Source organism: Bos grunniens, chromosome 18, assembly GCF_055505025.1.
Source record: "Bos grunniens cultivar Pamir isolate PY7600 chromosome 18, Bosgru_T2T1.0, whole genome shotgun sequence".
Taxonomy (NCBI): domain Eukaryota; kingdom Metazoa; phylum Chordata; class Mammalia; order Artiodactyla; family Bovidae; genus Bos; species Bos grunniens.
In genome coordinates this window covers 1,816,081-2,085,953 of record NC_141182.1, presented here as the reverse complement: position 1 = coordinate 2,085,953, position 269,873 = coordinate 1,816,081, and the positions used below count along the sequence as shown (strand labels likewise).

Below are 269,873 nucleotides of genomic sequence, written 5' to 3'. Positions count from 1 at the left end.
TAAGCCATGTCATGAGGCTTCTCGGGGAACACGTCTGGACCTTCCTATAGATGCAGCACAGGATGGCATCTGGTGTCTGATGGCTGCCTTCCCGTTCAGGCCCAGAAGTGGGTTGGCCACGTTCGTTTTCTGGGCGCTGCTGCGTCCACGTTTAGTCAGTGCTTGTCTCCCCGTTCCAGTCCGGAGCTCGGTGACCTCACGACACCCTTCCCACATCTTGTCTTCTACCTCCTCTGCTCTCAGCAAAGCTCATTTGCATCTGGGTGTTGGATTGCAGATAGCAAAGGTTTCTTGAAGTAGTAATGGCCATACCAGTATTCGAGTAATGAAATGGGTCGTTAAGTTCGAAGGGTGGGGTAACCTTGAACCCAGGGTTTCTTCTCGGGACTCCTCAAATCCATTTTCAGCAACTGTCGTTTAGGAGATAGTGGGCCTGGGTGCAGAGTGGAGGGGGAGAGGGTGAAGAGTAGAAGAGAGGAGAGAGGGGTTGTAGAGGCATTTTGAGCCCCAGCTGTACTGTTCCTCTGTCTAGGGGGCTCTGGGCAGCCATCAGCCCTGAACGAGTGTCCTGGAGGGGCCACCCTGTTTTGTGTAAGTGGGGGACTGAGCTGTGGGTTTAGGCTCCTCGTCACTAGTATCCCCACAAGGGAGAAGTGGCTCCCCCAGCCCGGCTGCCCTCAGCCCCCCAGGGGACTCCACAGCAATGAATGGGTTATGCTGCCCGGCTGACACCTTAGCAGTCTTTGAATGAATTAGGACTTCCCAGGTGGCTCAGTGGTAAAGAACCTGCCTGCCAATGCAGGAGATGTGGGAAACATGGGTTCAATCCCTGGGTTGGGAAGATCCTCTGGAGCAGGGAATGGCAACACACTCTGGTATTCTTGCCTGGAGAATCCCATGGATGGAGGAACCTGGCGGGCTGCGATCCAGAGGGTCGCAGAGAGTCGGATGCAGCTGAGCACGTGCAGCGCCAACGTTTTGTGTGTGATTTTTCAGGTAAAAGCTCGTTGGCCAACTTCGATCTTCAGAGCCATTTAGCTTCTGTTCTCAAAAGGAGCTAAGAACAAAAGGGTCTTGGCCAGAAAGGGAAGCTTAGACCATCCAGCTCTCTCACCTGGATGAAAAAGTGAGGCACAGAGGTGGGGAGGCGACTTCTCAAAACAGCTGATTAGCAGCCAAATGAGCACCCCTGCCGTGGGCTCTTTCTCTGACCAGGAACACAGGCTTTGGGACCTGTGTGACCAAGTAAGACAGCCCTCATCCAGCTCTGGGCAGAAGCCACTGGCCTGACCCCAAGAGTCTGCCCAACCCGACAGACCTCCAGTGGGCGCATCTGACCTTGGTCCTGGTTCCTATCTCCATTGCCCAAAAGGACCTGTAGCACAGCAGTGTCTTCTCAAATTACTTGTTAAATACAGAGAGAAAACAGTAATTTACAGTGGAAAAATGCAGCTAAACCATGTGATCCACCTTAACGGCAAGGAGAATGGAACAGATGGACATTTCATGCCTCCTGATAAAATGTACTGAGAACACAACATCCTTTCTGCGGTCTTCTTGTCAAAAGTGCAGAGCCTGAATCCGTCGTGAGGAAACACTGGACAAACCCGTACCAAGCCATGTTCTACAAAATTACTGCCCTTCACTCAGTCACGAAAGATAGAGACTAAGGAACTGCTCCAAATTAAAGGAGACTAAGGGGAGACTTAATAACTAAGCACAGTGTGTAATCCTGCACCAGGAAAAAAAAATGTTACCCAACACACACTCTGAGAGAAACTTTGGAGAATTGGGTCTCTAGGGTTTTAAGGCTGTTTCTCTACTACTGAGACCAGGGGCCCAACAGCAGTTCTTACTTTGTAATAGTTTGAAGCAACCAATAAAGACACCTTGAACATGAAAAAAAAATTTTTTCTGACCTTTGTATTGTGTTACACTAAGATTGATGACTGACTTCATAAACGATGGAAATCGGAAGACAGTGAAAAGAAAAACTTCAAACGTAGAATTTTTTTAACCTAATGAAAATAACCTTTAAAATAAAGATGTTGTCAGATAAACAAAAGCTGAGATAATTTATCACTATGAGACTTGCACGAAAGGAATCCTACGTGAAAGAATAAGAAGTGTTCTAAAAGGTAAATATGTACTTGAATATAAGTAAGGATTTAAATAAATCATATATTAATTTTTTTGTTTTATTTTATTTTTATTTTAGTGCCTTTTGTTCTTTTTTATTTTTTTTAATTTAATTTTATTTTATTTTTAAACTTTACATAATTGTATTAGTTTTGCCAAATATCAAAATGAATCCGCCACAGGTATACATGTGTTCCCCATCCTGAACCCTCCTCCCTCCTCCCTCCCCATACCATCCCTCTGGGTCGTCCCAGTACACTAGCCCCAAGCATCCAGTATCGTGCATCGAACCTGGACTGGCATCTCGTTTCTTACATGATATTTTACATGTTTCATTGTCATTCTCCCAAATCTTCCCACCCTCTCCCTCTCCCACAGAGTCCATAAGACTGTTCTATACATCAGTGTCTCTTTTGCTGTCTCATACACCAGGTTATTGTTACCATCTTTCTAAATTCCATACATATGCGTTAGTATACTGTATTTATGTTTTTCCTTCTGGCTTACTTCACTCTGTATAATAGGCTCCAGTTTCATCCACCTCATTAGAACTGATTCAAATGTATTCTTTTTAATGGCTGAGTAATACTCCATTGTGTATATGTACCACTGCTTTCTTATCCATTCATCTGCTGATGGACATCTAGGTTGCTTCCATGTCCTGGCTATTATAAACAGTGCTGCGATGAACATTGGGGTACACGTGTCTCTTTCCCTTCTGGTTTCCTCAGTGTGTATGCCCAGCAGTGGGATTGCTGGATCATAAGGCAGTTCTATTTCCAGTTTTTGAATTTTAAGTAAAAATAAGTTTAAAAATTTCAAATTTAAAAATATATGAATGTTGTTTGTACAAACCAATGGAAATGACTTTTAAATATATGCCCTATTTTATAGATGAAGAAACTGGGTCTCAGAGCAGAATAACTTTCTCGCCCAGGATCATGCAGCCAGCCAGAGGCGGAGTTGGAGTTGGGATTAGAACCCGGGTCTGCCTTTCCCTGCACTGTCTGGTTTCTGGGTAAGCGCTGTGGGTGGTCAGGCTGCCTAATGGGTGGGAGGAGCTTCCTGAAATGGCCTTCCCGGGGAGAAGCTGGCCCTCGCTCAAGCCTCCTAGACTCCTGAAGGCTTGGTGTTTCCTCTGGGAATCTGAGTGGGTCCTCCTAACGCTCCCACTGTTGCTCAGCAGCCAGATCCCCACTTCTTGGGCAGCAGCTGTCCCGGACTGAGCAGAGCAGGCCCCTTCAGAGGCTCAGAGCCCACTCCCAGTTCCACTAACTCGTGGTCTCACTTGGGAAACAGTCCCATGGGGTGGGAGGGCTTTGGCACCCCCATCAGTTCAGTTCAGTCGCTCAATCATGTCCGACTCTGCGACCCCATGAACCGCAGCACGCCAGGCCTCCCTGTCCATCACCAACTCCCGGAGTCCACCCAAACCCATGTCCATTGAGTCAGTGATGCCATCCAACGATCTCATCCTCTGTCGTCCCCTTCTCCTCCTACCCTCAATCTTTCCCAGCATCAGGGTCTTTTCAAATGAGTCAGCTCTTCGCATCAGGTGGTCAAAGTATTGGAGTTTCAGCTACAGCATCAGTCCTAATGAATATTCAGGACTGATTTCCTTTAGGATGGATTGGTTGGATCTCCTTGCAGTCCAAGGGACTCTCAAGAGTCTTCTCCAACACCACAGTTCAAAAGCATCAATTCTTCAGAGCTCAGCTTTCTTTATAGTCCAACTCTCACATCCATACATGACTACTGGAAAAACCATAGCCTTGACTAGACGGATCTTTGTTGACAAACTGATGTTTCTGGTTTTCCATATGCTGTCTAGGTTGGTCTTAACTTTTCTTCCAAGGAGCAAGAGTCTTTTAATTTCATGGCTGCAGTCACCATCTGCAGTGATTTTGGAGCCCAGAAAAATAAACTCAGCCACTGTTTCCACTGTTTCCCCATCTATTTGCCATGAAGTGATGGGACCAGATGCCATGATCTTAGTTTTCTGAATGTTAAGCTTTAAGCCAATTTTTTCACTCTCCTCTTTGACCTTCATCAAGAGGCTTTTGAGTTCCTCTTCACTTTCTGCCATAAAGGTGGTGTCATCTGCATATCTGAGGTTACTAATATTTCTCCCGGCAATCTTGATTCCAGCTTGTGCTTCTTCCAGCCCAGCGTTTCTCATGATGTACTCTGCATAGAAGTTAAATAAGCAGGTTGACAATATGCAGCCTTGACGTACTCCTTTTCCTATTTGGAACCAGTCTGTTGTTCCATGTCCAGTTCTAACTGTTGCTTCCTGACCTGCATACAGATTTCTCAACAGGCAGGTCAGGTGGTCTGGGATTCCCATCTCTTTCAGAATTTTCCAGTTTATTGTGATCCACACAGTCAAAGGCTTTGGCATAGTCAATAAAGCAGAAATAGATGTTTTTCTGGAACTCTCTTGCTTTTTCAATGATCCATCGGATGTTGGCAATTTGATTTCTGGTTCCTCTGCCTTTTCTAAAACCAGCTTGAACATCTGGAAGTTCACGGTTCACATATTGCTGAAGCCTGGCTTGGAGAATTTTAAGCACTATTTTACTAGCGTGTGAGATGAGTGCAATTGTGCGGTAGTTTGAGCATTCTTTGGCACTGCTTTTCTTTGGGATTGAAATGAAAACTGACCTTTTCCAGTCCTGTGGCCACTGCTGAGTTTTCCAAATTTGCTGGCATATTGAGTGCAGCACTTTCACAGCATCATCTTTCAGGATTTGAAATAGCTCAACTCGAATTCCATCACCTCCACTAGCTTTGTTCCTAGTGATGCTTCCTAAGGCCCATTTGACTTCACATTCCAGGATGTCTGGCTCTAGGTGAGTGATCCCACCATAGTGATTATCTGGGTTATGAAGATCTTTTTTGTACAGTTCTTCTGTGTATTCTTGCCACCTCTTCTTAATATCTTCTGCTTCTGTTAGGTCCCTACCATTTCTGTCCTTTATTGAGCCCATCTTTGCATGAAATGTTCCCTTGGTATCTCTGATTTTCTTGAAGAGATCTCTAGTCTTTCCCATTCACATAATTCCTATCAACTGCTGCCAAAACTGCTTCAAGGCAAGTCCTCAGATCCCCAGTTCTCGCGATGCCCTAATTACTACGCAGACCTTCCAAACTCGGGAAGTCCTCAGATCCCCAGTTCTAGATACCTCTCACTAATTACTATGCAGACCTTCTACACTCGGGAAGTCCTCGATCCCCAGTCCTCGATGCCCTGATTACTGTGCAGACCTTCCACACTCGACCAGTGACTGCTGTCAGGGCTGCTTACTGACTGTGGCTATGCGACAGGTCCCTCCTTCTGACCCCTCAGAAATTCAGCCTGAATGTTCCAGGGAGCAGATAACCTCTAGAAAAGTCCACGGCTGTGGGGCAGGGGAGGGCCAGTGTTATGGGACCTGGCCCCACTGGTGTGCACTTGAGGAACATGGGCGGGGAGGGGCACTGGTACATGTCGAGTCAGCCCGGCACACGCAGTCCCAGCCTCCCGATCGCCTTTCTCCCTAAAGATCTTCCTGAGCACCGGCTCTCTGCAGGGAGTTAGAGGACAAACAACAAATGAACGAATCAAGATTATTGCCTTTGAGCACTTCCGAAATACTTCTCCAGAGAAGGTGGACTGAGGGGCAGAGCACTAGATGCAGGGCAAACAAAATGAGGGAACCAAAGGTTATCCTGTAAGAGAGTCTTGCAGCTCTCTCAGAGAGCCGTGCTTTGTAGGCTCTGCAGGCACATCTCAGGCACCTGCCCCACAGAAAACCACTCCTGGTGCCCGCAGAACACAATCCACCTGCTTCTCGGGGGCAGAAACTGGCCGCTAGTGTTTTTTAAAAGAGCTTCATTGAGATTTAACTCACATATCCTTTAGTTCACTCTTTTAAGGTATGAAGTTGGGCTTCCCAGGTGGATTATTGGGTAAAGAATCCACCTATCAGTACAGTAGATCGCAGGTTCGATCCCTAGGTCAGGAAGATCCCCTGGAGGATGGCATGGCAACCCACTCCAATATTCTTGCCTGGAAAATTCCATGGACAGAGGAACCTGGCAGGTTACAGTCCATGGGGTCACAAAGAATTAGACATGACTGGAGCAACTGAGCATGCATGCAAGGTGTAAAAGTCAGTGGTGGTTAGCACATTCACAGAGTTGGGTAATCATCACCACAACCGATTTTGAGAACGTTTTCATCACCCCCAAAATAAACCCCATATCCAGCAGCAGTCACCCCTCTTTCTCCCCAATGTCCCATCCCAGTCTCTTGCAGCCATAAATCTACTTTCTGTCTTTATAGATCTGCCTGTTCTGGTCATTTGCCACAAATGGAATCATATAATTTGCAGCCTTTATGTCTGGCTTCTTTCACTTAGCTTAATGTCTTCAAAGTTCATCCATGTTGCAGCTTGAACCCACACTTCGTCCCTTTTTTATTGTTGGATAGTATTCCATTGTATGGATATCCTGTATTTCATCTGCTGATGGGCATCTGGGTTGTTTCCAACCTATTGACTATTCTTCATAATGCTGCTAGGAACATTAACATGCAAGTTTTTGGCATCTATTTTTCAAAACATACTTACAGCAGCTCAGTTACCAAACAGGAGCCACTGCCCCAGTCGTGTTCTTGTCAGGGAAAGTAGTAAATCCCAAAAGCACTAAAGGAATCTGCATCCAGAAGAAGCCTGATGCGAGGGGCCCCTCTGGGTGCTGCTCCTAAGCAGCAGAGAGAGACCTGGGAAGAGGACTGCTCATGACTCACAGTGGAGAGTTTTCTGTAGCTCTCACTCTGCTGTGGAGAAAAAGGAAAACTGTAATAGCAGTTTGTAGGTGGATCCCAGTGTCGGTTTGAACTTCAAAGAGCCTCCATCAGTACCGTCTCCTGGTTGTACAATCAAGATGTTGAAATGGCTGGGCCTCTCTTATCAGTTACTGCCTAGAGAGTATTCAGCTCTCCTTTCCTTTATTCAGTGTGTTTCACTCAGCGCTAGTTGCATCTTCGAGGAAAGAACACACGAGTCTCCTAACAGACGAACAGATCGCTAAGTAGAAATGGGCTGGTGGGCAGACGTCCTGGGGTTCAGAGGATGAAGAGCCCACTGGAGGACCTGCTGGGCACTGGTGAGCAGGCGGAGGGAGGGATGGGAGAGCCTTCTGGGGGGGGTCAGGTCTTCCTCAAAAGGCAGGGTGTGGTCACTCAGCTCTTCCTGAGAAGAGACACAAGAAACAGCTAAGGAAAGAGTCCCCTCTACCTCTGACAGGAGCTCCTCAGGGTGGGGCTTCCCAGGGGAGGCAAAACCGGTTTTGCTCAGTTAAATACCATCAACAGAACTGTGTGAGTGTCCCAACGTGTTCACAGAAGTGGCTGTGAAATGGTTCCATTACACTTTGAGGGGAAGGGAAGAGTTCCAAAAAGTGACTGATGGTAAATGTGAACACCCAGCGCCATGCAGGGAAAAGGCTGGAAAGCACAGAAGCCAAGTTAGCAAGATCAGCGGAGGCCAGGGTAGAGCTGCCCACAGGTCACCCATACCCGTGCAGCTCACTGAGCACAGACAAGCTCACTGGATTCCCAGGGCACCCCCTGAGCGAGCGAGTCTCCACCACAGCCACGGAGTTCATGCAGAAGTCCTAAGGAGCTCAAAGCAGCCCCAGGGCCCCCAGGGACTCCCCCCAGCGCCCAGCACAGGCATCAGGCTAACAGGCCTGGCACAGGTTCCTGCTCTTCGACTGTGCGTCACCAGCCTCCATGGTCATTCAGTTTGGCTCATCACCCCCACTTCCCACAGCCTGGAGCCCCTGGTGCCAGGCGGTGTGGTTCACTTTGCAAAAACAATATTAAAAGTTATCTGTGGTGCAAAATTTTTTGCAAATTTTGGGCCAAGTAGTCTATACACATTGCTTGAGGCTGCAAAAGCAAACAAAAAAGTGTCATTGCCCACTTTACAAGCAAGTAATTGAAGGCTGGATGATTAATTTTATGTGTCAAACTGGCTAGAAGATGGTAACCAGCTGTTTGATCAAGTACCAGTCTAGATATTGTTGTAAAGGTATTTTCTGGATGTGAATAACTGTTTTATCACTAGACTTTGAGTAAAGCAGATTACCCTCTGTACCTGAGTGGGCCTCATCCATTCAGTTAAAGCTCTTAAAAGAAAACAGAGTTCCTGTGGAGGAAGAAGGAATTGGGTCTCCACACTGCCTGGGAGCTGGAGACCCCCACCATCAGCTGGTCCCTGGGTCTCCAGCCTGCCTGCCTGTCCTGCGCATTCCAGACCTGCCAGCACCACTGTCCTGTGAGTGACTTCAACATTAATCTCTCCCTCTATGTACATACACATCCTGTTGGTTCTTTCTCTTTATATATAGTCTTTGTTGGTAACTCCCACAGAGGCCCAGGAGAGCTAACACCTCACAAGGTCATACGCCAAGGAGTGCTGGCATCCAGACCCAGGCCAGGTCAGCCCGAAGTTGTGCTTTTAACCAACCGGCACAACCACCCTCTCAGCTCTGACTCTGAGGAGCTCAAGTCAGATGATGCCTGGGATCCACCTGTCTGAGGGTCCCTGACTCAACAGAGCCTCTCTTGGTAAGAACAACAGAGGTGGTCCCACCCCTTTGGGAGGCAGCACCCCAAGAAGCCACTCCTCAGTCGCTCTTGTGTTCCAAGGACCATGCTGCGTTATCACCTCTCCAGGGAGATTTCTTTAGTCTGACGGGTTTCTATCTAATCTCCACGTAGTGCCCTCCAAAGAGGGGCTGTCTAAACCCAGGAAACCCCATTTCCTAGGCCACAGCGCCACCTACTGCTGGTTTATATGAACAGAGCTTCTTTAAGAACCAGCTCAAGCCCTACATCATCCACAAAGCTTTACACAACTGCCATTTCTAGATACAAGGGAAGTTCCTGGAACTTCCAGGAACTGACCTGATGTGTTTTTCAGCCTTGTTGATTCCAGTTCATTCTGACGAAACGGGTTTAGATTCCCCAGGTGGTCCTAATGTACCACCACTGTCTCTACCACATTTCTTGGCACTGACTTGAATATTTACCACTTCATGTAAATATTACATGTGAGGCCTGGTTTCATTATCTGCAACATGAGAATATGCTGTTATAGGCCTCACTTTCCTCACAGGTGCAGGAATTCAGCTATCCCCAACCTTCTGGGCACCAGGGGCCAGTTCCATGGAAGACAGTTTTTCCACCAACTGGGGTAGGAGGGATGGTTTCTGGATGATTAAAGCGCATCACATTGATTGTGCACTTGTATTTCTGTTATTACATCAGCTCCACCTCAGATCATCAGGCTTTGGATCCCAGAGGTTAGGGATCCCTGCAACTCACACAGTTGTGATGAAGTTTCAACCGGCACAATGCCTGGCACAGGAACCACTTGTAATATGACTCCGTCTTACAGGGACTCTGTGAAACGGCAGGTGTTCTACTGCGAAACTGCAGCATGATTTATGGGTGGAGGTTGGTGTGCCGAAGGCATTGGCTGCTTCTCTCCCTCCCCACGGGTGTGAACTGGAATGCATGCAGAGCTCTGGTTTCCACGCAGACATGGGCTCACAGGTACGTGGTGGACACGCACAGTACCAGGTTCTTACCGAGGAGTCACTGAAGGCTGGATGTCAAGTCTAGTGACAGCGACAGTAGTCTCAGGGGGAGGAGCAGGGCTTCTCCCCCAGCCATGTGCCCACTGCATGGAGAGTGACTCTGTAGACGTTTGTGTGTCTTATCTTGGTTCCCAGATTCTCTTCTCTGCTTTGAAAACAGGACAGTAATTTTATAAGCAACGTCTACTCCATTACCCAGCATGACCCCTGGCCACAGGAAGCCATCCATTAAATAAAACTGGCTTGTGTGGTGAGATGGACTTGAATCCAAAGAATGGGAACTGGTGAGTGTGGCCCTCAACGCAGCCCAGCCTGTGCCGTTAGATCGCTGTCTATTCAGACATTTTTCCTGGACTTTGTGCCAAACACAATTCTAAGTGCCGAGAACATAGTCATGCATGAAATTTAGGTACCGTGTGCAAGGGTAGATTTTGCAACTAGACTGGAAAGACATTCAACACTGATCTACCATAGCGACACGTTCTATAAAGGAAAGAAAACAGGACGAAGTGACAGGAAGCGAGGTGAAGGAGTCGGTGGTGAGCTCCTCAGAAGATGGAGTGAATGATTCCTCTTCTGGTCCAGACTAGCAGGGAAGGTGCAAAAAGAAAAGATCCAGCCCCGAGCTGAGATCTAATCCTGCTTCCGAGGTCGGACCGGTCCAGCAGACCGGATTCCCGATTTGCTCTGCTAGCGATTCCCCAAGAAGACTCGGGAGACTTCCAAAAAACAAAGCGTCTGTCCGTCCAAGAGCCTACGCCCTGGACTAGAGTGTCTTTGGGTGGCGGACCACGGGGGATCACACTTGGGCACTCGCCCCGACGGAAGCGAGAACACACACACACACACACACACACACACACACACACTCACTCACTCACTCACTCACTCACTCACTCACTCACTCACTCACTCTCAAGCGGGGCTGCCGCCGTCTCGGCAGCATCTGCAGAAATCAACGGCCCGAGGCCAGAGTCCTAAAAGGCAGGCCCGGAAAAGGCAGGCCTCCACTTCGCCTCCATCTTGGAGGATGCGGAGGCAGGTGCCCTCAGTCCAGGGGCGGAGCCTCGCGAGACCCAAACAAGCCCACGTGTCAGGGGCGGAGCTCTACCCAGGCGTCGCGGCGCGCGTGCGCGAGTGAGCTTACGCGCCGGCGTACCCTTGCCCGGGACCGTAAAACGCGGAAGGTCGCGTCTCCAGCGTCCCCGGAACCTCACGCCCTCCGCCCCGCCCCCTTCCCGTCCCCACCCCCCTTTCCGGCCCCCAGGACCCCTGGGTCCTGCCGTGCCTGCCGCCCCGCCTCAGTCGAGGCGCCGCTGCGTGCGGAGCCTTCGGCCGCCCGTGAGGTAAAGGGAGGCTCTGGTGAGGACGCCGCTCCGGCCTGCCGACCGCGCGGGCCTCGGCGGCCCGGGACCCCGCGCCCCCAGCTTTCTCCCGCGGTCTGGCTCCGGTAGCTCCGGCCGGCCCTCGTCTTCCGTCAGCTCTGGCCAGCCCTGGGGAGCCGCGTCCCCGCGCTCCCCCAGCCTCTCTTTTGCTGTGACGCCTCGCAGAGCCGTGCCGAGGCTGGGGCACCGGCCCTGCGGGCACCCAGCGCGGCTGGGTGACCTCTGTCCCGGCGCCCCTCGGCCGTGCACCGCCCCCGCCGCGCGTCAGGCTCGTCCACCCGGGTCGCCTCTGCAGGTGGAGTCGTTTTCCCGCGTGGAGACGTGCTTGTTCTTGACCAGCTGGTCAGCTGCTGCAGAGTCGGCAGCGAGGTTACCTGGGAACGTCCAGGCGGGGCAGGGAGGTCTCTTCTAACGTGAGGTTTGAGTGAGGCATCTTCAAGTCCGTTTTCCCTGTGCGTTTGTGAGCGTGGTGTGGGGGTGCGGGGCGAGGAGAGAGCCGGGCTCAAGGGGCGCTTTTCTAGGGCTAGGGGTTTGGATCAGGTTCTCAAACTTCGTATCACCGGGTGCACTTGTTGAAACATGCAGCACCCTAGACCAGCAGGAACAGAATCTCCAGAGAGGGAGCCTCTGAATGTGTGTCTGCGTGTTTTAAAATAGTTGTCGGAGGTGGGCTTTATGCTGAGGGAGGTGTGGGAAATGGTGTGCTGATCCATTTAGAACACCGTTAATAGACGCTTCTCACTCAGGGTCCTTTGTGACCAGCAGCCAATTTGTGCAGGATGCTGTGACCATGCAGAGGAACAACTCACAGGAGCTGGAGCTGTCGTCTTATCTGTGAAAGCACATCTGAGCATAACCAGAGACAGTTTTGAGGTTGTTTAGCAGAAATTACACGCATGATTGGTTTTCAACCAGATGTGTTTTACTTCATCTTTGACATTTTCCATTTCTTCTCTACTGATTTTATCTCCTTTGCCCTCAGGCTTTATTTACTTTTGCTGCCAACCTACTGGCATAGACTCTGTTGCCTTCCTTACTTTGATTCTTTGCATCCACTGTAAATCCTCCTTTTATTTGTTCTCACCACTTCACTGACTCTTGAAGGTCATGATGAGCACAAGATCAAAAATCCTTTTCTTAGTTCTTATCACTCTGGTCTTTTAGTATTATTTCTTTTTGAAACTGAAATGTTATTATGTTTCTAATGCCACTTTTGCTAACCCTTGTCCTTCTGGCCTCCTTTACAGCTACCCTTTTTTAACTCATCTTAATTTAAAGGTAGCATGGAATAATGATTCAGTGGCAGACTCTGGTGCTAAACTCACAGGCTTTGAATTCAGGCTCTGCTGCTCATCAGTATCGTAGGAGCTTGGATCAGTCATTTCAGTTCTCTGTGCTGCCATTTCCTCAGGCGTACAACAGAAATTGTAGCATCTCTTTCATGGATGTGTGAGGATTAAATTAGCAGTATATATAAAGCGGTGTCTGGCACATAATAATTACCTATAAGAATATTACCGTTGTGGAAAAAAGTTGTTTCATGTTATTTGGCTATCCCCTCACATCTGGGGCCCTAGGCTTGAGATCTGAGTCATCGCTTAATTTTCCCCCCATCTTCTTTGTTCTTTGTCCTCATTCATTTTATCTCATTCAAGTAGTATTTCCAAGGTGCCTACGGTGAATGCTGAGAAAAATGCTGATTGAGTTACACCTGGTCCCTGCTCTCAGAGACTTCCATTATCACGGAACTAAAGGCTCCCACTTTCCTAGTGCTTCTGAGGTGCTATTTGCCCTATTTTTCCTGCCCTGTCTGCTTTGGTCTTGCAGCAGCCATGTGAAGTAGAACTCCTAGCCCATGTTACAGATGAGCAACCTGAAGCAAAGAAATTGAATAACTTGCTCAATGTCATACAGTTGATGAGAGGTGGAGGAGATTCTCGAACCCAGATCTATCTCCTTCTAAAATCCTTATTCTCAGATGGGTTCCTGTTTTGCTTCCCTGATCAGCAAACAGACCGTTAAAGAGTGTGGCTGGCTCTGAGCTGGGGAATGTGCAGGGTGTTTAGGGCTACATAGAGGAGTCACCTAACTGACTGTTGCGGGGAGGGTGGGGACAAATAAGATATCACCCAGGCTCAGAGCTGAGGAGATTATCTTTATTTGGCGGGGAGGGGTGGCAGGAACTGCCAGTTAGAAGGTAGAGTTTGCACAGATCCTGGAGGTGGAAGAGAAAGTTCATGCTGGCATGTGTGCAGAATTACAGCAGTTTAGGTTTGATGAGAGTGTGAGAGATGAGAGAAGAGAAATGAGACCAGAGATAAGTGAGCAGACATAGAAGGGTCTTGCACTTGCTCTTAAGGAATGTGACTTTGAGGGCACCAGATGGTCATTGCAGGGTGCAAGCAGGGGCATGAAATAGGGTCTTCATTTTAGAGGTTTGCTCAGGCCCCTGCGTGAAGCCTGGGGGGCGTCCGGAGAACCGTGGGGAACCTTCCGCAGTGAACTGAGAGAGAGGTTGGTGGTCTGTGCTCAGGACAGGGCAGTGCAGAGAGAGAAGTGGGTCCATTGGAGGTAAGTGTAGGCTGTAGGCTTCTCGGTTAAGCCTGGATGATTGCCTGGAGAGAGGAGGTGAGAGAAGGGGAGGCATGCGGGATGACACCCGGGACTCTCCTGAGTGGGGCCCCCTGGGGGACAGAGGAAGTGGAGCAGAGTTGGAGATTGAGGAAGATGGCTTTACCTTTGAGATGTGCTCAGTCTGACCAGTGGGAGTCCAAGTGGAGGTGGCCCTTCTTCGGCTGGAGCTGCAGGTCTGAGCTCAGGGATGGGTTAGGCCGTCAGTCATGGTAGGAAAGGGTGTCAGTGTAGACAGGGGTGGATGGGGAGAGCAGCTGGCCTCAGGGAGCCCTGAGGGACATCCGCACAGAGGGAAGGGCAGAGGAGAGGCTGGCGGGATGTGATAAGGGAGGAGGCTGCCCAGCAAACAAGGGAAGTGTGTGAGCAGGAGGGAGCCTTCAGTTGGCCGGTGGGGTGGCGCCCAGGCCGTGCCCTGGGAAGCAGTAGCCTTTGTGTTCCTGGTGAGAGTGGTGCAGTGGTCTAGTGGGGAAGAAGCCCGACCAGTTTGGTTTAGGAGAGAGTAGTTGGGGCGGGGGGGGGGGGCAGTGAGAAACAAAAATATGAGCAATGCCTATGTACTTTACTTATTGTGTACATGTTAAGAAATTTTGTTTAAAAAGTTCCTTGACCAACCATGCCATCACCAAGGTCATAAAAGAAAGACTTAAGACAGGTGATGGCAAACAAGTGGACATCAGGGCAGCTCGTTGCTGCAAAAATAATGCTGGGAAAATATCATTAACACTGATATTGTGAACTTTGAGTGGAGGGAAATCTTAATTTTCTTCTGTTTTTGAGTTTTTGCAGTGACCATTGTTTTATAATTTAGAATTTTAGAAATGAAACATAGCTAATTGAAGAGTCTTAAGGAGCTTTGCTTTTTCCGCTTAAATCTCCTTGGCAGGGTGAGGGGTACTCGAGCACATTTAAATGCTGATGAGAAGGAGGGAAATGTGAAGTTATGTGAAAGAGGAGAACAGTTAATGGAGCTCAATTCAAAAGAAAGAGGCAGGAAATGGGAGCCAGGCCTCTGTGAGGGATTACCTTTGACCCTGTGAAAAAAGGCGGAGATGGTTGCAGATGCAAAGAGGTTTCAGGGAGGGGTCTCAGGGAACACGGTGAGACAGAGGATGTGAGGTCAGAGGTTCGGAGAGGAGCAAGATCCCCACACATGTACTGCTGCACTCAGTGCCCACTCCCCTGCAGCAGGCCAACACCAACCCACGCCTCCGCTGGAGACTCCTGGACACTCACAGGCAAGTCTGGATCAGTCTTTTGTGAGGGTCACTGCTCCTTTCTCCTGGGTCCTGGTGCACACAATGCAAAGGAATACAGGAAAACAGTAGAATAGGAAAGAGTAGAGGTCTCTTTAAGAAAATTAGAGATACCAAAGGAACACTCGGAGAAGGTGATGGCACCCCACTCCAGTACTCTTGCCTGGAAAATCCCATGGACAGAGGAGCCTGGTGGGCTGCAGTCCATGGGGTCGCGAAGAGTCGGACACGACTGAGCGACTTCACTTTGACATTTCACTTTCACGCATTGGAGAAGGAAATGGCAACCCACTCCAGTGTTCTTGCCTGGAGAATCCCAGGGACGGGGGAGCCTGGTGGGCTGCCGTCTATGGGGTCGCACAGAGTCGGACACGACCAAAGCGACTTAGCAGCAGCAGCAGCAAGGGAACAGTTCATGCAAAGATGGGCTCGATAAAGGACAGAAATGGTGTGGACCTAACAGAAGCAGAAGATATTAAGAAGAGGTGGCAAGAATACACAGAAGAACTGTACAAAAAAGATCTTCACGACCCAGATAACTACGATGATGTGATAATTCACCTAGAGCCAGACACCCTGGAATGTGAAGTCAAGTGGGCCTTAGGAAAGATCACTACGAACAAAGCTAGTGGAGGTGATGGAATTCCAGTTGAGCTATTTCAAATCCTGAAAGATGATGCTGTGAAAGTGCTGCACTCAATATGCCAGCAAATTTGAAAAACGCAGCAGTGGCCACAGGACTAGAAAATGTCAGTTTTCATTGCAATCCCAAACAAGTTCAGTCGCTCAGTCATGTCCGACCCTTTGTGACCCCATGGACTGCAGCACGCCAGGCCTCCCTGTCCATCACCAAGTCCCAGAGTTTATTCAAACTCATGTCCATTGAGGTCGTGTTGCCATCTAACCATCTCATCCTCTGTCCTCCCCTTCTCTCGCCTTCAATCCCAAAGAAAGGCAATGCCAAACAATGCTCAAACTACCGCACAATAGCACTCATTTCACACGCTAGCAAAGTAATGCTCAAAATTCTCCAAGCTAGTCTTCAACAGTACATGAACCGTGAACTTCCAGATGTTCAAGCTGCTTTTAGAAAAGGCAGAAGAACCAGAGATCAAATTGCCAACATCTGTTGGATCATTGAAAAGGTAGAGAGAGGAACCAGAGATCAAATTGCCAACATCCGATGGATCATTGAAAAAGAGAGTTCCAGAAAAACATCTGTTTTATTGATTATGCCAAAGCCTTTGATTGTGTGGATCACAATAAACTGGAAAATTCTGAAGGAGATGGGAATACCAGACCACCTGACCTACCTCTTGAGAAATCTGTATGCAGGTCAGGAAGCAACAGTTAGAACTGGACATGGAACAACAAACTGGTTCCAAATAGGAAAAGGAGTACATCAAGGCTGTATATTGTCACCCTGCTTATTTAACTTATATGCAGAGTACATCATGAGAAACGCTGGGCTGGAAGAAGCACAAGCTGGAATCAAGATTGACAGAGAAATATCAATAACCTCAGATATGAGGATGATACCACCCTTATGGCAGAAAGTAAAGAAGAACTAAAGAGCCTGTTGATGAAAGTGAAAGAGGAGAATGAAAAAATTGGCTTAAATCTCAACATTCAGAAAACTAAGATCATGGCATCTGGTCCCATCACTTCATGGCAAATAGATGGGGAAACAATGGAAACAGTGACAGACTTTATTTTTTTGGCTCCAAAATCACTGCAGATGGTGATTGCAGCCATGAAATTAAAAGATGCTTACTCCTTGGAAAGAAAGTTATGACCAACCTAGACAGCATATTATAAAGCAGAGACATTACTTGGCCAACAGAGGTCCGTCTAGTCAAGGCTATGGTTTTTCCAGTAGTCATGTATGGATGTGAGAGTTGGACTATAAAGAAAGCTGAGCACTGAAGAATTGATGCTTTTGAATTGTGGTGTTGGAGAAGACTCTTGAGAGTCCCTTGGACTGCAAGGAGATCTAACCAGTCCATCCTAAAGGAGACCAGTCCTGGGTGTTCTTTGGAAGGACTGATGTTGAAGCTAAAGCTCCAATACTTTGACCACCTGATGCAAAGAGCTGACTCATTTGAAAAGCCCCTGATGTTGGAAAAGATTGAAGGTGGGAGAAGGGGACGACAGAGGATGAGATGGTTGGATGGCATCACTGACTCAATGGACATGGGTTTGGGTAAACTCTGGGAGTTAGGGATGAACAGGGAAGCCTGGTGTGCTGTGATTCACGGGTCGCAAAGAGTCAGACACGACTGAGCGACTGAACTGAACTTCACCCGTGCTATCACATTCATTCAGGTGCAGCCAGAAGTATTAGTTATCTCGCAAATTCCACCTCGTTCTGCCAGCAGGAGATTGAGAGCTAGACTGTTGTCAAGAACTACATTAGCCAAAGAAACGAGAGGACTTATCCAATCTGTGCCATCATATAAGCAAACTGATGAGATTTCTCAGTGTTGCTTCATGATAGGTAAAACCTCCCCGTGAAACTGCGGATCTGATGGCCAGCCCTGCCCCCACTGAGATCATTCCTAGTGCTCTCTGGGTACAGTGTGAGCCAGAGTGGTCCTGTTACAGATGAAAATCCCACTCACCTTGTAGTCCGTACACTATGTGTTCGTTTAAAGTGAACTTTATCAGTGCATTTATAGTCTGTAGCCTGGCTGGAAAAGCACAGAGCCTGGCCAGAGTTCCGTAGCATATAATGGTTTGGGTGTCTGCAGAGGAAAGGATGCAGATCTCCGTGTCCATCTCACAGTTGTTAAGTAGACACATCGTTGAAGGACATAACTGTTGTTATAACTTAAAACAGTAAGGGAACAGCAGACCGTTACGTTGATAATGAAGTGGGTAAAGCTCAACAACATTTTGAACAAGATGTTCATGTAAGATCCTGCTGAGTATAGTAACAAGAATGGCTATTAACAATCTAACCCACTGCATCATTTAACTTGTCTGTCGATGCTGTCTTTTTTTTCAATATATAATTTACTTATTATTAATTGAAGAATAATCGGCTTTACAATATTGTGTTGGTTTCTGCTGAACATCAGCATGATTCAGCCATAGGTATACCTGTGTCCCCTCCATCATTTATTTATGTGAGTGTGTTGCACTCTCAGCTGCAGCATAGGGGATCTTCAGATCTTCACTGTCATGTGGGATCTTAGTTCCCCAGTCAGGGATCAAACCACGCCTCCTGCATTGCAAGGTGAATTTTTTTTTTTTGCAAGGTGGATTCTTAACCACTGGGCCAGCAGGGAAGTCCCGATGCTGCCTGTCTTGAATAGGTATCTCAGCTCTTCCACTGGCTTTACAGGTGGTGGTTCTTCTGTTGTGACCTGTGGGGTTTCTGGAGGTAAGAGCTTTAGTCTGGACAAATGTACCCAGCTAAGATATCCCTTGCTTTTTGACAGCAGTGGGCGTGGTTCAGATTACTTTATAGGTGCCTTTCCATATTGGCACTTCAGAGAAGTGGTTGGTCTTCAGAGAACCTGTCTTTTCAGGGTTTGTTTTGGGGTTTTTTTGTAATTTTTATTTGTTTACTTTTGGCTGCACTGGGTCTTCATTGCATCGGGCAGGCTTTCTCTAGTTGTAGCTGGCAGAGGCTCTCTTGGTTTCGGTGCGTGAGCTTCTCACTGCTGCGGCTTCTCTTGTTGAGGAGTACAGGCTCTAGGCACACGGGCTCAGTACTCATGGCTTGTGGGCTTAGAGCTTGGGCTCAGTAGCTGTGGCACAGGGGCTTAGTTGCTCTGCAGCGTGTGAAATCTTCCCGGACCAGGGATCTCCAACCTGTGACCCCTGCAATGGCAGGCAGATTCTTTTTTTTTTTCCCATTTTTTATTTTGTTAGTTTTGGCAGGCAGATTCTTAACCACTAGACCGCTAGGGAAGCCCTGGTCACTTTATTTTTTAAGTGATTAAAAATTTTTTAATTTTCTTTTTATTGGAGTATAGTTAAATTACAATGCTATGTTGGTTTCAGGTGTACAGAAAGTGGATCTGGTATATAAATCTCCATTCCTTTTCAGATTCTTTTCCCAAATAGGTTATACAGAATATCGAGTAGAGTTTCCTGTGCTATATGCTTGGTCCTCATTAGCTTTATGTAATAGTGTGTGTTTGTTAATCCCAATCTCCTAATTTATCCCTCCACCCCACATTCCCCCTTTAGTAACCATAAATTTGATTTCTAGATCTGTGAGTCTGTGTTCTGTAAAAAGTTCACTTGTGTGGTTTTCATTTTCTTTTTTATTAGTTGTGTTTATTTTGGCCGTGCTGGGTCTTCACTGCTGTGCAGACTTTGCTCTGGTTGCGGTGAGCAGGGGCTGCTCTCTAGGTGAGGTGCTCAGGATGCTCGCTTCAGTGGCCTCTCTGGTTACGGAGCTCGTGTTCTAGGGCGCTTGGGTGCAGTACTTGCAGTGTGTGGGCTCAGGAGCGGCGACTCCTGGGCTCCCACACACAAGCCCAGTAGTTGTGGTGCCCGGGCTTAGTTGCTCTGAGGCATCAGGGGTCTTCCTGGATCTGGGATTGAACCCTTGTCTCCTGTATTAGTGGGGAGAATCTTTACCACCGAGCCTCCAGGGAAGCCCTGTGTCATTTTTAAAATTAAATTCCACATGTAAGTGATATCACATGGTATTTGTCTTTCTCTGTGGGACTGACTCCACTTGGTGTGAAAATCTCGAGGTCCGTCCATGCTGTGCAGATGGCGTTGTTATGTTCCATTTAACGGCTGAGCAGTATTCCACGGTATACGTACTGTTGTACACGCACCTTGTATATGTAGCGTATGTACTGCACCGTCTTCATCCTTTCCTCTGTCAGTGGACATTTAGCTCACTTCCATGTCTTGGCTGTGGTAGATAGTGCTCCAGGGACCATTGGAGGGCGTGTATCTTAGTGAATTATAGTTTTCTCTGGGTATATGTCCAGTAGTGGGATTGCTGGATCATACGGTAATTCTATATTTAGTTTTTTTTAGGTACCTCCATATTGTGCTCCACAGTGGTTGTGCCAATTTGCATTCCCACCAACAGTGTAAGAGGGTTCCCTTTTTCTCCACACCCTCTCCAGCATTTGGTGTTTGTAGGTTTTTTGATGATGGCCCTTCTGACCAGTAAGAGGTGATACTTCACTATAGTTTTGATTTTAATTTCTCTAGTGATTAGTGATGTTGAGCATCTTTTCTTGTGTATTTTGGCCATCTGTCTGTCTTCTTTGGAGAAATGGTGAGGTTTTAAGGGAGAAAAATGAAGGATTGGAACTTGGGAGATGATGGGTCTTGTGGCGATGGGCTTAGACCAGGACTAACTGTGTGGACAACTTTCCATCTTGAGGCAGAGTCTGACAGGGACCTGAGGCGCGATGGGACACAAGGTGGCCAGGATGGTTGGTCCCTGGGTCTGGGCCTGCCTCGGTCACGGATGCGAGAGTCCCCTGATGGACGATACCTCGGTCCTGGACGGTTTGGGCTGCTGGCGGTTCACGGGTGCAGGGGCTGTCATGGAGGTGGGGGCTTGCTCGCCGCCCTGACGTCTGCTTGGCGCCCCCTCTGCTCCTAAAGCCGCCTCTTCCTGTGCGTCCGAGACTCTGTGGTCTGCCGGCAGCTCTGTCTGCAGGTTCCTGACGCTTGACACGTTCTCTGTTTTGCTGTCGCCTCAATTCTGTTAAAACCCTGCCTTGGTCGTATGCAGCCTGTGGTACTGGACCGAGGAGCAGAGTCTTCTTGGTCAGTTCCTGCCACTGCCCAGGGTTCACGGATGTGGCAGCCTCCAGGCCAGGTCCCTCGGTGTCAAAGTGGGTTCTGGGACTCGTTAATCAATAGAAGTTCAGGCGTGGCTTTCTTGGGAGTCGTGCTGAGACATGAGCGTGAAAACCAGCAGCAGGTGCCCTTGTGGCTCCTGCAGAGGAGAGCAGGCCGCCCACCCACTCGGTGCTGCTGTGCAAGGGGTCCAGTTCCTGCTTCTGCTCTGGGCACCTCAGAGATGGCAGTCTCAGGCTTGGGCACTAGCTGCTCCATGTTTCCCGGCACTGCCTGCTGGGTCTCTGGCTATTGACTCTGGGACCTTCCACTGTGCTCACAGACACCCTCACAGCCTCCACCATGTCTGATCCTTCTCAAGTTAAACATGGTTGTTTAACCCTCAGACTTGGCCCTCCTCCTTATTTCTCCGTTTTTCCCATTTTAGCTTCAGTTGTTGGCAAATGAGTTCTGTCATCTCTGTTTCCCAAGCAATCCAGTCGTTTCTCTGACTCCGCTGCCCCCATCCTCATCTGAGCCAGCCTGGTGTTTCACTGAGAAGTGCGACAGTTTCCTGGCTCACCTCTGCTTTCCCTGTCCTCCTGGGAGCCTTCTGTAGAGCCAGCCTCACCCTGGAGAAACAAAGCAGACCGTGTCATCCCCCTGCTTTAGTGTTTTCCTTTGCACTTAGAGTAAGCCCCGCTGCTCGCGGGGATCCTGGAGCCCCCACATAGTTGGTCTCTGCCCCTCCAGCGCGGCCTCTTCTGGGGATCCTGGAGCCCCCGCATAGTTGGTCTCTGCCCCTCCAGCGCGGCCTCTTCTGGGGATCCTGGAGCCCCCGTGTGGTTGGTCTCTGCCCCTCCAGCGCGGCCTCTTCTGGGGATCCTGGAGCCCCCCGTGTGGTTGGTCTCTGCCCCTCCAGCGCGGCCTCTTCTGGGGATCCTGGAGCCCCTGTGTGGTTGGTCTCTGCCCCTCCAGCGCGGCCTCTTCTGGGGATCCTGGAGCCCCCGTGTGGTTGGTCTCAGCTCCTCCAGCGCGGCCTCTTCTGGGGATCCTGGAGCCCCCGTGTGGTTGGTCTCTGCCCCTCCAGCGCGGCCTCTCTTGGGGATCCTGGAGCCCCGTGTGGTTGGTCCCTGCCCCTCCAGCGTGGCCTCAGGTGGCCCCCCTCTCACGTGCTGTGCACACACTGTCCCCTCTTCTGTGCTGACTCCTCAAGCTCCGTCTCTCCAGGCCTTTGCACTCACTGCTTCTTTCCAACTTCACATATCTGGTTCTTTGTCATTCAGGTCTTTTCAAATGTCTCCTCTCTGACCACCGTATTTTGAGGCTGCCCCCAGTGACCCTGTCCTGTTAGCTCTGTTGCTTATTTTGTTCGTATATTGGCTGCTTGTCTGTCTGTCTCAGATGTAAGTTGTGTAAAGGCAGGACCTCCTCGTTTGTCTTCCCCGCTGTTACACCTGGCAGCGTGTCTGGAACTCAGTAAGTCCTGAAACGTTTGCTGAGTGAACAATTAGCGTTCTGGGTTTCGCCTTTTCTCGTTAATCCTGTGCTCTGAGTGTAGTGTAATGACGCACTTGGTTTCCTCTGTCTAGTGTGAATTATTGGGATCTGCTGCGTGGCTGAGCGAGAGCACGGCCCCTGTTGCTGACAGACGTGATGCTGCCCCGGTTGCTGGCAGTGGTCCGAGCACCGGGAAGCCGCCGAGGATGGCGGGAGGGCTCCCCAGCCAGAGGCAGTGCGTCAGCGACCGCGGCGCCACCCGTGGCCCTGCCCGCCCAGGCGCAGGTGGTCGTCTGCGGCGGTGGAATCATGGGCACGTCCGTGGCCTATCACCTCTCCAAGATGGGGTGGAAGGATGTCGTCCTTCTGGAGCAGGGCAGGTAGGACTCCAGCTGGCTGTGGCCTGGGGCTCTGCTGCTCTGGGCTACCCTCATCTCTGTCATCTCAGCTCACCCACCAATAGCTAACCTAAGTGTCACTAAGTAGCATGAATAAATTACAAAAATGAAATCTTCAGGACTTCGTTTTGCGATGCCTAATAGTCCTGTTTTCTGGTTTTCAGAGATTGTGATGTAACAATTAGATAAAGGATGTATGTATTTCTGGTTTAAAGTACATCTTGCTCTCTGTTGTATTAATTCAGCAATAAATACTGTGACTCGGGTGCTTCTTCTGTGAGCTGAGATGAAATTGGCTATATTCTGTCTTATTTCTGTTCCTTTTCTTTGATTATTTTAGAAATGATCTAAATTACTTTAGATTACAGAACAGTTGCAGTGATAGTGCAGAGTTACCTCACATCCACGTTCATCTGTTACCAGCATCTTCTGTAAGGATTAATGTCTCAGTTCATGAGGCAGGATTGATACATTCGTTTAAACTAAAGTCGATGCTTTATTTCCCCTAGTGTCCTTTTTCTGTTCCAGGCTTTTGTTCCCTGCCACAAATTGGACTTCATTCTAAATTCTGAATAGGTGACACATTGACGTAGTTCAAAATTGAAAATGTGTAAAAGAGTACATAGGGAAAAGTCTCCTTCAGCTCCTTAACCTCTAACGACAAGTTTCCCTCACTGAAAGTGAATTAAGTTCTTTAGGTACCATTCCAGATAATCCTCTCCGTATATAATCAAATAAGTGTTGGTAGGTGTGTATGCGGGTATCTGGAGATTCATTTATGTGTTTCATACAAGTGACAGCATACCCTGAATAGTTTCACTCACCTGGCTCTTTTCATTAGAGTTGCTCCATTAGGATTGGCCCATGAAAGTGTTTTTTTTTTTGTTTTTTTTTAATGTTGTATAGGTGAAATTCCACAATTTTAAATCATTCTTACGTTGATAGACAGTGAGGTTGACTGCATCTTTGGCTGTCACAGCAGTGGTGTAATGAGGAACCTTGAACTTGCTGTACTCATTGACGTGTGCGTCTCCCTGACCATCTGTCCTGCAGGCTGGCTGCTGGCTCCACGAGGTTCTGTGCTGGCATCCTAAGCACCGCCAGGCACTTGGCCATAGAGCAAAAGATGGCAGATTATTCAAACAAACTTTACCATCAGTTAGAGCAAGAAACGGGGATCCAAACAGGTAAGCAGGTAGTCTAGGCCCGTACTCAGTACTCTGGTGCTGCACCAAGGTGGCCTGTTGGTCTGGTAGTTCAGGCTTGAGTTTCAGCCCGGGCTCTGCCACTTGTCCGGCTCTGACCTTGGGCGAGTCTCTTAGCTTCTTGCACTGTCTTCACTTTCCTTATCTGTAGATTTAGGGTCTTCAATCAGTACCCTAGCTCCTTTTCAGATTCTGTTATTCTTATGAAGTGAAAATCTTCCTGGGCCATTTCCTATATATTCCACTCCTCAAAGTATAATAGGTGGCAACACTTAGCACCTCAACTTCAGGTATTTGGTGGTTAAATCATAGCTTGACCCACCCAAATATTGATACTTAATGGTATTTCTAACTATAAAGCACATACATGTGTTTCTCCTTACCTGTGTAATTAGGGGAGTAAGGACACAGACTATAAGCCACTTATTGGAGTAAGTAAGAGTCCCAAGAGCACGAAAATGAATCTAAGACCATGATCCATATGGCAGCAAGGCAGAAAGAAAGTCTAGTACTTTGTTGTAAGGTGATGTGTTAGCAAGAAGCCCAGAGTCAAAGCTAGTTTCATTGCTGATGAAGCAGTTTGGTGACCACAGTACTGTTAGGGGATGGTGAGGCCCAGTGCTGATGACAGGACGAGGCCTGCGTGTCATTCACATCACAGATACATCAAGATTAATGCTGACAAAGGATGGTAGCTTTTATTTTGCCAACTGAAGTATAACCTTATTTGTAAATTGTAACTTAAGACTGAGTTTCTAGTAATTTAAACATGGTAGACACGGACCTAACTGTACTTCAGTCTTTTTCAGATGGATTTAATTTAATGACTTGAATCAGGCATTAACCAGGGTTTGGGTCAGAAGAGGGTCCACAACAGGCCCGGCGCGGGCAGTGCTGACTCCTGGCCCCTTGGTTCAGTGACTCGTGCTTTGCTGCGCCTGGCACTCCTCCGCTGTTAGAGTCCAGAGGGGTGGGGGCTGCAGGCTTCTTTTCTGGAAGATCACTGAGTCTACCTTTGTTCTGGGTCACCGTCCGGAACCCCCTGTTGGGCCTGATCTCCGTGGTGCCTGTGGGGCAGCCGAGAGCAAGGGCACCCCCAGTGTGTCACCCCAGTGCCGCCCACCAGGGCCGCAGTGAGACACGACGCGGGGGCCTCCCTGACGGAGGAGTCTGCTGTCCACAGGATGGACGGGTGTGCACTCCCATGACCGCCGTCGTTCAGGGGACTGCTTGAGACATTAAATAAATGACATCTGTACAGCCTAGTTTGTTTTTTTTGTTGTTGTTTTTTGTTTTTTTTGCCTAGGAGCATGCAGGATCTTAGTTTTCCAACCAGGGGTCAGACTTTCCCCTGCCGCCCTGCAGTGGAAATGCAGAGATTTAACACCCATTGAACCACCAGGGAAGTCCCAAAACCTAGATTTAATGGTACCATATAATAAGCTAATCTTCTGAAAATAGTTCACTCACATCTGTTAACTGCGTTCAACTCAGAGTTACCGGGTCACTTCAAGAGTCCTCATTATACAAAATTAGTTTCTACTTGCTTCTTTTGTACCTGATAAAATTTTTGTCAGGTGACTGAATGTGATAATCTAAAAGTTTTAATAGTCTTCTGAAAGTATTTCATGTATTATTTGACCTTATAATAAGGATAGGTCATTCTTTTACAGTTAAAAAACCTAGATGCAGGTAGATTAAGCTACTTTACCAAGTTGATGACCAATTAATTTTTAAAAATATTTTGTGGGTTATAAGGAACTTTTAGAAAGTTTTAAATATATGTAATAAATTATTATGATAAATATGAATAATACAGAAATATAAAAAGAAAAAGTCAACCTCCCCACTGAATACCCACCAAAAGGTTACCGCTCTGTGGTTTGTTCATGTGTACTTTATTTTAACCAAAATGAGATTGTATTAAGCATATCTGTACCTTGTTTTTTCCACTTAATATCTTCCACAAAAATATGCATGCATAAAATTAATGAAGTCCACACACAGGAATATTAAGTAAATGTAAAAAGGAGGAGGAAGATGTCTATGAACTGCTGTGAAATGATCTCTGGGATACATTGTTACATGAGAAAACCAAGATGCTAAAAGCTATATAAAATGTACTGCTTTTGTATAATAACTAAGAAGCAATAATAAAATATACATTATTTTGCAAATAAATATAGAAAGGATAAGTCAGAAAGTATTGAGGTTGGCTGTGCTTCCCTGGAGGTTCTGCAGTAAAGAATCTTCCGGCCAGTGCAGGACACCAGAGTTCGATCCCTGGGTCAGGAAGATCCCCTGGAGAAGGAAGTGGCAACCCACTCCAGTATTCTTGCCTGGGAAATCCCATGGACAGAGGAGATCCTGGAGGGCTGTACTCCGTGGAGTCGCAAAACAGTCAGACATGACATAGCACCTAAACAACAACAGCCCCAGAGTAAGTGGGAACACGGTGCATGGTGGGGAAGTGGGGGGTAGTTGATATTTCTGGCTTGACGCTGTGTAGGTTTGACTTTTAGAATGATTTGGACATTCTCCATACTCAAAAAAAAAAACAAAAAACTATCAGAATGGGAGGGAACCAACAGTGGAGTACTAGCAGAAATAACATAGCTGCGTTTCGGATGAGTGACAGCTTTATTATGGGGAAAAAGAGCAGACTGGGAGACTTCTGACCTTAGTGTGTAACTCTACCTTCAGTGGCAGACAAAAGGAGCTGTGACCAAGCATTGACCTGTACTTAGCAAGGCATTGTTCACAGGGTTATGAGCATTGTTGCCTTCTGTGTATCTTAGGACAGAGGAAAGGAATAGATAGAATGAGGATATGTCTAATGCTTACAAAAACCAGGCTCTGAAATGATCATGACTCTATTTCCGTTTTAAAAAGACACCTGACTGATTCAAGCTTTTCTTCATGAAAACTGATAGGACATTGCACTCTGAGGATTGCCATTGACTCAGGGGTCGTAGTGGTCACATCCAGTACGTTGACTGCAAACAGCAGGAATTCCTGGGACTAAGCTGGGCAACAAGGAGCTTCTGGAAGGCCACTGGGGCCTGTGGAGTGGGAGGTGGCTGCCAGCTGGAGGCAGGGTGAAGCCAGGTGGTGAGGACCCAGGCCCTCAGCTGGAAGGGGGGTGGGCTGGCCAGGATGCTGCTGCTCCTGAGATGAGAGGAGGGACCTCCGCCTTCTCTCCTGGCTCAAGCCCGTGTTCCAGGAGGCCAGACCGGCTGAGCGCAGGTCACAGGCCTGTGGCTGCACTAGGGGCGGCCATCGCCACGGTTATGTGCCCACCAAGGACCGAGGAGAAAGGGCCTGGTTACCCAAAGTGGTGAAGGAGGGAGGGGTCGCAGTTCCTTCCCCCGCAGAGCTGTGAGCTGAGCCCATCTGGGTGGTGGCAGTCCAGGACTCCCCGCGGGTGGCCCGCCTGAGTCTGGCGGGCTCCCACTGTGCCCCCGCAGGTGGCCCGGTCTGTCTGAGTTTGGGCTGCTTCTCCTTCCAGGTTACACTAGGACGGGCTCCATCTTTCTGGCCCAAACTCAGGACCGGCTCATCTCCCTGAAGCGCATCAACTCGAGGCTGAAGTACGTATGAGGCTGAGCCCGTCCCGACTTCCTGTCAGCTGACCTCTGCGGAGGCCGGGGAATGTCATTGTGCCCCTGTGTTCTGTGCCAGTGTCATAGGCATCCCCTGCGAGATCATCTCCCCCAAGAAAGTGGCCGAGCTGCACCCTCTGCTCAACGTGCACGACCTGGTGGGGGCCATGCACGTCCCCGAGGACGCAGTGGTGTCCTCCGCCGACGTGGCGCTCGCCCTGGCCAGTGCCGCCTCCCAGAGCGGTGAGTGGGCGCGGGGTGAGGAGAGGGGCGGCCTCAGGAGAGCGGCTCAGCGGCGGCAGGGGCACCAGCCAGCCTCTGCATGGAACTCTGGCTCGCAGCTCTGAGTTTTTGTCTCAGCGCGGTACCTGTCAGCACGGTTTCCCTCAGGGCCACGCGTTTCTTGTTAAGTATCCTAGGCACTGCCTTCGGTCCTGCTTAGAGCATTTTAGGTGTAAGGGCCTTTTTCCCTCCACAGGACTTGAGACGCTCCAAGGCTGGCACATGCCTTGGGGATTTAATGCGCAGCTGCGGTCATGTCCCGCGTTGGAGTGAACGAGGGGAAGGCTCATCCGCCCTGGTGTCTGCTCTGGATGAGCTGCTTGGTGGTGTGGGTCGATCAGGATTGAGGAGGCCCTGTGGCACTGCTTCTCCTGCCCCTTTTATGATCCCTGGGTGTTTGTTTGGCTGCGCCATGCCCCTTGTGGGCCTTCGATTCCCAGCCAGGGACGGAACCCCGGCCCCCTGCAGTGGCAGCGTGGACCCAAACCACCGGACCGCCAGGGGAGTCCCATGATCCCTGAAATTTCATTATGTACTTCACTTGGTTTGTTCAGTTGGCCTGGTCTTTTTAGTCTTGGGAAAGGCCCATTTCTGCCATCTCAGGATGTGGTTCCAGGAGTGTTTTGGATTCCAAAGTTAAAGCATGGACCTGGCCTTTTCAGTGTTTGTTGAGAAGCTGCTGCAAATGCCTGACTCTGAGACAGCAGATGACAACTCCCCAACTCTGTGTTTACCTTGGGACAGGTGTTCAGATCTATGACCGGACAAGTATTCTTCATGTTATGGTCAAAAAAGGTCAAGTCGCAGGCGTGGAGACAGATAAAGGACAGATCCAGTGCCAGTACTTTGTCAACTGTGCTGGTCAGGTAGGTTAGTGACAAGACTGGGTCACTGACTTTCTTATTTAACTTTGTCTCCAGGATTTTGGGGTAGAGGTAAGGCTAGTTTTCTGATGGACTAAGCGGGGCTCACTGTTTCTTCTGTGGCCGGGAGAACTCAGAATCCCCTCCTCCAAACGGGAAGCCTGCCCTCGCCCCTCGTGTGGAAGCCGGGCGCCATCCCCCTCCTCCCCGGCCGAGGGGCAGCCCTGCTCAGGGAGGCCCGGAGAGTGAGTGCAGACAGCGCTCGGTCCCTGCTCCGGGCTGTGTGGTGGCTCGTGTCATCCCGCCACCCAGCAGACGAGCGTTGGGGTGCCCCTGTGTCGGGAGCGTGGGTTCTATGTCAGGACCCTAAACCCTGCAGCTCTGAAGGCAGACTGTCCCTTGCCCCCCCTCCACGGTCTTAGGGGCATCCAGGAGTACTTGCCGCCACGTGGAGGTCTTTGTGGTTGGTGTTTGGGGTTCGCAGGGCCTGTCTCCCCACGGCTCCTCTTCTGAGCTGGTGGCTCTGTGTTCTCTGCTCAGAAAGCAGATTCCGTGGCTCACCTGGTACAGAGTTGCTCCCCTCCAAAAACGATAGGAACTAAAGCTGGGAATCGGCTTCCCACAGCTGACGTGGGAGTGGGAGCGCCCAGGAGCCACTCGAAATGACACTCGTCTCAAGAGGCTGCCCTTGCTCATGCGTCTTTCTGTTCCTCTCCACCCACCCATCCCTCTGTGTGTCTGTAGTGGGCATATGAGCTGGGTCTGTGCAGCGAGGAGCTGGTTAGCATCCCGTTACATGCCTGCGAACACTTCTACCTTCTGACTCGCCCCTGGGAGACCCCGCTGCCGAGCAGCACGCCAAGTGAGGACTGCACTTTGTTTCCACTCTTGTCTCCTCGCCCCTGTTCCGTCCTCTGTCAAGAAGGCTTTCTGCTGAGGACAGACTGCGCCCAGAAGAGTCCTTTCACTTCTTTTCTGGAGCATGTTACAGGGCGGTGGACCCCGTTCTAACTTGACTTGAATGTCTCTTTATGAAAGGATGGCCAAAGTGGGCGTACCATTTGCTTCTTTGTTTGCAAGCTAACTGTAGTCCCAGGCAGAAGTCTGAATTGTGCATATTTGGAGTGTAACCTAGAGTTGACATAATGCTACCCATTGTGGAGATGTCACAGTTGAGCTCTAAACTCGGGCTGTTCAGTGACTCCCAGTGCTGTAGGGAGGGTTCGCTACCACTCTGAGGTCTTCATCCCTAAAGTGGACTCTGCAGCCCCCTCTGTGAGGCTTTCATGTGGCACAGTGGCAGTTATGTGGTTTGATCTTGAGAACTTTTCTAGGTCAAAGTTTCTAGGTAAGTGATTGGTATAGGGGTAATCTGAAAAACAGTCTCCACGATAAATCTGGAAGGAGCATCCTCGCCCATACCAGGAAAAGCATTTTAGAGCTAATGATGCTTGTGTTTACTGAACGCTGCCTGGTTAATAAGGGCAATTTTAGGTGTTTTTGTTTAACTTCTTTTTCTGTCCATGTAGACAGCTGGCTTGCCTCTAAACCCTGTGTTCTCTTCTGCTCCCCACCCCCTTGTCATTTTTCCCTCTCAGCTGTTGTAGATGCCGATGGAAGAATTTATATTCGGAACTGGCAGGGTGGCATCCTGTCAGGGGGCTTTGAGAAAAACCCAAAACCAATTTTCACTGAGGGCAAGAACCAGCTGGAGATTCAGAATCTGCAGGAAGACTGGGATCATTTTGGTATGTAAACTAGATTTTAACATGAGAGCCTTGTATTTGTCTAAGATGTTATACATTAAAGCCTTTTCAGGAACACAGGCATGTCTCATTTTATTGTGCTTTGCAGATACTGAGTTTTTTTAATAAATCGAAGGTTTGTGGCAAACACTGCGCTGAACAAGTCTATTGGCACCATTTTCCAACAGCATTTTCTGACTTTGCATCTCTTGAATTTTGGCAATTACAGTAATACTTCAGGCTTTTTCACTGTTATGTGTGTTATTGGATCTGTGATTTGTAATGTGTGTATTTCTTCAGTCATCTATTTATTGTATTAATGGTCTATCTGTTGTATCAGTGATCTATCTATTGCAAAAGATAAGAATCCCTGAAGGTTCGGATAATAGCATATTTTAGCAGTAAGGTTTTTTTTTTACCTTTTTATAGTTTTAATAATATACTGAAGTCTGAGTGGAAGTGGTTTTTAATGGCGTTTTTGAGGTAAAATTGATGTACACAATATACAAGTTTCATGTGTACAAACAATAGAGCAGTTCTCAACTTTTAAAGGTTATATTCCATTAATAGTTATGAAATGCTATATTCTGTGTTGTACAATACATCCTTGTAGCTTATTTATTTCCTACATAGTACTTTGTACCTCCGTACCCCCTCCCCTTATCTTGCCCCTTCCCACTTCTCTCTCCCACTGATAACCACAAGGCTGTATCCGTTTCTTTTCTGTTACATTCTCTAGTTTCTTTTCTTTTTAGATTCTACATATAGGTGATAACATACAGTATTTGTCTTTCTCTGACTCATTTCACTAAACATAATACCTTTCAAGTCTGTCCATGTTCTTGTAAGTAGCAAAAACAGACTTTTGAATAGCTGCAGAGCAGTCCATTGTATATATACACCACATCTGTTGATGGACACTTGGTATGTGTATTGGTATTGTGTTTTTGCTTTTTTTGTTTTTGGTGTTCTTTTCCCCACAAGGCTTGCATGATTTTAATATCCTGGCCAGCTGTTGAACTCCATGCACACACCAGTCAAAGTGTTGGGGTCCTAACCCTGGACTCCCAGGGAATATCCTGTCCATTGGTTTTTTTAGACATAATTCTATTGAACATGTAATACAATATAATTTTTGTATGTGCTGTAACATAATTTTTATATGCGCTGAGGGAACCAAAACATTCACATAACTCACCATGTTGCAGTATTCACTTTATACAGTAGTCTGGAACCAGATCAAGGTATACCTGTGGTTCCTTATTTGATCTTTGTAACAACCCCATTTGGTTGTGCACAGAGGCTGTCTGGTCTACGGATACAGTTACTGGCAAGCTGATTCAGAGACCTAAAATTAAAATCGTGGTTAATTTTGCCTTCTCACTTTTTTGCCTAAACTCATTACTGAAATTTTAGGCTAGGAGGAAACTTACTTTTATTTTTTTGGAAACCTTCTTTTGATAGGACTTCATTTAAGATAGAAGAGGATTTTTAAAAGCGAAATTGTTAATATGTTCTTTTACTCAATTTTTAAATAATTTTAATTTATTTAATAGGCAATATAATCATTAATTCCAAATTCAAAAGGTATGAAAGGGTCTGTCATGAAGAGTGTCCTTTCTTCCTCTTGAACTTAGTTTTTTTTTTCCTTAATTTGGGGAAATTTCAGACTTTTACAAGTGAAGAGAATAACATACAGACATCTCATGTCCCTGCCAGCCGGCTTCAGTCTGGCTTCATCTTGATCCCTGTCCACTGGATCTTTCCCGGGTGATGGACTGACCATAAAACAAGCTGAGGATCTGTCTTTTGCAGCTGTTAGAACATAGGAAAATTCTGCCTTTTATTGCGTATCTCTTTGGGGGCCTTTTAATTAAGAGCTTTTGTCCTACCATTGATGCCTGTAAGAGTTTATTTGGGGGCCACACATAGTATCTGCTCTTCCATAGCACCTTTTCTTTCTACAGAGTATCTTTTTTTCTCTGTCTTTATGACAAGAACTTTGTAGGGATGTCCTGTAATTCCACCAAGGCTTCTGCTTCTGATAGATGGCCCAGTTGGCTCTTCTCAGAAAACCTCCCCAAGACACTTTGGGAAAGGAGCGGGAGGTGAGGCGTGTAGGGGAAGGCAGTTTTGAGGCCCCTCAAGCTGAGGACTGGGTTTGGGTCTGTTGTGTTGCTCAGAGCCCCTGCTGAGTTCCCTGCTGCGTCGGATGCCACAGCTGGAGACGCTGGAGATCGTGAAGTTGGTGAACTGCCCCGAGACCTTCACCCCAGACATGCGGTGCATCATGGGCGAGTCTCCCTCAGTGCGGGGCTACTTCGTCCTGGTGGGAATGAACTCTGCAGGCCTTTCGTTTGGTGGAGGAGCTGGAAAGTAAGTCCTTCCCACTCAGACTCGGCTTGCTGGGCTTCCTTCTTTCTTCTTGTTCACATGGTCTGTGATGTACTTAATCCAGCACGTTCGCAGTAAGCGGACAACACGTGTCTGTAGAGAGCTGTCCCTGTAAAGGTACTCGCCCCTTGTTGCAGGCACGTCACTGTTAACCCCTTTTTTGGAGTTAACCTGGGAACCAGTGGCATGTTCGTCTGTACTACTTCAGTCATAACAAATGTTGGTCCTTTGAATGTGTTTGTTTGAGTTTGGAAGTAGTGATGGTGAGTGGAGTACAAGATCATGCTCATCACCTAAGTTTTTATTTTAAAATTTGGTACTAATAAAAATAAAGCCAGTGTCAAAAGGACAATACTATAAAATTCCACCTATTTGAATACATAAGAGTAGTACAGTTCATAGAGACAGACTCGGATGGTGGTTGATGGGAGTGTGGGGGGTGGTCTCTGTTTACTGGATGTAGTTTGTTTGGGAAGTGAAAAGAATTCTGTAGGTGAATGGTGGTGATCATTACAGACAGTGTGAAAATACTTAACATCCCTGATGTATGTACTTGTAAATGGTTGAGATGGTAAATTTCATATTGTCTGTATTTTATCACAGTTTAAAAAAATTTTTAATTAAGTGACCAGAAAGTATACTTGGGTGAAATGTAGTATGGCTCTGAAGACAGTTATGGATTAGAAGTTACCAAAAATGTTTGGAGCAAAAGTGATATGGCCATATAACTATATAACCTCCTGAGATGACTGTTTTACAGGGGAAAAAAAATCAAAATGTATAGAGTACATTTGTATGTTTATTTTAGTCTTATTTCTTCATGCCTCTTGAGAAATTTGTACGCAGGTCAGGAAGCAACAGTTAGAACTGGACATGGAACAACAGACTGGTTCCAAATAGGAAAGGGAGTACGTCAAGGTTGTATATTGTCACCCTGCTTATTTAACTTATATGTAGAGTACATCATGAGAAATCCTGGGCTGGAAGAAACACAAGCTGGAATCAAGATTGCCGGGAGAAATATCAATAACCTCAGATATGCAGATGACACCACCCTTATGGCAGAAAGTGAAGAGGAACTCAAAAGCCTCTTGATGAAGGTGAAAGAGGAGAGTGAAAAAGTTGGCTTAAAACTCAACATTCAGAAAACGAAGATCATGGCATCTGGTCCCATCACTTCATGAAATAGATGGGGAAACAGTGGAAACAGTGTCAGACTTTATTTTGGGGGGCTCCAAAATCACTGCAGATGGTGACTGCAGCCATGAAATTAAAAGACGCTTACTCCTCGGAAGGAAAGTTATGACCAACCTAGATAGCATATTGAAAAGCAGAGACATTACTTTGCCAACAAAGGTCCGTCTAGTCAAGGCTATGGGTTTTCCATTGGTCATGTATGGATGTGAGAGTTGGACTGTGAAGAAGTCTGAGCGCTGAAGAATTGATGCTTTTGAACTGTGGTGTTGGAGAAGACTCTTGAGAGTCCCTTGGACTGCAAGGAGATCCAACCAGTCCATTCTGAAGGAGATCAGCCCTGGGATTTCTTTGGAAGGAATGATGCTAAAGCTGAAACTCCAGTACTTTGGCCACCTCATGTGAAGAGTTGACTCATTGGAAAAGACTCTGATGCTGGGAGGGATTGGGGGCAGGTGGAAAAGGGGACGACAGCTGATGAGATGGCTGGATGGCATCACTGACTCGATGGGCGTGAGTCTGAGTGAACTCTGGGAGTTGGTGATGGACAGGGAGGCCTGGTGTGCTGCAATTCATGGGGTCGCAGAGTCGGACACGACTGAGCGACTGCACTGACTGACTGACTTCATGTGTGTGTACTGAGTCACTCAGTCATGTCTGACTCTGCGACTCTGTAGACTGTAGCCCACCAGGCTCTGCTGTCCGTGGGATTTCCCAGGCAAGAATACTGGAGTGGGCTGCCATGCCCTAATTCTTCCCAGGCAGTCTCACCATTAGTGCTCATGTCCTCATGGTGGTCTTGTGAGAGCAGTAGGTGGATCTCATTTGCTTCCTCCAGAAGTTAAGGAATTAGAAAATCGTTCAGCCAGTCTTGACAAGACAGGGTCTTTCGAGCCCATTGGTGCTTGAGTCCTAGTCCCACGCTGAATGTCACAGTGCTGAGAGGCCTGGCAACTTCCCCCTTTGCAGGTACCTCGCTGAGTGGATGGTGTACGGCTACCCCTCGGAAAACGTCTGGGAACTGGACCTGAAGCGGTTTGGAGCCCTCCAGAGCAGCCGAACCTTCCTGCGCCACCGTGTCATGGAGGTCATGCGTGAGTGAAGCTGCGTCCCCACTGCCCCTCTCCACAGGCATCTCACTGGCTCTGTCTCCACAGGGGCAGATTCTTCCTCGGTTCTTCGGCAGTCGCTTCAAGTTGGGCTCCTGGCGTTTGACCGTTTCAGGCCTGCGTTGGGGGCATTATGCCCACGACGTGTGTGAACTGTTTAGTGTGCTGTACAGTACTTACTCTGTGACCAGGAAGTGGACCGGGACGTACGGGGGTCACTCCTGTCGGGCTCGCAGCAGCAGCTTCTTGAGCATTCTCGTCTTTGCCTTCTTTTCACTGTGCTGTGTCACAGTGAATGCTCGCTCCCCACTTGGTCTTTGAGATCGTGGTTTGCTTTCCAAGGCAGAGAATTTGTCAAGTTAGTCTCAAAGCACAAGTGACTCTCATCATCAACCCACCATATGCTCACCAGATAGGAAATCACTTCTCATGTAAATACCAGACATGCATTCCTGCTTTCTCTTTGTTTTTGCTTCTGACTTGGAAGGATTACTGTCTTGTCTTGGCTTTTTATTTCCCAGTGAGCCCTTTAGAGATAGCTTTAAATATATATATATATACACATATATGTTTACATATAATTTATTCGTTTTTGGCTGTGCTGGTGTTCGGCGCTGCGTGCGGGCCTTTCTCAGTTACGGCAGGGAGGGCTGCTCTGCTGTGGTGCAGTGGCTTCTCTTTGCAGAGCGCAGAATCCAGGCCAAACCGGCTTCAGTGGTTGTGCCGGGCTGGTAGCCGTATGTGTGACTGCCAAGATTTTTTATTTTCTGTGCAAATTGTAATGAAACTTGAGCTTCTTGAAGATATAGCACTTTGGGGGCCCTTCTCTGATTCTCATGAGTTGGAAGTTTCAGGCATGACAGAAAATGGGGAATTGGAAGGTAGAACCTAAAGCCCAGAAGAGCTCTGGGCAGTTCAGAGAGGGCAGCACGCTTGCTTCTGCCTCAGCGAAGTACCTCTTATTTGGCCTTGTGTGAAGTCCAGTCTTCTCTCTGGAAGACACTAAAGATCATGCTCTTTCTGGATATTTTTACTTACTACTGTTGCAGATTGGACATTAGGAGAAGTGAATCCTGCCCCTAGCTTTGTTACATAACAATGTCAGTGGGACAAACTGCAACCTGTCAGATTCCAGAGCCACCATATCAAGTACGCTGTGTGCCCTTTTGCTTCAGAAATGGTTAAATACTAGGGCAAGTGTGCGACAGGTCTGAGACTCCAACCACACAGGCACTGGAAAGAAGCAGGTGCCAATGTTTCACACTATGTAACCTCCTGTGTCCCGTGTAGACGTGAGCTTCATCCCTGCTGGGAGCTTGGCAAGGTTTAGAACCCTTTCTGCTATTGTTTCCACCTGCTAGCTTAAAAATAATTATAAACAAAGATCTGGAGTCGTGACGTGACTCACAGCTGTATAACTCTGTGGAGGGGCGACACCAGCTCTTACAATGCAATCCTTTCTTCTGGAACATTCCTGTCACACTAGGTATTGTTGGGAAGTTGGGCTACAGCAGCCTGGAAAGCATGCTCTTTTGAATGGAAGCAACTCCAGAGTCTCGTGGATATGGGTGCTCAGCTCTGTGGCTTGGGCTCTCACGGGCTGCTCTTCATCTCCTAGCTCTGCTCTACGACCTGAAGGTTCCCCGTTGGGACTTCCAGACTGGAAGGCAGTTACGCACCTCTCCTCTCTATGACCGGCTGGACGCGCAGGGAGCCAGGTGGATGGAGAAACATGGATTCGAGAGGCCAAAGTACTTCATACCACCAGACAAGGGTAAGAAGGCACGTTCTCATATTTGTTCTTTTTGTCCTAAGAATAATAAATCTTGGTTTGGTCTGGTTTTAAATCATGGATTTTTGGCTGTGTCGGGTCTCTGTTGCCGAGCTGGGGCGCTCTCAGCTGCGCCCGTGGGGGCCGCGCTCCGGTTGTGGTGCACGGGTCTCGTTGCAGAGCACAGGCTCTAGGGCACGGGCTCCGGGAGTTGTATGCGCAGGTTTAGTTGCTCCATGGCATGTGGGATCTTCCTGGGTCAGGAATCAAGCCTGTGTCCCCTTATTGACAGGCAGATTCTTAACCACCGGACCACTAGGGAAGTCCTAAACCTTATTTTTAAATCAGTACAGCTCGACTGTGTTCCTGGGAGAATAAATAATAAAAACCAAGTATACTGTCCTAAGCTATCAAGGAAACTCCCCAGGACAAATCCCCTCCTTTTCCTTCTTCCTTTGGTTTTCTCTGTCCTATAGACCTCCTGGCCTTGGAGCAGAGCAAGACTTTCTACAAGCCAGACTGGTTTGAGATTGTGGAGTCCGAAGTCAAGTGCTGTAAGGAAGCCGTGTGTGTCATTGACATGTCCTCTTTCACAAAGTTTGAAATAACAGTAAGTATTTGAGAACCAAAGGAACAGACTTGGAAACATGCATGTTTATTATCTGCCTCTTGTTTATCATCTGTCACTTCAAAACTGATTCTGTAAGAACTCGGGTATATTTTAGTGTGTCAACTGAATTATAACATTTTCTGGAATTTGTAACTCTTTGTTTCTGATTCTTTCTCTGCTTGTAGAGGCCCATTTGACACTAGAATCCGTAGCTAGCTTACCTGAGCTCCTTGCAGTGGGGTGAATCTGCAGATGTCGTTGCGCGAGGGCCAGCTAGTTGAATTTTCTCAGCAAGTGGCCTTGCACGTCAGGCCTCATTGCCAGCCAGAGGTTCTTACATCTGTTATCTCTGTTTCATTCCCCAACCCTACAGTCCACCGGGGATCAGGCATTAGAAATTCTCCAGTACCTCTTCTCCAACGACCTTGACGTGCCCGTGGGCCACATCGTGCATACCGGCATGCTCAACGAGCGTGGTGGGTACGAAAATGACTGCAGCATAGCCCGGCTGAGCAAGCGCAGGTGAGCCAGGCGCCGCCCCGCTCCCTCCGCACATGGCCCTAGAGGGCGTGGCCACTTCAGCAGGACCCCATTAATAACACTGAGAACAAAAAGCATGGCCTGTTCATCAGCAGCGCCCGTGCATGCGCACGCACACACACACCCCCCACTTCACCCCCCGACGAGGAGGGGGAAAGAAACGCACCAGATTATTTAAAACCTAGTGTGGAGAATTAGTTATTCTACTTGGAGAAAGTGCCTTATCTTACGTTAGTAGGCTGTGTGATTTCTTGGCACTAGCAGGACGCCAGAACCTTGCTTTGTCCTGATGTGGTGTGTCCTGAAAGTGAAGAGACCACTGGCCACGTTCTGTCCATTGCTTTGACTCTAGTTGAGAACCCACTGCTTCCTGATCATTCTTCTGCCGCCTGGTTTTGATTACTTTTGGTCTCACTTTCAGTTTCTTCATGATTTCTCCAACCGACCAGCAGGTCCATTGTTGGGCTTGGCTTAAGAAGTACATGCCAGAAGACAGCAACCTGATTCTGGAGGATGTCACCTGGAAATACACTGGTAAGGGGCCCTCCAGGGTCAGGCGGCCCGCTGGGGTCAGGGGGCCCTCCGGGGTTGGCCGGCCCCGTAATCCAGGTTTGTCTTCTCCATTTGCCTTCTTCATATCTGATGTTCAGGAGTATCAGAATTAGCCTCTTGTAAGAGGCTCCTGGTCATAGCCAATCGATCCCTAGCACTTCCCCACGTTGTAAGTAAAGCATGGGATGACGTATTGCTCCTCTGTGTTGTTACTGCTGTATCCCCTATAGTCAGCATCAGATCAGATCAGATCAGTCGCTCAGTCATGTCCAACTCTTTGCGACCCCATGAATCACAGCACGCCAGGCCTCCCTTTCCATCACCAACTCCCAGAGTTCACTCAGACTCACGTCCATCCAGTCAGTGATGCCATCCAGCCATCTCATCCTCTGTCGTCCCCTTCTCCTCTTGCCCCCAATCCCTCCCAGCATCAGAGTCTTTTCCAATGAGTCAACTCTTCGTATGAGGTGGCCAGAGTACTGGAGTTTCAGCTTTGGCATCATTCCTTCCAAAGAAATCCCAGGGCTGATCTTCAGAATGGACTGGTTGGATCTCCTTGCAGTCCAAGGGACTCTCAAGAGTCTTCTCCAACACCACAGTTCAAAAGCATCAATTCTTCAGTGCTCAGCCTTCTTCACAGTCCAACTCTCACATCCATACATGACCACAGGAAAAACCATAGCCTTGACTAGACGAACCTTTGTTGGCAAAGTAATGTCTCTGCTTTTGAATGTGCTATCTAGGTTGGTCATAACTTTCCTTCCAAGGAGTAAGCGTCTTTTAATTTCATGGTTGCAGTCACCATCTGTAGTGATTTTGGAGCCCAGAAAAATAAAGTCTGACACTGTTTCCACTGTTTCCCCATCTATTTCCCATGAAGTGGTGGGACCGGATGCCATGATCTTCGTTTTCTGAATGTTGAGCTTGAAGCCAACTTTTTTACTCTCCACTTTAACTTTCATCAAGAGGCTTTTGAGTTCCTCTTCACTTTCTGCCATCAGGGTGGTGTCATCTGCATATCTGAGGTTATTGATATTTCTCCCGGCAATCTTGATTCCAGCTTGTGTTTCTTCCAGTCCAGCGTTTCTCATGATGTACTCTGCATAGAAGTTAAATAAGCAGGGTGACAATATACAACCTTGACGTACTCCTTTTCCTATTTGGAACCAGTCTGTTGTTCCATGTCCAGTTCTAACTGTTGCTTCCTGACCTGCATACAGATTTCTCAAGAGGCAGATCAGGTTGTCTGGGATTCCCATCTCTTTCAGAATTTTCCACAGTTTATTGTGATCCACACAGTCAAAGGCTTTGGCATAGTCAATAAAGCAGAAATACATGTTTTTCTGGAACTCTCTTGCTTTTTCCATGATCCAGCAGATGTTGGCAATTTGACCTCTGGTTCCTCTGCCTTTTCTAAAACCAGCTTGAACATCTGGAAGTTCACGGTTCACATATTGCTGAAGCCTGGCTTGGAGAATTTTGAGCATTACTTTACTAGCATGTGAGATGAGTGCAATTGTGCGGTAGTTTGAGCATTCTTTGGCAATGCCTTTCTTTGGGATTGAAATGAAAACTGACCTTTTCCAGTCCTGTGGCCACTGCTGAGTTTTCCAAATTTGCTGGCATATTGAGTGCAGCACTTTCACAGCATCATCTTTCAGGATTTGGAATAGCTCAACTGGAATTCCATCATCTCCACTAGCTTTGTTCATAGTGATGCTTTCTAAGGCCCATTTGACTTTACATTCCAGGATATCTGGCTCTAGGTCAGTGATCACACCACTGTGATTATCTGGGTCGTGAAGATTTTTTTGTACAGTCCTTCTGTGTATTCTTGCCATCTCTTCTTAATATCTTCTGCTTCTCTTAGGTCCGTACCATTTCTGTCGTTTATCAAGCTCATCTTTGCATGAAATGTTCCTTTGGTATCTCTGGTTTTCTTGAAGAGATCCCTAGTCTTTCCCATTCTGTTGTTTTCCTCTATTTCTTTGCATTGATCACTGAAGAAGGCGTTCTTATCTCTTCTTGCTATTCTTTGGAACTCTGCATTCAGATGTTTATATCTTTCCTTTTCTCCTTTGCTTTTCCCTTCTCTTCTTTTCACAGCTATTTGTAAGTCCTCCCCAGACAGCCATTTTGCTTTTTTGCATTTCTTTTCTATGGGAATGGTCTTGATCCCTGTCTCCTGTACAGTGTCACGAAACTCATTCCATAGTTCATCAGGCACTCTATCAGATCTAGGCCCTTAAATCTATTTCTCACTTCCACTGTATAATCATAAGGGATTTGATTTAGGTCATACATGAATGGTCTAGTGGTTTTCCCTACTTTCTTCAATTTAAGTCTGAATTTGGCAATAAGGAGTTCATGGTCTGAGCCACAGTCAGCTCCTGGTCTTGTTTTTGCTGACTGTATAGAGCTTCTCCATCTTTGGCTGCAAATCAGAGTGCAAATATTTGTTGAATTAACGGATGACTCATTATTAAATTATTTTAATTCATCATGTAAGTATTGTTTTCGTCACAATTTCCCCTTAGTTTTTGGTTTTTTTTAGTAAGTAAATACTTCTTAAGGATAGTTAACTTATTTCCTGATTACCTCCCCCTCAGCAGTCCTCTCATGGAGCAGCCCTTTCTCTTCTGCCCCCTAATTCCAGCTTAACCCCTCCCTGCTTCTCACTTAAAGGACCCTTGCCTCGCCTCCACTAGAGGCGAGTTCATTGTAGCAAATATGATGGCCTTCTTGCTACCAGATTGGAAAACTAGAAGCTTATGGAAGCCAGCCTGTTTTCCAGTCTGTCTGAGGGTATCTGATATATGATGTGCTCAGCTGCTGTCACAGATCCCGGCAAAGGGGCAGCTCTCCTCGGGCTCTCCTGTTACTGATTTATGTTTGGGGCTTTTCCATCACACACCTGCACTGGGAAGAGGAGGGGAGCGGGACCTATGCAGGTGTTCAGGGCCAGCCCTGGGAGTGGACTCCTGTCCTCTGGCCTCATGCTCCCAGTCTCCCTGCAGAGGAGGCTGTAGAGGCTCGTCTTCCTTTGTACCCAGGAAGAGGCCACAACTGGCCAGGCTCTCACATGCCAGGAGTCAGTGGCAGCACTTAGCAGCCTTGTCAGAAGTGTGTTTGCCAGAATCTAGGTGCATCCTAGGACTGCCTAAACACAGGAAGGTTTTCACGGTCTTGCCACCCAGACCCGGCCATAGGTGAGCAAGTCCAGAACAGACCTTCCCCATTGGCTCAGCTGTTCACCTGGAGCAGCCAGACATGTCCTGTTCTTTCCCCTTTAGCCCTCAACCTGATTGGTCCTCGAGCTGTAGACGTGCTGTCCGAGCTGTCCTATGCCCCCATGACTCCAGACCACTTCCCAAGTCTGTTTTGCAAGGTGAGTACTGGAAAACTTCTAGTTTTTAAATAAGCAGGGAATGTTCGTATATAGAGATTACAATTACATGTTCTCATTATGGTGTTAACATCCACAGAGTGTGTTCTTATGTTAAGCAAACAAAATGAGCATATCCACTGTTTTCCATTCTTGACAGTCTTCTTATTTAATAAACTTGATGTCGTTAAAGTGGACCTAACTTTTCTCAATATCAGTTCTATATATTTTTTGCTTTCTGAGAAAGTGAAAGTCGGTCAGTCGTGTCTGACTCTTTGACCCCATGGACTGTATAGTCCACGGAATTCTCCAGGCCAGAATACTGGAGTGGATAGCCTTTCTCTTCTCAAGGGGGATCTTCCCAACCCAGGGATCAAACCCAGGTCTCCCACATTGCAGGCGGATTCTGTACCAGCTGAGCCACAAGGAAGCCCAAGAATATTGGAGTGAGTAGCCTATCCCTTCTCCAGGCGATCTTCCCGACCCAGGAATTGAACTGGGGTCTCCTGCATTCAGGCAGATTCTTTCCCAGCTGACCTATCAGGGAAGCCCATTGCTTTCTGTAGCAGTGGATTACATTTTTATGTTGTAATATTATGACACTGATGCCGAGAAACCCCAGCCAAGGTCAGGTCCCTTCTCTCCATGCAGAGCTTCCTCTTTTCCACACACAAAGTAACTTCTGTGTATGTGGTGCCCCTTCAGATAAGAAATGGCTAGGTGAATCCCTGAACAACATACGTAGTTTTCTTTCTTATACTTGGCAACTAGATCTGAGTGAAACAAAGTGCAACTGAGTGAAAGGAAGGACAGCTGAACACTCTGGGAAGCAGCAGATGGAGAGGTCGCACAGACCAGTGTTTTGGCAACTGTCACAGGCAGCTCCGCGACAGTTACTGATGGGGTGCTCTTTGAAGTTCAGACTGAAGTCAGGTTCCTCTTAAGTGACTGCACAGCTCTCTCTTCTCTGTGGCACAGTTAAAGCAGCAGAAAGCTCTGTTAGCTGTCGGCCGGCCCTGTCAGAGCCCTTTCTTTGCTCAGAAGAGGCTTGCCCACACCTTTGTGCCTCAGCACACTGCCCCAACCTGCTCCCCACAGAGGCGGCCTGCTGGGGGCCGTCTGGGGCTCCGCACACCCCACCACAGAGCACGGTTGAGTCAGAGGCCCTTTTGGGTCACTGCTGCTGGAAACATGTTCAGAACATGGGGAGCTCAGTGTCTGCCCCCAGGGTAGCAGGTGAACCAGCGTCTTCTCTGGGGCAGGTGCCCAGGGCTGGTCTGCCAGGTCTGCCAGGGAGCATTTGCCTGCTCTTCATAGCTCCTGACGTCTTGACTAAAACTGCAGCAGATCTTCAGCAGGACTTTGTGGAGAGAAGTGTTTCCTGCTTGTCCAAGACTGCCTCCACTCCCCCAGCGGCTGGGCTGGCACTCCTGAGCTGGGCGTTAAGAGGCTGGGCTATGCGCTTAGTGACCCCATTGCCTGGAAACAGACCATCAGGGAAGAAACTGCTTCATTCACATGTGTCTGTCTCCTCCAGGGTCAGACGCAGGGAGGGTGCAGAGCTAATGAGAGGGCTCCTGAGACCTTCATCCTCTGACACCTCCACGGTGACCCCCTCCCTTGGTCTCCACAGGAGATGAGCGTGGGCTACGCCAATGGGATCCGGGTGATGAGCATGACGCACACGGGCGAGCCGGGGTTCATGCTCTACATCCCCATAGAGGTAAGCGCCACGGGGCGGGGGTGGGGGTGCGCAGAGAGCCCGTCTGCCAGCCTTCCTCGCTGCGGCCGGCTGCGTGAGAGAGGGTGTGACATTTTTACTGCTTTCTGTAGGTCTAGAACATTCACATGGTCTAAAATTAAACATCTCTGAAATGTGTTCAGCGCCACTGACCAGTTCTCACCAGCCACCAGGAGTGATATAGTTGTTAGTTTATATCACGTCAGAGTTTTGTGCGTATGGAAGCAAGTTCAAAGACACCTTCACACCCTCTTTAGAAACGCAAGTGGAAGCACACTGCACTTCTTCACCTGATTGTTTTACCAAGCAGCTTACAGGTCTTCACCTGCCAGGACCTAAGAGAGAGCTTCCTTTTCCTTTTTCCTTCCTTTTTAATAAAAGTGCTGCAGTATTCCATTATATAGTTCAATCATTTATTTTAAAAATATTTATTTGGCTGTGCTGGGTCTTAGTTGCAACATGTTGGATCTTCAGTCTGTTGCAGCACATTCTTTGACCAGGGATGGAACCCAGGCCTCCTGCATTGGGAGTGCAGAATCTTAGCCACTGGACCCCCAGGGAAGGCCCTGAATCATAGTTTAACTAGTCTGCTATTAATAGACATTTATGGGGTTTCTCATCCTTGGCTGTTATAAAAAGTTCCGCAGTGTACAAGAGTCCCTTTTTCTTTATTGCTTGTACCAGCACCAGGTTGTCACTCTTTGGGCCGATGGGTGCAAAGCAGTTTGTCAGTGCAGTTTTATGCAAGAGATCAAGCTGCTTTTCAAAACCCGGCTCCCTCTGAGTAAAAGCCTGTCCGCAGGCCCGCACTGCTCCGCCTGCCCTTCTCGGGGCTGCTCCTATCTCCCGTCTTCCTGGCTCTCGCTCCCGGCCCTTCACTCCCTGCTGGGCGAACGTCTGAAGCCTCGGGGCCTTTCCGCCTGCCCTCAGCTGTCCTTGGCAGTCTGTCCTTCATAGTGCCACCAGGCTGAGGGCCACACCTGCTTCAGGTCTGGTCTCGCCTCGCCTTCTTGATGAGACCTTCTTTAAAGCTGCATCCACCAGCCCCCTCCTCCCTAGCCCCCTTCCCTGTTTTTCTTCAGGGTGCTTACCAGTGTCTCTCAGAATATATATTTTCTTTATTTTGTTCAACAGTTTACCCGTTTTAAATACAGGTTTGCTGAACGCAGAGTTATTTAACTTCTGTATCACCAGCACAGAGGAGCTTGGCACATAGTAAATGCTTAGTAAGTGCTGTATGAATGAATGTTCTGGCTCTATCTTTTGTCCATTTGTGTATTAAATTATTAGTCTTTTTACCTAATTTCTCTGAACCAGACAGTCCTTACTGTTAAGTTGTAAATTTTTTTTCCCATTTGTCTTGATTTGTTGTTGTTGTTGTTTTTACCATGTTGAAGGGTTTTTTTCATTTTACTTTTTATTATGGAAAATGTTCCGTATGTTGCAAAAACAAATTTATTTTTTTGGTAGGTGAATTGATCAACCTTTTGTGGCTTCCAAACTTTGATACATAGAATGGGCTTCCCCACCCCAGAGTTATAAAATTTTTCCTCTTTTCTTCTGGTGTTTTCAGGTTTTTTTATTTTTTAATTTATTTATAGTTTGTGTTATTGCTATTTAGGGGTTTGTGGGGCTTTTTAAATATTTAAATGCACGAACCTTTTGCACTGTCTCTTGGTACACTTTATGAGCTGTGGATCAAGCTATTTTTTCTAACATGGATAACCAATCAGCATGAGATTCTACCTTTATCACATACTAAGTTGCTACATTTGGGTATATTTCTGGACCTTTATTCTGTTTGGTTTATCCAGGACCACATTATCTTAATTATTGAGTCTTTATTGTTCATTTTAATACTTGGTAATGCTTTCCTCCTTCACAGCTTGGAAAACTCTGGAAAGTAATTCCTATTTCCTTATGCTCCCTCATAAACATTTATAATCATCTAGTTAAAAACACCCTGATTTGGGGGGTTGTGTTACGTTTGTCAGTTAGGAAGAATTGACACTCTTACGTGTGTTGAATATTACAATCAGAATGTACCTTTTTTATTTGGGTTTGTGTGTGTGTGTTGCGGTCCTTTAATGGACCGGAACCTGGTAGTCTGGAGTCGACAATAAGAAAGTGAAAGAAAGAGAGAAAGAAGCTAATATTCCCTGGTTTACGCAGAGAACCAATAAAACCCTTGAACAGGGCTTGCACCACTCATGAAGGCACAGGGTGTCCTCTCGAAGAGGTCTTGAAAGCCCAGGCAGGAGAGCGAGCTTGGCGGGTTTCCACGCTCCAGAGAATTAGCTGGAGGGAGGGAGAGAGAGAGAGAGACACGGGGACCCAGGCCTCTGGTGGAGCAGGGGTGCTTTAGTGATCTTTCTGTGAGTACATATAGGCTGTTGTGCAAGGAATTTCTTTCGACAATGATAAAGATCAGAAAACCAGACGTACAGCAACTGTTATCAAGGAAACAAGGAATTAACAGTGGTCATGATTCAGAAGACAATCCATATCTCAAGAAAAAGAGTCGTGACTAAGCAGTTTTGTTGTAAGGAGAATGTTTACTGAAGGAAATCCACGCATGCGTTTTATCTCATGACCTCAGTCCTGGGAGCAGCGTGCTGCTCCAGTCATTACCAGGAACTGATAAGGAACAAAGGATTTATGAGAGACAGAAAAGAGCACACAGGAATCCTCCTGTTAAACATTCCCTAACGTGTGTGTGACCTTCAGAGGTATTTTGAAGTTTTCCTCATGTAGATGTTATAAATTTATATGAATAATATTTTGGTGGTGTTGCTATTGTGAATAGGAAGGGTATCTTTATTCTAGTATCTTCTAGGTGATTATGATTTCTAAAAGCTTTTTTCTTTTGTTTATTAATGCTTTAACCTGTTTCCTTCCTAAACTGTCTTACTGTTTATAGCTGTTTTTTAGTTGTTTCTCTGGAATTTCCAGAGTTCAGTCTGACCATATACAAATAGTAATCATTTTTCTTGTTTCTTAACAATTTTATTCCTGCATTTTCTTTCCTGTGTCCAGTTGTGACAAGTAGCATTGATCCTCAGCATCCTCACGTTCTTGACATTAGTCATGTTACTCATGGTATTAGGTTTCCTTTTAATTATTACATGAAGCATGGATTTGCCATCCCATCAAATTTCATCTGCTTTTTCACACTCAAATGTTACAATTTGAGAAGAGCTGATACACATATAGCTGGCACATTTTGCCTGTACCGACAGGGGATCAACTGTGACTATCAGGTCACTGAGGTGTGACCACCTGCTCCCGGGTCATTAATCAGCAAAGCCCATCAGGAGGGGGAAGCTCTGTTTTCCACCTCATTCTCTTGGGCTGGTCCCATTCTTACTCATGTTTTCCATGAGTCCAAGAGGTAATTTTTGCACTGCTTGGGTTCTTTTCAAGCTGGTTTTTGTCCTCAAGAAGGTTATACTTGTCTCTTAGAGGAGATGGCTTCCAGAAGCATGGTGGCAGACGGCAGATTATTTACCCTCAATCCCTGGCATTTAGTGAGAAAGTGAGTAAATGGTGGGGACCTACTTTTCCCTTTGCTCTTCTCTAGTCCAAGACTAATAACTTGCTTTCAGTCTTTTCTTCTCTGTCTTCCTCTTAACTCAGACACAGAGCATTCAGCTTGAGACACTGAACCCACCTAAGATACGGCTCATTCTTACTCTCCTTGCCCAGCCAGTCCCCACTGGTCTCCTCCACCCACCTTTGCTATCTCCAGTGTTTGACTTACACACATACCACAGGCTGTGTTGTACCAATAGCCCAGACTCCCTTGTCCACATCTAAAATCGTCTTGACCACATTGTTCTGTTTAGTCGAGGCCTGTTTGGCTGCAGTAGTACAGTTTATAGAGCCATATACATTAAAGAATTGCAATACCGATGAAGCTGCTTTTCCTTGTTCCCCCCCGTTATATTGAGATATAATTTATATACATCGTTGTTTAAGATTCAGGTGGACAGTATAATGGACTGACTTACATAGACTTAGCATTCACTATCTCATACAGCGTCAATAAAAAAGAGAGAAAAATTGTTTTTCTGTGATAACTCCTCTCAGGATTTACTCTTAACTTTCATGTGTATCATACAGCAGCGTCAACTGTAGTCACATGTACACCACATCCCTAGTGCCTGCCTTACAAGGAAGCTTCTACCTTTTGACCACCTTCCTCCAGTCCTCACCCCTCTACCTACCAGTAACCACCTGGTCTCTTGTTCTATGAGTTTGGGTGCTATTTTGGGGGTTTTTTGGTGTTTTGTTTTTTTTTTTAAGATTCCACACGTAAGTGTGGATTATATAACATCTGTCTTTCTCATTCTTCTGTGTCTTGTTTTCTCTGAGTTACAGTTTTTAAAGTAAACAGTATTGTTGTTGTTGGGCTTCAGGCTTAACATAGTATGTTTAGATTATTTGCTTTCAATTTGGAAAACTTTCTGCTCATTTAAGTTATCTGGTACTTAAACATATCTGGAACCAAAAACAAAGCAGTGTGAGAGACTGGATGCTGCGGGACGTGGTAGGAGGGCTTTGCTTTCTGGGGTCCTCTGTGACCTGCTCCAGGGCTAAGATGCCACAGTTGGTGTGACAGATCAGAGTTGTGCATGCACGCCTAGAGTTACATGGAAATCTAGTTTCACAGCGTGGGCCAGTGCACGAGGGAAGGACCAGGGTTGGGGAGCAGGGGCAAGAGAACATGGTGGGGAGGATGTGTGGCTGCCGGAGAGGCGGTTACGAGATTGGTTGTTTGCTGAGTGGTAAGAGAGCTTCTGTGAGTTATGTCGTGCTGCTGTGTACTTAGATCCTAGACATTGTAGAGAAGTGAGGAGACGGATGCTGCTTTCCTGGAGCTTAAGTCTGGGCTGTGGCAGTGGGGCTCCTGAGGATTATAGCCAACCTCCTGCCCTGTCCAGGTAGCAGGGACAGCCAGCCGCGCGCCATGTTCAGTGCTGAAGGTCTGCTCATTACTGACCTCTCGTCTCTCCCTCTAGTACGCCCTGCACGTATACAATGAAGTGATGAGCGTGGGGCAGAAATACGGAATCCGGAATGCTGGGTATTACGCTCTTCGTAGTCTCCGAATTGAGAAGTTTTTTGCCTTCTGGGGTCAGGACTTAAACACCCTCACCACACCCCTGGAATGCGGAGGAGAGTCTCGGGTGAAGTTAGACAAGGTATTGTACTCGCGTGCTGACTCCACTCCGCCCTCAGCTCTCCAGGCAGGGAGCCTGCAGGGGAACAGGTGTGCAGGGGCCGAGGCCTCAGGATGCCTGAGGGGTAAAACACTGACTAAGGAAACACGACAGATAGACAACACGTGTTTGGGGCACTGCACTCTGTTTTAGACTGAGTGCTTTCTGGGCAGTTTTTCAGAGTTGGTTATGGCGATTCATTAACCTGCCACAAACATACAAATGAGTCACATTACATTCAACTTCCTAATTTTTTTTCATTTCAAAAGTAATATATGAAAATGCTCTTTTTTTCTTTATAGGAAATATGTTTATTATTGATCATGGCAATTCAAAAATATTCGTTAAATCACCATTTAAGAGGATAAAATTCTCTTTCCCCACTCTGAGCCCCCCCAGCCCTCCTGCCAGCTTGACCAGAAGCACAGTGTCCTGTCTCCCTGTAGAGCATCCGTGCAGAGCATGCAGAGGAGTCTCCCTTCACTGCTTTCTTAATTGTGGTGCTTGGGCCCTACACACTTGGTATATTGCACCTGACTTTTTTCACTTAACAAAATCTCTTAGCAGTCATTCTCTACCAAACAACATAGTAGACCTCTGCTGCTCTTTTTGTGTGATTAGGTAAGTATTTTTCTCTGATATAAAATTAAAGAATACTCAATTTGGAAAATAGGGAAAAACAAAATTAAAATCACTCTTTTTTTTTTTTTTCAGACACAATCACTGTTAAGTTTATTTTAGGGAAGAATGAGGGGAAGGGATAGTTGGGGAGTTGGGATGGATGTGAACACACAGCTATATTTAAAATAGATAACCAGCAAGGACTTACTGTATAGCCTAGGGAACTCTGCTCAGTTTTAAGTGGCAGCCTGGGGTGGTGGGTAGGGGATAGACACATATATGGATCTGTGTATGGATACGTATATATGGATAGACGCATACATGGATCTGTGTATGGATACATATATATGGCTGAGTCCCTTCACTGTTCACCTGAAACTATCACAACATTGTTACCTGCTGTCAGTCCAGTTCACTTCAGTTGCTCAGTCATGTCTGACTCTGCGACCCCATGGACTATAGCACGCCAGGCTCCCTGTCCGTCACCAACTCTTAGAGTTTGCTCAAACTCATGTCCATTGAGTCGGTGATGCCATCCAACCATCTCATCCTCTGTCGTCCCCTTCTCCTCCTGCCTTCAGTCTTTCCCAACATCAGGGTCCATTCCAGTGAGTCAGCTCTTCGCATCAGGTGGCCAAAGTATTGGAGGTTCAGCATCAGTCCTTCCAATGAATATTCAGGACTGATTTCCTTTAGGATGGACTGGTTTGAGCTCTTTGTAGTCCAAGGGACTGCAGTTGGCTATATTCCAATTAATTGGCTAATCAATATATCCCAATTAATTGGAATATTATATTGGAGTTAATATATTCCAAATAATTGGAATATCCCAATATATTAATTGGCTATATTCCAATATAAAATGAAATTTAAAAAAAATTTTTATTCTGCTTTTTTGTACATATGCATAAATATATATGCATACAATATATAAATGGACTTTTTGTTGAGATTATATAAAAACATTGCTTTTCTAAAACAGTTCCAACAAGCACTTTTAAGTGTAGATTTTTCTGCCTGTTTTTTTCTGTGTGGTCTCATGATTGAAATGTGTTTAGAAAACAAAACGATGTGTACCTGTGCTGTTACAAGGATCCTCTGAAGGTGTCTCGTGTTGGGAACACAGGTTTCCCGCACAGTGGGAAGCCCGCATTCTCCAGCGCGTGCAGCGGGGAGGGGGGGAGGGGCGGTGCTCCGCGGTTACGCCGGGACCTGACGGTCTGAGCGCCGCTTCTTTTTCCTAGGGCGTGGATTTCATCGGGCGCGACGCGCTGCTGCAGCAGAGGCAGAATGGGGTGTACAAGCGCCTCACCATGTTCATCCTGGACGACCACGACACAGACCTGGACCTCTGGCCGTGGTGGGGGGAGCCCATTTACCGGAATGGGCGGTATGTGGGCAAGACCACCAGCAGCGCCTACGGCTACACCCTGGAGCGCCACGTGTGTCTCGGCTTCGTGCACAACTTCTCCGAGGACACAGGGGAGGAGCAGGTGGTGACAGCGGATTTCATCAACCGGGGAGAATATGAGATTGACATTGCAGGACACCGGTTCCAGGCCAAGGCCAAGCTGTACCCGGTCCCCTCCCTCCTCACCCACAAGCGCCGGAAGGAGGACGTGGAGCTAAGTGACTTGCACGGGAAGTGAGGCCGGGGGGCCTCGCTGCCACCCCTCCTTCTCACCATCATAGGGGCTTTTCTCCTCCTCCTGACCCCTCCCTCTTCTTGAGTTAAGCTTGGCCTCCCATCTCTTCTCTCCTGGTAGACTTTTTCCGCTTTTAACTCTCCCTTTGCTCCCTTCTCTCTCCCTCCATCTCCTCCTCCCCCTGCGTCTCCCATCTCCTGATACTCTGGGCTGGTCGCCACTACTCCACCTCTCAGGTTCCCGTGGTGGCAGAGGATAGGAGCAGACTCCTTGTGAGGTGGGTTGTGCTGACAGCCTGACTTCATGTGCTGTGTCTTGAAGCAAGGCAGGCTGCAGGCTAAGTGTCCATCTCCGTGGAGCTGTTTCCTTGGAAGAACCTGTGAATTCTGTGGGTTGCCGTCATGGAACAGCTTATGCCTTTCAGCCGGGCAGGTCGTCCTCCCGTTCCTTTGTGCTGCAGGTTGGCTCCGTGAGCCCTCTGTCAGGAGGATGACCACCTACCTCGCTGATGAGAGAGGCATCGTGAGGGCAATACCTGGGGGTTAGCAGAGATAAACAGTTAACCCTCCTGGGTCTCCCCACTGACCCAGTTATCAGACTGTTGGGCAAGCACCACCTGCCTGTAAGTTTCTTCATCTCTTGCTAACCTCTACAGTGAGGGGGTTTTGGTTGGTTTGTTTGACTGAGTAGACAAGTAAGCCACACTGTTTGAAGAGAAAGGCCAGTTTGCCTTCTGGGTTGCTTTTCCCAGCTGACAGAGTCTGACCTCAAAGTACAGCTCAGCAATGCTGAGTCTTCTAGAAACAGTGCTGCTTTTCCTTCAGCTCCTCACAGTTCAGTCACCCCACCTTGATGATCCTCTTCTCCAAGCCCACACAACTTTCAGGTCAGCCTCCCATGTCCCTGCCACAGGAGCCGCTGGCTCAGCAGACCTTCTCCCCATTTAGAGCAGGGCAAGGGAGACAGGCTAGGCACCCTGGTTGAGGGAGTGAGCCTGGGGCCATGTTGAGTGGGCGGGAGCCACTGGGACCCCGGGTCTGGCTTCCCCCACAGAGAAGAGAGAGAGCCACATGGAGGTGCCCTCTGCTCCCAGTGTGGGGAGAGTGTGTTACCTGAGCCCAAGGTCTGCTTCCATCTTCTCTTTCCAGCCATCTCTCCACATCTTCTGGAATAGAAAGCGACTGGGGTAAGAAGGCCCTGCTCGCTTTAAGCATTGCCTGTGTTTGCTTAAGATCTCCCGGACTATGATATCCATCCCCACATGTCATTTCCCCTTGCAGACAAATTGCTGCTAGAGACTTGAACCGTAGCCTTTGGTGTCTTGGCTGCCTTAGTCCTGACAGGTCTGTAAGTATATTCAAGATGATCCTTTCATGTTATTAGAGAAGCTTAAACTTCTCAGATCTCTGCCTACTCTGGCATTTCTCTGGGATTTCTGTTTACCCACTTGATCACTGACTTCAGTGTCCACCTTCTTACAAGGTCTTCACTGATTAATGAGGGAGTACATGATTAGAAATCTGTTGGGGGTTTGGTATTTTGATGTAAATGTGTATTTAACGAGTTGAGAGATGCTGCTTCCAGGCAGAGAGGAGGGGTGCTGCCCAGCTGGAGAGCACAGAACAGCAGTCATGAAACTTGAGGGAGCAGGACATGAGCCCTTGCCAACGCAGGTGTTGGCCAGCTGACTGACCCAGGAAGATGGAGACTGATGTAGAACTAAAGGTATCCCATGCTCGGCACCACTGCAAAGTTGTCTTTATAAATTAAAATTTATTTGGGACTGAATCCAAAGGAAACTCTAGATTTTAGATTTATGTGTAAAGTACAAGATGTTAAGATTCTGGGGGCAGCACTTGTTTTTTGAGTGCCCTGAAACTTACGTATTTACCTTCTGGCACTTTACATTCACCCTGGAAGTCTCCTTTGTTTCATTGAAATAGGCAATATGAATCTGGTAGGTTTCTCTGTTTGGTCCTAAACTGAAGAGAGTGACTCTTTCCTGCCTCAGGCATGGTTGACAATCAAAACATCCTCATTTCTGTATCACTTCCTTGGGGACTGGACCCGTGACAACTCATCTCTTTCTTCCTGGAGACTCGAGGGTTTGTTGAAGGGGTGGCTGGACTCTTTGTTTTAGATGGATGAACTTTCTTCTCTGAAATGATTTGTCTTGCGAGAGGGGGTCCACAGTCTTCTCAGCATATTCAGTTGAATCGTTTTGAACCTAGAAATACAAAGTGTGTTGGCTTCAAACAGATAGAGAATCCAGGCTGCAAGTCTACCGGGCGTCTTCTCCCTTGAGATAAGCCCCTAGTTACTTGTACCACGTGTAAGTCCCATGGTCATGTGATTGACGTTGAAGATTTCTTGTCTGTGATGAAAGCTCTAATTGAGAAGGTTTTCACACACAAAAAAAGGGACAAGAAACCTACCTGCCTGGGTAGCCCATTTGATGTCTCTTAGCTTGTGTTTTGGTCACACAGCACTGCGTGGGCAGGACGTGCTCCAGGAGACAGAACTAAACAGTTCCCACAACATTCAGGTGCTCTTCTGGGGAGTCCCTGTACCCCCTAAATGCACGCTATGCCATTTAGCCTAGTGATTAACCCCAGTCTCACCTTGGCCCCAGAGTTCCCATTTCTACTGGAGCAGCACCAAGTCACTTCTGCTCGATTCTCTTCAGGAGGCATGCAGTCCTTGGACTCTACCTCCTTGTACAGACCAAGAGTTTTAGCTGCATCTCTTCTTTCCTGGGCTGTTGCTTCCAAGAAAGTAACGAAACGTGAAGAATAACTCTTCAGCTTGCTTCTTTCCCCTGCCTTTGCATGCATTGGAGATGTTAATCCTGTCCCCCACCACCACATGTGTGGCTGGAGTGACAGGCACTTCTGAAAAGTGATTTTGTGTCACTGAAGAGATGACCCCCCTCCTTGATTTCCACCTCCAAAACCACTATATCAGCTGGCTTTCAGGCATTAACTACAAGGTCCTTTTTGTGTCTCTTTGTTGCCTCTTGGCCAGTGTAGTCAGCAAGGATCGTCTTTAGTATCCAAGATAGAGATCTGGTCAACAGTGTTGAATACTCAAGTACAACCTACTATTTCCTTTCTTTCTGCACATCCATCCACACTCATCCCTCACAAACCTTGATATGAGCAGCATTTTCTCAACATCATACAGAGGAAGTTCCTCCTGAGCGAGGACTCTTCCTCCTGCACGTCATGTGCAGGCATGTGGCCTCAAGCACAGCGGAGTGGGAGAGAGAGACGGCAGGTGAAGTACACAGCAGTGACCAGGCCGGGCAGTGAGTCCTGAGGGGACTAGGGCTCCCCTGTGAGCATGTGCCCCACACCCCTGCCACTCTGCCCTCCACGTTATGGTGCTGAGTTAGCTGTAAGGCTCCTTCATTGTCACTCTGGGGCTGGCATCTGCAGCCCCTCACCACTACAGATACACTATTTTTTAAGAGGACTGAGTATTTTTGTATGTCTTTGCCTTCTCTTTGTCCATTAAACACCAGAGTTGTTCCTTGTATAATATGATTCTTCTCTGAGCAAAACCCTTGGAGAATTAACACATTTCTTCATGGGCCATTTTTCTCATGATATTTAGATACACCTGTTTTTATCCTTTGCAGACTTCCTCCCTTCTCATTTTTCTGTCTCTCAAGGACAGAAATTATAAGTCATGGAGGGGATACTTTTAGCACCTGTTTCAACAGATTGATGCCAGGATTCCCTTTGCACACCAGGAACTGGGGCTTGGGGCCCTCCTCCACCCAGCCATGTTCTAGTGCCTTACACTCCAGAGCGTCACACGGCGGGCAGAAACAGAAGGACCTTCAGCAGGCAGGTGTGGTGGGGTTGAAAGCTTCCACAGCTCATTCCAGTGAAGGGTTTTCCAGCAGCACAGCTAACACTACTCTCTGGTCAACCCCTGGGATGTATGAAAACGCCACGGTAACTAGTGTAACGGCTACAACTCATTCTTTGCGTTTGTAAATGTGCAGTTCAGCTCAGCCCTTTCCCACCCCTGTCAGCATGTGGTCCTGCAGCTGTGCGAGGCCCTTTAGTAAACGGGATCTTTCTCCCGCACCCTGGGGATGACAGGCACCCAGGGTGACTGAGCGTTTCTGCCCCCGTGAATGCGGCATTAACTTTGTGCACTGTGTTTCTATCAAGCCAGATTTCAATTAAGGTTTTCTTTTCATATTACTAAGTTTGTAAATGAATAAACATTTTCTCTACTCTTGCTATGTGTCCTTGAGAAATGTTCTGCATCTGTGGTAACCAGGTATGTGTATTTACCATCACTAAGGATCACATTGCACATAAAATCATTTGTACCTGTTACCAGAGTGTACCAGAGAATTTGGAAACAGGTAAAAAAGATGCCTGTCTAAATCCAAGGCTAACTCCAAAAGAGGGGTTCCAAACACATTCTGTACAGTCACGTGCCTGGAACAAGGGGCAAGTACCTTTAAGGGGACAGCTCTCTACAGACACATGTCGTCCGCTTACTACGAACATGCTGGACTAAGTACATCACAGACCATGTGAACTAGAAGAAAGGAAGAAGCCCAGCAAGCCGAGTCTGAGTGGGAAGGACTTACCTTCCAGCTCCTCCACCAAACGAAAAGAAAGCAGACAAAGATGCCACAAAAAAAAAAAAAAAAAAACTACAGGCCAATATCACTGATGAACATAGATGCAAAAATCCTTAACAAAATTCTAGCAAACAGAATCCAACAACATATTTAAAAGATCATATATCATGACCAAGTGGGTTTTATCCCAGGGATTCAAGGATTCTTCAATATCTGCAAGTCAGTCAACATCAGATCAGATCAGATCAGTCGCTCAGTCGTGTCCGACTCTTTGCGACCCCATGAATCACAGCATGCCAGGCTTCCCTGTCCATCACCAGCTCCCGGAGTTCACTCAGACTCACATCCATCGAGTCAGTGATGCCATCCAGCCATCTCATCCTCTGTCGTCCCCTTCTCCTCCTGCCCCCAATCCCTCCCAGCATCAGAGTCTTTTCCAGTGAATCAACTCTTCGCATGAGGTGGCCAAAGTACTGGAGTTTCAGCTTTAGCATCATTCCTTCCAAAGAAATCCCAGGGCTGATCTCCTTCAGAATGAACTGGTTGGATCTCCTTGCAGTCCAAGGGCCACATTAACAAATTGAAAGATAAAAACCATATGATTATCTCAATAGATGCAGAGAAAGCCTTTGACAAAATTCAACATCCATTTATGATAAAAACCCTCCAGAAAGCAGGAATAGAAGGAACATACTTCAACATAATAAAAGCTATATATGACAAACCCACAGCAAACATTATCCTCAATGGTGAAAAATTGAAAGCATTTCCCTTAAAGTCAGGAACAAGACAAGGGTGCCCACTCTCACCACTACTATTCAACATAGTTTTGGAAGTTTTGGCCACAGCAATCAGAGCAGAAAAAGAAAAGGAATCCAGATTGGAAAAGAAGAAGTAAAACTCTCACTGTTTGCAGATGACATGATCCTCTACATAGAATACCCTAAAGACTCCACCAGAAAATTTCTAGAGCTAATCAATGAATATAGTAAAGTTGCAGGATATAAAATTAACACAAATCCCTCGCATTCCTATACACGAACAATGAGAAAACAGAGAAATTAAGGAAACGATTCCATTCACCATTGCAATGAAAAGAATAAAATACTTAGGAATATATCTACCTAAAGAAACAAAAGACCTATATATAGAAAACTATAAAACACTGATGAAGGAAATCAAAGAGGACGCAAACAGATGGAGAAATATATCATGATCATGGATTGGAAGAATCAATACAGTGAAAATGAGTATACTACCCAAAGCAATCTATAGATTCAATGCAATCCCTATCAAGCTACCAAGGGTATTTTTCACAGAACTAGAACCAATAATTTCACAATTTGTATGGAAATACAAAAAACCTTGAATAGCCAAAGCAATCTTGAGAAAGAAGAATGGAACTGGGGGAATCAACCTGCCTGACTTCAGGCTATACTGCAAAGCTACAGTCATCAAGACAGTATGGTACTGGCACAAAGACAGAAATATAGATCAATGGAACAAAATAGAAACCCCAGAGATAAATCCACGCACCTCTGGACACCTTATCTTTAACAAAGGATATAAGAATATACAATGGAGAAAAGACAATCTCTTTAACAAGTGGTGCTGGGAAAACTGGTCAACCACTTATAAAAGAATGACACTAGAACACTTTCTAACACCATACACAAAAATAAACTCAAAATGGATTAAAGATCTAAACTTAAGACCAGAAACTATAAAACTCCTAGAGGAGAACATAGGCAAAACACTCTCCGACATACATCACAGCAGGATCCTCTATGACCCACCTCGCAGAGTAATGGAAATACAAGCAAAAATAAACAAATGGGACCTAATTAAACTTAAAAGCTTTTGCACAACAAAGGAAACTATAAGCAAGGTGAAAAGACAGCCTTCAGAATGGGAGAAAATAATAGCAAATGAAGCAACTGACAAAGAATTAATCTCAAAAATATACAAGCAACTCCTACAGTTCAATTCCAGAAAAATAAACGACCCAATCAAAAAATGGGCCAAAGAACTAAACAGACATTTCTCCAAAGAATACATACAGATGACTAACAACACATGAAAAGATGCTCAACATCACTCATTTTCAGAGAAATGTAAATCAAAACCACAATGAGGTTCCATTTCACGCTGGTCAGAATGGCTGCTATCCAAAATTCTACAAACAATAAGTGCTGGAGAGGGTGTGGAGAAAAGGAACCCTCTTACACTGTTGGTGGGAATGCAAACTAGTACAGCCACTATGGAGAACAGTGTGGAGATTCCTTAAAAAACTGGAAACAGAACTGCCATATGACCCAGCAATCCCACTGCTGGGCATACACACCGAGGAAACCAGAATTGAAAGAGATATGTGTACCCCAATGTTCATCACAGCACTATTTATAATAGCCAGGACATGGAAGCAATCTAGATGTCCATCAGCAGACAAATGGATAAGAAGGCTGTAGAACATATACACAATGGAATATTATTCAGCCATTAAAAAGAATACATTTGAATCAGTTCTAATGAGGTGGATGAAACTGGAGCCTATTATACAGAGTGAAGTAAGCCAGAAAGAAAAACACCAATACAGTATACTAACACATATGTATGGAATTTAGAAAGATGGTAACGATAACCCTATATGCAAGACAGTAAAAGAGACACAGATGTATAGAAAAGTCTTTTGGACTCTGGGAGAAGGCAAGGGTGGGATGATTTGAGAGAATAGCATTGAAACATATATATTATCATATGTGAAACCGATTACCAGTCCAGGTTGGATGCATGAGACAGGGTGCTCAGGGCTGGTGCACTGGGATGACCCAGAGGGATGGGATGGGGAGGGAGGTGGGAGGGGGGCTCAGGATGGGGACACGTGTGCACCCATGGCTGATTCATGTCAGTGTATGGCAAAAACCACTACAATATTGTAATTAGCCTCCAATTTAAATAAATTTAAAAAATGAAAAAGTACAGAATAACTGAATAGACATTTCTCCAAAGAAGACAGACAGATGTCCATGAAAAAATGCTCAACACTGCTAATTATTAGAGAAATGCAAATCAAAACTACAGTGAGATACCATCTTACCCATTCAGAATGGTGTTCATTAAAAAGTCTACAAACAATAAATACTGGAGAGAGTGTGGAGAAAGGGACCCCCATACACAGCTGATGTGAATGTAAACTGCTGCAGCCTCTACAAAAAACTGTATGGAGGTTCCTTATAAAACTAAAAAGAAGAGTACCCAATGACCTAGCAATCCCACTCCTGGGCATATATCTGAAAAAAATTGTAATTCAAAAAGATATATGCACCCCTATGTTCAGAGCAGACATAATTACAAGAGCAAAGATGTGGAAGCAACCTAAATGTCCATTGACAGGTGAATGGATAAAGTTTATAGTATATGTATACATAATGGAATATATCTCAGCCATAAAAGATAAAATAATACCATCTGCAACAACATGATGGACCTAGAGATTATCATACTAAGTGAAGTAAGATAGGGACAAATAAATACTATATATGACTTACATGTGGAATTAGAAATGATAAAATGAATTATCTATAAAACAAACAGACTCACAGACATAGAAAACAAATATGATTACCAAAGGGGACAATGGGGAGGGAGGGGGAGGAGTAAATTAGGAGTGCAGCATTAACAGTTACATACCACTATGTAAAACAGACTTGAAAGAAAAACAATACAAGGATTTACTGTTCAGCATGGGGAAAAAATACTTTTCTCAGTCATGGGCGAGGATGCTCGCTCCCAGATTTACTGTGGAAACATTTTCAGATTACCGCTAACTCAGTCACTTACCTAGAAGCTTTGGCTCATTCTCAGAATAAAACCACATAACTGCCACTGTGCCACAGGAAAGCCTGACAGAGGGGGCTGCAGAGCCCACTCTAGGGATGAAGACCCTCAAGTGGTATCGAACCCTCCCTATGGTGCTGGGAGTCACTGAACAGCCCGAGTTTAGAGCTCACCTGTGACATCTCCACAATAGGTAGCATTTTGTCAACTCTAGGTTACATTCCAGTTCAGTTCAGTGCTGTCACTGAGTCGTGCGACCCTTTGCAACCCCATGCACTGCAGCACACCAGGCCTCCCTGTCCATCACCAACTCCCGGAGCTTATTCAACTCATGTCCACCAAGTTGGTGATGCCATCCAACCATCTCATCCTCTGTCATCCCCTTCTCCTTTTCAATCTTTCCCAGCATCAGGGTCTTTTCTAATGAGTCAGCTCTTCGAATCAGGTGGCCAGAGTATTGGAGTTTCAACTTCAGCATCAGTCCTTCCAGTGAACACTCAGGACTGATCTCCTTTAGGGTGGACTGTTTGGATCTCCTTGCAGTCCAGGGGACTCTCAAGAGTCTTCTCCAACACCACAGTTCAAAAGCATCAATTCTTCGGCACTCAGTTTTCTTTATGGTCCAACATTCACAACCATACATGACTACTGGAAAAACCATAGCTTTGACTAGACAACTTTGTTGGCAAAGTAATGTCTGCTTTTTAATATGCTATCTAGGTTGGTCATAGCTTTTCTTCCAAGGAGCAAGCATCTTTTAATTTCATGGCTGCAATCACCATCTGCACTGATTTTAGAGCCCCAAAAATAAACTCTGTCACTGTTTCCATCGTTTCCCCATCTATTTACCATGAAGTGATGGGACCAGATGCCATGATCTTAGTTTCCTGAATGTTGGGTTTTTAGCCAACTTTTTCACTCTCCTCTTTCATCAAGAGGCTCTTTAGTTCTTCTTCACTTTCTGCCATAAGGATGGTGTCATCTGCATATCTGAGGTTATTGATATTTCTCCCAGGAATCTTGATTACAGCTTTTGACAAAACATGGTCCATTGAAGAAGGGAATGCAAAACCACTTCAGTATTCTTGCCTTGAGAACCCTGTGAACAGTATGAAAATGGAAAAAGATAGGAAACTGAAAGATTAACTCCTCAGGTCAGTAGGTGCCAATATGCTACTGGAGAACAGTGGAGAAATAACTCCAGAAAGAATGAAGAGACACAGCCAAAGCAAAAACAACACCCAGTTGTGGATGTGACTGGTGATAGAAGTAAAGTCTGATGCTGTAAAGAGAAATATTGCACAGGAACCTGGAATGTTAGGTCCATGAATCAAGGCAAATTGGAAGTGGTCAAACAGGAGATGGCAAGAGTGAATGTCAACATTTTAGGTATCAGTGAACTAAGATGGACTGGAATGGGTGAATTTAACTGAGATGACCATTGTATCTACTACTGTGGACAAGAATCCCTTAGAAGAAATGGAGTAGCCCTCACAGCCAACAAAAGAGTCCGAAATGCAGAACTTGGGTGCAATCTCAAAAACGACAAAATAATCTCTGTTCATTTCCAAGGCAAGCCATTCAATATCATGGTAATCGAAGTCTATGCCCCAACTGGTAATGCTGAAGAAGCTGAAGCTGAATGGTTCTATGAAGACCTACAAGACCTTCTAGAACTAACACCCAAAAGAGATGTCCTTTTCATTATAGGGGACTGGAATGCAAAAGTAGGAAGTCAAGAAACACCTAGAGTAACAGGCAAATTTGGCCTTGGAGTACAGAATGAAGCAGGGCAAAGGCTAATAGAGTTTTGCCAAGAGAACTCACTGGTCATAGCAAACACCCTCTTTCAACAACACAAGAGAAGACTCTACCTACACGTGGGCATCACCAGATGGTCAACACCGAAATCAGGTTGATTATAGTCTTTTCAGCCAAAGATGGAGAAGCTCTATACAGTCAGCAAAAACAAGACCAGGAGCTGACTGTGGCTCAGATCATGAACTCCTAATTGCCAAATTCAGACTTAAATTGAAGAAACTAGGGAAAACCACTAGACCATTCAGGTATGACCCAAATCATAATTCCTTACAATTATACAGTGGAAGAGACAAACAGATTCAAGGGATTAGATCTGATAGACAGAGTGCCTGAAGAACTATGGATGGAGGTTTGTGACATTGTACAGGAGGCAGTGATCAAGACCATCCCCAAGAAAAACAAATGCAAAAAGGCACAATGGTTGTCTGAGGAGGCCTTACAAAGAGCTGTGAAAAGAAGAGAAGTGAAAGGCAAAGGAGAAAAGGAAAGATATACCCATTTGAATGCAGAGTTCCAAAGAACAGCAAGGAAAGATAAGAAAGCCTTCCTCAGTGATAAATGCAAAGAAATAGAGTAAAACAATAGGATTGGAAAGACTAGAGATCTCTTCAAGAAAATTAGAGTTACAAAGGGAATATTTCATGCAAAGATGGGCACAATCAAGGACAGAAATGGTATGGACCTAACAGAAGCAGAAGATATTAAGAAGTTCAGTTCAGTTCAGTTCAGTCACTCAGTCATGTCTGACTCTTTGCAACCCCATGAATCGCAGCATGCCAGGCCTCCCTGTCCATCACCAACTCCTGGAGTTCACTCAAACTCATGTCCATCAAGTCGGTGATGCCATCCAGCCATCTCATCCTCTGTCGTCCCTTCTCCTCCTGCCCCCAATCCCTCCCAGCATCAGAGTCTTTTCCAACGAGTCAACTCTGTATGAGGTGGCCAAAGTACTGGAGTTTCAGCTTTAGCATCATTCCTTCCAAAGAAATCCCAGGGCTGATCTCCTTCAGAATGGACTGGTTGGATCTCCTTGCAGTCCAAGGGACTCTCAAGAGTTTCTCCAACACCACAGTTCAAAAGCATCAATTCTTTGGCGCTCAGCTTTCTTCACAGTCCAATTCTCACATCCATACATGACCACAGGAAAAACCATAGCCTTGACTAGACGGACCTTTGTTGGCAAAGTAATGTCTCTGCTTTTGAATATGCTATCTAGGTTGGTCATAACTTTCTTCCAAGGAGTAAGTGTGTTTTAATTTCATGGCTGCAGTCACCATCTGCAGTGATTTTGGAGCCCCCAAAAACAAAGTCTGACACTGTTTCCACTGTTACCCCATCTATTTGCCATGAAGTGATGGGACCAGATGCCATGATCTTCGTTTTCTGAGAGGGGGCAAGAATACACAGAAGAACTATACAAAAAAGATCTTCATGACCCAAATAACCACAATGGTGTGATCACGCATCTAGAGCCAGACATCCTGGAATGCTAAGTCAAGTGGGCCTTAGGAAACATCACTACAAACAAAACTAGTGAAGGTGATGGAATTCCAGTTGAGCTATTTCACATCCTAAAAGATGATGCTATGAAAGTGCTGCACTCCATATGTCAGCAAATTTGGAAAACTCAGCACTGGCCACAGGACTGGAAAAGGTCAGTTTTCATTTCAATCCTAAAGAAAGGCAATGCCAAAGAATGCTCAAACTACCGCACAATTGCACTCATCTCACACGCTAGCAAAGTAATGCTCAAAATTCTCCAAGCCAGGCTTCAACAATACATGAACTATGAACTTCCAGATGTTCAAGCTGATTTTAGAAAAAGCAGAGGAACCAGAGATCAAATTGCAAACATCCGCTGGATCATCGAAAAAGCAAGAGAGTTCCAGAAAAACATCTGCTTTATTGACTACACCAATGCCTGCATGGATCACAACGAACTGTGGAAAATTTTTCAAGAGATGGGAATACCAGACCACCTTACCTGCTTCCTGAGAAATCTGTATGCAGGTCAAGAAGAAACAGTTAGAACTGGACATGGAACAACAGGCTGGTTCCTAACGGAAGGGAGTACGTCAAGGCTGTATATTGTCACCCTGTTTATTTAACTTATATGCAGAGTACATCATGTGAAATGCTGGACTGGATGAAGCAGAAGCTGGAATCAAGGTTGACGGGAGGTTATATTCCAAACATATACAGTTCAGACCTCTGTCTGGGACTACAGTTAGCTTGCAAACAAAGAAGCAAATGGTACGCCCACTTTGGCCATCCTTTCATAAAGAGACATTCAAGTCAAGTTAGAACGGGATCCACCGCCCTGTAACATGCTACAGAAAAGAAGTGAAAGGACTCTTCTGGGCGCAGTCTGTCCTCAGCAGAAAGCCTTCTTGACAGAGGACGGAACAGGGGCGAGGAGACAAGAGTGGAAACAAAGTGCAGTCCTCACTTGGCGTGCTGCTCGGCAGCGGGGTCTCCCAGGGGCGAGTCAGAAGGTAGAAGTGTTCGCAGGCATGTAACGGGATGCTAACCGGCTCCTCGCTGCACAGACCCAGCTCGTATGCCCACTACAGACACACAGAGGGATGGGTGGGTGGAGAGGAACAGAAAGACATGTGAGCAAGGGCAGCCTCTTGAGACGAGTGTCATTTCGAGCGGCTCCTGGGGGCTCCCGCTCCCACGTCAGCTGTGGGAAGCCGATTCCCAGCTTTAGTTCCTATCGTTTTTGGAGGGGAGCAACTCTGTACCAGGTGAGCCACGGAATCTGCTTTCTGAGCAGAGAAGACAGAGCCACCAGCTCGGAAGAGGAGCCGTGGGGAGACAGGCCCTGCGAACCCCAAACACCAACCGCAAAGACCTCCACGTGGCGGCAAGTACTCCTGGATGCCCCTAAGACCGTGGAGGGGGGGCAAGGGACAGTCTGCCTTCAGAGCTGCAGGGTTTAGGGTCCTGACACGGAACCCACGCTCCCGACACAGGGGCACCCCAACGCTCGTCTGCTGGGTGGCGGGATGACACGAGCCACCACACAGCCCGGAGCAGGGACCGAGCGCTGTCTGCACTCACTCTCCGGGCCTCCCTGAGCAAGGCTACCCCTCGGCCGGGGAGGAGGGGGATGGCGCCTGGCTTCCACGCGAGGGGCGAGGGCAGGCTTCCCGTTTGGAGGAGGGGATTCCAAGTTCTCCCGGCCACAGAAGAAACAGTGAGCCCCGCTTGGTCCATCAGAAAACTAGCCTTATCTCTGTACCCCAAAATCCTGGAGACAAAGTGAAATAAGAAAGTCAGTGACCCAGTCTTGTCACTAACCTACCTGACCAGCACAGTTGACAAAGTACTGGCACTGGATCTGTCCTTTATCTGTCTCCACGCCCGCGACTTGACCTCTTTTGACCATGACATGAAGAATACTTGTCCGGCTGTTTTTCAGAGGGACAGTAGTCCTGATGCAAGATCTTATTTCCCTGTCTAGGGACTGACCCTTGCTGGTCCACCAAGGGCTGGAGGCTAGATGCAAAGTTCCCTTCTTCTTAACCCATTTGAAAGCAGAAATTTTCAAGGAGGCAAAAACTGCAAAACAAGTATGAAGTTTACTATCAGAGAGCACAATATATGGGGGAGCACAGAGAGAAATAGTTTATGTCAGAAGCAGGGCAGAAATACACACGAGACGACTGTGGACGGGCCTCCAGGATGCGTAGCGCTTGCATCTGTTCCTTCACACAGCTGGTCCTAGGACCCTGCCCAAGATGTGAGCACGGCTATTTCTAAGATGACCCCGCCACAGAGGACTGTGGTGCAGCTCCACCCTTATTATGGGGTGGCACCCCTCCCTTTTGGACCCTCAAGAAGCCTTCCTGTGCATGTACAGATAGGGAAGTCTTTCTTGACCTCAAGAAAGGGACCTTATCTCTTTACTTTAGCAGAGCTCAGCTTTTGACACTAGTTCTGTCCTTGGAGTGTCTGAGTGAGAACAAAGGATGAATTTTACTCCATTTGTCAAACACCAGCTGTCTAGCCCAGAGGCTCATCTGTTTCCCACCTCACAGTCACAGATCTGAACTGAGACCCATTTCTGTCTAAATGGGCCTTCCCCAAGACTAAAAAGACCAGGCCAACTGAACAAACCAAGTGAAGTACATAATGAAACTTCAGGGATCGTGGGACTCCCCTGGCGGTCCAGTGGTTCGGGTCCACGCTGCCACTGCAGGGGGCCGGGGTTCCGTCCCTGGCTGGGAATCGAAGGCCCACAAGGGGCATGGCGCAGCCAAACAAAAACCCAGGGATCATAAAAGGGGCAGGAGAAGCAGTGCCACAGGGCCTCCTCAATCCTGATCGACCCACACCACCAAGCAGCTCATCCAGAGCAGACACCAGGGCGGATGAGCCTTCCCCTCGTTCACTCCAACGCGGGACACGACCGCAGCTGCGCATTAAATCCCCAAGGCATGTGCCAGCCTTGGAGCGTCTCAAGTCCTGTGGAGGGAAAAAGGCCCTTACACCTAAAATGCTCTAAGCAGGACCGAAGGCAGTGCCTAGGATACTTAACAAGAAACGCGTGGCCCTGAGGGAAACCGTGCTGACAGGTACCGCGCTGAGACAAAAACTCAGAGCCGCGAGCCAGAGTTCCATGCAGAGGCTGGCTGGTGCCCCTGCCGCCGCTGAGCCGCTCTCCTGAGGCCGCCCCTCTCCTCACCCCGCGCCCACTCACCGCTCTGGGAGGCGGCACTGGCCAGGGCGAGCGCCACGTCGGCGGAGGACACCACTGCGTCCTCGGGGACGTGCATGGCCCCCACCAGGTCGTGCACGTTAAGCAGAGGGTGCAGCTCGGCCACTTTCTTGGGGGAGATGATCTCGCAGGGGATGCCTATGACACTGGCACAGAACACGGGCACAATGACATTCCCCGGCCTCCGCAGAGGTCAGCTGACAGGAAGTCGGGACGGGCTCAGCCTCATACGTACTTCAGCCTCGAGTTGATGCGCTTCAGGGAGATGAGCCGGTCCTGAGTTTGGGCCAGAAAGATGGAGCCCGTCCTAGTGTAACCTGGAAGGAGAAGCAGCCCAAACTCAGACAGACCGGGCCACCTGCGGGGGCACAGTGGGAGCCCGCCAGACTCAGGCGGGCCACCCGCGGGGAGTCCTGGACTGCCACCACCCAGACGGGCTCAGCTCACAGCTCTGCGGGGGAAGGAACTGCGACCCCTCCCTCCTTCACCACTTTGGGTAACCAGGCCCTTTCTCCTCGGTCCTTGGTGGGCACATAACTGTGGCGATGGCCGCCCCTAGTGCAGCCACAGGCCTGTGACCTGCGCTCAGCCGGTCTGGCCTCCTGGAACACGGGCTTGAGCCAGGAGAGAAGGCGGAGGTCCCTCCTCTCATCTCAGGAGCAGCAGCGTCCCGGCCAGCCAACCCCCCTTCCAGCTGAGGGCCTGGGTCCTCACCACCTGGCTCCACCCTGCCTCCAGCTGGCAGCCGCCTCCCACTCCACAGGCCCCAGTGGCCTTCCAGAAGCTCCTTGTTGCCCAGCTTAGCCCTGGGCGATTCCTGCTGTTTGCAGTCAACGTACTGGATGTGACCACTACGACCCCTGAGTCAATGACAATCCTGAGTGCAATGTCTTATCAGTTCTCATGAAGAAAAGCTTGAATCAGTCAGATGTCTTTTTAAAAGGAAAGAGTCACGATAATTTAAGTATTTTCTTATTCCTTTGAAATCATCAGATAAATATGGCCTTTGCTGACATGACAAGATTGTTAACTTTGGAGAACTGAAATTTCAGAGCCTGTTTTTTATAAGTGGTAGATGTATCCTCAATATATTTACACCTTTGCTCAATCTTACAATACACAGAAAGCAGAAATGTTCATACCCCTGTGAAAAATAAACTTGCTAATTACAGTCAATGTTTGTCCCATTTCCTTTTGTCTTTGACTGAAGGTAGAGTCAAAACCTTAAGGTTTTGGTATGGTCAGAAGTCCCTGGGTTTGTTCTTTTTTCCCTCTACAGTAAAGCTGTTATTCATCTGAAATGCAAGTAGGTTATTTCTGGTAGTGTTCCAATGTAGGCTCCCCCCAACCCTGATGGTTCTGAGTATGCAGCGTGTTCATATCATTCTAAAAGTCAAAACTACACAAAGTCAAGCCAGAAATATCAATCCCCTCACGCCCCAACCCTGCACCCCATTTCCCACTTTGGGAGGTAACCAACCTCAGTACTTGTGCTTTGGCCTTCCAGTATTTCTTTTTTTGCAAAAATAACTATACATTTGCATATTTTCTTATTTCTTCTTAGCTCTTACACAAATGTAGCACATTTTATAATACTTTTTAGCACCTTCTTTTTCTCATATAACAATGTATCCCAGAGATTACTTCAGAGCAGTTCACAGACATCTTCCTCCTTCTTTTCACATCTACCTAATAGTCCTTGGTGTAGCTGCTCCACTTTATCAAAATCATATCAGTTCAGTTCAGTCACTCAGTCGTGCCCAACTCTTTTCGACCCCATGGACTGCAGCATGCCAGGCCTCCCTGTCCATCACCAACTTCGGGAGTTTACTCAAACTCATGTCCATTGAGTCAGCGATGCCATCCAACCATCTCATCCTCTGTCGACCCCTTCTCCTCCTGCCTTCAAACTTTCCCAGCATCAGGGTCTTTTCAAATGAGTCAGTTCTTCACATCAGGTGGCCAAAGTATTGGAGTTTCAGCTTCAGCATCAGTCCTTCCAATGGACATTCAGGACTGATTTCCTTTGGATTGACTGGTTGGATCTCCTTGCAATCCAAGGGACTCTCAAGAGTCTCCAACATCACACTTCAAAAGCATCAATTCTTCACCGCTCAGCTTTCTCTATAGTCCAACTCTCACATCCATACATGACCACTGGAAAAACTGTAGCTTTGACTAGATGGACCTTTGTCGCCAAAGTAATGTCTCTGCTTTTTAATATGCTGTCTAGGTTGGTCATAGCTTTTCTTCCAAGGAGCAAGCATCTTTTAATTTCATGGCTGCAGTTACCATCTGCAGTGATTTTGGAGCCCCCAAAAATAAAATCTGTCACTGTTTCCATCATTTCCCCATCTATTTGCCATGAAGTGATGGGACCAGATGCCATGATCTTCGTTTTCTGAATGTTGAGCTTTAAGCCAACTTTTTCACTCTCCTCTTTAACTTTTATCAAGAGGTTCTTTAGTTCCTCTTCACTTTCTGCCATAAGGGTGGTGTCATCTGCATATCTGAGGTTATTGATATTTCTCCTGGCAATCTTGATTCCAGTTTGTGCGTCATCCAGCCCAGCGTTTCTCATGATGTGCTCTGCATAGAAGTTAAATAAGCAGGGTGACAATATACAGCCTTGGTGTACTCCTTTCCCAATTTGGAACCAGTTTGTTGTTCTATGTCCAGTTCCAACTGTTGCTTCCTAACCTGCATACAGATTTCTCATAAGGCAGGTCAGGTCGTCCCATATTCTGGGGATTCAAACCAGGTCTCCCGCATGGCAAGCAGATGCTTTACCCTCTGAGCCACCAGGGAAGCTCCCCAGTAACGTATGGGTATCATTTAAATGCAATCTTACAGTTGCATTAAATAGTGTTACAATAAGTAATCTTGCAGGTGTATATTTTTATAGAAGACATTCTTAAATGGAAAAAAACAAGGTACATAATAAACATAATAAGATGCTTAATACCATCTCAGTTTGGGTTAGAAGAAAAAGTATACCTGCATACACATATAAACTAACTTTTGGTGAGTATTCAGTGGGGAGATTCACTTTTTATCTTTCTGTATCGTTCACATTTATTATAATGAGTATATAACTTATTACATATGTTTTAAACTTTTAAGAAGTTCCATATAACCCAAAGTAATTTTTAAAAATTGATATATTGGTAAAAATTGATATATTGGTAAATTGGCTTAATCTATCTCCATCTAGATTTATCATCTGTAAAAAAATGATCCTTCCTTATTAGAGGATCAATATGTGGAAGACTTTCAAAAGGTTATTAAAACTTTTAGATTATCACATTCCATCACTTAAAAAAAGTTGTATCAAGTAGAAAAAAGCACTTTAGACACTAATTTTGCATACTGAGGACTCTTGAAGTGACCCAGCAACTCCAGGTAGAAAGCAGTTAACAGCTCATGTGAATGAACTGTTTTCAGACAATTAGCTTATTATATGTTATCATTAAATCTAGGCTGCACAGATGTCATTTATTTAATGTCTCAAGCAGTCCCCTGAACGACCGCGGTCATGGGAGTGCACACCCGTCCATCCTGTGGACAGCAGACTCCTCCGTCAGGGAGGCCCCCGCGTCGTGTCTCACTGCGGCCCTGGTGGGCGGCACTGGGGTGACACACTGGGGGTGCCCTTGCTCTCGGCTGCCTGCCTTCCTCACTGCCCCACAGGCACCACGGAGATCAGGCCCAACAGGGGGTTCCGGACGGTGACCCAGAACAAAGGTAGACTCAGTGATCTTCCAGAAAAGAAGCCTGCAGCCCCCACCCCTCTGGACTCTAACAGCGGAGGAGTGCCAGGCGCAGCAAAGCACGAGTCACTGAACCAAGGGGCCAGGAGTCAGCAGTGCCCGCGCCGGGCCTGTTGTGGACCCTCTTCTGACCCAAACCCTGGTTAATGCCTGATTCAAGGACCTTGTCATTAAATTAAATCCAACCAAAAAGGACTATTTCCCAGCTACCCTGCCTATAGCAGGCCCTGTCCCTTGTAAAAGCCAGAAACAGCACAGCAGTAGGAACTACATTCTCTATATTCACTCAAGAGCCTCTGCCTCTCGGAGGACACCTGGCCAAGGCAACACCAAAACCCGACTCAGGCTCACACAGCGGCAGGATCCAGGGTGAGGCCAGCCGGGTGTTGGGGCACACTGCATCCGAGGGGCACGCCGGGTCTGTGGGGCACGCCGGGTCTGTGGGGCACGCCGTGTCTGAGGCACACGCCGGGTCCAAGAGGCACACCTGATCCATGGGGCATGCCACGTCCGTGGGGCACGCCGGGTCCGTGGGGCACACAGTGTCCGAAGGGCACGCCGGGTCCGTGGGGCACACTGGATGTTGGGGCGTGGTGCGTCTGAGGGGCACGCCGGGTCCATGGGGCACGCCACATCCATCGGGCACGCGTGTCCATTGAGCACACCGCATCCGAGGTGCACGCCCGATCCGAGGGGCACGCCCGGTCCGAGGGGCACGCCGGGTCCGTGGGGCACGCCGCGTCCGAGGGGCACACTGTGTCTGTGGGGCACACACTCAGCCACGTGCCAGCACACGGTCAGGCCGGGGCCACGCAGGCCTCACCGGGGCCCCAGGCCAGCCACGCACCCGAGAGCACAGCACGCCCGTCTCCTTCCCCACTTCGTTGCTCTCTTGGCTTCTCCTTGATCCACTGCCAGGCAAACAGGCTAGTGTTTTACAAACACTCGTCTCTAGACATTTCATCTTAATCGGCACTTCACAAATAAGGTTATGCTTCCTAGAAGTACGAATTATATGAAATAAAAAAGTTGCAAAGCCTTACTTTGAAATCAAAATTTCATAGAAGTCAATTTTCATTCCACTGCCGCAGACGACCACCTGAGCTGGGCGGGCAGGGCCACGGGCGGCACCACGGCTGCTGACGCGCTGCCTCTGGCTGGGGAGCCCTCCCGCCATCCTCGGCGGCTTCCCGGTCCTCAGACCACCGCCAGCAACCGGGGCAGCATCACATCTGTCAGCGACGGGGGCCGTGCTCTCGCTCAGCCACGCAGCAGATCCCAGGAATTCACACTAGACAGAGGAAACCAAGTGCGTCATTACACTACACTCAGAGCACAGGATTAACGAGAAAAGGCTGAAACCCAGAACGCTAATTGTTCACTCAGCAAATGTTTCAGGACTTACTGAGTTCCAGACACGCTGCAGGGAAGACAAACGAGGAGGTCCTGCCTTTACACAACTTACATCTGAGACAGACAGACAAGCAGCCAATACACGAACAAAATAAGCAACAGAGCTAACAGGACAGGGTCACTGGGGGCAGACTCAAAATACGGTGGTCAGAGAAGAGACATTTGAAAAGACCTGAATGACAAAGAACCAGGTATGTGAAGTTGGAAAGAAGCAGTGAGTGCAAAGGCCTGGAGAGACGGAGCTTGAGGAGTCAGCACAGAAGAGGGGACAGTGTGTGCACAGCACGTGAGAGGGGGGCCACCTGAGGCCACGCTGGAGGGGCAGGGACCAACTACACGGGGGCTCCAGGATCCCCAGAAGAGGCCGTGCTGGAGGGGCAGAGACCAACCACACGGGGGCTCCAGGATCCCCAAGAGAGGCCGCGCTGGAGGGGCAGAGACCAACTATGCGGGGGCTCCAGGATCCCCGCAAGCAGCGGGGCTTACTCTAAGTGCAAAGGAAAACACTAAAGCAGGGGGATGACACGGTCTGCTTCGTTTCTCCAGGGTGAGGCTGGCTCCACAGAAGGCTCCCAGGAGGACAGGGAAAGCAGAGGTGAGCCAGGAAACTGTCGCACTTCTCAGTGAAACACCAGGCTGGCTCAGATGAGGATGGGGGCAGCGGAGTCAGAAAAAAGACTGGATTGCTTGGGAAACAGAGATGACAGAACTTATCTGCCAACAACTGAAGCTAAAATGGGAAAAACGGAGAAATAAGGAGGAGGGCCAAGTCTGAGGGTTAAACAACCATGTTTAACCTGAGATGGATCAGACATGGCGGAGGCTGTGAGGGTGTCTGTGAGCACAGTGGAAGGTTCCAGAGTCAACAGCCAGAGACCCAGCAGGCAGTGCTGGGAAACATGGAGCAGCTGGTGCCCAAGCCTGAGACTGCCATCTCTGAGGTGCCCAGAGCAGAAGCAGGAACTGGACCCCTTGCACAGCAGCACCGAGTGGGTGGGCAGCCTGCTCTCCTCCGCAGGAGCCACAAGGGCACCTGCTGCTGGTTTTCACGCTCATGTCTCAGCACGACTCCCAAGAAAGCCACGCCTGAACTTCTATTGATTAACGAGTCCCAGAACCCACTTTGACACCGAGGGACCTGGCCTGGGGGCTGCCACATCCGTGAACCCTGGGCAGTGGCAGGAACTGACCAAGGAGACTCTGCTCCTCGGTCCAGTACCACAGGCTGCATACGACCAAGGCAGGGTTTTAACAGAATTGATGTGACAGCAAAACAGAGAACGTGTCAAGCGTCAGGAACCTGCAGACAGAGCTGCCGGCACACCACAGAGTCGCGGACGCACAGGAAGAGGTGGCCTTAGGAGCAGAGGGGGCGCCAAGCAGACGTCAGGGCAGCGAGCAAGCCCCCACCTCCATGACAGCGCCCGCACCCGTGAACCACCAGCAGCCCAAACCGTCCAGGGCCAAGGTATCGTCCATCAGGGGACTCTCGCATCCGTGACCGAGGCAGGCCCGGACCCAGGGACCAACCATCCCGGCCACCTCGTGTCCCGCCACGCCTCAGGCCCCTGTCAGACTCTGCCTCAAGATGGAAAGGTGGCCACACAGCGAGCCATGTTGTAAAAGCTCAACTCCACATCACCGATTTCTCTCCCCAGTTGCAGTCCCTCTCTGCTGTCCTCCCCTTCAAACATCTCCACTGCACCCTCGAGAACATCCTCTGAAGTCATTCACCCACTCCTTTCAGATAGGCTGGAACCTGAGACCTGGGAACCTTTCCTGAAATGCTTATACCTGGACGTCTCCTTGAACAACAAAATATAAAGAAACCATGTGTTCCCGCATGCTCAGTCGTGTCAGACTCTTCAACCCCAGGGACTGGAGGCCGCCAGGTCCCTCTGGCCATGGAATTTTTCAGACAAGAATACTGGAATGGGTTGCCTGATGGCTCAGACGGTAAAGCATCTATCTACAATGCGGGAGACCTAGGTTTGATCCCTGGGTCAGGAAGATCCCCTGGAGAAGGAAATGGCAATCCACTCCAGTACTATTGCCTGGAAAATCCCATGGACAGAGGAGCCTGGTAGGCTACAGTCCATGGGGTCGCCAAGAGTCAGACACGACTAAGCGACTTCACGTCACTTCTTCACTCCAGGGCATCTTCCCAATCCAGGGATTGAACCCATGTCTCTTGGGTCTCCCGCATTCTCAGGAGAAGTCTATACCACTGCACCACCTGGGAATCTCAAAAGAAACTATAAGGGACTAAAAATAACAGTGTGCATGTGCAGCTGGGGCTAATTATGGACAAGATACATAAAGACCAAAAAAGCCCAGTTGCCACCTTTGAAGGGCCAGGAGCCAAAGCAGGGCACTGCACACGCCTCTGCACATCGCACCACCAAAGGGGCAGGCAGACCCCCTCAGCCAGCCCTCCAGCAGGACCCCGGACCCTCCCCTACTCTCACGTCAGGAAAGGAACAGGCTGTGCCCCCTCAGGGAGCAAACAAGCAAGGGAAAGTGATACTTGCTGTCATTCCCTCTGGCTGCAGCAGGGACCCGATAAAGCCACGCCTGCATTTCTTGTCCGGCCTCTAGTCAATTTCCATTGATCAAGGAGGCCAGAGAACCTGGATGGTAACATACATTGTGGTGACACCACGAAGTGACCACAAAGGGACAAATGTGCCCTTCCCAGGGGAGGATCTGGGCACCCCCAGGACTCAAATGCAGCTTCTCCATGGGTGACAAGTGGCTGCCTGAGGCTCCTGTTTCAACGTCACCGCGTTTGGTAAGTCTGCCCCAACTGGCCCCGTTTCTTGCCGATCTCTCAGATGAGAGTCCCGCACACTGAAGGGGTCCCAGAACCTGCCCAGCTCCAGATCCCACCCGATCCATCCTCATCACTCCAGCAGAGCCTCAAGTCACCCTCAGTGTGGCAGGCAGGAGACGTGAACTTCCTCTAGACCCTGGAGCTGCCCGCTGTGATCTGACTTGGCCAGCTGGCCGCTCTCCAACCATGACTGTACTGTGACAGGAGTTGATGGACAGCCAAAGGTAAGGTGATTCACGTCTCCCTTTGCCTGTGGAACCGGGTCCATTATTATTACTAACTCCTTTTTGTATTAATATATGCCAGGATCCCCTGTCCTCCTCCTCAAGAAAGATCTGCTAAATAAATTGAGAGCTAGTATACTCTTAGGACAGAGTGAAGTCCAAGGAGGTAGAGAATTCAAACAGAGAATGCATCTCCCAGTAGCCGCAGATGACCCACCTGCTGGTCATCAAAATATTCCCCAAGACATCCCCCAAGAAGTTAGAGAACAAGCAGATCCTGAAGTCTGGGACACCTCTGGGCCAGAAAGAGCAAAATGTGTTCTCCCAATAAACTAAGGTTAAGGTCTGGGGGAAAAAGACCCTTAGAAAAGACAATATCCTTTAAAGCCTGAAAGGAATCCAGTAACTGCCCACGGTCCTAAAACACAGGCTTATCAGGCCCTGCCAACCCCCTTACAGCACCTGAGCCTGCCCGCTCAGAAGCGTCACGGGAGTGCCGGTTTGTTCAGGACTTCCAAGCAGTGAAGGAGCAGTCATCCCTATTCACCCACTGCCAATCCATACACTCTCCCAACCCCAGAGACAGGAGCGCTAGGAATTTCTCTGGACTGGACCTCAAAGATTCATTTTCCTGTATTTCCCTACATCCAGACTCCCAATATCCTTTTGCGTTTGAATGGAAGGACACTGATACCCTGAAGCCTACCCAGTATACCTGGACAGTGTTCTGGGGATGGCCTCCATGTTTTTGGAAATGCATTAGCAAGGGAACCGAGCTTTGAGGACAGAACTCTGCCACAATACGTTTATGATTAATGATAAGTAGTGAGACCAAAGAAGATTCAGATCAAAGTACTATTAGGGTCCTAAACTTTCAGGCAAAAAGGAGATATGAGCCTTGTCTCCTCAAACGAGGCTTATAAGATTTCACAACAAGTGGTTCAATATTTAGGATTCGTTTTCACCTTAAGGGCATAAGCTCTGGCCACAGACTGAAAAACAGTGATTAGTGCATTACCGTCTCCAACCACAAACAGGCAACCCAGAAGCTTTCTCTGGATGGCTGGGTTCTGTCACATCTATATTCCCAATTATGGCCTTGAAGCAAAATCCCTGTAAGAGGCTCTCAAGACAGAAGAAAGGGGACCCCTTCACTGGAATAGGGATATACCAGGTGGCCTTTGAGACTCTATGGAGACTGAGTACAGCACCAGCACTGGGGCTTCCGAATCTGGACAAGCCCCTTACCCTGTTACATTCATGAGTGGTCAGGAAAAGGATTAGAGTCCTGACCCAAAACCTGGGACCAGAGCAGAGGCCAGTGACTGACCTTTCAAAACAGCTAGATTCAGGGACCCTGGGATGGCCAAGCTGCCTGCAGGCAGCTCCAGCCCGAGCCATGCTGGCTAATAAGCTTCCCCTGGGACAACATGTAGATGCATTAACCCTCATCAGGTCCAGTCTGTGCTGGAAGTCAAAGGGCATACTGGTTGACCGAAGGAAGGTTAACACGTTATCAGGCTCTGTTAATGGACACCCCTGACATTACCTTAAAGGTGTGCCAAGCCCTGAAAGCAGCAACTCTGCTTCCAGCAGTCAAGAGTGGAGACTCAGTGCATCAATGTATAGAAACCATAGAACAAACTTACTCCAGCAAATCCAGTCTTCCAGATGAAACTTTTGACAGCCCTGAGGGCCAATGGTTTACTAATGGGAGTAGTTTTATAGAGAGGGGAACTCAAAAGGCGGGGTATGACAGAGTTAGTCTAGATGAAGTCATAGAAACCAAGGTTCTGCCTCCCAAGACATCAGTCCAGGAGGTGGAACTAACTGCATTGATGAGCCCTTTGCAACTGGGGAAGGCTAAGAAAGTAAATATTTTCAGTGACTTTAAATATGGATTCCACGTGCTACATGCTCAGCTGCCAGTGGGAAAGCAAAAGGAATATTAACTGTTAGAAATACCCCCAAAACATAAAGATTTGAGTCTGGATCTTTTAGAAGAGTGCAGCTCCTGACTCAGGGAGCAGGAATCCACTGCAGGGCCCATCAGAGGGATGGGTCTTTGTGAGCCGAGAGAACAGCAATGCTGATCAAACTGCAAACCAGGGAGCTTGACTGCAGGAGTCTAAGTGAGTTACAGCCCTAGAGATTGGCCCCCAGCCTCCCCAAGCCAGCCCCAGGATTCCCCAGAGGAAAAAGAACATGCTGAGAAATGGGGCTGTGAGAAAGGAAGCACTGGCTGGTATATAAAGGAGAATAAGGTGCTAATCCCTGAGGCCCATCAGTGGAAACTCTAAGAGCTGGCATGATGCCACCCACTATGGGAGGGATGCAGTAATGGAATGCTGGCCTGTGATTACGTCCCTTAATAACCCCCAGGCCTGTCCAATTCCCCCTTCCTCACTTGGGCCAATTCAACACTGAGGGCCATGTCTGGGGGAACACTAGATTTCACCCAAATGCCCCACGATCAGGATATAAATACCTTCTGGTGCTCGTTGATACTTCCATGGATGAGTGAAGCCTTTCCCACACAATCTAAAAAGGCTATGGAAGCCTGTAAATTCCTTTTAAAAGAAATAATTCCTTTATTTGGATTTCCAAAGTGCCTCTAGAGCAACAAAGGGCCCTCAAAATCACAGAGTGGTTCACAATAACCCTAGGATAAACGACAAGCCTCTGGTCACATCCAGCCTTCAGGGAAGGGAAAGAAAATGAACCATGCTTTAAAGGAACCTTAGCAAAGCTCTGCCAAGAAGCTCATCAACCCTAGACCAACCTGCATCCCACTGCACTCCTCAGGGTCAATGTAGCCCCTAGGAGTGGTCTGAGGCTTAGCCCATTTACAATGACTTACAGGACTTACCTGGTGGTACAGTGGTTAAGAATCCTCCTGCCAATGCAGACAACATGGGTTCGATCCCTGGTCTGGGAAGATCCCACGTGGCATGGGGCAACTAAGCCCATGTGCCACAGTGACTGAAGTCCCCCTGCCTTAGCGCCTGTGCTCAGCAATGAGAAGCCTGCCACCCGCGACTGGAGAGTAGCCCCTGCTCGCCATGACGAGAGAGAGCCCGCGAGAGAGCCCGTGCGCAGCAGTGAAGACCCCGCACAGCCAGAACTAAAACAGCAAAAGCCCAGGCACCACCACGAGGAGGAGCCCTGCCTGCTGCAACGACAGAAAGTCGGTGCACAGCAGTGAAGACCCAGCACAGCCAAAAATAAATACACATGAATAAATGAAAGTTTAATAAAAGACGATTACTCTAAGAACAAATAAAATGACCTATGGATTCCTATACACCAACAAACGAAGATCAGAAAGAGAAATTAGGAAACAATCCCACTTACCATCATATCAAAAAGAATAAAATATCCAGGAGTAAACCTACCTAAGGAGGCAAAAGACCTCTACTCTGAAAACTGTACGATGCTGATGAAAGAAATCAAAGATGACAGAAACAGTTGGAAAGATATACCATGGTCTTGAATTGGAAGAACCAATATGGATTCTTCATTTAATCCAACTCAAAATGGCTTAAAGACCGGATACTATAAAACTATGAGAAAAAAACATAGGTAGAATAGTCTCTGATATAAATGACAACACTTATCTTTTGTGATCTACCTCTTAGAGTAATGAAAATTAAAACAAACAAATAGGACCTAATTAAACTTGAATCCTTTTGTACAGCAAAAAAGTGAAAGTGTTAGTTGTTCAGTCATGTCCAACTCTTCGCAGAATACTGGAGTGGGTTGCCATTCCCTTCTCCAGGGGATCTTCCTGACCCAGGGATTGAACCCAGGTCTCCTGCATTGCAGGCTGATTCTTTACCATCTGAGCCACCAGGGAAGCCCAAAGGAAACCATAAACAAAGTGAAAAGAAAATCCACACAATGGGAGAAAATATTTGCAAACAAAGCGAACAACAAGGGCTCAAACTCAAAAATATTCAAGCAGCCCATGCAGATCAGTATCACAAACAACCCAGATAAAAAATATGCCGAAGACTTAACAGACATTTCTCCAAAGACAGACAGACAGATGGCCAAAAAGCACGAGAAAAGATGCACATCACTAATTATTAGAGAGATGCAAAACAAAACTACAGTGAGGTGTCGTGTCACACAAGTCAGAATCGCCATCATCAAAAAATCTACAAACACCAGATGCTAGAGAGGATGTAGAGGAAAGGGAACCGCCTTAGCCCTGCACACACCACCACCACAGCGGCAGGCAGACCACTTAGCCCCTCCTCCAGCCCAACCCCCGGACCCACTTCTACGCTCACCTCATATAAGGAACCGCATTGCCACCAATAAAGGGAATGTGCAATGGCACCCCACTCCAGTACTCTTGCCTGGAAAATCTCATGGACGCAGGAGCCTGGTGGGCTGCCATCCATGGGGTCGCTGAGGGTCGGACACGATTGAGAGACTTCACTTTCACTTTTCACTTTCATGCATTGGAGGAGGAAATGGCAACCCACTCCAGTGTTCTTGCCTGGAGAATCCCAGGGACAGGAGGAGACTGGTGGGCTGCCGTCCATGGAGTCGCACAGACTCGGACATGACTGAAGCGACTTAGCAGCAGCAGCAGCAGCAGCTACATGCTTTCACTCCCTCCTGGTGCAGCCTGGCCTGAATCTCTTGTCTGGCCTCTTTCCAATTTCTATTGATTAAAGAGGCCAAGAACCCTGGCTGGTGACACCGTCACTGATGCTCTCTCCACCGCTGTCTCAGTGGAAACGCAGCTCTCCTGAGGGCATCGTCAGTCACGTGGCCAGCCCTGTCCCACGGGCCTCACCATCAAGAGGTACGGTCAGCGTCCTCCTAGCTTCTGAACCATTACCACTCGGTCATCCTTGAAAAAGACCCTGTTCCTCTGTGGGGTAAGCTAGCAGGCACCCCTACCTAGCTCCAGGCTACTTCCTGTTAAGCACAGGCACATCTCTGTTATATCCGGGTTCTGAACCCATAAGGTCCTCTCCTGACCTTTGACTCCATCCCTTCTTTTATCTGGGCTTCCCTGGTGACTCAGTGAAGAATCTGCCGGCAATGCGGGAGACCAGGGTTATTGGCTGTGCTGGGTTTTAACGAAGCACAGGGAATCTCGATCTTCACTGTGGCACGCAGTACCTTTCAGTTGCGGCCTGTGGGATCTTGTTCCCTGAACCCAGGGCCCCTGCACTGGGAGTGCAAAGTCCTACCCACTGGACCACCAGGCCCTCCTCTCTTCCTTCTCTGGAGCAGATAACCTGTCTCATCTCATCCCTGAGACCCTCGGGTAAACCTCCTTGCATCTGCAGCCCTGTCTTCCCCCGTCGGGTCTCGCGAGGCCCCGCCTCCGTCGGGGGACACCGCCTCGGCCGAGACGCAGGCAGACGGCGGGCTGGGTCTTTGGGAGCCGCCCTGGACTCTGCCCGGGTCGGCCCTCAGACCCCCGTGATACCCGCAAGTGCAGCGGGGCCGCCGACGGCCGCCTCTCCGCTGAGCGTGGGAGGGCTTCGCTCCGCCCTCCAGGCAAGTCGCCAAGACTGATCCCCGGTGGTCCGCCGACCAAGGACGCTCTTGATTAGTTACTAAGTCGGCTCTCACATTTTTGCGACCTCTTGCACTGTAGCTCACCAGACTCCTCTGTCCAGTGGATTCTCCAGGCAAGAGTACTGGAGCGGATTGTCATTTCCTTCTGCAGGGGATCTTCCCGACCCATGGGTGGAACCTATGTCTCCTGTATTGCAGGTGGATTGTTTACCACCGGGCCACTTGGGAAGCCCCAAAACATTCTAGTCCAGGACTTGAAGAAGGTTCTTTGGACTTCCCTGGGGGTCCAGTGGTTAGGAATCCACCTGCCGATACAGGGGACACAGGTTGGACCCAGGGAAGGGAAAATCCCACAGGCTGGGGAGCAACTAAGCTTGTGGTCCACAACCACTGAACCCCTACACTCTAGAGCACGAGCTCTGCAGCGAGAGAAGCCGCCGCACCTAGAGAAATCTGCTGCAACTAGAGAAAGCCACGCCCCAGCAATGAGGACCCAACGCAGCTAAAAATTTCAAAGAGAGAGATTTCAAATGTACTGCAAAGTTGAAAGCATCTTGCACCAAAATACCTAAGCTACATACATACATACACGCAGTCCCTCAGTCGTGTCCGACTCTCTGCCACCCCATGGACTGTAGCCCGCCAGACTTCTCTGTCCATGAGATTGTCCAGACAAGGATACTAGAGTGGGTTGCCATTTCCTCCTCCAGAGGACCTTGCCGACCCAGTGATCAAACTGGCATCCTCTGTGTCTCCTACATTGGCAGGTGGATTCTTGACCACTGAGCCGCCTGGGAAGCCCACACTGCTATTTATAGGATAGATAATCAACAAGGCCCTACTGTATAGCACAGGGAACTCAGTATTCTACAATAACCTGTATGAGAAAAGAATCTGGAAAAGAATGAATACATGTATATGTATAACCGAGTAACTCTGCTGTACACCTGAAACTAACACAATTTTGTAAATCAACCATACTCCAGTAAATTTTTAAAATAAATCAATTGAGCATAAGTTTAGCTCTTTATTTCTAGGGTGTCTATTCTGTTCCCTTGATCTATAGACCTATCTCTTCTCCATACCACATAGTTAGGTTTATTATAGTTTCATAGCAAGTTTTGAAATCCGCTAGTAGTAGTTCTCCTATTTTTTTCTTCTTCAGATTTGTTTTGGTTATTCTGATTCCTTTGCCTTTCCATATACATTTTAGGACCTAGTTCTCACTCAAAAAAAAAAAAGAGGGGCTTCCCTGGTGGTCCACTGATGAAGAATCTGCCTGCCAATGCAGGAGACAGGAATTTGATCCCTGGTCCAGGAAGATCACACGTGCCACGAGGCAGCTAAGCGCTCTCATCACAACCGCTGAAGCCCACATGCTCCAGAGCACATGCTCCAGAACGGAAGCCACCGCAATGAGGAGCCCGTGCACCACACCCAGAGAGTAGCCCCCACTCGGCACAACTGGAGAAGCCTGAGGACAGCACGAGGGCCCAGTGCAGCCAAGAATAGCGATGAATAAAATCGCTGTCCTGTCAAAAAAAAAGGCTGTGGGATTTTGATAGGAATTGCACTGAATCAGTAGATGAATCTGGAAATAACTGGTATCTTAACAATATTGAGTTGTTTAATCCATAAATGTGCAATGTCTCTCTATCTATTTAGATCTTCTTTCATTTCTCCCAGAAATGCTCTTTAGTCTTATGCATTTAGGTCTATACTTTTTATGCTATTGTGAATGGAAATATTTTGTCAACTTCATTTTTGTATTATTTGTAGTTTATTCGAATACAATTGATTTTTATATATTTATTTTGTATCCTGAGAACCTTGTCCCAGTAAGTTTAAAAAAAAATTGCCTAGGATTTTCTAAATTCAGTATCATATCATTTGCAGACCATTTTACCTCTTCCTTTCCAATCTGGATACCTTTGTTTTTCTTGAGCTAATTACACATTCAACAGTATAGTGTCGAGTGGAAGTGGTGAGAGTAGACATCCTTGCCTTTTTTCTGCTCTTAACTGAGGAACACATTTAGTCTTTCACCTTTAAATACAGTGTTAGCTGTAGTGTTTTCATAGGGGCTGTATGAATTTGCTAGGTTGCCATAAGAAGGTACCACAGACTGAGTGGCTTAAACAACAGAAATGTATTTACTCACAGTTCTGGAGGCTGGAAAGCCAAGATCAAGACATCAACAGGGCTGGTTTATTTTGAGTTCTCTCCTAGGCTTTTTGTTATTGTTTAGTTGCTAAGTCACGTCTGACCCTTTCTCGACATCATGCAGTGCAGCCCACCAGGCTCCTCTGTCCGTGGGATTTTCCAGGCAAGAATCCTGGAGCAGGTTGCCATTTCCTTCTCCAGGGGATCTTCCCGACCCAGGGATTGGATCTGTGTCTACTGCATTGAAGGCGGATTCTTTCCCACTGAGCCACCAGGGAAACCTCTCCTAGGCTTACGGATGGCCACTTTCTATGTCTTTGAGGAGTCTTCCCTCTGGGTACGTGTATCCTAACCTCCTCATCTTATAAGAGCACCCGTCATATTGAGTTGGGACCCACCCAGTGACTCCTTTAACCTTATTTACCTCTTTAAAAACTCTATCTCCAAATGCAGTTACATCTTGAAGTACCAGGATTAGTATTTCAAGATATAAATTTGGGGGGATGCAAGTCATATAAGCCCATAACTGGGACCCTTTATCAAGATAAGAAATTGCCTTTCTGTTCCTAGTCTGTTGAGAATCTTCATACAGAATGGGTTTGGAATTTTATCAAATGCTCTTTCTGTGCCTTTGAAAGGATCATGCGTTTCATCCTTTGTTCTATTGTTACAGGGCGTGCGTGCTCAGTCTTTCTAGTGTCTGATTCTTTGCGACCTCATGGACTGTGGCCCACCAGGCTTCTTTGTCCACGGAATTTCACAGTCAAGAATACTGGAGGGGGCTGCCATTTCCTACTGCAGGGGATCGTCCCAACCAGGGATCAAACCCACATCTCTTACTCCTACACTGGCAGGTGGATTCTTTACCTCTCCACTACCTGGGAAGTCCTTCTATTAATACATTAATTGACTTCCATTTTGAACCAACCTTATATTCCTACTATAAATCCTACCCGGTCATGATGTTAATCCTTTTGTATAATGCTAGATTTTTATAATATTTCATTGAGGATTTTTGTGTTTGTATTCATGAGTGATCTTGATCTATAGTTTTCTTGAGATGTCTTTTGCTTTGGTAGCAGGATAATATTGATCTTGTAAGGTGAGTTGGAAAATCTTCCTCTTCTGATTTCTGGAAATGTTTATACATGATTGGTATTATTTCTCCTTTAAATATTGATAGAATTCCCCGTAAAGTTAGTTGCACTTAGGCTTTTCTTTGTGGGAAGATTTTTCCATCCAATTTCTTTTGCTAGTATGGATGTACTTAGATTTTCTATTTCTTTTTTTTAGATTTTCTATTTCTTCCTGACTCAATTTTGGTCATTTATCTTTCTAGAAATTTGTCCATTGTACTTTTGTTGTCTGTTTTATTGACATAAAGTTGCTCTTAACACTCTCTTACGACCTTTCTGATTTCTATAGGATCCATTGAGGTGCTGTCCCCTCTTCCCTTCATGCTTTGGACAAACTTTGTCTTTTCTCTCTTTTACAGTGTTTATTAAATAAAAATTTTAAACTGTACAATGTGTATAGTAGCTTTATTCATAATAAACAAAAGCTTAAAACAACCTCATATCCATCAATAGTAATGAAAATAGAGTGAAACACTATCATCTGTTAAAGCAGCGGTGGAAACAGCCACTGATACAGGCAACAGCGCAGACGAATCTCACAGATCCACAGAGCAGAGGAGTCCACGCCTCAAAGCGGGTGTATTCTGAGTCCGTTTACATGAAATTTGGGGGAGCTTCCCAGGTGGTGCTAGTGGAAAGAATCTGTCTGCCAATGCAGGAGATGCAAGAGATGCAGGCTTGATCCCTGGGTTGGGACAATCCCCTGGAGCAGGAAATGGCAACCCACTCCACTACTCACGTCTGGGAAATCCCAGGGACAGAGGACCGTAGTGGGCTACAGTCCATGGGATTGCAGAGAGTCGGATATGACTGAGTAACTAAGAATGGCACACATTATAAATAAATGGTGATCGAATGGTGATAATAAATGGCAATAGAATACATAGTGATTTCTATGGTGATAGAAATCAGAAGAGAGGTTTCAGACTTCCCTGGTGGCCCAGGGGTTAAGAATCCCCATGCCAACGGATGGTGCATGGGTTGGATCCCTGGTCCAGGAAGGTCCCACACGCTGTGGGGTAACCACGCCTGTGCACCACAGCCCCTGAAGCCTGGGCACCTAGAGCCCATGCTCTGCAACAGGAGAAGGCACCGCAAAGAAAGCCCTTGCACTGCAACTAGAGAGAGGCCGCTGCTCCCTGCGACTAAAGCCCGCACACATCAGCAGACCCAGAGCAGCCAAAATAAAAAAGTCAATATATAAATAATTTTTTAAAAGAAGAGAAGTTGCTTATTGGGAAACACTTTTTACAAGAAGGGGAATGCGTGCCCATTCTCAAAACCCATCCCAGCCACTCAGCAGACTCCAGGAAAAGGTCTGGACCCAGGAGGAAATACTATGTACACCAAGGTGCAATGCCCCAGGCAGGGAGTCCAGGGAGGCTGTCACCCTGCTTCACACCACTGGCCCAAGACCCGGGGTGGCAGTGACGACCCCAGGGTCGCACAGGGCTCCTTGGTCAGAACCTGGTTCTGACGTCGGTCTGGTGTTTGCTCTGCTCTGCTTCTCCCCTTCTGGCTCCTGCACGCGGGGCTCGCCCTGGCCTCCTCTCACAGTGAGCCAGGGCTGCTCAAAAGTCGCTCCACTCCAGGCCCAAGGTATAATTTCCTCCCACCTGCTCTGCTGCCCCGCATGGTATTCCAGGAAAACCAGCCATGTTTATTTTCAAAGCCCAGGAGCCGGAATTGGGTCTTTTGTTACCTGGAGCAGAGCAGGGCTGTGGGAATTGAATTCACAGGGCCAAGATGGGAACTAAGGCAGGTCGGCTCTCGATCAGCCGCGGGTACCCTGTGCTTGCTGGGTGACCTGGGGCAAGGCCCTGAGACACACTGACCCCAGCTTCCCCAACTACAGACTGAGCACCTCGTCTTCCCTGCCACGGGCTGTTGCAACAACCAAGTGAACTCAATATTTGAAGCTGCTTTGTAAACTCTATAGAAAAAGATCCCCATTTTATTAAGCATTGCTGGGATCCAGACAGGGTGCCCTTGAGGTTGTCTGGTCATCTGTCTGAGAATAAACGCCCCAGGCCCTGAGACATCTAGGGGGACACCCAACCCCAGGCTGGCTTTGGGGTTCTTGTGCCTGACCCTGTCTCCACGCCCCAAAAGGTAACCATGTTCTATCGTGTTCCCCGCCCTCACCCCCAGCCGCAAAAGCCAGGCCCACTGGCATCTCAGGAAAGCTTCTGAGGAATTGACACCTGGCCTGGCCCAGGGTTCAAGGGTCACACAAACTTCAGGAGGAGGAAGCACCTGGCTTGCAGTCCTGTCCCCTGTGAATGGCTGAGTAACTTTCAGTCTGCCCAAGGGGGACACACTTTTATTTTCTAGGAGCTGTGGGCACCTTCCAGCTGATTCTGCGGGGACCCTGCCAGCCAGTGTAGTCGGGCCTCGGAGCACCAGGGCAGCCAGCTGCCCTTCTGCCTGTGGGCCCGGAGGCTGACTTGTTCCCTGGGGACTGCAGCCACCAGGAGCATCACGTGCTCCCTGCTTTCCCCGCTCCAGGTCGGCAGTCACGTGGGTGGGGGCACCAGGGCTGGGGCCCAGTCCCCCACATCGCTCAGAAGGACCGTCCTAAGGTACCCATGGAGTAGCCCCCGCCCACTCCCCTATAAACCCACGGCCCTGGTGCCCCCACCCACCGGTGGCACCTGACTGGTGTGCGGTTACCACCTGCTTATGTTTAATTCATGGCTGGGGGTTGGGACGAGCTTCCCAAGAAAGGAAAGAACTCCCCTGGGGTCTTGCCCAGTTCCTGCCTGCCCATAGGGTACGAGGCCCCAGCCTCCTTGGGCCAGGGGCTGAGAAGAGAAGCTGCTGATGAGCCTGGAGGACACTATTCCAGCCTGGGCATTGCTATTATTCGTTAATCTGCAGCCCTGGAATGTCTGCGGGCCAATCAGCAGTGTCTTCGAGGGCTCCCCGAGGGCTCCAATAATCCTGCAATGATTAGCAAGGGCCACGGGGTCACTGCGAACCACTCAGTAGGTTGGTCGACTGGCTGTTGGCGGGCGGGCAGGCGGGCAGGCGGGCAGGCCCACGGCCAGGGGAGGGAGGGCGCCCCGGGATGGGAGCTGTCTGCCTCCTTCCATGCCAGCGCTGACAACGGGGGCTGTCCAGACACCGATTACTCAGCAGCCTCCCCTTTGTCTGCCAGCCCCGTGCTACTCCTCAAGATCGTGAATAGCTCTGTCCAGTCTGGGAAGTGAGCTGGACTGCTGAGCCAGGCAGAGCCCAGAGCCACCACCAGGCCCATGCTGAGGCTGGAGCCCTCGCACAGGCCTGAAGGCCACCGGCCTGGCCTCCTGCCCTTGCTCCTAGCTCTCCTTGGCACAACGTGGGCAGGGGTGCAGCCACTCCAGCTGCAGGAACAGCAGGTTCCAATGCCTGAAGGTAAGGGGGCCACGGGGTGAGGGAAACTTGGAGATGCTCTGAGGGTCCTGGGGGCTTCCAGGAGCCAGTTCCCAGGCCTGAGCCCAGGCAGGCTGGTGCAGTTGAAAGAGCCACCCCGGAACATTCCGGGGGCCTGAGAGGGGTGCTGGAGGATGGAGCTGGGGCAGGAGAATGAAGGGGCATGGGCCCCAAGGTCGGGGGGAGGAAGAACAAGGAGGTGCCCTGCAAGCGGCAGGGGAGACTGGCTAAGAGGAGCCCCAGGCAGAGGGGCTGCCGGGACCCCAGGCTGCGGCCCTCCTCATACCCAGCACCCCCACCCCCCGCCCCGGGGCACATCCCCTCGTTCACCCCACCCCAGCTCTCAGCCTCCTTTACACCCACACCTGTCTGTCTCAGTCCCCCTCCTTTCTCCGCCTCTCTCCTTCTCCCCATCCCTCTGCTCCGGTCCCCCTATGTGCCCACCAGCATCTGCCCCGTCTAGGGTTTTGCTCCATAAGTGCAAGGCTGCATCTCATTGCACCGCGGTGGCCCCAAGGGCTGCTGCCCAGGTGGCCTGACCTTGTCTCCCACCCTAGTCCTGAGCAAGAAGGAGAGCTTCCTCCTGGTGTCCCTGCACAACCGTCTGCGAAGCCGGGTCCACCCGCCTGCGGCCAACATGCAGAGAATGGTGCGTACCCTTACCGGCCCGGCTCATGGGGCGGAGGGGCGACCCTGACGGGCTGGGAGGCCGTACTGCGGCCAGGCTCTCTTGCACCAGCAGGGCTGGAGGGGTGGCCGCCCCTGGCCCACAGCGGGCCAGCCGTGCCTGATCACGGGGAGAGCCACGGCTCCCTCCTCCCGGAAAGACAGCCCTCGGGCTTTGCTTGCATCCCTTCTCGTTGCCCCGGAGACCGGAAGACATGGATAGAGTGGGGTCCCCTCCTCCGGGAAAGCGGAGGTCACAAAGGCGTCCCAGCGGGAAGGGAGGCTCGTCGGGGCGGGAAAGGCAGCCCGCTGGGCGGGGGCGAGGGCTTGTGTGCGACCCAACCCTGCTTCTCCAGCAGTTTATCCAGGCGACCAGGAGGGGCCCCTTCACCCGGGCCAGGGAGGGGGTGCAGGGTTTCCCAGCACTCCCTCGGGGCTGCGGAGTCGGAGGTGTCACCTTGGGGCCCCCCCAGTACAGCCCCCGGCTGCTCCCGCCCACGTAACGGTCCAGGGAGCGAGGGGGGACCAGCGTGGGGCCGGCCAGGTTCCCCATGGCTGCTTCCCACAAACTCCTCCGAGGCTGCGTTGACCTTGAGCGCTCGGGGTCAGTTTCCCAGGAGGTGGGGGCGGGGCGGGTGGGGGCGGGGGTCGCCTCTCCCCTTTCCCGCCTCTGCATGTGCTCAGCCCCTCCCCCGGGCCCAGGTCCTGGCTCCCGACTCCCACACGCACGCAGCCCTAGGGCCTGGAGTGAGGGTGCTTCTGGTCAAGCCCTGCACTTCCCACGGCCCTTGTGCCTGAGTCTAAGAAAAGAGCACCTCTTTAAAAACCAAGTGGAGCCCCACGGCTCAGCCTCTGTCACACGCACAGCTCTGGCCCTGGGCACCCATGGGAGGCTGAGGCCCTGATGGGCCCCGTGCAGCCCCCATCAGCAGTGAAATCTCAACCACCGTCTGCTGGGGTCAGGCCCTAAGTGCAGCACTTTGCTCCCTGCAGCCATGTAATCCTCACACCATCTTATCCTGTGGGTACCTTATTACCGCCCCCTCTTTTTTTGGCTGTGCTGCATGGCTTGTGGGATCTCAGTTCTCCGAGCAGGGACTGAACCAGGGCCCTGAAAACCCAGAACCCTAACCACTAGGCAACCAGGGAGCTCCCACCTTACTATCCCATTTTACAGAAGAGTATGTTCAGTCTCATGGAGATTAGGAGACGGCTGGAGGTCACACAACTGGAATGAGGTGGCAGGGCTGGACCCGGGCATGACAATAGAGTGACACATGTCATCTTGGTTGCTGAGGCCCCTGTTTCAGAGGAGGGGGCTGGTGGATGGAGGCAGGGACGCCTGGTTGGGGAGAGTGGATTGGCTCCACTCCGGAGAGCTCTGCCTGCTGAGACCAAAGCAGAGGCCCTGGAGACCTCTTACACCCTCTCGGGTCCGGTGTCCCAGCTGGAGCCCCTACACACTCCAAAACCAGAATTAGGGAATAAGACCCAGCAGCATGGCTGTTGCAACTTTTTACATCACAGAAGAGACGCCAAGAGGGAGCCTTTCTTTTTCTTTTTTTTTTTAAGAGGGAGCCTTTCTGACAATGACCAGGGCCAGGTTCACCTAGCACAGAACCAGTTCGGAAGCCGTGGGCACGGCAGAGCTCACGTTAGGGATGGGAAAGATTACAGCAGAGGCCCACCCCATCACCTGGGCTAGCACTCGCCCCCAGGAACACCCGGCCCCTTAGTGGGGTGGAGTCCTGGGCAGGGCCTGAGGGTCCCATCACTAGAGGCTCTCAGTGCTGGGCGAGCCCGGCTCTGGGATGGGGGGCCAGATGGGCAGGTGGCTTTCCCACAGCCTGGAGCGCCCCCTGCAGGTCCTGCCTGCCTTTCCCTGGCCCCGAGGATGCGGGCGAAACCAGCTCAGAGCGCTCAAGCCGCCAAGCGTGATCCCTGCTCGAGGGCTCTCCTTGTAGGCGCGCGGCCTCTGGTCGTGCTGCGGTGCCGAGCAGGGGTGGGTCAGTCGGGCCTAGCCCGGGGCCCCTATTGATGCTGCTGTGTGTGCCCCCCGCCCCCCAGGACTGGAGCGACAGCCTGGCCTGGCAAGCCCAGGCCCGGGCGGCCCTCTGCGGTGCCCCCGCCCCGAGCCCGGCCTCTGTTCCGCGGGCCGCCCGGCACGTGGGCTGGAACGCGCAGCTGCTGCCCGCGGGCTCTGCGACCTTCGTGCACGTAGTGGGCCTGTGGTTCTCCGAGGGGCGGCAGTACAGCCACGCGGCGGCCGAGTGCGCCCCCAACGCCACCTGCGCCCGCTACACTCAGGTGAGGCCGCCCTTCTCAACCAGGGCCCCTGCCCTGCTGGGCTGCTCCGAGGGTCTACAGTTTGTCCTAAAACTGGTGGTCGCTTGTCCTCCCGTTGCTGCTGCTGCTAAGTCGCTTCAGTCGTGTCCAACTCTGTGCGACCCCAGAGACGGCAGCCCACCAGGCTCCCCCGTCTTGGAATTCTCCAGGCAAGAACACTGGAGTGGGTTGCCATTTCCTTCTCCAGTGCATGAAAGTGAAAAGTGAAAGTGAAGTTGCTCAGTCATGTCCGACTCTTAGCAACCCCATGGACTGCAGCCCACCAGGCTCCTCCATCCATGGGATTTTCCAGGCAAGTGTACTGGAGTGGGGTGCCGCTGCCTTCTCCAATCACTTCACATCTTCAGATAATATTTGTAAGATTTGCTTCCATTGATTTGAGCAAGCATGGGAGATTCACTATGAATAAACTACAATTGGGGGGCATCTGGGGTTACTTTTTTTTTAACTATTCCAAGTCACACCACAACACATAAATCCCAGCTCAGGCCCTCTTGGACACACGGGTCCAGAGTTCCTCTAAGATAGCAGTCCCCAACCTTTTTGGCATCAAAGACAGTTTGTGTAAAAGACAGGTTTTCCACAGACTGGAATTGAGGGAGATGGTTTCCAGATGATTCTAGTGCATTGCATTTATTGTGTACTTTGTGTCTATTATTATTCCATCAGCTTCACCTCAGATCATCAGGTACTAGATCCTGGAGACCGAGGACTCCCGCCCTAGGATACACTTAGAAGGGGAGTGGCTGGGTCAGAGGGAGCACGCACGACAGCCTTGCTACCTGTTGTCAAAGTGGTGTCCCCTACTCCACTCCTGTCCGCAAACCAGTTCTCACTTCCCAGGACTGTCAGCTCCTTAATTTTTGCCGCCTTGATGCTGTGGAACACTCCCTCATTCTGTTTTTAATTTCCATTTCTCTGATTGCCTGTGAGACTGAGCCTCTTTTCTGTTCTGCTTCATTGCTGGTTAATTTCATCTTTCCCTTAATAACTTACAAGCATCTTTTCTATATTCTTTATACTTTTGTTGGTCATATTGGTTGCAACCATATGTTTCTAACATATGGCTTGTATTTTCTCTTTGTTTATGTGACTTTTTGTAAGAAATCTTCAGAGAATTTTAATATTAATGTAATCAAACTTCTCGTGTTTTTTATTATGGTTCATCCATTTGTTGTATTATGTTTAAGAAATCCTATTCAACTCTGACATCAGGAAGATATTCTTTCTTTTCTTCCAAAGTTTAAATGTTTTCCTTTTTTCATATTGAAGTCATTAAGCCACCAGGTGATGTAGAATTTCATTTTATCTTTTTTTTTTTTTTACTTCTGTATTAAGTATTGACTTTTTCCCCCACGGACTCTAATGCCATCTCAGTCATATACCAAGCTCCCATATCTGCTGAGTTCTCTCTTCTTGTTGCTTTTTTTTTTTTATTACTCTGAACATATGTGCTTTAATTATTATGGCTTCATACAAAGCTTTTTGACAGGAAAATCCCCCATCTTATTATTATTGTTCAAAAGTTTCCTGACTATTCTTGATTCTTACTACTAATTTTTTCATATGAACTTAATAAGTAGCCTTTACAGACGTTTCTTTCCAATCTATAGCCTTACCTACTTCCCTTTCCTCCCATATTATTTTTAAGCAAATTTTAGACTTCTAATTTTATCCATAAATAAGCATATATGTCTAAAAGATAACTTTTTCATTCCACACTCTACCAATGTAGAGGGCCCAGGTTCAATCCCTGGTCAGGGAACTAGATCCCACATGCCACAACTAAAAACATCTTTCTAAAAAATAATCACAATACCAACATTAATATATATTTTTAAATGTTAACGCTTCCCTGCCTTCCTACTTGCAGGACTGTAATTCACCTATGTACCGTCTGTTACAATAGTTAATCAAACACTAAAATACTTATGTATTAGTAAACAGTTGTTACCCCACGTTCCCAGAAGGTACCTGTCCTAGCCTCTTCCCTGGAACACCTAGGATTTCTCCTGTATCTAGAATCAGAGCAGGTGTACTTGTCACAGTAGTGGGTCTCTAGGATCCTGCTCCAGCCCAGCACCTATTCTGATTAACAAGCCGCTTGACCACCAGGGAAGTCCCTCCATTATAATGTCGTCTTTGACTTTGAAGTGTATGCTTAAATTTCCTAACTAGGTTTTCTCCTTTGTTGTTTAGTCGCTAAGTCATGTCTGACTCTTTTGCGACCCCATGGACTGTGGCCCGCCAGGCTCCTCTGTCCACGGGATTTCCAAGGCAAGAACACTGGAGTGGGTTGCCATTTTCCTTCTCCAGGGGATCGTCCCGACCCAGGGATCAAACCCAAGTCTTCTACATTGGCAGGAAGATTCTTTACCACTGAGCCACCAGGGAAGCCAGGTTTTCTCCTTTACTTACTTCTAAATTACTTCCTTTAGATTTTATTACATTGAATTCATAGAATGTGATCTGTAAGACATAGGTTATCTGGTAGTTATTGAATCTTGCTTTGCAGCTATTAGGCTTCCCTGAGAGCTCAGCTGGTAAAGAATCTGCCTGCAATGCAGGAGACCCCAGTTTGATTCCTGGGTTGGGGAGATCTGCTGGAGAAGGGATAGGCTACCCACTCCAGTATTCTTGGGCTTCCCTCGTGGCTTAGCTGTTAAAGAATCGATCTGCAATGCGGGGAGATCTAGGTTCAGTTCCTGGGTTGGGAAGATCCCCTGGAGAAGGGAAAGGCTATCCACTCCAGTATTCTGGCCTGGAGAATTCTATGGACTATATAGTCCATGGGGTCACAAAGAGTCAGACAGGACTGAGCAACTTTCATTTTCACTTTGCTGTTTAGTGAGGGATCAATGTCTGCAAAATTCCATGCACTCCTAAAAAGAATGTACATTCTCTACTTGTTGGAGAGATATATATATGTGATTACACGGGCGTATCTCCCAGCCTCATGCTGGTCATTTTTAGTAGCTACTGGAGTTTGCTGGGCTATTCTTGGGTATTGACCATTTGTGTTATTTCCAAGTGGTCACTGATTCTAATACTTTAAACCTAAGTTTTGAATACTAGTAAAAACCTGTATCAGGTAGCTATTGATGCCTGACACACTATCCCAAAATTTAGCATCCTGTGATTTTGCAGCTTGGCAGTTTGGGTTGGGCTCGGTTGGGAGTTTCCTCTGGTCTTGGCAGCACTCACTCTTGCAACCGTAACCAGCTGCTGGGTAGGCTAGGAGCTGGCTGTCCACAGTGGCCTCAGTGGATCCTCTCTGCCCTCTAAGGTTCTTCAGCCTCCAGCAGGCTTGTTCACATGGTGGCTGAGCATGAGAGAGAATGAGTGGAAACTGCAGGGTCTCCTGAGACCTAGGTTTAAAACGGCTAGACTATCATTTCTCTGGCATTGTATTGAGCAACACAAGCCATGGGGCCAGCCATTTTCGAGGCGTGGGAGACTCCTCCTCTTGATGCAAAACCACATTTTGTAAAGATGGGCTGTGGGGAGTCGTGAAGTGTTGGGGCCATTTTTGCAACCGTCACAAGGCCTTTGATGTCCAGGTCTTCCTGTTGCCACTCTCCTCCAGCCATCCAGTCTCCCCGCCCTTCAGGTATCTGCAGACCCTCACCTCCCCACCCAGGAGGCCTTTCTAGACTATTCCCATCCATCCTTATAGCCCTGCGCAGCACAGCTGCTCTGCTCCTGGGGTCCCCAGGGAGGTGACAAAACTGTTTATCTGCCCGGTTTGGGGCAAAAGTGCCTGCCCTCCCCGGGGGAGCATCCTGCAGGCTGCAGGTCCCCAGACTGGGAGTGGAGGGAGGCCCACGACAGGGTGTCTGAGCCTCCGTGTCTCCTGCAGCTCGTGTGGGCCACCTCGAGCCAGCTGGGCTGTGGGCGGCACCTCTGCTCTGGGGCCCAGGGCGAGCTGGAAGCCTTTGTCTGCGCCTACTCTCCCGGGTAAGCCCCCTGCATGGCAGAGCCCTGCCGTCTCCCGCTGGGCTGCAGGGCAGGGGTGCTCTCAGCCAGGGTGAGACACCCACACACCCATAGGCCTTTACCCCTGGGTCTGCACCCCTGGTGGGAGAGAGCAGCACCCAGGATTCTGGCCATGCAGAGCATGACTTCTGCTCAGTCGCCCCTTCCTGGAAGCACCATCCTGCATTCAGGAAATCTGTCCAGTATTCGTTTGGAGGTCATCTTTTCTCTCCTGGGAAATCTCCCTGTCTCACCCAGCTCCCTGACTCCCTGGCGGGGCAGGAAGGAACTGACAGGGGCTGCGGGCAGGCAGCAGGGCCTGTCCCTGCCACGGCCAAGGCCAGGTCCTTGCAGCCCTCCGCTGCTTGCTTTCGCAGAGGGAACTGGGAGGTCAATGGGAAGACCATCGTCCCCTACAAGAAGGGTGCCTGGTGTTCGCTCTGCACGGCCAGCGTCTCGGGCTGCTTTAAAGCCTGGGACCACGCAGGGGGGCTCTGTGGTAAGTGCCCCCACCAGCGGGTCTGATGCGGTGATGCAGAGGAGGGTGGCAGGCTGTCCCAGAAGCCCTGGCCCTCAGCACCCAGGGAGGCACCGGCCTGACCTGCCCAGAGAAGGCCCGCTCAGCATTTCCTTTCTGTCTGACCAGAGGTCCCCAGGAACCCGTGTCGCATGAGCTGCCGGAACCACGGCCATCTCAACGTTAGTACCTGCCACTGCCACTGCCCCCCTGGATACACAGGCAGATACTGTCAAGGTGAGGGGCACCTGGAGCCGGGTCGGGGCACCCGGGTGAGTGAAGCGTGCACAGCGTATCCTCGTCCAGTAGGCATCCACTGAGCACCAACTGTCGGCCAGACCCTGAGCCCTGCAGGGGATTGCAAGTGAAACCGGATCTGGCCCGTAGGCTCTGGGAGGGTGCAGAGAGGGCAGCTGAGGATCCCGGCTGGATTCCTTTTCTGCCCATCGCCCAGCTCTGTGACCACGAGCAGCTCCCCGCCCCCCAGCTCTGATTCGCTTCTCTTGACAAGATCAAACCAAAGATGCCAAAGAGCACAGAGGAGCCCCGGGCGGGTTTCTTGCTGGGGTTGGCATCCGTGCACATCTTCCATCCTGGCAGTGCGGTGCAGCGTGCGGTGTGTGCACGGCCGGTTCCGGGAAGAGGAGTGTTCCTGCGTCTGTGACGTCGGCTTCGGGGGAGCCCAGTGTGCCAGTGAGTCCTGCCACACAGCCCACCCTGGGCCCCTCAGTGAGGGCTGGGTCACACCCGGACCAGCCCACAGATGCCCATGGTGTGCACTCTCGCCCACTCCCTGAGTGAACTTGGCCATGGTGGGGGGGTCTTTACACCCCAGAAACAGCACTGCTGCAATCACAGATTATCTTTTTTGAGAGAGAGAGCTGGTTGTTACATATTTACCAGCTTGGGAGCAGGTGGCCAGGGAAGGGGCACCCTGAGCCTTAACACCCTGCAGGACAGGAAGCATGACCTCTCTGAGGTTCTACACAAACTCAGGCTCCCCTCCCGCCAGCCAAGGTGCGCTTTCCCTTCCACACCTGCGATCTGAGGATCGATGGAGACTGCTTCATGGTGTCCTCGGAGGCGGACACCTACTATGGCGCCAAGATGAAATGCCAGGTAACGCTCACCCCACCTTCCTGCCAGCTGCCCCCTTCATGGAGGGACCCTGTCTTAAGAGATGCATTCCTTCGACCTCTCAACTTACTAATGCTGGCGAGCAATCCCGATGTCTTTAGGACACTGAGCAGGTGAAACAAACCCTTCCCAGGCTGGGACCCTGCCAGAGGAGAGGTGGGCAGGGGAGAAGAAGGCGGGAGGCTTTGGTGGGGATGGGTGGCTGGGGACAGCCTGGCTGGCACATAGGTTTGACGTCCGTGGCCACAGTGGGCAGCGGGAGGGACAGGAGGGGCTGGCCTGCACTCTGGGGTCAGCGTGACCCAGAGTTGGGGTTACAGGGCAAGGGCGGGGTGCTCGCCCAGATTGAGAGCCAGAAAGTGCAGGACATCCTGGCCTTCTACCTGGGCCACCTGGAGACCACCAACGAGGTGACCGACAGTGACTTTGAGACCAGGAACTTCTGGATCGGTGAGTGCCTGGGTGATATTGGGGGGGGGTTGCCGTGTGTGTCCACGCGCGTGCAGTGCTCGTGGGGCTGGGACACCCACGCCCCTCCAGGGATCTGCACTGTGGTAACCCGGAGCCCTGCCAGCAGTCAGGGCGTGGTGAGGGCTCAGAGCCCAGAATGGAGCCACAAGTCAGGCTGATGCATCCCCTCCCCAGGGAGAGAGCTGAAGGAGAGGAGCCGGAAGTGCGGAGCGGGGTGTCAGGGCTGGGGGCCTACTGGGCATCGGGCAGCAGGCTCCAGGCAGGCCCTCAGCCCAGGGAGCGGGCGGGGTCCGGGGACCTCGGGTGCGGGGCCAACCTTGGCTGCTGTGGCCCAGGGCTCACCTACAAGAGCGCCAAGGACTCCTTCCGCTGGACCACGGGGGAGCACCAGTCCTTCACAAGCTTCGCCTTTGGGCAGCCAGACAACCAGGGGTGAGCCCTCTACTGCCCACCTTCCCACTGGGGCCTGAGTGCTGAATCCTTGGACACGACCAGACTCCCACCCGCCTGCCTCCTGCCCAAGTGCCCTGAGGGCCTGGGCCTCCCTGGGGCCCTCATGCCAGGAGGTGCAGGCGCGGCTGGGTGTGGGCCTGGTGCTGGACGAGGCACATCCCTGACCCAGGGCTCACTTAAAAGACAGGGACCCCAGAAGGCTGTGTGCCCCCACTGTCCCCATCGTCCCCTCAGAGGCCTCTCCATCTCCCTCCTATCTACCCTGCCCTGCCCCCGGTGCCCCCTCTGCCTGCATCAATACCTAGCTGCTCTCTGCTGGCCACCCTCCAGCATCAGCCCTCACACTCGTCTGCCCACCAGCCACCCTGCACCGCCCGGCCTTCAAAGCCCGGGGATGCCCCGGGCAGGGGTGGAGGGGGTCAGGGGGTGCACGGGGTAGGGGTGGAGGTCAGGGGTGCCCGGGACCAGGGTCAGGGGATGCCCGGGGCGGGGGTGAAGATCAGGGGTGCCCGGGGCGGGGGCGAAGGAGGTCAGGGGTGCCCGGGGTGGGGGCAGAGGTCGGGGGTGCGCTGGGCGGGGGTGAAGGGTGTCAGAGGGTCCGGGGGCGGGGATGGAGGGGATCAAGGGGGCCCAGGGCGGGGGTGGAGGGGGTCAGGGGGTCCCCGGGGCGGGGGCGGAGGAGGTCAGGGGTTCCCGGGGTGAGGGCAGAGGTCAGGGGGTGGGCGGGGCAGGGGTGGAGGCGGTCAGGCTGTGTGCCCACCTAGACTCCCGAGCGCCCCTACCTCCCTGAGAGCAGCCATGCCGGGCCTGGGCCCGCCCCTAGACGGCCTCGGCCTGGTGGGAGGAAGGACACAGCCTGTCCGATCCCCGTTGGGGCCTGGGGGCGGGGCTGGGGCGGGCCTGGGGGCGGGCCGTAGCAGCAGGCGGAGGCGCCCCTGAGAAGGGAGGAGCTAGAGCGGCTGGAGGAGCAGGTGTGGAGACCGGGGAGCCGGGTGGGGGGGGGCTCCGACTCCTAGAGGCCCCTGCGAATTTGGAGTGGGGCACCGGGAGGCCCAGGCTGGGCGCAGGTGGCCCCCGGGAGGGGGCTTGGAGCCTCTCCCCGCCTCCTGCCTCCCTCCTCCACTTGAGCACCTCCTCGGCCCGCAGGTTTGGGAACTGCGTGGAGCTGCAGGCGTCAGCCGCCTTCAACTGGAATGACCAGCGCTGCAAAACCCGCAACCGCTACATCTGCCAGTTTGGTGAGGGCCTTCCCGTGGCTCCCTGCCTTGGCCCCTGGCCCCGGGGGTGCCGGGCAACAGCCCTGCAGTGTCTGAACACTGGGCCCGAGGCTATCCTGCCCATCCTGGGCCTGCAGGCCCCTGGAGCCCGGAGCGGGAGACGGCCCCCGTCCACACAGACCCGAACTGCACCCGGCCGGGGATTTCTCAAGGTCCCTTGTCTCCGGCCACTAACGCCGTCACACTGGGCCCTGCTGGGTGCGCCCTGATTCCCTCAAGCGCCGTGAACTGTGAGGGCAGAGGTGAAGCCTCGCCCGGCCCCGCAGCCCCTGCTGAGGGATCTGGAGCTCCCTGGGGGTCCCGTGGAGGCCATTTCTGAACCTGGTGCGGCAGGGCCCCATCCCAGGACAGTCACCGGCCCTTGTTCTTCCTCTTCCTTTCCAGCTCGAGAGCACATCTCCCGCTGGGACCCAGGGCACTGAGATTCAGCCGTGCCCCTCCCCAGCCAGGGCCTGGACGCACAGCCCCGCTGGCCTGCCTGCCCTCCCCTGTAGAACCAGGGCCTGGCTGGGACTGCGGCCAACAACCAAAGAGGTCTCAGACCTTGCAGGATGTCGGGCGGGGTACAAGAGAGGCCGACAGAGGCTGGTGGAGGAGGAGGGGAGCGTGGGTGCCCGCACCCCCGGCCTGCTTTTAATTGGGAAGATGGGGCTTAATCAGGCCCTGAAACAGGAGTCCGGACCAGCAGGGAGAAGCGCCTGCTCCAGCCCACCCAGGCTGGACCCTCTGGGCAGATGGAGGCTCCCCCACCACCCACGGTGCACCCCACAAAGGATTAAACTAGGTTATGGATGAGCCAGACTTGCACACGCCCATTGTGAGTGGGGGATTCAGACCACCCAGAATGGTTCCGGCAGACTGGCCTCCTCCCACCCGCCCCGCTCCCTGCTTACCCACAGGACCCAGGCCCCCCTCCGGAGGTTTTCAGACCCTCGGTCCTGAATAAGGCGCAGACTCAGGAGCCTCACTCGCACCCCTGACTTCTAGCCCCTCTCACCTCTGCCTCTGTCTGTGGGCTTTGGTTTCTGTTCACACCTCCCCCTTTATTCTTACGGCTGCTTCTCCGCGGCTCTTCTTTCTTTGTGATTACCTGAACTTGGGTCTTTGTGGCCCCATGGCTTCCCTGTTCCTAGGGTGGTGAGAGGGTGAGTGCCAGCAGGTACTACCATCCGTGTCCAGAATGGCGCATGGCTGCTCGTGCAAATGTCGAGTCACTGTGCTGGCTGGAAGGACTGGTATGGCCTTGGCTTGTGGAGCTGGGAGAAGCAAATCAGTCGGAGTTCTTGGTGGCATCCAACAGAAACACAGAAACTGCTCTGGCAAGTCATGACAGAAAAGGAGCGTATCAAAAAGGCAATAATTTTTTTAAACAGGCAAAGGATTTGAATAGACAGTTCTCCAAAGAAGATGTACAAATGGCCAACAAGCACGTGATAAGATGTTCACCACCACTAGCCATTAGGCAATCCAAACAGAAACCAGAATGAAACACCAGTTCACATCCATTAGGGAGGCTGTTAGCAACAAAACGGACAGTAACGAGTGTTGATGACGGCAGGGACGTGTTGGGGCCCTCGTACATTGCTGGTGGGAAAGTATAGTGGTGCAGTCACCGTGGAAAACCGTGTGGCGATTCCTCGAAAGGTTAAGCACCACTACCATATGACCCAACAACTTAACTCCTAGGAATGCACAGAAGAGACATGAAAACAAGTTCTCAAACAAATTCTTAAACACAAAATTCACAGCAGCATTATTCACAATAGCCAAAAGGTAGAAACAACCCCCAAATCCATCAATGTTTAAATAGCTAACAAATAGCAGTGCATACATGCAATGGAATATTCAGTTCAGTTCAGTTCAGTCGCTCAGTCGTGTCCAACTCTGTACGACCCCATGAATCACAGCACGCCAGGCCTCCCTGTCCATCACCAACTCCCGGAGTTCACTCAGACTCACGTCCATCCAGTCAGTGATGCCATCCAGCCATCTCATCCTCTGTCGTCCCCTTCTCCTCCTGCCCCCAATCCCTCCCAGCATCAGAGTCTTTTCCAGTGAGTCAACTCTTCGCATGAGGTGGCCAAAGTACTGGAGTTTCAGCTTTAGCATCATTCCTTCCAAAGAAATCCCAGGGCTGATCTCCTTCAGAATGGACTGTTTGGATCTCCTTGCAGTCCAAGGCACTCTCAAGAGTCTTCTCCAACACCACAGTTCAAAAGCATCAATTCTTTGGCGCTCAGCTTTCTTCACAGTCCAACTCTCACACCCATACATGACCACTGGAAAAACCATAGCCTTGACTAGACGGACCTTTGTTGGCAATGTAATGTCTCTGCGTTTCAATATGCTATCTAGGTTGGTCATAACTTTTCTTCCAAGGAGTAAGTGTCTTTTAATTTCATGGCTGCAGTCACCATCTGCAGTGATTTTGGAGCCCCCAAAATAAAGTCTGACACTGTTTCCCCATCTATTTCCCATGAAGTGATGGGACCAGATGCCATGATCTTCGTTTTCTGAATGTTGAGCTTTTAAGCCAACTTTTTCACTCTCCACTTTCACTTTCATCAAGAGGCTTTTTAGTTGCTCTTCACTTTCTGCCATAAGGGTGGTGTCATCTGCATATCTGAGGTTATTGATATTTCTGCTGGCAATCTTGATTCCAGCTTGTGCTTCTTCCAGCCCAGCGTTTCTCATGATGTACTCTGCATATAAGTTAAATAAGCAGTGTGACAATATACAGCCTTGACGTACTCCTTTTCCTATTTGGAACCAGTCTGTTGTTCCATGTCCAGTTCTAACTGTTGCTTCCTGACCTGCATATAGGTTTCTCAAGAGGCAGGTGAGGTGCTCTGGTATTCCATTAAAAGGAATGAAGGGGACTTCCCACTAGGGGTGGTCTAGTGGCTAAGACTGTTCTCCCAGTGCAGGGGAACGCGCAGGTTTGACCCCTAATCAGGGAACTAGATCCTACCTGCTGCCACTGAAAGACCCTGCATGCCATAGCTAAGACCCGATGCAGCCAAACAAATATTTTTTTTAGAAAAAGGAATGAAGTACTAATACAGGCTACCAGGTGGATAAACCTTGAACAGACTATTTTAAGTGAAAGAAGCCAGTCACAAAAGATCCCATATTGCATGATTCCATTTATCTGAACTAGTCAGAAAAGGATAAATCCAGAGATGCAGACTGGTGGATGCCAAGAGAAATGGGAAAATGAGGGTGTGGGTTTTATTTTGAAATGATAAAAATGTTTTGGAATTTAGAGTTAGTGGCTGCAGAACATTGTAGATGTATTCAGTGCCACTGACTTGGTTAATTTTATGTTATGCAAATTTCCCTTCAGTTTTTTTTTTTTTTTAAAGACAGTGGTTGGTCACAGGACCCCCGGTAGAGTGAGAGTCGCACTGGGGGCCTGTCTGGCCAGAAACAGTGCTCCAAGCTCTGCTACAAAGCCCGTCTGGGTAGACTCCCATCCAGACATAGGAAGTGCAGAGCCTACCCCACAGCAGCAATATGGGAGCCACCTTTGTGGAGACTGAGGCTGGCAATCCAGCACCCTGGTGAGCCTCTAATGCCCCAGATGCCGTGTTTCCATTCAGCTGCAGCCTCCCCCACCAGCGGGCCTGGCACTACGGCACTTCCCCACCACCGTGTTTTCTCAACAACGTGACAAAGGACACACTGGAAGCGAGGCAGCTGACCACGGCGGCGCCTCCGTGGTGGGTCACAGACCAGCGGCATTGGCATCACCTGGGATCTTGTTAGAAAAGCGGGTTTTCAGCTGCTCCGAAGCTAATCTGAGTTCTAACCAGACCTCCAGCCACTTCAGATGCAGGCTCAGGTGCGACAGCCTGACAGAGGCAGTGTCTGGGTCTAAAGTCACCTGATTGGAGGACAGGCTCTGACACTTGCGAACTGTGTGACTTTGGGCAACTTATTAACACATAGGGGTCCCGCTGTCCCAGTCTGCCTGGAACCACCCTGGTTTCAGCACTCACAGTCCCAGAAACCTGGGAAGCCTCTCTGTCCCAGACAAACAGGACAGTTGGTCACCCTAAAACATCTCTCTGCCTCGTGATTCTTTTCCGTAAAATGAAGAAGATAAAGCGAGTTAATACATCACGGTGTTTGAAACAGCCTAGTGAGAGTAAACGCTGACGAATGTCAGCTGGGCTGAGCCAATACCCTCACTTCTCAATTCCTCCATCAACATTAGACCATCTAAACTTCATTTGTTAACCTAATAAAATTGTTAAATAAACAAAGTGTTTAAACTGTCCCTTACAGAATAGTAAATGCTCAGTAAGTTTCAGCTATTCTTATTTGTATTTTTATTATCTATTAGCTAGTATCATTGGGCCACGATCGAGCCCACGGGTTTTGGTTTTATATATATACAGTTTATTTGGCTGTGCCGGGTCTTAGTTGCAGCATGCGGGATCTAGTTCCCTGACCAGGGATTGAACCCAGGCCCCCTGCGTGGGCAGCATGGAGTCCTAATCACTGGACTAGCAGGAAGTCCCAAGTCCAGGTTTTAAGTGACCATCAGAGCAAACAGTTAGAAGCATCCCAGACACTCATGGTAGCCCCAGTTCAGTTCAGTTCAGTTGGTCTCGTGGTTCTTTCGGTGTTCCAATATCCTTCTTCCAGATTTGACGTCATTGGTCCCTGGGGGCCTGCCGAGATCTGCCTTGTTATTCAAGTCTGGAGAACATAAGGGGTAATGGGGCAGGACACACGGGTCTCCTTCAGGGCAGGGGCATTCCAGAGTGTATTATTTAAGGAAATGCTAACTGCTGACCTGGTTGCACAGTGCAAAGGGGAAGGGAACCCAGGCTGCGCAGGGCCCCTGGTACCTGCAGCACACGGCTCCCCACTCACCCAGGGCGCTGGCATTCAGGGGGTCCGCTCGGGAAGCAGGAGGGTGGGTGGTCACTCAGAGGATGCCACAGGTCAGTGCACCCCCTGCCTTCTGTCGCCACTGGCCACACCTCAGCCACACAGCACACTAAGCGCAAGGGAGGGTGGGCACGTCCACCTAGACGTGTGCCCAGGAGGAAAGGGATCCGGGTTTGGCAAAGAGCTAGTGAATTTCTGCTTCCCAGACCTTCAGAATGACCAAGAAGAGTCCTTTTGGCCCACAGGGGAGCCTCTGCACGGTGGGGTCCTGAGTCCACCACACCTTTCTGCTAGGCTGATTCTAACTGCTTCAGCTCTTGGCTCTCCAGTTTCCCTAGTTAGAGACAGAGAGAGGGTGTGAAGCCACCTGAGAGCATCATTTTATGCTGTTGTTTAGTCGTTAAGTCGTATCCAACTCTTGCAACTCCCTGGACTATAGCCCGCCAGGCTCCTCTGTCCATTGGACCTTCCAGACAAGAATACTGGAGTGGGTTGCCATTTCCTTCTCCAGGGGATCTTCCTGACCCAGGGATTGAACCCGAGGCTCCTACATTGGCAGGCAGATCCTTTACCATTGAACCACAAAGGAAGCCCGATGTCATTGTATAGCCATTGATTAGGTCTTAAGTTTGGGTTGTAACTCTCTGAACCTTGCCACCAAAGGTTTAAAAATTCCCTGATTTTCAAACCATGTCTTGAACCCAGAAGCCTGGAGCCTCCAGAGCCAGGTCTGGAGCTCACCTTTTTTTCCTCTAAGCTGCTGGTGCTGCTAGCACAGCGCCCTGCCCCACAGCCTCTGATTTCAGAGTAATCTTCATATGCCTCTATGGCAAGAGCCACCAGGCCCCGAAAGCCGGTCCTAGCTGGGTGCTTTGTTCTGGGCACCACAAGATTAGCTGTCTTGCCATGGCATGCCGTGGGCAGTTAGTGTCCTGTCCCCTAATGCTGGCTGGGTTGTCACTGGCTTCTGGCCGTTTGCCAGCCTTACATCACCCGCATTTCCCACAGGGCTTCTGGTTCCATCCACTTCTGGTCCTATTTTTGTTATCAACCAAGATTCTTACTTTTAAGTAAGAGAAACTGAGTCTGGTGACTAAGCAGAAATGGAATTTGTCCAAGATACTGGTTAGTTCCCAGGAGTTCTGGAAGGTTGGAGGGTCAGATCTGGAAGAAGCGCCCTGCCTCTGCTGGGCACAGATGCCACGACAGACACCATCACCCGGGGTGGACATGCCACCTCCTTTGAAAGCTGGCGGTAGCTGCTGCCGCTGCTGCCATCAACTGCTAAGATGGGCTTCTTCCACCGGCAGCTTTAACTTAAAGTTAAAGCTGGGCGAGTGGGTCTGATCAGAGGAGCCAGGTCATGTGTCCAGGCCCTTGCTGCAAGGTTAGGAAAAGGAGGCAGAAAGGGGCCTTTTCAGCTTATTTCACAGCAGGCAGGCTCTGTCTTAAAGCTGGAGGATACTTCTAACATAGGAAGGGGTCTTCGATGTGGGACAGCCGAAAGAAAGACTCAGGTTCACGACAAGAGGCCACTTGGCGCCTGGCACCTTGGCCTGCAGCACTGGCCTTGTTACCCCATGCTCTAACCAGGGGCCTCTCCAGCCTTTGGATTCTGTGCAGGGTGAGGTGGGTAACAGGGCACCCCTACACAAAGGCAGTGAGGCCTGGAGGTGCTGACACAATCGGCCCGTCAGTAAGGGTCTTTCAGTAAGTCCTCCAACTTCTTGGAACACCGTGGTTTCAAGGCAGGGGACTGAGATCTCATTACTCCTCTCAAGTTGCTCTCCATGTGACCCTGGGCACCTTCCAAGCCTTTCTGTAAGATGGGGAGCATCGGGATTTCCCTGGCGGTCCTGTGGCTAAGACTTCACCTTCCAATGCAGGAGGTACTGGTTCAATCCCTGGTCAGAGAACTAAAGATCCCACATGCCACAGAGCAACTAAGCCCAAAGGTCCCTTCAGATCCAAAATTAAATTAAAAAAAAAAAAAAAGATGGGGCACATATACCTTGCAAAGTTGTTATAAGGATTAAACAAGATGATGGATGTAAAGTTTGTAGCACAATGCCTGGCAAATAGCTGGAATTCAATCACTGTTGGCTGCCGGTTACAACTGTAACATGGGGGTGATACGATCACCCTTCCCTCTCTTCCTGGGAGCTCTGTGAAAACAATGGACTATTCTGCACATCTGTGAACTCGGGGGACGTGCCTGGGAATCAGCGTGGGAACTCTGGGGACAGCTGTTCAGTATGGCCGCCTCCGTCAGCTGCTCTTCTCTTCTCTTACTCTTGCCCCTTCCGTCAGCTTGGCCTCTGTTTCAGCCTTCTTCTTTCTTCCCATCTGACTGCCAGCCTCCCCATCCTTGCATCATCATTATGACTCCCATTCATTAACTGTCCTACCCACATTCTGGGTGCTCAAGCTTTTCACAACCAGGGGGAATGCAAGAGGGTGTCCCTTAGGAAATCGCTCTGGGAGTCTTTGTAAGAGGTGAACACGGAGCAAAGACCTCTTCCCTATTTCCTGGTTCTTGGCCCCTATGATTATGAATCACTACACTGTCTCCTGTACCTTACGCTATACATCAACTATATTTCAATTTTTTTAAATGAAAAATAAGAAGAATGTCCATGGTGGTCCAGGAGTTAAGAATCTGCCCTGCAATGCAGGGGACACAGGTTCAGTCCCTGGTCTGGGAAGATTCCACAAGCCTTGGGCAACGAAGCTCTTGAGCCACAGCTACTGAAGCCTGTACAGTCTAAAGTCTTTGCTCTGCAAGAAGAGAAGCCAGCACACGCAATGAAGAGTAGCGCCCCCACCCCACCCCTCCCGGCTCTCTGCCAACTGGAGAAAGCCCGCCCAGCAGCAAGGAAGACGCGGCACAGTCAAAGATAAATAAAATTTAAAAAAGAAGACTCAGCTTTTCTGAGTAAGGTCTCATAAAGACAGAATCTTATTGTTTCTTAGGCAGAGTACATTTAAGGCAAAGAAACTCTGCCTTCTTCATAGAGAGGAAAAACCAAATTCTAATTTTGTACCAGTGTATTTTTGATGTTAAAACTCATTTTAGGGACATCCCTTGTAGTTCAGTGGCTGAGACTCTACGCTCCCAATGCCGGGCGGCCCAGGTTCGATTCCTGGTCAGGGAACTAGATTCCCACATGCAACAACTAAAGACCCTGCATGCTGCAACAAAGATCAAAAGCCCCACGTGCCACAACAGACCTGGCATTGTGAAATAAATAACTAAATATGAAGACAGCCTGAGCCTATTTGATTAGCAAACCCAGACCAAGAAAGTTGCATATTTACTTCCACTATTGACAATTCTGAAAATATGCCTGTTTTTATTCACACCAACAAACTTAAGCTAGCTTTTACTTATCAACCATTATTCCAGATCACATGAACTGGAAAAACATGTGAGTTAGTTTCTATATTTCTGAGAGTATACTTAATTTATACATGCTTAATTTTATTTTAAGCCAACTAAATAGCGCTCCTTACAAATTAATTTTGGCAACACCATCTGAAGGCAGAAAAATATCACATGCCTGTAACATACACACGTGAAAGTGAAAGTGATGTCGCTCAGTTGTGTCCGACTCTCTTCGACCCAGCCCACCAGGCTTCTCTGTCCATGGGATTTTCCAGGCAAGTGTACTGGAGTGGGTTGCCATTTCCTTCTCCAGGGGATCTTCCTGACCCAGGCATGGAACCCAGGTCTCCTGCACTGCAGGCAGATGCTTTACCCTCTGAGCCACTAGGGATGCCCAAATAGACACACATAATATGCAGGCAGACATAAAGATCTTATAGCTTTTCTTTTAAAAAAACTTTAGCCATGTCCCAGGTATAAAACTCAAGTCCAAGTTATTTTTTCTGGCAGATGGAATAAATTAATGTTACCTGATCAGATGGTCAGTTTTTCATCAAAAATTTTTTATTCGCCTGTAGTAAGAATCCTTTTAAAGCTGTGGTTTTTTAAAAAAAATTTATCTTTTAGAAACTTCTGCATACCAATTGAAGAATGAATTTAGTTGTCTCGGAAAGGTTTGGAATTCTCTCTTTTATGGGTGCCCCTTTGAAAAATGAAAGTGTTTTTGTGACCCCGTGGACTGTAGCCCACCAGGATCCTCTGTCCATAGTATTTTCCAGGCAAGAACAGAGGAGTGGGTTGCCATTCCCTTATCCGGGGGATCTTCCCAACCCAGGACTGAACCTAGGTCTCCTGCATTGCAGGCAGATTCTTTACCACCTAAGCCACCAGACTGGTACATAAGGAGTTCCCTTTAGGTGAACTTATCTAAAGCAATGTTTCCCCAGGATGGCCATTATAACTCTAAATTCTCTAAAAGTTCACCTATTTTTCCAGAAAGGCACAAGTGCTTGTCCAAAAATTAGGTGAAGCTATCTTGCCTTTGGATTCCCTAAAATGTCTTAATTATGAGGGGCTCTGTTTTCCAACTGGAGAAGGAAATGGCAACCCACTCCAGTGTTCTTGCCTGGAGAATCCCAGGGAGCGGGGAGCCTGGTGAGCTGCCGTCTATGGGGTCGCACAGAGTCGGACACGACTGAAGCGACTTAGCAGCAGCAGCAGCTGTTTTCCAACAGCTGTTTTAAAACATTAGGAATCACATGTTCTCCCTGCTTTTGAACAGGAAGGGTGACTTACCAGGGAATCCAGTCCAGTGGTTAGGACTCCATGTTTTCACTGCTGAGGGCCCGGGTTCAAGCCTTAAGATTCCACAAGCTGCATGGAGCAGCCACCGCCCTCCACCAGCCCCTGCAAAAAATAGCAGGAGATATTAATAAAATCCCCATGAGATTAATGTCCTCCTTTGTTAAAAATAGTTCTTTATCTTCCTTCTTCCTGCTGGTTATACAGGCTGCAATGAGTGCTACATGTGTGCAAGCTCCCTCTTCAGAGTTCCCCCAGTCCATTTTTAAAAATGAGATTTGCTTTACATATTTTCAAAGTGATCAGGCATTGTTGCCCTACATGGTGAACATGGGTGTGTTTCTCTGGACACTGTGAATATGAAAGTCAAAGAAAAGACATGGAAAGCCAGACGGCATGGAAGCACAGCTGTTTTCTTAGTGCCTGGGTGTGTGTTTAATGTGTTATTGAGTGGATAAGTCAGGATCGTGAATGGGAGAGACGGACTGAGAGAGGGAGTACAGAATCACCGACTTCCTCCCAACTGATTACCCGGTCAGGACTGCCAGCACCTCGGGACACTGCTGCTGGTCTTCCTGTTGCTCTTCTTGAGCAAGCAGGTGCTGGATAAATGCTCTTGGTGACTGTGCTGCAGGAAGCCTTGTGAACAGGAAAAGAAGGCTCTCGTTTGTTACTGTCTTGACAGCTAAAAGTGGGCCATGGATGATGATCATATGCCGGAGTCCAGCTCCAGCAGCCAGGGATTCAACCTGAAGAGATGAACGGTGTCGGCGATGAGGCAGCCTCTCAGTTTTCTTGGACTGCCTATTTATTTCAAGTTTAAGATTTTCTTTTATACTTTTACAAAAGCATTAGGTCAGAGGTTTGACATTTTCAGTTCCCCCTCACCCAGATTTATTATGTCCATAAATCATTGTTGCTCTTCAGAGTTCCTGCTTCAGTGATTCTCTTGGAATCAGCCTTACCATCTATTATCTACTTCCTCTAATGTGTCCTATAGTTAACTTCTGATTACATTGTAACTCATGCTACATTCCTCAGTTTACTACTTATCTTCCTAAATCCTGTTTGCCCCTAAAGTCCTGAGCTCACTATCTCTTAAAAAGGCTTCTAGCTATAGTGTCTCTAAAAATTCCTAACTTCTATAAGCTATAGTAAAATATGCTAACTTTACAACATTCCTTAAATCTTTAACTTCTAACTATTTTAATTATTTCTAAGCCCTAAATTCAGTAAACTCCTTTGCCATAAACATTTTCCTCACAAATAGGCTTCAGATAGCAATCCCTCCCATGGCCTCAAGCTGCGGCCTATGTGCTCATCCTGGAACACTCTTTTGTAAAAGTCCTTAAACAAATGTCAATAATTAACTTTATGAATTATTCTCTGAGCACAGTTGCAGAAGGCTTTGTGCCTTCTCGTGCCCCTCTCAAGAACAATAAGCACCTTAATATTCCTTTTCAGTCAACTCAGCCAAGGAGAGGAAAAAACAAGTCAGAATCATAAGGCCTAACTCCTTCATCCCAGGTCCGTGCCTGCGGAATGAGGAGAGGGGGCTGGGGGCCGTGCCTCCATTTGGTCAGTAATGCCTAATGCGGCTCCCGACAATCATAGATTCAGGAGGAAAGGGGGTGGGCTCAGGGAGGGGCCTCAAAGTCACAGGTGAAACTCGGAGATCCCATCCAAACCCACAAACAAAAGCTAGAACTGGTCTAATGGCATTCCATTCATTAATTCAGCAGATATCAACTGAGCACTGACCAGGTGGCCAGGCCCCAGGGGATCTGTGGGAATACAGCAATGAGCAGATTCCCCTCCGTTTGCCACGAACACGGAGCTCTGTGCTCAAACGGTGGGCGTTGAAGGGGCCCGAAAGGAGACCCCCTGCCCTGACTGCTGCACAGACTGCCTGGCTTGCTGCTCAGCCCTGCTCTAAACCGGTTCAGCGGACTCTCTGACTACCCCGCCGCCAAGAGAGAGGGCAGCGGGGTGTCCTCCCACAGCCCAGGCGGGCAGAGAGCCACTGGGCCCCTGTCAGCAGCCAGCTCGGGAGCCTAGCCCAGAGGCAGCTCTGGGTGGGCGGCCGGCGGGCACACTGCAGAGCTAACCCGGCCAGGGCTGGGGTCCCTCAGGGGTCATGGACATCCCCCCTCCTGCCTGTGACGGTCCCACCCCAGGCCCCAGGGGCTGGACGATGGGGCTGGTTCCCGAGGTCAGTTTGGGGGAACGGCAGAGCAGCCTCCCCACCCTCGGGGGTTCTTTTGCCTTGAAGTGAGTCAAAGGGACACTGTCTCAGCACCAGGTCCCCTGAGAGTGGAGCCCAGCCCTGGACAGCTGGGCCGGGTCCGGGGGCCAGGCACGCTGCCCACGGACTGGGCATAGGTGCCCGCTGCACAGCCTCGCGTGGGCACCGCCTCCCCTCAGAGCAGCGGGGAGGAGAGGGCCGGCCCAGAGCGGCCCTCAGCTCTGCCCCCGCGGCTCTCCCTTCAGATCAGACATGGCTCGGGAGCCCAGGCCCAGCGCTGCCTGGTGGGGCCGGAAGAGGCCATGGGGCACAGCTGCCTCCCGGTGAGTCCGGGGTTGCCTGCTGGGAAGGGAGTCTGACCACGGCTTATCTGGGGCCCTGGGCTCCCCGGGACAGAAGGAGCACCCCAGGAGGCTCGCTCAGTGTGCTGCCCCAACTGGCCAGACCGCCTGTCCCGTTCGCCGTCTCCCTCGGCCACAGGTTTTGCCCGTAAACTGGGGGGTCAGGAGGTCGGTCCAGCTCACTCCAAGGCCACTTCTAGCTGACATAACCCAGCCCCCTTCCTGCTGGGGGTGCCCTCTCCCCTCGCCTGGACCCAGAGGTTGTGGGTCCTCCAAGCGGAACCTCTCCTGTGAGGCACTTGGGAGCTGTTTCTGGGTATAGACGTTTGGGAAGTAGAAAATGGGAACCTTTCTGGATGAAATCGTCCCTCTTGCTTGCAAAGCCTCAAGGAATTTTAAAGAAACCTTTAAACGTTTTCAGAAAGGCGCTCAGCAGCCTCTGCCAGCCACCATGCCGTTTCCACAGATGATAAGCAGGGTGTGTGGGGACCCGTGGGCCCTTGGTCCGCTCCGCGGGCCTCTGTGCTCCGCTCGCCTCTGTGCTCCGCTCCTGGCCTGTCTGCAGACCCTCAGTGGTTTCTGTCTCACGGTAGGGGAGGCAGGAGGCAGTCGGCAGGTGGTCGATGTGAGGTACAACGCTGTGTAAGCACTTGGTACCCAAGGTTCTGGTTTCTTTTGGGTCTCATCTCCCTCGAAGCGGGAAGGCAGGGCTGGGTGGGGGCCCCTGTGAGAAGCTTCTGCACCTCCAGGCTGACCTCGAGAGCAATTAGGCCAAATCTCTCCCTGTCCGCGGCAGCCTGAGGCTCTGGGTTACCTTAGACAGGGTGGACTGCTTTTTTCACTGCGTTTGTTTGGGGCTGATGAGTAGATGCTTACTCATAGGTAACAGACTTTTTGTTGTTGTTAATTAATTTATTTTACTTGGAGGCTAATTACTATTGTGGTGGGTTTTGCCATACATTGACATGAATCAGCCACAGGTGTACCTGTGACCCCCACCCCAAACCCCCCTCCCACCTCCCCCCCATCCCATCCCTCTGGGTCGTCCCAGGGCACTGGCTTTGAGTGCCCTGCTTCCTGCATCGAACTTGGACTGGTCATCGACTTCACACATGGTAATACACAAGTAACATAGATTTTTAAACTTGGGTTTCTCCAGTGATGCAGAACTGCATATATGTTGTGTGGTTTGCCTCCCATCTCGTGTGGGAGACTCTCATCTGGGGGTTGACAGGGTTTTGTAAATATCTGTCTAAAGGGTTGTAACTGGCCCCTTCCCACAGTTCTCTGCCCTATTTTTTCCATGTGGCCACTTTGACGCTGGGCTAACCCTTCTTCAGTTCCAGTTGCCTTCTTCTGACTTCATGTCCTTCCAGCCCCTCACCCAGCAGGCTCGGCCTCAGTCCTGTAGGTGCCTGTGGAGGAAGACGTAAGCAACGGAAGAAACGCCAGCTCTCCTTCAGGAATGTAGACTTCACTCACGGGTGCCGGGCACTCAAGGCCTGGGGCAGGGGTGGCCTCTTCAAGACCCATGTGTCCTCAGGGGTCTCCAGTGGGGAGAATGAAGCCCTCGGCGGGGGTGGGGGGGGGCGGTCAAAGAGCAGACTGTGGGAAAACGTCCGAAGCGGGGTGGGGTCCTGGCAGCCCCCGAGGTGCTGGATGCCTTCTCTGTGAGAACTGGTGAAGTGCAGGTCACGTGCCTTGGGTCTCAAAACGGCACCTGTCAACCTAGAGGGAAAGGTTTGTGGCGGAAGTATTGCCCCATATCCCCTGGCCTTTGGCCCTGAGGTCTGACCTCCGTCGTCAGCACCATTCCGATGGTACGTTTTATTTCTCTTTTTGTGGGAAGTGGAAGCCTGCAGACTGTAATCATTAGCCCAGACCAGGGGACAGAAGGGACTGTGGACCCCGGGAGGAGCAAGGCTACAAAGCCTAGAGGAAACTGGAGGTGTTGCGGGGCGGGGGGGGGGGGGGGGGTGCAAAGCAGGAATGACCCCAGGCCCTCGACCTGCAGCAAGCCCAGGCCTAACCTCTAGCCCCCAAATTCAACCCAACTCTGTCTCAACTCCTGTAGCTCCCAAGTTTGTACTCAACAGTCAGTGAATCACTGTTACTTAGTCATTTTTAGGTATTTTAGAAAGTCATTTTTAAGGGGCGGGGGGAAGGAGGGAGGAAGAAAGGGGTTTAAAAGAAAACAGTCAGCTTTCTGCATTGGCCGGGAATCGAACCCGGGCCTCCCGCGTGGCAGGCGAGAATTCTACCACTGAACCACCAATGCCTCAGCGGAGGCCCTTTTGAACTAGCTCGGTAGTCCTCTTCCGCCCCGCGCGGTTCCCCTCCGCTGCGCTCCGGAGCGGCGTTGCAGCCCCGTCGGGGGCCCGGACCAGCGAGGAGGTTCCCCGAGGGGCCGCGCTTGGCTGAGACCCGAAAGCCCGAGTTCCGTCCTGGCCCCCGCGGCGCCGGAAGCGGGGCACCCCGCCCTGCCGCGTGCCCCCTTCTCCCCTTTCTCCCAGGAAGGGCCTCCCACCCCTGGGATCAGCGGCGTCCCGAGGCTCCCGGGCCGCCCACCCAGACTTCCTGAGGCCAGAAGGCAAGGCGGGGGCGGCCGGAAACCTCATCCGCCGGCCTATGGGCCTCGCGATGAAGGTGAAGGTCTCCCCCCGAATGTCCCCCGTCTGCCCCAGGGCTCCCACCAACCTCTCCCCTCGTTCCTGGGCGCAGGGCAGGGAAGGTTATTTCAGAAACTTCCCTGACCCCCCTCACAGCCCCCTCCTCCCCACCCCAGGGCCCCGCTTGCTCCAACGGAAACCTCAAGCTGCACTGAAGTTCAGGGGCGGTAGCCCCATGGGATCTTCCTGCCCAGGCCGCGCCCAGCACCCCCCTCGACGCCCACCCCCTCTCACTGCAGCGAACGTGGCCGGGCCTCCGCCCTCACCATGCCAGTCTGGCTGGCCCTGCATCCCGCCCATTCCCATGCAGGATTAAAGGCTCTTGTAGCCCCTCCACAGCTTTGGGCCCTGACTTAACTCTTCCCTTTCATCCTTTGCCAGACTGAGAGCCACACTAAGATCAGCAGTGCCTGGGTCAGCCAGAGGAGCCCGCGGAGGGCCCAGATCTGACTGGCCAGAAGCCTGTGGGCAGTTGCCCCTCCTGCCACCGGGAGCCACCTGCAAGGTTCCCCGTTCAGAGCCCAGCGACAGGGAAGCTGGTTTGCTGGGGTCTCCCAAAGTGACCTTGGTCAAATGCCTAGGGAGCTCTTCTGGTGAAGAATCCTGAGATTCTAAGGAAAAGCTGCAAACCTGCTTCCCAAAATTAAACTGGGGTCTAGGCAAGGACTCTGGCCCCGGGCAGTGATCCTCTCCCTGTTTCTATTACAGCAGCAGCTACAGCCTGGACTACGAGCTGCACAAGGAAGACGGCCCCTGCAGGTAGGTGGGTCCTGCAGGGCAGGCCTCTGGGCGCAGGGGAGGCTGGTGGCCTGACTCCCTCTGTCCTGTCTCCACAGCCGGTATGAACACCAGGGGGTCCCTCCCCTCCTCCACCGTGTGCCTGTCAGGATCCGGAGGGCCTACCTGGGCACGGGGGTCAAGGGCCGCTTCAGTCCCCACAGGGCCCCCAGGAAGAGCCAGCTGCCCCCCGAGATAAAGCGTGAGTGAACGGGCACAGCCCTCACCAGCAGGGCTAGTGGGGAGCTGGGAGGCCCTTAGAAGGGAGCGTGGGCCTAGAGGTCCCAGCAGCAGTGCCCTCTGCCCCCGCCCCCCAGTCCAGACCGAGGAGCTGCACTGCCTCAGGGGCGAGCTGAGCCACATCAAGGCCCAGGTGGACCGCCTGCTGGAGCACGTGGAACTCATGGAACAGCGGAGGGACCAGCTTCCAGGTCAGGCCCCCAAGGCTGGGCCCAGGCCACACTCCACAGGCACCAGGTTTTCCCACTGCTGAAGGTACCCGGGGTCCAGCCTCGGGCTCCCCTTGGCTGCAGGGCTCCTCCTCACCCTCCCCGGGTGCACTCCCTCCATTCCTTCCGGGTGTGACCCCCCGCCCCCCTGCCCACTCAGCAGCTGTCTGGAGCTAGAAGCTTGTCTCACTCAGCTGCTTGTCCTCTCGAGCCCTGGACACCTGAGATCAGTGCTGCGCATCGAGTGGCCTCTTTTAGGGTTAGCTGGGGCCTTCAGACCTGGCCCGTGACTGGTGACTGTGCTTGTCCAGGGACAGAGGACTGTGAACAGAACAGGGGCTCCAGCAGTCAGGCGTCCTTATGCAGAACCACTGAACCCAGGCAGGAGCCCAGAGGCCCAAGGGCCCATCTGGAGGCGGACGGCTCCCAAGAGCACACAGACCTGGAGGCTGCGGTGAGTGGCCTGGCACCTCCCCCATCCTCACCCTCCTTGGTTGGGTCCTTGTTTGTGCAGGAGACCACAGCAGTGGCTGCAGGGAGGCGACTGACTTCTGTCACAGGCAATGTCCGGAAGATAGGGCCCTGTCCTATTCCCCCCCCTTAATTCCCTTGCATTGTCCTGTGCTCCCCACGGAAGCCAAAGCACACGGGCCTTCCTGGACTGAGAAATCCCAACCTGGACCTGATAATAGCCTTCTGTGCAGCTCCCAAGAGCCCCAGTGTTCCCTACTCTACCACAGCCTCCGCCCCTACTGGTGGCCCCTGAAGTGGGCCAAGCTCCCGCCGTTGTCAGGACCCTCTCAGCAAGGCCGGGCTGCTGTAGGGTTAGCAGTAAGGAGCTTCCTTTCTTCCACTTGCCTGTTGGGCCAGGGGACCCTTACTGCTCCCCAAGATGGAATCACATCTAGGAAAACTGGGCCGAGTGGACAAAATGCCATGTGTCTGGTGCTTCTGGGTTCACGGGTCTCAGGAAGAATCTACAGTAGCACCGAGATGCCAGAGCTGCGAGGAAAGGGAGGCGGGGGTTGGAGGCTGGGAGTTGTTAGCAGATGGCCCCTTCCCAGCCTCACCTCGCTTTGGCCCTCTGTACTAGGGTCCTGTGTCTACTTCTCCTATAGGTCAAGAATCAGGCATCAGACCAGGGCTGTCAGTAGCAGGCTGGAACCCCTCCAGGCGCATCAGCTCCAGGCACGGTCCTTGCCTTGAGCGTTTTCTTGAAGGTCTCTCAGCGGCACCCATGCCACCCATTCTGGAGCCAGGGCGATGGAAATGGAGGCGTGGCTCAGCCAGACGGGCCAGGAACCCGGCCTTAGTGCTGCTTTTAGCTTTGGCTCAGAGATTAAAGCGTATGCCTGCAATGTAGGAGACTTGGGTTCAATCCCTGGGTTGGGAAGATCCCCTGGAGAAGGCAATGGCACCCCACTCCAGTATTCTTGCCTGGAGAATCCCATGGAAGGAGGAGCCTGGGGGGCTACAGTCCATGGGGTCCAAAAGAGTCAGACAAGACTGTGCAACTTCACTTTCACTTTAGCTTTGTCCAAATGGCAGTCTAGGTACTGCAGGGAAGCGGGGCAGCCCACAGCTGCCTGGCACCAGCGCACCATCTCATAGAGCCGGGCCCGCTCCTGCAGGCAGAGCTGGACACTCATCCCCGGGAGCAGCGTCAGCTGTCTTCCCCTCTCAAAGCCCCCGTCCTGTCTGGGCGTCCACAGGGTTACCGTTTTTACCTTGTTTCTATCTTGTTTCTTTTTGCTGTGGTTCTATATATTTCAGATCTGCTTTGGAAATATACGTCACTGGGGGCGAATAAAGTGTCTATTTTTCCCCCTCGTCAGGGGTTCTTGGTGTGGTCCCCAGGCCTCATTCTGGTCTCTCAGCTGCCTCGAGCCAGCCTTTCCTACCCTGAGACACACAAGCTCAGATCACACCAAGCTGGTGCAGGGAGGACCCCAGGCGGCCCTTTCGCCAATTCAGACCTGAGCACAAACCTGCAGGGCTCAGGAGCCACCCTCTGGTCAGACAGGCCCGCTCTGTCTACAGAATGGCCAGAGCCCATCTCCAGCATCCAGAAACTCTCACTCCTGGCATTTCAAGTGCCCTCTCACCAGTGGACCAGCAACACCAGGACACATTAAAGATAATGCTTGTCCCAAGCCCTGAGAACACACTCCCCAGCTCAGAAGAGCCTTACTCGTTAAAGTCAGTACCAAAAACAAGAGAAGAATGTTTCAGATTATAAAAATTGGTTTTGTTTGGGTTCAGATGTACGTGGAAGGCACAGCCCCCTTATCCCCGCTCTCAAAAGCAGCCCAGTTATTCAGGAGGGAGTCCCAGGCTGGCCTGCATAGGGTCCGTCCCTTGCAGGACAACAGCTCGTTTTCCCGATGAGCCCAGCGAAAGTCCTCTCCAACTTAGGAGTCAAGATGCGCTGGCAGGTTTCTTCAACTGGGTCGTGGCTGGGAGTCAGCTCAATTAGAAAAGTTTCTTTAACGAAGCAGTCTGGAAAGAATCGCTCCAACACGGCTATTCTGAGCACACCTCCGCAGATCCTCTCCGATGCTCCCAGTTCTCAGCTCGGCGCACGCCGTCTGCAGGCCGACGGCGCGGGTCCTCGTGGTGGCAGCTGCGGCTTGGTCCTTGGCGTCCGTCGCTGCTCGGGTCTCTGGCTCAGAGGGGCGCGGCGGCACCCCTCCGGCGGGCGGCCCGCACCAAGCACTGCTGAAGAACGGGGTAGAGGCGCTGGCAGCCCTCGAGCCCCAGGCGCACGGCCTCCGCCCAGCTCTCGGTCGGGCCGCCCTCCCCGCTGCCCAGCACCCCGGCCACCTGGTTGAGCACCGGCATGAGCGCCACGGTGAGGCCGGCGGCGGCGCGCTCCTCCTCCAGCAGCGTGGGGTCCAGCAGCCAGGCGGGCGCGGGCGCCGGCGCGCGGCTCAGGCCACAGCCCACCACCAGGTCGTACATCTCGACGCCCGCGTCGGCCAGAGCGAGCGCGGCGGCCGTGAGCGCGGCAGCCAGCGCCGAGCCGCCGTCCTCCAGCAGCAGCGCCGACACCTCCAGCTGCGCGCGCGGGTAGCGGCCCAGACGCACGGCCGGCTCGAGCGCTTCCTGCAGCGCCAGCGCCAGCTCGCGCTCCTCGCCGCCGCCCGGTGGGGCGCGGCGCCGGCGGCCCGAGAAGGGCGCGCGGCGGAAGTCGCAGAGCAGGCGGCCGCGCAGCGCCGCGGGGGCCTCGCCGCCCGCCCCGGCCGGGCCGCCGCCGCGCTCGCCGCCCTCCGCCGGGCGCGGGCCGGACACGGCGCACAGCACCTTGGTGCCGCCCGCCTCCAGGTAGGCTGAGCCCTTGGCCTGGCTCAGCAGCCCGGCGCGCGCGTACACCGGCCGCAGCCGCGCTGGGTCGCGAGGGGCCGGCTCCTCGCCCTCGCCGGCCGCGTACAGCTGCGGCGGCTGCGACTCCTCGGGCCCGCGGATGCGCCGGTGGTCCCCGGGCATGGCGGCGCTGCTGCCGGCCGGCTCCGCGCGTCAGCCGGGCCCCGTGCGCCGGCGCTTCCGCCCGCCTGCCCGGCCGCGCGAGGGTGCGCGGGAGAGCGGCTGGCGCCACACCGCCCCCTGCCGCCCCGGAGGGGGACGGCGCGCGTAGCGGAGCCCCGGGCCACCGCGAGGACGGCCAGAGCTGGGTGCATGGGTGGATCAGACGGGCCTGCAGAAGTGGGATCTACACCGGCCCCGCTGACCTCTAGCCTTCGCGCCAGCGCAAGCCCAGGGCGTGGGTCTTCTTCCTTTCACTTGTGAAGCTGTAATTGGTCCTGCTCTAGTGACACATCTGTATACATGTTCCCCCACCGCCTTGCCCAAGAGGTCCCTCTGGTACTGTGCCCTGGCTGGCACAGCTTGTGGAGTGCGTTTGGAACTCTCCCGCGCTGCGGACTGTGAGCTCTTTGTATGCCGCACACTCCTCACCTGGCTTGCCTTTTTGCAGCCAGGGCCTCAGCACCCTTCCTGTTTCTCCTCTTCACCCCCAGGCCTTGTGACTGGTGGTCTCTGCATCTCCTCTCAGCACAAACCTGCTTTTTCTGCTCCAAGTCAGCAGGGCTGAGAATGATTCAGGGCCAACCCGCTGTACCCAGGGGACTTGAAGTCAGCCAGAGAGGGCACAACTAAGTACTACACACTACAGCTCCCAAACCCAGCTGTCTTCAGACGGGTAAATGGACAGAACCAGGTCAGAGTCTCCATCTTCACCGTCCAAGTTAGGTCCTGAAACCTGGAATGACCTGGCAGTCAAGACGTAGGAGGAGGCAACTGACGTTCCCTAAAAACCTCCTATACCAAGGAATGTATCCGACCTCACATCCAACTTGTACATCAGGAGAAGGAAAGACATATGAGACTTATAAATGAGAATGTTCTCCTATAAAAAGCACCAAAAACGAAGCCTCTCTCTGCTGCCAGCAACCCCAGGGACCATCTTCCACTGAATAATTAGTTCTTCTATCACCCTATTCTGTGAGCCATCCCCATAGATGTTTTGACGCAAATCCAGGGACCATTATTCTCAAAGTTCAGGGGTCTGGGGCTGGACTCAGCAAGGACCGCAACCAGAAACCAGGTGGAACCAGCAATTAGTCTACAGACACCCAGGGAAGCATGGGTTATCACACTGGGGACACCTACGGGGAGGAGGGCAAGAGGGGAGGAGTAAAAAAATCACGTGGCAGTATCGTATCAAGTATTGCACATGGTCTTTTTATTCTCTGCAGCAAAAATGATTCCTCCCTTGAGGCCCATAGCACTGAGTCTGCAAAGAACTCTCTATAGAAACAAGTGTGATGATGAAAAAGCAATCCTCGGGTAGTAGTTCTACACGGATGGCGCGGATGTGCTCAGGGCAGAAATGTAACGTGGGCGTTGAGTCACAGGCTGGCTCCCAGGTTAAGTTCCTGTTACTGCTGGGTTAGGACAGACGGGACTGTTTAAAGGTCCCAAGATTCAAACGTCCTTGTGGTGGAAGGAGAGCTCCTGGCTGGATGGGTGTGTCTGGGTTGGGGAGGTGGGGGAGATGCCTCCTGGCGGACCTGCCCTTCCCTCTCAGTTCTTCACGTCTCCCAGGCGCAGCTGGGCAAAGGAGGTGGCCAGCTGCAGCGCCTCCTGCAGGCAGCCCACGTTCTTGCCCGTGGCCTGAGCAGACACGTCTTTGCCACCGCCTTTGCCGTCCATCAGGCCTGACACCTGCTGCACCCACTCACTGGCCTTCAGGCCCCGGTTGGCTGCATTCTAGAAGACAGGAAGGCGGACTGGGAGTCAGGACAGAGGATGGGATTGAGGCAGACAAGGAGAGGGCTGGAGCCAGACACCCAGTCCTGCCCCGAAGGATGCTGCCAGGGCTGAGAGCATACAGCTGGTACCACAGCCAGGGCGATGCGTAAGGAGCAGCAAAGCAGCACAGTTAAACGTATGCACCAGGGGGAGGGCCTGAGGCTGAGGGGTCCTAGGGAGGAGCCAAGTGGGCAACAGAACGGCATCTCCAGCAGGCTGCACGCACGCACGCACAGACACACACACACACACACACACACACACACACACACACACGAGTCTTCGCAAACAACAAGAAAAATCAGGCTTCCTGAGAAGAGCTATAGACATCACCTCCCACAAGCACAGGGCTGCCTGAGCAAGACTGCAGGGCGTTCTGACCTGGGGGACTTGACACAAGCATGTGATCCTGCCGGCCTCGTTATCCACTGTGAAGAGCATGGCGGACGTCTGGGGGGAATGCATCTTAAAGAGCTTCAGGGCTTCGTTCAGGGCCTGTGGGGAGAAGCTGGCATCAGGCCGTGGCACTGGGAAAGGGGACCATGCTCTCCTCAAGTGCAGCGGGTTTGCAGGACTAAGTTCTCGGCGTGCCCCACCCCTCCCCCTGCTAAGAGCAGGTGCTGGTCCCGGAGCCTGGATGGGGGCCCAGCGCAGGGCCCTGCCCACCCGGGCTCAGGATGGCCATCCACCTCCAGGAGCCTAGCTCTCCAGCACCGGCTCCCGCCACGGCTCAGTCCAACTCAGTACCAGAGGGTGGGCCCTCAGGCAGCTCCTCAGCTCAGAGCCACAGGGCGCACACCAGCCCCAGAGGGCTGAGGGGAGCCTGCGGGGAGGAGAGCAGCAGACGGGCACAGGGCAGCGCGGCTTGCCCGGCTTGCCTTGGCCGAGGCGCCGCTCTCCACCTCCAGGATGACCAGGGGCTGGTTGGGGCTGCTGTCGATGAGCTGCTTCGTCTTCTCCAACACCTGCACGGAAGGAAGTCCAGAGAGAGGCCTCAGGTCAGAGGCCCAGACTCCGACCCCGACCGCAGCCTGCACAGCCTCTGATGGGTGAATCCTCCTCCCGCCCACACTGCCGAGACCCACCCGCTTCTGCACATCGGCTTTGCTAGCCCGGTCTAGGTCATCCATGACCTTCTTCAGAGACTTGAGATTCTCCCGGAATTCATCCTTCTGCCACTGAGGGATGATGGCAGTGGCCAAGGCCTGGAACCAGAATAGGAATACCACTGGGATCTGGATCATCAGGAGCTAGGATGTGAGCCCAGCCCTTCCCACCCTTCTGGCTTTGAACACCAAAGTCCCCCAACCAGTATCCAGGAGGAGAAAGTGGAAGTGTTAGTTGCTCAGTCGTGTCTGACTCTTCACGACCCCATGGACTGTAGCCCACCAGGCTCCTCTGTCCACGGGATTCTCCAGGCAAGAACACTGGAGTGGGTAGCCATGCCCTTCTCCAGGCAATCTTCCCCACTCAGGGATTGAACCCAAGTCTCAGAGAACACAAAATCAGAAAATGCTCATAAAGGGACTTGAAACCAGGAGACCTGTAGAAAGTGGGCACCCACAGGACCTCTCCCAAAGCCCTCAACTCCAGTGCCCACTAGTGCTTGGAAGGGGCTCTCCTGCTGTCACCAACAGGGGCAGCAGGCAGGTTCCAGGGTCCACGGAGCCCCCTTTGCCAGGCTGCCAGACATCAGCGGTCAGTCCCAACACCCACGGCCCCAAGAACCACGAGCTGCAGAGGGAGGCGGCCCTACCTCCCCGAGGTCCGCGATCTCTCTCTGCACGTCCTTGTTCGGCGCGGCCTGGGCCTTCACTTTGGCTTCCAAGACACAGAGAGATTTCTTCAAGTTCTCTGCTTTCCTGAGGGCCTGTGAGGAGGACAATCAGAGTTGTAAACTCTGGGTCAGGGAACCTTGAACTTCACAATTCTGCTGGTAAACTGTGGCAGGCTCCGACACAACACTCTCCCAGAACATCAGACCTTTCTCTTCCTTCAGGGAGCAGGTGTCTGCAGCCTCATGCCCCAGAAGGGAGCACCCTCCTCACACACCTGGCCAGTGGATCTGGGGCTCAGGGGTGACTGAGAACTCACGCGTCAGGAGCCCTCGGCACCCATGAAATGACCACTCCTCAACCCTTAGCATGTGTCAGGCGTGAGCTCCAGTCCCTACGCCCAGAGCAATTGCCCCCCTACTCCACGCATCTCAAACTAGGTACATGCCCCCAGGGAGAGGCGGCAAAGTGCCGGGGGCACGGGGAACATGGCAAAACACGGCCTCCCTCCTGGACATGAATGCGTGACAGCAGAGCTTACCTGCATTTTAACAGATTAAAAGACAGCTAGGAAGTCTCACATGACAGTGGCTTTCTCCTCCCAGTCACAAGTAATTGGAGGACATCTGGAGGGCGTGCTGGACCTTCGAGTCTGACCACAGCGGCCGTGTGACCAGCTGCCCTGTGGATTCACAGCCTGGGCCCACAGACCAGCCTCATCCGCTCACCTTCTGGGCTTCAGCCCCTGTGACAGCAACTATCCTCCGGATGCCCTTGGCAATAGCTTCTTCACTCACGATCACGAACGCTCCCGCGTGACTCGAATTCTGCAGGTGTCTGCACGGCAGAAAGCAAAGTTCACAGTTGTCCCTACACCTGGGAGCCCTCAGCTGGGAGCAGGAGCCCTAGGAGGTGGCGGCTCCCAGGGAAGCTTCCTCAGGGAACAGGGGAAAAGGCCCTTCATGTTTAGTCGGGGTACAGTTCTGGCCAGGAAAGGGAAGGCAGTCAGAGAAGGCCTGGCTGGGGCTGACTCTGAGCAAGGAGCCGCATCTCTGAGCCTCAGTTTTCTCATACGTTAAATGTGGGAAATTCTCCCTCACAGGACAGTTATCTTCTGTCCCTTCTGAGCGTGTCGGTGGATTACCTTTAAAATGTTACCACAATCCCTTCAACAACCGCACTGCTCAGAGAACCTCACCTCAAATGCTCATTTACTGTGTCATCCACAAGGACCCTGACCCCAACCCCCACCTGCCATCTACCTGCCAGAGACTCACAGGAGGCCCTGGATGGGTCTACCGTGGCCTTAGGAATGTTCTTTTTCTCATGATTCCTTTAGAAGCAGGAATTTCCCAGGCCACCAGACTGTTCCAGAAAGACCTCAAGGGATACGGAGATCTTCAAGTTGGCAGAAACAAGTGACTGCCCACAGCCAAACTGAGTCAGGTCTACTGTGTGGCCTAACATCGGGGCTCTGAGACAATGGGGTTGTTAATTCCCCAGATGCACCTTCAGCTGACAAAGGGAACTATATGAGGCCCTGAGAATGGAAAAAAGCTAAGACCAGGTCAGAAGCGCCACGGCCCTGCTGAATCATGAATTCACAGGCTTCTCTTGTCATCTGTCCAGGGAACCAGAGCAACAGTCGTGAGGTAAGGGTTAAGGTGACGTTTCTCACTTTCTCTTCCTAAGAAGAGCGTTTCACCACACACTCAGTAAAGTCAGTGTCAGACACCAAAGGGTGTGATGGGAGCACAAAGATGCTGGCTTCTGGGAGAGCTGCTTGGCACCTGCATTTCTCAGGACTCCTCTTCAACCTCAGACAAACGAGAGCTGGTCTAGCCCATTACCCACATCCTCCGAGGGTCACCCAAATTAGTAAGAGGCAGGTCTACCACTGCCCCCGAGGTACTCACGTTCCCCCACAGAACTCAACAGAAGTGAGCGAGCCAGCAGGACCGGAGGGGTCATCCAGTAGCTCAGACACTGGGACCCCAATGGAGACGACTCGCACAGGGTCAGGGTAGGTCTCATCAAACACAGCCCGCAGGCCCTGGATGGCTTTAGCTGCCGCCAGAGAACAATCCTCAGTATAGACCGGCTGCCATGGAGAAAGGACAGGAGAAACAGCTGGGAAAACATCTTCTCTGGGGGTGCAGTAGGAAGCAGGAGACTGAGGTTTGCAGGCAGGGCTCTGGTTTCTGATCCTGGCTGTGCTGATCATGTCCCAGAATAAAGCCCCATATGTAAAGTCAAGGAGCTCAAAATAGGAATTTCCAACTATTTTGTTAAACCATGCACCAAAAAATGGATATGCTGCTATACATAAACCAGACATAACTAGAAGGGCTCTGGTTGTCCTGAGGAGGAGGTGGAGCAGAGACCCCTCACTCAACACCAGCACTGCCCCCTACCCAGCGCAGCTGAGAACCACTGTGATAAGCACGTGTGTTCACAGGACAGAATACAGTTCAACAGGAGAGCATCTGGGCGGCGGCGGCTCCGTAAATGGTGCAGGAAGGAGAGAAGTTCATGACTCAGTTCACGTATAATCCAACCTACCTTGGCTGCCTCAATCATCTCATTTGCGATCTCCTCAGCCTTCTTGATCTGCTGGGTGGACATGGCTCCCTTGGCAGTGAAGTCAAAGCGAAGGCGGTCAGGCGCAACTAGGGAGCCTCTCTGGTCAGCCTCCCCCAGCACAGAGCGCAGGGCAAAGTTCAGGATGTGAGTGGCTGTGTGGTTGCTCATGACAGGCCTTCGCCGGGGCTGCATGGGGCAGAGCAGGCTGGTGGAGAGGTCGGTGGTGGACCGCTGGTCGGTCCCCAACACGCACTCTCCCCTTCTTCCCGAGTCCTAAAGGCTTTCGCTGGATACATGGCTGTGCAGAAGAAAGCCTACAGCGTCCCTCACAGCTAACTGGCCAGGTGAGTCAATTCCAGTCAGTGAGAAGGGACACATTTCCCTTCAAGGGAAGGAACACACCCCCGCGCCCCTTCCCACCATCTACAACAGGAGCGGCAAGTTACGGCCTGTGGGCCAAACCCGTCCTGCGGTCCCTTTCTGTAGCCGGGCTTACCAGAACACAGCCCGCCTGTGCGCTTACATACTGTCTACAGTGCTTTTGTGCCACAACAGCAGTTGTGATGGAGACTGTATGGTTCAGAAAACCAAAAATATTTACTATCTGGTACTTTACAAGGGCTTCCCAGGTGGCTCTGCAGTAAAGAATCCACCTGCCAATGCAGGAGATGCAGGAAACCCATGGGTTTGATCCCTGGGTCAGGAAGATCCCCTGGAGGAGGAAATGGCACCCCACTCCAGTATTCTTGCCAGGAAAATTTCCGTGGACATAGGAGTCTGGCGGGCTACAGTCTGTGGGCATGGGGTCTCAAAAAGTCAGACATGACTGAGCAACTGAGTATGCACACATGCATGCAGGCAATTTCCCAGAAAAGCTCACCAAGCCCTGGTCTAGAGAACGGATCTGACAGCACCTTTTGGAACATGGAATCAAGAGCGACACCCAGCAGTGGTGGGAGAGCAACAAGGGAGAGCGAGGCCCTCTGACTGTGAGGGGGCCTCTGCATCAGCGTGGGCTTTCAGGTGAAAGCACATTTCCACTCTGTTTTATGCCACTGTTATTTTGGAGCTCTGGCACATGCAGTAGCAACTGTTTCTTAACATGGGATCCTTGGCTCCTGAAGTATTTGAGGTAAAGCTGGAGAAAAGCAATCCATGAAAACAAAGCTACAGGATCTCAACTGAAATCACCGTGGTCTTACTTGGGACGTTAAGATTTAAATTTCAGTTATAGCCCTCAAAATTTACTCCTGCACCTTACTTGTAATTTACCTATTTATAATTTCACTTAGAAGGGATAATAATGGTGGACCAATTTAAAGCCAGAGGAAGAGGTGAATTCTGTTCACAAAGTATCAAATCACCATGACGTACACTTTCAGTTCAGTTCAGTCGCTCAGTCGTGTCCGACTCTGTGACCCCATGAATCGCAGCACGCCAGGCCTCCCTGTCCGTCACCAACTCCCAGAGTTCACTCAGACTCACGTCCATCGAGTCGGTGATGCCATCCAGCCATCTCATCCTCTGTCGTCCCCTTCTCCTCCTGCCCCCAATCCCTCCCAGCATCAGAGTCTTTTCCAATGAGTCAACTCTTCGCACGAGGTGGCCAAAGTACTGGAGTTTCAGCTTTAGCATCATTCCTTCCAAAGAAATCCCAGGGCTGATCTCCTTCAGAATGGAGTGGCTGGATCTGACGTACACTTTAAATATCTTATAATTCTACATGCCAGTTACGCCTCCATACAGCTGACTTCTTTTTTAAAAGGGAGAAGGAGAGGATCAGTAATCCTATCCAGCACTGACCAGCATGAAGCAACTCACCTCATCAATGAACAGCCGGACCTGGTCCCCCACTTTCAGGCTGCCGTAGAGCGTTCCTATGTGCAGCACGTACCCTCCTCGGACCTGAGTGTTCTTCACTGTGAACTCAGTTTTCTAAGAGTCAAGGAGAAGACCAATAAACAACTAACTAAATAAATCCAAATGTGTGTGTGTACGCGTATGGGTATGTATACATGCAAATGCAGATAAACATATATATGAATTCTCTCTTTACATGTTACACATATAACATTAATACTATTATGATATATATGTATGTATATATATTAACATATATACAGGCCACCATACACCGGTTATATTATTCTATACACGCAGCACTTTAAATATGTAATAGATGTGTATGTGTACACACCCACTCCATTAGGGAGCATCTTAGAGAATTAAAGCCAGGGTAAGGAAACTCAAGTCCACGTGTCTGGGAACTCGTCCAAAACCACAGAGCCAGCAGCGGCAGAGCGACAGGCCGCATCTTGGATGAGGACCCTGTCCCATTCCCCACCCTCCCCCGTCAGAGCTGGCTCTCCTTATTTCTGAGGGGAGCCTGGAGGACCCGAGGATCACTAAGCAGCCTGGCTGCAAGGACCCTGCTGTGAGGGGAGCTGACGGTGATGAAGCCACACAGTGCAAGCAGCAGGGCCCGTGGCTTCAGAAACACTGGCCGTGGGACAGCCCAAAGAGCGGTGGTGTCTGCCCCTCAGGCCCGGGGGCACCCAGCTGCCAGAGTGGCTGTCGGGGTGCAGGCCGTGGCGGCCGCCCGCCCCCCAGCTCGCGAGGAGGAACTGCTGGCTCACGTCTTCGCTGCTGTCGTCGACCTTCACCAGGTACCCTTCGTCGTAGGTCTGCCCTCCCTGCTCGGCGTAGAAACAGGTCTTGTCCAGCACCACTCCACACTCCTGGCCCGTGGACGCTTCCTCCACGAACATCCTGTCCCGGCGCAGAGCCATCACTGTAGCCACTGCGCTCTCAAACACTGCACAAGGGGAAAAACACAGGGGATGATTTCACTCTCACATTCTCAGCTGGCTTGTGCTGGATTCTATTTCTCAAACTCTCCTGAGGTCCTAACTGCCTACTGTTCTGTTGGAAGCCAGCCTATTAGACTCCACAAAAGGGCTTAATATGCTGGTCTTCTACTGGAGAGCACAGTACTCAGGGGTGACCAACTGACCCGGTCTGCTTGGGACCAAGGGATTTCCCAGGATGTGAGGAAACACTGGGACAGTTCTGGGAGAATGGGACAACTGGTCACCTTAACTCTGAGCTATTGAGCAGAAAGCCAGTGAGCGTGATAAGCAGGTATTTAACAGTAGTAATAAATTCCCTTTCCAAGGTCAATTCAGAAAGAATATATTCATTTTGTGGGCTTCCTTGGATAGATTTAGGAATCCCTGCTGGAGTGAAAAAAGAAAAAATAGGACTTCCTGGTACTCCAGTGGTTAGGACTCCACACTTCCAATGCAGGGGGCCCAGGTTCAATCCCTGGCCAAGGAACCAGATCCCCGTGCCACAACTAAGAATTCACATGCTACAGCTGAAGACTGCGACTGAAGACCGAAGCGCTGCAACTAAGACTCAGCACTGACGTGTAAACAAATATTAAAAAAAAGAAGAAAGCAAAAACATGTAGTGCCCGTGTATTTGAACAGTCTTCACTTTAGAACACTACTGTTCTAACGCAAAATCCAACAGCCACTATGAGTTTTATCAGTCAGTATCATTTTCCTTGTTTCCTATCAAGATGTTATTAATATAATTAGTGAAAACCGGGTATAAGGTACAAGAGATCTCAAGTTAAATTTATTTTTTTACAACATCCTGTGAATCTATAATTATTCAAAATAAAAGAGATAGAAAGTCAATCACAAAGGGCCTCTCCGAGTATAAAATTACCCAACATGACCACACAGCGCTACAGGTGAGGCTACCATGGATATTTTGGGTTACCAATCTTGAGTCGCATTGCTTGAAAACCACCCTAGATGAACAAATGAACATACTGTAGGTTCCACTGGAATCCGAATGGTAACTGTACTTCGGGGAATCATCTGTTGCCTCCAGACCCTTTTCCCGGAGCTCTTCAATAGCATAAATGTCCAGCATAATGAGGTCCTCCCCACCAGCTCCCTTGCCCTGTGATTTCAGCTGCCAGCAAGAGAAATAAGCACAAGTTACCTTAATGTCAGAGGAAAAGAACTCTGAAAGACTCAAAATTACTAAACCATGCCCCATGTAAAGCTCTGAAACAGAGTTTTTCTGATCTCAGCACCATGACATTTGGAGCTGGGAACTCTTGCTCTGGGAGGCTGTCCACTGAAGGAAGCTGAGCAGCATGCCTGGCCTCGACCCACCACGTGGCAGCAGCACCTGCCCCCCAAGCTGAGAAACCCGAGAAATGTCTTTAGACATTACTGCCAAACCGCCCCCACTTGAGACTCACTGGTCTTGGGAAAAACAGAAATTTTAAAAACTTTAATGGGAGGAAACTCGTGCTTTGCAGCCAAGTCCTACCTTGCTTGGCGCTGAGTTTCCCGCTCACACCATAAACACTTTACCTGGGCCAGTTTCCTCTCCTCGTCAAAGCCATCCATGTCCACCACCAGCCCCTTCTCTTCAGCAATCAGTGCAGTGAGATCCACGGGGAACCCGTAGGTGTCATAGAGGAGCCAAGCGGTATCCCCTGCACAGCACCAAGGAGGCCGGTAAGAGTGACAGGGACGAGGGAGGAGGCTCAGGGGGCACATGTGTGCTTACGGCCGATGCACGGCAGAGAACAACACCATATTGTAGAACAACTGTCCTCCCGTTAAAAACAAATACATTTTAAAAGATTAAAAAACGATAGAAACAGCCTCCCTCTCTTCCACTGCAAGCCCTTCCCAGGAGGAAGCTGGCAATGACAGGAGGAATTAAAGAGCCACGCAAGTCAGTTTTGGTTCTGTATCAGAAAATCCATCAAATCCTTTGCAATCAACCTGGGAGAAGCACAAAGGGTCCCTGGAAAAGCTCTGTTTCCTAATCGGAACACAAGTGTGTTCAGTTTGTGGGAAATACACCAGGCTTTCACCCTGTACATTATACTTCCATAAAGAGTAAAAACTTTTGGAACTAACTTTGCTGTCAGGTAAAAAATAAACTTGTAAAACATTATATACTATTTGTTCCCATTTTTACTTGTGAGCACACACACCCCTATATACATCTGTATGCAAATAGAGAAAAGTCCTGACTGGTTAGTTATATGCAAAATTCCAAAGAATTGTGACTTCTGAAAAATGAGTCAAAGAGCATTTTCACTTTCTACCTCTATACTGTTTGAATACTTTGCCACAATAATATATTACTTTAAAAATCTTATTATTAAACCCCATTTCACACCAAAGCAGTCTAACCAGGCTATGCTCAGCCTTTGGAGACACAGGAGTCTATAGTCAAGTTTGTGAGAAAAGGCTTGCCCCTTCCAGGAAGATGAACCAGCCTGATGAAGAAAGGAACAAACTGGTTCTTACCAGGAATGGTTTTGCTGTCTCCCAGGCTCTGAATTTTCCTGTCCAGGATGCGACGCCCTCTGCTGAGAGTCTTGAGAAACTGCACTTCTTCTTCATTAATGATGTCCTTCACCATATCTGGGTCCTTCTTCAGCTCAGGAAACGCATCTCCCTGGCAAATGGGAAACACAGATTTTAGGCCAATAAAGACAAGGATTATATCATGACTCCTCTAAAAATTCTCATTAACAGTGTGACATCGCCCACCCTACCCCAATTAAGGTATGCACTTTAGTACAGAAGAGGTGAGCAGGAAATACACCTACCAGAGACTGGACAACAACGTCTACTAACGTAGCAAAGAAACCCCTGCTGGCGTTGAGTTTCTCGTGAGAGTATCGAACAGCCCGGCGGAGAATCCGTCTCAACACATACCTGTAAGAGACAGAACCTAAGACCCCGCTAGACAGCATTCCCAGTCAAGCATTTTGTAGACGGCCTTTTGGAATTCTACCAGAAGGCCTACTCTTTGAGAGACTCTCCTAAGGCTTTTTTTTTTTGCATTCCCCCAAGGTCATGAACATTAATCCTAGCATAAAACTCATGTTTTGTGGATGTTACTATATATCTACATACACATCAAGGTAACCTTGGTTTATCTTCCAACCTTGTTCTGCTGAACCAGAGATGGAGGCAGGAAGTACAGACCAGATGGCCGACTTGATGCCCACAATACCAGGTCCTGCCTGTCAATAATCAAGTTGCCTCGCGTTAATTAGTATCTACCCTGCCCCTGTCAATGTCTTATCAGACAACCTTAAATACAATCCTTATCATCTTGTACTTGGCAGCAAAGATTTAATATAGTGAACTCTGCTTAAAGTAAGCTGAAACTCCCTCTATTCCTAAAAAAGGAAAGAAAAAGAATCCCTCCAACTACCTAGATGACAAATAAAGCAATAATGAAGTGTGGCTTTAAGTTCCACAGAGCCAAAAACTCAAGTGTCAGTCCTAACGCTGCGCCATGTGTAATGCACTTACCCCCGCCCCGTATTGTCAGGTCGGCCGCCATCGGCCAGGGCCACAGTGATGGTCCGAGCGTGGTCAGCCAGCACCCGGTAAGCCATGTCAATCCCGTCAGCATCCTCTGCACCCACTCTCCCAGTATACGGCCGAGCACCTGTGCCCTGCAGATAAAAACCAGGAGGCAGCTTACTGGGAAGCGGCCCTTCTGGTGCTGCCTTACCCTAGAAGGTTCCAGAGGACTTGTGGGGGGGCGGGGGGCGGGGGGAGACGGATAAGAAGAAAGGGTGAGCTTCTCACCAGATCCTGTAATCCCAAGAAAGGCGACAGGGGCAAGAGTGAAGAGCCTCTAACCAGGCCCCTGCACTCAATAAATCACAATGCCTGTGCTTCTTCAGAACACTGTTATTAATATTAACAATGAAGCTGGCAGATGGTCACAGGTACCCTCACATGGCAAAGCATACAATTGTTTTATTTTTGACAGAACTAACAGCCAGCCTGGAAACCTCCACAGAAGTTTAGGACCGGTACCTTCTGGATGGCTTCAAAATAAGGGACAAAGAGGTCAGTGTCATAGTTGGACATCTTATTCTGCAGCACGGACACCAGTCGCTCCAGGCCCATCCCTGTGTCAATGCTTTTCTTGGGAAGAGGTTTCAGAATGCCATCGGTTTCCCTGCAAGATCCAGAAAGAGGAAGTTGGAACACGGACTCCAGCTGCCACCTCTCCCTGCTGGGTAAAACTCACTTAGCCATTTGCAGGCTGTGACTGCCATTGGCTTCTGCCTATTTCGGTGGGAAGAAGGGAGTGCAGAGGAAAAGGGAAGAAATAATCTGGGATCCATTACAGTGAGGCAAGCTTCAAGGAAATGAGCTCTAGAAGAGCAGTTGAAGTTATAGCAAATTATGCCTTTAGCACTGGCCCACTGGCCCCAAAGATGGGATGAGAAGACAACCATGTGCTCTGAGTTCCTCTTGCTCTACTCAGCTTGAGGAAAGCTGCTGCTCTTAACAGGAACAGTTCAGGACCCCGAGGCAACCTGTTATACTGGATGAACACAAGGTTCCAGATCTCCAGCACGTTGGGGTCGTCCTGGTTGACGAGGTGTGCTGCATCCCGACCACCGATGCGGTCGTAGTGGATCTCACTGCAGGGACCACATGGGCCCGTATCACCCATCTCCCAGAAGTTATCCTTCATGTTGCCGGGGAGGATTCTGCTGTCATCTAGCCTGCACAGAGCGGGAAGAAAGGCCCAGTTACAGCCAGTGACAGGATTCTGCACAGACCTGCATCCCTGAGAAAAGGAGATCCTTATGCATTTCTAGAAAGACAGCTCACTCTTTGGCAATTACTAATGCCAAGCCTGAATCAAATCCTGCTAAAGAACCACAACGTGATTCAAGAGTCACTACAACAGAATATAAAATACACGTTATGATCACAACTAAATGAAAATATGCAAATATCTAGATAAAGCTGAGAAAGAAACACATAAAAGTGAAAATGTTTATGCTGAATATGCAGAGAATTAAACAAATTTCTTTGCAAATGTTCCCTCATTTTCATAAATGAGGACAATTATGACAGTGTAAGTGTTTTTAAAAAAGCTGCATCACCTTCCTATGCCTCTTCATACTGGCTTTCAACAACAGAATGACAGAGTAAACCTACTAAGAAACAATGGATGCAGCAAAAGATAATTACTCCCAGGCACCTCCACCTCCCAATTCACACCCTAAAATAGGAAATGGCAATGCACTCCAAGCCTAAGACCCCACTCTGGCACTGAGAGTAGCAATCATTTTATTTTTTCATACTCATACTCTCAACATGCAAGCTGCATTCTTACCCCAAGTTTTGCCAAATCTGTTTGCACTCCAGGTCTGGTTCTAAGCCAGCTGCTTCATCCCCACCAAAGTAAGTAACGTAGAGTCTTTCAACTGGAATGCCAAACTCTTGGGTAAGAAGTTCCAGAGCCATCTTACATGCCAGTTCCTACAACAAGATCAAAAAGATGTGAAATGTGACCAAACCAAAGTCTATTTAGAATGAATAGAAGAGGGCCAAAGCAGTGTCTTCACCATAAATAGTCAAACTCAGGATCAATTTATACAAGAAATCCAAACGTAAACTGAAATCATCAAATTACAGGCACTGCGTTCAGGAAGTCTTAGAATTAAGAAATGTCCTTCACTTCTGAATCTCAAAATGCCAACAGATCTGCTCTTTGAACTTACCTTGAAGTAATCTCCAAAGGACCAGGAGCCCAGCATCTCAAAGAAGGTGTGATGATAGACATCCTTGCCCACGTCATCCAGGTCATTGTGTTTGCCGCCAGCCCGGATGCACTTCTGAGTGTTGGCAGCTCTGCTCAGCTTTGCCATGGGGTGAGATGGGTCAATAGTATTCAGAAAAATGGGTTTGAACTAAAAAAGAAAAGGAACATTTCAACTTTTAAAGAGTTGCATATATATCAGGTGGTTGCACGCTGGCAGGAAGAGACCACACATTAAACTGTCCATTTCCAGATATGATCAGCCTGCAAAACCGAAACTTATCAGAGGCAGGTGGCCCTGTGGGCTGCAGCAGAGGCAGCCTGTCTTGCCGCAGCGCTCCGCTGGCCCAAGTTCTCTAACGATTCCCATCAATGCCAGTAACACCAACTGAGAGACAGAAAGCCCTGCCAGATCTAGGATAATGGTCAAGGTTGATGCAGTGAAACCAGTGCTTCCTCTTAAGTCTCTGACAGTCAAGGCTTATACCATCTTTCTAGAAGAATTCATTCCAAACCTGATGTGCTGGCTTGGTAGTAAAGGTGATAAGGAAAAAAAAAAATTTGAGACCTTTTAAAGGAGTAGAATCAGCACAACTAGGTTATACTAGCTCCATAATCACACCTGGCTGATGTGTGATTAGCCACAGAATTACCATCACAGCAGCAAGTTCTACTGGATAGTCCTGCACTAGACCACAAACTCCTTAAAGGAAAACTATCTTACTTAGCTCTGTATAACCAGCATCTGGATAGAATGAGCAGATGCCTAACAAATACTAATTCAAAATGTACAAACAATCAAGCAAAAAAAAAAAAGGTATTTCTGATTAAGAGGTAGTAGACCATGTAATTGGAGAAGGAAATGGCACCCCACTCCAGTGTTCTTGCCTGGAGAATCCCATGGACAGAGAAGCCTGGTAGGCTGCAGTCCATGGGGTCGCACAGAGTCGGACATGACTGAAGCGACTTGGCAGGCAGACCACGTAATGGAGAAGGCAATGGCACCCCACTCCAGTACTCTTGCCTGGAAAATCCCATGGACGGAGGAGCCTGGTAGGTTGCAGACCATGGGGTTGTGAAGAGTCGGACACGACTGAGCAACTTCACTTTCACTTTTCCCTTTCATGCATTGGAGAAGGAAATGGCAACCCACTCCAGTGTTCTTGCCTGGAGAATCCCAGGGACGGGGGAGCCTGGTGGGCCGCTATCTATGGGGTCGCACAGAGTCAGACACAACTGAAGTGACTTAGCAGCAGCAGCAGACCATGTAAGGGGCTTCCATGGTGGCTCTGTGGTAAAGAATCTGCCTGCCAATGCAGAAGACCCAGGTTCAATCCCTGGAGAAGGAAATGGCAACCCCCTCCAGTATGCTTTCCTGGTAAATCCCACTGACAGAGGAGCCTGGCAGGCTACAGTCCATGGGATCTCAAAGAATTGGAGATGACTTAGCAACTAAACAACAGAGCACATAAGTTAAACAAATGACTCTCTCTGAGTTCAAATCCACCCTCCAGCATTTCCAGTCTCATGAACTTAGGCAGTTTTACCCGAGCCTTCAGTGCCTCAGTGGGATGGTACGGAGTGAGCATCAAATGTGTTAGTGTATGTAAGACACAGAACAGTGCCTGGTGTACAGGAGGTGCTACATGCAGTCTACTAGTTACTGTTATTCAGGGAATGTTCATCAAGCCTGGACTTTGTGGTGGGAGAAGACGAAGCCTAGGTCTGCCTAAAGCAGAACTGTTTCAGTGCTCCAGAAAGCCCACCACCTTGAAAGAATCCACCTGAAATCAGCGCCCTCAATCCCAGGTGTATGCATGGGCTCACACATATAATGGAAAATGCTTTTATAATCTCATAGCTCACGTTGCACAAGGTGGAAAATGTTTCCATTGCTGCCACTTTTCAAAGCCAGAGAAGAGACCTGGGACAAAAGAAAATGTCAGCTTATCCCAGAGAGGGTCATCCTAATGGCTGGTGGGCCCATCGAGCTAAGCGGGGCACCCAGAGAACCTCCAAAGGAAAGCCCTGAGGGCACTATCTAACCTGAAGCCACTTCCAACCTATTAAACAGTTTTCCATGTCACAGGCATATTGAAACACCTTTATCAACTTGTGATGCTCCCACTATTTCAAGAGAAAACTCTTGTCTCCTAAAATAAAACTTTCAAGTATCTTTTATAGATCAGTTGCCCCAATAAGTTTCTTTAGCAGTAGATCCAAATTGACATTGGTTGGCAGTAGCTTCAAGAAAAAATTAAAAATCAATAAAACAGTGCATGGCCTAGAATGGGAATGAAAGCAAAGCCTTAAAAGAATTCTGAAGAAGTGACTTATTTTATAAAGAAAAATACAAGAACAATGAGAAGATGAAGGAGAACCACAACACCTGAGTTAACAAGTCTCTTCAGGGCTCAGCAAGATTAACCCAGACTCTGATTCTAATAAAACATAACGTTTTCCTTAGGAAAGAAAAAAAAAAAAGGGCAAAACATTACAGACTAGATGCAGGCTGTATTTTTCTTGAGAGGCATACAAGGTTAATCCATGAGTATCAGGGTCTCTCATCATAATTAAAAATAACAATAGCTAACTTTCAAGTACCTACTTCAAATACTGTGCTAAACCTTTTTTTTTTGGCCTCACCCGAGCCCCTTGCAGTGGAAGTGTGAAGTCTAAACCACTGGACCATCAGGTAAGTGAGTCCCTGTGGAAACATTTTTAATGCATTACTTTATTTACTCCTCACTGCAACCTAAAGACAGGCACTATTATTATTTCTCTTTTCACACACAAAGAAATGGAAGTTCAACAACATAAGGACTACACAGTGAGTGACAGAACTGGGATTCTGTAGGACTTCAGGATTGCTTTGCTGCCTCCCATGTGGACAAAAAGGCAAGGGGAAGGGGAAAACAACCTTACCTGGTTCATGCCTGCGTTGGCAAAGAGCAAAGTGGGATCGTCCAAAGGGATGGTGGCAGATGAGTGAACATAGGTGTGTTCATTTCTCTTGAAGAAATCTATAAAACGCTGCCGGATTTCACCTGCTGTTAAGGTTGAGTCCATCTTGAAAATAACCCTAGGGATCTAACCAAAGAAAAAAAAGAAATGAGGGGAAGTGAAACTGAGAGATAGTAAGCATTACACAGGGCTCCTAGCTTCTCAGGCCAAGTCAAAGCAGGACATGGGTAAGCTGTGTGATCCTAAAACCTCTATGTTGTAATGTCCAAAGCTAAAATTACCATCGAAGCAAAACGTGCTGCGCTAGCAGACAACAGCTGCACATGCTCTTCCTTCCAGGGCCAACCTCAAGTTCAATATACCAACACATTAAGTGCAATAGGAGGTGGTTTCTTCATGCATTTATTCACTGCAAAAATGTATGGAGCACCCACTGTGCCAAGCCCTAGGTCAGGAATTAGGAAATGAGAATAAAACCTCATGGTCTAGCAGAAAAGTCCACTGGGGATAGGGGAGGCTCAGGAGAAGACCTGGGTTCCAGTCCTAGCTCCAGGTCTTTATGGGAGCTACTTTACTTCACCATCAAGAGGCCTGCACTCGATAGGACCCTTCCAGCTCTGTCTTCACCCACATGTCTAGAACTGTGCCAAGTTTCACTATCCCCAAAGCCAGAGCCTCCAGGTTTGGCTAGACCATCCTGGGGAGGCTGTTGCCAGCAACAACGGACCTGGAGATGGGCTTATCTGTACAAGAGACTACCTGCAAGTAGCAGGAATATACCTGCCTCAACTTAGTTCTGGAACCCAACAGGTGAGCCGCTGTCCTCCCAGCTGTTAGGCTGCTGGGAGTGAGGATGCTGCAGCTGCAGTAAGGAGGCAGAGCTCAGAATCTGTGAAAGAGAAAGGGACTCAGAAGAGAGGGAAATCAGGAAGTAAAACAGATTTACATGGAGAAGGAAATGGCAATCCACTCCAGTACTATTGCCTGGAAAATCCCATGGACAGAGGAGCCAGGTTACAGTCCATGGGGTCGCAAAGAGTCGGACACGACTGAGCGACTTCACTTTCACTTTCACTTTCAAAGAGAGAAAAAAACAGCAAAATAAAAAAATATTAACAAATGACAGTAGTAAGTCCTTACATATCAATAATTACTTATTAATTTAAATGTAAGTGGACTAAACTTTTCAATCAAAAGTCTTAAAGGTGCTTGAATGGATACAATAAAAAGATCAAACTATATTCATTCTACAAGAGACTCACTGGATAGCCATAAGCTAAAAGTAAAGGGTTAGTAAAAGATATTCCATGCAAATGGTAACAGGTATATGAAAAGATGCTCAACATCACTAATCATCAGGAAAATGCAAATCAAAACCTCAATGAGACATCACCTTATACCTATTAGGGTGACAATTATTTAAAAAAATCAAACAACAAGGACCTATTGTACAGCACAGGAACTGGTATAGTTCAACATTCAATATCTTGTAATAACCTAAATGAAAAAGAATCTGAAAAAGAATATCTATACATCTATATCTGAATCAGTTTGCTATATACCTGAAACTAACACAACATTGTAAATCAACTGTACTTTGATAAAAAAAATCAAAAGATAAGTGTTGGTGAGGAGGATGTGGAGAAAAGGGAACTCTTGTACACTGCTGGTGGGAATATAAATTGGTACAGCCACTATGGAAAATCGTATAGAGTTTCCTCAAAATTGAAAAATAGAACTACAACATGATCCAGCCATTTCACTTCTGAGTATATATATACAGAGGACATGAAATTCATGGATGAACCTAATGGACACTGTGCTAAGTGAAATAATCTAGATGTGGGAAAACAAAGACTATACAATCCGATTGATATGAGTAATATAAAACAATTAAACTCATAGAAGAAGGGAGTAGAATGGTGGTTTCCAAGGTATAGGAAGAGGGGGAGTAGAGAAGTGGAATAGGGAAGGTGTTGGTTAGAAGATACAAAGGCTCAGTTATGGAAGAGGAGTGAGTCCCAGAGATCTACTGCATAGCATAGTGCCTACAGTTCAGAATACTGCATTTACACTTAAAAATGTAAGAGGGCAGGTCTTATGTGCTCTTATCACACACAAAAAATTAAAAATTAAAAAGAGTGGAGGAAACTTTTGGATGTGATGATATATTACTATTTACAGTATTGATTGTGATTATAGTTTCATCAATGTATACTTATCTTCAAACTCATCAACTTATTTGCATTAAGTATGCACAGCTTTTTGTATGTCGGTTGTTCCTCAATAAAACATTTTTTTTTAATTGGAAAAAAAAAACAGATTAACAGTTTCCAATCTCTTTCACATATATTACATGGCTTCTCTGACAGGCGGGTGAGAGAGAAGTGGCATGGGGCTGCATTGCCAACAGCTCTGGCTGTCTGGAAAAATAAGGAACCATCTCATTCACAGTATTATCTAAAAGTCTCTAACCGTAGACCTAGCTCTAACCTTTAAAGTCACTTTGTCCTACACTTGTTTCCCTTCTTATAAAACAGTAGTACCTATCCTGCCTACACCTGGAGTGTGTGGTTCAAAACGCCTCCTGTATTTGGAAGCAACTGGTAAAATGGAACAAACTGGGTACTACTACTTTACATCACTTACCTCAAAGTTTTCTTCCTTCTTAGGAGGAAGATACAACAAAGAAAGATGTATACAGCAAACATGATGAGACTGTGACTCTTAGATTTTATGTTTAATCACAATTTCAATTGATTTATTCAAAACTCAATCAACCCATTATTCAAACAAGAAGGCCTTTGAGTCAAAGAACTGACTAAAATTTCCATAGCTGAGGACTTTCTGTTGATGCCAAGGAGTCAAGGCTACAGTTTCTAGAAATTCTGTCACACCACATTCCTCCTTGACCCTCCTCAACATGGCTCAATGCACCTTAATAATGGTGGCAACAATGAACGCAGGGTGCTAACTCTGACGGAGCAACAGCATCATAGCTGTTGCACAGTGTTCGTTGCTCCTCCTCTAAATGTGCCACTGAGAAAAACAAACAGTTCCATTCCAAATGACATACGGATTTTCCATCTCTGCTCATTCTTTCAACATACTGAGTCCATACTATATGCTGGGAACCAAGATGAATAGAGTCTACACCCTTAATGGGGAGACAGTCATACCTAGAAGTAACTGCAGTATGATATGCTGCTGCTGCTAAGTCACTTCAGTTGTGTCCAACTCTGTGCGACCCCATAGATGGCAGCCCACCAGACTCCCCCGTTCCTGGGATTCTCCAGGCAAGAACACTGGAGTGGGTTGCCATTTCCTTCTCCAATGCATGAAAGTGAAAAGTGAAAGTGAAGTCGCTCAGTCGTGTCGGACTCCTAGGGACCCCATGGACTGCAGCCCACCAGGCCCCTCCGTCCATGGGATTTTCCAGGCAAGAGTGCTGGAGTGGGGTGCCATTGCCTTCTCCGGCAGTATGATATAAAAGGAGCCAATATACTGATGTAAAGCCCTATGGAGGCTGGGACTATTCAAGGCTGTGTCACCACAACTCATTCACTTATTCAATATAAATATACAGGAAGGTTACATTGGATACAGAGGTAGCACAGAGGAGACCAGATTCCATACCCCAGCAGGAGCCGCGGCCTTTGGGTTTAAGGTTCCAGCCACTGGACCTTTCAACATGCTCTTCATTTGAAGTAAGCTGACTACCCTATTCCCCTCTTTGGTTTTTCCTAGTTAATTTCTCATTGTTGGTATCTCAACTTCAAAGAAATTTATTTAAGGAAGGCTTCTCCTTCTTGATCAGATTTTCCCTGTTTTAGTTTCAGAGCCCCAGGTGACTTCTGCCATAATTTCCACATGCATTTGAGGGCTGATGTCCATTTCCCCAAGAGGCTGTAAATTCCAGCCCAGTGGGAATCATGACTGGAGGTTTTGCTCTCCACTACGGGAATGTTCTCAGCATCCAGTTCAGTGGTTGCTAAGTATTTCATGCTATAGGAATCTTTAAAGAGCGAATTGCGAATGAACTTAAAGCATAGCGGAAAAAGACTGACAGTAATCGCTGAATGCAACGGAGCTTGGCAAGTGCCTCCAGAAGGGCCTGGACTAGAATCAGTTACTTAGCTACCATCAAGAATTGGGGGGCGGGCGCCGACAACTGAGGGAACGGCTCACGCAGCCTGATCCTACCCATCCTGACCACGCTACCAGGCAACCCCGCCCGTCCCTAGGGGATTAAAACCAGGGCGTATAAAACCTCCGCCTGGGACGGGTAGTCGGCGACCACGATGATCCCTCCAGGGTCTCGGTCCTTAGCAAGGCCACTCAAGGCCAAAGCCGCTCCAGGGGTCTGACAAAAAGCCACCTTCCGGCGGCCGGGTAGCCCAGCTGCCTCCTCAGCCTCGGTTCCGGCCCGGGCCCCGGTTCCAGAGGCCTCACAGGACCTGGCCCAGGGACCAGACGCCGGGCCCAGCCGCTATGTCTGCGCGGCAGAACTCTCTCAGTCCAGTCTGCTTCTCCCGGGGTCGCAGTTCCTGACTTCTCTCTCAGAGCCCACTGCCCGGATCCCTCGGTTACCTGTTCCCACAGACGCGCAGTGGCACGGGCCTCAAGACGCGGCAGGCTGCAGCACGCACCGCCCCGTCCAACCAGAGAGCGTGGGGGAAAGTGCCTCGCCGCGCCTTGCCTTCCCGAGACGTTATTGGTCAAGCCACATGCCAATCAACTGGAGTACGTATCAGCTTCTTAGTTGATTCCTGGGAAGGCGGCTCTACTTCTGGCTGACGCAATGTCAGGGAAAGAAGGGATTGGGGCCCATCACGTGATGAGTAAGGTTGCGGACTGCTAGAAACCGACATTTTAGTATCCTTAAGATAAGTCCTGGGCTTCCCTGATGCCTCAGACAGTCAAGAATCCGCCTGCGGTGCGGGAGACCTGGGTTCGATCCCTGGGTTGGGGAGATCCCCTGGAGGAGAGCATGGCAACCAACTCCAGTGTTTCTGCCTGAAGAATCCCCATGGACAGAGGAGCCTGGCGAGTTACAGCCCATGGGGTCACAAAGAGTGGGACACAACTGAGCACACAGGATAAGTCCTAGTGGTTGATTTGGCTAATGAGGGGAAACAGTGACGTGTGTTTGGTAGAGGTCACAGCTCTTAGCATCTAGTTGTGTTCGTTTTGTTATAGAATGGTATTCGGATTCTGATATGTTACGCCAGTGGACACACTTGTGACCTTGGATTTGGTGTGGAAGAAATAACTTACTCTTTGAGAGGCAATTAAATTGGCCTCTGGTCTTCCATTTGCCTTTGAAAAATAATAGTTAATACTTATATGCAAAGCATTAGTAAACATTTCCTTTTTGCTGTTCAGTTGCTCAGTCATGCTGACTTCTTGCGACCCCATGGACTGCAGCACACCAGGCTTTCCTGTCTTTCACTATCTCCTGGAATTTGCTCAGATTCCTGTTGATTGGGTTGGTGATGCCATATTATTCTCTGTTGCCCTCTTCTCCTCCTGCCTTTAATCTTTCCCAGTATCAAGGTCTATTCCAGTGAGTCATCTCTTCACATCAGGTGGCCATAGTATTGGAGCTTCAGCATCAGCTTCCAATGAATATTCAGGGTTGATTTCCTTTAGGATTGAGTGGTTTGATCTCCTTGCTGTCCAGTTCAGTTCAGTTCAGTCGCTCAGTCGTGTCCAACTCTGCGACCCCATGAATTGCAGCACGCCAGGTCTCCCTGTCCATCACCATCTCCCAGAGTTCACTCAAACTCACGTCCATCGAGTTGGTGATGCCATCCAGCCATCTCATCCTCTGTCATCCCCTTCTCCTCCTGCCCCCAATCCCTCCCAGCATCAGAGTCTTTTCCAATGAGTCAGCTCTTTGCATGAGGTGGCCAAAGTACTGGAGTTTCAGCTTTAGCATCATTCCTTCCAAAGAACACCTAGGGCTGATCTCCTTTAGAATGGACTGGTTGGATCTCCTTGCAGTCCAAGGGACTCTCAAGAGTCTTCAACACCATAGTTCAAAAGCATCAATTCTTCAGTGCTCAGCTTTCTTCACAGTCCAACTCTCACATCCATACATAACCACTGGAAAAACCATAGCCTTGACTAGAGGGACCTTTGTTGGCGAAGTAATGTCTCTGCATTTCAATATGCTATCTAGGTTGGTTATAACTTTTCTTCCAAGGAGTAAGTGTCTTTTAATTTCATGGCTGCAGTCACCATCTGCAGTGATTTTGGAGCCCCCAAAAATAAAGTCTGACACTGTTTCCCCATCTATTTCCCATGAAGTGATGGGACCAGATGCCATGATCTTCTTTTTCTGAATGTTGAGCTTTAAGCCAACTTTTTAACTCTCCACTTTGATTTTCATCAAGAGGCTTTTTAGTTGCTCTTCACTTTCTGCCATAAGGGTGGTGTCATCTGCATATCTGAGGTTATTGGTATTTCTCCTGGCAATCTTGATTCCAGCTTGTGCTTCTTGCAGCTCAGCATTTCTCATGATGTACTCTGCATATAAGTTAAATAAGCAGGGTGACAATATACAGCCTTGACGTACTCCTTTTCCTATTTGGAACCAGTCTGTTGTTCCATGTCTGCCGGGAGCCGGCATATTGCATATTGAGTGCATATTGCATATTGAGTGCAGCACTTTCCACAGCATCATCTTTCAGGATCTGGAATAGCTCAACTGGAATTCTATCGCTGCCGGGAGCCAGCGTGAGGAACCCCGCCCATGACAAAGGTCATGAGGAAGGAGGCTTGGCACACGCAAAGGCGGGATCGAGCCTCAGGAGTACCCCTGGAAATTCTCGAGCATTTACACCCAAAACCAGAGTCTGCCTACTTTCTGCTTTGTGCTTTCACCTACACCTCTGACTTTACGGGGGGCTGTCCCCCACTACCTCTCTCTGAAAAAAGAGTTAGCTTACAGGTCCAGTTAATAATTCCTGGGTGTGACAGTGTTTAACCTACAAACTCCTTTGGAAATCCTCTAGCCTGCCTGAATTGGTTTTTCCGGCCACATGTGATTGTTCAGAGCCTCCCAACTGTGAGAGGCAGGAGATGTTCTAAACTGTCTAAACACAGATTCTTTTGAGTAGTTAAAAGATTGATTAGAAATTGTATTGGTGAAGGGATTTTCACTTGTTGGGCCAATGTTTGCTGCTAAGTCTCCATATCCCTTACCTGCTGTGTCCCTGGCAGTGTATTGATTAATATAATTGGTGTAAGTAGTAGCTTTAATGTTTGTAACCTGGGACCCTTGAGTTAATTCTTTTTCTTGTTATAGCTCACCACACCTTTGCTCTGTAGGAATGCAACTTTATCTAATGCTTTTGGAGGGTGGCTCCTGACCAATCACCTTTAGAGAAAAATAAGTTTTCTGAAGAAAAGGTCTTAAAATGTTAACAGGCCTCCGGGCCAGAAGATGATGCAAATCACCTAAGCTTTTGCATATGATAAGTTTGCGGGAAGAAAGCCTGGCTTGCTGCATGACTCTACCCCTTCCCCCATTATCCTCTATGCATAACTTAAGGTATAAAAACTACTTTGGAAAATAAAGTGCGGGCCTTGTTCACCGAAACTTGGTCTCACCATGTCGTTCTTTCTCTTACCTTCTGGCTGAATTATTCAGCCTCTTTTCTCCACTGAATTTCCTCACTGAGCTATCCTTATTTCAGCCGCTTTTCTCCACTAAATTTCCTCACTGAGCTATCCTCATTCTATTACTCTTTATATCCTTAATTAACGTTTAATTAAGCAATTGTTTCCTGATCCTCGCCTATGCCGTCTCTCCTTCGAATACCCTGGATCAGCCGGGGCTGGTCCCCGGCACATGTCCAGTTCTAACTGTTGCTTCCTGACCTGCATACAGGTTTCTCAAGAGGCAGATCAGGTGGTCTGGTATTCCCATCTCTTCTAGAATTTTCTACAGTTTATTCTGATCCACACAGTCAAAGGCTTTGGCACAGTCCATAAAGCAGAAACAGATGTTTTTCTGGAACTCTCTTGCTTTTTCCATGATCCAGCGGATGTTGGCAATTTGATCTCTGGTTCCTCTGCCTTTTCTAAAACCAGCGTGAACATCAGGAAGTTCACGGTTCACATATTGCTGAAGCCTGGCTTGGAGAATTTTGAGCATTACTTTACTAGCATGTGAGATGAGTGCAATTGTGCGGTAGTTTGAGCATTCTCTGGCACTGCTTTTCTTTGGGATTGGAATGAAAACTGACCTTTTCCAGTCCTGTGGCCACTGCTGAGTTTTCCAAATTTGCTGGCATATTGAGTGCAGCACTTTCACAGCATCGTCTTTCAGGATTTGAAAAAGCTCAACTGGAATTTCATCACCTCCACTAGCTTTGTTCATAGTGATGCTTTCTAAGGCCTGCTTGACTTCGAGTTCCAGGATGTCTGGCTCTAGGTGAGTGATCACACCATCGTGATTCTCTGGGTCGTAAAGATCTTTTTTGTACAGTTCTTCTGTGTATTCTTGCCACCTCTTCTTAATATCTTCTGCTTCTGTTAGGTCCATACCATTTCTGTCCTTTATCGAGCCCATCTTTCCGTGAAATGTTCCCTTGGTATCTCTAATTTTCTTGAAGCGATCTCTAGTCTTTCCCATTCTGTTGTTTTCCTCTATTTCTTTGCATTGATCACTGAGGAAGGCTTTCTTATCTCTTCTTGCTATTCTTTGGAACTCTGCATTCAGATGTTTATATCTTTCCTTTTCTCCTTTGCTTTTTGCTTCTCTTCTTTTCACAGCTATTTTTAAGGCCTCCCCAGACAGCCATTTTGCTTTTTTGCATTTCTTTTCCATGGGGATGGTCTTTTTTTTTTTTTTTTTTTTTTTTATTTTTAAACTTTACATAATTGTATTAGTTTTGCCAAATATCAAAATGAATCCGCCACAGGTATACATGTGTTCCCCATCCTGAACCCTCCTCCCTCCTCCTTCTCCGTACCATCCCTCTGGGTCGTCCCAGTGCACTAGCCCCAAGCATCCAGTATCGTGCATCGAACTTGGACTGGCATCTCGTTTCATACATGATATTTTACATGTTTCAATGCCATTCTCCCAAATCTTCCCACCCTCTCCCTCTCCCATAGAGTCCATAAGACTGTTCTATACATCAGTGTCTCTTTTGCTGTCTCGTACACAGGGTTATTGTTACCATCTTTCTAAATTCCGATGGTCTTGATCCCTGTCTCCTGTACAATGTCACGAATCTTAGTCCACAGTTCTTCAGGCACTCTATCAGATCTCGCCCCTTAAATCTATTTCTCACTTCCACTGTATAATCATAAGGGATTTGATTTAGGTCATACCTGAATGGTCTAGTGGTTTTCCCTACTTTCTTCAATTTAAGTCTGAATTTGGCAATAAGGAGCTCATGATCGGAGCCACAGTCAGCTCCTGGTCTTGTTTTTGCTGACTGTATAGAGCTTCATCTTTGGCTGCAAAGAATATAATCAATCTGATTTCAGTGTTGACCATCTGGTGATGTCCATGTGTAGAGTCTTCTCTTTCGTTGTTGGAAGAGGGTGTTTGCTATGACCAGTGTGTACTCTTGGCAAAACTCTATTAGCCTTTGCCCTGCTTCATTCCATATTCCAAGGCCAAATTTGCCTGTTACTCCAGGTGTTTCTTGACTTCCTACTTTTGCATTCCAGTCCCTTTAATGAAAAGGACATCTTTTTTGGGTGTTAGTTCTAAAAGGTCTTGTAGGTCTTCATAGAACCGTTCAACTTCAGCTTCTTCAGCATTACTGGTTGGGGCATAGACTTGGATTACTGTGATATTGAATGGTTTGCCTTGGAAACGAACAGAGATCATTCTGTTGTTTTTGAGATTGCATCCAAGTACTGCATTTCCAACTCTTTTGTTGACCATGATGGCTACTCCATTTCTTCTGAGGGATTCCTGCCCGCAGTAGTAGATATAATGGTCATCTGAGTTAAATTCACCTGGGAACTCTCAAAAGCATCAGTTCTTCAGCGCTCAGTCTCCTCTATGGTCCAACTTTCACACTGGTACAGGACTTCTGGAAAAACCAAAGCTTTGACTATATTTTGCTTAATTTTTCGACTGTGTATGAGGCAGATAAACTGGCATCCCATTTAGAGATGAGGTAACTGTTTTGCCTAGGTACACACTGAAAAAGTTAAAGAGCCAATATTCAAACCTGTGTATGTGTGTAACTCCAAAACCCATGATCTTAACCTCTCTGAGAGAGGAGGTAGATGCCCGCCCCACCCCACCCCAGCCCCGCTCCCACTCCCAACCAGCCCCAGGATAAAGCAATTGGAGATTCATTCCATAAGGACCGAAAGTCCAAGACAAGCATAGTGGAACAATTAAGGCAGGAGGCTGGGTCCTACCCAATACATACTTCTTATTTTCACAGTCAAGAGAACTCCCTGACCACTTATGTGCAAAAAAGTTTCCTTGAAGGTCAAAGAGGAGTTATGTCAAGGGATGTTCTCTACCCATATGCCTTTTCTGTAAAGTCCATCTTGGCTAAGAGATGCATGGGCACACAGGGGAGGATCCTGAGATACATGAAATATGGATTGTGAATCAGACGAATCAAAATCACTGGCCAAAGGAAACCAGGGAGAAATGCCCCTTAAAAGTAATTCAAACTTCCACAAAGGTGTGATCAGTGTCTCTCTCTCTCTCTCACCCTCTCACCCTGAGTCTCAGTCAGTTCAGTCACTCAGTTATGTCCAACTCTTTGCGACCCCATGGACTGCAGCATGCCAGGCTTCCCTGTCCCTCACCAACTCCTGGAGCTTGCTCAAACTCTTGTCTATCGAATCAGTGATGCCTTCCAACCATCTCATCATCCTCTGTCATCCCCTTCTCCTGCCTTCAGTCTTTCCCAGCATCATCTCCAGTATTAACCTACATCATCTTGTATGTCTAAATACAAGAGTATAAAATTGTGCTGGTCATCCCTAAAGATATGTTAGGAGAACACAAGTTTGCATGCCCAATGCACAGTGAGGCCAAACAACTCAAAACGTGGGAATTTAGAGCAGGGAAAGGTTTACTGCGGGGACAAGCATGGAGAACAGGTAGATGGTGCTCAAAAACCCCAAACTCCCTGATGGTCTGGGCGAGTTTTTTATGACAAAATTTGGGGTGAGGGCTGCAGGGTGTGTGACTCCCTTCTGATTGGTTGGTGGTGAGGTAACAGGGTGGTGCTCCAAGAATCTTATGCCCAGCCTGAAGTTGGGGAGATGGGTGGGCAGGGGAGGGACTTAGTTTCCTGCCAGAGAACTCAAAGATTCTGTATGCATAGTCCTTGAGGAGGAACCAGGACCTTACCCCAAAACTGCACTATTGTTTCTAGACTGCTTTTATCTTGTTTCCACAGTCCCTCCCTTCCCTGATTAGCAAATGTTTGAATCCACCCTTTGGAATTCAGGGCGGGTCAAGGAGGCTAAATGAAGCCTAGTTCCTACAAAGGCTTGTGTGCCCAGGATGGCCCCACAGATTCCTGTTTGGTCTCAATATTACAGAAAAATTTTATCCTTTTTGTCAGGGGAAACATTGACTGAAACCACCCACCCTGGCCAGGCACTGTAGTAACCATTTGAGTGAGTATTTTATGACAGGAGGTCCTGTTAAGGACCAGGGAACTAACAAGCCCCCACCAACTGGAAGAATTCAGAAAAGGTCAAAAGCAGACACCACGTGTCCTACCACCTCCCAGAATCCTTCTTGCTGGCATCCATCTTGGCTGAATAATGCCTGCACATCCAGAAAGGACTCTAAGACAGAATTAGTGGCCAAAGACAAACCGGAAAGTAATCCCATCACCATAAAACCTGAGACTTGGCAGAGCAGTTCTTCTGGGTTCGCATCCCCTGCTCCCCACCTGGGCACCCATTCCCAATAAAGTCTCTTACTTCATAAGCACATGGGTCTCCTCAGACAATTCATTTCTGAGTGTTAAACAAGATCCCCCTTTCCAGCCCTAGAAGTCCCCCTTCCTGTAACATTTTTGTGTAAAAGAATACTACTGGGGCTTCCTAGGTGGTTCAGTGGTAAAGAATCCGCCTGTAATGCAGGAGACCCGTGTTCAATCCCTGGGTCAGGAAGAGCCCCTGGAGAAGGAAATGGCAACCCACTCCAGAATTTTTGCTTGGGAAATCCCATGGACAGAGGAGCCTGGTGGGCAGCAGTCCAAGGGGTTGCAGTAGAGCCAGTCAGTTGACTTAGCAACTAAACAACAAACACAGATAGAAGGTCAAGCTCAAAAGCTATTAAAAAGTCACTTAACTTGACAGTAAAGTATTAATAACCATCTTCACACCTAACATCTATTAAGCATTTAGCATGGAGAAGGCAGTGGCACCCCACTCCAGCACTCTTGGCTGGAGAAGCCCATGGATGGAGGAGCCTGGTAGGCTGCAGTCCATGGGGTCGCTCGCTAAGACTCGGACACGACTGAGCGACTTCACTTTCCCTTTTCACTTTCATGCATTGGAGAAGGAAATGGCAACCCACTCCAGTGTTCTTGCCCGGAGAATCCCAGGGACGGCGGAGCCTGGTGGGCTGCCGTTTATGGGGTCCCACAGAGTCGGACAGGACTGAAGTGACTCAGCAATAGCAGACACTGAATCTCACAACCCCCTTACAAAGAGTTACTTCATTACCTGCTAGTAACAGCAGAGGAACCTTAGGCACCCAGGTGCGCAGGCGCAACGCTTGCTGCCCCCTCCTCTGATTGGCTGGTGGGACCGGCTTCCATGCATCAGCCAATGAGGCTCTGGCTGTGAGCGGCAGTTGGCAGGGGTAACCGCCATGCTTAGCGGCGATGGCCGGGGCTGCTGGCCGGGTACGCGGCCGCGCCTTAGGGCGCTTTCGGCTCGCTCTGCCTGTGCGCGATGTGAGTATCTCTGAGCGTAGGTGTGAGAGCCTCTTTCCCATATTTAGGTGTCTTCTTCTCCCGACCCCCCACGGGGGCGGGGAACAGGAATAATAACAGCCGGTATTTAATCAAACGTTCGCCACAGACCAGGCACTGGGCAGAACGCTCTTAACCTTGTGATGTTGAATCCTCGAACCGTGATATGGGTGTTTACCATGATTTCAGAGGAGGCAGGATGCAGGCGATTGAATTTAAAATCCCTGGATTCCTCGCTCCATCTCCTACTTTGGAAACTAGTTGCCTTCTTAGCAGGAGTCTCACACTGTGCAGGTGTTGAAGGTGGGCATAGGAAAGTCTAGATTCCTGAGGCTTGCTAAGTTTGTTTTTAAGAAAAATCTATACACACTAAAAGCATTTATGGGGAAGATAAGCACTAAAATTCAGGAGATTGTCTCTTGGGATGGCAATGCAGGGGATTCATTTGAATCTTAACTGTTGTCTGTTACAGAATTCCCTTTCCTGTTTGTCTGAAATACAATTTTAAAAGGAAAACACGCACATGAAAAATAACTTTCAGAGGATGCCAGCCCAGACTTTAGAGCCTCTCAGTAGAAGCAGCCACTGATACCACTTTTGTGTGTGTATTATACATTTTCTATAGTATGTACAAGCACATTTGTGTTTGTTTGCACAAGTGAATTCTATTGTATACAGCCCTGCACCTTTGATGATTTACCTTTAAACTCATTAAACTTAAAGGTTCTTGAACCACTTTTACTCCTGTGATCAATATAATTTGGCAAAAGAGTCCCAGGGTTGCTTCTCACATAATGAGATGTAGATCATGGCCTGCCATATGCATATTTACTTTTTTCTTCCTGCACATCCTCATCTGCAGGGTCCAAAAGAATCTTCTCCAAATTAACTGTAAAACGTGTCGGAGAAAAAGAATCCTGGCAAGAAGAGGACAGCAGGAACTGATTTACCCTTTTCGAAACATTTTTACTTACACTTTACAAGTAAAATTCCACATAGAGCCCACTATTATTTGAAATTAATTTGTTGTGGTGCATGAGTGGCAAAGTGGGAGAAGTAGGGATTCATTTCTCAGGTTTCAGAGAAATTGCCCAGCTTCCTTCTAGTGAAGTAACAAGGAAAGAGATCTTGTTTGATCCCAGTTAAACTGTCACACTTAATCCTTATTATCCTTTTTTTCTTATTTTACCTCTTCTTAAAGCCCAATATATACATTTTTATTCCTTTTCAAAAATGCTCCCAATCATAGAATGCTTATTTGAGAGAGCTGGGATTCTAGCCCAGACAAAGCTAACTCTAAAAGTCACACCAGAATGGGGTGTTCCCTCAAATGAATTCATTTGCTCATTAAGCTGCTCCACGCAGGTCCTTTTTCATCAGCCTCCTACCAACTTCATCGCTGATTCTTGTCATCATTCCAGAACTGTTTTCGTTCCACAAACCTACTTGTTCTTTGTCTCTGATATTTTACCTGGAACACATTTCCCCAGCATCCTCGTTGAGTATTTTTCAAGGTTCAGTTCAGTTCAGTCACTCAGTCCGACTCTTTGAGACCCCATGAATCGCAGCACGCCAGGCCTCCCTGTCCATCACCAACTCCCGGAGTTCACTCAGACTCACGTCCATCGAGTCGGTGATGCCATCCAGCCATCTCAACCTCTGTCGTCCCCTTCTCCTTCTGCCCCCAATCCCTCCCAGCATCAGAGTCTTTTCCAATGAGTCAACTCTTTGCATGAGGTGGCCAAAGTATTGGAGTTTCAGCTTTAGCATCATTCCTTCCAAAGAAATCCCAGGGCTGATCTCCTTCAGAATGGACTGGTTGGATCTCTTAGCAGTCCAAGGGACTCTCAAGAGTCTTTTCCAACACCACAGTTCAAAAGCATCAATTCTTTGGCGCTCAGCTTTCTTCACAGTCCAACTCTCACATCCATACATGACCACTGGAAAAACCATAGCCTTGACTAGAGGGACCTTTGTTGGCAAAGTAATGTCTCTGCGTTTCAATATGCTATTTAGGTTGGTCAGAACTTTCCTTTCAAGGAGTAAGCGTCTTTTAATTTCATGGCTGCAGTCACCATCTGAAGTGATTTTGGTTAGATTCCTGTAAGTGCTGTTGCCACATAAGTCTGTGGGACAAAATTTTAAGCAAACGGTGTTTGAGACAGCTGATTCCTAATACGTTAGCTAACACCTGGACATTAAAAATTTACCAACCCGAAAAGCGAAGGAAAAAAAAATATGCTTGCTTCAAATTCATTTTGCTCACTCTCCGTAATGGTTTTGTGTACTGGTACATTCAATGTATATGAGCATCTTCTATGTCACTGTGCTGGGGGAAAATGTGGTTTTGCTCTTCGGTTGGAGAGCCAGTTGACAGGAGCTTAGGCATTTTAAGATACTACCTTAGTCTACGGTTCTGGACGTTGGATAAGAAACTTAAGATCAATGAAGAGGTGGAGGTTTAAAGGCGACAAAAACCGCAGCCCAAAGAGGGCGAGGGTTCGGCGGGCCGGCGCGGACTCTGACGTCACTTGGGCGCGCCGCTTCCGGTCCCCAGCTCCGGAGCGAGTGACTTCCCCCTCCCCGGGGTTGGAGTCGCCCCGGATTGCTGATCGCGCCGCACAAGCTGCCTCGTTCGCCAGCCCTTGCGTCCCAGCCTGTGCCCGTGACCATGGCCACCGACTCGTGGGCCCTGGCTGTGGACGAGCAGGAAGCGGCTGCCGAGTCGGTGAGTTGGTTTCAGCCGTGAAAGGGTCAGGGGGCCAGTTTTGGCCGGGGATCGGATCCTGGAAAAAGTCACTCCCTGGGTTGGTCCGAACCGGGATGGGGTGCGTGTGGGGATAGAGCCTGGACCCTGAGCTGGCTTTGTTTCCCCACCCGCCAGCCTCCCCCGGGTTACGTAAGCAGAGGTGAGCGCTCCCATCGGGAAAGAGCCAGCCGCCCCCCTGTCTTCCTGGAGTCAGGATTGCACTTACCGCCTTGAACTGTAGTAATCACCTATTTAGGTGTCATTTTCCACTTCCCCATTCTGAGCTGCTTGGGTCCAGGAACCATAGCTTACTCATGTTTGTGTGCTTCCTCAGCTTGCTCATTGATGATGAATGATCCACTCTGTGGGCCCGGCAGTCAGTAAATCCTCTCGTGATCAGCTTAACTTTGTTGTGGGCCTGACACACAGTAAGCAAGATATATGTTAAACGGTACTGTGTAGAATTAATTGTTCCCGCCTAAACATTCGCATTATGATAGTGCTTTGAACCCGCTTTTTTGGTACCTGAGTTCAGTTCTGTTGCTCAGTCGTGTCCGACTCTTTGCGACCCCATGAATTGCAGCACTCCATCACCAATTCCCGGAGTTCACTCAAACTCAGGTCCATTGAGTCGGTGATGCCATCCAGCCATCTCATCCTCTGTCGTCCCCTTCTCCTCTTGCCCCCAATCCCTCCCAGCATCAGAGTCTTTTCCAATGAGTCAACTCTTCCCATGAGGTGGCCAAAGTACTGGAGTTTCAGCTTTAGCATCATTCCTTCCAAAGAAATCCCAGCACTGATCTCCTTCAGAATGGACTGCTTGGATCTCCTTGCAGTCCAAGGGACTCTCAAGAGTCTTCTCCAACACCACAGTTCAAAAGCATCAATTCTTCGGCGCTCATCTTTCTTCACAGTCCAACTCTCACATCCATACATGACCACTGGAAAAACCATAGCCTTGACTAGACGGACCTTTGTTGGCAAAGTAGTATCTCTGCTTTTTAATATGCTATCTAGGTTGTCTGTGAATTTCTGGAGAACAAAGACTTAGTATTTTTTTTATAAGTGATAAAGTTTCATATGCATCTAAGGAGTCAGTTTTTTCCTCCCCAAAGAAAACTGCTGTTTCTCTTGACATTGATCTACGATATTGACCTCCTTGTTCCCTGAATTACATGCTTGCTTTGCTACTTATTCAGTTTTCTGTTTTAGGTGTTTATTGATTTTGACACTTTGGTCCATCCTCCTTTTCCCACCACAGAAGCACACCTTCCTATTCCTCATCTTCCACTGTGATTTTAGTTAGATCAGTTTCCTGTATTTATATTAATAACTAAAATATTTTTCCTATAGAACTTTTTCCTTGGAATTTATGTTTTTGTTTTGTGCTTATCACCAGTTCAACCCCAGGCTCTTTGCTAATCGTCTGTTTATCTCAAGATGTCCCCACACACCAAGTATTCTTTCAGTTTCATTTCTCCAAGGTCTTGTAGCCTGTTTTGAACTGTACTAATTGCCCCAATTTGTTTTAGGGGCTGGAGGGGAACAGGGCAAATTTCTCTTTGCCCTCATTCAGGGGACTTGCCCCTCTTCTCTTGTACTGGATCCTTTCATTTCTTCATCCCCCTCTACTTCTTTCTTGATTTGGTGGAGTCATATATCAGCTTTCTGAAGGTGTATAGGAAGTCAATTTTTTAAGATACTGCCTTTCTGAAATTAGCTTATTTTGCCCTATCACTTGAATAATAGTATTGCTGGGTGTAGCATTAATTGTAGGTTGGAAATTATTTTCCTGCCAATTAAAAAAAAAATTTTTTTTTAATTTATGTCTGTGCTGGGTCTTCGTTGCTGCTTAGGCTTTTCTCTAGTTGTGATGTGTGGGCTTCTCACCACCACGGTTTCTCTTACCGCAGAGCTTGGGCTCTAGGGTGTGTGGGCTTCAGTAACTGCGGTTTGCGGGTTCAGGAGTCGCAGCTCCCAGGCTCGGGTTCTAGAGCACAGGCTCAGTAGTTGTGGTCCAACTCAGTCACTCCATGACATGTGGGATCTTCCCAGATCAGGGATTCAACTTATGTCTCCTGCACTGGCAGACAGATTGTTTACCACTGAGCCACTAGAGAAGCCCCACCTGCCAAATTTTAAAGACATTGTTCTACTGCCTTCTGGATTTCTGTATTTGTTGTTGAGATGTCTGAGACCATCCTGATTACTGATGTGACCCCCTTTTCCCTTTATAAGCTTGAAGAATCTTCTGTTTGTCTCCAGTCATCAGAAAATTCATGATAATGTGTCTTGATATGGGTTTATTTTCATTCATTTTATTAGGCATGGGGTGGGAACTTCATTCTGAAAACTCTTGCCCTTGTGTTATGGGAAGTTTTCTTGAAATTTTTCATTGTTGATTTCTTCTCCTTTGTTTTTATTTTCATTCCCTCATTTCAGACTCTTATTAGCTGAATGTTGAATCTCATTAATTTTTAAAATTTTTAAAGTCAAGTTTATTGTGATATAAAGTAAAATTCACCTTGTGCTACAGTTCTGTGAATTTTGGCAGAGGCATACAGTCCTGTCACTACCACCACAATCAAGATATAGAGCGTTTCCACCACTCTAAAAAGTTCCCCCAAACTTTTCTTGCATTCACTTTCTTGTCTCTACCCTGCTCTGGCAACTGCTGATCTGTTTTCTGTCATTTTACTTATACCTTTTCCAAAATGTAGTGTAAATGGTATTATACAGTATGCAAACCTTTTGAAAAATCTGGCTTTCAGTAGTTTGATCTTTTTTTATTGCTGGGTAGTATTCCATGTATGCGTGTACCACAGCTTGCTTAACCTTCTGTTGATGAACATTTGGGTATTTTCTAGTTTGAGGGTATTTATGAATAAAGCTGTTATATACATTAGGATATACAGATTTCGGTATGGACTTATGTATGCATTTCTCTTCGGTTCAGTTCAGTCACTCAGTCATGTCCGACACTTTGCAACCCCATGAATCGCAGCACGCCAGGCCTCCGTGTCCATCACCAACTCCCGGAGTTCACTCAAACTCACGTTCTCTTCTGTAGATATCTAGTGAAGTGAAGTGAAGCTCACGCAGTCGTGTCCGACTTTTTGTGACCCCATGGATTGTAGTCTACCACACTCCTCCGTCCGTGGGATTCTCCAGGCAAGAATACTGGAATGGGTTGCCATTTCCTTCTCCAGGAGATCTTCCCAACCCAGGGATCGAACCCAGGTCTCCAGCATTGCAGGCAGACACTTTACCATCTGAGCCACCAGGGAAGCTCTAGTAGATAACTAGTAGTGTGATTTGTTGGGTTATATGTTAAGTGTATGTTTAACTTTGTAAGTTATATACCAAATTGTTTTCCAAAGGGCTGTAGCATTTTGTATTACCACCAGCAACATGTGAGAGCTCTAGTTGCTTCACATTCTCAGCAGGACAGCATGGCCAGTTTTTCCCTCCATTCTAATAGGTGTATAGTGATATCTTATGAGGTTTTAAGTTACATTTCCCTAATGACTGTAAGGAGATCCAACCAGTCCATCCTAAAGAAAATCAGTCCTGAATATTCACTGAAAGGAATGATGTTGAAGCTGAAACTCTAATACTTTGGACACCTGATGAGAAGAGCTGACTCATTTGAAAAGACCCTGATGTTGGGAAAGATTGAAGGCGGGAGAAGGGGACGACAGAGGATGAGATGGTTGGATGGCATCACCGGCTCAATGGACATGAATTTGAATAAACTCTGGGAGTTGATAATGGACTGGGAAGCCTGGTGTGCTGCAGTCCATGGGGTCCCAAAGAGTCAGACACGACTGAGCGACTGAACTGAATTGAATGACTAGTGATGTTGAGTGTCTTTTTATGTGCTTTGCCACCTGTATAACTTCTTGAAGTGGTTTTCAAATCTTTTGCCAATTAAAAAAAAACTGATGATTTAAAAAAAATGATTGTTTTCTTATTATTGAGTTGGGAGAATTCTTCATGTATTCTGGATATAAGTCCTTTATCAAATATGTCATTTGCATAAATATTCTCCCTGACTGAAACTTAACATTTCAATTTTCTTAACAGTACTTTTTGAAGAACAGACACTTTCAATTTTGGCTAATTCTAACTTGTCAATTTTTTCATGATTAGTTCTTTCTGTGTTCTAAGAAACAGACCTCACCCAAGTCCACGAAGTTTTTCACCTGTATTTTCTTCTAGAAGATTTATGGCTTTAAGTGTCACATTTATGACTATAATCCATTTTGAGTTGATTTTTTATGTAGTAGGAAGATTGGATCAACATTACCAGTCAATTTTAGAACATTTTCATCATCCCAAACCCCCTATTTCTCCTCAGCGCAGCCCTTTGTAGCCACTAATCTGTTTTCTGTCTCTTTAGATCTGCCTATTCAGGACGTCGCATGTAAATGGAATCCCATCATACGTGCTCTTCTGTGGCTGGCTTCTTTCACAGAGCACATTTTCAGGGTTCATCCATGTTATCCAAGCATATATCAATACTTCATTAATTTTTGTTGCCAAGTGATGATATATAGATATGCCACATTTTATTTATCTATTCATTGGTGTCCACTGATGGGCATTTGAATTATTTCTACTTTTTAGCTATTATGAATAATGTTGGTACAATCATCATGTACAAGTTTTTGTATGAACATACATTTTCAATTCACTTGGGTATCTATCTAAAAGTGGTATTGCTGGATTATATAGTAACTCTGTGTTTAAGTTTTGAAAAACTGCTATACTGTTTTCCAAAGTGACCGCATCATTGTATCATCTTTATTGTGTTTTTTTTGAGATTAGTATCACCTATGAGAGGCTCTATTGTGTAGAAGTTAAGACCTAAGACTTTGTAACCAGACAGACTTGGATTTGTACTCTGGGTCCCTCACTTATTAGTTATATGAGTTCTGGCAAATTACTGAACTTTCTGTGCTTCAGTTCCCACATCTGTTAAATGGGGATAAACAGAGTACCACCTCATTAATTTTCGGGCATGCCTGAAATAAGTGCTGTGTAAGTAGTAGCTATTATTATGGTTGTAGTTTTCTATAATTCAGTTTCTTTGCAGGAATCTTTTAAATTACGAGTTCATGTTGTAGAGATTAGCTGAACCTGGATAAGTTTTGTAAATTTACTTCATCATGCACAGGTGAATTATAATAGATCCCAATATTCTAAAACTGAACAAAAGAGTAAAGACAGCTGTCTCCTTCTGTTTTGTGGAACTCCCACTGAGCACCTCCACAGGAATGGCATGCTGCAGGTGGCTGTGACATGTACAGTGCACGGCTGTTGTTTAGGCGCTAAATGGTGTCCAACTCTCTGCAATCCCAGCACCGTAGCCCGCCAGGCTTCTTTGTCCATGGGATTTTTTCAGGCAAGAACACTGGAGTGGGTTGCCATTTCCTCCTCCAGGGGATCTTCCTGACCCAGGGATTGAACCCATGTCTCCTGCAGTGGCAGGTAGATTTCTTACCACCGAGCCACAAAGGAAGCCCTTGTATTTTAAATATTCCTCTAGCTCCATTTTTTACTCATTTAAGAAAATATTAGATCCTGTTTATGTTTACTTCCTCGTCCCTCTTTGTTCTTCTTGTTTCTTGGGAAATTTCAATTCAGAGGAGGGCAAAGGGAGCAGCAGACTCTGAGGAGTAAGCCTCTGAAGTCTCCTTCTTCACTACTGTGCACAAAGCATTCCTTATTCAGTATAACTCCCTTACCAGTAAATCTTCCTTCTGCTGTGTCAAGAATCCTCTCTTGGGACTTCCCTGGTGGTCCAGTGGTTGGGACTCTGCACTTCAAATGAGCAGGGCACAGGTTCAATTCCTGGTTGGGGAACTAGGATCCCTCATGCTGCAAGGCATGGCTAAAAAAAAGCAAACAATCCTTTCTCAAGTAGCTTTTGAATAAAATGCAGTGTATAACTTACAGTTTCCAATTATTTTTACATATCTTAAAAACTAAAATATTAACTAAAGGCATTAAAAATGTAGATATTATAAGGTGGGTATTTTGACTTTTGGTTAATGTTTCTGGATTGCAGAGTGGTGTTGAATGAAGTTGCAAGAGAAACTGGTTTCTCCTTTTGGTCCAAGTAAGCAAAGCAATGGCAACCCACTCCAGTACTCTTGCCTGGAAAATCCCATGGACAGAGGAGCCTGGTGGGCTGCAGTCCATGGGGTTGCTAAGAGTCGGACACGACTGAGTGACTTCCCTTTCACTTTTCACTTTCATGCATTGGAGAAGGAAATGGCAACCCACTCCAGTGTTCTTGCCTGGAGAATCCCAGGGATGGGAGAGCCTGGTGGACTGCCGTCTATGGGGTCGCACAGAGTCAGACACAACTGATGCGACTTAGCAGCAGCAAGCAAAGCAAAGGAAGAAATCTGAAGTAACTGAATTTAATCATAAGTTTCAGCGTTCAGTTCACTGACACTACAGTGGATGATGCAAACTTCATGGTCCTGGTGCTTTTGCTGTATAGGCTTTGAGATTGCTACAGCCAAGTGAGGGCCAGAGTGTTTTCAGAATCTGCTGGAACCTCTCCAAGAAGTCTGATACACTGTAATCAGAACATCTCTTGGTTTCATTTACATTGTTGCAATATATAGAGAAAGTTGATAGCATTTTATTTAACTACTTTATTTACTCTGTTAGCTTCAATTTTAACAGTATACCAACAAAAGAATAGGTTGTCCTTTTATCATTGAGTATTAAAGGATATTTCTGACTTATATATCAACCTGTCACTTATTTTAGGTAGCAGTTATCTCCCTGGGAGTACTATTAACCCTGCTGTTGTAAATATTGCCAGTAAGTCTGTCTGTCTTTTTTTTTTTTTTTTTAACAGCCTTAAATATTAGGCTTAAACTAGGTTCATTGGCAGGATGTGGAAGAGTATTTCAGTGAAGACTAGAATATATTAAGCACCTACTACATATATGGGGCTTCCCAGGTGGCTCAGTGGTAAAGAATTTGCCTGACGAGCAGGAGACCTGGGTTCGATCTCTGGGTTGGGAAGATCCCCTGGAGAAGGGACTGGCTACTCACTCCAGTATTCTGGCCTGGAGAATTCCATGGGCAGTCCATGGGGTTGCAGAGAGTCAGACACGACTGAGTGGCTTTCACTTTATATATCATATACGCATTATCTATCAGTGTGCTCTGTGTCCTTCAGAATTAATGAAGCATTGTTACTGCTTTATAGTGGTTTCCTTATTTGCCAATTTCCCTTCTTGCCAGCCTCTCCAGTGTCTTCCCCCCTTCTTCCTCTTCCCTCCACCCCAAGACCAAAGTAGACAGACAGACACCAGAAACTCTCTTTATAGTTTCCATCAATAGAAGGGAAGTTCCTCCATTCCCAGCTAACCACTCATTAAAAGCTTTTTCATTCCTCTCTCCACTTAAAAAACAGAAATGAACCTCAAGACATAGAAAACCTATGCAGGTGGTGCTTTAAGAAGCAGCCATTTGATAATGGTGATTTTCATTCTTTTTCCCTTCTCTCCATGATGTCTTAAGCCCTAGTTTTAATATTTTGACTAGAGCATCTGCTCTGTCCTTGATCCACAGGTAAACTAAAAACAGAAATACCCCTGACTTTATGTTCTGTTCTAGTCTTTCCCTTTTTTTTTCTTTTGGCTTTATTGAGGTGTAATTGACAAATTTTTGTAATAATAGGGGAGATAAGTCCTTCTAGGATATCCCTAACAGTGTTTGGTCAAAGTCCTACTAAATCTTTCTTTAAAATGCCTTTCCTCTGTCCCCTTCCTTTCTGTTCCACTTGATCCTGTTCTGTACCTTGACTGCATTGTGCCATGGTGCTGTAGGCTGTTCCCGACTTACATACCAGACATCCAGCACAAGGCAGCCTGGACGAGAGGCTGCACTGCAGCCTGCTGTGGCCCTGGGGCCTGAACCAGCCTGTAGCCTAACTGATCCGCGCCCCAGATGCTTTTCATCACAGACCTCCCACCTCAGTGTTCTCTGTTTGAAGAATGACTGCATTTTCCAGTATCTCTTTAAATTTTCTTGTTTGAAAAATGGAGAGTGACAACTCACATGGTATTCTATTGAGAGATTGTGAGAAGGTGTGTAATCAGTGCATTAAGCAAACTCACAAACTATAATTATTTCTAGGGATTGCAGTTAGGAAGTGTGGATTTTGAGCTGTTGTGTAACCATTTTTTTCTACTGCTGTTGCTAACTCGTGTCCAACTCTGAAACCCCATGGACTGTAGCACACTGAGCTTCCCTGTCCTTCACTGTCTCCCAGAGTTTGCTGAAATTCATGTCCATTGTATCGGTGATGCTATCCACCCATCTCATCCTCTGGCACCCGCTTTTCCTCTTGCCCTCGATCTTTGCCAGCACCAGGGTCTTTTCCAGTGGCTCTTTGCATCAGGTGACCAAAATGCAGGAGCTTCGGCTTCAGTACTGCTGTACTTGTGGGATATTTTGTTTATTCTCTAACGTTTAGTAAACAAAAGGAGCCCAGCAGAATGGCCTAATGAATATGCCCTAATGAATAATAGGTCACGAGAGTGGTTGATTTCTTCCCAGCTTCACTGGGGGAGGCAATATTGACGCAAAATCTTTTAAGTGATTTTCCTGACACTTCTCCCCCCATATTCTCCACTTAGTTGAGCAACTTGCATCTTAAGGAAGAGAAAATCAAACCAGATGCCAATGGTGAGTGACTAAATGCTATTTTGAAAACAAAAAATGATTTCCTTTAGTATTTGTTTTAATATAACTGGAAAAAAAAATTATATACGTACCAGACAGGAGGCAGGCAGATACTGGGAGTTATTTGATTTGGGAATCAACAAACTGGATTGTTTTGTTATGCTTCATATAAATATGAGGATACCTAATTGGCTTATAAATTATTAAATATATCACTAACCATGAAAATATACTGTCAATGATTATTCGTTTTTTAAAATATTCCTGAATTTGAGATGAGATAGACAAAGTATGAACAACCTGAGGGCTAACCTGTTGTAATTATTCTGAAACCATATCTACAAAATCTAAGATGTCCATTGAATTTTTGTTCATGTATTTAAAGTTGTAAGGGAGAAATTGTAACATTTACCTTACTCAGATCTTTTTCTGTATATCTTTATATAACTACAACACTGAAAATATGTTTCTATTAACGGTTTATACACATAGACTCCTAATGGCACTGTGGTGTATATATTGATGAACTATGATCTGCATAGGTATTCCTCTGTTGAACATCAAGGTCATGTAATCATCATTCTATAACATTTGAGAAATATTGATGCTGTGAGGGATTGTTTTTGAGGTACAGTGAGAGGACTTGGACTAGGAAAGAACTGAAAGTAAGCATCAGTTTTCATACCTTTGTGTATATAGTAACATAAAATGTTTTTATCTGTGGCTTGGTTTCCTCATTTATTTTTTTGCTCCCCAGGCCTTTACATTTCTAGTGTCTCATAGAATTTGAACTGTCTCAGCTCTTGGGTATGGGATGTGATTTTGAATGACGGCCGCTTTGTGTCTGATAAAGGTGCTGTTGTCAAGACCAATGCTAATGCAGAGAAGGCTGATGAAGAGGAGAAAGGTAACCTAGCCTAGAGTTATGTATACGTGGAGTTCTACAGTCTGAGAGAATGGAGTGTTAGGAGGTTTCATTCTTGCACCGTGACTTGGCTAGAGTTTAATGGAAGTCACAGTGCTAGTGTTCTCTCCTAACTCAGTCGGTAAACCTGTCTGTAATGCAGGGGACCCAGGTTCTATTCTTGGGTCGGGAAGATCCCCAGGAGAAGGAAATGGCAACCCACTCCAGTATTCTTGCCTGAAGAATCCCATGGACAGAGGAGCCTGGCAGGCTACAGTCCCTGGGGTCACAAAGTCAGACACGACTTAGCGACTAAACCACCACCACCACAGTGCTAGTAAAAATTCAATATAGTCATTGGTAAAGGGATTCTAGGAGGTTTATACCGACCTGCCAATGGACTTCCCTGGTGGCTCAGACAGTAAAGCGTCTGCCGCATTATAGCGGGAGCCCAGGGTTCAGTGCCTGGGTTGGGAAGATCTGGAGAAGGAAATGGCAACCCATTCCAGTATTCTTGCCTGGAGAATCCCATAGATGGAGGAACCTGGTAGGCTACAGTCCATGAGGTCGCAAAGAGTCGGACACGACTGAGCGACTTCACTTTCTTTCTTTCTAAAGGGATTCTACTTCTTTACATTTTAGAGAAATTTTACTTTGAACAGATGATAAACTTCAACAGCAGCAGGAAGTATTCCCTGAATAATTACCTTGTACAGGTCTTTATAAAAGAAATTTTAACTTGCATCTCCATTTTCTAATAAAATTATATTTGATGATATTTTGACAATTTAACATAAATAACAAAATGCAAACAGCTTACCCGATATCAAGATACAGACTTTGCCAATTTGGTTTTTTCCCCCCCATTATTGTGATGGGGTTTTGAAACTCATCATTTTAAAATTTATATTGGGTAAATATTGGAGAGTAAATGTTTCGGTTTTGAAAGGAGGAATCAGTAACTTCAAGAAAGGATAGTTGTTAGGAATAGAGTTCTGGAGAAGAATATGAGGCCCTAACAGATGATATGAGTATCATAAACTTTGCTTTTAATAAACTATTTTAATTATACTTATAAATCAGAACTAAACTCTACCTTGAATTAGGAGTCCCAGTACAAATACATGTTATTGCTTAAAATACTAATGGCACCTGAATTCAGAGGAGATCATGCTGGATTTCATGGACTTCTAAAAATCTTCATGCTTTTTTCCTACAGAGGACAGAGCCGCCCAGTCCTTACTCAACAAGCTGATCAGAAGCAACCTTGTCGATAACACCAACCAAGTGGAGGTCCTGCAGCGGGACCCCAACTCCCCGCTCTACTCAGTCAAGTCCTTCGAGGAGCTTCGGCTGTGAGTACTTTCTGACTCTCCCCTTTGTGTTTAACTAGAAATTTTAGGCCTGTTAACATGTATTTTTTCATCACTACAGAACATTTTTAGCTAATACAAGTTTAATAAAAGAATTTAGCTGCTTTGGGTTAGTAAGTAAAATTTCCTGGTAATTTGTAAAAGCTTTAGCTACACACATGCATCGTGCCCTATTCACAGTTTTAGTACTGTTAGCTAGATACTTGGCTGCTTTGTTCAACCAGAGACTGTGATTTTCATTTTAAACTGTTTTTCTAGGAAACCACAGCTTCTCCAAGGAGTCTATGCCATGGGCTTCAACCGTCCATCCAAGATTCAAGAGAATGCATTGCCTTTAATGCTTGCTGAGCCGTATGTGTCCTGATGCCCCTCTATCCCATTTGTTACTTTTTCACTTTCATTATTAAAAAAAATATATATACATATACATGTTCATTTTAGAAAAGTTAGAAAACAATGAAAAATGATAAAAGAAAAAATGTTATCTCCCTCCCCTCCACACTATTAATATTTGGAGTAGAGACTTCTAGATGTTTTTCTATGTAAACTTGGATTTGTATAATTTTGCTTAAAGGAACCATATAAAATGGTTACTTTTTTTTGATATGATAATTATATAATATTTCTATGTTGGTAAATACATGTACATTTATACCATTTATATACACCATGATTTCATTATATGGGTAAGTAAAATATATGTGTTAAATGTAGATGACAGAAACTAAACAGGGATTGAGGTGATCAGAACAGTACCATTGCTAACATTGTTTTCTGGGCAGTGCTGCTCACACTTTCAGAGGTGTGTGAAACTCATGGGACTTTATTAAAATGCAGATTCTGGTCTCAGTGAGTCTGAGGTGGGGACTGAGGCTCACCATTTCTAAGACGCTTCCCAGTGTTGTTGGTGCTGCTGGAGTCAGATCACACTTTGAGGAACAGGGTTCTAGAACATAAGGAACTTTTTATAAAAATTGACCCCTACATTACATATGATTTTAAAATTGCATAAAATCCTAAATCCTGAAAACCCCTTTCCCTATTTGTCTGAAAACAGATACTGAAGGTCTGTATTCTCTAGAAGTTTTTTATGTTCTGTGTCACAATAGTGATATTTTTTCAAGATAGTTAATGTCTTTTTTTTTAATAACATTTTGAGCATACTTAAAAATGAATAAATGGAATATTTATTATACTGTTTCTAATTACCACTTGTATTTATGGATCTTGATGCTTTCATATATGCTCACTGTTAGACTGTCAATGTTAGAAGAGCTCTGAGAATTTTCTAATACTTGTCCTTCATTAACTTATTTATTGAGGACTTGGTTTGTGACACATACTATACTAGGAACTTAGATACATTAGTGAACCAAGCAGATGAAAATTCTTGCCCACAAGGAGCTTACATTCTAGTTTGGAGTATAGATTTATTTTTATTTAAATATATAGTATGTTTAAAGGTGATAGATTGTAAATATAATTAATGCCACTGAATTGTATACTTTAAAATGGCAAATTTTATGTTATATATTTTACCACAATTTAAAAAAAATCATTAAAGTCATATACCAAAAAGATTGACTTATATACTTTAAATGGATGAACAGCATGGTACATGAATTACATCTCAATAAAGCTCTCTTTTAAAAAGGTGGTAAGTGCTAAGGAGAAAAATAAACAGAGCATGATAGGAGGGGATTGGGAAGACCAAGATTGCAGGTTTACCCCCAGTGTTTTATTATGGAAGTTTTCAGACATACAACAAAGTTGAAAGGCTTTTATAGTGAACACCTATATATGCCCCTCCTAGATTCTTTCACTGACAGTTCCCTATGCTTTATCATGTATCGGCCCACCAGTACCTCTTGTTTTTTAAGGCATTTCAAAGTAAGTTGCAACTTTAAATCACATAGTTAGGGTGGAATCTCATTAAATAGGTGATATCCGAGCAGAGACTTGAAGGAGAAGAGAGTTGGCATGCTGTCACAGGGACAGCCGTCCCAGGCAGTGTCTAGCTGCTGCAGAAGCCCAAGGACGAGAGTGTGGCTGCTATGTTCTGAGCAGCTCTGGGGCAGCTGAGGTGGTGGAGCGGAGTGAGGGAGCTGGCAGCAGATGAGAATGGAGAGCTAGTGGGGAGCCTCATCAGGTGGGACCTTGTAGGGCATTATAAGAATTTTAACTTTTACTCTGAATGAAATATGGAGTGAATGGGGGAGGTTTTTGAGCAGAAAAGAAGAATCACTCACTGCTACGTCAAGAGTAGATAAAAGATAAGAAGTGCTTCAAATTCCACCATAAAATCTTCTATCTGTGAAGCAAGCATATGTACTGTACTACAGAAGCCAAGGCCGCCTCCTGTCAAGCAAGCTGAGATACTCATTATTTAGTTAAGCTTTATTCTTCATTTTTATTCACTGAAAGAATACATGAGATTTCAACTCCTAACAGTCTGTGTTCTTGTGCAGCCCACAGAACTTGATTGCCCAGTCACAGTCTGGTACTGGTAAAACAGCTGCCTTTGTGTTGGCCATGCTCAGCCAAGTAGAACCAGCCAACAGACACCCCCAGGTAAGGGCTTGGCGAAGCTGAGTTTTCTCTTAACTAGAAGGGAAATGCCATTTGATGAATTAAAAGATGAGCTATGTATTACTTTTTACATCAACTGGAACCCCTTAAGTTGAGCACAAATAACATGGTTGATCTTCCAATAACATAAAAAATCCTTTTTCCTTTCCAAAGATATGCCAGTCCTAGGATAGTGCTTACAGGCTATGCTCCTTTAGCTGTAGGAAAAAGCTCCTTAATCTCTATCATCCATTACGAAGTTCTGAGAACCTTCTGAGTGAGAGAAAAGGAAGATTATCTCCAGCTGGGATTTCAGATCCCTGCTCACATGTGGTTTTTGGTACTCCAGTGGCCAAAAAGCTGTTCTCAAGTGTCTACCCAGCCAGAGTTCTGACCCCTGAGAATTGTACTTCCGACTTTGCAGCTTCAACAGTCAAATGGTGTGCACTCTGTATATTCTTCCCTTCAGCCTCAGCTGGAGGAATCGTTAAGTCCTAATAGTAATTCCCCACTGCATAACAGTGAGTGTCTTGAATTCTCTCTCTGCACTCTTTCCCTACCAGTGTCTGTGCCTCTCCCCAACATATGAGCTTGCCCTTCAAACGGGAAAAGTGATTGAGCAGATGGGCAAATTTTACCCTGAACTGAAGCTAGCTTATGCTGTTCGTGGCAATAAGTGTGAGTATGAATATGTGATCCTAGTTAATTAAGGTAATAACTTTTTATTTTGAAAGTCCAAAAACATATGCAATAGTTGAAATTTATAATAAACACATGTGCCTTCCACCTGGATCTGAAAAGTTAACATTTTGCCATATTTGCTTTATGTGTATTATGTGTATCTTGAGGGGGGTGGTGAATCATTTGAAGGTAAATTGTAGGGGACTTCCCTGGTGATTGGACAAGGCAATGGCACCCCACTCCAGTACTCTTGCCTGGAAAATCCCATGGACAGAGGAGCCTGGTAGGCTCCAGTCCATGGTGTCGCTAAGAGTTGGGCACGACTGAGCGACTTCACTTTCACTTTTCACTTTAATGCATTGGAGAAGGAAATGGCAACCCACTCCAGTATTCTTGCCTGGAGAATCCCAGGGACAGAGGAGCCTAGTGGGCTGCAGTCTATGGGGTCGCACAGAGTCGGACACGACTGAAGCGACTTAGCAGTAGCAGTAGCAGTCCTGATGATCCAGTGGCTAAGACTCTGAGCTCCCAAAACAAGAGGCCTAGGTTCAATCCCTGGTCAGGGAACTAGATCCCACAAACCGCAACTAAGTCTGCATGCCACAACTGAAGATCCCACATGCCACAGCTTAAAAAAAAAGGTCCCACATGCCACAACTAAAAAGATCCTGTGTGTCAGTGCAGCCAAATATTTTTAAAACGAAAGAAAACTGTAGACATCGTGACTTTTTTTTTTTTTTATTTTCTAGTATTTTAGTATGCATTTCATAGTAAGAGCATTCTTTACCATACCGACAATACCCATATCACAACCAACAAAATTACAGATTCTCTGATAACTAGCATCTTTTCCATTTTAATTTCCCCCCTAATTGTTCCAGAAGTGTTTATGGTTTTTTTGTTGAACCAAGACTGAGTCAGTATATATGCATCACATTTGGTTGTTGTATCTCTTTAGTTTCTTGCAGTCTAGAATACTCCCTTCACATCCTCACCCCCACCCCCCCAACTATGTTACATTTGACATTTTGAGCATACCAGTTGCTTATAAAATGTTACAAATTCTAGATTTGTTTAATAGCCTAATTTTTAAAATTTCACTATTGGAGTAAAAATGTTCTAGAATGTTCATAGCAATTAACTCTGGGAGATATTTTTATTATTTTCTTTTGCCACTCTACTTTTGCTTGTTTCACAACAAACTAACTTTGAAAAAGTCTACTTGTGGGGAAATGAAAACCCAGGCTAGGCAGAATAATGTTGACAGAGAAGAAATACAGGTATGAAATCCTTGAAAGAGGTTGATGATTATAGAGAATGTAAAAGAATACTACTGAAGAGGTTTTCATCTCATGGTTCATGCCTTTACCGAATCTTATCAGCATTACTGTCTGTTTTTTGTGTGTATGTCCCTCAAATACTATAGTGCTATCCTGACCTTGCCTTAAAATATTAATGCAAACCTCAAAACAATTGCTTTAAAATACATCATAGCTTTAAAATTGCTTGGAGTGTGAACCTGGCTTTGCCATGGAAATACCCACGAAACAAAACACATCTTGTCTCCACAGTGGAAAGAGGTCAGAAAATCAGTGAGCACATTGTCATTGGCACCCCGGGGACCGTTCTGGACTGGTGCTCCAAGCTCAAGTTCATCGACCCCAAGAAGATCAAGGTGTTTGTCCTGGACGAGGCTGACGTGATGATAGCCACTCAGGGCCACCAAGATCAGAGCATCCGCATCCAGAGGTAGGGCCTCAAGCCAGGAGGGCCTTCTCGGCTCCCGACCTGCAGTTCCTGCTCCTGTTCCCTCACACTCCCCTTCTTGCCCCTGCCAGGCTCTTCGCAGCTCTCAGGGGCTTTTGTTTGATGGGCCATTTATTTCCATGTCAGCGCTGAGCACGCCCCCTGCCCGGGTTAAGGAGGGAGACTCAGGGACTCTCTGTCAGCCGTCCCTGCCCCACGTCTGCTCCCCCTTCCTCCCCACAGCTGCTCCCCGCTGCCCCTTCCTGGGGACACAGGTCATCAGGCCTGGGGAGGCTGTGCCCTGGTCCTTCCAGGGAAAGCCCGGGTCAGGGTCATGCTGGACACCTGGGCCTCCCCTTGCAGGATGCTGCCCAGGAACTGCCAGATGCTGCTTTTCTCTGCCACCTTTGAAGACTCTGTCTGGAAATTTGCCCAGAAAGTGGTGCCCGACCCGAACATCATCAAACTGAAGCGTGAGGAGGAGACACTGGACACCATCAAGCAGTATTACGTCCTGTGCAACAGCAGAGACGAGAAGTTCCAGGCCTTGTGTAATATCTACGGGGCCATCACCATTGCTCAAGCCATGATCTTCTGCCATGTGAGTAGCAGCAGCAGCAGGAGGAGGCAGTGTCCTGTGGGGGTGGGGGGCCCCCTGGAGGATGTGGCCCCGCTCCTCCCAGTCAGTCAGCTCCACTTATTGCTGGGGACTATGTTAACTGCCTGTGGCTGGAAAGGAAATAAATCACTCCCAGGACCTAGTCTCTCAGGTTGTAATGAGATGTAAGGGGAAGACTGAAGACCTAACCTTCTCTGGTCCCTACTTAGAGATTACTTGGGGGGAAAAATTCCAAATACATTCCAGTGAAATAATTTTAAAATATTAAGAATGTAGACTATTTCCGAATGAAGACCTTTGGCTCAAACCACAATGACACTAAGATCACTGACGTGTCCAACTCTGTGCGACCCCATAGACAGCAGCCCACCAGGCCCCGCTGTCCCTGGGATTCTCCAGGCAAGAACACTGGAGTGGGTTGCCATTTCCTCCTCCAGTGCATGAAAGTGAAAAGTGAAAGTGAAGTTGCTCAGTCGTGTCTGACTTAGCGACCCCATGGACTGCAGGCTACCAGGCTCCTCCATCCATGGCAGGAGGAGCATTTTCATTTCCTCCGTCTATTTTCTAGGCAAGAGTACTGGAGTAGCCTTCTCCGCTGACATTTTATCCCCCCACAATCATATGGTTAAAAAATATTCAGAAACTTTAAGCCCATCTTGCTGACTGAACTCAGTAGAGCGTTCATGTGTGTTAATAGCAAAAAAGCCACTTTTCTGCAGGTGTCATTTCTTTTTTTTTTTTTTACAGGGATCTTCATTTTAAAACAATTCTTTTCACTCCAGACCCGCAAAACAGCTAGCTGGCTGGCCGCGGAGCTCTCAAAAGAAGGCCACCAGGTGGCTCTGCTGAGCGGTGAAATGGTGGTGGAGCAGAGGGCTGCAGTGATTGAGCGCTTCCGAGAGGGCAAAGAGAAGGTTCTGGTCACCACCAACGTGTGTGCCCGCGGTGAGCAGAGACTGGGTCCTGGCCCGCCAGGCTCGGGGCAGCAGAGAGATCCTCATGTGTGGGAGCCTATGATGGTTTGGGGGAGACGCTGTTTTGTGGGCCAGCCTGTGGGGCTCCCTCAGCGGAGGAGAAAGTCCACAGAAGCCGGGAGTCCTGGCTGGTGGCCGAGGACGGCGCCTGCTCTTGTGGCCCCAGTGCCACATCAGCTGCTTCTCCAGATCCTCGGATCCAGCAGAGGCTGTCTGACTGATGCCGGAATTCGGCCAGCACCGGGACGGTCCCGTCCTCTCCCTCTGGGTTCTGCCACCTGCCCGTGTCCCAACCCCAGAGCTGGCCTGTCGCAGACCCTGCCTTCCGCCTGAGCTTGGTGAGGGTGGGCGTGACTGGGCGGCGGCGATTTCTGTCTCCCGTCCTCACTCCCGTCCAACTTTCCCTCACGCAGGTATCGATGTGGAACAGGTGTCTGTCGTCATCAACTTTGACCTCCCCGTGGACAAGGACGGGAACCCGGACAACGAGACCTACCTGCACCGGATCGGGCGCACCGGCCGCTTTGGCAAGCGGGGCCTGGCCGTGAACATGGTGGACAGCAAGCACAGCATGAACATCCTGAACAGAATCCAGGAGCATTTCAGTGAGTCCCGGGAGAGCCCCCTGCTGGGGCCAGGTCGCGGGGGCGGGCGGGGAGCCGGCCCCGAGAGGCCCTTCCCCAAAACAGGTTCTCCCCGCACCCGGAGCGCTCAGGCCCGTGTGCCTGTCCAGTCCCGGGCGTCTCGGGGGCTCAGGGAGGCCTGCGGCGGGGCGGGCATGTCCTAAGGAGCCCCGGGTCCTCCCCGCCTGCTGCCCCTGTGATCTGTGCGGGGCTCTCTCTGAACCCGCCTCTCTCCCCTCAGATAAGAAAATAGAAAGACTGGACACGGATGACTTGGACGAGATTGAGAAAATAGCCAACTGAGAAGCTCCTGCAGTCGCTGTGCCGGCCCCGCCCGGGACACGAGTGCTTCCATGGCGCAGCCTGACCGTCCCTCGAGGATGACGGCACAAGTAGACAAACTGCCTACCTCATCTGAAATTACGTTTGGACTTGACAAAAATTGTGCAAATGATGGGGGAAGGTAGAAAAAAATTGTTTACACAACTTTTGAAGATTAGGCGTGAATACACAGAAATTTACCTTTTGGAAATTCTGTCTGTTTTTTGGCTAGTGTTTTCCCCATCATAAACCATAATCCAGATGTTGTGGCTAGTCGTTTGCTGAGTCTCAGTGGCAGCCCAGCCTGTTGTCTGCTTAGAAGTGTTGAGGCCAGACTTCAGCCCTTATAGAAATGACAGAGTTGAGGTGAAGAGCAGAGAGAGACCAAGTAGCTTAGTTTGTAAGCTAGTTACCATGTTTGGCGTGTGGTGTGAGGCAGCAGAGGAGACGTGTGAGTTGCTGCTTTGAATTTGGGTTGGGACAGCTCATTTGAGTGTTCTAAGCCCCTACTGTCTGATGGCTTCAGCAGGAAGGGATTTGCTAAGCATGACCCAAAATGCCAACCTGGCATCTTCGGTGTATACAAGTCTGTTGCAGACCATGGCCTATTCTCAGCAGCTACGATCTGTGTAGAATGCACATCTGATAACTGACGGATCCCTTGCCTGTGCTTGAACAGTCCTTTGGAGAAGCCATCGTGAAGAACTAGTGGTAGTCCTAGCTTGCCACACAGCCTGGCCTTTCAGCATCTTTTTTACATCCCTAGAATCACCTTGACCTCTTAGCAGCTCTAAGCAAGTAATAGGTAATCTGGTTTGTAGAAACAGTGAACATTGTGTTTCAAGTTGCTAACGGCCAGGCTTAAGGCAGGTCCAAAACTGACCAGCAACAGTCACAAATGCTTGCTTCGCCTCTAGATCGCAGAAAGCAAGTTTGTTTGTTTAAATCAGAGCTGGGGAATGGTTTCAGAAAATTTGCCATCTTGATTATAAACGAATTCCGAGTGTCTGTGTCCATGGTGCTCAGCACACGAAACAGGAGCAACTGAGAGACCCAGTGGACTCAGCCATCTCTCTCTCTTAAGGCCTCTGCTCCATCCTCACTTGGCATCTCGTGCATAAGTCAAGAGTAAAGAATAGGAATGGACACCTCCTCATACCCAACCAAAGCTGTTGGTACCCAGAGTGACGGAGCAGAGATGACATGAAACTGAGGTGCAAGAGCATATGAAACCCCGGCCAAGAGGAGTCCTCTCCAGCTCTTTGACAGAAGGGCCACTTTGTCTAGAATCAGGCCTGTGAAAGGAATTTTCCGTGATGAGAACTATTTGAATCCCAGGCCTTTCTTATAGGCATGTCTGTGTTTTAGAGCCAGATTTGTCTCCTGGGAAGGGAAGGGGCCAATGCTAGCCCCCAGGTGTTCTCTAATCTGACTTTACAGACACTGCAGAGAGAACCACGGACTATTAGTCTTGCCACGTTCCCCTATAGGCACTTGACTGTGTTGACTCTTTGTACTTCTGGCCAACTTTGAGCCACCTTGGGAGTCTTGTAAGAGAAGAAATTTTACACAAACTCTGCAGACCAACTCTGAAATAACTTAAAGGCAATAATGAAAGGAGTACAGACTCCTCCTGAGGCTGCAGGCTGAGTACACCCCACCTTCTTGCAACACAGATGACCTATCTACTGAGTAGCCCCAAATCTGAGCAGTAAATGGGAAGGGATGTGCTTCAGACTCTCCAGCAGTAGGAATACATGGGTATCTGAGAGAAATCTAAGTCAACAGTTCCTTATCTGGGGACTTGGACCCCTAAGAACTCACCGAATGGGTTCCATGGAATTTATGCAGTATTTTGAGTTTAAATGTGTTTTCCTGGGGGAAAACTCCCCAAAAGAGCATGTGTCTTTTAAAAAGGTAATACTCACTTTATGGATGGCTCTAGAAGGTCCCCCCAGTGTCACTGCCATCCATACTCATTCCTGCCAGGGCCTGGCTTCAGGGGGGTAATGGGTCACAGCTGTCTGTGACCTTGTGCCATTTTGAGACACCAATGATGGAAAAATGTATTGAGCCCTTAATGAGCTTCAGTCCCGAGTGTCTTTTGCTGTTTTTAGTAAGTTCCTATGTATGGAATGATAAACTGTGCCCTAGAACAGAGAAACTTGCTTGAAAAAGATTCTGGCCCAGTGGAAAATTCTGGATATGTTCATTATCCATAAACAATAGTATGATTTTACTGATTTTTTAGAGTGCTCATTGACTATATGCATAAGAACTAATGAATTGTTAATGTATTCTTTACTGATGCTTAATGGAACTTAATTATGATGCATTCATGTTACTAAGACATCATTTCTGAGTACAAAAAGCAGCAGCATGTTTTCATTGCTGGTACTGGTGAAGATTTATGTATTATTCCATAGACTAGTCACCACTTAATAGAACTATCCCATTTCAGAGTTGACACTGCTCCAACGTGAGCAGCTGGGATGTCTCCACAGGCCAAGAGCCCTACTCAGTTGCCAGACGGCTCCTTACCTTGATGTTTTTCTTGCTGGTAAACCAGAGGCTGCTGGCTAATCAGAAAGAAGGCCGATGCCAGCAATACCTACTTACTGTTGTTATTCCAAAAAGAAATTTGTGGCTCTTAAAATTTAGGCACACTAGGCAGAAATAATTTTGGGGAGAAACCCAAAGGGAAGGTTTGGAAAGAACAGATGACATCAGGGTTGAGTCACAAACGAATGACTCATGAAGTCAGGCCTGTCACCTTCGCCAGGAGGGACTGGCCCGTCTTCTGCACCAAAACCTTCAAGCTATTGTAGATTTCAGGGACTCTTCAGGTTTCTCTTGATCCTGAACACAGATAAAAGGTACTCAGGAACCCCCTGTACTTTATCTGACTTTGCTTTTCCGCTTGAGAATAAATGTTCCTTATTCTGTTGACTGACTCAGGTTGCAGCATCTTCTAAAAATGACACAGTGGAGAGGAGACCTGAAGGGCTGATGCTAGGAGGCTCCAATACCCAGAAGGGCTGTTCTGCCACTATTATTCAGCACAGCAAGGGGCTTTTCCTTAGCCTTAATTGTAAAGTGGAGAACAGGAGTAGGTGGAGAAAAAGAATATTATATGAAGCCTGAGAGTGGTGGCTGTCTGGGATGTCAGCTGCTCAGATGAGACACTCAGTCTCTGCTTTATCCATATCTCATAGGCAGAGGTGCTGGGGTGGCAGATCTCTTATGTAGCCCTATAGCCAGCTTCTTCCAGAAGAAGGAGGGTCAGAGAGGGGGGACTATTTAAATAGAACTCTCCTGAAAGTACTAGTACACATTTTGTGAGTCTTTACAACTGTTACATCCTCATCCATAGGCTTCCCATATTGTTGGAATTCTGCAGTTGGAGAAATGCCAAATAGTCTTAAGTTAGCTTAGACCCTGGTCTAGATCACCATTGACATCTGGGTCTACACTGGTCCCTAACAGTGTTCCTGCTTCTACTTGGATTTTCCTCCAGTTCATTTGTCACACAGCAGCCAGGGTAATGTTTGTAACGTTTGAGTCTGATTATCCCACTCTCCTCCTTAAGTCCTCCAACCCTTACTTTCCATTTTCCTTAAGTGCAAACTGGGTAACATGTTTTGTGTGTGTGTGTGTGTATATATCCCTAATACTTTATGTACTAGGCATTCCTCACTTGCTTTACTTCCCCCTGTACTCGACCGCAATTCCATCCTCACCGAAATTTCCTTTTGTGCTGGGATATGCCTTGGTGAAGTCAGTGATCCTGTGCATTTCCCTCGCCAATTTCTCATTTTGAGGCCATTATTTCCTCCCCTAGCCAGCCCACTTTGAAGCAAGAACAAAAATTCACAGAACTGTCGGCACTTATGGATGAGGCTAAGAATAACTCAGGCTGCGGGCACTCAGGGAGCAGAGTGGAAGATCAGAGGATAATTTCTTCACGCCACCCCAGGGTGTCACCTGCGGCCAACCTCCTGTTCAACAGTGCTGAAAGCCCCTCGCCCTCGACAGAGCACAGGAGAGCTGGGCACCCAGTGTGGGGAGAGGAGCCTGGACGGAGAACCTCTCCCCTCTGCCAAGTGACCAGGCACACCAACTGCTGTAGTTACTCCTCTGCTTGGAACTCTTCTCCCAGTTCTTCCCTCCTTCGGTCTCACTCCTGCTAGTCCTCCTCTTTCAATAGTAAAAACCGCTTCTTCAGGGTGCCTCAGTGCCCTGTCCTGATCTCTAGGGTGCCCTGTACTGGTGTCTGTACTTCCCTTACTGACATTACTGTCAGGCAACATTCTACATAAGGACTTGCCTCGTGGTCCAGTGGTTAAGAATCTGCCTGGCAATGCAGGGAACACAGGTTCGATCCCTGCTCTGGGAAGATCCCACATGGTGCAGAGCAACTAAGCAGATGCACCACAAGTACTGAAGCCCGCACGCCCTAGGGCCTGTGCTTCACCACAAGAGAAGCCACTGCAATGAGAAGCCCACGCACTGCGACTAGAGTAGCCTCGCTGGGGCACAACTACAGAAAGCCCGCACAAAGCAATGACGACCCAGAGCAGTTAAGTAACTCATTAAAAAAATAAAGGTTTTCAGAGGCCTTCCCTGCTGGTCCAGTGGCTAAGACTCCACTCTCCCAATGCAAGGGGCCCAGGTTTGGTCCCTGGTTGGGGAACTAGATCCCAAACGCCACAATTAAAGGGTTCGCATGCTGCAACCAAAGATCCTGCATACTCCAACTGAAAGACTTCACATGCTGCAATGAAGACTGAAGATCCTGAGTGCTGCAACTGAAACCTGTCAAATAATTTTTTTTTTTAAATGTCTACATAGGGACATCTTTGGCGGTCCAGTGGTTAACACTTCTCCCTCCAGGGCAGGAGGTGCACAGTTGATCCCTGTCAGGGGAGCTAAGATCCAACATGCCACAAAAAAACAAAACATAAAGCAGGAGCAATATGGTAACAAATTCAGTAAAGACTTTACTAAAAACAATTCTACATAGATTATTTACTCCTGACAACAGATACATTAGGATTCCTATTCTACAGATCAGGACATAGGCACAGAGTTTAGTCACATGCCCTATAACACACAGGTCAGAAGTAGCAAGACCTGGGCAGTCTGCTCCAGGGCCCACATCCTTAACCACTGGACTGCACCTGCATCATACACAAATATGCACCTTTGGGACCACTTGTTTAGCACCTGTGTTCCCTTGAGATGAAGCTGAGTAAGGGGGAGAGGTGGGTAAAATCAGTCATCGCTGAACTTCTAGCTGTCAGCAGGAATGTTGCTGCTGTTAATGTGTGTTAATAGTGGAATATATTTTACATATTTTCTTTAAAAAAATTATTCCCACTTTTTCATACAATTAAAAAAAACTGTTTGATATTTATAAATTAGTCATCAGACCTTTGTAGGAAAAATACAAACTTGGTCTGGCTCCTGCCACTATTCCTAAATTATTTTCTGAATCTTACAGTGTTCCACTTCCCCTTCCCCACCAGTACATACAGGCATCACAAGGGAGGAGGAGCAGTAAACTCCAAGAACAGAGCCACCATCCTGTCGTGCCTGACACAGAGTCAGACCATGGAGCTTTCTCCTAATGAACAATGTAGCCTCTAAGCAGTAACTCCACTAACAGTGAGGGTGCTGGGTGTTAGACCAGCCACTTGGGAAGACGATATGTGCATGATGTGTGCATGCCCTTAACCACTTGTTGTGATGAGTGTTAAGAGCCGAGAAAACATTCTTAGCCCTCCACTTTTTAAAGTAAATTTACTACTACCTGTACTTCTTATATTTTATTTTCTCATTACACTGTTTTATTTTTAATTGACGTATACACAGACTATAATGCACAAATATTAGGTGTATGACTCTACTGAGTTTTGACAATTATATACATATGTTTAACCACCAATTAAGATAAAAACATTATTTAAAAAAATTTCTTCCTTGTTATCTAATGGGGGTGCAGCTGCTAACAAAATCAGTACTCACAAATGGTAGATAGAAAAGGTGCCTTTTATCAGAATGCCAGCAATGTGGGGAGATAGTGGATTCAGTGTCCCCAAAAAATTATCTCTGAAGATTCAGCTTGGCAATGAAACTTTTAAAGGGAAGTAACACCAGTTAATCACTGAGACATGGGGGGTCAGAGCTGTTGCCATTCCCCACTGTGTGCAGGCTCCTCAACTTTTTTAAAAAATACAAGAATCTTGTGGTTCCAGCTACTCTTATCAGGTAAAGATTCTTTTGCATTTCTTTTCTTTTTTTAAAATTTATTCCTCTGGCTGTGCCGGGTCTTAGTTGTGGTACATGGGATCTAGGTCCCTGGCCACAGAAACTGCTCTCTCACATTGGAAGAGTGGTTTTAACCACTGGCCCACCAAGGAAGTCTCAACTTCTTTTCTTCTTCTAGCTGTAATCCTGTTCACACACTGATCACACAGTTTGGAGATTACTGAAGGGGAAGCTAGGGAAGAGATCTAGTCACCAGTTACTTACTTATTCCTCACTTCTACTTCTTTGATCTATAGAAAGAACCAAGTTAGGCAAGGTATTGTTTGATTAGAAGATTTCAAAGGTGTGCTTGGCCTGGAGATGAGTAGAGCCTGGGGATGCCTGGTTTAAAAGTTAAAGTATAGCTGTACTAAAGTGACAAGAGAAGAGGCTTCCTGCTGCGGCGGGCTTCCTGCAAAGAGCTGCTTACACTGAATCTCATATAAATGGATTATACATTTATGCATCTTGTGCCTGGCATCTTTCTTTCAACATAAGGTCTGTAAGATTCTCCTGTTTCATCATGTGTATCAGTAGGCTGTTCTGTTTTATTGCTGAGATGTATTCTATTTAATAAATATACTGAAATTTATTTATCCATCATCCTGTGATGAACATTTGAGTTGTTTCCAGCTTGGGGTTATTATGAGTAAATCTCCAATGAATATCTGTGTGCAAGTCTTTATGTTTCATTTCTCTTGGATAGTAACTAGAACTTCTGGATCACAGAGTAAGCATAGATTTAACTTCTTGAGAAACTGGAGAACAGTTATGTAAAACCACTGCACCATTTTATATTCTCTTGAGAGGCTTGTGAGAGCTCCAGTTGCTCCTGACAGTTTCCTTGCTTGACCAACATTTAGTCAGGCTCCTGAACCTTCTCCTAGGCCCATCTGTGCACTTCTTTGTAAGATTCAGTTTTAGCGAGAACCACCCATCCTTGATATCTCATCACCCTCAATCTCTGGACAGGTTCTTCATTCTCCACCATCTCCCAGGTGATGTCTGATCACGCTGGCCTGTCTTCAGCAAGAATCCCATTAAATTGGCTTAACAAAAATTCTCCTTACCCCTGATGTTTCATTTTAGTAATTTTCCATCCACCCCCCTGCTCCTTGACTATGAATTTCCACTTGCCCATGCTATATTTGGAATTGAGCCCAATATTTCTCCTCTGCTGAAAATTCCATTGCAGTCATCCTTATGCTTATGGCAATGGTCCTGAATAAAGTTTGCCTTATCATCATTAACAAGCGTCACGGAATATTTTTTTTCTTTAACACTCCGCAACTTTACCAACACATAGTGGGTCAATCTTTAATTTTAGTCATTGTAGCCAGTGTGCAGTTGTATCTCACTGTGACTTTGATTTGCTTTTCCTTAATAACTAAAGATTTCTTGTGCTTAGTATTTATTCCCTTATAAACCGGTCAGATCGTTCACACATTTTGACATAAATATTGCAATGATTAGAAATGTGCTCTAGAGTAATATATTTTGAACTAAAATTTTTGTTAGTCTATTCAGTCATACATTAAAAACTAATGAGAATCTACCATGCGTCATACACTTTTCTAGGCTCATTAATCAGCGGAGATTAAGACAGATAAAATCTTTGCTGTTGTCTGAAGAGTTAGTATTTTAATGGGGAGAGACAAAAAGTAAATTAGAAGCAAACAAATTAAGATAATTTTGATGGTATAGAAATGCTCCTTGAAGTGTTATCAACTAATAATAAAACATGCAAAACAACTTATATCCCTAAGGAGGAGAACGGGGACTTAGGTAATTTACCTCATATGAGATTGACAGACTATAATAACATTAAGTGGGTAGTTGTGACGTTTAAAAATTCTTAGCCGTATAAAAAGTCAAATTTAAAACTGTACATGTACTTTGTTTAGGACTATATAAAACACCTGTGTTTATGGACAGAATCTAGAAGGACCCAGAAGAAAAAGCAAATGCTGTTTGCGTGTTTTTTGTTCGCTTGCTTTGTGGTGGAATTACGGGGGCTGAAGGGCTTTCGGTGTCGCGCCGGGTTTTGCTGTCTTGCATGTCACCTCGTTCGTAACAGCAGAAACTGGCACCACACAGTTTTCTTCTGGGACTTTCCTTTGTGCAAAGCCTTACAGCTCAGAGAGGCACACACTACAGGATGTGACAAACTTAAAAATAGACTGAGGTTTCTGCAATGTGACGTGAGACAGAAAAGTGAGGGCGTGGAGTTTCACTCCACAGAACTTACGGATTTTAAGGCACGACGAGGCCGCTCCTGAGGCAGTCAGCGGAAAAGACGAGGAGGCGCAAGAGGGGCGGGGCAAAGCCCGCGGCGCGGAGTGGTGACGTAAGGGAACTGACGTCATCTTCGCGAACCGCCGCTTCCGGCCCGCGTGATTGTGGGTCTGGCGCCTGCAGCCGGGCAGGGGCTTGTGTTGCTGCGCTAGCTGCTGTGTGTGTTTCCCGAGTCGGCCTTCCTCGCCAGGACCATGGCCACCGACTCGTGGGCCCTGGCAGTGGACGAGCAGGAAGCGGCTGTCAAGTCGGTCAGTGGCTTCAGCTCCAGGCGGGGCGAGCGTAGTAGGAGGGCCCAAACTGACACTGCTTGTGGTCCGCGGAGCTGTCTGGGTTGGGCAGACCCGGGGCCTGCACACCCCGAAGGTTTGCTGCGGGGAGTCTCTTAGCCCTGATTTGCGGCTAAGGCGAAAGAGGCCAGTATGGAGCCTTTTCCCTTGATCCGAGCCAGTTAAAGGCTTTATCCTGTACTTGCTCTGTGTACTGTCTTTCCTACATTGCACCTCCTTCTCAGTGGGGATTTTAAGGAAAGGAACAGTGCTGATTCTCTTTTTCATCTGTTTTCTGAGTGATTCTATGTTACTCTTATTTTACCAATTTTTAGATGCCTGCTTAACATTGTTGGCAGTTTGTATCACTCCGCAGAATAACGGATTCAGGTTTATATTTAGTGTTTCAGTATGTTGCAAACGTTGCGGGAGGCACTACAAATTGTTTCATCGGTGTTTAAAGTGACACTTAATTTCATCATTGGTTCTTTAATTAATGAAGATCCATTTAACGGGAAGGTAATCATAGTGTAAACTGTGACTCTGTTCTTATCTCTTTAAGGTATGTTGATTTGGTGGTAATGGATTATTGATTTTAAGAATATAGGGGTTCTTTCTTTGTGTTGCTTTTTGTAGTCTGAAGTCTTATGTAACCTTTTAATGCCTAAATTACAACTCTTTTCCAGTCACCATTTATTGCTTTGGAAAGATTGTCAGTTTCTCAGCAGGTAGTTGAAATGAACTAAATCCAGGGAAGTATAGGAAGAAGCTTTATGGTCAAGTTAAGAAGGCTAACTGGTGGGAATTGTTGTGAAAATGGTAAGAGTCACGTTAGAAGTGAATTCTGAGTGGGAAGATGATGTTTATGAGTAAGAAAGTCAGGAAAATTCCTTGTGAAGAAGTTTATATTTGTGCTGGATATTACAGTAACTAAGGTGAAGGCGAACAGCATTTTAGAATAGAATGTACCAAAGTGCTGGACTTGTACAGAGAATAGGAATCAGAATAATTTTTGCTGCAGCGTAAGGTTATTGGGTTGTAGTAGGAGCAGTGTTGAAAATAGTGTATTTTAGACCTTAACAAAGAACTTACAGAGGAGAGGCTTTATTTGAAAGGTTTGGGCAATTTTAAGGATACTGACAAGATGAGATCTGAGGACTAGCAAGAATTATTGGATTACAGAGAATAGACTGTATTAGGAGTGGTGTCTAAAGAAAAGATCAGTGTGGAAATTACTCTAATAGTCCAGAGATAGACGGCCTGCATTGAATGGTGAAAGTGTAGGTGAAGGGATGGATTTAAGAGATAGTTGTGAAGGTATAAAGATTTAGATGGCTTCCATGGTAGCTTACTGGTAAAGAATCGGCCTGCCAGTGCAGGAGATGGGGGTTTGATCCCTGGGTTGGGAAGATCTTCTGGAGAAGGAAATGGCAACCCACTCCAGTATTCTTGTTGGAAATCCTATGGACAGAGGAGCCTGGCAGGCTACAGTCCATGGGGGTCACACTAGAGTTGAACATAACTTAGCAACTAAACAACAACAACAAAAGATTTAGGAAAAAGAAGAGAAAAGAGATAAAGTATAGATTACGGTTTTCAACCTGGATCCCACAAGGTGGTATTAATAAAGTGCTGGGATTTATTTGGAAGGAATGATGCTAAAGCTGAAACTCCAGTACTTTGGCCACCTCATGTGAAGAGTTGACTCATTGGAAAAGACTCTGATGCTGGGAGGGATTGGGGGCAGGAGAAGAAGGGGACGACAGAGGATGGGATGGCTGGATGGTATCACTGACTCGATGGACGTGAATCTGAGTGAACTCCGGGAGTTGGTGATGGACAGGGAGTCCTGGCGTGCTGCGATTCATGGGGTCGCAAAGAGTCAGACACGACTGAGCGACTGAACTGAACTGAACTGAATAACAGGTTTAGGGGAGTGGGAGGAACAGTAGATTTGATGTGTAGGGTGATGAGTACAGGTTTGCCAGTTCTGAATTTGAAATAAGGAGACAACTTGGTAAGTACCTGTGTTGCGAGTCACCAAGAGGTGTCCAAGTTCAGTGGTTTCCTCAGAGGACTCACAGGACTCTGCATGTAACTGTACTCACAGCTGTGATTTATTGCAATGAAAAGCAAAATTAGCAAAAGGAAAAGGCCATGTTGAAAAGGCCAGAGGAAACCAGTCTCAAGCTTGCAACAATCCTCTCCTAGAGGAGTCAGAAGCTCCATTTTATTCCTGCTTAATTCCTCTAGCCACAGTCAGTAATGACACACAGAAAGTGTTGTCAAAGAAGCTCCTTAGAGACTATGCTCAGGGTTTTTATTGGGGTCCTGCCACATGGTCATTCTTTGCCTCACAGGTACCAAAATTCCAGACTCCTGGAAGGAAAGCAGCTGTTATCATAAACCTCATATTTTTTTAGAAACATAGTTAGTGAACCCTTCAGCAGTTTTGGGAATGGTGGGAACCTTCTCATCATCCAGGCTCCCAGAAGCCTGCCAGGGTTCAGCTTTCCAAGCTGGCTTTCTGAAGGCTAGCAGTCAGACCTGCTGTGTTAAGTCCTGTGTATACAGTACCCATGAAGCATTTGGAGATTTGGCACTGGAGTTCAGGCAGAATCAGAACAGGGGTGTAAAACTGACAGTTACCACAAATAAATTAAAAAGTATTGTAAAGGTTATGGTTTGTACTCGAATTTAAAACTAGTTTTCAGCATCAGGTATTCCCTAAAGACAGTTACTGAGAATTGGTTTCAAATCGATTTTAACCTACAACCCTATGAATAATACAAATATAGACCTAAACATACTCGTATCTGGTTTTGTCCATTCTGTTTCTTGAGTGGCTGGTGTAAATAAATGTTTTAAAACACTGCTTCCCAATGGTTGGGTAAGACCCCTTGTATTTTACCATTTAGACTTAAGTACATTAGCTTGATAAATGTAATTGACCAGTGAACAATTTGGGGGTTATGAGCCCCCAACCCACGCTGCAGTTTAAAGTCCCCAAATAACATTGCACCTCCATATATGTGGCCCCACATTCAACCAGCCATGGGTTGAGTAGTACTGTAGCATTTATCCTTGAATAAGTGAACCCTTGAAGTTCAAACCCGATGTTTAACAGTCAATTGTAACTCATGGTATTCTGTTATCAGGTGTCTCTGCTCTTAAGTGTTTCTTTTCATTCCCATTCAGATGAGTAATTTGCAGATTAAGGAAGAAAAAGTCAAACCAGATACCAATGGTGAGTCACAAGTAACTACAATCTACATGTGTGCTTCCGCTTTGTACTCTTAGCTGCAGCGTGGAAAGCAGCTTTCACTTAGCACCTTTGGCAGATGTCAGCACCAGCTTTGAGAGCCAGTAAATTCAGTTTTGTCAGGCAAGTGTATTCTCCTCGGTTCTGTCTCGTCTCAACAAAAATTTGAAGCGACGGACGTTAGAGCCCTCGGCGTGTCATAGCTCTCGGGTCTTGGACAGACCGTGTTATAGCTCTTAGACAGATCAGTGTTACAGCTCCGTGCTACAGCTTTATTTTATTTAGAAAATAGCAGGAAAATCCATCCTTGAGGCGTGAGGGCATGCAGACCCAAACACGCAAAGTGAAGAGTCGGGGAATGCGAGCATGCGGCAGGGGAGGCGGGGAGACCCCTGGCCCTTTGGCTCCTCTTTTTATATGTCTTTCCCTCCCCCTGGGTCTGCCCTATATAAATTGGGCCAGCCAGGAGTGCTGTTTGTCCTACCTGAGGTCCTCACTCAGGGCCTCGGACCTTCCTTTGTTCTGTGTTCTCGGGCTTTCCCCTTCCTTGTCTTTTAGCCACCGCCATTCTGGACTCCTGTTTCCTATTCTGCCTGCCTGACAGTTTTCATGACTGATGAGGATACATTACTTTTCCAGATTAAAAACAAAAATTTACCTACTAGCTGTGCTGAGTCTTTGTTGATAGTGTTGCTCAGATCTTCTGCGTCTTGACTGTTTTTTGTTTGTTTGCTTTTTGGTCCAGTTCTTTCAGTTGTTGAAAGAGAGGTATTAAAATTTCCAACTGTAATTGTGGAATAGTCTATTTCTCCCTTTAATTTTGTCAGTTTTGGCCTCCTGTGTTTTACAGATCTGTCGCTAGGTACATTCACATTTATGTGGTCCTGATGAATGGATCCTTTTTTTAGAAATATTCCTATATGGGCTTCCCAGGTGGCTCAATGATAAAGAATCCACCTGCCAATGCAGGAGACCCAGGTTTGATCCCTGATCTGGGAAGAGTCCACATGGCGTGGAGCAGCTAAGCCCGTGTACCGTAACTACTGAGCCTGGGACTCTAGAGCCCAGGAGCCGAAACTGCTGAGCCCGCATGCTGCAGCTGCGGAAGCCTGCGTGCCCCAGAAGCTGTGCTCTGCACAGGACAAGCCACGGCAGAGAGAAGCCCATGCGCCACACTTAGAGAGTTGCCCTGGCTTGCTGATACTGGAGAAAAGCCGGCACAGCGGCAAAGCCCCAGCACAGTCCCCCCAAATAAATAAATACATAAATAAATAAAATTATTTTTTTAATTAAAAATAAAACTATCCTCCTTTATCTTTGGTGATGATTTTGTTCTTGAAATCTGCATTACCTGAGCTAATCCAGCCTTCATATGCTTACAGGTTGCATCTCTTTCCATCCCCTGACTTTCAACTTATTTGTGTCTTTTTTTTTTTTTTTTAAGAATTTATTTTTTAATCTCAGTTTTATTTATTTATTTATTTACTTTACAATATTGTATTGGTTTTACCATACACTGACATGAATCCTCCATGGGTATACATGTGTTCCCCATCCTGAACCCACCTCCCACCTCCCTCCCCATCCCATCCCTCTGGGCCATCCCAGAGCATGAGCCTGGAGCACCCTGTATCATGCGTCAAACCTGGACTGGTGATTCGTTTCACGTATGATAATATACATGTTTCAATGCCATTCTCCCAAATCATCCCACCCTCGCCTTCTCCCACAGAGTCCAAAAGACTGTTCTATACATCTGTGTCTCTTTTGTTGTCTCGCATACAGGGTTATTGTTACCATCTTTCTAAATTCCATATATGTGCATTAGTATACTGTATTGGTGTTTTTCTTTTTGGCTTACTTCACTCTGTATAATAGGCTCAAGTTTCATCCACTTCATTAGCACTGTGTCTTTATATTTAAGTGCCTCTTGTAGGAGTATAATCTATAAAAATTTTGAATCATGTTGCATACCTGAAACTAATACAATATTGTAAAATCAACTGTACCTCAATTAAAAGCAAAAAATAAAGTGTGCCTCTTATAAACAGCTAACAGTTGGATCTTGCTTTTTTTTAACCCATTCTAATAATCACTGTCTTTTTTTTTCTCTGTCATTTAATGGGAGTATTTTATCCATTTACATTTAAGGTAATTATTGATGCAGTTAGGTTTAGGTTAGCAATTTTACCATTTATTTTCTGTTTGTCCCCTCATATTTTGTTTCTCTGCCTCTTTTCCTGCTTTCTTTTGGGTTAATTGAATATCTTAGAGTTACATTTTAATTTATTTATAGGCTTTTGAGCTTTATCTCTTTGCATCAGTTTATGAGTTTTAGTAAAGTTTTTCTTCATGTATTTTCTGCTAGCTTTATTTCTAGATGCAGTATTTTATCTTTTAGTTGCTATTATAAATAGCATCTCTTCAGTAATATCTGTATTTATAAAAGCTACTGTTTTCCATTTATTTATTTTGTTGTCATTTTTAAGTTAATAGTCATGCAAGTTTACAATCACATATTCTACAAAAAGGTACTTCTTTTTAATTTTTAATGCCTTTATTTTCTTTCTTACATCTCATTGTGTGTACTAACTTAATGGTATATTTTAAATTAGGTTAAGGAAGTCAGAGGTGACATCACTCTGAAGTCAACCAACATTTCTAGAAATTTGAATTTTCTTATGCACTAAACTTAGAATAAAAATCCATTAAACATAAAGAAACCCAACTATTTACATTTTGATCACTTAAATAAGGTCTGATATTTATATTGTCCCACCTTTTGAATGGATTTGATATTTGCCTTTCTGATTACGATAACTGTTTTCTTGTGTAGGTGTTATCAAAACGAATGCCACTCCAGAGAAAACAGATGAAGAAGAGAAAGGTAACTAATCTTTGAAACCCTGTCACCTAGGACTTGCCTCTCTGGAGCCAGAGGCACTGTGAGTTATAAGATTGAGGAAATGAAGGGGATTCAGCCAAGGAGATTGAGAACAGTCAGTGAGATAGAACCAATAGAGGGTGGTGTCCCAGAGACCAGAAGAAGGAAGTGTTTCAAAGGTAGGGAGTCATGTATAAGTAATAAGTTAACAGAACTAAAAATTGGCTACTCAGTTGATTTAGAACGTAGAAGTCATTGATGAGTTTGACAAGGGGCTATTGAAGTCAAGTGGGGAGATTAAATGAAAAAACCTCTAAGTGTGCACTCTGGGGAGAACAGGAAGTGGAGACCTAAGTATAGACAGCCCTGTGAGGGAATGCTCCATAAAGGGGAGCAGAGAATTTGGGCAGTAAGTGGATGGGCATGTAGGATAAAGGAGGAAGATTTATGATGAGAGATGGCAAAACGTGTACACATGCTGGGGGGAATGATGTAGTAGAGGGAGAAACAGAATGCAGGAGAGAAAGGTCACTGCTGGGAGAAATGTCCTTGTCCACAGGACGGGGTGGGGTCAGGAGCATAACTGTCCATCCACAGGTAATAGCAGCGAAGGTAGAGGACGCCCACAAACACAGGTGGATGTGTGGGTTGTCACCACAGTGTGTGGCGGTGCTTCTGATTAGGTTTACTTCTCGGGGCAGTGAGAAAGTGGAGAGTTCAGAAACTGAAGAAAGGAGACAAGTGAACGGGGGGTGGTGTATAGAAACAAAGACTTGCCCAGCGACTCAGCCCACTTGCATCTAGGGATCAGGAGTTAAAGTGAGGCTTGTTGGTGTGATTGTGTTTTTCTCCCACCTTGCTGGGCTATCCAGGGGTGGGTGCAGACACGGGGTTTGCCTGATGAGTACGAGGAAGATCTGTTGGTGTTTTCCTACAGAGGACAGAGCCGCCCAGTCCTTACTCAACAAGCTGATCAGAAGCAACCTTGTCGATAACACCAACCAAGTGGAGGTCCTGCAGCGGGACCCCAGCTCCCCGCTCTACTCAGTCAAGTCCTTCGAGGAGCTTCGGCTGTGAGTATCTGTTCCTTTGAACAACTGATCCTTGCTAGTTCTTCTTTTGTAAGACTTAGTATCTCAGAGACCTTGTGGGAATTTTCCTTTCCCCTTTTTAAAAAGATCTTAATATATATTTACTTTCTTTGACTAGTTAATAATTCACATGATTCAAAAGTTTAAAAGTATGAAAAAGTGATGGTCTCCCTCCACCCTTGTCTCTTGGCAACCCAGTTTTCCTCCTTAGAGAATTTAAAATGCCACAGATTTATTCATCATAGCTGAAAGTCTCTTTTCTTTTATGCTCTTAGAACTTTCAATAAAATATTGGCTGACAGGTGATTTCTGGATGTCAGGAACATTTCTTATTAGGTAAGCCCTTTTGTTAGACTATAGGGTTTACAGTGTTAAGAAAAGTTTATCTACTTTTATAAAATCTGTCCAAAAGCCTGTGCAGGATTCCCTGTAACTATAGTGAAAATCAGCCTTCATTGTTACAGAATTTTTTCCAAAAATCCGGAACCCAGGATCAAGCCTTAAGTGTGTACATTTATGGCACTGTGCTGAGAATGACTTCTAACATGTCCTTCCTCGAAACACAGAGAATTGCGTAACGTCACGCCAAGTTTTCCATTCCCTTCAGTAAGTTAGTAAAGAGGCATTTATGGGTCATTGGTTTATGTACATGACACTGCTGGGTATTATGAGTAATACAAGATGTAGCTACTGTTCTTGCTGCTTGCCAGCACCCAAATCATAGACAGAACAGCTGGTGAATAAGAAAGTGGTGGTATGAATGGATTCTTTGTCTTGTTCATTGCCCACACGTACACACTTAGAGTCAGAGAACTAACTAGAAACCAAATCAAGGTGTTAATGAAGCAATAGCTAAGAATAAGATTTTTAAAGTGTGCCCTTTTTTTCCCCCAGGAAATTATACTTTTCCATGTGTATTTTCTCTGTCAAGGGCTTTTTTCAGTAAATTTGTCATCTCTGCTTCTCTTCATAAATTCTGTCAGAGCAGCTCGATGTCTTTCCTAGTATCAGTGGTCTTTCATTTAAAGGACTGGAGCTCTCGGGTCAACCAGTGATGAATTGGCCTCTGAAAAGGCAAGTTCTTTCTGATTTACAATGGCACCCCACTCCAGTACTCTTGCCTGGAAAATCCCACGGGTGGAGGAGCCTGGTGGGCTGCAGTCCATGGGGTCGCTAGAGTTGGACACGACTGAGCGACTTCACTTTCGCTTTTCACTTTCATGCATTGGAGAAGGAAATGGCAACCCACTCCAGTGTTCTTGCCTGGAGACTCCCAGGGACGGGAGGCCTGGTGGGCTGCCGTCTATGGGGTCGCACAGAGTCGGATACGACTGAAGCGACATAGCAGCAGCAGCCAAACGAAACAAAGAATAAAACCTAGGCCACCTATATACTTGGTCTATTTTGTACTGAAAAGATATGCAAAATAAAAGGAAAATAGTGAGCCACTGAAAGTTCCTGGATCACTTGAGTCCTCTTTCAGTAGTGACTTTGTTTCCTTGGCAACTAAATCAGAACCTGTCAAGCCTCACAGCCTTTTCTTCCAAATGAAAGTACGTTAATTTTCAAAGTTCTTTGTGTCTGAGAACCACCAGAGGCCAGAAGAACTGCCTTTTAGAGAGCCAGTTGAACTCTAAGGAAGGCTTAGAGAACATTCTTGCCTTGTTTTGATGTTTCTTTAATAATAATCTGGTGTGATTTTTGTTAAACATCCTGTCAGTTTAGAAGTAGCAGAGAGCTTATTACAGATGTGCTATAAGAACAGCTTTAATTGATATTTGTTGTGTAGCTACTTATATAAGAAGTTTTCTAGTCTTGATTTTGACTAGACATAGTAAATCTGAGCAGTTGTAAAGTTCAGTACGATAGCTGAACTTCCGTTACCTATCTACTAGAAGCTGGCTGAACTGATTTCCTTACCCCTCAGTTGTGCAGTGGCTTTTTGGAAGGCCCATGGAACACAGCATGACTGTGGCTCAGTGGAGCACCCGCACCGAGAAGTGAGGACCGAAGTCTCGTTCCCAAAGGGACTTCTGTACCTTAGCGATATAGTGAGCAGTGTTTGCTTTTAGATAGCTTTCGTAATTCATTTTATACTATGAATTAATAGGAACCATTCTTACAGTATCCAGGCCAATCAAATTTGTGGGTCTACTGAAAGATGAATTTCTCTTAAAAAAGGAAACTACCCCAGATTTTATAAATTGCATAATAGTTTCAGATCAAGATTTAGTAGGGAAAGATGTTGGTTTTGTTTTTAGTTCGTATTTTTTAAGGCACAGGAAAATATGTCTGACAGAGATAGAAAGTATCACTCTTTGCTAGATATAGGGAAAAATAAAATCTTAGGTCTTTAAAACAGTTGCAGGAACTAGGAACCATCCTCTCTCTCCCTGGCCTCCTAGGAAACCACAGCTTCTCCAGGGAGTCTATGCCATGGGCTTCAATCGGCCATCCAAGATACAAGAGAACGCATTACCCATGATGCTTGCTGAGCCGTAAGTATACAGACCCTGGTACACGTCTCCAGGATGGGGTTTCACATCTCCCACCAAGAGTGTAGTGTTCCTGAGCATAAGATGAGCTGTTGGGAGCAACAAGCTTCTTCAGGGAAACAGCTAGGATGGTGCCGAGAGAGTCGGGTGCAATTCAACACAGTTTCTGCCTTTTGCACTTAATAAAAACTGATAAAGTCAGTGCCATTTTAAACACTTTTTAAAATAATTTTGAAAATTTTGAGGCCTTCAAAAAAGTATCAGGAAACATACCAGGAACATTTCTGTAATGCATCCTGCTGAGAAATAAAGCATCATTAACCTAGTTGACAGATGTAGTCCCCTTGTGACCCTCTCCACTCACAGCCCCCTCCCCGACCCAAGAGCGCGTCACGGAAGTGGGGCGTTGTTTCTCCTTTTAGTACATACGTATGTTTCCCTAAGGATCTAAAGAGTAGTTGGCATATTTTTAAACCTTAGATAAATGGTATCATACTTTACATAGCAACTTTTTTCATTCAACTATATTATTTTTCTTTTTTAATGAAGAAAATGCTACCTGTTCCCATGACACTGAATTACATGAAGTGAAATATGAAAGTTTCCTCTGAAGCATCTGACTTAGTATCTCACATTTTCCATAAAGGTGAGAAAAGGGAGCACACAGAAGGAGCCGAGTCCTGAAGACACATCATGCAGTAAGATTTGCCCAGATCTTACTCTGCGGTCTGAATTCCCATTGGCCTCTTGGGGTATAAAACTAGGGAACTCTAGCTGCACTAGAGTCTCGAATGTGATCCCATCTAAAATAATCATCATTTCCCTTAATATTTAAGCAGTTTTTTTTTTAACAACATATAAAAAAATTATCATTGTGCTCAAGGCAGAAAACCTGAATGAGGGGAAAATGCCTTTTCCTACCGCCCAGAAAGAACACTTGGACACTTGATTGTTTCTAACCAATGTTATCCTCATCTCTGTTCCTCCTGGGTCCAGCCCGCAAAACCTGATTGCCCAGTCGCAGTCGGGTACTGGTAAAACAGCTGCCTTTGTCCTGGCCATGCTCAGCCGGGTGGAGCCAGCAGAGAGGTACCCGCAGGTGAGGGGGTCTTGGGGGCTCTGGAAGGGCAGCGCCATCTGGTGGGGGGGGCGGTGGCTGACAAGGGCATCCCTGGTGGAATCTGAATGCTTCTGATGCCTCAGACTGTTGCTCAGGCAAAGCCCAAGGGCACAACAGGCCCTTCCATGGGTAGAGTTGATTCAAAGCAGCAGCCTTAAACATGGCTTCTGACAGCATCTGCCAAGCCAGGCCTCCCTGCTGAAGGCTTCCGCCTACAGCTGACACGCAGGCCTGGTTGATGAGGACGGGGCTCCCCACACTGTTCAGGTGGTACTGATACCAGGGTTCCTGTTGCTCTAGAACCTGCTATCTGCTACCACGAGGCTTTTCTAAACTCATCTCCTGTGATCTGCCCGTTAGTGTCTGTGCCTCTCCCCGACGTATGAGCTGGCGCTTCAAACAGGAAAAGTGATTGAACAAATGGGCAAATTTCATCCAGAACTAAAGCTTGCTTATGCTGTTCGAGGCAATAAATGTGAGTATAAAAGGGCAAGACCCAGGTCGTGAGCTCAGGCAGCGGGTGGGGTGTTTGAATTTTGAAGATGAGGTGATGATATTCAACTTTCTGGTTCAGTCTGACCTTGGAGCCCAGCATGGATTTCAGCAAATTTATTTTATTTATTTATTTACTTGCCCATTTCTTAATAATTCTTTCCACTCTTAAAATAAGATTTTAAGTTGTTAAAAAAAAATCCCTGCCTGAGTCATGGGGTTCTTAAAGTGTGGAGTGTTTCCCTGAGGAGGCAAGGTTTGAATTCAGCATCCAGAGTTCTGAAAGCTGCCTCCAAGAGAGTAAGCAGGGAGGATGGTAGGTTAGATCCGATCCCTTTCCTCAGTAAACAGCTTTAGTAACAGTGATCTAAGAGCATGTACAGTTCTTACCAAATCAGAAATCCTCCCACCAATTCTTTTTTCCGCAGAATGTAGAGAATGTGGTTAAAATAGGAGGACAGGTAGAAAATTGGTAATGGGGAAGTTATCAGAATATATAAAACTACAAATCAACTAGAAAAAAGTAGTCATTCTAATAGGAAAATGGACAAAAGAGGCCCAGGTGAACAGACCCCTCACTAAAGAAGGAATTCAGATGGATGGTCAATGGGAAAAGACGAATAGCTTCATTAGTCATCAGGGAAACATTGGTTGAAACCACTATATGCCTCTCAGATGGTAGAAATGAGGGAATCTGACAAACCAAGTGTTGGCCAAGATGTAGGACTGGGACGCTCACGTGCTGCAGGGGAGTATACACAGGCACACTTGCTTCAGGAAGCAGTGGGCATTACCTAGACAAGAGAAGAGGGACATCCCTTCAATTTAGCCATTTATAATCGCCTCGAGCACTGATTCTTAAACCTTTTGACTCTTACACTCTTAAACATTGTTGAGGGCCCTAAGTACTTGAAGAAAATCTAGCCTTTCTTATAATTTCAGATACTGTTTTTAGGATGCCATACCAAAACCCAAGTGGTAATTATGTAAAAGATAATTGCCATGTGATATTTGAAATCATATTAATGACCTCTTCATACTGTTACATTAAAATCCCTTGGTCTCCCTTGCACTTTGAATGCATCTTTTGTGCAATAATAATTTTCTAACATTACACCTTGGTCATTTGGAAAATACCAAATGTCTTACCGAGTTTCGCTGAGAATGTTGACATATGTCATTATACAGAATTTTAAATAGCATTTAAAATACATTAATATCACCACCAAACAATTCAGAGGAGTTTACATACAGAGAAACTCTCAAGTTTACAGCAACACTACAAGTTTTCCAAAATTCTAATTTTCTCTTACACTTTAAGTGTTACCATGACAGCAAATAACAGTCGATTTTTTCACTGAAAAGTCAGGCTCTCCTTGTTCATTTCTGAGAAAGTGGGTATCAGATTCCCTACTTAATTTTCTATAGTTTGTCAGTCAACGAACAAAAATGGCTAGTACAGTTCACACACAAATGATCACACAAGGCCTTTTCCTGGAGAAAAGCATCATGTTTCAGCGTGCAGCAACAGCACTTTAGCCAGAACTTATTAGGCTCGGTATCTCTGTGTGTTTGATATCTCAAACTGACCAGCGCAACTAAGCGTGGTGTACCGGGACCTTGTGACAGCGTGGGTCTCCTCTAGATCGTTTTATAATAACAGGGGACCTCACTGTGTGGACCTTGTGACAGCGTGGGTCTCCTCTAGATCGTTTTATAATAACAGGGGACCTCACTGTGTGTGAGGGATTAATGTATTACTCTGTATTAATTATATATTAAATATATTAATAAATACTTAATGTACCATTTTTTAAAAATTCAGTGTAGACTGATCAGCAGTGTCCAGTGCAAATCACAGTGTGTCGAGTTCAGTTAAAACTCTTACAGTGGAGTTGATGTATTCCTAACCAGAGTCCCCTTCTCAAATTTTAAATTTTGTTTTGAAAATTTAAGTTAAAAACATTCACGTGTTTCAAAATTAAAAAGGGTATATGGTAGAAACTTTTCTTTCTCCCATACCCTTCAACCATTTGGTTCTCCTTCCTAGAGCACCCATGGAGAAGGAAATGGCAACCCACCCCAGTATTCTTGCCTGGAGAATCCCATGGACAGAGGAGCCCGGCGGGCTACAGTCCGTGGGGTTGCAAGAGTCGGACACAACTGAGTGACTAAGCACAGGCCCACGCACATATGCATACAGGATTGATTCCTAATAGTGCAAGTTCTGATCAAAGGCTACAGGCAGTAGTCAATTTTTTCTTAGTGTTCTAAATTTCTTCTTGGGAGGAGGGGGGTGCAGCGGGTGACAGTTGACACAAGGCATGCAGGTTCTTACTTCCCCAGCCAGGGTCTTGAACCTCTGCCCCCTGTGGTGGAAGCATGGGGTCTTAACCACTGGACCACCAGGTAAGTCCCATGCAGTAATAATTTTGATAGATGAATAAAGTGGTTTCAGCTCCTACGAGCTGTAGTTGGAGAGTAATGTGCTGTTGTGATTTTTTTTTTTCCTAATAGAATTTGTATTTAGGAAAACCGTCTACACAATTAGAATGGAGAAGGAAATGGCAACCCACTCCAGTGTACTTGCCTGGAGAATCCCAGGGATGGGGGAGCCTGGTGGGCTGCCATCTGTGGGGTTGCACAGAGTCGGACACGACTGAAATGACTTAGCAACAAGGCAAAAAAATCACTGGGCCAGAATCCCAGGACTCAAAACTACCAATTTATAAGGAAATCAGTGAAGCATGAGTAAAGGGATGATATAAAAGAATAAGAGTAATGCTAAAGAGAGAGAGCTGGATGATGGGAAATTATAGGAGGAGGTAGGTAAAGGAAACTAACATGCATGGAAGATTCACTGTATGAGTTATTCCCAACCACAGTGCACTGAGACAGGTGTCGTCATGGCCGTTTTATAGCAGAAGAACCCAAAAGTTTTAGATAAAAATGCCCACAGAACACATCTTGTCTCCACAGTGGAAAGAGGTCAGAAAATCAGTGAGCACATTGTCATTGGCACCCCGGGGACCGTTCTGGACTGGTGCTCCAAGCTCAAGTTCATCGACCCCAAGAAGATCAAGGTGTTTGTCCTGGACGAGGCTGACGTGATGATAGCCACTCAGGGCCACCAAGATCAGAGCATCCGCATCCAGAGGTAGGGCCTCAAGCCAGGAGGGCCTTCTCGGCTCCCGACCTGCAGTTCCTGCTCCTGTTCCCTCACACTCCCCTTCTTGCCCCTGCCAGGCTCTTCGCAGCTCTCAGGGGCTTTTGTTTGATGGGCCATTTATTTCCATGTCAGCGCTGAGCACGCCCCCTGCCCGGGTTAAGGAGGGAGACTCAGGGACTCTCTGTCAGCCGTCCCTGCCCCACGTCTGCTCCCCCTTCCTCCCCACAGCTGCTCCTCGCTGCCCCTTCCTGGGGACGCAGGTCATTAGGCCTGGGGAGGCTGTGCCCTGGTCCTTCCAGGGAAAGCCCGGGTCAGGGTCATGCTGGACACCTGGGCCTCCCCTTGCAGGATGCTGCCCAGGAACTGCCAGATGCTGCTTTTCTCTGCCACCTTTGAAGACTCTGTCTGGAAATTTGCCCAGAAAGTGGTGCCCGACCCGAACATCATCAAACTGAAGCGTGAGGAGGAGACACTGGACACCATCAAGCAGTATTACGTCCTGTGCAACAGCAGAGACGAGAAGTTCCAGGCCTTGTGTAATATCTACGGGGCCATCACCATTGCTCAAGCCATGATCTTCTGCCATGTGAGTAGCAGCAGCAGCAGCAGGCTGCCTGCAGGGTAGGGGGGCGGGGGAGGAACTCCATGTAGGGGACCAGGTTCCTTCCCTGGGACTGGAAGAAAAATGGTTTGTGAAGATGGAAGGAACAGTTTCTTCATAGTATTCTGAGGTTTATCTATAGTCTAAGCATAGTGTCTCCTGAACTTAAATGCCATTAGAAAGCCCACGTGAATAAAACCGATATTTGTAGGGAAAATAAGAAACTAAACAGGATGACTGGCTAGAAAATTAAAATAAGTAGTTTTCCAGTCTCAAACTGCAAACACTTAGAAATTGGAAGGATAGACCCCATTTATAGTGGCTAGTGTAATTTTTCAGGAATGTATAAGATCACCAAAGAAAGCATCAAAATGCTGTTATGGGATATAAGAATAAGACAGCTCTTACTCTATTATTGGAATACTTGTAAATTTTTTTTAAAAATTGTCAAGAGTGGCATCCTTCTCCCAAACTCAGACTGAAACTTTGAAGCCCACAGAAAAGATGAAAACAATATGAAATGAGGACTGTTATGCCCTTTCCCTGGTGTCAGCATTTAGCCACATTGGCTCTGCCCATAAGCTTTTGTGTAGGGCTGTCTGTACTTTTTCTTTCTGCTGACTTTAAAGTCAGTTGTAGATATCAGGACATTTCCCACCTAAACGCTTCCTAAGAATGAGACGTGGTCCTGCACGAGCACAGCACCACTCTCACACCTTTCACGATGCCGCCCCTCTGAAGTCCATCCGTATGCCACCTTCCCCATGTACACTGAAATGGCCTTTTTTGGTTGCTGCTGTTAAGCCTAAGAGCCAGTAGAGATTGTTGGATTTAGTGTTGTGTCTCTTGAGACTCCCTTAATAGAGAACAGTTTTTCCACCTTTCATGACATGGACATCTTAAAGAGTCCAGCCAAGCTAGTAATTAGTCTTTAGATGTCTCTGAGTTTTTCCCCCTTGTGGTTATATCAAGGTTAAATATTTTCTAAGACTTATCACCCAGGTGACTTCCTTTATACCACATCATGTTAACAATTTTAGGACATTTAACTCTTAACTGCTAAGGTTCAGTGGTCTTCCAGATCAAAAATATTCTCTTAAGGTACCTTCATTGCTCAAACATTTTCTTGCTTCCAGACCCGCAAAACAGCTAGCTGGCTGGCCGCGGAGCTCTCAAAAGAAGGCCACCAGGTGGCTCTGCTGAGCGGTGAAATGGTGGTGGAGCAGAGGGCTGCAGTGATTGAGCGCTTCCGAGAGGGCAAAGAGAAGGTTCTGGTCACCACCAACGTGTGTGCCCGCGGTGAGCAGAGACTGGGTCCTGGCCCGCCAGGCTCGGGGCAGCAGAGAGATCCTCATGTGTGGGAGCCTGTGATGGTTTGGGGGAGACGCTGTTTTGTGGGCCAGCCTGTGGGGCTCCCTCAGCGGAGGAGAAAGTCCACAGAAGCCGGGAGTCCTGGCTGGTGGCCGAGGACGGCGCCTGCTCTTGTGGCCCCAGTGCCGCATCAGCTGCTTCTCCAGATCCTTGGATCCAGCAGAGGCTGTCTGACTGATGCCGGAATTCTGCCAGCACCTGGACGGTCCCGTCCTCTCCCTCTGGGTTCTGCCACTTGCCCGTGTCCCAACCCCAGAGCTGGCCTGTCGCAGACCCTGCCTTCCGCTTGAGCTTGGTGAGGGTGGGCGTGACTGGGCGGCGGCGATTTCTGTCTCCCGTCCTCACTCCCGTCCAACTTTCCCTCACGCAGGTATCGATGTGGAACAGGTGTCTGTCGTCATCAACTTTGACCTCCCCGTGGACAAGGACGGGAACCCGGACAACGAGACCTACCTGCACCGGATTGGGCGCACCGGCCGCTTTGGCAAGCGGGGCCTGGCCGTGAACATGGTGGACAGCAAGCACAGCATGAACATCCTGAACAGAATCCAGGAGCATTTCAGTGAGTCCCGGGAGAGCACCCTACTGGGGCCAGGTCGCGGGGGCGGGCGGGGAGCCGGGAGCAGGTGTCGCCATGGCCCCGAGAGGCCCTTCCCCAAGACAGGAGGTTCTCCCTGCACCCGGAGCGCTCGGGCCCGTGTGCCCGCCCAGTCCCGGGCGCCTTGGGGGCTCAGGGAGGCCTGCAGCAGGGGCGGGCATGTCCCAGGGAGCCCCGGGTCCTCCCCGCCTGCTGCCCCTCCCCTGCCTGCGTCCCCTGTGATCTGTGCGGGGCTGTCTCTGAACCCGCCTCTCTTCCCTCAGATAAGAAAATAGAAAGACTGGACACGGATGACTTGGACGAGATTGAGAAAATAGCCAACTGAGAAGCTCCTGCAGTCGCTGTGCCGGCCCCGCCCGGGACACGAGTGCTTCCATGGCGCAGCCTGACCGTCCCGCGAGGATGACGGCACGAGTAGACAAACTGCCTACCTCATCTGAAATTACGTTTGGACTTGACAAAAATTACCCAAATTATTCAGGAAGGTAGAAGAAAAAAATCTGAATTTTGGAAAATTGAGTCCTTTTCCTCCCATCCCTTTTTGAAGCCAGTTTCCCCCATCTTTATAATAATGTGGTCACTATTGGTAACCGCCGGCTGCAGGAGCCACTGCCTGTTTTCTGGCCAGGGGTGTTCAGACTGCCTCCAGGCCCTGAAGCAACAACAGAGGAGCAGCCTGGGCCCTCCGCGGATCCACTGGTGTCCCGGCTGATTGCTTTCCCTCTGTTCTCTGTAGAGGAATTCCACCCTCTCCCGGGGTGAGCGTCTTGGCTCCCTTTGTACACCTCAGGTTTGAGGGGAACACGAAGTCAGTGAACCGTCTTCAGAGGCACTGGCCTGGCACAGCTGGGTTACCCAGGGCTGCCTCTGCTTCCTGCAGTGGCTCTGTCTGCTCAGGTGCCTGGCGTCCCAGCCGCCGATGTGGTTTCTGACACACACCTGGCCGGGTGAGCTCTTACCGTCACACTATGCCTGGACGCGAGCAGCAGAGTTTGGAGAGGAAGTTACGACCAAGTGAAAGCTCTTATGATGCCGTTGATCCGTAACAGTGGACCTGCTGCTTACTCGGATTCATCACTGTCTATGAATAAGGACGGACTAATCAGAGCTATACCCATCATCCACTATGTTAAAAAATTTAAAAATAATTAAGGAACGCTTTACTAACCATGATTTGTTGTTTTTACTTGTATTTTTCTGCTTATTAGACTAATATAAGCTCATTAAAAAGGTGTGTATGTGTGTGTGTAATTTATAAAGTGCAAGTGTTCTGGTCCCCACCTCTCTCAGTTCACCACTGCTAGCAGCTTGATGAATATTCAGTATATTGCCTTCTGTTTGACTATGTCAACCTACTTCTCTTTTACAAAACGTGAACATTCTGCTCACATTGTGCGGCCTGCCTGCTCACTCACCCATGTGTCTCAGACGTGTGACATGGCTGTGCCTCACTCTCCATCAGCACCATTCCAGGATGTAGCTGCCCCCGCATTGCGTCCTGGCTCCTAGTGACAAGCACTGGGTTGTTGCCCACGGCAAATGCTGGTCCCGCTCCTCTGCCCCGCTGAGACCTACTCAGGATGTGTTCCTGGTAGTAGAGTTGTTGGGTCAGAGTGGAGATGCTTAACATGTTAACACATTGCTAATGTAGCCTGCTGAAAAGTTTTTATCAATATGTCATTTCATTGATAACAAAAGTACCTACTACCTGCTTGCCAATCCCCCTCCATATTAATTTTTAAAATTGCAAGTCTGAGCAGCAAAAATAGATTACATAATTGCTTCTTTTAAAATTTTAGCAATATTTGGGTTTATTGGTATTTATACCAGCACCTGATGCTTTTGAACTGTGGTATTGGAGAAGACTCTTGATAGTCCCTTGGACTGCAAGGAGATCCAACCAGTCCATCCTAAAGGAGATCAGTCCTGGGTGTTCATTAGAAGGACTGATGTTGAAGCTGAAACTCCAGTACTTCGGCCACCTGATGTGAAGAGCTGACTCATTTGAAAAGACCCTGATGCTGGGAAAGATTGAAGGCAGGATAAGGGGACGACAGAGGATGAGATGGTTGGATGGTATCACCGACTCGATGGACATGGGTTTGGGTGGAGTCCAGGAGTTGGTGATGGACAGGGAGGCCTGGCATGCTGCGGTTCATGGGGTCACAAAGAGTCAGACACGACTGAGCGACTGAACTGAACTGATACCAGCACCTCTTTTGGGGGTGCTGCCCATTCCTGTCTCACCATTTTGTTACCGGCTTGTTTGACCTCTGTGAGTTACAGCCACCTTTCTACCTTAGGGAAGTTAGACTGTCTTGAGTGGTAGATGTTTTCCTAGTTTGTCTTTACAAAATCATTTTTTCTTAATACCACACAAAAGTTTAACTTCAGTAGTCTTGCTGCTGCTGCTGCTGCTAAGTCGATTCAGTCGTGTCCGACTCTGTGCGACCCCATAGACGGCAGCCCACCAGGCTCTGCCGTCCCCTGGATTCTCCAAGCAAGAACACTGGAGTGGGTTGCCATTGCCCTCTTCATTGTGTGAAAGTGAAAAGTGAAAGTGAAGTCGCTCAGTTGAGTCCAACTTGTAGCGACCCCATGGACTGCAGCCCACCAGGCTCCTCCATCCGTGGGATTTTCTAGGCAAGAGTACTGGAGTGGCTTGCCATTGCCTTCTCCATTGGTAGTCTTAACATTCATTTTTAAGAAATCTGGATTTGGTGTCATCGCCAGAAAACCTTTCCTCATTTCAGTATTATAAATTACTTACTCATGTTTTTGTACATCTTAAGATGATTTGCCTGCCTGATTTTCTGTGAGTGATTACTATTACCTACGGGTGAGTGGATGGCAGAGCTGTGCGTGCGTGGGTCAGAGTTGAGACCGAGCGACAGCGTCCAAATGAGACCGGACGTGAGAGAAAGAGTCCTGGGAGTGAAGCAGGCAGACAGTGACCGCAGGTTATGAGGGGCGCACGAGCCACGGGTGTGGGAGGGGCTCTGATAAGAGAAGTTGGGTGAGAAGGGCAGCAAGGGTCCAGAAAGGCCGTGGACGAGGCAGGGTAGGGTGACGAGGAGGATGTGTGCAGGTGCTCGGAGGAAACGAGAAGGGAGAAGAGGCCAGGTGCGGAGCCAGCGTTCCGGTTAGGTGACATCCACGTGGACCCAGAAACACAGCAGCGATACAGAAAAGGAAGAGCCAGAGAACATACTACCTGACCCCCAAAAACGAGGTGAATACTTCTGTGGATCAACAACCGGGAGAAATGCAGTGTGCTAAGCAGGGCTGAAGCCAGAGCTTGCTGTGCTCCCATCTGGGACAGAGCAGCTGCCAGCCAGCAGGTGCCATGGAGCCGAGGACCAGGCAACGCTGCACACGAGATCGGAACCCAAGGCAGCATCACTGCTCGGATGGTGCTGACAGGAGCTTCACCTGCCTGCCCGCTGGATGCAGACTTCCATCAAGATGCAGGCCCTGGAGGCAGGGAGGAGGACTTGGACCCTGTCCTGAAATAAGAACACAGCCAAATTTCAATAGATTCACACAGTAAGACTATTCCTGGATGTTGCTGATTGGTTAACTCTTGACACTTTCCCCCGACTCCTTCCATTGAAAAAAAGTATTTTTTAAAAATAGACTTGATTTTTTTTAGAATAGTTGTAAGTGTATAGAAAGAAAAGGCAAAGTTACCTTATAGCAAAAGAAGAACTGAACGCAGATCCCTCGGAATGTGGACACTCACTGTATGTTCTTTTTACTTTAAGCCTTCTCCCTAGAGAGAAGCTGTATTACCGGAAAGAGCCTGTAGTCTTCTCAAAAACAAAAACCAGCTGTTGGATGAAAGGTATTGTTTCTATATTCTTGGGGAACGGGCTGGCCCTGATACACACAGTTCACTGAGTGTAAGGGGAAGGGGCATCTTTTTTGCATTTTTGCGTTAGTTATCACACAGACATAGACTCACTGCAGAAGCTGAGATTTTTCTGGAAGGGTAGTGAGAAGGACCATTGATTTCTAACTCACGCTCAGGAAGGAAAAATTTGATTTTTAAAAATGTTTTAGGGTTTCACCCTTCCCCTCCGCAAGCCAGGAATGATGTTTTCCTACTGTGCCAAGCATGTCACAGGAAGGAGTTCCTTGCCTGCCGCATGGCAGTCCCCAGCTGTTTGTTCCTGTGATAGATAAATAAAATACTTAATCATGTCCTGCCCCCTCCCCTGGCATCCAGCAGAGTGCCAGCCAAGTGTGTATCCACCTACCCCTGGCCAGGCCATAACTACTGCAAGTGTTTCTCTCCAAGGAGCCCTCTGTATCCAAACAGCATTACTGCTCACCCAAATATGGTGCCTCTCTTTAGAGTACACATTCTTAATGGATTGAGGCATGGCCATGGGACTTTTCTGGCATCAAGGAAATGTGAACTTCTTGACAGAAGCATTCAAAGACAGCCTGTGGCTCACCAGATTCTTTTTTTCTGCCCCTGAAACAACAGACCCACCCCTAGATGGTGCCACTGTCTGCCTGGGTCCTGAGTGCTCTGAGGAACACAGCCCCTGATGGAAACACAGCTTGTGAGAAATAAACTTTGTTGTTTTAAGCCAGTGCCAGCTGGAAAGGTGTTTGTTGTTGCAGCACAGCCTAGCTTATCCTTACCATCCCTCCCTGCCTTGGAAAAGCTGGTTCCCTGTCCAGGCACCCTAATGTCAACCCAGAGAGCAGGTATGTTCCATCCAGGTACACAAAATTCCCAAGCAGCTTCTTAATCCATTATTTTAGAAGAGAGAACAATTCCCAATTATTTAAAAAGCCTCCATCGTGACAGAGAGGCGTTAAAAAAAATCAGAAAAAAATCAGCTCTGTGGAGACAGGAAAACTGAGGAAGAAAAGGGTATCTGCTAAGTATGCAATTAAATATCCCACTTAGCTAACTTTCCTTTCCACGAGCTTACTGAAATTATAGGGGAGGAAAAAGGTATAAACTCAAATGGACAAATAAAATGGAAGCTGTTACATCAGAAGAGGAAATTTAACAAAATGTTTGGAACTCACAAAAAGGAATGAAAAAACTCCCAATTTTTAGCAATACGGGGAACTACATAGACCGTGAAAAAAAATCCCAGTCCAAAAATCAGCTACAAAGCCAATGTTTTCTGTTTGACTACATCAATGAACAACTACTTTTACTGTTTTATTTTTTACATTTATCTCTCTTTTGGTATTTTGGTAGTTTAGGCTATGGATCTAATTTTATCTTTTTCCAGATGGTTATCTAGTTATTTCAATAACATTTATTGCAACATCCATCTTTTCCCAAGTGACTTGAGAGGTCATCTCTGTTATAAACTGAATTTCCATACGGACCTGGGTCTAGGCAATCGGACTGATGAAAGAGAACTGAGTATCAGGGTCAGTCCATCAGTTCAGTTGCTCAGCTGTGTCTCACTCTTTGCAACGCCATGGACTGCAGCATGCCAGGCTTCTCCATCCATCACCAACTCCCGGAGCTTGCTCAAACTCATGGCCATTGAGTCAGTGATGCCATCCAACCATCTCATCCTCTGTTGTCCCCTTCTCCTTCCACCTTCAATCTTTCCCAGCAACAGGGCCTTTCCTAAGAAATCAGTTTTTCACATCAGATAGTCAAAGTATTGGAGCTTCAGCAACAGTCCTTTTGATGAATACTCAGGACTGATTTCCTTTAGGAAGGACTGGTTGGATCTCCTTGCAGTCCAAGTGACTCTCAAGAGTCTTCTCCAACACCACAGTTCAAAAGCATCAATCCTTCGGCGCTCAGCTTTCCTCACAGTCCAACTCTCACATCCATACATGACTACTAGAAAAACCATAGCTTTAACTAGACAGACCTTTGTCAGCAAAGTAATGTCTGCTTTTTAATAAGCTATCTAGGTTGGTCATAGCTTTTCTTCCAAGGAGCAAGTGTCTTTTAATTTCATGGCAGCAGTCACCATCCACAGTGATTTTGGAGCCCCCCATAATAAAGTCTCTCGCTGTTTCCATTGTTTCCCCATCTATTTCCCATAAAGTGATGGGACCGGATGCCATGATCTTCGTTTTCTGAATGTTGAGTTTTAAGCCAACTTTTTCACTCTCCTCTTTCACTTTCATCAAGAGGATCTTTAGTTCTTCACTTTCTGCAATAAGGGTGGTGTCATCTGCATATCTGAGGTTATTGGTATTTCTCTCAGCAATCTTGATTCCAGCTATGCTTCATCCAGCCTGGCATTTCACATGATGTACTCTGCATATAAATTAAATAAGCAAGGTGACAATATACAGCCTTGACATACTCCTTTCCCGATTTGGAACCAGTCTGTTGTTCCATGTCCAGTTCTGACTGTTGCTTCTTGACGTGCATACAGATTTCTTAGGAGGCAAGTAAGTATCAGGGTAGTGGTCACCTTTAGGGGAAGGATGGGTGTTGGCAAGGAAGATGGAGCAGAAAGGCCTCTGGATTGCTTGCACAGCCTGAGGGTGACGACGTGAGTGTCCATCTTAAGTCACTAAGGAACCTCTATACTGTTTCCCACAGTGGCTGCACTAATTTACATTCTCACCAACAGTGCACAAGGGTTCCGTTTGTTCCACATCCTCACCAGTGATTGTTATCCCTTGTCTCTTTGACAAGTCGTTCTAAAAGTAGTGTGGTGATATCTCATTATGGCTTTGATTTTCAATTCCCTGAGGATTAAGGATGTTGCTCATCTTTTCATGGACCTGTCGGCCATCTGTATGTCTTCTCTGGAGAAATGTCTCTTCACATATGCCCATTTTTTTAATCAGATTTTTTTTTTTTTTGGCTATTGTGTTATATGAGTTCTTTATATATTTTGGTTTCATGTTTTACATTTAAGTCGAATCCATTTGGAGTTAATTTCCGTGAGGGGTGTGAGATAGGATCTAGCTTCACTCTTGGGACCAGAACTACCATATGATTCAACAATTTCACTTCTGGGTACGCATCCAAGGGAATATTACCCTCTCAAAGAGACATCTGCACTCCCATATTCACTGCAGCATTATTTACAATAGCAAAGACATGGAAACAACCTAAATGTCCATTGACAGAGGAATGGGTAAAGAAAATGTGAATATATATATATATAACAGACTGTTATTCAGCCATTAAAAAAAAAAAGGAAATCCTGTCTTTTGTGACAACAGGGCGTTATGCTAGTGAAATAAGTTCGATGGAGAAAGACAAATATCATGTGATCTTACTTTCATGCAGAATCTAACAACACTGCTCTCGTAGAAACAGAGAGCAGACTGGTGCTTGCCAAATAGGAGGGGGAATGGGTAAAGGCAGTCAAAAGGTACAAACTTCCAGTTTAGGATAAATAAGCTCTAGGGATATAACGTACAGCACGGGAGCTATAGTTAACAGCACAACACTATAAATCAACTATATCTTAATAAAATTTTTTTAAAATGTATCAGCAAATTTGAAAAACTCAGCAGTGGCCACAGGACTGGAAAAGGTCAGTTTTCATTCCAATCCCAAAGAAAGGCAATGCCAAAGAGTGCTCAAACTACTGCACAATTGTACTCATCTCACACGCTAGCAGAGTAATTCTCAAAATTCTCCAAGCCAGGCTTCAGCAATATGTGAATCATGAACTTCCAGATGTTCAAGCTGGTTTTAGAAAAGGCAGAGGAACAAGAGATCAGATGCCAACATCCGCTGGATCACCGAAAAAAGAAGAGAGTTCCAGAAAAACATGTATTTCTGCTTTATTGACTATGCCAAAGCCTGTGACTGTGTGGATCACAAGAAACTGTGGAAAATTCTGAAAGAGATGGGAATACCAGACCACCTGACCTTCCTCTTGAGAAACCTATATGCAGGTCAGGAAGCAACAGTTAGAACTGGACATGGAACAACAGACTGGTTCCAAATAGGAAAAGGAGTACGTCAAGGCTGTATATTGTCACCCTGCTTATTTAACTTATATGCAGAGTAGTACATCATGAGAAACACTGGGCTGGAAGAAGCACAAGCTGGAATCAAGATTGCCAGCAGAAATATCAATAACCTCAGATATGCAGATGACACCACCCTTATGGCAGAAAGTGAAGAGGAACTCAAAAGCCTCTTGATGATAGTGAAAGAGGAGAGTGAAAAAGTTGGCTTAAAGCTCAACATTCAGAAAACGAAGATCATGGCATCTGGTCCCATCACTTCATGGGAAATAGATGGGGAAACAGTGGAAACAGTGTCAGACTTGATTTTTTTGGGCTCCAAAATCACTGCAGATAGTGATTGCAACCATGAAATTAAAAGACGCTTACTCCTTGGAAGGAAAGTTATGAACAACCTAGATAACATATTGAAAAGCAGAGACATTACTTTGCCAACAAAGGTCCATCTAGTCAAGGCTATGGTTTTTCCAGTGGTAGTGTATGGATGTGAAAGTTGGACTGTGAGGAAAGCTGAGCGCCAAAGAATTGATGCTTTTGAACTGTGGTGTTGGAAAAGACTCTTGAGAGTCCCTTGGACTGCAAGGAGATCCATCCAGTCCATTCTAAAGGAGATCAGTCCTGGGTGTTCACTAAGACTGATGCTAAAGCTGAAACTCCAATACTTTGGCCACCTCATGGGAAGAGTTGACTCATTGGAAAAGACTCTGATGCCGGGAGGGATTGGGGGCAGGAGGAGAAGGGGACGACAGAGGATGAGATGGCTGGATGGCATCACCGACTTGATGGACACGGGCTTGGATGAACTCCGGGAGTTGGTGATGGACAGGGAGGCCTGGCGTGCTGCAATTCATGTGGTCACAGAGTCGGACACGACTGAGTGACTGAACTGAACTGATTAGTGATTGGGGCACCATCTTTAAGGAACTCTGGTGGCTGTCATTTGAGGGTCAGTGAATAATGGGATCCCAGCCTAACAAAGACTAGAAAGCCATGCCTCCTGACCTGAGACAGGGAGGCACATTTACCACAATAATCCAGTTTGGCAACTAGAGTTCTCACCTCTAAGGATTTGGAACAATAGTTAATTGACCATTAAGGTCCCCAGAAATGAAACAGATGCTGGGGAGCCTACTAAAGTATTGCTTGATGTGCACAGGAGAGAAAATTCTAAGAGTGGTGGGAAAAAACCTGAGTCGCAGTGAGGGGAATTTTTAGCTTTTTACTCAGTTCCCAGACCTAATCAGGCCACACATCTGGAGCTCTTTTCAAGCAGATCTTAGGGTCGTTTGTGTAGCTGTTGCTTTTCCAGGAGAACGTACTTCTGGAGTGACAGTGCACTGGGAGAAGGGAAATACCCAGACTTCCAGGAGTCACCATACGCTAGCTTTGAGACCAGAATGCCAAAGCAGTCCACTTTATTATGAGAGTTGGAGCTTATTATGGTCGACGACAGATGGAGCTCTGGTTCAAGTCCATTTAATGGTGGGTCCAATGAGACTAGATTCATCTTAAGGTAATTTCCTTAGTTCGAAAAGGAAAGAGAGATATTTACTACCTGGCAAAATCACTGTACTGGCAACCAGATGCATGGGGGTAGGGCCTAATAGATGTCCCTGGAACTATCTCCAACATGGTAGTCAGACTCAATACCACATTCCAGCAGGGTTTGCAGAGACTGGTGCTGCCATCCAACTTGAGTTATGGAAGGATGGGTGACTTCTTCCTCATCCCATTCACTCGCCATCTGAATCATGGAGAATGACAGTAGTTTATTGCAATAGTACTAACTTGTGATTCCTGATATGGTATCTTTGTTGAATCAAAGCAATGGAATCCGCGGCCAACATTAAAAAATAAAAAGACATAATTTGTGAGGCTCAATCCTGGAGGTAACATGTACAATATCCGGAGTGCTGCTCCCACTAAGGACAGTGACCCATAAGACAGCGGCTCTGAGTGGGGCCCAGACAAGAAACAGTTCTTGGCAGTCCTGGCTATGTGCCTGTCGTCTGGACACTGGGCCTTATGACTCAGGTACGTGCTACTGGGGAGTGTCTGTGGCAGAGAACTGTCATATGGAGGCTCTGGCAACCCCAAATAGGAGAACTACAGCCCAGAGACCTACAGTTTTAGAACAAACCCTCCACCACTTCCAAAAAGTGATGCCCTCCTCCAACAAAAAGTATCTTCCATTTGAAAAGTCACTCAGCTCGCTCTTGGGCACTGGGAGAAACTGGACAGCAGGACGCCAAGCTGAGCACAGACTCTGAAGAGAGCTGGTGTGAGCTATCTCATCCACCGGACGGCAGAGCTATACGTTCAGGGGCATTCCAGCCCGTGATGGGAGTTACGGTCAGTAGATCCAGGCCGCCTAAGGAAGCAGCACAGCTACCTCGGGCGCCTGTGGCACCAGCTCCAACCATTCTGCCAATTCCCTGCCAACTCACACCTAGGGCATCATGGGAAGTTGCACAGAACCCAGAAACAGAGCAGGGAAAGCCCCATCCAGGTGACTGTGGGGTCTGCATGCTGCACTGGGCCCACACAGCAGACAGTGGTGAAGGCCACCCTCCCAGAGGGCACAGCTGGTGGCTGGGAGGCTTCATGTATAAGGGATGGGTGTCTGGGAGTCGTCCCTTCCCCACTTCCAGCAATGCCCCCAACAGTCTTCACCATTACTTGGTCACAGCTTCCCATTGACCTTCTTCCCACCATCAAACACATTTCAAAACGAACAAGTGAATATACAGTTTCTTATTTTTAATTCAGAAAGAGAAAGGGAAGAAAATAAAAAACATTTGCTTAAATAACTATTGTAGAAAAGAAGATCTGGGCTGGGTGCTGGGACCTACCTCTTCCAGAATGGGATTTATTAATGTTCTAAACAAAACAAAACCCAAACAAAAGAAGAAAAAGGAACAACGACAAAAGAAATAAATTATTCTGCTCAATACTGTTTGGCATAATTGCATTTTTTTCATCTCTTAAACACTCAAGAGCCTCTTTAGGAAGCACTGAGATGAGACTGGCAAGAATAACTGGTCTTGACTTTCTAAAATGATGGGGCTGAGGTGGTGAAAGAGGTGTTCCACTAAAGGCCTCACTAACCCACCCCCATTCTTCACTCCTCCTACTTTTGGAATTGGGAAGGGACAGACTCAAGCTAAGTTCTCAATATATTAACTTTTAGTGGGGCCCACTGCCCCCCACTAAGCCTCTAACATACTCCTCTGCTGGCTCCTGTTCCCTCAGCCAGCTGCAGGAACTATACCAATGACCAGGAGGCTGCCGAGTGGTATCAACTCACTAAGAGAGGGTGGTTTTTATGTTTGTTTGCTTACTGTTTTTTAAGTCACTGTTGGGAAGGGGGATCCTTTTAGTGGTTTGGAAGCTTCACAGAAGCCCTTTTCCCCTCCTACACTCCCCCAACCTTCAAGCATGAGGAATACCTTCAGCAGCTTCCTCTAGGAACTTAAGCTGGGTTCAGTCATGCAAGTAGCTTCCAGCTGTAACCTCTGGTTGTTAGCTTTGCAGCCCTTCTAGAGCTGGAAATGGAAAGAGGGTCAGAGGGAAAAGGTGCAAGGTGAGCACAGGGAAGGGGATATGTGGGCAGGGGAGGAGGCATGCAAGGGGCAAGTCCACTCCTCCCCAGCTATTTGCATGGCCAGCTCAGTATCTGAAAAGCATCTTTGTTGGTCAGCCACCCATGATAATTTCAGGTTAGCTAAATCATAAGCCTAAAGCAAATTCCAACCCGGAGCAAGAGGTTTCCTCCCCCTTTGGGGGGTGATGGGTGAAGAACCAGACAGCTGGTCTCATCTCCAGCCTTCTGTCCTACGTGCTGCTCCCTCTCCCTAGAGGCACCCAAAGGGGGAAGGGCGGGGAGCTGCACTGTCCTAATCACAGGGCAATCCTCCCAGAGCAACAAGTGCCTTGGTGAGGAGACCCAGGGCCTCGGGAGAGACACTGAGGAGGTCGTGAGCAAACAATAGGGGCCGAGGGCACATGGAGTGAGAAGCACCTGACATCTGATGTGACGGGGTTTCCAGTCTCCTGTCCTATTTCTTACACCTGTGTTTCAGAGTTGCGCCCTAGGCGAACTTCGCCCGCCTAGGAAGGGGTGCACACAATCCTAGTTTTCTGGTGAGACACTAAATGCCACGGTCAGAAAGGCCATTCCACAAGGGGGCCAAGGGCGGGAGGGGAGGAGGCAGGAGAGGACCCACGTACCCTCCAGATTCTCACCGCATTTCTTTGGTGGGTTTGCACTCACCTATCTACGCCTGACCGATCAAAGAAATGTGGATCTAGTTCTCTAGGCGGTCCGGGGCGGTCTGGGAGGGCTCTAACTTTCCCCCTGGGGTAAAGAGCGCTCCCTGCAAACCACCTGACCGCCCCGCTCCCCGCCCACCCGAAAGGCTGCCCGATCGCCCTCCCGCCCGCCCCGCGGTCACAGAGCACTCCCGGGAAGGAGGGAGCGAGCCACCGCTGTCCCTCGCTTTCCCCACCGTTTCCTTCTCGGCGCCCCCAGCGAGGTTAGGCCGGAAAGTGACTGAGACGCCTCTTGCCGAACCTGCGGAGAGCATACTTCTCGAAGCCGGAAGGAACTCCTACTCCTTAGAAAGCGTGAAATAAAATCCTACCCAAAAGCATAGTGGAGTGGGAAATTAATCGGTCGCCGGCCCGCCCCCGAAGGCCATCGATTGGCTGAGAGGGGTCCCGGCGCCGGAAGTCCTCCTTGAGTTGCATGATTGGCTGGAGGCCCCGCCCGCCGGCGGCGCTGATTGCTGCTGGGCCGGGGGAGTCTCCTCGCTGGCCGAGGACGCCGGCGCTCGCTGAGCTGCAAAGTGATTGGTCCAGGTCGCGGCGGCGGCGCTCCGAAGGCCCGCTGACGCCCCGGAGGGCGCCGCGCCACGCTTAGGTCACCGCCCCCGGGCCGACCCCGAGTCCCGGCGGGAGCCGCGCGGCGGGGCCGAAGAGTCGCAGCGCGTCCGGGCTCAGTTCCCTCTGTAGACCTCGATCTTGCTGGCCTTAGCCAGCATGTCGATGATGTGCGCCTCGAAGTCGGCGTCGTGCACGCCCGTCTTCCGGAACTCGCCCGCGTACCGGTTATTCTCCCAGTAGTGGTGCCAGTTGCCCCGGCTGTCGGCCCCGAAGCCGTACACGTTCACCTGCGGGGGAGGGCGGCGCGGGTCACTCCACGTCGGGGACCCGGGAGCAGAGGCCGCGGCAGAGCCCTGGGTTGTAGGAGGGGACGAGAAAGGGGCCGCGGCGCCCCTACCCGAGCAGGAGGCGGCTCATCCGCTCCCGGCGCGCTTCACGCGCCTGGAAGACCCGGGACATCCAACCCTGACGCTGAGGACACTGTTCCAGAGGGAGAGGGCTGTTCCCTTCCGGTTCTCCTTCCAGCCACCTTCTGATGACATCAAGAATGCCTGAGTATGGAGCCAGCCTGTGACAACTCACCAACCCTTGCTAACATTTTTTTCCCCCTTAATGGTGTATTTTATTGAAAGCTGGTCAGGTACGCAATATCATACACTGAATAGTTTACTGGCAAAAGGGTGTGCTGGGCATGAGCACTGCTATCCATGGCAGAGCAGCAGACAGAGCCCAGAGATGGGCTCCTTGAATGACTAATCTCCATTTTTAACAGAGTAAGCCTGGGGCCCACAGCTGTGGGAGACCCCATTCTGCTCAAACAACTACAACACTGTTCCACTTAAGTTATGGTTATTCTTTCTTTATGGCAAGTAATATCAATTATGGTATTCAATTTCCTTTTTCAATAAATTTAACCTTTCAATGAACTGATATCAGATATGGTAAAATCATGAACACAGTAAGTTTGCGAAATGCAGACCTATACCTTGCAGCCTAGAAATAGGGGGAATGGAAGCCACTTAGTTCCTTCCTACAAAAACACATTCCTCTTGATGCACGGCTAAGCCCTGACAAAGGCTGGTTCCCTCTGTCCCTTGGGTCCTACTATTTTATCCCCAGAACAGGCTACCCACCTCATCACACACATGCAGGGCAAAGAAGAGTACCAGCATCCCAGTGGAAGGGTACCGCCCATGATGCTCTGTCCACCTGTCATGGATGTACTTGAAGAAGGCTGGGTTGTAGATCTGGACCTAGGAGGAGAAAATGTAATGAGCACATGAGGGCTTCTGGGGCCTGAAATCTCAGGCCAAGCTCTGACCAGTTCCTCCACATGTGCCAGGAGCCAGTAGTTCCTGCAGCCTGTGTGGGGGGGGCGGGGGGAGGGGAGTCAGGTATACCAGCAGATGGGGACTCTTGAGGGTTCTGGAAGGGTACTGGGGGATACCTGAACCACAGGACCAGGGACAGCATGACTCAGGTCTGCACTACTTCCACTGAGGTGGGGAGGAGGAAGCTTACCTTCTCTTTGTCCACTCGAAGGAAGGACTTCACTGGGGCATAGGTGCTGCAAGCAGAAAGAAAATAACACTGAGCTGGCTCCATGCACCCAGGGATGCCTTTCCTCCCGCTGAGGCCCAAGTGATGATGGCCTCATGACAGGCTGCCCTGCTTCCAGACTGCTCTCCCATTGCATATCACTGCAGCTCCTTGTCCAGAAACCTTCAATGGGTCCCTATGTTCTCCAAGATAAAATAAGGATGGTTTAGACAAGCACTGGGGCGTTTCATAACCCAGCCCCAACTTTTCTTCCCATGACTCTCTGCTGTGAAGTTTCCACTTGGGTTAGCCCATCTTCTCACACCCAGCATGTCCGTGCTCTTAACCTCTGCCCACAGCAGCCCTGACGCTACTGTCCTCACATTAGGCACAAATCCCTCCTTCCCTATTAGCCGTGGTGCCTGTAACCTATGCTCCCATTTCTGAGTATCCATGGAACTTAAACTCTACAGCACTTATTTTAGCCCTTTGGACTCCCAAACATAAGCTAAACTCAGAAAACTGCAACTTCTGTGTTTAAAAAAATACGCGGTGAAAATAGGCATAGGTGGAAGTAATCCAATTGTCCAATGGACAGATGAATAGGTAAATATGATATATCCATACACCAGAATACTATGCACCCTTTAAAGGGGATAAAACCCTAACACAGGCTATAAGACAGATGAACCCTGAAAACACGATGCTACTGAAATAAGCCAGAGGCAAAGGACAAACACTGTATGATTCCACGTGTATGAAGTACCTAGAACAGTCAAATCACAGAGACAGAACCGTGGTTATCAGGGGCTGGAGGGAGGAGGGAATGGGGAGCTGCCATTTAATGGCAGAGTTTTCATCTGAGATGATGAAAAAGTTCTGGAGATGGGCTGTGGTGAGATTTGTACAGCAATGTGAATACACTTAATGCTCATGAACTGTGTGGTTAAAACAGTATTTTATGTTACACATACACATTTTTACACACACATGTGCACACACAAAAACCACGGTGAGACAGAGTAGCTTAGTGGTTGCCTAGGGCTAGGGGTGGAGGGAGTGGGGGTGATGAGTAAGGGGTACAGGGGTATCTTTAGATTATCTTCATCTTTGCAATATGCATGTGTTCTAAAATTACTTGTGATGGTTACATAACCCTAAACCCTGTGCATATACTAAAAGCCACTGAACTGCACTTTAAATGTGTGAACTGTATGGCATGTGAATCATATCTCAATAAAGCTGTTAAAGCAGAGCTAACAGACAGGGGCCACATCCTGCAAAGGGGGCCTGGAAAGGTGTCCTTCACCTCTGAACACCAGTAGGCTGGCTGCTACCATGCAGGGAGTGGCCCAAAACAAGCTGTGGCCTCAGCCAACCACTGTTTGGCGCCCTCCCTACTGCTGCTTCTCTCCTCACCAGCCTCTCTTGGCCAAAACAGTCAGTGAGAGGCATTCTAAGATCTGGCGCCCAGACAGTTCCTCCCAAGGCGGGGCGGCCCCCGTGCCCCACTTGCAGCGGCAGTGGCTCACAATCGGATCTGCCCGGTGGACAGGGCGCTGGCGATCCACAGGAGGTCCAGGGCCTTGAAGGGCACCAGCACGAAGCTGACGTTGGCGGGCAGGTTCTTGGCACTCTCGGGGTACATGAAATGGTGCGTGGTTCGGCTGCCGACATCCTGCTCAAAGCCCACGGTCGGTGCCTGATTCATCCTGTGGGGACAGGAGGGTGGTGAGAGAAGACACCGACACATAAACTGGTACAATTCTAGAAGATGGTTTGGTGCTGGCCGTCATACCTGTAAACAGGTGTGCACTTACTCTGTTCCATTTCCAGAAATCTATCCTATAAAAAAGGTTGTGTAAGTGTGCAAAAACGTGTGCAAGGATATTCACTGCAGTATTATTTATAATAGTAAAAAGAAGAGCCCATCAATAGAGAACCAGTTAATATCAATACATTTTGGCACATTCATGTAACTGTTACATGTAGTCATCAGAATGAATGAATCAGATTTTTCATGTGCTGGTAAGAAGTAAGTTTTCAAGAGCTATTCAGTTAAAAAAAAAAAAGTGGTGTGAGGAATCTCACTTCTTTCAACACATACCTTTTGAATACCTGTGCAGTCAGAGGAAATCACAGTGCAAAAAAAGGAAAACTGATGGAGAAGGAAATGGCAACCCACTCCAGTATTCTTGCTTGGGAAATCTCATGGATAGAGGAGCCTGTCAGGCTGCAGTTCACAGCATTGCAAAGAGTTGGACACAACTTAGCAACGGAACAACAACACACAATCAGGCAGATTGTGATTTGGGGAAATAGTTCTTGATGGAAATGTGGCATAAAATGGAGAGTGAAGTGACCTAGTGATATGGAATATAGAGCTTTGTAAGAAATTAAAATTTGTGTATAGAATAATGATTTCAAATATTCAAACAATGAAGTCTGGCTAAAGGAAAAAAAAAAGGAAAACTGAAAATTCAATAGTCTGATTCCATTTTTTGTAAAAGAGAGAGAAAAAAAGGGAAGGATGGAAAGGGAGAGAGAAGGGAAAAAGGAAGTGAGGGAAAGAAGGGATGAGGGAGGGAAAAAGCTTACTTCTGTATATGAATAGAAAAAAACGGAGGAGTATTAAAATTTTAGCAATGCTTACTCTTGGAGAACGGGATAATCCACTTTTTAATGTGTACACCTCTGTTTTTTCCCCCAATAATCAGCACATATCATTTTTACAATTTTTTAAAATAAAAAGACAGCCTTTCACAGCTTACAGCTCACTAGGCTGTTTTGTCCTCTTTTCTAGAAGACAGTGAAGCAAGGTAAGAAGGTGGAGCTCCCCTCAGCCCCCAGGCAGCTCTGCCAGCACCAGCGCCCTGTCGCCGCACTTTACGTTCCTGTCCGCCCTTCCACTCCAAGCCCAAAGGGGAAACCCGGGGCTCTGGCAGTGCCCACCTCAGCTGTCCCGGGCACACGTGCAGTGCGGGGCTATCTCTCCTTTGCCATCTTAGAAGAACCTGGAACCCCAGCATAGTCTCTCCCACCCAGCCTTCCCCTGCCCACCGCGGTGTGACACACCAAGGCGGCTTCCAATTCCTTTCAAGGGGTGCAAAACAGGATCAATAAAATCAAAGCTTCTTTTGTTGTGAGCATTTTAAAAACAAGTGATCTAGCTTTAAACACAAACCTGTTGGTCTTTTCTGCTGTGAGAACAAGGTCTTGTGTGGATCACACTGTAGATTCACACCACCCAAGCGGGTGGCTGTAACCTGGGCCTCCACTGGGGACACAGGGATCTGGGAGAGAGGCAGCAAAGTCTCCACTTGCTCTCCCAGCTTTTTGGCCAGTTCAAACATTCCCTGTCTGTAAAGGGGCCAGCACCCCCTAGGTCCTGGGCCCTGTATCACAGGGGCTCCCCTGACACCTCTATGGATGGTACAGTGTGGTGAGGGCGTGTCCAAGACGCCCCCTCTACCAATCACTTGCTGTACCTTCTGCCTCTCTGGTTCCCTTCCCTTGAGGGACTGGAGAAACTCATTATGTTTGGGAAACTGAGAGTGGCCTGATTGGGAACTAGAAAGTGAGTCCTTATTCTTAGCCACTTTAGTCCCTGTCTGCTTCAAGGAGAAGCCTAGATTCTCTCCTGCGGGACCAACTGTGCTCTGGCCCCAGAACAAGGATTAAGATCCTGTCCCCCTCCCCCCAACCCAGTTCTTTAGGTTAACTGCCCCTCTGATGTCTTGGCCTTTAGGGTTGAGAGACCCCGTCTCCTAGAGGAGCTGAGAAGCCTTCTTCTCATCCACTGTGGGCTACAGCTCCACTCACACCACTGGTCCTCTTGTCAGCACAGCCTGTCTGGATCCAGCTCTGCCACAGTAGCCCCGGGGTCTGTGAGGATGAGCAGGAGCAGAGCAGTTGCAGAGGATGCCTTGATGGGGATGGCGTTTCTCAGCTGCCTGGGGTATGGAAGTGGGGAGCAGACTTGGGCTGCTGGTACTTAAGCTGGCTGGGGTCTGGGCTGGGCAGGAGCTGGGGTCAAGGTTCACACTTGTGAGGACCCAAGAAACACACCTCCTCTCATTGAAGATGGAGAGGCCAAGCTGGCCCTGCAGATCAAAGGGTTGTAGCTGCCCAGATCGGCCCCGAAGACTGCCCATCTGCCTTTTCCACGACTCGGCAGCCAGAGCTGTCACGACACCCCTCCTTAGACCTGTCATCCAGGATCACTGCCTCCCAGCCTCAAGTCAGCCCTCCTGGAGTCTCCACCTCCCTCGGGTGACCTCCATTTGCTGGGTAGGCAGCCACTTCCAAAAGTCTGGAGATGAATGGAATAAGGGATCTAAAAAGATGTTTCAGAGCCTCCAAGGAAAGGGAAGGAAGTGGCATGCTTCTGGAGACAGCTGACTCTTTCTGGAGAAGCCAGGCCCTGGAAAGGGACCAGGGCGGGATGCAGAGGATGAGCTGGATTTCCGTGACTCCAGGGAGAAGCTTCTAGAGTTCTCTCTGTCTCCTGCCACTACAGCACCCGGAGCAGGATGCGCATATGGGCATGCTTCGGCTTCAGCGTGTGGGCGCTCAGTCCTTTCGCTCTTTCACGTATTCACAGTGAGCCGACCATCTGCACGCGGCTGTTCGAGGAGCTGCGGATCCATCTGCTGGCCAGCTGAGGGGGACCAGCTCAGCTCCATCTAGTCAGGGGGGCTCTGGAGTCAGAGGGGAGGAGGCACCGAGGGGAGGGCGTGGGGGCTGGGGACTGGGCAGAGCTATCAGCTCACTGTAACTCAGTTCAGCCCTCCCGGTGGGGCTTTCATCCATCCTGTTTCCAGGGAAGGAGGCCTCCCCACTGGTTCCAAACCAAGACGTGCCTATAAGCAGTCGCCCTCCATGGCCATCTGGCTGCGTCCACAAATCGGCTAAAAGCCACTCCTTCCACAAAAAGACACTAGAGCACCTGCTCCGCCCTGGTCCCTTTCCAGGGCCTGGCTTCTCCAGAATGAGTCAGCTGTCTCCAGAAGCATTTAACTAGTCTGGTGTGGGAGCCAGGCATCCATATATTTTTTAAAGCTTCCATGTAACACTAATAATGTGCAATCAGGGTTGACAAATACTCACCTACAGAAAAACTCAAATCTTTATCTGCAATTTCATATAAGTAAAAGTTACTGATACTTACATATCTATCATAATATTTAACCATTTTACCCAACTGTGTTATTAAGTCTACAAGCTTGTTGGGTTATTCATATTATCTATAAGTAAAAATTTTTTTAATCCTGTGCACAATCGCCATTTGTGCTGTTCATTCCTTGCTTTACTTCCTTCGTCTCAGTATTATGTTAAATAATGTTGCAGAAAATATCCTTTTCCACTTGATTTTAATAAGAGTATCTTTATACCTGCCACTATTGAGGGATTTTTGGTCATTGATATGGAATATATGTTAAGAACCCTGGAGAAAGAAATGGCACCCTACTCCAGTACTCTTGCCTGGAAAATCCCACGGACAGAGGAGCCTGGTAGGCTGCAGTCCATGGGGTCACAAAGAGTGGGACATGACTGAGCGACCTGACATCGTGACATCCACAAAGAAATCCTGGTGTCAGTCCACAACACCCGTCTCCTAGCCTGGTTCCTGTGAGGGAACGTCTGTGAGTCTCTCTCTGCCTGACCAGGACCAGGTACCGCCCAGGTCTGTGGCAGTAGCCAACTGTTTCTGCCCGCTGTGCTCCACTCCCTGGAGCTTCCCAACCATCCCGAGGTGCATGGTGAAGCCCTGCAGGGGGTGGAAAGGCCCTGCAGGCAGCACCTACAGGCATGAGAGCCCTTCCCGGGCCTCCCAAGGGTCCCATGGCTGCTCTGAGGTGCTGGCCAGCCACCTGTCCCCCATCTCAGCCACTGTCTTGGGGAGCGAGGTCCCCTCCAGCTCCCAGCCCGCCTCTCTTGCTTTCTGGGTGCCAGCAGCCGGAAGATGGGGAGGATCTCAGGTGGCTCTGGGGGCCTGGATTTGGATTAGCATCCCCTCTCTCCCTCAACCCTTAGTATCCCCCCTCTCCCCCCACTCTTAGCATCCACCACCCAACTTTCTCCCCCAACTCTTGGCATCCCCCACTCTCCCCCATCTCTTAGCATCGCCCCCTCTCTCTCCCCCACTCTTAGCAAGCCCCCTTTCTCTCTGCCCGCTCTTAGCATCCCCCCTCTCTCCCCTCCACTCTTAGCATCCCCCCTTCCCCACTCTTAGCATCCCCCCTCTCTCCCTGCTCTCTTAGCATCCCCCCTCTCTCCCCTCCACTCTTAGCATCCCCCCTCTCTCCCCCACCCCCAACACTTTTAACACGAGAGAGGTTTTGCAAGGACTGTGGAAAGCCTCAGAGACATATTGCTGCCTTGTTGTTGCTATGGAGACAGCAACAGTTTCTAAGACAAAGCCCTTCCTTCCGCCTCCTGTGAAACCTGGTCTTTCTCAATGCTCATCCTAAGAGATGCTTAATGAAAACTGGCATTTTCAGTATTTTTATTCTCAGGGCTCTCCCTCCACCCAGGACTGAGAGGGCAGGATCCCCCACGTGGCATTTCCTGCCCCCATGTCTGGGGAGAAGGTGAACACAGAAGTTGAGGGGCGGCACAGCAGCCTGTACCAGGTTCACAAGTCCGCCTCTAGTCCCTGCTCCCCTGCCCAGGCTCCCTGCTTTGTGTCTTTGTCTGCAATGCGTGCCCTCCCAACCTTTCTCTTCTCCTCAAGGCTGAGCTCAGATGTCTGTGGAGGGAATGAGCCCTTGCACAGTCTAAATGCAAAAAGGTAAAGGGTCAGGGATGAGGGCCCAGAGCAGGCACCAACAGCTCCTTTTTCTTCCCAGGACACCCCTCTTCTGTCAGTCTGCCAGAGGGATCACCCACAGTTGTTTGGGGCCCACACTCCTGGCCCAACAGCTAAGGGGACCAGATGGGTGAAAGGGCCTCTGGTAGCAGTTTTCACAAGACCTGAGCCAGGAGTCTGACTTTAGCTCTCTCCAGAGGTATTCAGAGTTGGAAGCTGAGTACAGGCCTCAAGCAAAGTTTAGAATGGGAATTGTGTCTCTTCATCCACAGAGGACAAGATGGTTGGATGGCATCACCAACTCAATGGACCGGAGTTTGAACAAGCTCCGGGAGATGCTGAAGGAGGGGGAAGCCTGGCGTGCTGCAGTCCATGGGGTTGCAAAGAATCAAATATGACTGACAGACTGAACAATTAATTCACCTCAGAAACCAAAGCAAGAAACTTGAAAAAAAAAAAAGAAAGAAACTTGAGCTTGTCATGGAAGATTCTGGGAATCAGGGTCCTCCAGGACCCCCCAGCAGCTGGCAATTCCTCCTACAGCTGGGCAAGGCCAAGGAGGCCAGTGCCTCCTCCTGGAGGCTTGTCCCGTATCCAGCCTTGGGGTCCCTGGGACTCACCTCATGATGAAGTTGTGCCCATCCACGTCTGGCCCGTAGCCAGAGCCCCGCAGGTTGCCCGAGTTGCCCACCACGGCGCAGCGCCGGCACTGGCGGGGGTCCCGGAACCGGTAGGGGTTCTCGCCTGGCACTATCTGGAACAGCTTCTCCAGCACTTCGTTGGTGTTGTGTGACTTGAACTGCGGCTGCAGCATCTGTAGAGGAGGGAGAAAAAAGAAAGGGGGGAGCAGGGAGGGGGAGGCGGAGTGAGCAGGAGGCAACTCCAGCCTGCTCCCCCTCGCTGCTCTCAGCCTCCAGGGTCCAAGCTGCACAGGTCTCCTACTATCGTGGGGCGGGAATCCTCCCAGAACAGTGAGGACCCTCCTGTCACTCAACAACACAGCGGTGTCCAGACCAGTGCCTTGCTCTCAGGAGCAGCTCTGCAATACTGGCCGGACTCAGGGGTCAAGGTGCCATTCAGCCTGTTCTTCAGGGGTTTGCAGGCCTGTGCCACAGAGTAGAGAGGCCCCTGCTCGGGAGTCATTCTGAATGCAGTTAATGAGGACAGTCTCAGGGGAGCTTCAGGGACTCATTCCCAGTCAGCCTGCAGGGGGCGCCCCAGGGACTCAGCCCGAAGCTCCAGGCGAGATCCGGGGAGACCTGGAGCCCTCAGCCCTGGGGAAAAGGCAAGAGGGCACAGATATTCCTCCAGAGTCAGAAGAGCTGGAAAGAAACTGGTCCCCCGCCCCTCTTGCCACCAGTGACTTTGAAGACTGTAAAATGAGGCCAGGGCAGCACGCAAACGCCACAGTGCCAGACAGGTAACACACAGCAGTGAAGAGGCAGGTGGGGCCTATAGCAAACAGGAGCCGCCATCAAAAAGGGGTGACTTCAGCCAACTGTTGCCTTGTGGGACTGTGAGAGGGACCAGATTTTCTAATATTTCAAGAAAAGCTGAAAATACAGATCTCATGTGAAATAATCAGATTCCTAAGAGATGGCAATTAAGGCAAACAGTTTTAGAACACTGAGCTGGACTCAACCCCCGGGCCACCATCTCTAAGGGCTTTAACATGCTCTGTGGTCTGAACCATAACACTGCAAGTGTGCAGCTGTGTAGGAGCTGCTCAGGGGAAGAGAAAGCAGGAAGGGGATGGTGGGCCTGCTTCCCTGAGCATAGGAGGGGCCCCCGAGCACAAGAACAGGGACTCAGTGTGGAGAGGAAGCTTAGCTCTGAAATAAGAATTTCTAAGTTCACAGCAAAAGGGGTGACTGTGGGGAGCAGCAGAGAAGTGGCTTCTAAGGCTTAGACAGCTCTGAGTTTCATCCCTGTGGGCAGGGGGCCTGGCCGGCCTCTCACTCCATCGTTGCCCAGAGGACTGTTCTGGCCCTTCACGGCCGCCTCTGAGACCTATGCCCTTGGGCAAGCCCTGCGTACTCTCTGAACCTGGATTTCCGCATAAAATGAAGGATGTGACTATGAGGAACAGGCAGGACCCTTCAAGGGCTCCAAGTTGTCATGGCAAGGGCCTGTGTGGCTCTTGGTAGATCCTGCCCTGTAGTCTCCCCCTCCTCGGGGGCTCTGACAGTCCGCGCCAGGAGCAGCATCTGTCAGTTGCTCTGATAGGCCTGATCGCACGAGCTCATTCTCAGTTGCCCTGAATATGAGAAAGAGAGGGAGTTATCACCCTCCCCATTTGCCAGCTGGGGAGACCAGGGAGCATGCAGTGGCTCCCCAGTCACTCAGCAGGGAGCACCGGCAGCCTGCGGGGCCCTGGGTTAAGGACTGACACGGAGCCACTGCTGACATGTGTGGCGAGCAGATGGCCCTGGTGGAGCCTGCGGAGAAATGCGCCAGAGACGATGGGGAGGAGGGGAGGGAGCCAAAGCAGCAAAGAGGTGACAGGGTCCAGAAGAGTGGCTTCCTCTCCTCCCTTCCCCTCAGCCCCCAAAGGATCCGATGACGCTTTCTTATCCTGCTGCTGCTACTGCTGCTAAGTCGCTTCAGTCGTGTCCGACTCTGTGCGACCCCATAGACGGCAGCCCACCAGGCTCCCCCGTCCCTGGGAGTCTCCAGGCAAGAATACTGGAGTGGGTTGCCATTTCCTTCTCCAATGCATGAAAGTGAAAAGTGAAAGTGAAGTCGCTCAGTCGTGTCTGACTCTTAGCGACCCCATGGACTGCAGCCTACCAGGTTCCTCCGTCCATGGGATTTTCCAGGCAAGAGTACTGGAGTGGGGTGCCATTGCCTTCTCCGTTCTTATCATAACCCAGAAGAAAACCTTTTCTAGCAAGTGAAGAGAACCAACTGAATGGAATGGTGTTTCAAATTATTTGGGGCAAACATTTACAAATGAGGAAGTGGCCAGCATGGCAACAAGCACTGGAGCTGAGCTGCCACCTGCTTTCTGAAGGGCAGGCCTTCCTGTTGCCATGGGCCTCACTTCTCAGCATCTTCTCCCCAGGGACCTGCCTCTCCTGTTTATTTTACCTCCTTGACCCAGCAGGCATTTCTGGTCTCTGTTTGGCCTCTGCAGGCACTAGGAAATGTGAGTTCTCTCCCCTTGCTGGCCAAAGCTCGCTCTACCCTTCACACTCTGTGCCCCTGGTGGCTGGCTCCGGTCCAGTGAAGGGTGCAAAGGGTGCCAGGAGACAGACCGCCCAAATCCCAGAGGGGGGTCTCAGGGGGTCTCCTAAATGGAGAGGACAGACTCCAGAAAGGGGGCAGCAAAGGCCATGGCTTTCTCACCATCCACCACCTCTGGACGTCGGGGGGCAGGTCCATGTTCTCCCGAGTCCAAACGGGGGAGATGTTGCTGTTGAAGTGGCTGTCGAACCACTCGGAGGCGCCGGTGTCACCCATGCAGCGGCGACAGGCGCAGCTCTTGCCAGCCAGCCCCTCCTTGCTGAGGCGCTGCAGGCCAGCGTAGCCCGGCACCAGCTTCACCCGGGGAGCCCCGTCCAGGGCGCCCGAGTCCAGGTAGGGCAGGGTGGCCGTGCTATGGTGGGAGTAGGTGAAGAGCAGCGACATGACGAACACCAGCAGGAAGGCCATGGAGAGGAACCACACCCGCAGCGAGCACTTCATGGTGCGCGCCCGGGAGCTGGGCCCTCAGGCTGGCGGCAGGCGGGCCTCACCACGGCCACTGCTTCTCCAGCCCGCGGACAGGCCAGCTACAGCGCAGCCCACGTGCTTTGGCACCACGTGCAAAGGACATGCGGGCGGGTGCTGAGCAGGGACCGAGGTAGGGGCCTGCGCATGCGCCCTCGGTGCCAGCAGAGTCCGGCGGCAGCAGCAGCTCCTGTCCCGGCCGCCAGCCCCGCTCACAGCTTCATCAGCTCCGTCTGCCACTAGCTGGGCCACAGAGGCTCTGCTGCTCCCGGAGCCCCGGCAAAGGGGAGGTCAGTCCATCCCAGCCTTCTAGTCCCTTGGGGTTGCTGGCTGCCAGCTCTGGGGGTCCCCCTCTTTGGCGGCTTGAAATGATCCAGTCTGGAGCATTCGGGGTCCTTGTGGTTCATGAGCAGATGCCGAGGCGGACCCTCGTCCCCCACAGCGGGGAAGCCCTTGAACCCCAGTCACAGCAGAGAGCACTTGGGCTTCCAGCAGCCGAAAGGTCATGAAGTCTTCCCCTCTCTGGGCCCAATGCCTCTGCCAGGAGAAAAGGGAACTGAGCCCGATCTGGGGAGAAGAGACTCAAGAAGCTCTGTGGGTGCCGGTAAACTCTTCAGGGACAAGGTCCTCCTGCCGCTCGGTTCCGCCTTCCTACTTCCCCCGAGGCGCCCGTCCCTTCTCCTGATGGTCCTAGTTGTGTAGGGGTGGCTGAGCTCCAGCTCCTGCTGTGTGGTCCTTTGGGGCCTGCGATCACCCGCTTCTCAGAAGAGCGTTGTTGTGAGTGCCACCTGGGGCAACCAAGCGGGCACGTGTCGAGCTCCAGGCTGGGGCCTCCGTCTTAGTGCTGCTGGCCCAGGCTTGGAGGCTGCCCTGCCCATCCCTGCTCCCGAGGCCTCGGTCCTGCCCTGAGCGAGCAGTAATCCCCTGGCAGGTTCCCCTCACTTGTCAGGCACCAGGCTGCCGCAGCGTGACTCTGAAATCAGAGAGGAAAAATAAAGTGCAGACAGATCCCACACGCACACATGCTCTCCTCTGCCCCCGCCCCCGAGGCCCAGAGGGGACAGAGCGGGCAGAAGGAGACGCCCCCTTTACCAAAGGGCGGACAAAGGAGGGCTCCTCCCTCCCGTGCTGACAGCACCGCGCTCTGCTCCTTAACTCCAGCATCACAGGACTAGAGCTGCTGGCCACGCTCTCTGAGCCAGAGGTGGCTCAGACAGTAAAGACTCTGCCTGCAATGCAGGAGAGTGGAGTTTGATCCCTGGGTTGGGAAGAGCCCCTGGAGAAGGAAATGGCAACCCACTCCCCTACTCTTGCCTGGAGAATCCAATGGACGGAAGAGCCGGGGGGGCTACAGTCCATAGGATCATAAAAAGTCAGACACGACTCAGCAACTAACACTTTGACACTTCAACAAGGATGGAAAGTAATCTCCCTAGAGCCACAAAATGAGTACCTGCAAAAGCCAGGTTTAGGAAGCTCCTATTCTAGACAGCATATTCAAAAGCAGAGACATTACTTTGCCAACAAAGGGCCATCTAGTCAAGGCTATGGTTTTTCCAGTGGTCATGTATGGATGTGAAAGTTGGACTGTGAAGAAAGCTGAGCACCGAAGAATTGATGCTTTTGAACTGTGGTGCTGGAGAAGACTCTTGAGAGTCCCTTGGACTGCAAGGAGATCCAACCAGTCCATTCTAAAGGAGATCAGCCCTGGGTGTTCTTTGGAAGGAATGATGCTAAAGCTGAAACTCCAATATTTTGGCCACCTCATGCGAAGAGTTGACACATTGGAAAAGACTCTGATGCTGGGAGGGATCGGAGGCAGGAGGAGAAGGGGACGACAGAGGATGAGATGGCTGGATGGCATCACCACTCGATGGACATGAGTTTGGCTGAACTCCGGGAGTTGGTGATGGACAGGGAGGCCTGGCGTGCTGCAATTCATGGGGTCACAGAGTCGGACACGACTGAGTGACTGAACTGAACTAATTCTAGCTACAGGAGGTTAATTTCAGGTGAAACTTAAGAGAAAATGGCCCAGAGCAAAGATCACAGGGGACTGCGGATATGACCACCCCAGCCTGGGTGCTCTGGACCCCTGAGAAGAGATAGAGCACCTCCCACAGTGAGGGCTACAGCCAGCCTGGGCCCTGGGATTGGCCCTCCTCTCTCCCCAGTGTGGGCTACAGATGAGGCGGCCCTGGGTTAGCCGGGTGAATCGTTAACACTCCTTCCAGCTCTGGTGTCAGAAAGAGAAGCTGACCGTGACAGGACGCTGGGGTCACTGCTCAGCCCTCTGGACAGCTGCCTTCATCTGCAGGTTATGGAATAAACGCCAGGGCCCCTGGGGGTACTGACAGCCTGAGGCCCCTGACAAGCACAGTGAGAAAAGGCGGCAGGGTGGTGTGTGGATACACCCAAAGGAAAGGAGCCTGAATCCACGCCATGTGCTCGGGAGCCAGGGCGAGAGTGAGGATGAGGCTGAGAGTGGAGCCCCAGGCCTGACTCCATGTCATGGGGAGCACTTAATCCCCGTGGCCGGCCTGTCTCCACCAGCTCCTCTCCAAATCCTGCCCGCCCTGGTTCCGACCTGGCCCCGGGCACAGCTGTTCACTGGGAGCTCCACCCTGGCCAGCCCTCCCAGGTCCTTTGCTGCACAGAAGGCCTCTCGGGCTCCACGTTTAAGAACCTCTGCCACCACCTCCATTCGTGGCAGCTCAAATTTCTGGGGCCACGCCAAACCACAAAGCCATCAGGGAGCGGAACTAGCATGTTCCAACAAGGAGACATTATTCTAGATGGGGAAACAATGCTTGCACACGTGAAGGAACTTGACTAAGGTTACAGTCTCCTGAGCGGAACTGAGATTTAAGTTCAGTTCTACGTGGTTCCAAAGCCTGAGACTGGCCAGGGTGTAGAAAGAAGCCCACGAGTTCTTTCAACGGCCCAGAGGCTCAGGGGTAAGAGACAAGGAGACACGGGGTCTGGCTTCCCGGGGTCCAGGGTAAAGCTTCGCCCACAAGCCTTAGCGGGACTCCCAGCTCTAAGCCCCAGGCCCAGTCACACTGGTCCAGCGTGCTCCTGCCCGAGGGTCTCCTGAGCCCTCTGCATGCACAGCGGCTGGGTGTGCAGTCCGTCAGTATCAATAGAAGTCTGTTGTCTCCTCAGGGCCTCCGTGTGCTCACACCCAACATCTACGGAAAGGAACTTGGGTTTGCAGGGTCCCGCTCCCAGCACCCTGTGAGAGCCGGCCACGAGGCAACCAGCCCGGGAAGTGGTGACTTTCCAGACTGAGCAAGGGATGGGGTGAGGGGTCAGGCTGGGAGACCTCGGCCCACTGTGGCCGCTGCAGGTAGCCTCCAGCTGAAGCCTGCACAGGAGGCTCAGAAGGAAACAGGCTGGGGCCACAGTGACTCCCTGGAGTCCTAACAAAGCGGGCATCTGAGGTAACCGGCTGCTTGTCAGGGAGAGGAAAAGCCCCAGTTTCGTTACTGTGTTTAGAAAGGGCAGAGAAGCCGAGTCACCAGCAAGAGCCCTTGCTCTGCGAATCCCAAGGCTGAGCTGTGTGGGGAGCATGTGCTGAGGGCAACTGGGGGCACAGGGCGGGACTGTTGCTAAAGCAGCAAGAAACTTGGAGTTCATAGACACGCACTCCAAGTCCAGAAGTTGCCTGATTAAGCCCTTTTATGCACCCCCGTGACCTCCGGTTGCCACTGCCTATTTCTGATTTCTCCCCTTTCACAGCTGCTCTGGTATTTCACGTTAAGCCCATGCCAACCCCAGTGTCAAAAAGTCAGGGGAAGGGGACACACTTGAGCACCAGCCCCTGCCTCTGGGGCCCCCAGAAGGAAGGAGGCCAGTCTTCCAGGGCTGCTTGGATGGTGCTGGCTTGTTTATTCATTCACAGATATTGAAGGAGCCAGGGAGGGCTCAGGGGCTAGTGTGGGACAGTCCATACACGTCCTGTCCTCATGGAGCTTCCAGTCCAAATACAAAGGCACGGGGGTGACAAATGCCACGACGGAAATTACAGGTGCCGTGAGAGGGAGCAGAGGACAAAAGGAAGACACAGCCCGGCCATTAAAAACACAGCAAGAGGGGCTTCCCTGCTGGCCCAGCAGCTGACTCCACGTGCCCAATGCAGGAGGCCCGGATTCAATCCCTGCTCAGAGAACTAAGATCCCACATGCAGCAAGAAGAATGAAGATCCCATGTGCCATGTCACAACTCAGACCTGGTATTCAGTCGCGTCCGACTCTTTGCCACCCCATGGACTGCAGCCCGCCAGGCCCATCTGTCCATGGGATTCTCCAGGCAAGAATACTGGAATGGCCTACCATGCTGTCCTCCAGGGGATCTTTCCAACCCTGGGATCAAATCTAGGTCTCCCGCATTGCAGGTGGATTCTTTACCATCTGAGCCACCAGGGAAGCCCAAGACCCGGCACAGCCAAATAAATAAATAAATATTAAATACATGAACACGGCAAGAAGGCCAGTGAAATGGGGGAGAGTGTTGGAGAGGAAAGTACGAGGGGCCCAGTTACAATGGGCTTTGAAAGGATTAGGGTTTATTATGAATCTAATGGGAAGCTTTAAGGGAGGGATGTGTCATGACCTGATTTATATTTTTAAATGGGCCCTTGGAGCAAATTTTTTAAAACCAACAGTACCAAGAGTTGAGAGAGGATGCAGAGTATCAAAAACACTCAGTCACCACTGGTGAGAAAATAAATTGGTACAACGCTTGGAAGGCTAATCTGGCATTACTTAAAAAACATGGATGTGAACAGTATTTTTTTTTTTTAAGAAAAATTTAAAAACATCTTTCTCACAGAAAATATGGCATGGGAACACGATGAGAGATTAGAAAGTCCCCCCATCTGTCCTGGGCTAATTTATTTTGTGATGTCCCGTGTGAGAAGACATTCTGAGCAACTGTAGCCTTCCTCTGGATTGGGTGGAAGTGAAGTTTCTCACCAAAGACTGGATATTTGGGATCAATGAATTATAAAACTGGTGAGTCCAGTCTGCTTGTCCTGTGAAGCTGATTTAAAAGCTTAAGCTCAGGGACTTCCCTGGTGGTCCGGGAGTTAAGACTTTGCCTTCCAATGCAGGGGGTGTGGGGATCCCTGGTTGGGGAGCTGAGATCCCATATGCTTCGAGGTCAAAAAAACCAAAACATAAAACAGACAAAATATTGTCACAAATTCAATAAAGACTTTAAAAATGGTCCACATCAAGAAATAAATAAATAAAGCTTAAGGTGAACCCTGACAACCGTTTCGTTTTCCCCTAAAATCCTGCCCCTACTCGGGACAATCTGTCTCTTCCAGTGAGGTTTAATTCACAAACAGTAAGATGCAGAGCGTGATGCCTGTTGACCTGTGTGTGCGTGTGTGTAAGTGCCCAGAATGAGATACAGAACATTTCTACACACACCCATCCCACCTCCCCGCCCAGGGAGCTCTCCTGTGCCCCTTCCTGGTCATCATTCACTGCTCAACCATTCTGCTGAGTCCTGCCATCATACACTAGGTTTACTTGATTCTTGAACTTCATATAAACACTCCTGCCTGGCTGGCTTCTTTTGCTTAACACAGTGTTTTAGAGATTCATCCATGCTGTATGTATCAGTAGTTTATTCTTATCCATGTTTGGACAGTGAGTTGTTTACAATTTTTGGTTGCTGTGAGTAAAACTGCCCTGACCTTTCTGCACAAGTCACATACTCTCACTTCTCTGGGGTAAATACCTGGGAGTGGAATTACAGGGTCATAGGGTACATACACCAGTATGTTTAACCTTACCAGAAATGATCAAATAGTTTTCCAGAGTGGCTGTAGCATAAGATTCCACCAGTAATGAATGAAAGTATCATTTGTTTCATGGCCTGAGTATCTTCTATCTTTTAAATTTTAGTTATCCTTGTGGGTGTGTAGTAAACTCTGGTATTTCTACAACCAGATACATGTGAATCTATGTACCAAGAGACATACATGAATGCTTAAGGCAGCACTGGCTAATAGCTGGTGCTATTTGCCAACAACCCAAACGCCCATCAGAACAGGATAAATTGTGGTCCATTCACGTCATATGGTAAACATGAATGAACTCCAGTTTCAGAAATAAACAGGGAAGAATATGACCAAAAGACTATTATGCTGAGCAAAATGAGTAAGTCAGGGATACTTATAGTGTGAATTCGTGAAAAGTTCAAAAGTATGCAACACTAAGCAGTAAGTTGTTTAAGCCTCTATACAGAGATGATAAAACAACAGATAAAATCAGGGAAACACTGTAAAATTCAGGGAGTTTCCCTGGAGAGGAAGAAGACAGGTAAGATAAGAAGGGCCTAAAAGAAAAAAGAAGAAGAAGGACCTATCGGGACTTTAGAAGTACTGGGAAATGTATTACTCTTTAATCCAGGTAGGAAGAACAGAGTATTTTAAATTTTTATTCTTTAAGGAATAAAAGCTAATTTTTTTTTTTTTTTTTGTAGGTTAAAACATTTTTTGCTAAGGGACTACTCTGGTTGCTGCATAAGACTAGCAGGGGACCAGAGAGGAGCTACTCCAATATCCCAGGCAATGGAGGTGTTGAGTGGCTGGATGTATTCTGAAGGATTAAACTGATGGGATAGATGGAGGGTGGTGGGGGTGCCATTCATTCATACAGAAAGTCAGGAAAGAAATGGATTTGGGTGAGAGAAAAAAAAAAATCAACAAGAGTTCTGTTTGCTGCTGCTGCTGCTAAGTCGCTTCAGTCGTGTCTGACTCTGTGCGACCCCAAAGACAGCAGCCCACCAGGCTCCGCCGTCCCTGGGATTCTCCCAGGCAAGAATGCTGGAGTGGGTTGCCATTTCCTTCTCCAATGCATGAAAAGTGAAAAGTGAAAAGTGAAAGTGAAGTCGCTCAGTCGTGTCCGACTCTTCGTGACCCCATGGACTGCAGCCCACCAGGCTCCTCCGTCCATGGGATTTTCCAGGCAAGAGTACAGGCGCCATTGCCTTCTCCGAGAGTTCTGTTTACAACAGGTTAAATCTGAGATGCCCTTTAAATATCCGTGTGGAAATGGCAACAGGCAGCAGGACGCAGATGTCTGAAGCTCATGGATGAGGTCAGAGCTGAAGTGATACAGCGAGAGTCATCAGAGCAGAGTTCATTTTTAAAACTACAGGACCAGAAGACATTATCGAGGGAAGGCCTGACACAGATGAGAGAAAGCTGTTGGCAGTGACCTTCACAATGGCTGATCCAGAGTATGGAGGGGGTGAACACCTGACTAGGTGAGAAACGGCCAACATGCAGGGGAAAAGATGCAGCATCATTAGCTATCAGGGAAATACATCTCGAAACCACAATCAGGGCCTCCCTGGTGGCTCAGCAGTGAAGAGTCCACCTGCCGTTGCAGGAGACATGAGTTCCATCCCTGGGCCAGGAAGATTCCACATGCCATGGAGCAGCTAAACCCACGTACCAGAACTATTAAGCCTGTGCTCTGGGGCCCAGGAGCTGTGACTACTGAGCCCATGTGCCACAATTACTGAAACCCGGAACCTAGAGCCTCTGCTCTGCAATGAGAGAAGCCTGTGCACTGCAACCAGAGAGCAGACCCTGCTCTTTGCAATTAGAGAACAGCCCATGCAACAACAAAGACCCAGCACAGCCAATAAATAAGTAAAAATTAAAAAAAAAATTTTTTTAAGTAAAATGGTTTAAAAAAAATCCCACCAGATACCACCCACTAGGGTGGCTATAATCAAAAAAGGCAGATAATAACAAGTATTAGTGAAGATATGGAGAAACTGTAACTTTCATACATTGCTGGCGAGAATGTGAAATGGTGCCGCCCGTTTGGAAAACAGTCTGGCAGTCAAAAGGTTAAATGCAGAGTTACCATATGACTCAGCAATTCTAATCTTAGGTCTATAATCCAAGAGAAATGAAAATATATATCCACATAAAAACACATACACAAATGATTATACAAAGAACTCAAGGTTCCATCAACGGATGAATAAACAAAATGTCCAATATCCATACAATGGAATCTTAGCCATACAAACAAAGCACTGATACAGGCTACATGCATGAACCTTGAAAACATGGTGCTAAGTGAAAAAAGCCCAACACAAAAGCCCATCTATGATGTGATTCCCTCTACAGGAAATATCCAGAATAAAGTTGATCAGTGATTGCCTAGGGTTGGGGGTTAGAGGAGGTGCAGAGTGACTGTGAACGGCATGATGAAATGTTCTAAAATGGTTTGTGGCCTAAAATTGCACAACCATGTGACTAGACTAAAACCAACTCACTTGTACACTTGAAATGGGTGAACTTTATGTGAGTTACATCTCAATAAAGGTGTTACCAAAAACTGGGCATGGGGTAAAGTGGAATGCGAGATATAGAATGCTTGTATGCTGGTGGGGATGGTTCAGTAGGGGGAGAAGCTAACGCTGCAGGAAAAAGAGGTTAATGGAGAAGCAAAGTCCTGAGCAGCAGGAACAGGGCAGCGGGTTGGGGGAGCCAGTCCCACATGGACAGGGCTTACCAGGCTAGCAGGAGGCGAAGCGGGGCCCGGGCTCAGGCACGGGGAGTGATGCACCTTTACAGTTGCGGTTGGAGATTTACAGAGATAGATGAGAAGCAATCCTCTGAGAGAGGAGAGAAACGGGGATTTGGTGGGAGGCAAGGCAATGCTAGGGTCATCCAAGAAGGCTGTGGTCGCAAAGCTAGCAAATCTGGTGATACCGTTTAATGATAAATGCCCTCTGAAAGGCTTGCTGAATTCAAGATGCTGAGGCTGAACAGAGGAACTGGTGACTAGAATCCAGAAGGTCGAGGGCAGGCTTGAGGAACTGTTGGTCTCCCCTAGAGCCTTCTACCCAGCAGGGGATGCAAGCCTGAACAACTACACCAATACAAAGAACCAAGGGAAGCCAAAGGAGGCCCTAGCCAGCTTGCAGGTGGAAGAAAGGAAAAGCAGGCATATGGGACTGAGCAGCAAAGCCAGCCCCAAAGGAGAACAGTGGGAACTGGGTTTTGGAGGCGAGTGCGGTTTTAGAGCCAGTCTCTGGTCCGTTCCCAGGAGACAAGCCATCGAATTAACCTAATGAAGCACAGGATAGCACAGCCTCAGACCAGCGCAGCTGAACACAATCTTCTTGGCAGGCAGAGAAAAGAAACGTCAAAATAAGGAGCAGAGGCTGGGGGGAGGGCGGCTGCTTAAAGCTGGAGGGGTTGGACAGAAGGAAAGAAAATCCCAGCCCGAGACTCTGATAAAGCTCGCTCTTTCCACCCAGACACGCGGCCTAAGGATGTGTCCCAGAGCCTCAACGGAAAGGCATCAAGCCACAGATTAGTACTCACGTGTGTGATGCTTTCCGCGTTTCTGAGCATTCACAGGCACAGCCTCTCATTCGGTATTCACAGAAGTCCCAAGACAGCCAAACGAGGTCAGCCAGGCGGTGAGGGACAGAGCTTTAATGCCATCCCAGGGCTGATGGCTCCAAGGCCAGGGCTCCCTCCACAGGCTCTCACTGCCTTCCTTACAGAGAGGCTTTTCCCACTTACTGGGGTACAATAATCAAAGTGCTCCCTGTGTCCCAGAACCTGGCCACCGAGCAACCCAGCAAATTGCCTGCCTCCTGGGTGTGGCAACAGCAGATGCCTGGGGGGGGTGGGGGTGGGAATCAGTCAAGATGTGGAGGGAGGGACCCGACAACCCCCCTTCTCACTGAACTGGAGCCCACATCCTTGATCTGAGAACTGCTGGCTTGACCTCTGCATGCCTGGCTGCCTGAACCCATCCATTGCCACACACTGGCACCAGCCTCTGGCACAGACCCCTCAGTTATCCTAGTGACTCAGGCCCCCTTGCTCCCCAGTTACAACCCCTCCGGCAGTGTCTGCTTCAGGAGCCCGTCTTACTGCAGGACACCTCACTCTGACTGGATGTTCAGTCTGAGATCTCAGCTCCAGGACTGCTGACGCTGTCCAGAGTTGGCAGCCAGGAAACCAGAAAGCAAGAGCTAATACAGCTCTTCTAGCCTGGCTAACTTTCCAATAAGCCCGGGAGAAATAAACCATCAGTCTTCATTGCGAGAGGATCGATGGTGCACCCTAAGAACAGGCTCCAAGGGAGGGATGCTGAGTCCTAGGGCATGGGCAAGCAGCAGGGCAGGGGGACGGGGGGTGCAGGGTCTCGGCGCTGCACCACACCTGCCCTTAAATGAGTCCCTGCATGGTGTGTTGGTGTCCTGTGGCAGGACAGAATCCAGGGTTTTGTTATACTATATACAGCAGGCAGGAAGCGGTCTGGAAAAACAATACTATCTCAGTAGCAAGGCAAACCCAGACAGAAACAATTGAGGAGAGGCCAGAATATAGCACAAGGGAAAAACAAGTTATTTAAAGAACAGAACCACTTCTATGGCGAAGGCCAGGGTGGTTCCTGTTCAGCCCCTGTGCCCACTGACCAGTCTCTCCAGGCTTCAGACCACTCGTTATTTGCCTTTTATCTGGTAGTTGTTTAACATACGAGTATAACCCTTTACCCTGATGCATCTGGGGTCGTGTTACTCTTTGTTTTCTCTTTACTAGTTTTCCTTTAGTTCTTTTTCCTTTTCCTGCCTTGTTGGATTGACACATTATCCCTACTCCCACCACTTCTTTCCCTCCTGGGTTGGAAATTATATCCCTCTTCTTTCCTCTTTTAGTGGCTATCTTAAATTGCTGGCATAATACACTTTCCTAATGAGGTCTAAGGTTTTCAGTAGTACTGTTCTATTTAACAAGGCAGAAACCTGATGTGATTTAAGAATGGTATTCCCTTTCTTACTCTACCTTACTCTTCCTTGCTAATGTGGTCAACAATTTTAGTTTTCCTTCTTTAACATTAAAAAAACAAACGACACAGAATCGCTGTTTGTGTGTTTTGCCATCTGTGGCCGACACTGTTGGTTGCCTACCAGCAGCCACTCCCCCTTCTTTCCTGCCAACAGAGTCCTGATTTGGCTCAGGCGGCAAAGAACCCAGTCCCAGAAGATGAGGCAAGACTGGACAGGCAACCACAGTAAGCCTGTTCCCTTTTACCAGGAACTGGTGTCGGGATGAACCAGCTTGGGCCAATGAGACATAAGGAGGTATCTGCTGGGGCCTTCTTGGAAAGATTCTTCTTCCCAAAAAAGAGGCACATTAGAAAGCTTCCTTTTTCTTAGCATCCCCCTGCTTGGGAAGTTATAGGGTGATGATATGCTACCCGGAGCTGTAGCAGCCCTCTCTCAGCCATGAAGAGAAAGATCTTACATCCTTAAGGTGGCAGAGCAGAACAATGGGATGACCCAGGGTTTTTCATATCAGTATTAGACCACTGCCCCAACCCCGGAACTCCCTAACTCCACACTTCTCATCATAAGCTTATTAAATATTTTCTGGAGTTTAAGTCACTGTGGGTGACTGAATTATCTAAATATACATTCCACAGTTAAATGTATCAACATACTATGTCAATTTCTGCACTCAAAGTTGGTGCTAGCAAGTATACCTTTGGAAGTTCTTTTAGTCACGATCTACAGCTGATAAAACTGTCTTAGCTGGGGAGAGAGATGGGAGGGAGGGTCAAAAGGGAGGGGATATATGTACACCTATGGCTGATTCATGACGAGGTTTGACAGAAAACGACAAAATTCTGTAAAGCAATTATCCTTCAATTAAAAAATAAATTCTTAAAAACTGTCTTAGCAGGTCCAGAAATATCTTTATTTCACCTCACTTTTGAATGAGAGCTGAATATAGAATTCTAGCTTCCTTAAGACAGTCTTCTATCACCTCTGGCTTTTAATGTTGATGAAATGTTGTCTGTCGGTCTAATTGTCATTTCTTTGAATTCTTTTCTCTGGTAGTCCCCTCACCTGGTAGCTTTCAATATTTTCCCTTTGTTCTTTTTTTTTGGCTGCACCACGCAGCTTGCAGGATCTTAAGTTGCCCAACCAGGAATTGAACCCTTGTCGCCTACAGTGGAAGTGTGGATCCTAACCACACGACTGCCAGTGAATTCTCATTTTTTCCTTTTATTCTTTTTTGGGGGAGAGGGTAATAAGTTACTCTACTCCCTTTATTCTTATCTGCAGTTTCACTGTATTATATCTAGGTATTTATTCTGTTTGGTTGGAGAAGGAAATGGCAACCCACTCCAGTGTTCTTGCCTGGAGAGTCCTGTGGACAGGGGAGCCTGGTAGGCTGCTGTCTCTGCGGTCGCACAGAGTCAGACATGACTGAATCGACTTAGCATGCATGCATGCATGCCTTGGAGAAGGAAATGGCAACCCACTCCAGTGTTCTTGCCTGGAGAGTCCTGTGGACAGGGGAGCCTGGTGGGCTGCCGTCTATGCGGTCGCACAGAGTCGGACACGACTAAAGCGACTTAGCAGCAGCAGCAGCATTCTGTTTGGTATTCATGCTGTTACTTCAATTTTGGAATTCTCAGTCATTATCACTTCAAATGTTTTTCTGCCATTTCCTTGATTCGTATCTGGAATTCCTACTAGACTTGTACTAAAGCCTGTCACTCTGTTCTCCATGTCTATCCTGCATTCTAAATTAATTCCTCAGCATGAGTGTCCAAGTCATGATTTCTATGGGTCCTGGCTATAGTTATCCATCGTCTCAAGTTCTAATTACACTATTTTTCAATGCTAGAATTTTTAAAAATTTTCATATTCACCTACTGTTTGTTTTATGACTCCCCTTTCTTTTCTTTAATGTGTTTCTGTTGCCCTAATCTCTTTGACGATCTTTATAAAGTTATTTTCTGATTACTCTGTTATTTTCATTTCTGGGGTAAATTTTTCTTTGTTTCTGTTCTTTTTTCATATTAGTTTTCCTCACTTTTCTTTTAGAGGCTGACCCAAACATGGTCACCATCTTTGTGATGTTTTAAAATTTTTATTTATTATTTTGGCTGCACAGCATGCAGGATCTTAATTCCCTGAACAGGGATTGAACCTGTGCCTCCTACAGAGGAAGCGTAGACTCCTAACCACTGGACCACCAGGGAATTCCCTCCTCACATGTTTCTGAGTATACAAGTTCATCCCTCCACCATCTAGGGGTTTTCACCTTTGCCTCCCCATGTCCTTTGGGTCTCCTGGTCTAGAATTACATCTTGCAGCACTAGCTCAGCTTAGATCCAGGCTGACACTGGGGTGTGCCTAGGTAACCATCTTCGTGATAAGCCATAGCCCCAGGGAACGGGTGACACCACCCGTTTCCCAGCCCCCGGCTTCCAGCAGTGTGCCCAGCTCTGATTCCACGCTTTGTGTTGAGCACGTCAGAGCTGTTACCCCAGATTTCCAGTCACTTCTGCCTACATCCAGACTCAGACCAGCAGGGCTGCAGCTTCTGCCCTGCTCTCCCCTGTGTGTTCTTGCTCCATTTCTCATTACAGGGATGTTTATCATTTTATGTGGGGAGGGAGGGGGAGTAGTACATGGCTATGTTTTCAGCATTTTGTCTTTCTTATGTATCACTGCTATACATTTACAGTGCCATCTTGACTGGATGAGCTGGATTAAATTATTCGTACCAAGGAACTAGGACTCCCTGCCGTTAACAGTCTCCCAAGAAGGCATATCAAGCCATCTCTAATGGGATTCACAGAACTCCAGCCAGGACACTGAGGGAAGTTGACTGAGACAGCCTGGGGTAAGCTGATCGAAAGCTCCAGTTAAAACTGCTCTCCCATCCCCACCCCGTTTTCTCCCCAGTCCACCGTGGGCTGGCTGCAGGGGTGGGCAGACACGCAGTCCCATGCCTTCAGCCCCTCTTCCACACCACTTCAGCATCTCCCAGTCTTTTACCCGGCCAGGGAAACTGGTATACTGGCCACATGGATACTCTTGATGAAAGGCCCATCTGACTCCCTTCAAGACCCCAGCCCCCTGCAGCAGGCCCAGCCTTTAGTCTCAGTTACATCAGGACAGCAGTGAATTCGGGAGCCAAATTCTAGTCTGGGCTATCATCAGGCAGCTAGACACTTTTTCTTTCCAGGTCAAGGTTCTTGAACAATCAGAGGAAGGCTCTCCCACGACCCCCTCTCCTTCCTCTGTGATTATTTCCTGTTTGTTTCCTGCTACAGTCACTTTGACTTCCAAGCCACTGTGACCTACCTTCTTCACTCAGACCCTTCCACTGCTTGTTTTTTCCAACAGCTAATGGACTCTGAAGGTTCCACCCTCAGCTCTTTTCCTCTTTGCCTCTCTATGCGCCCCTTCCAAACAGGAGCCTGCCCTCCTACCCTAGACTCCAGATCTACATTCTCAATCGCCTCTTTAGCCGTGTGGCATTTCAGATGTAAACACATCACCTTCCTGCATTCAAAAGCATGTGGATGGAGACACAGCACTCTCATTCACACGGCCAAGGTCAGGCTCACAGAGCATCCAGAGACTCCCTAAACCAGGCCACCCTCTCAAGCCTCATCTCTCATCATGCCCATTCCTCTAGGGTTATGAGCTAATTTGGACCATAGGCCAAATCTAGCCCACATTTATTATGATCCTACACAAAACCTAAAAAGACACGGACATGTTATTTAATTCATTACCTAGCATTGGCCTTCGAATGGCAGGCATCAAAAAATATTTGTCCATAGAGGGGAGAGATAATTTCGAAGTTTGGGATTAATATATACACACTACTATGCATAAAACAGAGAATCAACAAGGATTACCACATAGCACAGGGATCTCTACTCAATATTCTATGATAACCTATACAAGATAAGAGTTTTTGAAAAAGAAGGGATATATGTATAACAAAAACACTTTGCCCTACACCTGAAACTAACACAACATTGTAAATCAACTAGACTCCAATATAAAATAATTTTTTTTTAAATTTGTTCAACTGAATATCGTCTCTCTATACAACCCCAGGGTTGTAAGCAGCAGAAATAAGGGTAATGAAAAATGCTTTGAAACCACTTTCATAAATCATTGTGTAAACGTGCAAAGGGAAATGATAATCAGCCCCACTCTTTCAGCTGTGACATTCAAGCTTTCTCTGACTTCTTGCAGATCACCAGGAAACATGAGACCTCAGGTACAAACCAGATTTCACAAGTCAGAGGCAAGGAGAAAGTGAGTGTATAAAAGCTAAGGGGGCTGCCTGGGTGGTAGGAATGGTCGAGGCAGCCTGCTCCTCAGTTTCCGTCAGCAGAGACACCAGGGTGGCTAGGACGCACCTCTCTCTGGTCCGCCCCCAAGCACCACAGGCTGCTGGCTAAGTTCTCTCGAGCTGGGACTTGTCAGATCTCACGACCGCCCACCCCAGCTCAGGGTCCTTCCCAGTCAAGTCTTCCAAAATGGAAAGAAAAAAAAAAAGCACCTAAAAAGCTTGGCTTCAGATTCTGGTTTGGCCACCTGTCGGCTATGAACCATTTAACCTTTCTGATCCGTGCCCTTTTCTGTAACATGGAGATACCACGTATCTTGCAGAGTTTCTGTAAGGAGAGCCAGAAAACTTCCAGCTCAGTGCCTGTGCTCCCAGGCTGGGCAGGTGGGGGGCCATGGTTCGGTCAGCCCCAGGCTCCGCGTGACCCTGGAGAGGCATCGCGGGCTCCTCAGCCCCACCCCAACCCCCACCTCCCAGGCCAGACGGCCAAGGTCTTGCTCCAGAACTCCCTTCTGTGCCTAAGCAAAGGCACTGCCTGCCCAACCTCCGACCCCCACAGTGGCAGCTTCCGGGGGGGCGGGGTGGGCAGCAGAGGCCTGAGGTCTCAGAGCCAGTCTGCCCCATGGACCTTCACCCCCAAGGCCGCGCAGTAAGGAATGCTGTGTCCATCCTGCAGCAGAGCCTGTGGGTCACGGAGCCTGTCACCTGGTGCCTGACTTCATCACACATTCAGAACACAAGCCTGCCCTGAGCTAGTCCCTTTTTTTTTCTCAGCCATGCTGTGTGGAATGTGGGATCTTAGTTTCCCCAACCAGGGATCAAATCCATACCCACTGCATTGGAAGCTTGGGGTCTTAACCACTAGACCGCCAGGGAAGTCCCTAAGCTGGTTCTAAACAGCTCACCAAGGTCCATCCCTTACTTGGCCACCTCTGTGACTCTCTAGACACACATTGGCAGCAAGATTCTAAAAAAGACAAAGTTAATAAGAGGGTTTCTTCACAGAGCTGAAAGCCTCTGACATTAAGAGAAGCAGGAGGTGGACTTCCCCAACAGTTCAGTGTCAAGACAGCGCTGCCAACGCAGGAAGCATGGGTTTCATCCCTGGTTGAGGAAGATCCTGAATGCTGTGTGGCAGTCTCCCCCACCAAAGAAAAAGAGAGAAAGAGGCAGGAGACAGGCAGGAGACCCTGAAGGTAAGAGACTGGGAAAGAGATCTTTGAGGACTTCAGGAGGCAGAGGGAGTGGGATGAGTAAATGGATAAACGGTGGCCTGGGGCAAGTCAGAGGAGTCTGGAGAACCTGCAGTCTAGACCTTATTGCCCAACTCTGCCTCCCAAGGGCAATTAAACGTGACCGCACCACCTACCAGGGCCAGGGGACAAGGGTGCTTCGAGTCTGTTCTGATTGCCTTTAAAGATAAGGTTCAAAGCACCAGGTGGCTGGGCTATTCATCACAGTTTACGAGTCAGACCTCAGTCATACCAGAGATGTAATGAAGAGCCGCAGAGAAGCTGCCGGGCCCTCCTTTACCTTCTGCACCTTGTCTGGGTGTCCAGGGGACGTTTCAGATTTCAAGAGCAAAGCAGAGGATGTATTCATTCAACAAGCATCTCCTGCACTCGGGAGCAGCAGGCGGCACAGAGAGCCCAGCCCTCCCCTTCCTGAGCGGCCACATCACTGACCCTGTAGCAAAGCTCCTTCTCTGGCCTCGCAGGTCCTGCTCCTTCAAGGAGCAGAGCAATGGGAATCCCGTTCTGAGGAGGCTCCACCAGCCCCTCTGGTCCATGTCCACCCAGGGCTCCCTGCTTTTGCTGGCCAGGCTCCCCCTAGGAGAGCTGCCTTTCCAAGGGTACGCCAAGTGCAGCCAACCCTAGAGACCAGCTGCTGGCCTCGCCGCTAGAGGATGGAGCTGGGGGCGGCCTACCCCAGAGGACTTAGGGGGCATAACTGGAGCAATGCCCACAGCTAGAACGGGCGTGGCGGGCAGAGCCGAGGGCTTCCAGAAGGAAGGGGTGAGTCAGATCCTCAGCTCCCAGACCCTGGGGAGGACAATGTTTCTCATCCAGCTCATGCTCATGAAAGACAGCACTCTGCTCTTCTCAGGAAGATGGATTAATCCAATCCTTCTCAATGCCGGTTCCCTCAAACGCACACACACCCTCTGCCCTGGGGTGGGCGGGCAGGTGTAGGTTTGATAGAGGGTTTAGAAGAGAGGCTCACGGCATTCCATTGCCCCTGCCAGAACTGAGTGAACAGGAAGAGGAGTAGATAGTTTCTCCAGGTAACCAACCTCCATCTCCCCAACGTGTGCACCCACAAGGCAGGGGACCAGCCAGGGAACGCCTGGCCCACTACACCTGGACAGCTTCCTGGAGCACTCCCGCCAAGGGTGTGCGGACTGAGAAAGAAACTCCAGGGGCTGGGCACAAAGGGCAAACGTTCTCTCCCTAATTTCCAACCAGCCCTCTGAGATGGCACCCCAGGAATCCTGCATCTGATCACTGCTGCCCTCACCATCGGGGAAGGGACAGGACTGGTGCTTCTGTTTCCCCGACCGCCCTGGTCTGCCCCCTCCCCAGCCTGCACTGGGCACGGGGCTCCGGACAGGGCTCTCCGCCCAGCACCGGAAGCCTGGGGAGGCTGGCCACCTGAAGACACTGATGGAGAAGGCCTGAGCTAGGGTCTACACAAGTCCTGCCAGTGCACACCCAGCGAAGGGAGAAGCTGTGCTTCTAAAAGCTTCCAGGCCAGCATCTCCATGACTCCCAATTCCAGCCTGGCCTTGGCCCACGCTCAGAGTTGAAGGATTCAACTTAAAACTCTAGCGTATACCCCTGTATCTTTTGTGGGATAGCGGGGGGGAGGAGAGAATGCCGGAAAAGAGATCCTAACCTAAAGGACCAGCACCGTGACCCTGCAGGAGAGGAGCCCAGGAGGCAGGGCGACTGATACTTTGTGGGCAAGGCAGGCCGCAGGATTGGGGTCTGTGTTGTCACAGCACATGCACAATTCAAGACTGCAGCCCTTCAGCAACCAGAGGGCAGATGCCAGCTCCTCCTGGGGCCACACTGGGATGGACCTGGCCCACAGCTCTGATCCGTGGGACCAGCTCCAGCCCCCAGGAATGCTCACAGAGCTCCTGGGATGGGATGGTCCAGAAGCAATGCTTCCGGGAAAACAGCAGCCCCAGTTCCAGGGTTCTCCAGGCCCTCAGCCCAGGGGGTAGTTAAGGAACGCACTCTCCACTCAGGCCAGCATCATACTTGAAGGTGCGAGTGAGAACAGGGCTGTGTCCTCGGCCCCAGGACTGTGCCAACCTCCTCCCCTTGGTCAGGATACCCTCGGGATACCTTGGTTGGAACCTTTCAATCCTCACAGCCCAGCCAAGCCACCCAGGTGGGAAGTCTGCCGAGCCGCTGGAACCAGGCAACATCATGAAAGGGACGGCCAGGGCTGCAGGACAGAGGCCTACTTTGTCGGCTGCAAATTTCTTTAAACGGCTCCAGCCTCGGCAGGGGAGGGCCAGTGGGCTGTAGACAACCTCCCGTATTCTATCCATCCTGCCCCCACATTTCCTTATCAGGTGGCGGTTTCTTCTGATTTTTTTGTGGCTTCATCTCAACACCGGGCATGAAATGGGACCATCTTGCATGCTGGTGGGCTGCAGTGTGGGGTGCGGAGGCCCGTCTGGGCACCACTCACATTCCAGGCAGGAGGTGGGCCAGAAACGCCAATCTGTGGTCAGGCGCTTATCTCCTTTATCAGATGACTTCAAAGTGTTCTCTGTTGTTGTTTTTTAAACCAGAACAATCTTTTGCCCAACTCACCTGGAAACTTTCATCAACCAGGCCAGCTTATCAGTTAATATTCTTGTTGCCCAGTGGGGAGAAGGAGCCAGGTGGTGAGATGTGTGTAACTCCTGCCAAGACCAGATGCTGGAGGAGCCACCAGCCCTCTGCAGTGGCTCATGGGCTAAGTTGGGGCCTGAGCACTGTGTCAAGAGAATGCCTTCCTGTTACAAGGCTTACTTAGGATAAATGAGGCGGCACTGTTACAGGTACAGCCCTGTCGGTGCCAATTCCCTGGGGGACCTTGGGAAGGAGCCACATTCCCTCACAGTCAACCCTAAAGGAAATCAACCCTGAATATTCACTGGAAAGGACTGATGCTGAAGCCGAAGCTCCAATGCTTTGGCCACCTGATGTGAAGAGCTGACTCACTGGAAGACTCTGGTGCTGGGAAAGACTGAAGGCAAAAGGAGAAGGTAGAGGATGAAATGGTTAGGCAGCATCACCGACTCAATGGACAGGATTTTGAGCAAACTCTGGGAGACAGTGAAGGACAGGGGAGACTGGCATGCTCTAGTCTCTGGGGTTGCAAAGAATCAGACACAACTTAGCAACTGAATAACAACGAGAAGAGATGACCCACCTGGTCTGGGGAGGACTCAAGGCAGGACAAGCACCAGGGCTCCTTAGGGAGACAGGTCAGTGCTAGGAGACCAGAGACTGAAGAAAGGCATGCAGCGGTGTGCTCCATGCTAGGGGAGCATATCTCCAGTGGGGAGAGTACCCCGAAAACCCAGGAAACAAACCAGGAACCTGTCCCTTGTGAGCCAGACTGTTTTTATTTTTCATATACCTTATCTTTAGCTTTCTTTTATTCTCCTTTTATATTTATTAATGTCTTCTGGAAAGGTCAGCCTGTGACAGTTATGTTAATGAAAACCCAAAGGAGGTGTCTGCATCCACGCCTGGACCAGGAGATTAAAGGGAGCGATGTCGTCTCTCTCCCCAGGGACTGGAGGTGCAGAGAAGCCCAGGGGTGGGCCCCTCGCTCAGCCTGCATCCTCCGGAGTCACTTTTCCAGCAGAAGGCAGAGCTGTGCGATCCAGTCAGAGGCCCTGAGCTTGCACCCTGCCCAGTGCCACAGAGGCGCTCCGAGCGCCAACCCCCTCGGACGCAGTCCTGCCCTGTGCCCGCACTAACCCCGGGCTCACTAACAGTCAGCTCCAGGGGGCAGAGAGCAGGTGGCTGGTAAACTGTCGAGACCAGTGCACACCTGCTTCCGTTCCTCCCTGGCTCTGGCTAAGCCACCGTCCTTGTCCCCGCGGAGCTGATAATACGCTGTGAATGACCCAGGCAGAACCCCTGGGGGGAAAGAGCCCCAAGGTTGCTAGGCAGGTAATCTGCTTTACCACTTCAGCCAAGTGGCAATGTCAGCTGCCGTGAGGACCGCAAAGGCAGCCTTCCCCTCGCCCTGCCTCGGCCCCTTGCCCTGGGGTGAGCGGAGCCAGGCTGGGGAGCAAGGAGCCCTCCCTAGTCCCATCTGCAGAGAGTGGTTGACCCTCCCGGACTTGGCCTGAGTTATACACTCCCTGCTAAGATAAAAACTGTCATGACATCCTGATGTTGCTGGTCAGGATGTCCAGTAATCATGGACATCATGGTATTACTGGTGTCAACTCTGGGGAACATGGAGAGGAGGCATAGGGAGACCACGAGAGTCCCAGGGGAGGGATACCTCTCGACTGGCTTAATTACCTGCCCTGGGGTTCCCAAGGGCTGGCCAACACGATGGTGCCTGTCTGGAGCTTGGGTCATAGGGTGACTGGGGCTGTGAAGAGGGCGGGCCCAGGGCCTCCTCCCAAGCCCCTCGCCTGGTGAGAGGAGGCAGCCCCACTTCAACACGTTTGTGAGTTTAGTCCAGTGGACTCTGGACTTCAGTTCCAGGACTGGCTCTATCTGAAAGTTGGCGAATCTGGGCAAATCACACCTTTCTGGTACTCAGGTCCTCCATCTGTAAAATGGGCATGACGACGCCTGCTGCCCTGCTTACCTCACAGTCACCGTCAAGATGCAGTGAGTGATGACCGTAAGCTGCAAGGCACTACCTACCCGAGGTACCGCTGGGTTTCAGCATCACAGAGAGGAGGAGGCAGGGATGAGTGCAGACACTGTGGAGCAGGAGGCCTGGCCCAGGCTGGCCGATCTCTGAGAACAGGACCCCAGGCAGAAACAGGTGGGCCAGAGCACCTGTGGGAGCTAGGCATGTGGGGCAGATACAGCGCGCTGGCCAGGCTGGGTCAGCAGACAGCTCAGGAGACTAGCCATTCTGCTGGGTTTGTGGTGGTCTCACCCTGTGGGCTTTTGTTTGCTTTGTTTTTGGCCATAGCACACGGCTTGCAGGATCTCAGTTCCCCATCAGGGATTGCATTTGGGCCCTCAGCAGCGAAAACTGTGGCGTCCTAACCACTGGAGCACCAGGGAATCCCCACAGAGTTCTTTCCACAACACGCCACTCTTGGCTCTGCTAGGCTGAGTCAAACCTCCGTACCCCCACAAATTGGAAGTGACGGGCAAACTGAGGCCAAAGTTGTCTCTGTACCTGAAACCGGCACTGCTGTCCTGAGCATCATCTTCTAAGGGGGAAGACAGGGCGGGGCACGACCCTGTCCAGCAGGAAGTACCCCACTCACCCCAGGAAGCGCAGCGGCCCTGGAGCTACGTCCTCACCGGGGTCTCAGCAGGAAACACACAGGAGGGTGGGCACTTCAGAAGCCAAGGTGACAGGGCAGGCGGGAGAGGATGGGGGCCTCTCCAGGGCACAGGCAGGCCTAGTCGGGCCAAGGGAGCTGGCTGAACACGCAGAGTGAACGACCCCCGCAGCCCAGACAGAGGCCTGCGTAACACCATCCACCAAGCAGATGTTCGTGGGCCACCACGAGGAAGGGACCACTTGCCATGAGCCGCCTGTGTCTGCTCTTGCAGTCCAGGGGATGCAGGACTTCCGTGGATGGGCAGCCAGGGCACGGGGGGTGCGGCAGGGAGCTCCTCCCGTGACGATGCCATTCCTATTGGAAAAAGCCTCCATCTGCAAATCAGATAGACGGCCTGGCTTCCTGGACTCAGTGCCTCTACCTAGTGGTTTGAGGATCTTAGGCAAATGTCTCAACTCCCACTTCCCGATCTATAAATGGAGTGACTGTGATTCTGAAGTCCCATTCTATACTCCAGCATTCAGCTTTTAACAAGGTGAGTGAATAAATGGCAACAAATCCTTGTAAGTTTGCCTACGGTGTGATTCTGACACGCACACTTAGCTCTGCTTATCCCCTCAATACACAATGCCCTTAGAATGGACGACAATCCCATCTTCCTTCGGAGCATCATCTCTCCCCAAACTTCCATCTCTGTGCCTAATCAGAGCACCAAATGCAGCCAGCCAGCTTCCCTGGTGGCTCAGATGGTAAAGAATCTGCCTGCAGTGCGGGAGACCTGGGTTTGATCCCTGGGTTGGGAAGATCCCCTGGAGGAGGGCATGGCAACCCTCCAGTATTCTTGCCTGGAGAATCCCATGGACAGATGGGCCTGGCGGGCTACAGTCCATGGGGTCACAAAGAGTCGGACACGACTTAGGGACTAAGCACAGCATAGTTCTTGATCCAGGGCTGGGTGAGGGCCCCAATTCCAAGTGAACCCAGGAGTCCCGTGGCAGTCCTGGACGGGATGCAGAGAAGGCAGAGGCCTGCACTGCTGGCAGGCACCTTCTGCCACGTGGGGGGCGAGCAAGGTGTCATGACAGAGAAGGGCAGGGTGAGGCGGCTGTTGTTTGAGCTCTTCCCTTCCCTGCATGTGGCTAGCCGTTCCCTCAGGTATGAGTCAACCGGCTCCCTTTCATCAAAGCACCTTTAGAGCTGGCTTTCGGCTGCTGTGATTGAAGAAGTCCAACTGATACAATCTTGCACACGTGTACAACTATTTTCCATTTCATTTAAAATAATTTTTAAAAACCACTACAATATCACTTGCCACATAGTGCAAAAGGGCTGCCCTGAACCTGGCCCTGAAACCCTGCCCTCGCTAAGTCTGTCCAGCTCGGAGGCCCTCAGGCACAGAGTGATTGTGGGCTTCCCAGTGGTGACTCTGGGAACTCCCTGGCCAGGACTCACACCCTTCTCCAGCCAGGGACACTGCCCAGATGCACAGACAGTGGTAGAGCCATTGATGTATGTAGTCTTTCTGGGTGGCCTGGGGTTAGGACTGCTCACAGCCAAAGTCCCCCAACCACGAGCAAGACTCTGGAGGGGAGGGTGCTGCCCTCTGGGCCCTGAACCGGCTGAAGTGGTCAGGGCAAGAGAAGACCACCCTGGACATGGATTGCAATGGGGAGTTGGGACCCTAGGCTCCATTCCTTGTCTGGCAATGGATTTGGGGGAAGAAACCCTTTCCAAATCTGTTTCTCAACCTATTAAGAGTCATGTCTGACTTTTCTAAATGCTGCCAGACACTACCCTGAATTCTACCCATCTACCCATCCCACTCACTTCTAGCAGCCACCCCTCTGATGAGATACCTTACACGTACCAACAGTACCTCAAACTCACTCTATTCACAATGCCAAACTCACCCACACTCTAAGCCCTCAAAACCTGAACTTCCCTCTGTATTCCCAGTGTCAGCAAAGGGACATCACCCATCCAACCCTGAAACCTGGAAGTCATTTATGCCCCTTCTTTCCTTTAACCTCCTTCAGCCAACCTATTACAAAGTCCACCTGAGGTTTCCCACCTAAATCTCTCCCTTTTCTACTTTCCTCCACATCTGCCACTCTTTTTCTAACCAAGAACTGCCATCTTCTACCTACAGTAGCCCCTGAACTACTAAAGCGCCAGATCTACTCTAGAGACCTCCCTCCCACCAATTCATTCTCCACAGACAGGCCAAATCATCTTCCCAAATGCAAGTTCCTTCAGATCCCCATTTCTATTCCTCTCAGAGGAAGAACCAGACCTTCCAAAGCTCTGGGGTAAAGGTGGGGCTCCCTCAAGACCCCATGGCCTGGATGGTGGAGCCGGGGGTAACCCTGAGGCCAACATGAACCAGGCAGGTCTAGGAGCGGCTGCTCACTCCAGAGCCCTGGCCACCCCCTGGGTTCTCCCACCCCCAGGCTGACTCGGAACTGGCTCAGCCTTCTAGGACTGACCCCTCCCCCAGCGCAGGCTTCATCTGACCCCAGATGGGAACGGGAGCTGGAGGCCAGGCAGGGGAAGCCCAGCTGGGCCACAGCCAGGGGCGGTATGTGTCAGGAAGGGGAGAGAGCAGGGCCACAATAGCCTGTCAGTATCTGAGGCCAGCGGAAAGGAGGCAGCTGGTGGGAGGATAAACCTCGAGGAGTCCAGCTCTTCCCTCTTATCGGACTGACCCTTGGCAGCCTCACAGCCTGTGGAGAACAAACAGTCATTAACAACCCTGCCCACACTTGGGCACAATGCTGTGTGACCGGCCCAGCCCAGAGAGCCGGGGCCTCCCTTCCTGCCAGGGCAGTCTCGGGGGTCTGCCTGTCGGCCAGCACCCCCATCCTGCCCCTCCTTCCTGGGCAATGAAACTCTATGCTCGGCCCACCCTGGCCTCCCCCGGCCCATGATCCCCTGGCCTTTCCGGTCAGGCCTCTGCGTCACGCTGTGTGTGGCTTGGTCTCACCGCCATCCTCTGCTCTCCTAAAAACCTCTGCTCCACCCCTCTTTCCAGGCGAGTTCTCAACCCTCAGTAGGCCCACCCAGAGTCTGCGCTACTGACCCAGCACCTCCCATCTTCAGCCTGTGATCTAACCCCCAAAGCTGGCTTTGGGGGGAAATTCTCACTAAAGCAGAGCCCAAGGTGGAAGGAGGTGAGGGGATTGGGAGCAGAAACAGGAAGCCTATACACAGTCACTCCAAAGCCTAACCAGTGGCCAGTATAGGAAGAGATGGATGTGATGAGAGACCGGAGGGGTTTTTCTCTGCCTGAACCCAGGACAGAGGCAGAGCGACGCTCGGGAAGGGGGATGAGGACAACAGGAGGCAGGGGCCAGCTCCCTCAGCTGCAGGAGCCCAAGTTCTCCAGAGAGAAGCCAGAGCAGGCTGGCTGCTGCGCAATACGTCCAACTGGTCAGCAGAAAGGTTGGACCAATTCTCAGCGACTCCTGGACCCCATGGTGGTGTCCTGGGCTCCCAGCACTATCTCCCCTCTCAGGGTATGGCATTCCTCTGTTTGGCCTACTGGACGATTTGACAGCAAATCCGTGAACAGATCTTTAAATTCTGTATTTACAGATGAGGGGACTCTGAGGCCCAGAGAGGGGCAGCAACTTGCCCTGGGTCACTCAGCACCCATTTCACAGCACCTTCCTAAGGAAGTACCAACGCTGGCTCCCCTACACTGGAAAAGCCTGAACTCTTCCTGCTGCTGTTTAGTCTCTAAGCTGAGTCTGACTCTGTGACTCCATGGACTACAGCCCACCAGGCTCCTCTGTCCATGAGATTTCCCACCCAAGAACACCGGACTGGGTTGCCATTTCCTTCCCCAGGGAATCTTCCTGATTCAGAGATCAAACTGACAACTTCTACACTGGCAGGCAGATTCTTCACCGCTGAGCCACCTGGGAAGCCCGCAACAGGGGTCCCCATGACTCTCCTAACCCCTTTCAAGCTTTCCTGTCTCCCCCTGCCTGTGACACTTGGGGTCTCCTGAGCCATGCCAGAGGACCCAGGAACCGGCCAGAAGCTACACAGGTGTGGCCCGGGGAAGATACCAAGCCCTCTGGGACAGGACAGAACAGAGAGAAGGCCAACTGCTGGAAAGCCCCTTGCAGCTGCCATGGCCTCAGACGGCTCCCAAGAAAACCCAAGAGAGACAGGACTGGGCTCCCGCCCCTCCTCTGCCTTGCGGCACAGCCCCGGTCCCTCTGGCTGCTGCCTGCTCACTTGCTCGGGCAGAGGACACAGCACAGGGGCCACAGAGACTTTCATTTTCTCCTGACTCTGGTTCCACCAGCATCAAACGACAAGTATTTTGTTTTCAACTGAACTTGAGGTTGGGGGGAACTCTACTCAAAGGTCAGGGAGAGTCCCTTGCAAACCCAAAGGGATCCTCCCCACAAAGAAGGAAGGAGGTAGTAACTATGCGTGGTAACAGATCGTTAACTAATTTGTAGACATTTCACAGAGTATGCAAGTGTGGAATCGTTATGTTGTACACCTGAAGCTAGTATAATGTTATATGTCAGTTATATGTCAATAAAAAAGGAGGAAGGAGGAGGGAGAGGGAGTGGCGGAGCAGGGTGGGGCTGCGGGGTGACACGGGCAGGGAGGGGGAAGCCCCAGGCCAACCCTCCAGCCCCCCCTTGTTCCTCTTCCCACCATCACCTCTCAACTTCCCCTTTCACTACTCACGCCGCCCCCCCCCAAATTCCTTTAAACCACACGGAAAACTTGTTGATTTTTTCTTCATCAGAGCAGTCCCCTCTAGACCAATTAGTGATTTGCCTTCGTTGCTGATTTTCTCCCTCAGAAGGCTGCAGACCTGCCTCCGGCCCTCTGCTCCAGGACTCCACAGCTGGAGGGCTCAGAGAGCAAGGGCGAGGACTGCTCTCTGTGGTCCTTGGGTCTTGCGCCGACCCCCTGGGTCATGCGCCGACCCCTCAGGGTCTCCTCTGCCCCCCAACCCCCCTCTCAGGAGCAGGATGGGCCTCGCGCCTCAGCTGTGCAGACAGAGCTGCTTTCTGTGTCCCCTGCCTGTTCCCCACCCTGAGCCTAGGGAAGAAGAGAAGGGGAGACAAGGAAAAAGCATGCGCACGGGAAAGCATGATCAAACCAGGAGAGACGCCCCTCCAGGCAGGAGACGCCTGTGCTACCCGCTCCCCCACCTCAGCAGCCAGGGGGGGATGTCAGTCAACCCCTTTCCCTCTCTGAGCTTCCTCATTTGCAGTCACATCCTCCTTAAGGAAGAAGCCCTTTGAGGATGTTTTTCAACATCTGATAGCAGAACTGTTGTTTTAATATGATTATTTCACAATACAAATTTAGTACTGACAGCAAAATAAGGAAAAATTACATTTGTCTCTAGATTTCTCTTGTTCCTAGTTCACCTTATTGTACACGGGTAGCAGGCACTGTGTTCATATCATGCATGGCAAAACTACTACATCCACTATGGCTGATTCATGTTGAGGTTTGACAGAAAACAGCAAAATTCTGTAGAGTAATTATATAATTATAATTATATAATTCAATAAAAAATAAATTAATTTTTTTAAAAGCACACTCATTTGAATGCTAACAGCTATAACTGAGGGGGACAGTCTTCACCCCAGGAAGATGATCCTCTCTGAAAACCTGCAGGGATAAGTGCCCTTCAGCATCACTCCTCCTGCCCCACCTCACAGAGAACCCTGCTCCCTTCCTCACTTTCTTCTTATATATTTATTTAATTTTTTGGCTGAGTGGCATGTGGGATCTTAGTTCCTCAACCACGGATCGAACCCAAGCCCCCTGCAGTGGAAGCATGGAATCTTAACCACTGAACCACCGGGGAAGTCCTTCTCCCATTCCTGAAGCAGGAAACCTCTCCAGTTCTCAGCTAGAAAGTTGGGGTGGCCCAAAGCCCAGCCTATGCCCTGGAGCCTTAGGAGAGGTCTGCAATGGCAACGTAAAAGTGTGACTGACAATACGCTGTAATTACAGTCATGATTTATAAATAAGCACCAAGAGGTGCCCCAGAATGGCTGCTTAGGGACACATACAGGCATCCCTGGTAAGCCCAGCATAACTGGAGGAAATGCCTGTTCTCCTCAGCTAGCAGGCAAAGTTCACCTTCTCTCTGTGCAAAATGTCATTTGCAGATATCTGCCCTAATAGTGAGAACTTGTTGCTAAAGAAAAGAGGGGAAAATCTAAAACCCAGGTCCCCAGAGAGCTGGGCCAGCTCCTTTAGTTGGTAAGGGCTCAGATACTGGGACAACACGGTGGGGGAAAGTTGGGGCATGGAAACTGAGAGCGGGGAAGGGGGAGGAAGGCGAAGGCCACCCTCGGCGGAAATGGAGAGACAAGAAGAGACGCAGGCATGCTGAGCATGGACCACAAAGCCCCAGTTGCTTTCAGAATGAACTGGGCCCCTGAGGCTGTGGGGCCCCACCCGCCCAGGGCTGAGGCCCCAAACCTCAGGCAGGCAGCGTGGAGTCCAGAGTAACAAGCTAACCAGGCTTCCGGGCGCGCTGTCAGCGTCCTGCACACAGCTCCTCCAAAGCAAGGATGCTTCATCTCCTGCAAACTCCTCCTCCTCCTGACTGCTCCACTTCAGCTAAAGGACCTGACTTCACCTAGGCAAGGAAGTGTCTAACCCCAGTCAACTTACTGTCTGTTCCAGATACCTACTTTCATAGTTCTCTAGAATCAGTCCCTTCTTTGCATTTTTACTGCCAAGTTCCAGTCTTCATTACTTCTCACCTGGACCCTAACTAGTTTTCCATTTCCTCCCTCCCTTCTTTCCTTGTCTCCTTATGACCCAGCCATACCCTGCTACCAGCTGCCCTCTGCCTGCTCAGAAACTTGTCGGAAACAAGCCCTCTGTCTGCCGTCTGCCGAGTTAAGTCCTCACTGAACACTGTGCTGGGATTGATCTCTTGCAATCTCTACTGCCTCTTCTTCTGGGGACTCCAATTTTTGGATACGGTTTGGGGGGACTGCCTACTGTGTCACCAGCCCTTCCCTGGCCAAGGGAGGAGGCATGGCCCAGTCTGGGCAACCAGACATCTCCTCCCTGGGATATGACTCCCAACCTATGGTGACAAAATCCCACAGTACAGCTGGAACAGTTATCCTGGCCCCAGTGGTACCCTGAAGAGGCTGGCCTTTGGCTCCTGACATCCCTACTCCAAGACCCTGGAGGGGGACTTCCCTGGTGGCCCAGTGGTTAAGAATCTGCCTGCCAATGCAGGGCACACGGGTTTGATCTCTGGTCTGGGGAGATTCCACCTGCCACGGAGCAACCAAGCCCATGCACCACGACTACTGACGCCCGCGTGCCCCAGAGCCTGTTCTCCACAGAAGAAGCCACTGCAGCGAGGGGAGCCCGCGCACCGCGGCTGGAGAGCAGCCCCGCTCTCTGCAACAAGAGAAAGCCTGCGAGCAGCAAACATAAAATAAATAAATAATTTCTTAAAGACCTATTTAGAAGGAAAAAAAGACGGATAATTGCTTTTAAAAAAAGACCCTGCAGGGGACTCGGGTCTCGAGTCATTCCTCAGATTCTAGGAGTTCCCATAGCCTTCCAATGAAGTCCTTTCCTACCACAGTCAGCAAGGTGTTGCTTGTAACCAAACTTCTTTTTAAAATACCTCTCCTATGCTCCAACCAAAAGGGAAAATGCCCTGAAAACGCCGTTATGGTCCCTCCTTCCCCTGCTGGCCAGTACGTTCCCCGGCCTGCAGGCACTGCTGGAACTCTGCCTTCCCCTTCAGGGCCCAACCCAGAGTCCCCTTCTGAGCCCTCTTTGGGGATGACCTCTCCTCCTCTAAACCCACAAGCCCCCGGCTACCCCTTCTGCCTCCCACCGCGGACATCGGAGTACCTGTCTTACCCTCCTCCCGGTGGACAGAGACTTGGTCATCCTCTCCTCCACAACAGCTGGCAGAGTTCCAGACTCAATAAATTCACCAGGCTTTGTGGGCAGACAACTCAAAGGCCAATTACAGGTTTCCTGGGCAAGACAGGCAGTGAGGGACAAAAAGCACGGGGTCAGAAAGACCCTGTCTGGCTTCCATATGCTCCACTTACCAGCTGAGTTTATGGGCAAGTCTCATAAGTTCTGTAAGCCTCAGTTCTTCATCTGTGCTAACCCTGCAACGCTGCTGTGAGAATGTGACGCGCCTACATGCAAGAACATCCAGCCAGGTGCCTGGCTAGAAGTAACCACTCAGGGAACAGCAGCCATCACTCCAGCTATTCACAGCTCCTGGGTTAGCAGATGCTCTTTCGGCGGGTTGAAATCATGAGCCCTGGGCCTGTTGTGACCCACAGAGTATCTCTGTTTCTTAGTAACCCCACCTGGGTCTACCTCTGCCTTATAAACCTCCTGAAAAACAGTACGTGAAAAAATGCGTGGCAAAGTTAAAGCACAATGTAAGGGGTTCCTCCTGTTTGTCTCAGTTTCAGAGTCCCAGGTATCCTGTCCAGTGTGCAGCCATGGCCAGCACCCAACCTGCTCAGTCTCAGGGACAGGGCAGATGAGTGCCTGGTTCAGGGTCTGCTTCCCCATGTCCTTCCCCAAAGCCCTGGTGCCTAAACGTCCTGCTTTGTGGTTGGGGTGGGGGGTCCTTCCTTCAAATGGCCACAGCACAGTGTCTGCTATGTGGTTACAGGGGGACTGGGAGCTCAGGCCCTCAAGTCACCCTGACCATTAATCTAGCCAACACTGGAAAGCATGGGAATGGCAGGAAAAGACCAGCCCAGGGAAGCTGCCAGAACAGTCCTGGGTGGGGAAGCCAGGTCGGGGGCAGCCTCTCTGAAGACTTTACATGGGCCTGGATTAATCACCCAGGCAACTCTCATGGCCCCAAACCAGTGGTTCTCAAGTGCTATGGTCAGGAAGCCGGATAGAAATAAAATCTCAGGCCACACCCAGACTGCCTGAATCAGAAATGTCTGGGAGTGGGGCCCAGCAAAATGCGCCTTACACAGCTCTTCAGGGGGATTACTGAACACCTACTCTGTGCCAAGGACCGAGCCGCGGGGTGATATTTCAGAAACAAGGGCACATCTGAAGGACTTTCACAGTCTAACGGGGGCGGAGGGGAAGAGGTCAAAATCAAGTACACAATACACAAGACAGGATGGGGTACAGAATGAAGCAAAGGAATCAGCTCCTCCTCCCCTCGCCAGCTCCTCTCTTTCCAAGTTCGGAAGCAGGAACTCCAATTCTAGGAAACCCACCCGACCCTAGGCTGCTCTTTGAGACTCCACATAACTGCAGGTAGTTTTCAAAAGAAGAGTGATCCTCGCCTGAGGCATCTTTCAGGTCCAGAGGTTTGGCTTGTGGGGAAATGGACCATGAGGCCACATCCAGCGGTTCTTAGCAGCTGAGAAGTTGACCCCATGTGGGCTCTGGGCTGGGAAAGTTCCTAGAGGGCTGTGAGCATGCCACAGCACATCCCGGCACTGCACTCCCACGTAGGGTCACTCCCACAGGCCCCTGGCAAGCTCACATGGTGATCGCAGATGCAGACATAAACACGCACACAGACAGTTGGCCCCCTGGCCCCCCTACCTCCATTCTCAAGTTACAGGGTTAAAGACGTCCTATTCACAGCCAAGGGGGAGGGATGAGAGAGGGGGTGCTGAAGCAGGGAACCATCTGGTTCAGATCAAGATTGCTCATTCAGGACCCCAGTGGAACTCCCAGAGCCTGCCTTCGTGATGGCTCACAGATTTCCCTCCCTCCCCCAACTTCCCACTGAGAAGCTGAAAACTGGGCTAGGAAGGGATCGACCCATAGGCAAATCTGCCAAAGGAAGATAAGAAAACAAAACTAAACCAAAAGAAAAAAAACCAGATACAGGCAAGTCTCCACCACCTCTCTGAGCCCTGGCTCCCTCTTTCCTTCAAACCCTGAACACCACGACTAAACTTGAGATCACCACCTACAGTCACTATGTCTTCCTCCACAAAGAGCTCAGGGGGCACCTAGCAGCATTATTCCCTTTGCCACCAACCATCTCCAAAGTTAGCAGCAGAAGCAAGATAAGGGTTAGGGGTGTGGTCTCCCAGACTTCTCTTATGCCGCCATCTCCACCAATGTAGGAGGTTCCCTCCATCTCGGAGGGATGGTGGAGTCCACCACGTGTAATGAGAGGAAGAAATGACCAACCAGCTTCCAGACAACTGTCCCAAAGACAAGATGGGAGTGTGCATCACTGGCTAGGACTGACTTACTGAGGGACTCCAGAGTGCCCTGAGCCCCCTCGGCAGCTTTAGCTGAAAGAGGCTGCCACTCCCTTCCCACCACCAGCACCTCTCCCCTTTCCCCCAACACCACCTTAGACTCTGTTCTTCAGTGTTTTACTGTAGCTGAAAGCAAGAGGCAAGATGGGAGATGGATGCAGTTGGCAAGAAATAGAAATCAAAAGGCTAACTTGAGTAAATGAGTGATGGGTGGGGGACTCTACAGGCAAAGGAGGCCAGAAATTAAATACAGGAAGGAGGAGGGGGAAACAGAAGTGGGAAAACGCCAAAAGGGAGACTAAAGTGAGCTCAGCAGAGAGCTGCAGTAGGCAACTGGGAAGTTTGGTCCAGTCACAGAGGAATGACTGGAGGGAAGAAATGACTCCCTCATGCCAAGGCAAGGGCTCAGACCAGCCCCACAGGGCTGGGGCATGGACTTGGCTAAGTTCCTGGTTTGTGCCAAGCCTCGGTTTCTCCGAAGTGGGAACGAGGTCAGGCTGTTAGGTCTCATCAGAGAGAACTGGGCCACTGTGGATGGCTTGGGGGCAGTGCCAGGTAGGGGAAAGAGGAGAGAGCTGCTGATGGTGCAAAGACAGCCTGTGGCCAGGAGAAGCGGGGCAAGGGTCTCCAAGGAGTGCACAGGCCAGGAGCGCGCGCAGGGCTGGGGGTGCGAACTAGGCAGTGGACTGAAGTCGCGACTGGGGCACGGAGCGCTTCTCGGGGCTGGGCGCGGGGGCTGGGGACTTCCACCATGGGGTGGAAGAGCCGCGCGTGGGAACGGCTGGAGGTGCAGGAGCAGAAGGCGGGCAACCGGGAGGGAGGCCAGGGCAAGAGGACCACCGCCCCCAAGGGGGAGCCCAGCGCCCCGACCCAGGGGAAGTTGCCGGGGTGGACCAGGAGGGTCTGGGCCGCTGGTCGAGCCAGCTGCCCGCGCGGAGGGGGTTCGTGGCAGCGAGGGGCCCGGGACGCCTTATATCCCGCCCGCCCGCCCGCGCACCTCAGTCAGCTCCGGGCGCCGCGCGGGCCATGCTCGCCGCTCCCGCCGCCGCCGCCGGTGCAGAGAAAGCCGCCGCCTCTGTCGGCGTCCGGACCCGTTAGCTGAGCGGCTCCCCAGTCCGCCCGCAGCGGGCCAGTCCCGCCCTTACCCGCCCCGAGCGAGCCGCCGCCGCCGCCGCCGCCTCAGCCCGGCCCCTCCCCCAACCCAGCCTGACTGGAAAGGAAGGGTGGGGGCGGGGGGCGAGGGCCCCCTCCCCACTCACATCCTTCGGCCCTGCCCCGCCCCCTCCCCCGCTCGCCTAGTCATCCTGGGAAATGGAGTCCAGCGCGCGCTGCGCCGCCAGGAGAGCCCGGCGCGCGGAACTACTACTCCCAGAAGACAGCGCGCCAGCCCGCGCGCTTGTGGGCTTTGTAGTCCCTTGGGGACTCGGGGCGTCTACAGCGCGGGAGGGGAGGGGGATGGGAGGTTTCCACTCCCTTGAGGCCGGGGTACCGACGTCGGAGACAGGGTGTGGGGTGTGCGACGCGCTGTGCCGGGGCTGAATACCTGGACTTCGAGGGGGGCACCCAGCAGCGGAGGATGCCTCTCACACGGCTGTGGTCCGCTGCAGCCGCGCAGGGCTGCAGGCGAAGCCTCTGGCCCGAGAGCCTCACGCTGGGGACGGTTACCATTCTCGCGGAAAGAGCCTTGACCTGAGGCTAGCTTGGCTTCCTGCCCGGGCTCCGCAAGCCGGAGCTGCGGTGAGGCCGCTGCGCCCAGGAGGGAGAAAAATCACCCCACGTGGGCGTGGGGTTTCCCTACCTGGGAAAAGGAGACCGAGTGTCTCGGTTTCCTGGAGTGCTCACCCCCCTGGGGACCTTCTATTGATAATTCCAGTCCGACCCACTCTCTTTCTAGCTGACTCCCTTAGCTCCCTACTGTTTAGGGCACAGTATATACATAAAGCAAAGTGTTAACCATTTTCAATATTTTTCTATGTCTTCTCTTAGCACGTGCTTTCCCCAGTTTCCAGATCCACCTCAAATTGTTAATGAAACTCCCAGTTGCCCTCCAAGCTTTATCGCCTCTGGCAGAGGGAGGCCTGTAAGTCGCTGATTCTTTAACAAGCATCTATCAGACTCTCCTGGAGAGTTTGTTTAAACACAGCTGACCCATACCCCTCCCGTGGGAGGAGCCTGCTGTGGGATAATATGAATCTCAGAGGAGCCAGGCCATAGAAAGTGGGGTTTCAGGCTGCTGCTGCTAAGTCGCTTCAGTCGTGTCTGACTCTGCGCGACCCCACAGACGGCAGCCCATCAGGCTGCCCCGTCCCTGGGATTCTCCAGGCAAGAACACTGGAGTGGGTTGCCATTTCTTTCTCTAGTGCATGAAAGTGAAAAGTGAAAGTGAAGTCGCTCAGTCGTGTCCGACTCTTAGCGACCCCATGGACTGCAGCCTACCAGGCTCCTCAAAAACGTTCTTTTTAATTTAAATAAATCAATCAGTTGATACAGTAAAAGGAAAATACTACATGAACCTGAGGGCTTCTTTGAGAGCTCAATTGGTAAAGAATCTACCTGCAATGCATGAGACCCCGGTTTGATTCCTGGGTGGGGAAGATCTGGAGAAGGGCTACCCACTCCAGTATTCTTGGACTTCCATGTGGCTCAGCTGGTGAAGAATCCACCAGTAATGTGGATTTGATCCGTGGGTTGGGAAGATCCCCTGGAGAAGGGAAAGGCTACCCACTCCAGTATTCTGGCCTGGAGAATTTCATGGACTGTCTAGTCCATGGGGTTGCAAAGAGTCAGACATGACTGAATGACTTTCACTTTCCACATGAGCCTGAAAGATGTCCCAGTCCTTAGCCTTTAGCATTCTCTTCAAAGCTGGTAAGGTTTTCTGTTCCAAAGGGGAGCTTGTAGGGTATACCTGGTACTACTCCCCAAACTATGGATGCAAGCCAGGGGTTGAGATCGCAGACCTCTAGGATAGGGTCAGCTCTGTAGAATCCTCTGCTTCCAGGTGTTCTATGACCTATAACAGGCTGTGGGATTGAGAGGTGAGAAGGTGGATTCTTGACTTGTCAGGTATCTGAAAGTGACTCTCACACCACACCTACCTGGGTAGACCCTTAACCACTTGCTATCCTGATGTTCTGGGAGCTATAGAACTCCAGGAGGAAACTTGGTGACCTTCACTCTCCGGCACGATCTCAGACCCTTTCAGCTGTGAGATGATCAAGTTCTCTGCTCCACCAAAATCTAACCAGGCTCCTGTAGGCCCTCTTCTCCAATATGTCTCAACCTTGGCCTATAAAAACTATACTCTTGGTTAGGACTCCACTGGTCCACTGCAGTTCAGTCCCTAGTCAGGGAACTAAGATCACATCCCACATGCCACACAGCACAGCCACAAAACCACCCCCCACCCAAAACCAAAAAACTGTACTCTCAACACAGATGACTTTATCCACCCTCCTCCCTGGTGGTTCAGACAGTAAAGACTCTGCCTGCAGTGCAGGAGACCAGGGTTTGATCCCTGAGTTGGGAAGATCCCCGGGAGAAGGGAATGCCTACCCACTCCAGTCTCCTTGCCTGGAGAATTCCATGGACAGAGGAGCCTTGCAGGCTACAGTCCATGGGGCCACAAAGAGCTGGACACGACTGAGGACTGAGCGACTAACACACACAACCTCCCCCCACATTAAAAGACTTAAACACAGTAACATAGTTTCTAACATCTCAAGGCCACGTCCCTGGGATGGCTCTACCCACCCTAAGTGCCTGTCTGATAAAGCTCAAACATTCACTGTTTATTCTAGCCAATACCAGTTATAAGTACCCCCCACCCCTTCTTAGAGCGTTTACTAAAAAGGCTTACAGTTATGACTTCTTCCTTTCCCTTTAAGGTGTGCATTAAATGTATATGTATTATGTGTCTTTCTCAAGGACCTGAAAGCCAGTCCTTTGAAATATAATTACTGGAAAGAATAGGGCCTCTGTGGGAGAGTAGAATCCTAACTTCAATACTTGCCAGCTAACAGATACAGCTGACCTAATCAGTATTTACACTGACCAACTCTTTGTACTTTTTCACTTCTCTGCTCACCTCCCTCCATACTTCTTCATTCTCCCTTTAACGTGCCCAGTCACCTCTGTGTAAATCCAAGTTGCAGTGTTTATCAATAATATATTGGTTAAAATCTGTCCTTACCACTTTAACTAGTGCCTGCTTTGTTTATTTTTCAGTCAATTATTAAGATTTTTTGTTTGTTAACTATTAAGATGTTTTTGTTTATCTTTGACAAAATGGATATAAGCGGTGAGCCCTGGGGCCCCAGGCTCCAGCCTCCCTCCCATCCACCAAAGGCCAAAGGGTGAGTTATTGCTAGGTCCTTGGGCACGTAGCCCAGAGGACACCAGAGGCATTGGACCCTGACTAATGTTGACCTCTCTGGTGAATGCTTGAATGCTTTTCTGTTTTTTAGTTTTTTGATTTGCATCCCTGTCACAGACTATAGTGCATGCGTGTTCCGTCATGTCTGACTCTTTGCGACCCCATGGACCGTACGTAGCCCGCCAGACTACTCTGTTCATGAGATTCTCCAGGCAAGAATACTGGACTGGGTTGCCATTTCCTATTGCAGGGGATCTTCCCAACCCAGGGATCGAAGCTGCATCTCTTGCATCTCCTGCATTGGCAGGCAGATTCTTAACCGCTGCGCCACCTGGGAAGCCTGTCACAGACTACAGGGGGGTAAGTAATCCACATACAACGCCACGCTCTGCCCCTAAGCCCAGCTGCCAGTCCTTCCTTGAGGACTTTGCCTCTGCACCTGAGTCGCATGCCGTGGTGGCTTTCCCTTGCAGGCAGAAGGGATGAGTCTCTTTGTGTTCACACCCATCACCCAAATGTCTGTTAGCAGATTACCCGGAAGGTGTCATTTCATGGGCAGCGCAGGGAACCTCTCTATCCCACAACTCCCACAGGAGCTCCCATCATCACCCAACTATCTCCCAGTTAGATGTCAAATTGCTTTTTACCCATTTCCTCTTGCTAGTTTTGATTTCCTATCCTCTCCACCCATCCAAATTCTGCCCGACTGTTTGAAGTCTACCTTGAGTTTTCCTTCCTCCTCAAGGTTCTCCCCAGCTGCCTCAGCTGCACAGCCACCTGCGAACATCACCCCTCATGTCACACTTGAATTGGCGTCATTGACTTAAAAGCCTACCTTTGCTGTTGACCATCCACAGCAAGGGAAGCAGTGGACCAGGAAGTGAAGGAGACAGAGGAGCCATAGGGCTTTGGAGGCAAACTGCAACTAAGTAGCAAGATGCAAAGAGGAGGTGGCTCCCTCCCTCCCCTGCTTTCTGGTTGACCCAGAAAGGTCAGCTCCCACACCTAATGGTCTGTGTGAACCCCAGCAAACTACACAGTTCTGTGATCTGTAAAATGGCGATAATAATAACAGAATGGCCGTAATAAGAGACCCTTCTTGTAGAGCTGTTATAAAGAGTAAATGGAAAAAAAAATGATGTTGGATAGAAAGACTGTCAAAAAGAAATCAAGTCAATCTGGATATTTAATGTGATCACAGTACAAATACCAGCAGCATTTGTTTTTTTTTTTTTTTTTTTTGGAGAGGGAGGAAGAGGAGCAGGTCAGTTTATTTTAAAAATTCATTTGGAGGGCTTCCCTGATAGTCCAGTGGGTAAGAATCTGCCTTGCAATGCAGGGGATATTGATTAGATCCCTAGTCAGGGAAGATCCCACATGTTGCTGAACAAGCTCTACAACTATTAAGCCAGCACTCTGCAGCCTGCAAGCCACAGCTACCGAAGCCCACATGCTGAGAGCCGTGTTCTGCCACAAGAAAAGCCACTGCAAGGAGAGTGCAATAAAGACCCACCACAGCCAATAAAGAAATCTTTTTTAAAAATTCATTTGAAAAATAATAAGCAAGATTAGTGCCAACAGTTAAAAAAAAATCAATCAATTGTCAAATCTAAGAAAGAAATGGAAAAATCTATTTGAGGCAACCTGAGGACTGCTCTGCCCATCAGAAGTCAAAGCACAATTATATAAGTTCTTGAGACAAAAGGTTATTCATCAGATGACATATTGACAGACCCCAGATGTTCATGTACAAAGCAACTGGTGTGTCATCATGACCACTTACGAGATTAAGGAAGGTTATCTCCTAAGGAGGTCTGGTTTATGCAAGTACACAACACACTCTAAAGGAGAGAGAGGAGGCCCAAATGGGCAAAGAAACATGAATTTTATTTAATCATGAGTCAGGAAATTTTTGAAAAACTAATAGTATGCAGTAGTGAATGTCCTCTCAGATATTAAACATATTATAAACATACCTTTAGAATACTGTAATAGATCAATATATAGACCTGCAAGTCTACAAATAAACTCAGATACTCACAGAAATTGACATATGGTAAAGATACATTTCAAATAAGGGAGAGGAAAGATGAATTATTCTATAAATGGTATAGGGACAGTTGGAGAACCATCTGCTCAAATATTAACTTAGCTCTGGATCTAGTTAAAAAAAATCACCAATGGCTACCAATATGAAAAATGAAGACAGATAATGGACCCCTGACGGAAGTAAAATATTCAGAAAGTAGTGGTGAAAAAATAAATCACCCCAAATCTGACAACTACCAATGTACAGAAAGTACAGGTATTTGAGAGGAATGTTTTATTTGAAACTATGGGGATGCAATCTAAAAAATTCAGTGAGAAACTCTATAGGACAAATGACACAATTTCTTCAATGAATACATTGAAAAAAATTTTAAGACAGAGGAGAATCTGTAAATTAAAACAAGCTATATTAACCAATTGCAATGTATGGACTTTGTTTGACTCATAATTCCAACAAACTGAAAAAAATTGCATGAGAAGAGTGGAAGTTTGAACACAAACCATTGGATATTGAATAATTATTATTCGTTTTAAGTGTATTAATGATATTATAGTTAGTTGTGTGTGTGTGTGTGCTTAAGAGATTTCGTTTAGTGATATATACCGAAATCTTATTTATGGAATGATGTCTGAGGTTTGCTTCAAAATAATTCCGGGTTGGGGTAAAGGTATAGACGCAAGGCAGGCTAAAGTGGTAATTATTGAACCTGGGAGAGCAGATGGTCACTTGGACAAGTTCATTTTAACATTTTTTTTTCTACTTTTGCATGCACAGTATTTAAAGTTTTACATAATAAAATGTTTTGGGTTTTTTTTGCTCAAGTATAGTTGATTTACAATGTGTTAGTTTCAAGTGTACAGCAAAGTGATTCAGTTATGCATATACGTGTGTGTGCTCTGCTCAGTCGTGTCCAACTCTCTGCACCCCCATGGACTATAGCCCACCAGGCTCCTCTGTCCATGGAATTTTCCAGGCAAGAATACTGGAATGGGTTGCCATTTCCTTCTCCAGGGGATCTTTCCAACCCAGGGATTGAACCTGCATCTCTTGTGCCTCCTGCAATGACAGGCAGATTCTCTACCACCTCTCCCCTTCAGTTCAGTTCAGTAGCTCAGTTGTGTCCAACTCTTTTCGACCCCATGGACTGCAGCATGCCAGGCCTCCCTGTCCATCACCAAGCTGGAGTTTACTCAAACTCATGTCCATTGAGTCAGTGATGCCATCCAACCATCGCATCCTCTGTCATCTCCTTCTCCTCCTGCCTTCAATCTTTCCCAGCATCAGGGTCTTTTCCAATGAGTCAGTTCTTACATTAGGTGGCCAAAGTATTGGAGATTCAACTTCAGCATCAGTCCTTCCAATGAACAGTCAGGACTGATCTCCTTTAGGATGGACTAGTTGAATCTCTTTGCAGTCCAAGGGACTATCAAGAGTCTTCTCCAACACCACAGTTCAAAAGCATCATTTCTTCCATGTGCAGCTTTCTTTATAGTCCAACTCTTACATCCATACATGACTACTGGAAAAACCATAGCTTTCACTAGATGGACCTTTGTTAGCAAAGTAATGTCCCTGCTTTTTAGTATGCCCTCTAGGTTGGTCATAACTTTTCTTCCAAGGAGAAAGTGTCTTTAATTTCATGGCTGCAGTCACCATCCACAGTGATTATGCAGCCCCCCAAAATAAAGTCAGCCACTGTTTCCACTGTTTCCCCATCTATTTGCCATGAAGTGATGGGACTGGATGCCATGATCTTAGTTTTCTGAATGTTGAGTTTTAAGCCCACTTTTTCACTGTCCTCTTTCACTTCATCAAGAGGCTCTTTAGTTCTTTGCTTTCTGCCATAAGTGTGGTGTCATCTGCATATCTGAGGTTTTGATATTTTTCCTGGCAATCTTGATTCCAGCTTGTGCTTCCTCCAGCCCAGCGTTTCTCATGATGTACTCTGCATATAAGTTAAATAAGCAGGATGACAAAATACAGCCTTGAGTACTCCTTTCTCTATTTGGAACCAGTCTGTTGTTCCATGTCCAGTTCTAACTGTTGCTTCCTGACCTGCATACAAATTTCTCAAGAGGCAGGTCAGGTGGTCTGGTATTCCCATCTCTTTCAGAATTTTCCAGTTTCATGTGATCCACACAAAGGCTTTGGCATAGTCAACAAAGCAGAAATAGCTGTTTTTCTGGAACTCTCTTGCTTTTTCGATGATCCAACAGATGTTGGCAATTTGCTCTCTGGTTCCTCTCCCTTTTCTAAACCCAGTTTGAACATCTGGAAGTTCACAGTTCATGTACTGTTGAAGCCTGGCCTGGAGAATTTTGAGCATTACTTTACTAAAGTGTGAGATGAGTGCAGTTGTGTGGTGGTTTGAGCATTCCTTGGCATTGTCTTTCTTTGGGATTGGAATGAAGACTGACTTTCCCAGTCCTGTGGCCACTGCTGAGTTTTCCAAATTTGCTGGCATATTGAGTGCAGCACTTTCACAGCATCATCTTTTAGGATTTGAATTACTTCAACTGGAATTCCATCACCTCCACTAGCTTTGTTCGTAGTGATGCTTCTTAAGGCCCACTTGACTTCACGTTCCGGTTCTAGGTGAGTGATCACACCATCATGATTATCTGGGTCATGAAGATCTTTTTTGTATACTTCTTCTGTGTATTGTATATTGTCACCCTGGTTATTTAACTTCTATGCAGAGTACATCATGAGAAACGCTGGGCTGGAAAAAGCACAAGCTGGAATCAAGATTGCCAGCAGAAATATCAATAACCTCAGATATGCAGATGACATCACCTTTATGGCAGAAAGTGAAGAGGAACTAAAAAGCCTCTTGATGAAAGTGAAAGTGGAGAGTGAAAAAGTTGGCTTAAAGCTCAACATTCAGAAAACTAAGATCATGGCATCTGGTCCCATCACTTCATGGGAAATAGATGGGGAAGCAGTGGAAACAATGTCAGACTTTATTTTTTTGGGCTCCAGAATCACTGCAGATAGTGATTGCAGCCATGAAATGAAAAGACGCTTACTCCTTGGAAGGAAAATTATGACCAACCTAGATAGCCTATTAAAAAGCAGAGACATTAATTACTTTGTCAACAAAGGTCCGTCTAGTCAAGGCTATGGTTTTTCCAGTGGTCATATATGGATGTGAGAGTTGAACTGTGAAGAAAGCTGAGTGCTGAAGAATTGATGCTTATGGATGTGGTGTTGGAGAAGACTCTTGAGAGTCCCTTGGACTGCAAGGAGATCCAACCAGTCCATTCTAAAGGAGATCAGCCCTGGGATTTCTTTGGAAGGACTGATGCTAAAGCTGAAACTTCAGTACTTAAGCCACCTCATGGAAGAGTTGACTCATTGGAAAAGACTCTGATGCTGGGAGGGATTGGGGGCAGGAGGAGAAGGGGACGACAGAGGATGAGATGGCTGGATGGCATCACCGACTGGATGGACATGAGTTTGGGTGAACTCTGGTAGTTGGTGATGGACAGGGAGGCCTGGCTTGCTGTGATTCATGGGGTGGCAAAGAGTCAGACACGACTTAGCAACTGAACTGAACTGATCTGTGTATTTTTGCCATGTCTTAATATCTTCTGCTTCTGTTAGGTCCATACAATTTCTGTCCTTTATTGTGACCATCTTTACATGAAATGTTTGTTCCATTGGTATCTCTAATTTCCTTGAAGATATCTCTAGTCTTTCCCATTCTATTGTTTTCCTCTATTTCTTTGCATTGATCTCTGAGGAAGGCTTTCTTATCTCTCCTTGCTATTCTTTGGAACTCTGCATTCAAATGGGTATATCTTTCCTTTTCTCCTTTGCTTTTTGCTTCCCTTCTTTCCACAGCTATTTGTAAGTCCTCCTCAGACAGCCATTTTGCCTTTTTGCATTTCTCTTTCTTGGGGATGGTCTTGATCCCTGTCTCCTGTACAGTGTCACATAAGGGCTTTTTTCAGATTCTTTTCCATTAGAGGTTATTACACAATATTGAGTATAGTTCCCTGTGTTATATAGCAGGTCTTTGCTGTTTACCTATTTTATGTATAGTAGTGTTCTTGCCTGGAGAATCCCAGGGACGGGGGAGTCTGGTAGGCTGCCGTCTATGGGGTCGCACAGAGTCGGACACGACTGAAGCGACGCAGCAGCAGCAGCAGCAGCAGCAGCAGCAGTGTGTATATATTGAGGAGGAAATGGCAACCCACTCTAGTATTCTTGCCTGGAAAATTCCATAGAGAGAGGATCCTGGTGGGCTACAGTGCACGGGTCACAGAGAGTCAGACACAATGAGTGCACACGCGCGTGCGCGCGCACACACACACACACACACACACAATGTTAATCCCAAACTTCTAATTTATAAAAGGCTTTTTTAAAGTTCAGTCAGATGTGTACAGCACACCTAGCTGAAAACCAAAACCACAACAAAAACCAAGTCAACAGAAAAGTGGAAGAAAGTTTTGCAATTTATATCAGGGAGAAAAGGCTAATACAAAGTGCTCTGTGAGTCAGTAAAATCACCAAGGAACAATGGGACATGTGAAAAGAACACAAACAGTTCACAGAGAAGGAAACAAATGGCTGTGACATTGAGTCACAGCTTGAGTAGCTTCACCCTTTTTAAAAAAAATTACGGTAGGGACTTCCCTGGTGGTCCAGTGGTTACGGCTTCACCTTCCAATGCAGCGGCTGCACGTTTGATCCCTGCTTGGGAAGCTAAGATCCCACATGCCCACAGTCAAAAAGCCAAAAAATAAAACAGGAGCAATATTGTAACAAATTCAATAAAGAGTTTTAAAATGATCCACATTAAAAAAATCCTTAAAACATTGTAGTAAAATATACATAACATAAAATTTACCATCTTAACCATTTTTTTTATTATAATGGATATTTTATTTTATTTTTTTAAATTTTATTTTATTTTTAAACTTTACATAATTGTATTTGTTTTGCCAAATATCAAAATGAATCCATCACAGGTATACATGTGCTCCCCATCCTGAACCCTCCTCCCTCCTCCCTCCCCATACCCTCCCTCTGGGTCGTCCCAGTGCACTAGCCCCAAGCATCCAGTATTGTGCATTGAACCTGGACTGGCATCTCGTTTCATACATGATATTTTACATGTTTCAATGCCATTCTCCCAAATCTTCCCACCCTCTCCCTCTCCCACAGAGTCCATAAGACTGTTCCATACATCAGTGTCTCTTTTGCTGTCTCGTACACAGGGTTATTGTTATCATCTTTCTAAATTCCATATATATGCGTTAGTATACTGTATTGGTGTTTTTCCTTCTGGCTTACTTCACTCTGTATAACAGGCTCCAGTTTCATCCACCTCATTAGAACTGATTCAAATGTATTCTTTTTAATGGCTGAGTAATACTCCATTGTGTATATGTACCACAGCTTTCTTATCCATTCATCTGCTGATGGACATCTAGGTTGCTTCCATGTCCTGGCTATTATAAACAGTGCTGCGATGAACATTGGGGTACACGTGTCTCTTTCCCTTCTGGTTTCCTCAGTGTGTATGCCCAGCAGTGGGATTGCTGGATCATAAGGCAGTTCTATTTCCAGTTTTTTAAGGAATCTCCACACTGATCTCCATAGTGGCTGTACTAGTTTGCATTCCCACCAACAGTGTAAGAGGGTTCCCTTTTCTCCACACCCTCTCCAACATTTATTATTTGTAGACTTTTGGATCGCAGCCATTCTGACTGGTGTGAAATGGTACCTCATAGTGGTCTTGATTTTTAATTGTACAGTTCAGTGGCATTAAGTACATTCAAGTTGTCATATGGTAAACACTACCATTTATCTTCATAATTTTTTGGTTTTCCCAAACTAAATCTATGTATCCATTAAGCTATTACTCCCTACATATTCCTCTCCTCCCAGTCCCTGACAATCAGCAGTCTACTTTGTGTCTCTCTGAATTTGACTACCAAGGCATGAAAGTATGAAGACAATATTTGTCCTTTTGTGCCTGGCTTATTTCACTTAGCATAATGTCCTCAGTGTTCATCCATGTTATGGCATGCGTCAGGATTTCCTTCTTTTTGTAGGCTGAATAATATTCTATTGTATACACTGATATGCACCACATTTTATCCATTCATCTGTTGCTGGACACTTGGGTTGTTTCCATGTTTTGGCTATTGTGAACAAAGATGCTCTGAACACGGGTTTACAAATATCTCTTTGAGTTCCTGGTTTCAGTGCCTTTGGATGTATACCAAAAGTGAAATTCCTGGCTCATATGATAATTCCGCCTTTAATTTTTTGAGCAACCATCATAATGTTTTCCATAGTAGCTGTACCATTTTATATTCCCACCAGCAGTATACAAGGATTTCAGTTCTTCCATATTCTGACACTTATTTTCTGAGTTTCACTTGTAATAATAAAAGAAATGCAAATTACAATCACACTGAGATATCGTTTTTCACCTATCAGATTGGCAAAGATCAAAAAGCTTGATAGCTATCTTGGGAAGAGTATGGGGAACAAGGATTGTCGTACACTGCCAATGCGGTTGGAAATCTATATGGCCTCTGTGAAGAGCAACTTGGTAATGTCTTCAAATTACACATGCACACACAAGTTGACCTAGTAATTTCTAAGGAGGTATCCTATCTGCACATGTTCTTAATTAGAGATGGATATCTCTATCTCTAACAAATATCCATAGAGATGGATATTTGTTAAAGCATTGTAAGAAAAAAAATTAAAGATGATCTAAATGTTGTTGATCCAGATTAAAGATTAAATGAGTGGAACTGGGAAGCTTCAATTGATGGTGTCAATTGTTATCGCTCTTACTCACGCACTTCAGTTATCTCCAACTCTTTGCAACCCTATAAACTGTAGCCTGCCAGGCTCCTTTGTCCATTGGACTTCCCCGGCAAGAATACTGCAGTGGTTTGCTATGCCCTCCTCCAAGGAGATCTTCCTGACCCAGGGAATGAACCCACGTCTCCTGCATTGCAGGAGGATTCTTTACCACTAAGTCACCAGGGGAAGCCCTTTTGTTATCATTACTTCACCAGATAACAGACTTTTGGAGAGTAGAGGATGGGCTTTTGTAGGTCCAAACAGACCTTCCGGAAATACTGATCAGATTAACTATTTCTTAGCCTCTGGCAGAATTAGATCGGCAAACAGCTCAGCCAGATAATGTGGTTTATCCAAAGTCATCCACAGAATGTGTGCTATACATTATGTGCAAAGCACACTGGTAGGCACTGTGAAAATGACTGAAATTGAAGAACTGAACCCTGTCTTCTCGGAGCTTGAGACCTTGTGAAGCACTCTGACAGACCTTAAAAGTATTCAACTTTTTAAAAAGTGTACTTTCAATTATATCCATGGAGACCATTGATCTGGTGTATAAACTAAGGCTCAGCTCAGAGAAACTGTATATAAACAGTGTCAGGGGTTGAGACTCTAAGCTTTCACTGCCAAGGTTCAGTCCCTGGTCGGGGAACTAAGATTCCCACAGCCACAGGCATGGCCTGAAAAAAGGATTCCTTAACATATGTGTGAAATACTTTATAGCTTAGCCTAGAGGTTCCCCGTGAATATAGGAATTGTTTTTCCCTAGCTCTGTACCTGTCCACTGAGAAGACCTGGAAGCAATGACACCCCATTAGCAACAAGCACACTAAACGGGTCACTGTTTGTTTGACTGTTTTCACCTTATCTGGCTGTGTGGCATGTAGGATCTTAGTTCCCCAAGCAGGGATCAAACCCATGACCCCTGCCCTGAAAATGCAGAGTCTTAACCACTGGACTGCCACGGAAGTCCTTCAGTGCTGTTTTGTTTAAATTGAGGTGAAATTCACAGGACATAAAATTAACTATGATAAAGCATACAATTCAGTGTATTTAGTGCATTCACAATGTCTAGAAACCAGTACCTCTAGTTCCAAAACCTTTTCACAAGAAAACCCTGTACCCATTAAGCGATCACTCCCCATTCTTCCCACCCCCAGCCCCTGGCAACTGAGCCTGCTTTCTGTCTCTATGGATTTAACTATTTTGAACACTTCATATAAATGGAATCATAAAATATTTAGTAGTTTTTGCCTGAGTTCTTTCATTTTGCATATTTTCGATTCATCCGTGTTGCAGTATGCATTAATATCTCATTATTTTATGGTTGAGTAGTATTTCATTGTATGCATATATATATATCCACACATATATACACACTTTGCTTACTCAGTCTGTTTATTTTAAAGTTGTGGGGATAAAATAAACCCCTTTACCTTTATTTAGTGGATCTGTAGCTCTTCTGAAGCAACACTTGTTAACATCCTGTGTTGTTGTTTAGTTGCTAAGTCGTGTCTGACTCTTTGTGACTCCATGGATTATAGTCCACCAGGTTCCTCTGTCCACGGGACTTCCCAGGCAAGAATCCTGGAGTGGGTTGCCATCCTAGTATATCCTACTATTAATGTATAATCACATCCTATAGAATATATGTACATATATATGTATGTATGTACATCCTGTAGCATGTATATAGATATATTCACATCCTATAGCAACACTCTTTGGAAAATGCTGCATAAGATATTTGGAAAAGGCAAGTCAGGCTTTGGGGAAGATGGCCACTTAACGATAAAGTTCACTTAATAGCTCTCCAGAAAGGGTTACCTATTTGGTTATCCTATCAGGTCTGGATTTTGATTATTTACAACCATACCAGGGACTTCCCTGTCAGTCCAGGGGTTAGGACGCCATGTTTCCACTGCAGGGGCACAGGTTCCACTCCTGGTCAGGGAACTAAGGTCCCGTAAGTCACGTGGAATGGCAAGGAAAAAAAGAAGAAGAAATAATCAGCTGTTTAAATTTCTCCTTGAAAGACTGGTAGGAGAGTTTATTATCCTCTTCTCATCTTCATCATCCAGCTCCCATCTCTTCAGCAGTTCCCCTGCAGTAAATGCTCTTGGTTATACACTTTCACAGGGATGAACCACCCATTCCCCAGCTGTCACGAGTGCTGCCTGCTAGCATCTCATAGCTGACTCGTCTCCGGAGAATTGTTATCAGTCCCTGTGAACTGCTTTGCCTGGAGATGCCCAGGAAATTTTGCTCCTCTTTTCCCTACCTCCCCCTGGCCCACCCATAGCCAAAGAACGACTGATGTGGGGTACAAAGTCCAGATTCCTTGTTTCTAAAATAAGCCCTGTGGTGCATTTTATGCTCCTGAGATCTCCAGAGGATGAGACTGAGGCTCAATCAGTCAGTTCAGTCGCTCAGTCGTGTCCGACTCTTTGAGACCCCATGAATCTCAGCACGCCAGGCCTCCCTGTCCATCACCAACTCCTGGAGTTCACCCAGACTCACGTCCATCGAGTCAGTGATGCCATCCAGCCATCTCATCCTCTGTCGTTCCCTTCTCCTCCTGCCTCCAATCCCTCCCGGCATCAGAGTCTTTTCCAATGAGTCAACTCTTCGCATGAGGTGGCCAAAGTACTGGAGTTTCAGCTTTAGCATCATTCCTTCCAAAGAACACCCAGGGCTGATCTCCTTCAGGATGGACTGGTTGGATCTCCTTGCAGTCCAAGGGACTCTCAAGAGTCTTCTCCAACACCACAGATCAAAAGCATCAATTCTTCGGCGCTCAGCTTTCTTCACAGTCCAACTCTCACATCCATACATGATCACTGGAAAAACCATAGCCTTGACTAGACGGACCTTTGTTGGCAAAGTAATGTCTCTGCTTTTCAATATGCTATCTAGGTTGGTCATAACTTTTCTTCCAAGGAGTAAGCGTCTTTTCATTTCATGGCTGCAATCACCATCTGCAGTGATTTTGGAGCCCCCCAAAATAAAGTCTGACACTATTTCCACTGTTTCCTTATCTATTTCCCATGAAGTGATGGGACCAGATGCCATGATCTTAGTTTTCTGAATGTTGAGCTTTAAGCCAACTTTTTCACTCTCCACTTTCACTTTCATCAAGAGGCTTTTTAGTTCCTCTTCACTTTCTGCCATAAAGATGGTGTCATCTGCATATCTGCGGTTATTGAGATTTCTCCAGGCAATCTTGATTCCAGCTTGTGCTTCTTCCAGCCCAGCGGAGGCTGCTGCTGCTGCTGCTAAGTTGCTTCAGTCGTGTTGGACTTAACCATCTTTGCTTGGCTTCTTCCTCTGCCTTATTCTGTCTCCCTTACTACCCTAAAAAATCACTCTCACAAGAATCCCTTTGTCTGGTTCTGCATCTAGGAAACTCAACCTAAGATATCCCTGGGTAGCCCTGACTCCCAGAGGGATTTCCTGCTACCAGCAGCAGCCACTCGTCTCAGATTGCAACTCCTCCAAGAAGGCTTCCAGTCTTGCACCCTCACACTCTAGCAGCATGTTTAATAAGGAAGTGGGATGCCTACTTGGACTACCCTCATAGCTCAGTTGGTAAACTATCTGCTTACAATGCAGGACAACCCAGTTTGATTCCTGGGTCAGGAAGATCCACTGGGGAAGGGATTGGCTATCTATACTCTAGTATTCTTGGACTTGCCTTGTGACTCAGCTGGTAAAGAATTCACCTGCAATGCAGGAGACCTGCATTTGACCTGGGTTTGATTCCTGGGTTGGGAAGATCCCTTGGAGAAGGGAAAGGCTACCCACTCCAGTATTATGGCCTGAAGAATGCCATGGACTGTATAGTCCCCAGGGTTGCCAAGAGTCAGACACGACTGAGCGACTTTCACTTCACTTCACTTCTGGATGCCTACTCTGTGCCAGGGACTGTGCCAGACCATTAGGCAAATACTATTGTATTCTTACAGAGGAAGAAACTGAAGCTCAAAGAATTTGAGTGGTTTGCTCACACTGTCAGAAAGTGATGAGAACTGGAGAGGATTTGTCTGATTTCAAACCCTAGAATCTATCCTATATTATAACATCAGAATTTTTTTTTTTTATGGCTCTGTCTACCCCAGATCATGGGGGTAGAGAGCTACACGTTTTTGTGTCTGCTGCTGACAAGCTGCACTGAGGACTTGAGCTCATTAAAAAAACTTCTGTGAATATCTTTACTAGTGGCCTTGGAGCCCGACCCAGCGAGCCTGCCTGCCCTAGGATGTAGGGGGAAGCCCTTGGCCTCTGAACTCCTTGGAGCTCAGTGTTTTCCTTGAGCCACCCCCAGGGCTGCAGCTGCAGGCACCCCTTCCTTCTCCTCCACTGCAGAGCAGGGTCTGCATTGCTAGGAACAGCTTTCCTGGAGGCCTCCTGGGTTCATAGGAGAAGGAGCGGGGCGCTGAGGTGAAGGAAGGAGGAGGAGACCTGGGCCAAGTGAAGAGAGGGGGTGACTGCAGTGGGAGAAAGTGGGGTGGAGAGAGGTTTTGGGGAGGAAGTGGGGAAGTGGGAGCTGAGCAGGGGATTGCTCTTTATTCATTCCACCATTTAACACATTGTTTTAACCACGGATGATGTCCCAGGCATGTTCCAGTGACTGAGGATACAACAGGGAATAAACCACTGATCCAGCTTTAAGGGGGCCACGTGGGAATAACAGCAATAGTCGGAACAAGGGTTAGTAATTTTGGAGCATCTGCTATGA

The 269,873-nt window shown here is 48.5% G+C and overlaps 8 protein-coding genes, 3 long non-coding RNA genes and 1 other non-coding gene across 39 annotated transcripts; 6 read left to right on the top strand and 6 right to left on the bottom strand.

Moving 5' to 3' along the window:
* Positions 1-6,345: 6,345 nt before the first annotated feature.
* On the bottom strand, positions 6,346-10,861 carry LOC147352911 (uncharacterized). The gene is made up of 3 exons (XR_015145236.1): positions 10,702-10,861; positions 9,784-9,937; positions 6,346-7,376 (listed from the first exon to the last, which is right to left on the bottom strand). It is a non-coding gene; the product is annotated as an uncharacterized LOC147352911 (long non-coding RNA).
* Positions 10,862-10,949: 88 nt separating this feature from the next.
* PDPR (pyruvate dehydrogenase phosphatase regulatory subunit) lies at positions 10,950-55,467 on the top strand. Of its 6 annotated transcripts, none has more exons than XM_086349840.1 (18): positions 10,950-11,138; positions 22,426-22,713; positions 23,785-23,918; positions 27,445-27,526; positions 27,618-27,781; positions 28,565-28,686; positions 29,428-29,545; positions 30,282-30,431; positions 32,612-32,804; positions 34,986-35,110; positions 36,744-36,899; positions 37,373-37,506; positions 37,880-38,028; positions 38,468-38,580; positions 41,892-41,986; positions 43,617-43,706; positions 48,746-48,928; positions 50,812-55,467. In XM_086349840.1, the coding sequence occupies exons 2-18, from the start codon at positions 22,490-22,492 to the stop codon at positions 51,214-51,216; spliced, it is 2,637 nt and encodes an 878-aa protein (XP_086205966.1). In that variant the 5' UTR covers positions 10,950-11,138; positions 22,426-22,489; the 3' UTR covers positions 51,217-55,467. The 6 variants fall into 6 exon arrangements, with proteins under 6 accessions (XP_086205966.1, XP_086205971.1, XP_086205970.1 ...); XM_086349841.1 differs by having other exon boundaries at positions 11,050-11,154; XM_086349839.1 differs by having other exon boundaries at positions 11,067-11,472.
* An 8,097-nt stretch (positions 55,468-63,564) lies between these two features.
* On the bottom strand, positions 63,565-65,262 carry LOC147352909 (uncharacterized). Its single transcript, XR_015145235.1, has 2 exons — positions 64,791-65,262; positions 63,565-64,047 (listed from the first exon to the last, which is right to left on the bottom strand). It is a non-coding gene; the product is annotated as an uncharacterized LOC147352909 (long non-coding RNA).
* Positions 65,263-86,274: 21,012 nt separating this feature from the next.
* On the top strand, positions 86,275-100,043 carry LOC147352908 (C-type lectin domain family 18 member A-like). Of its 2 annotated transcripts, XM_086349836.1 has the most exons (12): positions 86,275-86,688; positions 87,264-87,355; positions 89,440-89,679; positions 93,578-93,675; positions 94,071-94,192; positions 94,340-94,447; positions 94,811-94,903; positions 95,223-95,329; positions 95,668-95,797; positions 96,154-96,250; positions 97,418-97,509; positions 97,933-100,043. In XM_086349836.1, exons 1-12 carry the CDS (start codon positions 86,550-86,552, stop codon positions 97,968-97,970), a joined length of 1,356 nt encoding a protein of 451 aa, XP_086205962.1. In that variant the 5' UTR covers positions 86,275-86,549; the 3' UTR covers positions 97,971-100,043. The 2 variants fall into 2 exon arrangements, with proteins under 2 accessions (XP_086205962.1, XP_086205961.1); XM_086349835.1 differs by lacking the exon at positions 97,933-100,043 and having other exon boundaries at positions 86,279-86,688; positions 97,418-97,899.
* An 11,887-nt stretch (positions 100,044-111,930) lies between these two features.
* Positions 111,931-112,001, bottom strand: TRNAG-GCC (transfer RNA glycine (anticodon GCC)). Its single transcript has one exon. It is a non-coding gene; the product is annotated as a tRNA-Gly (tRNA).
* A 658-nt stretch (positions 112,002-112,659) lies between these two features.
* On the top strand, positions 112,660-115,448 carry LOC147352906 (uncharacterized). Its single transcript, XM_086355124.1, has 8 exons — positions 112,660-112,670; positions 112,703-112,716; positions 112,792-112,897; positions 113,101-113,151; positions 113,229-113,371; positions 113,487-113,600; positions 113,930-114,072; positions 114,737-115,448. The coding sequence occupies exons 1-8, from the start codon at positions 112,660-112,662 to the stop codon at positions 114,770-114,772; spliced, it is 618 nt and encodes a 205-aa protein (XP_086211250.1). The 3' UTR covers positions 114,773-115,448.
* Positions 115,449-115,844: 396 nt separating this feature from the next.
* On the bottom strand, positions 115,845-118,331 carry EXOSC6 (exosome component 6). Its single transcript, XM_086349834.1, has one exon. The coding sequence runs from the start codon at positions 117,102-117,104 to the stop codon at positions 116,286-116,288; it is 819 nt and encodes a 272-aa protein (XP_086205960.1). The 5' UTR covers positions 117,105-118,331; the 3' UTR covers positions 115,845-116,285.
* Positions 118,332-118,337: 6 nt separating this feature from the next.
* Positions 118,338-177,756, bottom strand: AARS1 (alanyl-tRNA synthetase 1). Of its 16 annotated transcripts, none has more exons than XM_086349816.1 (24): positions 177,656-177,756; positions 156,322-156,467; positions 150,798-150,989; positions 135,665-135,773; positions 134,846-135,010; positions 131,883-132,071; positions 131,495-131,640; positions 130,683-130,874; positions 130,174-130,318; positions 129,658-129,803; positions 128,943-129,051; positions 128,638-128,788; positions 127,684-127,808; positions 127,129-127,273; positions 125,923-126,101; positions 125,108-125,221; positions 123,266-123,472; positions 122,620-122,804; positions 121,432-121,540; positions 120,685-120,798; positions 120,014-120,133; positions 119,807-119,893; positions 119,310-119,423; positions 118,338-118,886 (listed from the first exon to the last, which is right to left on the bottom strand). In XM_086349816.1, exons 5-24 carry the CDS (start codon positions 134,987-134,989, stop codon positions 118,701-118,703), a joined length of 2,907 nt encoding a protein of 968 aa, XP_086205942.1. In that variant the 5' UTR covers positions 134,990-135,010; positions 135,665-135,773; positions 150,798-150,989; positions 156,322-156,467; positions 177,656-177,756; the 3' UTR covers positions 118,338-118,700. The 16 variants fall into 16 exon arrangements, with proteins under 16 accessions (XP_086205942.1, XP_086205937.1, XP_086205948.1 ...); XM_086349811.1 differs by having other exon boundaries at positions 135,669-135,773; XM_086349822.1 differs by lacking the exon at positions 135,665-135,773.
* LOC147352904 (uncharacterized) lies at positions 123,472-125,264 on the top strand. The gene is made up of 2 exons (XR_015145234.1): positions 123,472-123,630; positions 125,052-125,264. It is a non-coding gene; the product is annotated as an uncharacterized LOC147352904 (long non-coding RNA).
* On the top strand, positions 147,733-169,309 carry LOC147352903 (ATP-dependent RNA helicase DDX19B). Of its 4 annotated transcripts, none has more exons than XM_086349827.1 (12): positions 147,733-147,804; positions 159,244-159,292; positions 160,143-160,196; positions 161,413-161,548; positions 161,825-161,917; positions 164,035-164,137; positions 164,698-164,812; positions 166,387-166,564; positions 166,925-167,162; positions 167,963-168,125; positions 168,568-168,759; positions 169,019-169,309. In XM_086349827.1, the coding sequence occupies exons 1-12, from the start codon at positions 147,733-147,735 to the stop codon at positions 169,078-169,080; spliced, it is 1,455 nt and encodes a 484-aa protein (XP_086205953.1). In that variant the 3' UTR covers positions 169,081-169,309. The 4 variants fall into 4 exon arrangements, 3 of the variants coding, with proteins under 3 accessions (XP_086205953.1, XP_086205952.1, XP_086205951.1); XR_015145233.1 differs by lacking the exon at positions 147,733-147,804 and adding an exon at positions 150,393-150,550 and having other exon boundaries at positions 167,928-168,125; XM_086349826.1 differs by lacking the exon at positions 147,733-147,804 and adding an exon at positions 150,393-150,550.
* A 31-nt stretch (positions 177,757-177,787) lies between the features above and the next one.
* On the top strand, positions 177,788-196,286 carry LOC147352901 (ATP-dependent RNA helicase DDX19A). 3 transcript variants are annotated; one of them, XM_086349829.1, is made up of 12 exons: positions 177,788-177,953; positions 181,170-181,218; positions 184,070-184,120; positions 185,055-185,190; positions 187,614-187,706; positions 188,700-188,802; positions 189,184-189,298; positions 192,295-192,472; positions 192,833-193,070; positions 194,222-194,384; positions 194,827-195,018; positions 195,318-196,286. In XM_086349829.1, the coding sequence occupies exons 1-12, from the start codon at positions 177,897-177,899 to the stop codon at positions 195,377-195,379; spliced, it is 1,437 nt and encodes a 478-aa protein (XP_086205955.1). In that variant the 5' UTR covers positions 177,788-177,896; the 3' UTR covers positions 195,380-196,286. The 3 variants fall into 3 exon arrangements, with proteins under 3 accessions (XP_086205955.1, XP_086205956.1, XP_086205957.1); XM_086349830.1 differs by lacking the exons at positions 177,788-177,953; positions 181,170-181,218; positions 184,070-184,120 and adding an exon at positions 185,484-185,544 and having other exon boundaries at positions 185,056-185,190; XM_086349831.1 differs by lacking the exons at positions 177,788-177,953; positions 181,170-181,218; positions 184,070-184,120; positions 185,055-185,190 and adding an exon at positions 185,672-185,814.
* A 9,454-nt stretch (positions 196,287-205,740) lies between these two features.
* Positions 205,741-253,132, bottom strand: ST3GAL2 (ST3 beta-galactoside alpha-2,3-sialyltransferase 2). Of its 2 annotated transcripts, XM_086349832.1 has the most exons (7): positions 252,871-253,132; positions 219,578-220,913; positions 216,850-217,043; positions 210,951-211,130; positions 209,401-209,446; positions 209,013-209,132; positions 205,741-208,166 (listed from the first exon to the last, which is right to left on the bottom strand). In XM_086349832.1, exons 2-7 carry the CDS (start codon positions 219,914-219,916, stop codon positions 207,993-207,995), a joined length of 1,053 nt encoding a protein of 350 aa, XP_086205958.1. In that variant the 5' UTR covers positions 219,917-220,913; positions 252,871-253,132; the 3' UTR covers positions 205,741-207,992. The 2 variants fall into 2 exon arrangements, with proteins under 2 accessions (XP_086205958.1, XP_086205959.1); XM_086349833.1 differs by lacking the exon at positions 219,578-220,913 and having other exon boundaries at positions 252,871-253,046.
* Positions 253,133-269,873: the final 16,741 nt, after the last annotated feature.

Coding starts and splice junctions, on each gene's coding strand:
- LOC147352908 (XM_086349835.1), top strand. CDS start 86,550: ATGCTGAGGCTGGAGCCCTCGCACAGGCCTGAAGGCCACCGGCCTGGC. Junction 86,689..87,263: donor GCAGGTTCCAATGCCTGAAG/GTAAGGGGGCCA, acceptor CTCCCACCCTAG/TCCTGAGCAAGAAGGAGAGC. Junction 95,798..96,153: donor GACCAGGAACTTCTGGATCG/GTGAGTGCCTGG, acceptor GCTGTGGCCCAG/GGCTCACCTACAAGAGCGCC.
- LOC147352901 (XM_086349829.1), top strand. CDS start 177,897: ATGGCCACCGACTCGTGGGCCCTGGCAGTGGACGAGCAGGAAGCGGCT. Junction 185,191..187,613: donor TCCTTCGAGGAGCTTCGGCT/GTGAGTATCTGT, acceptor CTGGCCTCCTAG/GAAACCACAGCTTCTCCAGG. Junction 187,707..188,699: donor CCCATGATGCTTGCTGAGCC/GTAAGTATACAG, acceptor TCCTGGGTCCAG/CCCGCAAAACCTGATTGCCC.
- ST3GAL2 (XM_086349832.1), bottom strand. CDS start 219,916: ATGAAGTGCTCGCTGCGGGTGTGGTTCCTCTCCATGGCCTTCCTGCTG. Junction 217,044..219,577: donor ACGTCCAGAGGTGGTGGATG/GTGAGAAAGCCA, acceptor CCTCCTCTACAG/ATGCTGCAGCCGCAGTTCAA. Junction 209,447..210,950: donor TCCACCGGGCAGATCCGATT/GTGAGCCACTGC, acceptor TTCTGCTTGCAG/CACCTATGCCCCAGTGAAGT.
- AARS1 (XM_086349816.1), bottom strand. CDS start 134,989: ATGGACTCAACCTTAACAGCAGGTGAAATCCGGCAGCGTTTTATAGAT. Junction 127,274..127,683: donor AGGAGAGGAAACTGGCCCAG/GTAAAGTGTTTA, acceptor TCTTGCTGGCAG/CTGAAATCACAGGGCAAGGG. Junction 123,473..125,107: donor TCCGGCTGTTCATTGATGAG/GTGAGTTGCTTC, acceptor TGCCCCATGCAG/CCCCGGCGAAGGCCTGTCAT.
- LOC147352906 (XM_086355124.1), top strand. Junction 112,898..113,100: donor CACCGGGAGCCACCTGCAAG/GTTCCCCGTTCA, acceptor TTTCTATTACAG/CAGCAGCTACAGCCTGGACT. Junction 113,152..113,228: donor AAGGAAGACGGCCCCTGCAG/GTAGGTGGGTCC, acceptor CTGTCTCCACAG/CCGGTATGAACACCAGGGGG.
- PDPR (XM_086349840.1), top strand. CDS start 22,490: ATGCTGCCCCGGTTGCTGGCAGTGGTCCGAGCACCGGGAAGCCGCCGA. Junction 30,432..32,611: donor GGAAGACTGGGATCATTTTG/GTATGTAAACTA, acceptor TGTGTTGCTCAG/AGCCCCTGCTGAGTTCCCTG. Junction 43,707..48,745: donor TGCTCTACATCCCCATAGAG/GTAAGCGCCACG, acceptor CTCTCCCTCTAG/TACGCCCTGCACGTATACAA.
- EXOSC6 (XM_086349834.1), bottom strand. CDS start 117,104: ATGCCCGGGGACCACCGGCGCATCCGCGGGCCCGAGGAGTCGCAGCCG.
- LOC147352903 (XM_086349827.1), top strand. CDS start 147,733: ATGGCCGGGGCTGCTGGCCGGGTACGCGGCCGCGCCTTAGGGCGCTTT. Junction 161,918..164,034: donor CCTTTAATGCTTGCTGAGCC/GTATGTGTCCTG, acceptor GTTCTTGTGCAG/CCCACAGAACTTGATTGCCC. Junction 168,126..168,567: donor CACCAACGTGTGTGCCCGCG/GTGAGCAGAGAC, acceptor TCCCTCACGCAG/GTATCGATGTGGAACAGGTG.